The following is a 266141-nucleotide window of genomic DNA, read 5'->3' on the forward strand; positions in this document are numbered from 1 at the left end:
ATCCATGGAGAAAAGCAGGCGGTCAATGTTTCGGGTCAGGACCCTTCTTCAGGACTGAAGATAGGAAAAGGGGAAGCCCAATATAATGGAGAGAAAAGCAGAGCAGTGATAGGTGGACAAAAGAGGGGAGGCGGGGTGGGCACAAGGTGGTGATAGGTAGATGCGGGTAAGAGATAGTGATAGGCAGGTGCGGGGGAGGCTGAGTTCCTCCAGTATTTTTCATTGGTCTTTAGGCAGCTTGCTTCGATTGTAATCAGTCTCAAGAACCAATGCTTATCCTAGTAGACCTCAACACAGTCTCCTCCAGGATAAACCCAGCATAAACAAGGCAGAAAAGGCAAGATGTCTTTGGTGCCCTTCACTAGGCTGAATTCGAGGGTAGGAAAACAAGAAAGGCATCTTTACATTGTGCTCCTGAAATTTTTAATATGCTTGTTACATCCCATGTTATTCCAGCTTTAAATTTAGACTGTATCTCATTGTTGAGCCTTAACCCAGACAGTACTGCTAACTGTTGAGTAAATATAGCTCAAGTGAACGTTTGCTGCTGGGGCCAAACTTACAAAAGGAATTCTTTTCTCAGTTTGTAGCCATTTGTGGCTCTGCTACATTCATTTGGAAAACCAATCTTTTCTCTCCCTCTAATATTCAATTGGTTATGTAAACGTAGAGGTATTTTAACCAGATCAGGTCGCAATAAGTTAACTTTCAGTGACCAGGTGCTAGGATTTATTTTCAGTTTAGAGTGAACTGAATCATAATAAGGACATCCAGTTAGGTAACAGAAAGATTTTGATTTATCTTAAAATATTTCAGATTTTCTGCAACTGGAGTAAAAACAGAAAATAATGAAAATACCCAGTAGCCCTGAGAGAGAAACAGAGTTAATGAAAGGTCACTGACCCAAAACATTAAATTACCTTCTGTTTTTACCATAATTTAGCTTGCACCCTTGATCTCCTGAGGTCAGCCCAAAACATTTTTTGCCAATGAAATATTTGTTGAATCATAACCAGAACATGCTGGAGGTCCTCAGCAGTTCTGGACCATCTTGGGAATGTTTCTCTGTCCACAGAACTTTTTTGTAATTTATTCATTGTTTTTGGATTCTGGGTATTGCTGACAAGGCCACAATTTATTGCCCATCTCTTCCTGCTATGAATAGCTAGCCAGGCCAATTCAGAGAGTATTCAGTAGGGAGTCACATACAGGCCTGACTAGAGCAGCGTGGCTGATTCCTTCCTTGAAGTATGTCAGTGAAGCAGATGGGTTTTTATAACAATCCAGTGGCTTTGTGGTCATCATTACCAATGCCTGGTTTTTCTTAAATTCCAGATTATTAATTGAATTTAAATTCCACAGTAGCCATGGTGAGGTTTGAACTCAAGTCTCTAGATTTTCAGTCAAGGCCTTTGGGTCACTAATCTGGTTAGTTAACTGCTGTGCCACTACTGTACCCTGAACTGCTGAGTATCTCCAGCATTTTCTGCTTATGATTCAGATTTCTAACATCCATAGTATTTTGCTTCTGAGGTCACAGGTTGCTGTGGCTTTGAGATAGCAGCTCTACTAGCCAAGTCCCTGTGCGGGCTGATGTCTAAATAGCTCAGGCAGATACAGATGCTCCTCTGGTTTCTGCCAGATGATCATTACCAGACTTTATTCTTCCTGCCTCTAAGCAGTATTTGATGAACATTCCTAGTAGTGTGCACTGTGAAGTCTCTCATTTAACCTTCTTCCTAAAAGCCCTCTCACTCATTAAACTCAGTAATAATGAAGGACAGTGGCTGTCCAAATCCAAATGGTGTGAGATGTGGAGGGAAACTGGAAGATGGTGAATCCATGGCTACACCATGTTAGACTCGACTATTTCCAGCATTTTCTATTTCTATTTCAGATTTGCAACACCTGCAGTTTTTACTTTTGGATGCTGTTAGAATGTTTTAATCTGGGTATATACAGAAGAAATTTTTCATGAGGTGCCCACTTACACAAAGAAATATGTGGAACATATCTTGATTGTCTGTAGTGCGACCGAATTTTAGCAGAATGGAAAAAGTGCATTCAAACCTTTTAAAGCACTTTGTCACTGTACAGCCATCTTTAGCCGATCGCTCAACACTCCAATTACACTTCTACAAACTGGCCACCCACCCGGTGTTGAAATGTGCCTCGAGTTGCTGGTTTCAAGTGTCACCAGCCAAGACCAGAAATTCATCATAAAAAGGGAAAACAAGTGTGTTTCACTGTCCAGCTTTTTACCACAGTTAAACCATGCATACATTAAATGAAATGGAGACATAATATACAATAATGAAAGCATGGTCACAATAAAGTAGCAAGAAAATGTGAGTCGTGTCCTTTTTTTGTTGAAAATGTATTTAATGCCCTTGCTAAGATGCAGACCATCTACAAGACACTATTACAGTAGGTTTAGTTTCAGAAAGGTTTACTTTTATCTTTGAAAACAAGAATGTATCTCTACAGTGCAGGTCAGTAAATGGAAATAAATACACATCCTCTCCCCAGTTCTGACTTGTAGCTTTTGTATAAAGGTGCAACATTTCTGCAAGCTAAGATGCTTTTTTTTCCCCTCAAACCTCCTTTTCTCATGAGAGGCAGGTAGTTGGTAAGGAACAGCTCAACTGGTGGCAGAAGCTCTCTGGCAGCTCACTCATGACCACTTGCAAATCTCAGCAATGGGAGGCTCCTTAAAGTTTGAATGTATGCTGTCATAAAAACACACACACACCAATCTAAAGCAATCAGGAATCTCTGATTTTCCTGCTATTCCTTCCAGGTTCAGACCCAGTAACACCCAAGTACTGCCCTGGTTCAAGTAAATATACACTGATTAAGATCAAATCCCACGTCCTTTGGTAATGTTCCCAAAGTCTTCCTAACAAACGGTAGTGATTTTACATTCAGGTCTAAGTCTCCTAAGATTAGGCCACTTTGTTGAGCCAACAAGCTGAGTAAGGGAATCAGTCAGATATAACAAAATGCATCTATTTTTGATTCAGAACTGCTCATATGACCTAACAAGATACGATGAGGGTTGTAATTGACTTCAGAAGAATGTTGAAATGGTTATCAAATAATTAAAATGCACATCCATGATTCCATGTGGTCTTAATCACATTGAACTGTTTGATTGATGCTTCCCCCAAGCCCAAAAAGTCAACAGCCTTGAAATTACAGAGCTATAGCAGCTGAACCCTTTCACACAACTGACATTTACATGGAATTTTAAGAGACATTGACTTAATTAAAATGAAAGTGTAACACTATTCTTAAAGTAACAAGAGAATTTCAAGGAGAGGGTCAAGTATTTTGTACCTAAGAAAACTTCAAAGTAATCGTGTTTTGTGGCAGTAGCAGTGTTACCAGCAATTGGCTCTTAAACAGCGAATACAAAAGTGCTCTACACATACAGGTTGCAACGGTGAGCTGTTTAATTAAGTCGATTTACATTTCATATCTGTTTGTTTAATATTAAAAATTGGTTATGATCAGTTAATTAATCCAATTCTAAGTGTCACACTGAGACAAGTAAACACTTACAAATGTGATAGATATGTGCCTAAAGGTCAGCATAATGCATTAATGAGGAAACAGCTCCAATTGTGCATTTATTTACCAAAATTACACAATAGGGTCATTACAACATTACGCAGGATTCAAACTGGTGACTATTCTGAAATTATGGAATTGCAATTGTACAATCCCACAATGAAACTGGACAGTTATCAGAAATACATAATCAAGAAAATTTACATCCTGAAATCAGGTACATGAAGGTTCTTTGGAAGAACCCAGCCTTAAATAAACACAATAAATATAAATGCCAGGGAAGATTTTCGAAACAGGGAATTCTGCTCAATAGGCTTTTCATTGAGCATAGTGCACACCAATATGCACATGCTGCTTCCAGTTACGGACAGAGTAAAAGATAGTTCAGATGAAGCCAGCCTCTTCCAGCATCAGCATTTTTGTACATTGAATATAGACAATCTTCACCACTTTTTTTTCGTGTTATGATTTTCAAGGCCATTTTTTGCCAGAAGTTGAGCAAACATAGCAAAACTAAGGTTATTGTATTCAAGCCTATGGCCTCCACTTCAGCCTTGCTGAAGATAGATCTTGGACATCCCTTCTCTCTGTAAAATAACTGGATGATAGTAGGTTTCTTCACAAATACCAGTTGGTCATTAGTTTAACTTCACTGTGTTTCCTTAAGTTAGAGACAAGCCTGTTATTCTTCCCCAAATAATTCATCCTTATAGTGGCATTGAAAAATACATTGAAAGCTACATTCAGGAAACGGGCCTTCATTTGCAGAACTCATTTGTAACACCTTTCATGATACCTCAAAGACCTTCCAGCTATGATGTATATTCACTGAATTTACTTCAGCCCATTATCACAACTGTTGACATTTTTGTTGAATGATGGGATACTAAAATACTGTTGCAAGACTTTATCCTGACGCAGAATTAGGTAGAAATTTAGATTTCCTGATTGGAAACCCATTCCTGGGCCATGCTGAACCTGTGGGATGATCACAGTTGGCTTCAGGACTCTGGATTGGTGTGGGCAGAGGGGTTGGAGAAGGAACAATCCCAGAAGTTTCTATTTCTGATTGATATCCAGCTGCCCCTGTTGTTTTGTATCTCCAGTCGTTAGCTGCACATAAGATGAGGATAGACTGTGCTCGACTGTGAGAGTAATAGAACAAACTGCCAATACACACTAAACAGGGCTCAAGAGCCAGCAAGCGGGATGTCTTTAGGAGAGGAAAATAGAACAGTGGCCCTGATTTGATACCTGACAGGAACTCTGGGATTGAATGCTGAGGCCCTGAAGTTGCTGTCTGCTGTTTGTGGTGTTTTTCAAGAATGCACATTCTTGGACTCCTAGTGGAGTCCAGTGCTGAAGCACGAAGCCGCAGCAATCACCCAGCCCTTACTCTGGGGAATCTGCCTGAACTTGGCTAGAAACTGCGTCTTCATTCACACAGAGAGGAACCGCTGCACGGGACAAAGGCACATTTTATTTAATTTACATTTTTGCTGAATTGTTTTAGTTTACTTAGATGTTTTAAATTAGTTTTTTTAAAAAGTGTTAGAGTTTATACAAGTGTTTCAATTTTTAGATTTTTATTAACTTATCATTGTTAATACCGTCAATTTTTTTTGATGATCTTTAAAGGGTTCAGAAACCCTCAGCTTAAGGTGAGACTTAGTGGCAGGCAAAGATTTTTTTTAGCTGTTTTGTGAATGGCCCTCCACACGTGAAGGGATTTACCTGCACAAGGTTCTATGGACTGAGGATCGAGCCGATTTAGGGTGCACAGGTGTATGCTGGGGAATTGTAGTAGGTAAGCTCAGACATTCTTTGCATGTCAGCAGCTAGTGCAGACAGCTCACTGCTGATTGTAATATCAAGGTTGATAATAACAAGGTATTTGCCTTTGCTCTTGTGCTTAAAGATGACTATGTTTTTTTATTAGCTTATATTATCGAGCTTTAGAATTTTTTAAATCTGAGATTTAACTCCCAAGTTTGCTGCATGAACTGACATGATTTGCTTAACAAAACAGTTATGCATGTATTCACAAGAATCAGCTCGATAACTCAAAGTTGTTGTTGTAATAAACTTGAATTAAGCTCTCTAAAAGTGGGAATATAGAGCTAACACTGAGTTATCAACTCAATTCCCATGAAGCAGCTTTGAATGGGTAGCTTCTACATGCTGGCACAGGTAAATCTATTCCAACAATGTTACAGTGCTTTTATGAATTCTGAGGGCCACAGTGGTATTTTTACACCAAAGTCAGAAAGGACACCCCAGTGGTTTCAAAACCAAACACAAGACCCTATTCTGTTACGCCAGAGCGTTGTCCTGCTGGGAAGATCTGACCCACCGGAATTCAGATTTTACCATGAGAGTGTGTGTGTGTGGTGCAAGGGGAGTAGAATACATGACAGCAATTGAAAAAATAGATTGCTGAGAGAAATTTTAAATGATCCCATTATTTGAGGAGTGCATCAATGTGCCCTTAGGTCAAACCAAGAATGGGTTATAGGCACATAACATATTTCCAGCATGCTTCAACCTAGTTGAAGCAGCATTCACGATGCAAAGGTGCATTTGTTCTCCCACATTAGGCATTTCATTAATTTCTCTTTGAATTTTCCAAAGTTGTTGGGCAGTTTCGGCTGGAGACCCTGCCTACTGGAAACGTAGCTGAGTTTGCTCAATTTCATCTCTCACTCCTTAAGTCACTGAGGACTTTCGTAACGACACAAAACCAAGGACCAGAGGGGAAATAATAGTGATTTTACTCTTTCATAAAATAGTTGGTGTTAATGGGGATTTATGAGTTAGATCATTGATCTGTAATCTAACCCTCTAATCTTCTCCCAAGATCAATGCTGGATGGGATTTCACAATGTTTTATTGATGCTCCAATAATAACTGCTCAAAGCAGAAACTAAGAAATGCCTAATCAAGTTTTCAGCTGCCTATTCCACTTTAGTTCATTTAAAGGATATTAAGAGTTCCTTAACTCTTCCCTAGTTTAACAAAAGGAGTTTAAAATTCTTCTCATTATTTTGTGTTATTTGCAGACACACCGAGTCCTTGACTACTGGCCTCAGCGAGTGGAAGCCACAGAGACAGTTTGCACTCTTAACATTAACAGTTAACACACTCAAAGTCGTAGTAATGTTCTGAAGGATTTTGGATTGTTTTACAGAAAATAAACTCCAGGATGTGACAGAATGTCAAAATTCAACACATTAAATGTATAACCTTTTCACTGAAGAAAGTAAAATTGTGTCATTGACTGGACAGTGGAACTAATTGGATTTCATCACCTTAGTGATTAGCATTAAGTGTTTCTTCACAATTTCCATCTGGTGACGTCTGCCACCATAACAGGATCTTTGCAATTCCAACAGAACGCGTCTATGTGAAGTTCTAAAGAGTGGTGGGCACTGCAGTTACTGCTTCGGGTAACTGCTGGGTGATTACTTCCCTGCTAAGAAGTATTCCTATGTATTGATGTTTAGAATACCTCCTGCCTTGAACTGTTGTACAACTGTAGCTGCATGTCTGAATTCTAAGGGGCACACAACTATTTTTTTGTGCAAAATGCCAGTAATAGAATAAAATCTTATGTGAAATTTTCTAACTGTGGCTTTATATACATTTCATGGTGGAGTGTGAGCTTCCCTTGTAACGACAGAGTTTAAAAATGCTCATGGGAGCTCAGCTTTTCAACTCCAAACCAGGTTACAAGAACATAAATTAGTCATTAAGCTCTGGATTTATCTCTGGGCGCCGGAGGTTGTCACAACTGGAGAAGTGACCGCAGTTGCAAGTGTGAATTCGTATCTGCAGGAACGTGGGGGGAGGAAATAAGCAGGACGGTTGCTGATCCAAGGGAAGAACGGGAAGGGGAAGAGGACCACTGCCAGGGGTTTACTGGGCCACCTCGCTGTTGTGCTTTGCTTACAGTCTCTTTTTAATGAGTTTCTCCAGTTTACGGATCCTGGAAGATTCCTGTTCAGGGGACGGGGCGGACAGTGCAGTCGTTAGAGTGTTCTCTCCGCCTGATGGAGGGGTCGGTAGTCTCTGACGGAACAGTTCCAGCATGCTGCTCTGTTCACTCCGCTTCAAGCCCTGCAATCCAGAAAGCAGACATTGCCATCAACATGGGTGCTGCTCATGATTTACAGCTACGCTTCTCTCAAACTGATGCCCAGAATTTACCAAGACGTTTAGTAGTTGAAGCAAGTAGCTGAGATGCGTCCGAAAGGAAGCTAGGTAAAAACATGAGGGGTAAAGGAATGGAGGATTATGCTGACAGGGTTAGAAAATAGAGGGGGGGGGAAGGGGGGAGAGGGGAGAATATAAACATCAGTCATGAGAAAAGCTCTCTCTCTGTGCTGTGCATTCCATGTAATTATTCTGCACCCAGTTTAAACCTGCTAGTTATCTCTGTCCCAGGGAATGCAACTGCAAAGCTATAATATCTCACTCCCAGATCTACAGTTCGGTGATTGTCAATGTGTAAAATTCTAATCTGATTTTCAATTGCTTCTGATCTTTGTGCTTCAAAAGTAGCTTCTTCAAAAATCCACACGTAATACATCGGACCGGAGGAGTGTGTGATTGGTGGTGTGGTAGTCCAAGAAACTTCTCACTGATGCCCCCTTTGGAGGATTTGCCATGGGGCAGCACTGAAAAGACGGTATGTGATGGTGAGGACACTGAAACCACCGAGTCCTCAGCATTCTCTGTCACCTTCCTTCGCACCGCCTCACTGAGGCAGCACTCCAGCTCTCTCATCGCCTTGCCACGAACTGCGGTGGTTCCTCATCTTGTGATTATTGTTGCCTACTCCGAGGACTAGATTTCGTGCTTTTCAGTGGCATCTCCTATTTCATCAGCTCCATTGGGGATCCAAAGCCTTGGCATCTGGGTTGCATATCTAGCATCACAACCATGCCCAGTTTGGTGGACTGAACCTCTGGCCGGGGAACTCCAGTACCACGCACGGCATTACATTGAAACAGAAGCACCTTGTGATTGACCAGCACTTACACTTGGGTGGTTTCAGACCAAAGAACCACGTCAACCATCAATCAATTTCATTTTTCTAGATGCTAGCTGACTAACTGTCAATTTCTAGGATGCCTGACAACTCTTTTCATTTCAATATCACAGGATAAACCAAGGTTAATACAGTAGACCTCACCTTCATGTCGAGAACTTTCTGGAATGTGTCCGTGCTGCAGTCTGCCAGAAGTTTGATGTAGTTATCTACAAACACCACGGATGCTTCATGGGGAGCCATTACCACCTGCAAAATGAAGATAAATTAAAATATTTGAAATATGATTAGTTAGAATTTGGCTGTGCATTTTGACTAGTTAAAATACCAAAATATGTGAGTTAACAAAAGACATTATGTCTCAAAAAAACTTTACACACAATGTCAAAATTATTCCTTTAAGAGAATCCAATTTCTTAAGTTCAATGTGTACAAGGCAAGATCCCACAAGTAACACTGAAATCATTGGTGAGTTAATGTTTTGTAGTGTTAGTTGAAGATGAACTGCTGGAAGCTCTATTCATCTTTTGATCAGTACAATGAAATCTCCTACACTCACCTATAGCAAGGGGACATGGCACAGGATCTCGGTCAAATGCCTGATCTGAGGGAGTACAATGTTTCCTTAATTCCTCAATATGCATCCGGTTCCTGATGGTCAACTCGCATCCCACCCACCTGCTACACCACACCCCTACCATTATCCTGCTGCCATTTGCTCAAATTTTTCATCGTTGGCATTCCTCCTTCACTCAGGAGGACAGAGTTTGGAGTGAATCTAGATTTCTCTGTTTACTTTGTCTTTACCCTGAGATTTTCTACGAAAACAATGAGTGTTTTCATCAGTTTCATCTTCAAACTATGGACGTATTCCATTGTTCTACAATATGCTGTGAAGACCTGACAAGAAGGGTAACCTGGAAGTCATTGCATTTGATCTTTGCACCGTCTTAGTGTTGTATGGATTCTGCAGTGTGACATGAAGGACGACTGCAAGTGCTTACAATTTTTAAGGTCAGACTCTCACTCCCAGAGGAACTGGAGTAGCAATGGTCAATGATGAATGGTTACTGTCTTTTTCCTAGGGTAGGGGAGTCTAGAACTGAAGGGTATTGGCTTAAGTGAGGGGGGAAAGGCCTAAAAGGGATCTGAGGGGCAACGTTTCAACACAGAGGGTGGTGGGTACGTGGAACGAGCTGCCAGAGGAAGTGGTAGAGGCAGGTACAACTACAATGTTTAAAACACATTTAGAGAGGTACATGGATAGGGAAGATTTAGAGAGATATGAGCCAAATGCAGGCAAATGAGACTAGCTCAGGTAGACAACTTGGTCGGCATGGATGAGTTGGGCCAAAGGGCCTGTTTCTGTGCTGTATAACTCTATGACTCTAATGGGTTCACCAGTTTTTGAAGAGAGAACAATATACATGAAACTTCTCTTTTCAGATGCAGTCAGACCTGTATCACTTTGTTTTTATTTGATTGTGGCAATTATTCTCAAGGCAGTTTTACACCATCCATAAATATCTCTCATTAACAAGATCAATCCTCTTCAAACATGTGGCACTTTAATGTGTGTAACTAGAAGTAGTGCAGACGTCCTCTTACGAAGTTGGCAAATTGTATTTCATAACAATTTAAAGGATTCAATGGATCCACCATCCAGGGCAATAGAGAGGCAAACTGTGACACTTCCAACATCAGATACTGGGAAAAACTTGCTCACGTGCTACCAGTATCAACAATACAAGGCTTCCCTGCGGAAAGTCAAACTGCCTCTGCTCGGTTCCTTCTCATAGCAATCTGGCCGAAATTAGGAATTTAATGGAGTGCAGACCGGCCCACAGAGGATGGCCAATAATAGAATTTATTTTGCAGCTGGGGCTTTCCCAGCTCTACACTAAAATAATCCCTTGATCTGTTCAAAGTAAAGTCCTCCATTTGAAGGGATCCAAAAAGCAGCATCCCGGGTAACATAAAACAAGAAATGCATTTATTGCACTTTGAGAACCAGCACAATGGTTGGTGTTCAGTGAAGGATAAAAACACACTCATTTTTAGAATGAGGATAATGAATATGGAATATGGTTGAGATCGTTTGCCAATTAGGTAAAGCTGTGTTTAATTGGACCTGTTTTCTTTAGGGCAACTGCTTCGGTACTGTGGGGAAGCAGAGCAGGTAGGCAGTTATAATAGCTTATAAACTCCTGGGATCAATTAGAGAGCCAATTACAGCTGTTTCTGACTCAATCTGCAAATTGTAGGAACAGGAAGAGGCTATTCAGCCCCTCGAGCCTGTTGTGCCTTTCAGTTAGATCATGGTTGATTCACTATTGTTGTGCAACCCTTAATTCCCCTAACAAAAATCCATAAGAATATTATGTTAAATTGCTGACTTCCTTTTCTTTAAAAAGAACAACTCGTTTATATTTACAGCAAAATTCAAAGTACTCTTATCTGAAAGGGTCAATACAGAACCTAAAAACAGCTAATCCCTGCTGTTGATTTCACTTTATTAAGGGCAAGAAAAATGAGTAATGAAATTGGATTTTGAGGACTAGCACCAGTGAAGAAAAAGAAAAACAATTAAAAACCGCAAAACTTTAAAACGAGAATAATGATCATCCTGAGTGTATGCTGCTCACAAGTCGCTCATTTATGGACATTTCCTCATGGATACACTGTACTTGGGAATTTGGTTGTCACAGTTTATTACAAGTATTACTATGATAGAAATCTTGTAGGACTATATGTGGGAGCCAATAAGATAAATAACAAACAAAAGGTTTATCAGGTCTGTGATCACTTTGCTCGCAGTAAGTTACATATGTGTGCAAGAGCATTATGCTATAAAAACCATCTTAGTTCTGATATAAAGTTTAATAGCATTAAGAAAACACAGGATGAAGTCAATCAGATGCAAGTTATAGACTGGAAAATGTTTATTAATCTGAAGATCTTGGTTAATAACAGGCTGTACTACTTTCTTTAGGATGGAATAATGTCTGTAACATATGTCAGTACTAGATTGTCCTATAGATATATAAGTTGTCTAGAACAATGGTCTCCTGTTTTGACAGTCCAAAGTCAGCCTTGTACAAAATTTACTACATCGTTGACAAACCCAGCATTTATTTCCTGTCCCTAACTGCCCTTGGAAGGTGGCAGTGAGCAGCCCAAGTCCATCTGGTGGTCAAGGTACTCCCACTGTGCTGTTGGGGAGGGAGTTCCAGGACTTAGACCCAGTGACGATGAAGCAACCATTATGCGTTTCCAGGTCAGGATGGTGTGGTAGTATTACCATGCACCTTCTTCGTGGTAGAGATTGTAGATTTGGAAGGTTAAGGAAGATCTGTGTTAGGATTATAGAAATGTAGGCACAGAAGTATGTGCTGGTCAAAACAGACAAATGAACTTAATCCCACTTTCCAGCTCATTTTTTTTTGTAAGGTACAACCCCTCAAGTGCTCATCCAGGTGTTTTTTTTAAAAATGTGCTGAGGATTTCTGCCTCTACCACCTTTCCAGGCAGCGAGTTCCAGACGCCCACTACTCACTTCCCCTGTAATCCTTCCACCAATTAGCTTAAATTTATGCCTCTAGTTATTGTACTCTCTGCCAAGGGAAACGAGTCCTTCTTGTTCACTTTGTATGGCTTCATGAAACTTCACACTCCTCCATTAAATGTGTTGAGGTAAACAACCCCAGACTAGCCAGTTTCTCCCCACGTCAAGTATTCCTCAGCCCTGGCATCATCCTTGTAAATCACCTCTGTAACTTCTCTAGTACAATCACATTCTTCCTGCAGTGAGGTGATCAGACCTCACACAATACTCTAATTGCAGCCTTAAAAAATGGAGGCTCTAATTGTAGCCTATTGTTTTTACACAGTTCTATCTTGAATTTCCTGCTTTTTATTCTATGCCTCAGCCACAAAAGTCTTCTTAACTGTCTTACCTACCAGCCCTGCTACCTTCAGTGTCCTGTGGACATGCTCTCCAAGACCCCTCTGTTCCTGAGCCCTGCAGGAACCCCCTGCCTTGTGTTCTGAGCACTGAAAACCCTGTCATGCATAACGTTTTCCTACAGATCCAATTTTTAATCCAATTTACCACTTTCCCTTGGATCCCATGGGCTTTTACTTTCTTATTCAATTTATCACATGGGACTTTATTGAATGTCTTGCTAAATATCCATGTTTATTATACTGTTCTACCCACATCAAGCTTTCTTGCAACTATCTTAAAAATTTTCAATTAAACTGGTCACATACAACTTTACCTTATCAAATCCATACTTACCATCTTTGATTTATCTCTTTAAATTCTGATTTATGTTAACTTTCAGAATTCTTCCCAACAATCTGCCCAATACTGACGTTGAATTGACCAGCTTGTAGTTACTTGCCTATGCCTATACCCTTTTTAAACAATGATACAACATTCCTCTGGCACCATGCCTGTAGCTGAAGAAGATTGGTAAATGATAGAACCTATGCTATTTCCTTCCTTGCTCCTATTAAGAACCTGGGATACATTTTATCCCAGCCTCTTAAAAGTTCTCCCTATTGGCAAAAAAAATCAGAAGTGGCAAGCAAGGTATATAAAAAAACACACAAGTATAAATAACAGGCTGCTGCAACTAATGATTAATGGAAAACATCTCACATGCTAGCAGCTGATTCCTTTATTAGGATGATCAGTTCCAAAAGGGGGAATACACTGGCAAATTCACATTGCTCTCCTTTTAGTGATCTGTCTCACTGATATAATATTCTGAAGGTGTCACAACCTTTGCATTATCCAGCTCCCTTGTGGAATATTTCACCTGACTATGTAGTAATAACACTGCTTTAAAAATGTAGGCATTATGTTTCACATATTGAAGGAGATTTATTTTAAGAAAAATGTAAATACAATTTAAACCTTATGGTTAGCTCAACAGAAAACCTCCACACAAGGCACACAGAGGTCTGAATAAAGACATCTGGAATCTACAGGTCCTGGTGGTGTCCATCGCATACTTACTCTGCTCTAGCTTCCTACCCTTTTCAAATCATTCATAGATGAATTTAACAATAGTGGCTGACTGCCAGCATGTTATGAAGAGTCCTTTTACTGTTATCTATCCAAAAAACAGCACAGACATCTACCAACCACCCCACTTTCTACTCAGGGACTTGTAACTCCCATCCCCTACCCCTCACCAATGCAAGCATAAGGTTCCAAATAGGAATTTACTTGGACACTGGTTAGACCACACATCACAAGTACTGAGAAACTGCCCGGTAAGACACCACTAAGTTGTGTTTGTGTCCTTAACACGACATTCATGGTTTACACAGATAACACAAATCTAGATTCAATACCAGTTAATATTTCAGACGATTTTAATAAAACCCTCTATTTTCAATTTGTTTTGAATCTGGTTTTACTTGAGGTAAAAAAGGAAATCATTAGCCAAGAGATCATGTCCACTTTGTATTGCCTGAATAATATACCACTCCTCCTTCTAAGCATTCCTTACAATCTACTTCGCTGATAAATTTTTGGTCATCTGTCCCATGAGTGTCTGGTTTTGGATATTTTGTAATTACATACCTACTATTAATAATAACAAGTCATGGTGATTGATCTTAATGAAAACCACAGAATAAAACAAACTTGGAACTGTACTGGTAGGTTCCATACTGACTGTACCAAAAGGAAGGTGAAGGACAAATTTCCTTTGCAGACTAAGCAAGGGCTGCTGTTAGTTCTCATTCCAAGCAGAGACTTCCAGTTGAAGCAAGGAGTTTCCCCAGGGAGTTAGGTCAGTGGATGCAGACATCAAAGCCAAAGCTAAAAATACAGACCCAGAATACTGTGAAATACAATCTTGATTTACTTTATTGTATGTTCCTGTTGAGGATGCTGTAAAACAGAAGTGGAAAAGACTGCCAGTATCCGAAATGTCTACACTCAACACTAACCAAGCCACCTCCAGCTACTGGAGACATAAGAGATCCTGCAGATGCTGGAGACATAAGAGATCCTGCAGATGCTGGAATTTGGAGTAATACACACAAGGTTTCGGGTCAAGACCCCTCATTAGTCCTGATGAAGGGTCTCGACCCGAAACGTCGACTATTTCCCTCCATAGATGCTGCCTGACCTGCTGTGTTCCTCCAGCATTTTGTGTGTAGTAGACCTCCAGCTATCAACAACCAAGCTAATACTTTTCTGTTACCCCCAATATTCTTTTATTGTGACCAGATATTTTCATTTAAAAGGAAAACACTTGGGCTTATTTATAGCAGTTGGCATAACGCTTTACAGCGCCAGTGACCTGGGTTCAATTCCAGCCGCTGTAAGGAGTTTGTATGTTCTCTTCGTGTCTGTGTGGGTTTCCTCCGGGTGCTCTGGTTTCTTCCCACATTCCAAAGATGTACAAGTTAGGAAGTTGTGGGCATGCCATGTTGGTGCCAGAAGCGTGGCGACACTTGCAGATTGCCCCCAGAACGCTCTACGCAAAAGATGCATTTCACTGTGTTTCGATGTACATGTGACTAATAAAGATATCTTTAAAAAAAATATAGCAGGGCTATTTCTGCGAGCAGTTACTTACTGTACTTGATTTGCTGCAATCTGAGGCAATCTTACACTGTTGTGCTCAGTGGGGGCTAAGGGATTGGTAACCACCTCGTTAACATGCAAAATATAACTGGCTGCAGCAGAACATGCCAAAGGTCAGGTCATTTAACACTGTTATTCTCCAGTCCTCTGAATATTGACAATATTGTCATTTAAGTTGATTGCCTTCACACACTGCAGCTCAAGTGTTCTACAGTTGAATAATGCAGCTGTTTTCTCAACCTAAGGGGACCTCATTTTCAATGGCAAAAGCCACAGAGAGTACATCCCAAGTTCAGATATCAAGTACTGCTTACCTATTTATTCCTTTATAAATTTTATCTTCCAATTTTTCTTCTTCCGCCTTTACATAAAAGCAATTGGGCAGATTTTGACTTTGGTGATCGTGTATAAGCGGGAATAGTGTAACAGGATCCCATTTTATATTTTTCTAACTATAATGGCAGCTTGCAATTTTAGAGCTTATAACATCACAAATCTTGATGTTTTTTAGGCCACAGCTGGAGTACTATGAAGTGTTCTGGTTGCCACACTGTAGGGTGGCCATGACTGTACTGGAGAGGGTGCAGGGTATTGTCACTTGTACCGAGGTACAGTGAAAAACTTGTCTTACAAACCGATCATACAGGTCAGTTCATTACACAGTGCAGTTACATTGAGTTAGTACAGAGTGCATTGAGGCAGTACAGGTAAGAACAGTAACAGTACTGAGTAAAGTGTCACAGCTACAGAGGAAGTGCAGTGCAATAAGGTGCAAGGTCACAACAAGGTAGATCGTGAGGTCATAGTCTCATTGTATAGGGGAACCGTTCAACAGTCTTATCACAGTGGGGTAGAAGCTGTCCTTAAGTACGGTGGTACGTGCCCTCAGGCTCCTGTATCTTCTACCCGATGGAAGAGGAGAGAAGAGAGAATGTCCTGGGTGGGTGGCGTCTTTGATTATGCTTGCTGCTTCACCAAGACAACGAGAGGTAAAGACAGAGTCCAAGGAGGGGAGGCTGGTGTCCGTGATGCGCTGAGCTGTGTCCACAGCTCTCTGCAGTTTCTTGTGGTCCTGGGCAGAGCAGTTGTCGTACCAAGCCGTGATACATCCAGATAGGATGCTTTCTATAGGGAATGGATGATGCTTGGCATGGAGCATTTCAATTATGAGGAGAGACTGGTCAGGCTGGATTTGTTTTCTTTGGAGCAGAGGAGGCCGAGGGATGACCCAATAGACGTACACAAAATTATGAGGGACATTGAACAGGTAGATAGGAGGAATTTTCTCCCATAGCAGCTGCATCTAAAACTAGAACAAGGTTTAGGATAAGTGGTAAAAAGCTAAGAGGGAATCTGGAAAAGAAATTTTTCCCCCAGAGGATGGCTGAAATCTGGAACGCTCTACCTAATTGGTTGGTGACAGCACATGCTCCCAGAACACTTCAGCAATGTCTAGATGAGCATCTGAATCACCAAGGCACAGCAGGCTACAGAACAAGTGCTAGTTTATTGGATCAGTATAAACAGGAACTTGATGGTTAGCGTGGACAAGGCGGGCGAAAGGGCTCTTTCTGTGCTGTATGACTCTTTATAAGAGTAATCATCAAACAAAACCTGGCATCACTCTATAAAAGGGGTTATTAAAAGAAGTGACCAAAAGTGCTGTTGAATAGATACATTTAAGAAGAAGAAACAGATGGACTTGCACATAGCAGGATGTCCGAAAACATTTCAGACCCAATAAAAAACAGATTAAATCATATACTGTTGCAACGCTGGTACACCTTAGCGAGGAATTATCAGACTTTAGCCATGCCAAGACAGCTGAAGGCATGGCAGTCATTGGTAGTACAAAAGGAGTGAAGAGATCTTGGGTGAAGTATTGCTGTGGATTTGGGCTGGAAGGTTAATATGGAGGGAGGAGAGGACGGCAGTGAACTCAGATCAAAGTGCTGAGTTGGAGGTATAAATCACTGAGTTTAAGAAGTCTTTCGATGCAGAAGCTGAGGGCGGACGTTCCACATGGAACGGATCAATGTTACAAGAACATGGAACAGCAAATGGAACTGAACACTGGACAACCATCAGCAAACATTCCCAAAGGTGGGACAATCATGGATGAAGCAGCTGAAGATGACTGGGCTCTGTACACTTTCCCAAGAAACATATGTAGCATGTATAGCAGAAATATTGGTCAATTATTTCCTTCTTTTGCTTTGTGGAGGCCAGATGCAGGCATTACTGTCACCTTGGTTGACTTCTAGTAGTTTAAGCCTATGGAGTAGATCAGCTCAGAAACTTTCAGGACACATTTGAAGGGTAATGGCCATTTCATACTTTCCATCTTATGAATCATGTGTTAGATGTCATTCATGCACTGAATACTACATTAAAAAAATAACTGTCCATTGGTTGCATTGCACCAATGATGTCACATTAAGGGGCCCTGACAGATATAGTCATAGAAAGGGGGAAACAGGCCATTCAGCCCATTGAGAGAATGCTGATCATCAACCACTAATTTACACCAATCCTACATTAATCCCATTTTTATTCTCCCCATATTCCCATCAACTCCCCCTAGATTCTACAATTTATCTGCACACTAGGGCAAATTAAAGTGGCCAATTAAACTACCAGCCCACATGCGTTTTGGAGGGAAGTGGAGCACCTGAAGGAAACCCACACAGTCACAGGGAGAATTCAGCCAGCACTTGAGGTCAGGATTGAACATGGGTTTCTGATAGTGTGAGGGAGCAGCTCTACTAGTTGCACCACTGTACTGCCCATTTTTCATTGTTTTCCAGTCAGTTAAACTTGTCATATCCCCAAGTATTTTTTAAATATATGTTACAGATATACAATCCACAGAGGGTTACGTACCAGATGGCAAGCTGATTTGCCAAAGTAAGAATGAATACCCCAGGAAGGAGAGGGACTGATCATGTTCCCACTGAGAACTAAAACCTTTATTATTGCAGCAATGCTACTGTGTACTTAGCAAAGGTTCTACTAGCTAAAATTAGAAACTTACACTGAGCTTGGGAAATGGGGAAGGTGATTTGCATTGTCCTAAAAAATCCATATGAAAATGATTTCTTCAAAATGTACAAACCACGACTTTGTACCCCTCACAGATTCTTTGGGTTGTGGTAAAGTTTTATCAAACAGCATTTGGCAGAAGAATTAGCAGCAGCTGTAGCTTGCTGTATATTCCTTTAGAATTTCAAACCAAAGGTAGAGGCAGTTTAAAAAGAAACCTTGAACAGCTAAATGCCATTTACTCCCAAGAGGTTAACTCCAACATTTTTGAAATTCTAAGAATTTGCATTTATTTTTTCTTCTGATTTTACAGCACATTTGGTGCCTCTCCTTTTTTTTGGTCTCTCACAAACCATCATTCTTTGGTCAAAGGGTGAGAAATTTCCCTTCCCCCAAGAGCTGGCTTGCAAATCAGGCATTGGATAGTGTCCAAGAAAATTCTGGGGAGAGCTGCCGCTGGCTTTTCGCTCCATGTGTGGTGGTCTACATCCTTTGATCGCATGTTCCCATCTCTTCCAACAGACTAGCCAAATTCGGGTCAGTAAGTGGGGATCTGCAGGGATAAAATGAGGCCATGTCCAGCCACTTGGAAGACCCCATGGCACTACTTTGGGTGCTCCTGGCCAACATTCCTCCAGGCGCTCCTGGTCAATACTTCTACTTTATCCAACTCACAGCAAAACTAGTTAACAGATCACTCATCCAGCAGCTGGTTATGATATCCAGCTGTGCACAAAATCATAATTTAGGTAAAGGCAACAACAAGTCATTCCTGTCCAAGAATAATTTCTCATTAAAAGTGTTTAAATAACTTGATAAGCCACAATATAAAAGCGCTTTGTGCCTTTACACTTGAGTATGTTGAACACATGGATTTTATATACTAACACAGCCACTGGATATGAATTTTATTTATAGTACTGAATCCATGGTACTATGTAAAGTACCCACACACCCAAATGAACGCACAGACTGTTGAAGAATTCTGATCAGTACCTCATTTAACTGAAGCTGCACAGGATGCTGGCTAGCCTCCAAAAGAAAGTTAGCCTCAAACTCTCATTTTATTTATTCAGCCACTTCTTTGATGGACAAATGCACATCAGTGAGAGTGTGCATTCCAGTGTATGTTAATGGGATTCCAACAGCACCAAGACACTGTCCACAAAAGAGATACCAACATGTTTAGAAATGGGTACTGCAACAGCTTAGTTTAAAGCAGATGTTTATCTCCACAAAGCTTACACTATTTGGCATTGTGCTTTCAAGTGATTAGAGGTAATTATGTTCTATGCTGGGAAAGGGTTTGCACTGATACTGCTTGTTTGTATATTCGGCATTTCATCACCAATGACTAATTTATGAAGCACAGTCACTATTGCAATGAAGGCATAACTGCCAGCCACCTGCATGCAAGGCCCACCATCAGCAGATCAAATGGATTAATGCTCAGTCTGCTAATGGTGGTTCAGATAAAGGAAGAACCAGAGGCAACCAGGGCTTTAGCTCAGCATTTGATTGGAAAGATATCACCTCTGACAATGCAGTAAATCTTCTTAGCCTGGATTATGTGAGAAGAATTTAGAATAAGAATGAGACTCAGACCTGTAACACTGAGGGGATCCAGGGATAAGGGGATCAGGTGTAGGATCAGCAATGATCTTGGTGAATGTCAGAGCAGGCTCAAGGAATTCAGTGACCCACTCCTGTTTCTATTTTGAATGATCTTCTGTGCTTAAGAGTGGGGCAGTGGGGGCTTCACAGATTCATAAAGATTTATGACAAAACACAAGGCCATTCATCCCAGTGTGCCCACGCAAGTTAAACAAGAGCTACCCAGACTAACCCCACCTTCTGCCAATGGATCCACAGCCCTACAGGTCAATAGTTCCAGACCGCCCTCCAAGGGAACAATGTTTCAGCTCTCCGCTAAGACTTTTGCCAATTACTTTAAGTCTACGGTTTCTGACCCCACTCTAAGGGGAACAAGTCCTTCCTATTCACTTCATCTAGGTCCCTCATAATTAAAGACACCTCAGTTAAATCTGTGAAAACTGTGTGAACCCACAACTTTCAGACTCAAGGGGGTGAAATTGCTGCTAATTGAACCAACCTGGCACCTGAAACGGTGAGCTAGTTGTATTTATATTGCTTATACTCATTACTAATAACCTGGAGGAAGGCACCAAAATATTTGATAATGAAACAAACTATGTAACTTGAACATCAGGATGAATCAATGGGTTGAATTTTGCTGAGAAGTGTCAGCTCTTCTGCCAGCAACCCTCAGTTTTGTCCTGTGCAAGTGAGCACAAAAGCACAAATCCCAAATGTGCTGGTGGCTATCATAGAGTCAGATATTCATACAGCATGGAAACAGGCCCTTCAGCTCACTGAGTCTGTGCTGAACATTTACATTAATCCAAATTTTATTCACCCCATATTCCAATCAACTTCCCCTCCATATTCTACCATTCATCTGCACAGTGGCAGTTCACAGTGGCCAATTAACCCACCGAACTGCACATGTTTGGCATGTGGGAGGAAAGCAGGGCACTCAGAGAAAACGCACCCAGTCACAAGGAGGACGTGCAAACCACACACAAACAGTACCAGGGGTCAGGATTGAAGTCACTGGAGCTATGGGGCAGCAGCTCTACTAGTTGCACCACTGTGTTCACAGGCATTTCATTGATTATACTCGGATGCTAATCTCAGAGTATGAAATTGCAAGGATCCCCACCACTTAAAGTGAAGAATCCTCTTAAATAATCCCAACCAAATTTGAGCTGACATATGGGGTTCCACTCCAAGCACTTCCACAGAGGAGAACAGCTGCAAGGCACAATGTGTTTTTGGAATTTTTTTAAAGAATTCTTTTGAGTTTATTTAACTTTTCTGAAGTGTGGTACTTTAATTGTTTAACATACTTAGAAGAATAATGGTTTGAATAGCCCTCAGTAGTAAAAATTATTAATTCAGTCTTGCTTGTAAAAACTAGTAAGTAGCTGATGAGAGATTGAAAAGTGTTGGTACTCACAGGGATGCAAGTGTTCGTGTACATGAACCACTGAAAGTTAACATGCACACACAGCAAGCAATTAGGAAGGCAAGCCACATGTTAGTCTTTACTACAAGGTAATAAGATGCCTTGCTCAAACTATATGGGGCCCAGGTGAGACTGCATCTGGAATACTGTGTACAGGTCTGCTCTTCTTACCCAAGGAAGGACTTACTTGCGATAGAGGGAGTGCAGCAAAGGTTCACCAGGTTGATTCTTGGGATGGCAGGTTTATTGCATGAGGAGAGACTAAACAGATTGGGTCTATATTCTTCTGTTTAGACAAATGAGAGGTGGTCTGGCAGAAATGTACATGGTTCCTGTAGAGCTTGGCTGGGAACTTGCAGGGATGATGATTCCACTGGCTGAGATGTCAGAACCAGGAGTCAAAGTCTTCAAAATAAAGGGTGGGCCATTCAGGATAGAGACGAGATATTTATTCACTGAAAGGGCAGTGGATCTTTGGAATTTGTCACTCAGGTGAAATGTTTGAGAGATTCAGAAATATTTAGAGGTTTTGACAGGGGATTGTGACTTATCTGGCTGTTTAAGTTTTCCAGCCATTTTGTGGGTTAGACATGCTCTGGCTTCCTCGGCTCCATCCCAATACAGGCTCTCATTGCTGAGGATGACTGCAAATCCTGAGCATTTAACTTCTGGCAACTGATGGAATGCAGTAGAGAAGTAACATAGAAACATAGAAAACCTACAGCACAATACAGGCCCTTTGGCCCACAAAGCTGTGCCGAACAAGTCCCTACCTTAGAAATTACTAGGTTTACCCATAACCCTCTATTTTTCTAAGCTCCATGTACCTATCCAAAAGTCTCTTAAAAGACCCTATCGCATCCACCTCCACCACCATTGCCAGCAGCCCATTCCACGTACTCACCACTGAGTAAAAAACTTACCCCTGACATCTCCTCTGTACCTACTCCCCAGCACCTTAAACCTGTGGCCTCTTGTGGCAACCATTTCAGCCCTGGGGAAAAAGCCTCTGACTATCCACACGATCAATGCCTCTCATCATCTTATACACCTCCATCAGGTCACCTCTCATCCTCCGTCGCTCCAAGGAGGAAACACCGAGTTCACTCAACCTGTTTTCTTAAGGCATGCTCCCCAATCCAGGCAACATCCTTGTAAATCTCCTCTGCACCCTTTCTATGGCTTCCACATCTTTCCTGTAGTGAGGTCACCAGAACTGAGCACAGTACTCCAAGTGGGGTCTGTTCGTCAGGCCAGTAGCATCTGTGGAGAGGGAAACAGTTGTCCTTTCATCAATTCTGATGAAAAGTGACTTTGTTTCCTCTCTCCACAGATGCTGCCTGATCTGATTCCCAACATTCCCATTTGGTTTTCTCATTGCCAGCTTCAGCTTTGTTTTGTCTCACGAACAACAGATGTTGCTTCGTGCAGAAGATGTGATGGCACATTATAATTCATTAAATAAACAAAATGCAAGTTATATATTTACAGATATGCAAAGACTAAAGTGTGAATTTTAGCCATAAACTAATAGAATATTGACAACATTATTTTAAGCCTGGCTAATCTGGTTCCAAGGTGCACTCACGGGAAGATTAGTGAGAAAGATTAGTTAAAGGCTGTATAATTCCATAATAAGCCAACACTTAAAGCATTGTGTGCAATTTTAGAGAACCTCCCTTTTAAGATATTGCAACATATTTGTAAGATCTCAGAGGGCATGGAGAATATTGAAATGTGATTCTATAGCAGGGAACGGGAGAGACTGGATTCTCTTGCACAGTTAGCTTGGACTCAAAGGGGCCAATGTGCTCCTCCAGTGTCTTGTTGGTTCCATGATTAGTGGTCAGAGTTCCAGAATTGAATATTACTGGAAACAAGCATCATGGGGTGAAGGAAGGGGAGGTGTGGCCACTACTACATTTTTTAAAATGCTGAGAGGCATGATGAACACTAATGTGGGGAAGTTCCTTACCTCAAACTGAGCTTTAGGAAGTTACTGAGAGACAAAGAGTATTTTACTTGTTCTAGTACAGTCCCATTGTGGAACAGGTTCTCATTACAATTAATATTCTGTTGATTTATCCTCTTTAAATGAAATTAAACAACCTTAAAGATTATGGAGACAAGTGCACAAGCACATGGATTAAACATTTCATGAAACATTTTGTTTTGGTATAAAGTCTTCTATAAAATCCATGATTGCCTCTGAATGGAGGTTACATTGTGAGCTCAATTCTGTTTGAAGTTTTATCTCCAGTTATTCAGGAGATTAAGTAAACTGGATAAAGTTTAGTATGGTAATGTAAGATCAATTGAGCCAATTATACTTTTATTTACATACTTTTGTTCATTCTTATGAGATAACTTCAAATGGAAAACAGCAATCAAGTTGGGATATGAAGCATTGACAGTTAAGGAGAAACCTAACATTTAAACTTTTGAAAGGGCTTGTAGTGATGAATAGAAAAAGGCTAGTTCCATTGGCCTGTGAATCAGGAGGCAAAAATGTAGGATTCGAGTTCACATTTGCCTACTTAACGACAGTGCCTGCACTTCATTGGCTGTGAAGTGCCTTAAGATATCTCAAGAACTTAAAAGATGAAACACCCCTATGAACAGTTCATTTACATTAAAGGGGCTAATTAATGTTGTTATAAATTCAGAGCAAAAAGGAGTTTAAGTTCTCAAAAGAGAATCTACCAAAAGGCTCAAATAGTATCAGATATATTCTCACCTAGAAAAACAATGTTGCAATATCTTAAAAGGGAGGTTCTCTAAAATTGCGCACAATGCCTTAAGTGTTGGCTTATTAAGGACTGCTGTCACAGATCTATAAAATGCTGATTTCACCTGACTAATTTAATCAAGAGATGAAATCAGAGTGTCTTCAGAAAGATACTGGAGTGAATGTTTTGGACAAGGATTTTTGCAACAAGTTTTCCAAGGTGCCAAAATGTGGAATGGGACTCAGTGAACAACCTTTTTCAAAACGATATACATGGTGCAATAAAAGAAAAAGGTGAGAATTTTAAAGTGGAAAAAAATATAGTAATCAACAACTATATGGGTGAAGGTGAACACAACTTGGTGTGGATTAAGGTTCAGGTAACTTTAAAAGTGACTGAGTGATGTCACTGGTGGAGCTACTGCCCCAGAACTCCAGTGACCTGGCTTTGATCTTGACCTCCGGTGCTGTGTAGAGTTTGCAGGTTCTTCCTGTGAACGCAGGGGTTTCCTCTGGGTGTTCTGGTTTCCTACCAAAGATGTTTTGGATTGGCCACTGTAAATTACCCCCTAGTTGGTGGATGAGTGGAAGAATGTGCATATGTGTGTGTATGGGGATGTGGGTGGCAGCTGTTGATGGGAATGGGGAGAATATAAATGCGTTAGGGTAAGATTAGTGTAAATATTGTTGCTTGATGGGTGGTGGGCACTGGGTTGTTTCCATGCTGCATCTTGCCATGACTCTAACCTGGAGTGGATTAGAGTTTGGGCAACTTGGAGTGGGTTAGGGTTCAGGTCAGGCCAGTTTGTGGGCAGCAGGACAATTGTTCCTCTTATGTTTGTTCTTCTCATCACCTGCAATTATTAGCCTCACTGCTAACTGCCACGTTGATCTGGCCCACATCTTCATTCCCTTAGTCTAATAACACTTGCCCTTATGCACCCAGACTGAGGTTATACAGTAGTCCAGGTTAAATATCAGTTTGTTAAAGGATGTTTCTGTAGGAGGAGTCATGCTTTGTAATTCTGGGAGCTTGCTTCAGAAGCTGGGGTTGTTATGTTCAGATTGATATTTCCTTATTAGACTATGGTGTGGATTAGAGTTCAGTCAGCTGAGTTTTGGATGAGCTCATGTTTACAGAAGGCGAAAAAGGAGCAACCCTTGGAGGAAGTTCGTCTTGAGACTGAAAAAGGCATGGACAAAGGTTTCCACAGTAGATCAGTCCTGATGCAGGGCCTCGATCCAAAATGTCGACTATCCCTTTGCCTCCACAGATGCTGCTCAACCCACTGAGTTCCTCCAACAGTTTGTTTTTTTTTGTCTCCTACAGTAGATCAGATTAGATACACATGTATGGAAATAGCTGATGTTATGGAATGGAAGTGGATGATGTGGATGATCCAGCAGGTAGATAAAATGAATGTTTGCAGAAAACACATTCATTGTTTTGGAAGGTTTGCCTGACTGCTCATTTCTAGCCTTTAGCAGTCCTTCTCCCCTGAGAGAAGTGTGTTTGGAAACCATCACAATAGAATAACTTGCTCCTTGTTAATATGGTAAAATGCCTAGCACACTGAGCTTTGCCAAGGATTTTAGGTGTGCCAAAAATTAGAGCTGACAGAGTACATGCCTTTGGCCAGTTATAAAATCTAGACAAAATTTGCCCATGAAGTCCATCGTGAACTATTACTGCAAAATGAAGGACGTTCTGGAAAACATCAGTTGGCACTGTTGATCCATTAATGGAGTACACAATAAAAATAATGGTCTTACCCTCATATCAAAACTGCTAACACTGACAAGGGAATGGTCCTAGTTGTGCAAATTAAAATAGCATTTGAGCAGCGTGCTAAACTCAGCAGCTGCTGTTTATCACTGTACTACACGTAACTGTGCTACATATAAAACATAGAGGAATTATTATTCCCTGATAATCAGCTATAGAGCATCACTTTCTAGATCTTGTACCAAATATATTTGTACTCAATAATTCAATAAACAAGTATGACATATCAACAAAGATTGCACCCTATCTACCCAGAGTATGTAGGAATAATTTTTCACCTAATCTCACCACAGTGTTAATATGACCGTTCAGAATTTTATCTGCAGCTTGATGTGTTACCTGAAGTCTGCGATGAAGTTACAACTTGTACGTCGCTCTTAGTGTCTTGGGCCACAAGATATATTGGATAAAGCTGGTAAGTCTACCATTTGAGTTCCCAACTCACTTCAGGTTAGTTACAGTCCATCACACACACTTGGGTCATGTGGCTGAATTTTCTTACCTTCAGAATCATCTCTGCACGAGTCATGCCTTTGACAACAATCTTTGTGTAGCTTGCTGGAGCCTTGCGTACCACTTGCGAACCAATTGAAGGAAGATCAAGCAAAACAGTTTTGAGGGAATGTGTGTCCAGCAGAAGCTGTGAAATAAATATTAATGTCATTAATGGTACATTTCCATTTTGGTTTATTCATTTAGTTGTCTGCTGTAATTGTTTGAGCATCTTTAATCTGGGGTTTCAAACTAAATAAAATAAAAAAAGGTGCTTTTTGGAGTGGGGGGGGGAGGGAGTAGGTTATTAAGGGAGGACCAGAATTGAATAACAGTGCAATGTACAGAAACACTGAACAAATTCAAATTCTTTGTATGAAACTATTACAGAAAAACATTTCTGCAAGTGTTCTATGATAGACTGCATATATTAAAAGCTCTAACCCCAAGCAATGCACTGAAATTGTAACCTCACTGCTCAATAATCAATAGCGTCCTCACAGTCCTCTGCACAAGGCGAGCATTCATTCATCATAATACTAACCTAGGGTTCTCAAGAGAGGAGATTGGCAAAACAGAACCAGCTTCTGTTGTGAAGTTGGATCTACTTGATTGGATTAAAGCCAACAGCATCAATTGCTAATGTAGTCCTTTTGGTCTGTTGACATGAAAGGCATTATTTAAACTTTTTTGTAGAGAAATCAAAGCCAAAATAAAAGTTTCAGTAAGCTTGCAATTCTTTATATGATTACACTGGGGGAGTATATTCATCTTTATTGTTTGCACATTCTCCACTTCACCTCAGTGATGTTTAAAGGATAACAATCTTTGTGGAGAGGATTGCACGTCCTCCACAGAACCCAATAAGCTACATAGAATGATCAGCAGGGAAACAAGCCAGCCAGCCTACTGATCAACACAGGAGTCTCCTTACAGGCATCCATTTTATTTGCTTGAGTTGCTCATACAGTAGCAAGCTCCATACCATTTACCATTCTCTGGTTTCTCCTGAATTCTCTGGATTCATTAGTGACACCGGCATAGAACTTGCACAAAACTGGAAACAAGTACACGGCATCCACCCTTTCAAACCCCTTCTTAATTTTAAAGACCTCTATTAGGTCAACCCTTAGCCTTCTTTTTCGTAAGAGTAGAGTTTGGTTGGCCTAGAAGAATTGGAAAAACACTGGAGAGGTTCTGTTACCAGGCACTGAATCCTCACATCCAGATTCTCCTTCCTGCACTCCATCTGAACAATGTTTAATAATCTCTAACTTCAGAGATAGCATTTTCTTTATTTATGTACTTGCAACTGTATCAGATGACAATTATTGAAGTGTGACTGCAGAATTTAGTTTAGCTGCAGAGGCAGAATACACGTGGGTCAAAGTTGAGTTTGAGTAGTCTTGCTGGCTACTGTTCCACTCTACATGCCTTACTGAATTACAGTCACAGTAGGTGACAGGCTTGCTGCATTTTATACGTGTCAAAGCTACTGATGCACCAAGTTTTATTCAACATGAAGCTGATACGTACTATGGAAAAGTATAGAATGGGTAAAAGCCATTTGACCCATTTAAGTTGCTCTTACTACAACCCTGCTGTTTTCCTTATGATGAACTCATCTCAAAAGGAGACAAATAACATCTGAGAAAATAAGGATCTGACAGATTTCTCCTTCATACTCAAAATGATTAAGGGAACCGTCAGATATTAATTCACTTTACAAAATTGATCACTTCAAAGCCTACCAGCTTTATTCTGCAGATAGATCTCAGCAGTAACCAAACTAACTTGGCACAGGCAACTAATTTTTTAAGTTAATCAGAATCACACTGATTAATTTTTGATGATTATCACAACTAACGTGGAAAAAAAATTATACTGAATCCCAGTTTCATTTGAGGCTTGTTACTTTTTCCAACTACTTCTGCAGCTTCATTCCAAGATAAACAACCAACTTACTTTTACATTGTCCAAATTTCCCAATACTTTAAAGATTTGGGTCATTTCACCTCTCAATTTTCTTTTCTTTGATAAAGCTGGTTCATGTTTTTGAATTGTTCAGTATAACTTTTAGATAACATTCCAGAGTCATCATTATTTCTCCTAAATACACATGCGAGCTAAGTGTGCATTCATTTTATAATTATGCTATTTCTTTTAGATAAGGTGAGAAAAAATTGGCAGTAATTTAAATCTTGGTTCAGCAATGAACTACACAAGGTTAAAATAATCTGCTAGCATGCACATTGTAGTTGAGCAGGCAACAAACAACTCCCAGATTCCTGACACAGGGGTCCAAAATCCGAGAGCAAATTGACATGCAGTGCTTTCATCCAACAATAGGGGGAGCTGATGTGCCCACATAATAAGCATCTATTTGTCTGGACTTTGTAATCCATCTTGAAGAGCTCAACCTGGCAACACAAAAACTTGTTTATATTTATATACGATTCAATTGGGCAGCTAGATTTTTGGCTGTGACCATTTGATTGCACAATATATTAAAATGACCAAAGTTCTCTCAGGCTAAGCTATTTTTAGTATCAAAATTGACAAATCCTTTGACAACAGCAACATGACAACTCTTTATTGTATCATTTGATAATATCACACCATTCCCTCCATAAACTTCACTGGGGAATCAAGATTTTAATATGTTGTAAGCAGAAGTATCTTGACCAGAGACAAAACGTTAGACGTTAATCTCCCTTAATCCTAAGGTGACCTTCGCTGTTACAACATAGCGTAGGTCCATGATAAACAACCTACACCCAACGTCCGGAGAAAGCAACTGATTCGGATTGGGTGGCAGCCCAGGGTTTAATTTAATTTAGTGCAGACCCCAGCATCCCTCCAGGTTAACAATCTGAGCGCAGACCATGGAAAAAAAGAAGAAAAGTTAAATTCACAGACTTGTGTCAACAGCAAAAGGAATGCTAGTATGCAGACTGCTCAGTCTACTGAGTCTGGTCATGAGGGTATAAAATTGTGGAGCTAGTACATTCCTGTACGGGTCAACTGGTATTAGTTGGCCGAGAAGTTGATACCAAATAAATGTGACACCAACAGATACTGCAGCCTGCCAGACAATATTTGCCTAGGGCTGCTAAGTGCACTTGATATTTTACAGGTTCCATACACAAAAAGCCTTAATTTTTCTGGTCACAAAATTAAGAAATGTAAGCAAATGATAGGTATTACTCAGCATACCTCTCCTGCCTTAATTGACTATAATCTTTGGTAAACAATTTACTAAGACATGTTTGAAATTCCAATACCTTAAGGCACTGAAATACACATGCTAGCTAAGTATACATTCTTTCCATAATCCCCATTCTTATGTCATTAAATCAGCGTTAAGTATTTTGGTTAAATGCACATGTCCTATTTAAGAGCACCAATCTTCGGTGTGAACTGAACTGTGCATCTTTTTCTATGATTGGTGCAAATGTGCCTATTTGTATCCGTAGGTTCAAGGAAAGATATCAACATCAACTGCAACGTTATTGAGACAGTGGCTCAAAAAGTAGATACTGATACTGCCACCCTCAGTAGTGTTAAATGTACGGACTCCGTGAGAAGTTATTGGTCATTTCTGCCACTTATCGAGCTCTATTACCTTTAAACCTAACCTGGTTTGTACTTCTTTTAACTTTCCCTTCTTCCCTATCCCTGTCCAAACCAGGTGATCTATTCCACATAACTAACATTTCTTCTTTGGTCTCCTGAAAATGATATTGTTGTTTTAATAAAGCACTTTAATCAGGTGCTAGAGAAGGGTAAAGCAGCACAGTGGTTATGTTCTCTGAAATAAAACTGAAAATGCCAGGAATACTCAGCAAGTCAGACAGCATCTGTGGTGGGAGATGGAGTTAACATTCCAGGTTAATGACTTTTCATCAGAACCAGTTAGTGGTTAAGTTACTGGAGAAGTTATCTAGAGCTTGGAATACCAATCAAGAGTCATGAATTTGAATCCAACAAGTCAACTGAAGAATTTTAAGTCCATATAATTTAAAAAACTATTCTTAGTAATGGTGACCATGAAATTACTGGATTGCTGTATATACCTATCAGGTTCACCAAGATCCTTTAGAGAAGGAAATCTGCTGTCCTTCCCTATTTGACTTCAGCTCCACCAAAGTGATTGACTCTTAATTGCCCTCTGAAATGGCACAACAAGCCACTGGATGCAGGCTTGATTAGGGTGGATAATAAGTGCTGTGAACTGGGTGGAGGCTGTCCTAAATGAGCTTAACAAGAGACTTGCCATCCCTCAGGAATTTGTTTAAACTCCAGGTCTACCGTGCCTCATTTCTCAATCTGTGTCAACAAAGGCAGCTTGCCTGGCTGTTACTGCTCTTCGCTGTGCACTTTGCACAGCACGCCCCTTCTCAAGAATTCTCCCTCCCTTTACCTACTCCCATTTCAGTCATTATTAAGTCAGCCCCCACAAAACCTTATCTGAACTTCTTTCCCTCCAAAAGAATTAGAAAAGTTGAACAACATTTTTCAAATTTATAGCATTGTTTGTTCATCCACCAATACTCTATTAAATCAAACATGCAATTTCAAATCCTCCCTCAATAAGAAAATATTCATCATAGTTATTTTATTTAAAGATTACTGGTTTTATGAGATTGTGTAAAACATTGAACTCAATTTTATAACTGAAAGATTAAACATATTTTCCACTTCTTTATGGAAAGTACAAAGTTCAAATGGTCTTAAAAATGTTTTGGAAGCTGTGCATTAATTAAGCCCAGTGTACTTATCCTTAAAAATCAAACCAACACGTGCAAAGAAAAAAAAAATGCATTTTCACTGAGCTTTTGACAAACACAAGATGTCCCAAAGCACTTTACAGCTAATGAAGAATTTCTGAAGTGTTGACCCTATTGTAAATTAGGAACTCTGGCAGCCAATTTGTGGACAAAATGATCCCACAAAATAGTGATGGGATAAACAGAAAGGTTCTATTTAATCAATCAGTGGAAAGATGCACTTCTCACAGTGAAGAACTCCCTCAGTACTATCCTGGAAAATAAACTAGATTGTTCGATGAACTGAAGTATTTCATTTTCCCACAGATGCTGCTTGATCTGCAAAATCTTTTCTGCTTTAACCTCAGTGAGCCAGTCTATATATTGTTGAATTCAACATCACAGTGTATATGCATTAAACTCTAGATTGGGACTCAAATCCACAATCTTCCAACTCAGAGAAGGAGTACTATTAAGTGAGCCCATTTTACCCAAGTTGCAAAGGATAGACTTTCATCCCCAGTGAGACCAAATCCGTGTGGTTACAGATTAGCCAAAGTATATAATGAATAGCCAAAGCCTGTTTCACATTGATATCACACGGGATAGGTTGCACAATGGTTGGCCAAATTGTAACAGCCCATTGGGATTCACTACATATAGCAAAAACCTCCTGCAATTTATCTTAAATGTCTTAGAGATCTTTGCTTGGATCTCTTATTTTCCATTTAAACAAATAATTCGAACAAAAGTCAAGAGTAATGATATTAGAATTTCCTGACAATACCAAGTTAGGGAACATGGAGAACTGTGAGGAGAAAAGCACAGAAGATCGATGAAAATAATAAAGATCAGCAGAAGGCTAAAACAGATGGCAGCTGCAGTTTAAATTGGATGGCTGTGGGAAAAGTACATTTTGAAGTGGAAAGTAAAAGACCATAAATGCTGAGACAGTGATCCATGGGTGCAGGTATTTAGATTTTGAATATAACTTCAGTTCAAGAGGGGTTTTTAAAGGTCAGTATTCTAGGTTTAATGCATATACACTGTGATGTTAAATTCAACAATATATAGACTAGCTCACTGAGGTTAAAGCAGAAAAGATTTAGCAGATCAAGCAGCATCTGTGGAAAATGAAATACTTCAGGTCATCGAACTTGAGCCACAGTTGGCACACTGCTTATGTTCCCTTACGGAAGAAAACTGGAGACATGCTAAAGGTACAATAAAGTGTCATTGTTGGAATAATGTAATGAATCAAACAGTTAACCCTTTCCATACTCAAAAAGCATACAAGTGTTCCAAGACTGAGCACCACTGTCGCCGATCTGTGACCTGACGGATGATGGTATCCAAGTCAGGCTACTTGCTTCATTGCTTTGTTCCTCGCCCTGTCTTCTTGAGACAACCCCTTTCATCTTTCCTGTCTTACGTCCAGTGTGGGTCACTTCTGCGTCTGGTACCATTTAACACATGCAACCAAGTTATTTCCATCTTCTTTTCACCACAGGTTTTGCATTTTCTTCTTTAAGGCAGCTTTTTCAGGCCAAACCCGGTAGGGTGAAGGGCCTATTTCTACGCTGTAAGATTCTTTGACTGCTAACATCCATTAGAATTACAAAAAAAAGTTTTTTATATATTTTTTTAAATTGGAACAGGGGAAAATTCTTTTCATTATGGGAGTTTTTTCCTAAAACTATGAAAAATTTCAAAGCAATGGAATCAGAATCAGGTTTATTATCACTGACAATGGATATCTCATAAATGGCATGGATGTCAACTAGGGATCCCTAAAACCAAAAGGTTAAAAATAATTTGTTTTTAATGTTGTGTGGTAGTGGAATGGGGAGTGTCTTATTATAAGCTATATAATCACAGCAAGGTTATAGCACTAACGGAGGCCATTCAGCCTGTTGCAGAGGCTGAAGAGGGTTGTAGACTCAGCCAGCTCCACTGATTCTGAATCTGTACTGGTTCTACCTGAGAGCAATCCAGCTTTCTCCCCATAGCTGTGCAAATTCTTTTATTTGGAACATAGAACATAAATTAGAAAGGAAAAGGAAAAACGTTGGAAAAGCAGAAGTACAGAAATTGCAGGAATGATGAAATAAAATGGAATTGGAGTAAACTAGTCCTGTTGAAGAACTCACAACAGAATTATTATTTAAGTCCCTTTAGTGTTGTGATTTCTATGACTTGATATTCATACTTTTTAAATATAATATTCAAGTTAGTACTTCATAAATACATCCTGATAAAATCTCTGCAGAGTAATCCGCTTATTGAATCTGGCAAATGTTAACATGTCACTTTAACATTCAACCTTATAGTTCTTCAACCGTCTGCTAAAAATTACCTCAAGGAAACAGGTTTGAGATCAAAGCAGAAGGTTGGCTAGAAACAGGTTGTGGGAAACTACCCTTGTATCTTTTAACCCTAGCGTGATTGATAGCTTTATTTAATTGTTAAAGATTCCCTTTGATGTCCTTAGTCTCTGGGGGCGGTGGGAAGGGTTGATTATCCAGACAGATATTTATTTTGTGGCTTTTGCCAATTCAGCCATTCTTCCTGTTTCCTTATACTGGAGCCTTTGTAGAGGTGAGCATCTGAAAATTCTGGGAGCATTCAACCTCACATACAAACCTTCTATACATGTGCTGATCCTGTTAGGAGAACATGAAATTTTTTTTATTGTTTTGCATGTTGGAGAATTCGAAGTGGTGCAATCTAGTAAAATCTGCCAAGTTGATTGATCACTACATTTTCATTTTTACATTTAGTAGAGTGATTCCCTGATCCCATAACATTGCTTGAAGACTTGAGGCCAGTTCTAGATTACCAAGTTGTTTGCCATTCAGAAGGGGCTATCCCCGACTGGTCCCACCTGGATTTGGAGTGACAGTTAGACCAGAGTTATGTAATTCCTGTGATGTATTATGTTAGCCAGCCAGTTCAGAAATAAGGACGCTTAATTTGCAGCAGCTCATCACAGGTACGTCGTATTTCTCATAATCACTGCAGACAAGGGGTGCGTTACCTCCATAGAATGTGGCCAATGTGAAAGTTATCTGTCACTCCTGTCTGTATTTTATCCACTGAAACTTTGTCTCCAAGTGCCTTCAGTGGTCCGGTTGGTAAGTCAGCAGCTGTGAGTCCAATATCCTGAAGGGGTTCTGCACTTTCAGTGCTGTCTGCTTTTTGGATCAAGTATTAAAATGAGGTCTGTCTGCTTACTCAGGTGGATGTTAGAGATCTCACAGGACCATTCAGTGATAACTAGGGGAATTCTTCCTGGTGTTCAGGCCAAAATGTATCCTTCAGTTAACATTATAGGAATAGATTATCCAATCATTACCACATTGCTGTCTGTGGGACCTTGCTGTGCTCACAACAGCTTCTAAGTTTCCCACATTATACTCTTTGAAAGCCCTTCACTGACTGCTAAGTGTTTCAAGTGTTCCAATGCCAAGAGAGATGTGATAGAAATGCAGATCTTCTCCTTTTCCTTCAAAACAAAACTTTCTGCACCCTGTTTCGTACCATCTATTATATGTGACCCAGTAATCCTACACCTTTTGACCGTCATTGGCCCAGAATAGTTTCTGGTAAAGAAACCATATTTCTCTCGCAAGAGAGACTGCAGCATGACAGAAAACGTAAGTTAACTCCTGACACTGTTTTTAGATTCGCTTTTACTTAAACACCTGAGCCATAAATTTGATATTGTTGATAGATTTTCCTAAGGTTTATTGGAAACATGACTTTTCCCTCTTCAATGATTTCCTTCTTGTCTGAATACCAGTTTTATCTTCAGCAACTTATCCTAATGGCCATTCCTAATAGCCTGGACATTGTGAGTAAGCACCCTACTCTTCTGAAGGGACATAAGAGTCAAGCCAACTTCACCCTCCCGCACCCTCCTTATTCAGCTGGGAGCTGGGGCTATGGTGTAATTTTTCAGCATCTATAACAAGGGTGCTCAAAACAATGACTGAAAATCCTATTATTACATTTAATCAATATCTCAATTGAAGTTCATTGAAAAATTCCAAAACTGTACAGCTGTATTGAAAAGATGTAATAATTTTAAAACATCAACTTTCATACAAAACTCTCCATTTAGGTTTAAGGTTTTGAAAATTAACTGTGAACCTAGGCACAAGGTTTCATTAACATTCATTTTATTATAAGCTATTGAAATCAAAGCAGGCCAACCATCCATTTCCTGAGATCCTACAAATTTATAAAAATATTAACTTTATACCTGTGTGAATTCAAGGCTCATATATCAGTGACTCTTGAAATTAAATCAACAGGATTGTAATAACGTATTCAGAATTCTCCACTATAATAACACAAGTAGCTGTCCTTAAACAGCTGTAGCCAGAGCCAACAGCTGAGCTGATGAAAGCCTATCCCTCTACCACACTCTTCATACAAAGAATGTTGCTGTTAAAAGCAAACGGAGAAACCAACAAATATGCGGTGCCATCTATGATGGATGAAACAGCTGTATCCATAGTCTGTATGAAGGCCTTTTTGGGGATACTTCACAATAACTCAAAAAATATTTATCCATTTTGCTTTATCCACCTATTGTCCAACGTAATTCTAAATGCATAAATGTATTGATGTTAGTAAGGTCAAAGAAAATGATAATTAGGGGATTGCATTAACAATCAAAAAGTTCAAATGGACTGATGAAGTGGAAATATACTGCAAGGCGATAGGCAGAAGTTGGGTGTCAACCAGATTGGGATTGAGCACACATGGTTTGTCCAACAAATCACATCCACAGAGCCTTATACAGTTATACACTATTTTAAAAATGAATACACATTCTGGAGCTCAGAGAGATATTCTCCTATAATTAGCTGAGACAGCAGTCTTCACTGAGATAGTTTAAACTTCTTTTGCTTGTGCCCTTTGAAAGCCATCTGTGACCACAGACTTCCATCTCCTTCTGTGGTCTGAAGCGGAACCTCACAAGCAAGCCCTTGAAAACAGGTGGCCCTACAAAGTATGGTTGCACTGATGGGCAGAAACCAAACTAATATTTATGATTTTACTGAGCTCAAGTTTAGTGGAGTGTTATCAACTGCAGTTACGAGAGAAAAAGCCAGCTACATGATCTATCCAGAATAGAGAGCAAAGGAAACAATGGTGTAATTGTTCTCTTTCTCACTCTCAAATCTACAAAGAAGGAATAGTTACAAGCTGTGTTTCCACAAGACATTATAGATTCTGGTTTCCTGTACAATCATCTATTATGTTTGTACATTGTACATCTTCCATACAATGAAAATGAGGAACAATAGTAGTTTCCCCTTGATACTTAGTTCTAGTCTGAAACTTTGCCATGCCAGATATACATAGTATGTACTCTTGGCTAATTTAGTGTACTGAATAACTATCCTTATTAGCGTTGGTTTTAACATTCTAAATCCAATGTACCAGATTTGCATCCAGAACAAGAGTGATGGAATTAAAGTCTTCTCTCCTTGCCAGTCACAAAGGATCATCCAAAATAAACCATGGCCCAGGCTTATCTCAGTTTCCAATATATGCAATAGTAGGGCAAATTAGTGAACTCAGCTAACCCACCCCAATCTATGAGCTCAGTCTAGAATAGATGACACCCATCCTATTAAGACAGGCAACCTTAAGATCCAAGGGCCTTGGGATACACAACTTTCCAGTTCTGACTCAAGCACACTTTTCTCCTTTTATTTCATATTTCCAACATCTGCATTTTTTTTTCTTTGTATAAGTTCTTACCTGCTCTGCTCCAACCATACTGATTGGCTTGCACTTGAAAAGGTGGTTGATGAACTTTGGAATGAAGGAGCTGTGCAAACAAGAAAATTAAACATTTTACTCTGAAGCAAAAAGTTTAGCAAGTTATTTCATTTCTGAGAAGAGTTGACTCATTGATAATGCTACACCATTTTGGAAGACCAGTGCACAGGGCCATGGAGAAGCAGAAACATAGGTTCAGAGCTACAGTCACAGTGATAGGATTCTAATAACTGCTTCTGCACAGCTATCATTAAACAACTCCCATTATCAAAATACACCTTTCTGAAGTGGATTCAAGATAACCCCAAAAATAAGAATCAATATCCATGATCACTACTAATCTAAAGTAATGAGAATAAGGAACAGTGCACCATTACACTCTCATAGATGCTTATAAACAACATGTGGCTGAAAGCGACAATATGAAAGCAGGTGGAAAGTCATTATCTTTTATGTGCTGAACATGCAAGGTGTGAGGTCAGTTGAACTCAATCTCAGAAGCAGAGTCCAGTGTGCATTATTTCAAGGTTGCACAAGAGAGGATGGATTTCTGCTCCAAAGTCTAGAAGCAGGTTTGATAGTTACCTTCCCATAAAGCACCTGGTCATGCATGACAATAGAAGCAGCAGAAAACCCCATGTTAAGAATCAGTGATAGAATTTCCAAACAACAACAAAATATGACATGTAAATGAATGCATGTAATGACAACACCATTCTTAGACAAAGTTGAGAGGATTGGGTAATTACACTATCAATTCAGCCTGTGACCGTATCACTGAGATTAATTTTATTAACATAATTTGTGTCTAAAATACTGAATTTTTCTGAATAATCCTGCCTTTATTTGGAAAAATACCTGTAGTTCTTATCATTCGTCCATGCTTTAAATCCAATGTTTTTTAGTAATCTAACTTTGTTTGCTGCACAGTCACCTGGTGTGAGTTCAGACATGCACCCCGCATGCCTCCAACTTATTGGCTGGCACAGCATTCTCAAAAGAAATCCTGTAAATGAGACTCACTTGGCCAAACCACTTCCAAACAACCCAATTACAGTCATGGGTTTCAGAAACATCCAAAATCCGGCATCAGTCTTATAAACTTGGGCCATAAACACATCCAGTCTGAGAAACAGAAACATTGCACGCAAAGAGGTGAGGGTGAAGATGTTGAATTACAGAATCAAGGTGGGCAAACTAAAATACTGCCAATAAACTAAAGTGTAAACAACAAAGTGAAATCATTTTTTACCAGAAGAATCATTTAATTATAATCAATAATTATTTGCTTGGATTACCATGTAATCTTTTGGCAATTACTAAATCAGATGACTTTGCAGGGCTACTAAAGGAGAAACTAATTATCCACAACTTTCAGCTCAGAACATAACAGGGTCCAATTATCAAATTTAAGATGTCAATAAAATATTTTTAGTAATGATGACCACAAAAACGACTGGATTTTTGTAAACCCATCTGAATCACTGATGTCCTTCAGTGGAGCAAGTCTGCAATTCATACCTGGTTTGTCCTACGTGCGACTCCAGAGCCACTCTGTGTAGTCAACCCTCTGAAATGACCTAACGAGCAGTTATCAGCACAAGGGGCAATTTGTCTTGGCGTGATGTGTAATAAATATGGCCTTGCCAGTGATGCCCTGATCCAGATAGATGAACAAAGTATTTCAATTGGAGAATAAAAGGCTTGGTCAAGTACCTTCCCTGTAGGAAAACCTGGAATGTGCAGGAGTCACAAAAATTATACAGCAAGGAAGACAGCTGTGAAGTCAAAGATCGAATGTAATTTATTTTATCAAACTGAAATAGCAAAGAAAAAAAATTGGTCTGTGGCTCCAAATGTTGATTCATTTGTAGGAAGCACATGTGGCATACGAAGAATGAGTTAATTGGCTCATGAAGTTTGAGAACATGGAGAAACTATGTGGAGTGAATACTATGTGGATTAAAATTATTGCCTTATTTAGCTCATATTTGCCAAATAGAAATAAGCAGTGTAGATGATGTGCAAAAACAAGTACTGAATTTTTCAATTAAATGAATGGAACCTGGGGCAAGTGGTTAAGTAAAAAGTGGAGGATTTCAAGGACTGGAAAACCTTGTGGTGTCTCTGCAGTTTTAATCATCCTGCAGTCAATTCTATTTCTCAACATCAGCAAAAAAAAAACAAAACTGCAATGTCACATTAAATGTCCCAAAGACAACAGTGCTCTATAAATCCCCAAAACAACTATTAAACTAGAAAGCGAACAGTCTCAAGGCAAACTAGCCGCACAGGACAGGTGGTCATTTCAAATGTTCCCAGAGGAACAGGTTTCGCTGTATTGCTCTCTTCAATTAGGGATCGTGTAGGCCATAATATGCTAGCAGTAAAGGACCTCAAGGTCAACAGGATTTGTAAATACTCTAAGTAGGAGATTACAGACATAAGACTAGTCTATTTCTGCCACACATTACTCAGTGGTAACACATCTTTAACCCCATTATCACTTTAGCAGCACATATGTGCAAGATCACATGTCAAAACAAGTGATTAAAAACATAATAAGCTTCATGTGTCTTATTACATAGCTAGTAGATACCCCGTGGCACTGCTCACTTGTGAATCAGACGATGGGGTGCTAAAACAGCAGGAGAATTGCATAATTAAAGTGGGACATGCATTAAAATTGTGCTGTGCGTGGGTGTATTTGGACATTAATTAATGAGTAAATATGGCTCAGGGCTCTCTGATCTTTCTACTTATAATTTGCTTGATCATCACTTTGCTTTCTGGCAATGGAAGTCTTTGTGAATTTAATTGTTCCTCACAGTGAAAGGCTTTATTCACAAAGCAGGGAAAATGTAAACGGGAAGGAAAAAAATTATTCCCTTTGGAATTTGAGTGGGCAGCAGTTGAGGGGGGAGGGGTCAGCCTCCAGATTGGCATAAAAATTATTACCTTCAAACGCTGTTCACAAAACAATGAGGTGTGGAAAACCACAGCTCAAAGAATCAAATAAAGAATCAAAACAAGTTGGTGGTTAGCTTGAACCTTTGAGACCCACTATTTGCTAGTTACTTCTGGAGCAAAAGGAGCTGCCACTTGCAGGGTCCTCGATACTTAGGCACTGAACCAGGTGACAAGTCACTGTACTGACGTGGAGCAAACTCATCCTCTCTCCTGGTTATCCTTGTGCATTCTAATTATATAATTAATCACTATCAATGCTCCACAACACTCTGCACATACAAAACCCAACAACAAATTGAGTGGATCAGCATGAGACTGAAAAGAAGTTTCAAGGACATATATTCCTGGGATGTGACATTTATAGCAAATGATTATCTTGGTTCTGAGACCACCTAATCCCATGTGAAGATGAGATCACTTTCATGCAGAATGTAAAGCTCACAGTTCCTTCAACTCAAAGCATCACACCACAAGGAAATGCAAGGAGCACGTCCTTCCCTACTTTGTGATGTAGCCAGAATCTGGATCCCAAGGTGCAATAGGATATAGTCTCTAAGCTATTTAAACATGGTCCACTTAATAGGCAAAGGCTTATGAACTGACTTTCTTTTAAATCTAAGGCAATCAGATTTTCTAAAGTAAAGATTAGAACCAAGGCTCATAATTAGAAAATTGAGTCCATAAAATAGGTTGGTTAAAGTAAAGATCATTTCTGTTAAAGAGGTTTTGTAAGAATGAGCATGAGGACTAATATAAATTCCATTGTTCATGAAAAGCTAGAGATTTTGGGAGAACCAGAATCCTTTGTCAATACAACAACTGAAACATTATAATTGGCCAAGGGACAGTGCAAAATATTCCAGACAGAATTCCCACTGCTGCTTGTTAACCAGTGTCACCTGCCAGAAACAGTGTTTAACATTAATGTCAGAAGACAGGGTCAAGCTTGGGTGTGATATTCTGTCATCAGATATTCTGCTGAATTTCAGAGGCTGATGTCCTGGTCCCTACTCAAATGGTGCATAAAAGCAGTGCACCTGAAGTGCAGTACATTTCCTGCCCTGGGTTAATTATAAGGCTGGTTACATTGATCAGGACCTGCTTCTCACCAATGGAGGGTGGCAGCAAGGAGGTTTCAACTGAACTCCAGGATCTGGTCAGAACGAAAAAAAATTAAGCAGTAGTCCCACCTTCACATCTTCGGGCTACGACTTGGACCCTGGTAGATGTGCCAGTCAGCCCGTGTTTCAGGTGTTTGAACCAACACAAGATCCATAAAATAAAGTAGGAAACTGGCAACTTCCTCTTTCACCTAACATCAATGGCTTGCTTCAGCCTTGGACGACTGGAGGCCAACATCTACCCTTTTCCAATAGCAACTAGCAATTGTTTTACAACATAACATCCCAAGGCCATCCACTGAAGTGTAGTCAGTGCAAAACTAGCACCAGCTCAAACAAGGGGGCATTACGGCAGACAAGTACCACAGAGTTAGAGAAAGACAGGCTTAGGGAAAAAATTCCACAGTACTGCGCCTGGACAATTGGGTGCCAGTGCACTAACAGAGAGGTGTAAGCAACAGAGGATGCAAATGACGTGACAAAGGAAATTGGTGGGACTGAACACTTGCAAAGTATGACTAAAAGAGTTTAGAGGATTAGGATGGGGAGAGTCAATGGAGAGACAGGAACACCAGCAAGAGAATTTTATATTGTGGTGCTTGTAGGATGTGAGCTAAAGCGGCTTTCTGAGGGGCGAATGACTGGAGAGAACCCCAGATATTCAGGCCAATAAAAAGGAAGGATATAGGATATTCCCCAAGGGTAATGTGCATGAACATCAGTTGTCTGGAGTTGTCATGTAGGGACAACTAGCACACCTGCAAGGGTACCCCAGAGTGAGTCAACCCCTGCACCAGAGGAAGTTGATTCTCACCACCTTCATGTCTGAGAACTGAAAAGGACTGTCATGTTAAATCCTAAAAGCATAAAGGTGAAGTGGCAGCTGCAGCTCAAAATGCATGATTACATTTCCATACATGACCCAATACTCTCCACAATGTGACTCACAAAGCCCAAAACCTTTGCACCTTGATTTAAAGCATTGGGACAATCTATAACACAACCACGGGTCTGTGGAGAAGGCAGGTTTTAAGTTACTTGCTCATTGGCCCTCTTCCCCCACCCCCACCCCCAACTCCCTATCCAAAAGAAATTACTTGTACTTTGACCTCAGGATACTAATCCCAAAAAAGGAAGTTTCGAACAAGTTCTGGCAGCACAGTGGGTAGACAATGACAGAAAACCTAAGAAAAATGTCTTTTAGGTGGAATTGGAGTCAGAAAGTGGCACAACGTCAATGTTACAAGTTGGCAAACTGCTTTGATACTTCAGTTCACTAATATCAGTAGACAGCTCACCCCTGGCTAGTTAAGCAGTGGAATTTTCCAGTCCTGGTTCAAGTCATACACCTTTCTCACATTACTGACATTCAATTTATTGACTTCCTAATGTTGTTTGCTAAAAACCCTGTTGAGGTTTGGAGGCAGCTGGATTACTAGATGGAAATTCTGCCTGACATGATGTCAGCAGAAAAGCAACGAATCGGTCCTGAAAACTGCCTCAAGAGGATTGCTTTTGCTATACCTACAATACTGGAGGTGTGTAAAATAGGTATCCCTTAAGATGTGTGGTATTGGGGAAACCTTTCGAGTACTAGCATAAATATTTTTTACCTTACCCATGGTACTTTAAAGGTATCACAGCGTCATAAAATATTACACTCAAAAGCATGACTATTTCCTAGTTTCTGCTCTCGTCACAGTGAAGAGTGACAGTGATGTTAAAATACAGGTTGGAGCAGCAACACCCAATGCCAGCAAGTTTGAGTTTTACTTCATCGTGTTCTGAGAAGATTCTCAATGACTGTCCTGTTAAATGCTAAAAGCATAAAGGTGAAGTGACAACTGCAGTTCTGGTTGCATGATTAAATTTCCATACATGATTCAATACTCTCCACAATACCCTAATGTGTATCACAAAGCCAAAAGCTTTTGACTTAAAGTATTGGGCCAACCTATAACATAATTTCAGGTCAGTTTTGTTTTGCCCGTGCCAAGTAAATCATCTGCCACATATGTACCAAGAAATAGCAGATGCTTTGCCTATAATCTTCTGATGTTCACTCATGGGAAACAAGATCTTAGAAATTTGCTACTTCATGTCTAAATTTGCTACACAATCCCATGGATCCCAAAAGGCTAGAATTTCCCATTTCCTGATTCAACATCATTGTTAAATTACTGCTCTTCCTTGTTGTTTAACATAAAATAATAATTTGTTCTTTCTTTATCCTGCAACAATTAATATACTAACTTTACTACAAAAATGAAATACTAGGGACGTTGTAAGCTTGGAATAATGACTGAAAATGCTGGAATGTTCACCAGGGAGGCAGGATCGAGCAGAAAGAAAAAGTTAATGCTTCAAGTCTATGGTTGTTCAAGGCTATCGATCTGTAACATTAACCCTGTTTATCTCTCCATAGAGACAGCAGTGTATGGTTAAATTACAGGACCAGCAGTCAGAACTTGGCCCACTGATCCAGGGAGGGGAGTTCAAATCCCACCATGGCAGCTGGGGAATTTAAATTTAAATTTTAATTAAATAAATCTGGAATTTAGAAAAGAGACTAACCTCAGTAAGGTTAACCATGAAACTACTGGATTGCAACGTTCTTCTTGTGAATGAATAAAGATTAACCTGACCTGCCAATTATTTTCAGAATTTTCTGTTTTCATGTCTTCCTAACTTCTCCTTGCTGTTCACCCTTTTACAGTCTGCATTTTTTCCCCTGCCCTCTCAATACTGTTCAAAGAGGAAAATACTTGCATCTGTGTGGAACCTTTCACTTTCTCAGGATTTCCTCAGAGATTTATAGCTGATGTGGTTGGCTGAATTTAGTTCCTTCACCACTGTCACTCCTGCCTTTGGCTGTTGAGGTCTTGAGCTCTGGGACTCCTCCCCCTCCCTCCCCCCGCACCCCCCCCCCCCCCCCCCCCCCGCCCCGCCGAACCTCCGTGGCTGTCTGTCTCCATCTCCTTTAAGGCATTCCCTAAGACCCAAGTTTTTTGTCAGCTACTCCAAAATCTCTCCAATTTTTGGAAATATTTCTGTGAAGCACCTTGGAATGTTTTATTTTGTAAAAGGCACTAGATAAAAGAAGCAGTTGCTTTTGTATCATTTTCTGAAATGACGCCTCTGTTGGTTGTGGAAATCCAATTGCTCTGTGCTGCAAAGCAAAGTCTGACGATTAGTAATTTAAGAAACAGTCGTAAGATTTAGTAATGAGAATTGCTGGTCTTTCACAAAACGCATAAGTAGAATTTTGTAGCAATTAAATTGTGTCATGAAAAGAACATTTCTTGAGCATCAGCCTGTGTGCAAATAGATTGACATGTGATCCTGACTTGTGTGGGCTTGACCTGTGCCTCATTTTCCTTTCAGCTTCCTGCTTGTATCTGCTCAATCATTAACTTGCAAGGCTCATGCACACTGGCTGCACCAAACTCGGTGTGCTACCAGCTATTTCAGTTACTCCAATCACCCTGCTGCAATTTCAATGCTGCCAGTGAATGCACAATAATTGTACAACCAGAAGTAACAGAACTAAAAGAAAAAGCAGATGGAATATGGCTCTTAACTCTTTATGATACTCTTGTGTGTCAGTTTCTTAAAGATTCAAATTCAAACCTCGTGAAGAACTCGAAGGGAAAGAGCACTTAAGCACTAGTATTAAACTGTGTATGTCAGCCTGAGCAATAGTTGTCCAAATTAAATGGTGTCATTGAGAACACAACTATTCAATTAATTCTGAAGGAAATAGTAAGTGGGCATGAGTGAGGGCAAAAGGGTCTCCCCTTCATGGTTGAAACCCGCAATAGCTTAGACTGTTCAGGGTTACACACAAAGAGTGTTCACTTGAGATGGGATGTCAGTGAGCAGCTGGAATCTATGACAAGTCATCGCAACAACTTCAGGAGTAATAATTTTGGAAGGAAAGAAAGAAAGGATTTTTTTTTAAAAGAAAAAAGTCAGAGAAAACAATCAAAGTAAAATGTAACTAATGCCACACCCAATTACTATGATTTGAAGCCACTTTTTCCAGAAGCTGCCTCCAGGCTGCCACCCTTTTCTCCCTCTCCTGATCACGGTACAATGCACGTACATACAGTCACACCCAATTCAATAACTGTAAGCCACTTGTTGAAAACTAATATACACTTAATGCCAAGACGAGTCATAGCTAATTAAGATGACATACTGTGTTGTAGAGCGACTGTAATGGCATATCGCCCCAGGGCTTCAGAATAGATAGATGTTTCGCTACAGTGCAATAGGACATTAAGAGTGTCAATAAATGTTTACAGCTGCATGCACTTGCATATTTTTAAGTGAAAGATGAAACAAAAAGCATCCAGACCATTTGCTAATGACATGTTACAATACAGTTGCCTTTGGTATAGCTGTGATGAAAATATCTGGGAGTGGCACTAATTGGAAAACTCAAACGAACTGGCTGGGGCACCATGGACAGAATGGTTTCCTCCAATGAAAGATGTAGCAAATAGGGAAAGAACTGGCATCTGTCCTAATTGCTTTCCTAAATATTATTTGAACTGAATGTCTAGTGTTGTGCAGTCAAATACAAAATAAAAGATTGACAGCAATTTCAATGTGGATCATTGCTAATCCCTTTGAAAACCAAAGAATGAGATACAATTGATGTAGGAGATCATACGAGTGGCCTACCTTCCTACTCTGTGCAAACACATATACAGGCAGGGGTTTAGCACACAGGCCAACGTGTGGGCCCAGGACTGACACCCTAACCTGAACCTCACAGCCCTTACACTGTGCGCTTGTTTGATAAACCAGTCAGATTTCAGAACTGAGGTGTAACACACAGTCTGTCATCTGTTCAATAGATTGCATAGCTGGAAGTGAATTCTACAGAGACTGAGAGAAAATATTTTGATGTCTGGACCTGTATTTTTCTTTTCTGAAACTTTAGCCTTTTACATTGCTTAAATCTTCTAGTTTTAGACATAACCTAAAATAGTTCCATGATTTTATTAATATCAGGGTGCTTTTTTTTACAAAGTGTGATTGGGGGTTGGAGAAGGAGAAAGTAGTTTTAAAATGCACTTTTCCCTATTCCAAGTTATCTCATAGCTTTTCATGCTGGTTGGGGCCTCTGGTGATGGGTCATGGGGCAGTCAGTCTGCATTAGAGCTTAGACAATAGCTTTGTGGTACAGTTTTGGTCTGAACAAGGTGAAATACATAATTATAGAGAATCACTGGAAATTAGTCTGAATATGAAAGTTTGGTTAAAAAAAATCTTCCATTTAAATGAAATTGCACTGATTTTGCTGTAGTGATTCTTTAACAAAGGCCCATTATCAACCACTGTCCACATTTTTTATGATGAAAAATAAGCAAGCAGAAGGAAGTAAATGGAACCAATTTTTAGCCCAGTAACACCCAGGCCTTGAAACTGCAGCTATCCCTATTCCTTGGAACCACATGAACCTACTTAAATGTTTTATTCAGCAGTCTGAACTATTTTAACCATAGAACAATACAGCACAATGCAGGCCCTTTGGCCCACCATGTTGTGCCGCCCTTCAAACCACACCTAAGACTATCTAACCCCTTCCTCCCACATATCCCTCTATCTTAAATTCCTCCGTATGCTTATCTAACAATCTCTTGAACTTGACCAACGTATCAGCCTCCACCACCACCCCAGGCAGCGCATTCCATGCACCAACCACTCTCTGGGTGAAAAACCTCCCTCTGACATCTCCCTTGAACTTCCCACCCATTACTTTAAAGCCATGTCCTCTTGTTTTGAGCATTGGTGCCCTGGGAAAGAGGCACTGGCTGTCCACTCTATCTATTCCTCTTAATATCTTGTATACCTCTATCATGTCTCCCCTCATCCTCCTCCTCTCCAATGAGTAAAGCCCTAGCTCCTTTAGTCTCTCCTCATAATCCATACTCTCTAAACCAGGCAGCATCCTGGTAAATCTCCTCTGCACCCTTTCCAACACCTCCACATCCTTCCTATAATGAGGCGACCAGAACTGGACACAGTACTCCAAGTGTGGTCTAACCAGAGTTTTGTAAAGCTGCATCATTACTTTGCGGCTCTTAAACTCAATACCACGACTTATGACAGCTAACATCCCATAAGCTTTCTTAACTACCCTATCTACCTGTAAGGAGACTTTCAGTGATCTGTGGATATGAACCCCCAGATCCCTCTGCTCCTCTACACTGCCCAGAATCCTGCCATTTACCTTGTACTCCACCTTGGAGTTTGTCCTTCCAAAGTGTACTACCTCACACTTCTCTGGGTTGAACTCCATCTGCCACTTGTCAGCCCAGCTCTGCATCCTATCAATATCCCTCTGTAAGCTTCAACAGCCCTCCACACTATCCACAACACCAACGATCTTTGTGTCATCTGCAAACTTGCTAACCCACCCTTCCACCCCCTCATCTAAGTCATTAATAAATATCACAAAAAGTAGAGGTCCCAGAACCGATCCCTGTGGGACACCACTAGTCACAGCCCTCCAATCCGAATGCACTCCCTCCACCACAACCCTCTGCTTTCTACAGGCAAGCCAATTCTGAATCCACACTGCCGAGCCTCCCTAGATCCCTTGGCCTCTGACCTTCTGAAGAAGCCTACCATGAGGAACCTTATCAAACGCCTTACTAAAATCCATGTAGACCACATCTACTGCACTACCCTCATCAATCTTCCTGGTCACCTCCTCAAAGAACCCTATCAGGCTTGTGAGGTAAGATCTTCCCTTCACAAAGCCATGCTGGCTGTCCCTAATTAGTCCATGATTCTCTAAATGCTCATAGATCCTATCTCTTAGAATCCTTTCTAACAGCTTGCCCACCACAGACATAAGGCTCACCGGTCTGTAATTCCCTGGACTATCAGTACTTCCTTTAATCGCCACCCTCTAATCCTCCGGTACCATCCCTGTGGACAACGAGGACTCAAAGATCCTAACCAACGGTTCAGCAATCTCCTCCCTCGCCTCACGAAGCAGCCTGGGGAATATTCCGTTAGGCCCCGGGGACTTATCTGTCCTAATCTTTTCTAACAATTCCAACACATCCTCTCTCTTGACATCTACATACTCTAGAACATTACCCTTACCAACACTGTCCTCAGCATCATCAAGACCCCTCTCCTTGGTGAATACTGAAGAGAAGTATTCATTGAGAACCTCACCCATTTCCAGCTTCCAGGCACATCCTCCCACCTTTGTCTTTAATCGGACCTTCCTTTACTCTAGCCATCCTTCTGCTCTTCACGTACGAGAAAAAAGCCTTGGGATTCTCCTTAACCCTACTCGCCAAAGCCTTTTCATGTCCCCTTCTCGCTCTCCTCAGCCCTTTCTTAAGTTTCTTCCTTGCTACTCTACATTCCTCATGAGCCCTGTCTGATCCTTGCTGCTTACACCTTATGTATGCTGCCTTCTCCTTCCTAACTAGTTGCTCCACCTTTCTCGTCACCCACGGTTCCTTCACCCTGCCATTCCTTCTCTGCCTCACCAGGACAAATTTATCCCTAACATCCTGCAAAAGATCCCTGAACATCGACCACATCTCCATAGTACATTTCCCTTCAAAAATATCATCGTAATTTACACTCCCAAGCTCTCGCCTTATAGCCTCATAATTCGCCTTTCCCCAATTAAATATCTTCCCGTCCTCTTTGCTCCTATCCCTGTCCCTATTGAACCAATAGGAGGAATTAGGTGTGGACTGTTATATTACTTTAAAGATAGATAATTCACGCCCAGAACAAGAATGGTGTGCACAATAAAGATGGTTTTGGCTGGTAAAACATATGCAAAAATTATTTTGCTTCTTTTGTGCTGCAGAGGAAGTCTATGTTTGCAAATACTTCTCATTTAAATATGTAAACCCAATCATATTAGTCTGGTTAGCATTTGGATTACTCTCCTGATGTGAAGATCATACCCTCAGAATGACATACTGTGAACAGAAAACTATCCCTGAAAAAGTGAAGTCTGATCCCGTTTCATAAATAAGGTAAACCAGTACCAATATCCCATATTTCCAGTTAATGCAAGCACAAACACAACAGGGATTCCCTTTCCTTCATGTTTTTTTGGTTCAGACTGATCTAGGAATCGCATTTAATTCCATACATGTAGACGTCTTGTTAAAATTAGGACTTTTATCTAATGTTAACATTGCCACAACAATTGTAGGAAACAATGATTTACAAGTCACATTTCTTTGTTGTATCCTTACATTTTCTTTGGTTGGACTTGACAGATATTCTGCCTTCAATGTGCTTGTTTTCTCCTCTGTGGATTTCTTGTGTTTCTATTTTGCTCTTTAAAAGAGAACAATTGCAAAACCTGGTCAGAAGCACAGGCTTTGTAATAATTATTAACAACGAAACAAAGCCATGGTGAGACCTGGTCCTGGGATGGTGGATCAGTCATGCAAGGAGAGATCAAGTAATCTCTAGAATTTGGAAGCATCAGGGGTGATCTAATTGAAACATAACAAAAAAAATCTTAGAGGGCTGGAAAGGATGGATGGGTGGGTGGTGGATGAGAAGTCAATAATAGGGAGTAGGGCATTTAGGATTGAAATTTCTTCACAAAGCAGGTGATGAATCTTTGGAATTCTCTATCCCCTCAGTAACTGAGTTCATTGAAAATAGAGGTCGATAGATTTCTGAATACAAGAGGAATCTGGGAACACTGGAATAGGATAGGAAAATGTTGCTGAGTTAGATGATCAGCCATGATCTTGTTGAATGGTGAAACAGTTACTATTCCTTGTGTTCTTATGAAAATCACTTCACGGCATCTCTCATATATGTCAATAGGGCTCCATATTGCACATTGCATTTGCCTAGTGACCACATTTACAGAAAAGCAGCCTTGCACATTAAATAAAATGGGGAAAGGAAGTAGGGTGTGCTGAATACAAATACTGAACCAAGATTCCAAAGTGATAAAACAAAATTAGAGCCTACATACTACTGGCATAAGTAGGTGTGAGCAGATCACCTTTGTGCTGACAGTTAGTCATTTTAGAGATTTCCAGCAAAATAGGATTATGCAAGATAAGGGAGGACTTTTCAAAAACAACAACTCCAGGATACTCTGTGGTTTGTCTTTGGAAGAATGATTAGTTTTTTTTTAAATGTGCTTAAAGCTACTGATCTGCCTTCTTGAGTCTTTTAAGGAGTCTGGACTGAATTTTTATATCACTTAGATGCAAGACAGTAAGTAGAGATGTCTAGTTTATTGATTTCAGTTCAGATCTGGACATGCCCAGACCCTTGGGAAAGAGAACAATCTTTTCAACTGTATTTACAATTGGTTTTCTTCAAATTTTGACTTGAATTGCTGTAGAACACAGGGAGTAAGTTTTATATTGCCATTTTTTCTCCACATCTCTCCATGAGGTGGACGGCATCTAATTATAATGATTTTGCTGTTATCATGTTACATTTCTATGGGAGAAAGTAAAAGGAGTCATTTATATTTCTCTCTCCTTTCTCTGCTTTGTTAGAGTTTTGCCCTGTACCTGAAGTCAAGTGAACAGTTACATGTGGAAGTTCCTACATATTATGCTACAGGGCCAATCCAACAATTCAGAGTTTTCCTGGAGTAAATCATTGAAAAAGCTAATTTGGTTTCAGCATGCAGGCTGAATGGGTGTGAACTGGAACATCAGAAAACATAACTAGAGGGTCACCTATCTCTGAAACACGCCACAAACAGTGTGATGATGTATTCACCCATCTGGCCAGGCATGACAAAGATCATCTTATTTTGGTCTTCTTACCTTTATAGGCAGTCCTTCAGGACCAAATATGATTTGTTTCTGCTCCAGTTTTGTAGTTCTGAGGTGACCATTGAGGCCAATATGGGAACTGCAGATTCTTCCACAGATGGGGCAGCAGCTGATTACTTTGTGTATTCCTTCCACTCTTTATGCAGGGCTTCTGTTGTACTCCTGATGCACGGACTCAAGGTTCTCAATAACTTCTTGAACACTCCTTCTCCACTTTGAGAATTCATTGGCCGAGGAATCCCAACAGTCAGTAGGGATCTTACATGTTTTTCCAAGGAGGATGAGTGAGTCCTCAAATCTTTTCCTCTTCCACTCGATCAGCTTTTCTCACAACAAAGCTCAGCACAGAATGTACGTTTAAGGAGTCTGGTGGCAGACATGTGAATGATGTGGTCTGTGCGATGAAGCCAACTGATTGTAATCAGGACCTCAATGCTGAGGATGTTAGCCTGGGCGAAGATACTGATGTTGGTTCATTTATCCTTCCAATGGTTCTGGAAGATTTTTTAAAGGGTAGCATTGGTGGTTCCTTCCTAATGCATTGAGGTGCTTGTTGTCCATAGCCCAGATCTCAGAAGCATATCAGTGCTGCCTGGTAGACTACGTGCTTTCTGCCAGATTTGTGGTCTTGATCTTCAAACACCCTTTCCCTTGATTAATCAAAGACTGTGCTGGTGCACCAAAACCAATGGTGAGTTTCATCATCGATATTGCCTTTTGCTGAGAGATGATTCCTGAGATAAGAGAAGTGGTTGACATTACCCAGACTTTGCTGTGAACCTTTATTGTCAAGGGTGGTTCAGTATAGCTCTGGCAGATTGGTAGAGGACATTTGTCTTGCAGATGTTGAGTGCAAGGCCCATCCTCTCACGAGCTGACGAAGGCTTGCAGCTTGGCCTTCGAGTGGACTCCAACCCATCTGCAGCTCAACTACTAAGACTGGGGTGACTTTGGTTCTTTTGTTATTTTGATAACAAATTTAAAACTGCTAATGATATAATCATGCCAACAGATGATGCATCTGATGGAGAGTCTGGAAAATTAAGCTAGTCTCAACATCAGTCTTGAAAGCCATTGAGTTTGTTTTAGACCTCTCTGATTTTTTACCCAAGAGCACGCTATTTTTCGCACAAGCTCGAACACAATGCAGTGGTGAAAGCAGGTTTTCCTTTTAGGGATGAACCACACCATTGTGAAATGAACCACTTGAATTTATATGGTGATTTATTACAAAGATTAAAACTCTCAAAGCATTCTTTACACCCACAAGGGATTGCTTTAGCAGCCAAGTATAGCAGTCATACAAACATGGCAGACAATTTTAAATGCACAAGATCCTTCAAACAGCATTCAGACAAATAACCCTGTTAACAAGGTACAAAAATGTAGGAGTAATGTTGGCCAGGGCATGGGATGACAACACTAATCTCCATCAAATATTGGATGATTAGAATTCAGTGGGAGCACTCAAACTCCTGTTTAGTCTCTTAAAAATCAACACAGGGTTTGTCAGAATTCTGCTCTCCCTCAACACTGTCCTTAAGTGTCAGCCTGGACTACATGTTCTAACTCCTGGTCTGATGCTTATTCTGCCACTGATAGCAGCAAAGTGTGTTAGATCTTGTCTACAAATAAGAATGTCTTGTAAGGACAAGAATGCTTCAAATAAAGGTCTCCACAATTTAAAACAAGTTGTGCAATGAAATCTAAAGTTACACAGAACCTACACATAGCACGACAACACATTGCTAACTGTTATGGCACACCTATACTGATTCCAAGCTGCAAGAAGGTTGCAGTGCAAGAAATCGAGGCAGGAAAGCAATGGAATGTTTACTTATGTCAGCTTTGAGACTGAAATATACAATAACTGCTCACGTGCCTGAGCAGAACACAAAAAGGTCTTGGGACAAGTCTGAATGAACTGCCCTTGGAACAAGCATGCCAAGTCATATTCCAAAAACATAAGACCATGCTGGGAACATAGTAATCCAGGTTATTCTTCATGAAATTATCCACAATAAATTGGCAAAGCAATAGCTAACCTTGTTGAAAATCTATGCCACACGTATACTGCCTGGCGCCACGTCATCTCCTTCTGGTGCAAACTATTTTTAAACAGATCTGAACTAAGAACTATGGTAAAACATTTACAGGAATTGCTTGCACAAATCGGTACTGGCTAGCACGCACAAAACTGGGAAAAAAATGTGGCTTATAATGAGCAGTGTTTACATTAAAATGTTCTTTTTATGTGAAAATAGAAACATATGACTTTCTGTTCTCTCAGGGATCAAGTTTCTATCTCCTGAGAGATCCCAGGTCTGATTCCTAGTCTTTGTTAAGTTAGCTATTTCAGCATTTGGGCTTTTAAAATTGGCCTCATTTCACCAGGATAGAGTTCCTTCTCTTGAAGAATATACAAGATGACTATGGATAAAAAATGTCATTTGATCCTATGAGTCTCATCCATCCAAAGATTTGTCCAACCCCAACAGGAATCACAACCTCATTCTCCAAACTTTGATTGTTGAATTTGATTGTTTCTTGAAGTGATTCCAAGACTTAGACTCCTGGACTCCACCTGACTTTCATACTACAGTTTGACCAGCAGCTCCTAGTGAAATTAGATTCAGGCAGTAATTTCCTCAATAGTTAGACAATGTGATCATACTTAACAAATACCATGATAACACCGTAAATTTGAGAAGCAGAGAGAAATAACTCAAAATTCAGCACTGACAGGGTGTACAATACAAGGATCTGAGAATGTTACCAAGGCTAATATCAATTGTAGGTTCATCTGATATTCAGAAGTGTATGTCAGTCTGCAGAAGACTTTTGCTCATTTTACCCTTAACAAACATGAGCCTAATAGATAATTGTAAAATAATTTAACACACTTCAAAAATGATTTTTCACATATCAAATTATAACCTTATCAAAGTGAATGGGTGACACAGATAAATAAGTATATTTTGAAGATTAAATGAAGTATTCCAAGTGGGGAAAAAGGTGACAAAAGCTAAAACATGAATGCAGCCTGGGTAGGTGACTTGCCAAGAGTCCATTCTGACACCAGGAATAGCAGGACTTTATAGAGAGAAATGTATATATGGGCAACAGAGACAGTATTTTGTAAAACTGGAAGGGGCGCAAAAGAACATAATAGGAGTAGGAATAGGCCATTCAGCCCCTTGTGGATGCTCTGCTTGTTAAGATCATGACTGATATTTTACCTCAGAGTTATTTTCCCCACACTCACGCCATACCTCTTGATTCTTGTAACATCTAAAAATCTATTGACTGGTGTCTTGAAAAGGAAGGTGCGATTTACTGATGGGACAATGCTGCATGTGACATTATTGGCTGAATGTGATCTGTCAAATTTGGAAGCTGCAGCACTGGAAAATGGACTCACAAGGATTCTGAGAGGGGGAGGAACAATGAGGCAGCAAAAAGGAAGATAGTCATAGAACATGGAAACAGGCCCTTCAGCCCAACTCATCCATGCTGACTGTGTTGCTCAGCGAGCTAGTCCCACCTGCCCGCAGTTGGCCCATGGCCCTCCAAACCTCTCCTATCCATGTACTTATCTAGATGGCTTTTAAATGTTGCTAATGTGCCCGCCTCAACCACCATCTCTGGCAGCTCATTCCAAATACTCAACACCCTTTGCATGAAGAAGCTGCCTCAATATCCCTTTTAAATCTCTCACCTCTGATCTTAAACCCATGCCCTCTTAGCACCTTCTCCCTGGGAAAAGACTATATGCTTTCACCTGTCTGTGTCCCTCATGATCTTATATACCTCTATCAGGTCACCTCTCAATCTCCTACGTTCCAGGAAATAAAGTCCTAGTCTATGCACCCTCTCCTTGTAACTCAGGCCCCCAAGTCCAGGCAATATCCTAGTAAATCTTTTCTGTACTCTTTCCTTTAACAGGGTGACCAAAACTGTACACAATACTGTACAAGATGGATTGCACTCAAGAGGATCCTGCCTACCACAGTGGAGGTGACCCCTGAAAGCTGTCATCACTAGGAATATGACATACAGAGGAATTGAAGAAAAACAAAGCCCTTACAAAAGCCGAGATGGGAACTACATGCTGCTAATCTCCATCATAATTTGTGGATAATGTAAATTATCAGAGGATATAGAGTCCACAAGTCATGTTCCGTCATGTTTAGCACAGTATTACAATGTAGGTATGACTGAAGGCAGCTATAATACAAATAACAGGGCATGATTACAAGCCTTTGTGTAAAAGGAAATTCTGATCAATAATTAGGAGATAAGCAAGCTTCGATATCTTCCTGAATAGCAACAAACAGAAATAAGCTTCCAAATTTCAAGGAGGTCTGCAAATAAAAGCAACAATGGGGGTATAATATGCAATGCTGATCTTTGTTGGTAAAATGAGTCATTCACCAAAGGAAGTGAGATAAGCTGGCTTTGAGAAAGGGGGAACGTACTCCATATGATAGGTCCAGACATATAGGTCTCCACTAAACCTGCTGCTCACGCATTTTATTAGCAGGCAAGATTATATTTGTAGAACTATGAACGTAACATTATATTTGTATGATGCCGGAACAAAAAAATAACAGGAATTGATCCAGCTGGATAACGATAACCTCCTAAGTATGGAAATATGAAAAGTATTTTTGCATTTCCAACCGCACATCTGGTATAAAGTCAGTTTCACTGAACAGTGTGCACTGTGTACACACAAGAGATGCTTAGCGTAAAGCAAGCATTTGAAACTGGACTGGTAGGCAGCCATAAAATGACTCAAACAGTAGCTACTGGACAGTGTGCTACAACAGTTCTTTCTTATTCTTTAGAGTTCCCCAGGGAATCTGGTGCTGGCTGAGGCTGATCAATTGCTGACAGCCTCAAAATGCACATTTCTTTTTGAATCCAAAGTAATTCTTGAACTAACAGTGCTTTTTTTGTTTTTGCCTAAAGTCTATTGGATTGAGACTTTTCAGGTGTAATACTTTTCATTAATTTATGTAAAAGACTCTGTTAAGTATAGTCAATCCAAATTGAGGCATTTGCCCCATCAGGACAAGGATATTAGAAAGATTTGGCTGCCAATCTGACTAGAACTTGAAGTAAAGCATCTCCCCATGAACTAAGGTCTAATTCCTTGTTTCTATGACAAAGCTGTTGGAAAGAGAAGTACTTGCATTTACGCATCTTTGAAACCCAAGCACCTTTGCATACAATGCATTACTTTGGTTATGCAGAAATGTTAGTTAAAATCATCAGGCCTACTCTGCAAGTCAAACCAGGTAGGACTTCCAGTGAACGGTAGGGCCCTGGGGAGTGTTGTAGAAGGACCTATGAGTACAAGTACATAGTTCCCTGAAAGTGGCGTCACAGGTAGACAGGGTGGTGAAGAAGGCATTTGGCATGCTGGCTTTCATCTGTCAGGGCACCTAGGATAGAAGTTGGAATGTTATGTTTCAGTTGTACAAGATATTGGTGACGCCACACTTGGAGTATTATGTACAGTTTTGGTCACCCTGTTATAGGAAGGATGCCATTAAGCTGGAATAGGTGCAAAGAAGATTTATGAGAATATTGCCAGGACTCAAGGGCCTCAGTTATAGGGAGAGGTTGAGTAGGCTAGGATTTTATTTCTTGGAGTGTAGGAGACTGAGCGGTGACCTGATAGAAGTGTGTAAAATCACAAGGGGCATAGATAGGGTGAATGTACAGAGTCAGTTTGGGGAAATCAAGAACTAGAGGGCACAGGTTTAAGGTGAGAAGTCAAAGATTTAATAATAACCTGAGGGGCAACTTTTTCTTGCAGGGGGTGGTACATATATGGAATGAGCTGCCAGAATAAGTGGTTGAGGCAGGTACAATAACAACATTTAAAAGACATTTGGATAGGTACATGGATAGGAAAGGTTTAGCGGGATATGGGCCAAACGCGGGCAAATGGGACCAGCTTAGATGAGCATCTTGGTCTGCATGGACAACTTGGGCCAAAGACACTGTTTCTGTGCTCTATGACTCTAATAACATAAAGCAGGAGGAGGCCATGTGGGTAATGTTGGTAGATGTAATATTGGTAAATTAAACTGGTAAAATGGTTTAGTCACATGTACTGAGGTACAGTGAAAAACTTTGTTTTGCACGCCATCCATACAGATCATTCCATTTTCACAGTGCATTGAGGTAGTACAAGGGAAAGCAATAACAGAATACAGAATAAAGTGTTACAGTTACAGAGAAAGTGCAGTGCAGGCAGACAATAAGGTGCAAGGCCAAATAAGGTAGATTGTGAGGTCAAGAGTCCAACTTATCATACTAGAGGACTGTTCGTTACTCTTATAACAGCAGGATAGCTTTCCTTGAGGCTGGTGGTACGTTCTATCGAGCTTTTATATCTTCTGTCCGATGGGAGGGTGGAGAAGAGAGAACATATGGGGTGGGTGGGGTCTTTGATTACGTTGGCCTCTTTACTAAGGCAGCGAGAAGTGTAGCCAGATTCCATGGAGGGGAGGCTGGTTTCCGTGATGTGCTGAGCTGCATCCACAACTCAATGCAATTTCTAGTGGTCTTGGGCAGAGCAGTTGTCTTACCAAGCCATGATGCATCCAGATAGGATGTTTTCTGTGGTGCATCGATAAAAATTGGTGAGTGTCAAAGGGAACATACCAAATTTCTTTAGCCTCGAGGAAGTAGAGGCGCTGGTGGGCTTTCTTGGCCGTGGCCATGGTTAGAGCAGGACAGGCTACTGGTGATGTTCACTCCTAGGAATTTGAAGCTCTCAACCCTCTCAACCTCAACATTGTTGATGTAAAAAGGAGCACGTGCACTGCCCCCTTACTGAAGTCAATGACCAGCTCTTTTGTTTTGCTGACATTGAGGGAAAGGTTGTTGTCAAGACACTATGTCACTAAGCTCTCTATCTCCTTCCTGTACTCCAACTCATCATTATTTGAGATTCGGCCTACTACGGTGGTGTCATCTGCAAACTGAAGTTAGAACAGAATCTGGCTAGGCAGTTGTGAGTGTATGGGGAGTTGGAGGCTGGCTGGGGATGCAGCCTCGTGGGGCATCGTGGCAGAGGCGTTGCTGCTTATCCTCACTGATTGCGGTCTGTTGGTCAGGAAGTCAAGGATCCAGTTGCAAAGGGAGGTGTTGAGTCCCAGGTCCAGGAGTTGTAGTATTTGTAGTTGGAATCATAGTATTCAAGGCGGAGCTGTAGTCAATAAACAATTGTGTCTTTACTGACGACACACAAATAAGTGTCTTTACTGTCCAGATGCTCCAGAGATGAGCATAGGGCCAGGGAGATGACATCTGCCATGGACCTGTTTTGGCAGTAAGCGAATTGCAGTGGGTTGAGATTGTCTGGGAGGCTGGAGTTAACATGTGCCATTGACCAGCCTCTCGAAGCACTTCATGATGGTGGATGTCAGAGCCACCGGGGGTAGTCATTAAAGCACATTAACTTATTTTTCTTAGGTACCGGGATGATAGTGGTCTTTATAAAGAGAGGAGAGCGGATCCACCGGGGATGGGTCAAAGATGAGAAGGGAAAAAAGGGGGTAGTAAAAAGAGAGGTAGGCTAGGAAAGGAAACAAAAGACAGAAGTTTGCGCTTGGAAGGACAGCACCTCATTTTCCATCTCGGAACTTTGCAGCCTAATGGCATGAACATTGAAATTTCCCACTTTAAGTAATCCCCACAACCCCCTCCCCCACACCCACCCCTAACCATGCCTCTTCTTTTCTTCCCTTTCCTAGCCTCTCTCTCTTTTTTCCACCCTCTTTTTTCCTCCTTACCTTTGACCCATCCCCCGGTGGATCTGCTCTCCCCTCCTCCCCCGCACCTGCCTATCACTATCTCTTACCTGCATCTACCTATCACCTCCTTGTGCCCACCCCGCCTCCCCTCTTTTGTCCACCTATCATTGCTCTGCGTTTCCCTCCTATACATTGGGCATCCCCTTTTCCTATCTTCAGTCCTGAAGAAGGGTCCTGGCCTGAAATGTTGACCGCCTGCTTTTCTCCACGGATGCTGCCTGGCCTGCTGAGTTCCTCCAGCGTCATTGTGTGTTTCATCTAGATTCCAGAATCTGCCGTCCTTTTTGTCTACAAGTGTAATTACTTCAGCTTGTTATGTATCAGTTTCTCTGCTGAATTAATATCATTTACCTTAGTACAACGGAGGAATTAACGTGATTAGTAATTTGATCACATATCCGGACAGTATTTCCCAAACTGTTTAAGATAAATGGCAATCCGGATTGCATATGGCTATTGTTTTCTAAAAGCCAGGCAACAACCAGCAGAAAAAAAAGAGACATTAAGCACTGGGGGTTTTCAGAAAGAACACTGAAAATGTTAAAATTACATTTCGTTTGATAAAAGATTGAGATTCTTAAACTACATTCTTCCAAAGAATATGCCTAGCAAATCTGTTGCTGTTATTATTTTCTACCAAAAAGAATAATCTTTCTTTTTCACTCCATTTATTCTGGAGCCATTGAACATCAAAGACATTGACGTTTGATGAAATACAAGATAGAATTACAGAATGCAAGTTTCCAAAAGACTTACAGAAAGCCTTAAATCCAATCCTACAGAAAACTGTACTCAAGTTATTCCCCACAGGCATTAGCACCACTTATCTTTAATGCAAGACTACCTCAGAAAGAAACATTTTGTAGTGAAGATGTGAATTTTGACAGTAAGGAGACATTACACTTACTTGACAAATTTGATGCAGAACTGTGTAAAGTATTTGCGAGTGGAAGCCAGGTTATCTCGGATGATGGGTACATTCTGTTTGATATGTTGGATTATAGAAGTGACATATGCACTCTGGTCACCCACGTGTTCCACATTTTGCCATGGCATCTGGAGGAATATAATATATTTCTACAACCTTAAAAGGAACTTTTAATCAAAGATATTTACACATACCTGACCCACTTGTGGCAATAACTCCAACCATTAGTTAAGAAGCGTCACTATTGGATTTATAAGTTATTAAACTGAAATAATATTTCCATTTATTTTCAAGATTAGTCATCAAAACATTTCAAAGTACTTCATAGAATAAATGTGTTTATAAAGTGAACCAGCATCTCTTGAGGTAGCTATGATGGCCAGTGTGTTTGGAGGAGATCCTTTCTGAAATAGTGCCAAGTTGTCTTGATCATCTGGTGCACCAGAACAGCCAGAAAGAACTTTTTGTAATCTCACTCAAAGATAATGTTGCAATTTTTTCTGTCAGCTTTTTTTGAAGAGCTCATGAGATTTGGAACCATAATTCTCTGAACTAGAGGCAAGACATACTACCAACAGGATAAAATTTAACACAATTTTTAGAGATGTACGTGCAATCATAGAGATACAATCATGAAGAAAACGACAGATGTGATTCCATAACCTGATGTTCCAAGTCAGGAACTATGGGCAGCACAGTGGCGCAGCTAACAGAGCTGCTGCCTCACAAATGCCACATATGAATTACCAAGGAGGTCCTATTGGCAGCTTTAAAGGACAGTAAGGTGGATAAATCCCCAAGGCCTGACCAAGTGTACCCTCAGACCTTGTGGGAAGATAGGGAAGAAATTGCAGACCCTTGCAGAGATATTTAATTCACCTTTAGCCACAGGTGAAGTTCTGGAAAACTGGAGGGTGGCTAATGTTGTACCATTATTTAAGAAGGGCAGCAAAGACAAACCAGAGAACTACAGGCCAGTAAGTCTGACATCAATAAGGTGGGTAAGTTACTGGAGGGGATTCTGAGGGACAGGATCTACTAGTATTTGGATAGACAAGGTCTGATTTGGGATAGTCAGTATGGCTTTGTACATAGGAAGTCACACCTGACAAATCTGTTAGAGTTTTTCAAAGATGTGACCAAGAAGATAGATGAGAGCAGGGCAGTGAACATTGTCTATATGGACTTTGGCAAGGGCTTTGACAAGGTCCTGCATAGAAGGCTAGCCTGGAAGGTTAGATCACAAGGGATCCAGGGAGAGCAAGTTAACTGGATTCAAAATTGGCTTGATGGTAGGATGCAGAGAGTGATGATGGAAGGTTGTTTCTCAGACTAGAGGGCTGTGACCAGTTGTGTACCATAGGGATCGGTGTTGGGGCCTTTGTTGTTCATTATTTATGTAAATGATTTGGATGAGAATGTACAAGGCATGGTTAGTAAGTTTGCAGATGATACAACAATAGGTGGTATTGTAGACAGTAAGGAAAGTTATCTTGATTTGCTAGGTAAGTAGCCAAATGGCGTTCAATTCAGATAAATGTGAAGTGTTGCATTTTGGGAAGTCAAACCAGGGTAGGACTTGTACAGTGAATGGTGGTGCCCAGGGGAGTGTCATGGAATAGAGAAATGCAGGAGTGCAGGTATATTGGTCACTGAAAGTGGTGTCACAGCTAGACAGGGTGGTGAAGAATGTGTTTGGCATGCTGACCTTTAGTGAGGATACTGAGTATAAGAGTTGGGATGCCATTATGCAGTTGTACAAGATGTTGGTGAGGCCACAATTGGAGTATTGTGTACAGTTTTGGTCACCTGGTTATAGGAAGAATGTCACTAAGTTGGAAAGATTGCAAAGAAGATCTACGAGAATGTTGCCAGAACTCGAGGGTCTGAGTTACAGGGAGAAGTTGGACAGGCTAGGACTTTATTCCTTGGCGCGTAGGAGACTGAGGGGTGACCTTAAAGAGGTGTATAAAATCATAAGAGGGACAGATAGGGTGAATGCGCACAGGCTTTTTCCCAGGGAAAGAGAACAAAAACTAGAGGATATAGGTTTAAGGAGAGAGGGGAAAGATTTGACAGGGACCTGAGGGGCAACCTCTTCACATAGTGGGTGATGCATATGTGGAACAAGCTGCAGAGAAACTAGTTGAGGCAGATACAATAATGACATTTAAGGGAACATTTGGATAAGACAGGAAAGGTTCAGAGGGATATGGGCCAAATGCAGGCAAATGGGACTCGCTTAGGTGGACACCTTAGTTGGCATGGATGAGTTGGACCGAAGGACCTGTTTCCGTGCTATATTACTCTATGACTCTGTAATTCCAACAACCTAGGTTCAATCCTGACCTCAGCAACTGTCTGGAGTTTGCCTGTTCTCCCTATGACTGCGAGGTTTCTCCTGGGTGCTCAGGTTTCATCCACATCCCAAAGATGTGCAGGTTGGTAAGTTAATTGGCCACTGTAAATTGTACCTATTGTAAACCTGAGTGGGGAGAGTCTATGTGAATGTGAGGAGAATGAAAGGGGATTAGCATCAGACTAACATGAATGAGTGTGGACTCGTCGGGCCAAAAGGCCTGTTTCCAAGCGTATAACTCTGACTCTGTGATGTTCTCTGAAGGCATACATGTAGATGAACTATGGGCTACGTTCAAGAATTCCTGAGATCTGCTTGGTATTAGTGCAGCCCCCCAGTAGAAGCACCAGATTATAGAATCATCACCCTCAGCTATTAAACAGCATCAAGCAGATCAATCTTTGGAGCTACTGAACCGGGATTTTGCACCTACTTTACTCATAGCAGTCAGCGCAGGATCACAGGCTGCATCCAAGTCCTGAACCAACAGCTGGATACTATTAGAAATCACACTGCAACGCAAGGAAGAAAAAAATTCATTTAACACAATACAGTAATACATAAAATAAAACAAAGCTCCATTTACTGCAAATCATTTTTTTGCACTTCCAAAACAACAATTTACTACACATTGCTTAAGGGAATACACTTTCCAGCTTTAGGTTTATAGTATTTATTAATGGTAGTTTTCATTTCTGAGAAACAGCTAGTTTTTAAAATTATATTTTATAACAACTTCCATTCTGTTTTTTAGGATGAATGCCATGATTCCAAGAAGCTGCAGCAATGAAAAGCAGCATAGTTTCTAGCAGTAGAGAGAGATCATGGAATTAACATTACCATATATAACTCTCCTCATCATGGTTGGATGGAAATGGAGGAAGATTCAGAGTTTGGGGAATGAGGGTATTAGAGGGGATGTGGTTGAACACAAAAACATCCTGGACATCTTTGCTTTTTCTGTCAGAAGTGTAGGAGACAGTTGGTATTGGAGGTTAAAAAAGCTGTCCACTTCCCAACCTGCCATCCTTTCACCCTCCCAACCACACCAATGTGGTTGATTCTTAAGGGGCAGTTAGGGGTGGACAATAAAGGCTGACCTCGACAGTAATGCCTGCATGCAGTGATTAAATAAACAAAAAAGTACAGAAATGGACAGGGAGAGACAAAGTAAAAGTAGTGGGATATGTTTTCCAGGGACAATGGACTGAACAGTTTGGGTTAAAAGCATTATTTGGGGTGGAGAGACAGTGCTGGCAGTTCTGACATGGCTTCCTTTTGCAGAATTATAGCAGAGAGTGCAGCAGCCAATTGCATTAGACAGGGCCAGCAGCATAAAGTAGAAGGTGAAGGCCTAAGCCTGCAAGATCTAAACAAGCAGGAAATTAACAAACACTCCATATCTTCAGAGGAGACTACATTTACAGAGAACATTATTAATAAAACTTCCTAAGCATTCAGCTAAAAATCAATATTTGTGGCTCTAAATTAGTCACTTGCATTGCAGAACTTTGTGTCGTTACTATATTTTGTCTGGGTGTAATTAACTATCACCCATTCTTGGCTAATCAAATTGAGCATTGTATTTTTCTGTCTTTAAATGTAACAACTGCATACCACCCCTCTGTTAAAAGGAGACATTTGTGACCAAAACTATTTGGCAGAGCTGAAATCTCTCATTAGGTTGGTGCCATATGATTTACTCCCTAAAGAGGAGCAGTGAGCAAAATTAACTATACCTCATAAACTCCAAACGATTGAAATTTTTGGCACTAGGTCTTTCACGGCAGATCAACTGATGGAACTGCGCAGGAAATACTTGTGGCTTTGCACCATCTTACAGTAATCCATGGACTTTCCATTCTGGACTGAAATAGGTTATGGCTTTAGCATAAAGAATTACATTGCTCTACAAGGACAACCACAAGTAATGCTTATTACAAAATGGTATGCTTTCTTTAAAGGAGTATTTTGTTTTTTCACTGGGGAGAAAGGAAGATCCAGAATAATCAAGTATCAATTTTTGACAGGATGACAATGAGACATGGGAATCTTAATACTTATTGACTGGAGCTAAATCACTATATTGTGCACTGCAAACAAGCAAAGATCCCTATAGCTTTAGGAAGAAAGGTTTGTTCTATCAAGATGACGAGCATGCTCAGTAATACAATAGCCTTATTAGATTCACAAGTATCAATAAACTGTCATCAGCAAATTTTAGCTACTGATCTTGCTCTAGAACAATTTCAGTACAAGGCTTTTCAGTTATAAATATCAAAGGGCAGACTATGATTAGATTCTAGTTATTATAAAAATAAGCTTACCTTGAGCAGAAAGTAACCATAAAGAAAATGCAAGCGATTTGTTTTTACTTTTATAAGATATCTTTATTAGTCACATGTACATTGAAACACAGTGAAATGCATCTTTTGCGTAGAGTGTTCTGGGGCAGACTGCAAGTGTGGCCATGCTTCCGGCGCCAACATAGTATGCCCACAACTTCCTAACCCGTACGCCTTTGGAATGTGGGAGAAAACCGGAGCACCCGGAGGAAACCCACCCAGACACGGGGAGAACGTACAAACTCCTTACAGACAGTGGCCGTAATCAAACCTGGGTCGCTGACGCTGTAATAGCATTGCACTAACCGCTACACTACCGTCCCTGCCCTACAAATGCCAATCACAAGTCCAATCATTGCATTTCCCCATATTCTAACTGAAAGCCCTTCATTCCCTTAATATTTCCTTTCACTCCTACAGCCTTCTAGAACCCAGGCTTGGCCACCCCTGCTCATCACTTACCAAGTTTATCCAACCTCCTTTCTTATTCTTTAGACTGCTGGTAGATCTTACATTATGGGTAAGGCAGACTATTAATATGAGTTTCTCAAGTTAAAAGTACAGCAGGAAGATGAAGTTTGTGCCACTTTCATCATTAGCCTTGTACTGATTTGGTTTACATGTTAACTTCATGGCATTTGTATCCTTCTGCAGATAAGTACTCAATGTACATCCTACGTAAGGAAATATTAAAATAACAGGAAATATTCATAATACTCTATCATATCATTGTAGGAATGATTCCAAACATAAAGCAGCAGCTATATATTAAACAAAATAAATATTAAAGAGCAATTTTATGCACGTTTACCCTTTATAAAGATATATCTGTGAAAAGAAAAATGATGTCTAAAGATACTTCCATAGAAATCATTAGCAATCTTTCGAATAGAGAGTAAAAGTGATATCAAAATGCCTACTGGTCCCTCCACATGGCTTTTAAATTTTTAGAAATTTTGTCTTCATTACTTCAACTGCAACTCTGCCTCGTGTCTATTCAGTGTAAAGCAAGACTTCTTACCTACAAACTTTGTCACAAGAGGCAGACTGTTTTGATGAAAATTTTGGCAAGATTACTTTGGTTAAGAGGTACATAGGCAGGGTGAATGCACAGAGTCTTTCTCCCCAGGATGGGGGGAATCAAGAACTGGAGGACATGGGTTTAGGGTGAGAGGGGAGAGATTTAAAGGAATCTGAGGGGCAACTTTTTCACCCAGAGGGTGGTCCATATACAGAATGAGCTGCCAGAAGCAGTGGTTGAGGCAGGCACATTAACAACATTTAAAAGACAGTTGGACAGGTCAATGCATAGGAAAGGTTTAGAAGGATATGGGACAAACACGGGCAAATGGGACTAGCTTAGATGGGAATCTTGGTCGGCATGGACTAAATGGGCCGAAGGGCCTGTTTCCATGCTGTATGACTCTAGGACTCCAGGACTCCAAGTTGGTGGACATATCCATTACACAGCTCACCAAACTAGCCACATCCAATCAATCAGCAAAAGAAATAACAATTGGAAACCAGTTATTTGATCAAAGTCAGTCCAAAAGTAAAAGATCTATTCTTTTACATCATTTGCTAACCTACAGACAAGGTACTTTTGCTACTATGAAGTATTTATTTTTAAGCTGGAGGAGTGGGTAATTGAAATAAGTTAAATCCATTCATTGTTTGTACTCACGTGCTGAAGGTGTCCATTTCTGACATCAGGTTAATCCTTTCTACTAGACTTATATCCACCTTCTCTTTGAGTTTCTCTTCGAGCTTTTGGAGAAATTATAAATGTAAATACACACAAGCAACAATACAAATCAGAATATAGAACTGGCAAAAAGAAAGCACCAAGTTTTAAGAGACAATATCAACAAATTTATCTGGATTTTGATTTGATTTATTTTCTCTTCTCAATATTTATGACAACTTGCACAGTTGACCCATCCTTCCTTTGACTCCCAAGTATACTTTACCTGCCAACAGAGACTTAACTTGTAGCATGCTCAGGAACTAAGGACAGATCCCAATATTTCTGTAAAATTCACATCACATTCCCTCAAATAATCTTTCCTAATTTTGGAAGGCTGTATACACTGCTATATTTGCCAAACATATTAGCCAGTAGATGGATAAGCGAATATACCAAAGATTTGTGTACCTACAGTTTAGTTTGCTTCAACGCAGTTAATTGGATATGATGCTCAAAGTCCCTAACTTTAACATCATCCTGCTAACATTTCACCAAGACCTCTCACCTATCTACACAGTCTGATGGATTATCCAATTGAAAAAAAAAGGTGATATATTTTTAAAATCTGAATGAGACAGAGGAAATTTTTGAACCCCAATCTCAAAGCAACCTATCCAACTTTCACCAACTCCACAGCTTGTTTGCATTTATCACCAATTATTCCATATTTTCAATCCGTTAAAGAATACAAACCAATGAACATTGCATGCAGTTAAGCTATTTGGCTTTGTTATGATGAAACTATTTACTGTAAAGTAAAAAGATTCATTTCATGCTAGACAATTGAAATGTGCATTGTAGACTGCTCTCAGTTATTCCCCATGTGTGGAATAGATACATTAAACAACTATACTCCCCCACACACACATCATAATTTCTACCTTCACATAACAATTTATGGCTGAATTAAGATGTAGTTTGTAATGCTTTAACAAAACACAGGCATTTCAGTGGAACAGGACATATTGACTAAATTATCAAGATTACATCTTTTATCAAAAGATGGGCTATTTCCTGAAATACTTGAAAAATCCATATGGTGGGTTAACCCAATCATTAAATCATGGTTGAAATCTTTATATTGCATTTTTTTAAATAAATGATTATCACAGGAAGAAAAAACTTTTGAAGTTACAGCAATACTTTAAACCCTTTCTTAGTCTATTTGCCGTCTTGAATACAGGAGAAGGGATGAGCTGTTCAGCCCCTCAAACCTGCTGTTGTTCAATTAGATCAAGGCTGAACTGTAGCTTAACTCTATGCACTGCCATAGTTCCTGATTCTTTCATACTCTTGACTAACAAAAAAAACCTCAATCTTTAGTTTTAAAATGCAAATACTAATTTCATGGAATAGTTCCTTAAAATTGAAAAAATAGCTGGTACTTATACTATCTTGGCTGTGGAGCCACAGTGCACACCTGAGGGAGGCCAGCATTTTCACTAGTGATAGTATAAAGAAGAGACATTCATCTAAAGGCCCCATCTGATCCATTAGTAGATCTACAACTGTTTTCAAAAAGCTTGTGTCCAAGCCAACTGATCTATTACCAACAAATTAAGTTAACATTGTGTGTGGGATCTTGCTATGAGCAAAACAGCTATCACATTTGATTATACAAGGTAATTGTGATCATACATCATTTTAGGTAATGTAGTCCATTATATCTTACATATTATAAAGCCACTATATAGACACACAAAAAAAGGCTGGAACTTCTCAACAACTCAGACATATTCAGTGGAGATACAGAATTGATATTTATAATGAAAGATCATTGGCCTGAAGCATTAACTTTGTTTCACTTTCCACAGATGCCATCTGACCTGATGACCATTTCCAGCAATGTTTGTTGATATATCAGATTCCAAGCAAAGAATTTATTTTTGTACCACATACAATGCAATCCTTTAATCATTCAAAAGAATGAAATAATTAGCATTTCTAAATGAACTTTCACAGCCAATTAAATACTTTTGAGATGTATTCATTGTTATGTAGGTTGAAGAAGGCAATCAACTATATGCACAGCTAGGCTCCACAAACCTTTGTCCATGATTTTCATAGAAATGTAAACATAGGAGGCCATTTAGCTTATCATTACTGTGCCATTATTAAGTGCATAGATCTACCTACTTTAAACGTATTTCCCTGGTCCTTCCACATGCTCTTTAATATTCAGTCTCTTCAAATGTTCACCCAATTCTCTTTTAAATGTTGCAATTGACTCAAATTGAATAACCATTTTCAGTGAAGCAGGCCAGAGTCTAATAGCTCATTGGACCTTAAAGATTAATCCTTGGATTGTGGTCAGATAGTTTGGTTTATTGTACATTATGCCATGCACTTGATATGTTACTTACACCCAGATCAATGTAGCATTTTTATTACACAAAAAAAAGAGTTGAATCCTTGCCCAAAAATGTTACTGTTGATGATAATTATTTTTGATGGTTCAGTTTTAAATCTAGTACTGATGAAGATTTTGAGGCTGCTTGTTCAAGAGGCATATATAAAACTCATTATCCAGCGGGAAATGAGAGCTGCCAAGAGCACAACCAATATCTTGCCACAGTCTAATGAACATGTTAAATCAAAACAAACAGCGGATGCAAGCACAGAAATCACACAGCCTTTTATAATTGCTTGCAATTTCCCTTTTGTGTAAGAGTCATGTTAATGCACTGAAAAGGATTTATTTTGAGACTGCAGTCCTTGGTTTGTGCGTGCATATATACACATTGCCACACTCCTCCACTGCCAGGAATCAAGGAGCTGAGAAAGCATTCAAAACTGAAGCAGTGTTTGTTTTCAATGCTCTTAGTGGACAGTTCTGAGTGACAACTTGAGAATCTGCTCAGTCAGGGCTGTAGCTCAACAGGAGCAAAAACATATTGGGTTCAATGGGTTCAGTAAAGATTGCCGTGGCTTTGTAAACGAGAAAAAGGAAAGAGAGGCAATTCCTGATTACTCTAAACTGTCCTCTGCACAATAAAAAGTTATCAAAGAATGTTAATCAAGAAACTCCAATAGACTGTAATGTCAAATTGGAAAGACTGGGTACTAACATGACTTTGTGAAAATCTCCAGTTTGACAACTTCACGCAAGGTGTGTTCTTTTCCACAGGCACCATGATCGTTGAAAGGAAACAGATTGCCCATCAGGTAAGAAAGACAAGTCATAACAGCTGAGAAATAAGATGTGATGGCCAACTTGATAATTTGAAAGATCTACCATTGTTGAGTGCCAAGTCATTCTTAAAGCAACATGCAATATCCTATAATGCGAGAGCCTGGTCACATTTTCATGTTTTTATGTCTGCTGATGACATAGATGAGTGGAATTCTTGAACTGCAATGTAACCATAAGACTACAGAACCATTTATAAACCTAGATCATAGACTAAAGCCGGAAGCACTTGGCCAGTCTCCAACCAGCTCCCAGTGATATGCCCACCGCAGAAAGCAGTCTGATGATGACCAAATGAGTTTATTCAATGAGTAATTGAACCACACAGATCAGGACGGTCACCCCCCCCCCCCCCATTTGAATGAGCTGAGCTCAACTGGATGCATTAAGTAACCTGGGGACACATCAAGTTGTCTTGGTGCCCCTAGGGTCCATCATCTGGAATCCCTATTGTTAACTAGCTAGCTCAACTGGATAGCCCACATGTGAAGTAACTGAAGATGGGAATATGATTGTGATTCTCCCTCATGGCTAAACAGCTTGCCAACATCAAGGCTCATGTATTAATTAACAACTCCTCGTACAAAGTACTGGAGAATGACCTCTCCAATTCAAGTGGATCCAGCAAGTACAGTGACCCGGGTTCAATTCCGGCCACCGTCTGTAAGGAGTTTGTACGTTCTCCCCATGTCTGCGTGGGTTTCCTCCACGTTCCAAAAGACGTACGGGTTAGGAAGTTGCGGGCATGCTATGTTGGCGCCGGAAGCGTGGCGACACTTGCGGGCTGCCCCCAGAACACTGCGCAAAAGATTCACTGTGTGATTCGATGTACATGTGACTAATAAAGATGTCTTGTCCTGTCTCAGTAGCTTGGATAAATGGGATCAGGATTCAGCAGAGCAAGAGCATGAATACAGCAGCCCACTAACTGTCCACTTCACTTAGGGAGGTCAAATGACAATCATTTCCCAAGCACCTTTCACATACTTTTACCAAGTTTCAAAGCACTTTACATCCAATAAAGTACTTCTGACATGTAGTCACTGTTGTAATGTCGCAAAAGTGGCATCCCATTTATGCACAGCACACTCCGATGGCAATGTGTTGACAAGTAAATAATTTGGTTTTTAGTGATGATAGTTGAAGGATAAATATTTACCAAGGCACCAGGAATAACTCCTTCACAAAAATGTCATGGGATCATTTATTCATTTTCTTTGAGGGAGCACACTTTGGTTAAACGTTTCATCTCACAGAGTGCTCATCCCATTGTGTAGTACTTCCTTGGTATTGCGTCAGAGTCTCTGCCTGAAGTTTTGTGCTTCCATCTCTGGAGTTGGACCTGAACCCAAAACCTGACTCAGAAATAATGGAGCTGGCCACTGTGCCATAGCTGACAATTCACTGTGTGAAATGTAAAAGCCAATGTGTTCTTCATGCAGAAGACTGAGGTGCACAGATGTTGTGGAGTACAGGGAACTATATCCTTCATTGAATTGGTTTTCACTGGATCTGGGAGTGCTTGATGTTGGTACTGGCTGTCTGAACTGAAGTGTTCATAGCTGTGGCATTGTTCACTGATGAAAATTGAATTCGCAAGATTTTTTAAAAAAATAACACTTACATTTAATAATAGCTCAGTCTTATACTATGTTAATTGCAGTTCCTCAACCACCTTATTTTCCTTTGCTGTCTCTTTCACCTTTGGATGATGGAATAAACGGTTTCGTGGCTAAGTTTGCGGATGACACCAAGATAGGTGGAGGAGTAGGGAGTATTGAGGCGATAGGAAGGTTGCAGAGAGACCTAGACAGTTTAGGAGAATGGGCAAGGAAATGGCAGATGAGATTCAATGTTGAGAAATGTGCAGTTGTACACTTTGGAAACAGAAATAAGTGGGCAGATTATTATCTAGAAGGAGAGAAAATTCAAAGTACGGAAGTACAAAGGGACTTGGGGGTACTCGTGCAGGATACCTTAAAGGTTAACCACCAGGTCGGATCGGTGGTAAAGAAAGCGAATGCTGTGTTGGCATTCATTTCGAGAGGTATAGTGTATGAAAGTAAGGAAGTGTTGATGAGGCTCTACGGGGCACTAGTGAGGCCTCATTTGGAATACTGTGCGCAGTTTTGGGCCCCACATCTTAGGAAGGACGTGCTGACGTTGGAGAGGGTTCAGAGGAGATTTACGAGGATGATTCCAGGAATGAAAGGGCTTACGTATCATGAGCGTTTGTCAGCTCTTGGACTGTACTCACTGGAGTACAGAAGAATGAGAGGGGGCCTCATAGCGACATTTAAAATGTTGATAGGAAAGGACAGAGTAGATGTGGCTAGGCTGTTTCCCTTGGTGGGTGAGTCCAGGACCAGAGGGCACAATCTTAGAACTAGAGGGTACAGTTTCAAAACAGAGATGAGGAGAAATTTCTTTAGCCAGAGGGTGGTGAATTTGTGGAACTCTTTGCCACGTACAGCAGTGGAGGCCAGATCAGTGGGGGCGTTCAAGGAGGAGATAGATAGATAGATATCTAAATAGTCAGGGTATCAAGGGATATGGGGATAAGGCCGGAAATTGGGATTAGAATAGGTTTTTTTTTCGTCCCCCCCCCCCCCCCCCCATTTCTCATTTCTTTTTTTCCCTTTTCCTTGGAGCAGACTCGATGGGCCAAATGGCCTGCTTCTGCTCCCTTGTCTTGTGATCTTGTGATCTTTATAGTACCTGCATCCAAACTATAACAATGCATTGTAGGTCTCTAAAACTAGATATACCTTATAAATTACTACCTTAAATTCAATTATTAATCCTTCTTGAAACTATGCACAGCAGTCTATTGTTACGAGACTGGGTTTATTTAATACACTCATGCACTTCTATGTACTCCTCCCCTACTGTAACATGATGCCTAAATTTTTCAAGAGCCTGCCTTCAGCCAATCGCTCCTCTTAATGCTTGAGTATGGCAACAAAGATGAATGATAAAGGACATGCAACTGCTCTGCACAAAGTAGTACACATTTTATATATGTTCCAGCACCATTAAGTCAAATCAGTTCAGCTCAGGGGCACCTTCTACCTCTGCACAAGACAGGCCCTACAATGCAACAACAACTGGGATACAAATGTGATGCAAAAAGTCACTCACTAAAATGTTTAATGAGCCCTTATTAAAGCAACCATACTTAAACTACTTATTTGGGGCTACGTGTACTGGAAAAAGTTACTGTTTCAAGCCTGTCTTTACTGGAATCAACCTACAGAAATCCCTTGGGGTAGATTTTAGGATAAGCACACTCAATGCATATATATCACAAGGCCAGCACGCTTTACATTGTATTCTACTTCTGTTAATTGAAAGTTGCTTTCCTGCACTGAATAAATTTGTATTATCTGGTCATTTAAAGTATATAGCTCTAAATTAACAAGAGAAGAACAGAGTTTCTGCCATTAATGTTAATCACAGTGGTCACAGCCAAGGTAGCAACATACATTCCTATCACACAGGTTTTGCACTGGAAGCACCACTTCATACAATCACTGGCATACTGCACCCTCTGCTACAACATTTAAATAGAGGATCCATTTATCAAAATAATCTTGAAGCAGAGCTTGCTTCTCATTTTGCACTCAAAACTACAGATAATGCTGAAGGAATCATTCTGCAAGAGAAGTAGTTTATTTGCTTCATACTGACACCACACTTGCCTCCAGGCCTCCTGTGCAACAAAGGACACTCACCTGCTGTGTTGTTGCCAAGCAATACTCAGCTGTGCTGAGGATACTGCAAATGAGACAGAGTTCCTCCAGTGTGAACTTTGCAACCTCAGAGCCTTCCTTCTCCTTCAGGAGACTGGAAATGGTCAAGCCACTGCTGCTGCTTGTGGTTCTGAAGAGGAAGAAAATAATAATTTGCACCACTAATAACTAGAGAAAAAAAACAGTAAGCATATAAAGCTAATCAGGGACTATAGATTCCGAGCTGAGATCTGCTTTATTCCCTTCAAAGTGATACCCAAATGTTAGATTTCTCCAGTGCCGTCACTACAAGCATTCAAAATCCAATTCATCCGATGGTCGGCCTGGTCTCATTGGGCTGAAGGGCCAGTTTCCATGCTATATTGTTTTAAGATCCTCTTTGACACACTGACAACTGCAGTCAATATTAGGTTTGCAAGAATGATCCTGGGAATGAAAGGGTTAACGCATGAGGAGCTTTTGATGGCTCTGGGCCTGTACTTGATGGCGTTTAGAAGGATGAGGGGGGATCTCATTGAAACCCACTGAATATTGAAAAGGTCTGGATAGAGTGGACGTGGAGAGGATGTTTCCAGTAGTGGGAGAATCTAGGACCAGAGGGCACAGACTCAGAATAGAAGGATGTTCCTTTAGAACAGAGATGAGGAGGAATTTCTTCAGCCAGAGGCTGGTGAATCTGTGGAATTCATTGCCACAGACGGCTGTGGAGGCCAAGTCATTGGGTGTATTTAAAGCGGAGGTTGACAGGTTCTTGATTAGTAAGGGTGTCAAAGGTTACGGGGAGCAGGCAGGAGAATGGGGTTGAGAGGGAAAAGTAAATCAGCCATGATTGAATGACAGAGCAGAATCGGAGGGCCAAATGACCGAATCCTGCTCCCAAGTCTTATGGTCTAAAATCCACAAATGACACTGAGGTTATGAAACTTTCAATTTCAAGCCTTTTACACACTAAAAAAACCCTCAACAATCCACAAGTGAAGTTTCAGGTGTGTTAGGACAACTATTGTCAACCAATACGTTTCATCCAAACAAATTCTTATATATTTATATAGCTTCACCTTTTCTTCGCTCATGATTTCTATCAAACACCTGCCTTTCTTGGTAGAAAGTCAGGATGAAGACCTAGCCCCAAGTGTTCTCTGTGCTGCTATTCAGTCAGCCACTACAGGAGCACAAGTTTTCCCTGGTCTTCAGTGTTTGCTTTTCCCAAGTGGTTAAAGTATTTTCAGTTGAAGCAGTTCTCCACTGCCCCCCATCCCATACAAAAGCAACATAGTTCAGACTCATGTGGGATGTTTTAGGTCCAATAGCTGATATCTCCATGCTTAGTGCACACTATTCATTAAGCCCATTACATTTTAAACAGTGATGTTCGATTATATTCCAATTGTACTGCAAGCACAAAGAAGATGGGATGATTTCCCATTTCATTTTTCATGCAGTGGATTACTTTGAAGCAAATATGTTCATTCACCATTATTAAATTTTTCAGGTTCAATAAAACTTTGGATACCAAGAACAATGTTGAATAGAAAGCTCGCCAGAAATCTGCACACAACCTGATGACCTAAATCTGTGTAGTACCATATATGGTGAAAATGATTGCAGTCCATTCCAATTAAGACCAGTTGTTCTTTCTGCCTGTATTTGATGTACTGAATATACCATATCTGAGTACAGCAAGATTTTGTTAGAGCCTTTTGTTGATGCTATTAAATAACAAATATTTTGTGGTGGAACCCATTCCATTTTCCATCCACTACATCAATAACATGAAAATCCAGTACTCAAAAAGGAAAAAAATGTGCAGATGCTAGAAATCTAAAATAAGAAAACAAAATGCAAGAGATACTCAGCAGAACTGTTTATTTCTCCAAACACGTCGAGTATCTCAATCATTTTTCTGTTTTTATTCTAATACTCCAATACTGTGCTCAGGCAATCATATATACCAAATGGAAAAAAAGAAGGAAAATCTCCTTCTCCTCCCTCTGAATAAGAAAGTCCTGAAGTTGAATAATCTCCCCAGTACAATATTCAAGTGAACTGGTACCTTATCCATGCCACCCCAGAATGCTGGTTCATTCTCGTTCTGAACACTCACAGGTATATACCTGCATGTAGTTTTAAAAAAAAAATATCTGCTCAGGCTGCATTCTGCAAGCTTGGCACAAACCTCTGCCCCTCCACTGCTGTGTCCCACTGTGTTCAGATGATTAGAGGTTGCTAGCCATTGAACTTGCTATAACAGAGAACTCTCTAGCTGGGCAGCACCAACAGAGGACGTGGCTTCACGTCAGGTTCCCAGCACAGCCGTACACAGCAGCGGGGAGATCAGGGTTCTCACCATGTTCCTGGCACAGCTGGCACAGCAATTGTGTCTATAACACATCTCTCTCTATATAAAGATACAAGGACCCCATTTAGTGCCGATTCCATTAGCCCATGTTCCCAGGAATGCATGCTGAGCACTAAGCAAAGTACCAGTATAAAGAAAATTTTTTAAAAGTAAACACAATGTCAGGGAGTTAACTTGAGCTTGGACTCTAATCTACAAATGAACCTAACAGTCATAAAAAGTCCATGTTGTTGTTACCTATAAACCTTTCTTCTTATGACATCTCTCAGCTCCCAAGTATCCAGTATTTCCTATTTAAACTGGGACAGTTTACCCTGGATGCAGGTGCTCCATTCTCTACACGTGGAGTTGTTCATTGAGGAATGTAGCTAATTGAAGGGGATTACATTGATTCGGGATGCCATTACTACAGATTCGAAATTGAATAATCATTTGCAGTTGATTACAGAGGAAATCCTCTGCTTGGTCATTTAAAAATCATTTCATACTCACTTTGGCAGGTTTCCGGAGAGGATTTTCCATGCATATTCTCGCAGGTATTTCTGGAAAATGGTGGTTAAAGCAATCATTGGCTCTCCGGTGCTGAGTTGTGAGCACTGCACCATGCATTTCTTGTAGTAGACAAATAAATCTGCGCAGCTGGGGAGCACTACTCCACCATCATCGGTGTTTGGCTTTGGGGGACCTTGGGCTTTGAAATCTGCCACAAATTTGTCAATCAGCTCGCTGAGATTCCTAGCAAGGAGAGAAGGGGGGAAGTAAAGGAATAGTTTTAAAAATACATTGAAAATATGACAAGGGATTAAAAATTCTCGTGACTATCCATGCAATCTAGTGAAAGAGATCAAAGATATACGAGGTTTGTTGTGCCTCTGTAACATGTAGCTTGATAAAACCTGATTACATCAAATCCCAAGCAATCTGATTCAATACAGTACAAGATTCACAGCAAAATATTTCAGAGACATGGTGTAAAATGTTCCCCACCCTATTAAATGAAATTCTCAGCTTTTGATTGCATATCAAGCTACAAACCCTGTGTCTTCTACGTGGTACATTTGTTCCAGGAATAACAGAGGTCATTTTGTTACATAAATGCAAAATGAAGCTCTTCTGTTTTCACCTTTACTGGAGTAAGTTTTCAGTTCTTTGGAAGTCATGTGTACTTCAACATGCTCTTTCAACCCACTTGTGGTAGAGTTTGGAAAGGCCAGGTTCAGCAGAATGCAATAACTGCCTCTCGCTCACTTAATACTGTTTCTACAATTCCTAGTTGTAAGCACAATGGGCCACCAAAGATTGGAACATAAGAAATAGCGATAGGAGTGGACTATTTGGCTCCTCTTATCTGTTCCCTCATGCAACAAGATCATGGTTAATCTTTTACCTCAGCACCACCTCCCTGCACTAACCCCATATTCCTTCATTCCCTTACTATCCAGAAACTTATCAATCTATATCTTGTATCTAAAACTCTATGGATGTCTTTCTGAATGGCGCATCTTTCTCTTCCAGGTGTTCAGCACGGCTTTACATGAGTACCTTTGCCTTACAAGATCTGGAGGCTCCCAGATTTTACTCCTGCTCTGCAATAAGCAGACTGAGCTTACTCTGGGCACAGGTAGTGCGGTACAAGGAAAGGAAAATCAGCCTAAATTTCAATTCTTTACCGTCACCCAGAAATCCCTGCCAGAAGGACAGAGATCTTGTGAACATCAGGGATTTCTGGAGGCAATCAAGATTGGAAATATAGGCTGATTTCACTTATCCGCCTGTGTCTCCATCGTTGCCCAGGCCAAGGTCAGCTGGTTCACTGCAGAACTAGTTTCAGCTGTGAAGCCATTCTTGGCCAATTCTGTAAAAGTCCTCAGAGATAATGGTTATGTCAGCAAGATACACAAGAGTTCCTGGTGTGATTGGGAACTGTACATAACACCTTCAAGAAGGATGGATGGGAAGAAAATTGCTGAAAGGAAAAAAAGTCTACTTTTTTCAATAATTACTTGTGGGGAAAAATCTACAAGTCTTGATTCTTTACCTTCAGTTTATCAATATTACTTTGAAAGAACTATTCCATAAATATCAACTGCCTAATTCAGTGGAAGGACAGAAGATAACGGCAAGGTTTAATGTATATGCAAAGACTGAAACATTACTACTCAGAAGAGTTAAGAGAAAGAGGTGTTTGCTACTTCACAAAAGGGCCATTTTGAGCAATGCAGGACCAGATTTGAGCTAAATTAGTGCAAAATATCTGCAGCACTGATTTAAGATTGAGGTTCAAAATGTTGGAACCATGCCAAGAAGGAGGGTAATCATGCCCATATGTTGTCCTACCACAGAAACTCTCTGAACCTAAGCACCAGCTATTTATGGGAGATATTCTTAAACGCACATTAGCAATTAGTGCTAAATTGGTCATACTCAGATCATCCCTCCAGGGTCCCATCAGTTACATTTGGGTTTAATCTTGGCAATAAGGATTACTTTAAAACACTGAAAAGGTAAAGCTTCTCTGGATGTTAGACAATGGATAAATAGTTGATGGATATACGTAAAGTTGAAAGCTCAGAGTCACAAAGAAATAGTATTTATGTTACAGATTCTGTGCAAACTGATGGAAAGAGAGAAATACAACACTTATGTAATTAATTACTTTGGACCGATGCAATTTTTGGAATCTGGAAAAAGAGCACAACGTACTGCTAATTTTTCTTAAAGTAAAAGATTAAACAATACCCAAAAGAGAAAAACTGCATGAAGAAATAAAAGGGAATAGAAAGCATTCAGTTATGAAATGGTTTCACGGTTTGTGCAGGAGGGTCTGAGGAGCACAAGAACATTATGAAACTGATTTAGATCCAATTCTGAAGTAGAATTTCCAAAACAAGAGAGAGGGAAAATACATATGCAGGAGTTGATCCTTTCAGATTTCTGCAGAAAACTACATGCAGATCTTGGAGAGTTAAAGCAGAATTTTTGTACCAAAAACATTTTCCACTTTACTCAAAGATTACTGCCAAATAAAACACACAACACTCTTTGACATATTTTTCCAAAGCTACAGCTGTAACTTAAATAAAGTAGGTTGATAAGGCACTTTTGTCAGTGTTCTTTATCCTAATTATTATCATCATCATCAAATCCACAAATGTACAATTAAGTTCAAAGGTACAAACTATAAAGTTAAAAGCTTGAACTATTCATTGGGCAAGAGGAAACATAACCAGTGTTAAACGTTAAGGTGACACGGTAGTGCAGTTAGTAGAGCTGCAGCCTTACAGCTCCAGCAACCTTGGTTCAATCCTGACCTCCTGTGCTGTCTGTGTGGAGTTTGAATGTTCTCCCTGTGACCACATGGGTTACCTTTGGTGTTCTGGTTTCCTCCCACATCTCAAAAATCTGATGGTTGGTAGGTTAATTGACTACACTAAATTGCCCCTGATATTTAAGTGACTGGTAGAATCTGGGGGCTGTTGATGGAAATGCGAGGAGAATAAAAAATGGGTTACAATAAGATTAGTGTAAAAACTTTGCTTGACAGTCAGAGCGGACTTGGTGACCAGGCCTGTTTCTGAGCTGTATCACTCTTATGACTCGATGACATGGACCTGGAAATCCAATGGTGATGTGCCTCCATCTGAGTTCTAACTGGACACCAAGCTTCCAGCATGGTAGGGAGAAAATGGTCAAACCAAATGCATGCCACACTGACTTGGGCACAAGAAAGAAATCCAAAGCACAAATAAGTTAATGCATGGTTGAGGACGCTTTGCACTGCTGGCTTGCTCTGAAGCATTTCCAAGAAAAATGCAAAGGATCTGTTCAAGTTGTCAGTGGGTCCGGAGCGATGACAGCAGTATTTCAATCCAACAGGAACCCTTCAAGGTGAGCCCGTCTCCATTTGTCTGCCAGTACAGTATATGAAGCAACTACCAAACCTGAAGGTTTCTAACAGAGTCACATGTTGCTGTTTGACAAGAGAGCAGCAAGAATGATTTTCAAATTAAACAAGGTAATTATCTCATGAAAAATGAATTCCAAGATTTAGGATTAAACCCCTTTGAAATCCAAAAAATACAAGAAGTGGTGGTGTAATCCTCTGTTGCAACTCATACAACCTCTTTACCCCTATTTGCACGGAAACCCTTCCACCCTTTTCATTTTTATAGGCATTATCAACAAAGTCCCAGCAGCCAAGCTGCTCTCCAAGCTCTCCAAGATTTATGTTACTTTCAAAAAAAGACAAATTTTGATTTTAATCTGCACTGTTTACTACTTTCCAAATAGCTTTGTTGATTTCACAAAAGATTTTCAAGTTTCATCCAATACCTGTTACCTTTGACCAGAAAAGGTTTCGATTCCAAAATGGTCATATAGGACCTAATGACTTTTCACTGTGTTATAAATTTCTTTAATTGCCCACAACTTATTTCATCAAGTTTTCCCACCCAACTGAAATTCATAAAAAACAAATTCAAATAAAAGATAAACAGTGGCAGGCAGATCTTCAACTAGAGGACACAGATTTAAGATGATGAGCAAGAGTGACGGAAGCAGATTTTTTTAATATATAAATATCGGAGCTTGGAATGCACTCCTGAAGGCTGGCAGAAGCAAAAAGATTCAGAAGGGAACTGAGTAACTGTAGTATAATAAGAACAGGAGAATGTAATTAAATGGATAGGTCCATCAAAGAGCAGGATAGGCCAAATGACCTCCCTGTTGTGACACTCCTTGTTTTGAGGCTCTCCTGATAGATTACTGGTACATTCAAGTCGAGGAAAGTGAAAAAGAAATGAATAATGGGATGGACATTTTTTTGTTAAATGCAGGGTTCTGCAATCTTGTTACAAGTTCATGCAACTCACATTCTGGTCAAGAATTCATTGGAGAAATGTTTTAGACAACTGGATGCAAATTTTCGTCATGCTACCATTGTGCAGATTACAACAGATGTTCCTATTCACATATAAATCCCATGTAGCAGCAGTGCTTGCAGTGGGATGCAGTGTTGTTGGGTAGGCTGTTTCTGCATTGAATCTACGGCATTTCTGTCTGCCTCACCGGACCATCTCCTCCCCTCTCCCCCATATCGTCGTGGAAATTGGCTGAAAATTGAGAATCTATTAAATTTGGTCTGGCATAAGACCATAAGACATAGGAGCAGAATTAGGTCATTCAGCCCATCGAGTCTGCTCCACCATTCAATCATGGCTGATTTATTTTTTCCCTATCAACCCCATTCTCCTGCCTTCTCCCCATAACCCTTGACACTCTTACTAATCAAGAACCTATTAAGCTCTGCTTTAAATATACCCAACGACTTGGCTTCCACAGCCATCTGTGGCAATGGATTCCAGATTCACCACTCTCTGGCTAATGAAATTCCTTGTCATCTCTGTTCAAAAGGGACGGCCTTCTATTCTGAGGCTGTGCTCTCTGGTCCGAGACTCTCCCACTACTGGAAACATCCTCTCCATGTCCACTCTATCCAGGCCTTTCAATATTTGGTAGGTTTCATCCTTCTAAACTCCAGCGAGTACCGGCCCAGAGCCATCAAATACTCCTTGTATATTAACCATTTCATTCCTGGGATCATTGTTGTAATCCTCCACTGGACTCTCTCCAATGCCAGTACATCATTCCTTAGATATGGGGCCCAAAACTGCTCACAATACTCCAAATGTGGTCTGACCAATGCCTTATAAAGCCTCAGGATTACATCCTTGCTTTTATATTATAGTCCTCTTGAAACTTATGCTAACATTGCATTTGCCTTCCTTACTACTGACTCAACCTGCAAGTTAACCTTTAGGGAATCCTGCACTAGGACTCCCTAGTCCCTTTGCACCTCTGATTTCTGAATTTGCTCCCCATTTAGAAAATAGTCTACACCTTTTTTTCCTTCTACCAAAGTTCATGACCGTACACTTCCCTTCGCTGTATTCCATCTGCCACTTCTTTGCCCATTCCCCCAACCTGTCCAAGTCCTTCTGCAAATTCCCTGCATCTTCAACACTACCTGCCCCTCCACCTATATCTATATCATCCACAAACTTGGGCACAAAGCCCTCAATTCTGTCATCCATATCATTAACATATAACGTGAAAAGTAGTGGATCCAACACCGACCCCTGCAGAACACCACTAGTCACTAGCAGCCAACTAGAAAAGGTCCCCTTTATTCCCACTCTTTGCCTTCTGCTAGTCAGCCAATCTTCTATCCATGCTAGTTCCTTTCCTGCAATACCATGGGCTCCTATCTTGTTTAGCAGCCTCATGTGCGGCACCTCGATGATTCCAGCATCTGCAGTCCTTTGTCTCTACCTTGACAAAGGACTTCTGAAAATGCACCGTCAAATGCACTGTATGGCATGGGTATGGAAATAAGCACGACACTGACAAAGAAAACATTATGCTGTATGAATAACTCTCACCAGGCAACGTCTTATGAAAATTCTGGTGTACAATTGGGATAGCAGGTAATTGCAGGATGATTATTAGACCTTTTGCTATGTGTTAGTCTGGAAAAATAGCTTTGGTTGTTTGGGGGGGGGTGCGGGGGGGCATTGTGGGCTAACGGGGAGCTCAGGTCATAATTTAAAAAATATTAAATTAGTAATTCGATCTTCCAACTTATCAAGATAATTATATATAATTTCCCATTTCTGGTCTGCATCTTTCGTTCGATAAGTAAAATTTCAATTCTGAAAGAAGTAATTCATTTCAGTGTATTAGGCTGCTGTACTAAGGATCTCACCAACTAATGACCTTGATGAATTGCGTTACCTTTAGCTATAATCATTCACTACATTTCAAATGACTTGTTCACCACAAAAATTTGTATTCACTTGCCAAATAATTTTTTTTTTTTTTACAAGATTTCACCCTGAAATGGGAGTCGGACTGACCCAATAACAGAAACCCGGGGCTGCTTTCAAAGGATGCCATTATGAGACTGTTCATAAGAGCACTAAGTGAAGTTCCTGTCATTTTCCTTTTATTTTGTAACTATGCGTTAGCTTCACGATTTGGAACCTATTTTAATGAGTCTGTGTTTATATTAAAGCAGGCTGAGTAAACCATCTGGGGAACCTGTCCACGAATCTCTTTCTGATGTGCCCTCTCCCTGGATGATACTGCACACATTTTGTACCTCTCCCCAATTGCTAATTTCATGTACAAATAACATTAGCCACCTTGTTGCCACCTCAGACTCCATTTCTGCAATGCTCACCTTTCAACACATGAAATAGTCATCCACAAATGTACATGCCAAAAAAGCTTGGATGTGGATCTTGGATGTATGCTACCCACAGGCTTTATTTGCTGACAATACCTATTAGTTTTCATTCTTGTTTCATCTCTATCATGAATCATACATGCTTTAATTTTCTTTCATCAAGCCCCTTAGAAGAAGAAGTGGGCATATCTTGAGTGATTTAGCTGCTCACATATAGCAAACTCAACAACTTGCATTTAAGTAGTCTCTCTAAAATAGCAAAACATTCCAGGGCACCACACAGAAATATTGTACTAGAAAATTTCACATTAGACAGGGACTAAAAAGTTGCTTCTTTTGACAAAAGCTTAAATAATGTCTTGAGGAGGAAAGAGAAGTGCAGGGATAAAGGGAAGGAATTCCAGGCTTAAGGCCTTGACTGCTGAAGATATGGTCACCAATGGTGAAGTTTTAAAATCAGGGATACCCAAGAGACCAGAATTAGAAATGTGTGGAAATCTCAGGGCAATGTAAGGTTGGACAGGAGAACAGAGATTCTGTAGGGAGGAGCAAAGTCATGGCACGATTTGAACCGAAGGATGGGAACTTTAAAATCCAGGCATTATTGGACTGGTTGCCATTGTAAGTCAGTGAGCACAGGAGTATGCAGTGGAGATGAGATAAGCAGCAGAGGTTGGATAATTTTCTACCCGACTACCACTGTAGCTTGGATCAAGAAGATAATGAAAGAATACGGACAATCCCGACTACACATAACTGCACACTATATTTTAGATTTAACATGCTTGATAGAAAGTAAATCAAAATGTAAACATAAATCTTACATATTTGTAACAGAGACAAGAATTGAAAAGAATCGATCAGTACACTAACAATAAAAATAAAGTGAAGCCATAAAATACAAGGATGGAAAATTAAAAATGTCACAGCTTAACAAGCAAGTTTTTTTATTACCTGACGAGTATGATTTGTTTCTAATATATGGGTTTACCCCACCTATAGGGGGGGCCAACAAAGAACTGTTCAGTAGTTAGTTAATCAAAAACAGCTAAGGTGGACTCTCAGTTTTTCTAGGTATGCCAAGTTCTAGGAAAGCCCATAGTAAGCATTTCTGCCAGATCTGATTTCACTATTTACTTTAAGCTAGCATTTACGATTAGTAATGGAACTGCATATTTTCAAACCTGCTTAACTGCAATACACTATGTTTGATCGGTACAACTTAACTTACACTAACCTTCTTTTTAAAAAAAAGGTTACAGAGGTTTCTCTGGCCGGCACACACAAAGTCACCTTTCAAGGGCGTTTATGGGAAAATAAATTATAACATAAACGAGCATTTAATAAGTTCACTGCCACAGGCAAAAGTAGTTAAACAATAACTTCTGTTTTTGTAAATGTTTAATTACATTTTATGTGGGAAATCTCAAAACAATTATATTTAAACTTCTTCACAACAGCAATTTAACAATATTCTCCAGTTTAACATGGCACACCAGATGCTTAATGTATAAATTAAAAGATTTATTTTTTTTAATATGGTTAACCTTTGAAATTTATGGAATTATGGTTTTAAAGACAATGAATAACTATTTATAGACAAGTCCAGTTTGAGTTTCCTCTTTCGGGGGATACTCGATGGATTGGATTTAGAAGCAATTGTTTTTCATCAGTTCAATATCCTTACTCCATTAAAAAGATTAATTTCCTCCTACTTCTTAATTGTATAATTAATTGGTTATCAAGAAAGAAATATCTACAATTCTGTTGGGTAAAACGAACAAACATACATCGAAATGGGCACCTGGGATGTTTACCTACTTGGAACTTAAAGTCAATGAACTGAAATAAAAATCAGAAAATGCTGGAAACACTCAGCAGGTCAGGAGTAAATGTGGAGAGGGAAGAAAGAGGCAATGTGTCAGAACTGCTGATGAAAGTCATCAACCTAAAACAATATCCTTGTTTCTTTCTCCACAGATGCTACTCTAACCAGCTGAGTATTTTCAGTGCTTTTTGTTTCTTACCCAGATTTCTAGCATTTGTATTTTTATTTGCAATGTCAATGAAATTCTCTTTTTCCTGATTTATAACAATTTAAAAGAAAAACCAATTTGTTTATATGTGGCACTTTTAACATTCCAAAGGGTACTTCACAAAACAATCACCAAGCAAAAGCCACATAAAGAGATAACAAAAAAAACCCAACTACATCGGTATCAATGCACAAACTGGCTACTGTGTTTCCTACATTACAAAGGCTACACTTCAAAAAGCACTTCACTGGCTGTACAATGCTTTGTGATCCCTGGGGGGGGGGGGGGGAAGGAAGAAGAAGGGTGGGAGTTGGGGGGAAGATATGAAAGGAAGTTTTTCCTTTATTAAAAAAAGTGTTACTGTGATTCAATTTCAAAAGGAAGACTATTTTAAATTAATGCAAGTAGAAACATGGCCCAAAATTTGGAGGCACAAAGTTATGTAAACTGTCAGCAGAGGATGTTTGCAGAGAAGGATTGCATTAGGCAAAGCACAAACTAATTTTCCTCCAATACGAATCTCAGAACACTTAAAAAGGAAGAGAATTTGCAGTCAAGCTGCTGTTTCACATACTGATCCCATTTGGCTAATCAGTTCCTGAAGTATATCTGAGTTGGACTGACATATTCATACGAAACAAGGACAGGATGGGTTAGCCCTTGAAGATCTGCAGAAAACACTTGGCACCACTCCTTCAGCAGTCAAACAAGTTATGCTGTTCTCAGTGTTCTCCTCTCATTTATCTGTTAGTCTCCCCTTAACAGATCACCTTACTAATGCTGTTGAACTTGAGTCTCGTGGCCCCCAGTAATACCGTTGTACCCAACATCCTTCAGCAATTGGTACTACTTATAAAAATTAATGACTGAATTATGTAACTACTCATTGTAAAAATGTTTAACTCACCTATCCTGAGACTCAATGTAAACATATAGGTGTGGCTCAAAGCATTTGGAGATAATGCCATGGAAAGGGTTGTCTGGGGCTTTCGGCTTCTTTGGCTGAAAAGATAAACCACACAAGATGACAAACAACAAATTGTTAGGCCAATGGTCACACAGTGTAAAATGAACTGGAAGGGACACAGCTTTATAGAGGTAGAACTTGTTTAGTGTTAGTTTTCATTTGCATACATTTATGGAAGATACATACAAGAGTATACAGACTTTTAAAGTATGATCACTGTTGTAAGGTAGGATATACAGCAAGGAGCTTGATCACACCAAACTCACACAAACAGCATTGAAACCAACCAGATAATCTGCTCTAGCAACATTGAATGAGGGATTAAATATTTGCCAGCTCCCTGGGAATGATTCACCTGCTCTGTTTTGAAACGGTGCTCTGTGATCTTTTCTATCTGGAACTATGGACATCTCACCAGAAAGGTAGCATGTCCAGCAATACAATCCCGAACAAGTGCTGGCCTAGAGTTTTGTGCTCAAGTCTCTAAACTGGATTTGAATCCACAACCTTCTGACTCAGATGAAAAATGAATATGGGAAATTTATTAGAAAACATAAAATTTCAGTTTACAATGGTAAAATAAATTGATGGTTCTAATCAAAAATAGATGAATTAAAACTAGAGAGATACAAATTTATAAATGAAAAATAGTCTCTGCCAGTGGTTCAGTTAGTAAAGATTTGCTCATCAATAATGCCTGAGAATGTTGGAGATGTGATCTGTGTTCTCAGCTACAGTGGTAGTAGGGCAAGGAAACATATCTAAGTGTACTCGAGTCAGGAGTTGCAGTGGGCGCTGGTGAGACCTTGCAGGGTTGCAAATATCTGGTAGCAAGTTCAGGTATGGAAATGCAAGGACTGGAAAATCTCAGGCCTTGACAGAATTAAACTCAACCACAGTGACTTCTTAATGTGATTATAGCACAAAAGGTAGTCATTTAGCCCACTGAATCTGTGCCAGCTCTTTGGAAGAACTATCCAATTAGTTCCACTCCCCTACCATGTGAATTCTTCCCTTCAAATATTTATCCAATTCTCTTCTGAATCTGCTTTCAATCATTATATTACAACTTATTGTATTAAAAATGCAACCTTAAATCCATATTCTTGGTGACCTGCTACGATATAACAATCAGTTAATATTTACAGCCTGTTTTTAAGACTTAAAACAAGAATTGTGAAGGACTAAAATTGAGAAACTGATGGAATATCAGGTTCAAAACTGGGGAGAAGGAAAAGAATAGAGAGGAGTTGATGCCACTTTTCAGAATAATTAGAAACTGGAACAGTATCCCATAGGGTTCAATTCTGGGGCTGATTCTTTCAGCAAGATTACTGTCTAGATTTTGGACTAAAGGAAATGAGCAGAGACTGTTTCCTTCGGCTGTAGAGCATAGAACTAGTTGGCACCATCTCAATAAGGGGATGAGGAGCAATTTCAAGTAAACCTTTGGAATTTTCCATCCCAAAAACCTATAAATGTTCAGTTGGGACTAATAGACTTTTGGCACTTAGGAAAAATGGGATGGTCCTGGATCAGTCTCAATCTCTCAGCTCAAAGGCTTCAAGACCTCCTCCTTCTGCTTTATCTTTTAGAAAAATAACTACAGTTAATTCTATTGAATGGGTAAAGTTTGGATGCTTGGAGGTCAGTGCTGGCAGGGAGCAGAGGAATTTAAAATCAATACATCCAGGGAACGTTTAAAGGAGCACCTCAGGTTGATAAAAGTCATTTAAAAAACAGTTGAGATCTGGACTTTAATCATGTGTGATTGAATACAAAAGCCAAAGTCTAATAATGAACCAATATAAAACAGTATATTGGTGACCAATACAGGACTCTATTAAAGACTATTATTGGGTTGATAATAATATTACATTCATATCATTGGAATCAATATTAAGGCTTTAGAAATGGTGCGACAATGAACTAAAAAGAATGAAGACTTGAAAAACTTCATTAGAAGGATGTATGCTGTTGGCGATGTTTAAAATTATAAAAGTACGGTGAGCTGGATAGAAGCACAGTGATCCTGATAGTTCAGGGCAATGGAATGATAGAGAAATGGAGGGCTATATGGGAGGGAAGGGTTAGATAGATATTAGAGCAGGATAAAATGTCAGCACAACATCGAGGGCCAAAGGGCGTGTACTGTGCTGTAGTGTTCTATGTACCCCAAATAGAAGACAAGATAATTTTTTTTACATGCAGAGATGAATGGGATAGTGGCTGAAGCAGAAACAGTGTCAAAAGTCATAATTAGATTGGATTAGGCAGGCACCGCAGTGTAGTGGTTAGCATAACGCTATTACAGCGCCAGCGACCCGGGTTCAATTCCCGCCACTGTAAGGAGTTTGTACATTCTCCCCATGTCTGCATGAGTTTCCGCTGGGTGAGGAAGTTGTGGGCATGCTATGTTGGTGCCAGAAGCGTGGCGACACTTGCGGGCTGCCCCCAGAACACACTACGCAAAAAAGATGCATTTCATTGTGTGTTTCGATGTACATGTGACTAACAAAGAATCTTAATGGATGAAAGAAAAGGAGAGTAAAGGATATGGGAATGAGTGGAGGAGTCTCATTCCACTTTGCTTGAGACTTTCCAAACTCTCACATTCCATTTACACTCGCTAAGTTCAGCATTCATCCAATGCCATGCTTGCTTTTTACTGTCCCTAAACTGCTAACATTAGCCTCTACAACAGTCATGCAATAATTTTCTATTACTATTGTGACAGATAATCTTTAAGCATTTCTTGCCGAATGAGAAGAAAGAGTTTAGGGAAATGAGAAAACCAAGCAATGTACTTTATGTATATACAAATCAACTTTTGCTGCTATTTCTGTACTATCGTGCAATTGGTTAAAAAGTCATTCCCATTGAAATGTTTCATTTGGCATGATATTAGGCACCCCCACATCTTCATTCTCGGGGAAGGTAATGTGATCCTGTTTTGATAATGAAAAGAGAACCCTCTCAGTAATTCAATTTGCAAGCTTGGCAACAGAATTATTTTCAGGCCCCTTGACCTGATGCAGAATATTTTAGTGAAGGCTGGATAGATAAGAGTGCAAAGAAACATTTTGTAATTCTGTGAGCTTTTAAACAAAAGAAAAGAATATTGTGGTACCTAAAAGACACAAAGTGAGAATGTTTGGGAAGCAATTTCTAATACCAGAAATGGACTACATGGGATTTCCGTGTTCTTTTTTTTGATTTTTTACTTACAGCGTGGTAACAAGTCCTTCTGGCCCAACGAGTCTGCGCCGCCCATTTTTTTTAAAATCCAAATTAACCTACCCGTACGTCTTTGGAATGTGGGAGGAAACCGGAGCACCTGGAGGAAACCCACACAGACACGGGAGACAGCGACGGGAATCGAACCCCGATCACTGGCGGTGTAAATAGTGTCGTGCTAACCGCTACGCTACCGTGCCGCCCTTTTTCTCCTTGGCATATACTAATGTCAATAACTCTGGGGGTTGTGGTCTGCACTGTTAACCCTGGCAAACTTCCTGGTATGGTATGTTGATGAAGCTCTGTGGACATCTGTCCAGGGTAAACACATAGGCGGAGGTGGAGGGGAAATGCAGAGAGGCAAGAGAAAAGAATCATCAATAAGCACATAACAGACACCAGGGATGATCCTGGAATAGTCAAATCTGACAGATTAAGTTTTCAAGAAAAGGCAACCCATTCTTTCTAACAAACAGGTAACCCTTTCTTCTGCAAATGAAAGAACACTCTAGAGATTTCTTTTCCATTCTAGGTTCTTTAAATGGACATTTACGTATCTCTATACAGTAACAATGTACTTGGTCCTTTCTAAATTATGTAATAGATATTGGAATAGCCACAGATAATTTACCTTTAACAATACATATATGCCATTACAATGATTTTCTCTCAGAATGCTCATTTCAAATTACCATACCAAAATATTACATTCACCAATGTTAAATAATTTTAACACTTAACCATATTATATTATTTTCCACAAAGAATATGAAGATTATGAAGTAACAGAAGCTATTACTACATTATACAACGGACAAAATGTCCAGAACAGTTTAGTGAGGGCTGGATAGATAAAAGAGCCATTGACCTTCTAACAAAAATAGGGACTATCAGGGTACATCAACTTCACACAATAAGTATGTTTAGGGATGCAAGAAAGGGACTGCACAAGATTTCCAGCTTTTTATTTTTGCTGGGTCATTTACCAAAGTCAATAGTTCTTGGGTGGGGGATGTGTTGGAAACTGCACTGTTAAAAATCCCAACCATCAACTGCCTTTATAGCTTCTGGTAAATGTTCACAGTGTGTTTATGAAGCTGTGTAAACATCCATTCAGGGTAAACACAATTTTAGGGCAGAGTCTTTGAGCAGAGACTTTCTACTATTCTCATATAGATTCATTAGTGCCAGTCTACTGGAGCTGGAACACACATGTACAGAGGGCAGGGCAACAGATTATTAACAATATTCCAGAGGGTGTCAAAAAAAACCTCCAATCTACAAACAGAACTTGGGATTGTACACTATCAAGTTATCGGTAGATCATCAAATATTCTAGAACCTCATACATAACATCTGAGCTAGGACTAATAGGTCCATCTAATTGGACCTGTCACCATATAGGCAATACAACCGCAACAACTTGAATATCTTGAAGTCCTACACCACCAGGTTCAAGAACAGTTGCTTCCCTTCAACCATTTGGTTCTTGAAACAACCTGCACAGCCCTGGTTACCATCTCAGTATAGTAACACTATGACCACTTTGCACTGCAATGGACTGTTTTTTAATTGTGTTCTTTCTTGTGTAATTTATGTTTAATTTACATTTTTCTTGTGAACATTGTGTATCTGATACTATGTGCCTGTGATGCTGCTGCAAGTAAGTTTTTCATTGCACCTGTGCATACATGTACTTGTGCATATGACAATAAACTCGACTTGACTTGCATTTATATAAGACTAAGAAGACCCAGAGAGGTACAACAGACAATAAATCACAGGCAAATTAAGGAGGGTGATTAAAACTTGGTTTTAAGGGAAGTCTTAGAGGAGGATGGGGACACAGAGAGGATTAGGAAGGTATTCCAGCCTGGGGCCGAGGCGGCTGAAAGCAAGATGCTAATGAAGGCAATGCACAAAGGACCAGAATCACTCTCCCAGGTCGTTTAATTATGCACCTCTTCAATTATCCTGCAATGATTGTAATGTGACTCTTCAAGCCTGCCATTGAAGTCACTCAGCCAGTTGTGGCTATTTAACTTTGACTGATGAGGTAAGAAAGTCAGAATGACTTCAAAAGGAATCATTTACACTAAATATTGCATGCCTTGGCACAGCTGCAAAGCTCAGGTTTACAGTAAAATGTCCAAAATATTTTCAGAGTGGACTATATTGCAGGTTTTTTTACACTAATGTTGTATGCTGGTTTATATTAAAATTACTATAAGTGTACTCTTTCCAGTGAATTTAACAGTTTAAAAACCAAAAAACAAGTTGCCCTATGAGAGTGAAATCCACATGTATGAATTCAACAAGATAATATTCAAGATGCGCATTACACGATTATGAGGATATGTTTGAAAGTTGGCATGTCTGCTTTTAATGCCTCGCAAGAGGAAAATGGATTCAGTACAAATTTGGATTAGACATCTGTTTTGTAACAGAAGTCTTCCTAAATTGCCTCAAGTTTTCCTCAACTCTGCTCTGAAACTCAGCCCAGTCAGAAATGTGAACCTATGTCTCCCTAACCCATTTCTCCACCACTGCCCACACCCACTCCAAAAAAAAGTGCTGTTTCAGTGTCTATATGCACTGCCAGGTACTATACTTCATCCATATTAGGGTATTCCATGTTCAATTCATCACCAGTTTAAAAATCAAGTTTAACGGAAAGCCTTAAAAATAGTACTTAGCAAAAAATAAAGAAAATTGGTGCCTAGTAATTGGATGGCTTAATGTTAAGAGGAAAACAAAATCAATGCAATAAGATCTAATTTGAATTTTACCTAGATTAAATGACACTACCAATTATTGAAATCTAGCAAGCAATCATCTCCCAGTGAAATCACACCAATTGCAAAATTGGACCAAGCATTTCCAGTCAAGACTACCTTCAAACATCTGACCTATTCCCGGCATCAGACGAACACCTAGTGAAGTCTCGAGTCACTCAATGGCCACATTAATAGACACTGCAGCTCAAAAAATCCAGACCGCAACCATACTAACTGGACATCACACCAGTTTGTTGCTTTTCAAGCTATTTGATGGAGAACTAAATTAACACTGGGAGACTTGACTGGGTAACTTCAGAACTGAGTGCAAGTTGTTCAAACAGCTTCCACAGTCCTTTAGGTTTGGATGCAGCTAACAGTGAGCGTTTGCTTCAGCATTTAGCTGCTGAGATGGTCATGCAAGGAGTGCACCAGGAGTGCCATTGTAGAAGGCATCAGGATGGACGTGTCTGACCATGCCGGGTGAGCCAGGAACCTCGGGGCAAGAGGCAAAGATATGCCCATCAGCAAAGAGTCTACTTCCAAAGAGTCTTCAGAGACACCCCATCCTACCTGAACCTCCCTGATGAGCAATGTATGTGCAGGCTCAGATTTTCCAAGGCTTTCACCATTGAGAAAAGCAACATTCTGTAGGCAAACCCTCAGACACACTCTCACACCTGGACTGCCCTCTCCATCGAGGTCCACATCATATGGATTCCCAACTTCCCTGTCGCAGGATCAGTTCGTGCAACTACTGCAGATCTCTGTCCTATCTCCCAGTTTTCTGCTCATCACAGCACTAGAGAGGTCACCAAGGCGCTATACTCACAAACAAATTACTTTGATTTTGGTGAGGTGCAAGTGGCATCTTGGGCAGTGCAACATGCCAGCACTGCAGGTTTCACAGCAGTGCAAGCTGTCACTGACTCTACTCATGTACCCATAAGTGCTTCCTTAAATAACTGGTAGAGGACAATACAAGATTGGCATATGGGCTAGCTGCAAAAAGCATGGAAGAACTTGTAACAATCAGACTAGTATGATAATATGGACTCTTGACCTCACAATCTGCCTCATTATGATCTTGCACCTGTCTACCTGCACTGCACTTCCTCTGCAGCTGTAACACTTTATTCTGCATTCTGTTATTGTTTTATCTTATTCTACCTCAATGCACTGTTGTAATGAATTGATCTGTATGAATGGTATGTAAGACAAGTTCTTCACTGCACATGTGACAATAATAAACCAATTCCAGTGCTTAACACAAGAGACACTGTATGGGAAAAACTAATGCACTCAAGGCAGACTAGTCACCAGGACCAGATGGCCTACATGCAAGGTGGCTATAGTCATGATAGCTTGATGTTTGTTGTTGGCAAGATGCTGGAGTCTATAATCAAAGAATAAATAGCTAGTTATTTAGAAATGTTTAATATAATCAAACCAAATCAACATTGTTTTGAAAGGAAAATCATGTTTGATAAACTTGCTACAGTTCTTTGAGCAGATTCGATGGAGGGGAACTTGTAGACGTAGTATATTTGGATTTCCAAAAGGCATTTAATAAGATGCCACATAAAAGGCTAATGCACAAGATAAGGGCTCACTGTATTGGAGATAGTATGTTAACATGTGTCTCATAACCAGTCTTCAATTTAGGACAGATTGTTGGAATAAATGGGCCCTTTTCAGAACAAATAGAGTGGCCCAAGGATCAGTTCTTTGCCCTCAATTATTTATCATCTATTTTAATGACTTGGAGGAGGGGGCAGTGTGCAAGGTAGCTGCATTTGCTGATGACATGAAAGTAGATGGGAGGCATGCTGCAATAAGAACATTTGGACTCCACAACAAAGTATGGATAGGTTGAGTGAGTGTGCAAAAACTTGGCAAATGGAGTTTAATGTGCAGAAGTGTGAGATCATGCACTTTAGTAACAGGAGTCAAAAGGCAGACTACCATCAAAATGGAGAAAGATTGCAAATGAGTGGAGAACAGGGGGAACCGATTGTTCCTGTGCATGAAGGCGTTCTTATGCATGAAACACTTAAAGTTAGTGCACGGGTGCAGCAAATAGTTAGGAAGGCAAATGGCACATTGGCAGTTATTGCAAGGTGGCTTGAGTTTAGAAATAGAGAAATATAGTTACAATTATATGGGGTGTTGGTGAAGCCGCACTGGAGCCTGCAGCAGAACAGCCATAATCGTATTGAACGGTGGGGGCAGGCTTGCGGAGCCAGGTGGACTACTCCTGCTCCTGTTTTCTTGTGTTCTTCTTGGGTTTTTGGGACCTTTTTATGCACAGTAAAGGTTTCCACACTCCTTAGGGGCAAGAGGTTCAAAGGGGATCTGAGGAAGAATATTTTCACAGAGGGTGGTTGGAGTTTGGAACGCACTGCCTGAGTGGATGTTGGAGGCAGGTATTCTCAACAAGAGTTAAGTAGTATCTAAACGAGCACTTGAATCACTAAGGCATAGAGGGTCATGGATCAAGTGCTGAATGGACAAAGTGGGCTGAGGAATCCATTTCTGTGTTTTATGACTCTCAATGTCATTTTGGCCAAGTGTGCAATTTTTTTTGAGGGATAACTGAATCAATGGTAACTCTAAACACAATAATGGTTTAATGCACCTAAAAAGGATTCAATCCAATTTTCACAGAGATCTACAGATCTTTAATGATTGTCCACTAAGTTGTGATCAGTAAACCCAGATTGCCCAAGCACTGAAAATATAATGGAAGAAATCAAAAGAGCAACTAGTGTTGCCATTCCCAATTTTAATCCATGCTGCAGAGTTTGCTGATGTGGATACTGGATCAGAATGGGAATTCTGATGATCTGTCAAACTTTCACCCTATCATTAAATACTCTGCCAGCATCAACCTGGGCTTGCAAATCAGGAAGATAAACTACACACGCATGGTTACCTGGGACCAGGTCCAATACAAGTCAGGAGCTCAGGAGAAGAGGAAGTAAGAAAAACATTCACCCAAACAATCTGCCTGCCAAGTTAAACCTCCTCCTCCAGCTTTGTACACGGGCAACCAATGGAAAATTCCAAGACACGCACACTTAAAATAATATATTTCTTCTCAGCATTCCCTGATTCAAACTGTTGCAATGGACAAAACAGGACAGGACACGCATGGTGGCTTACCTGTTCTCCAAGTCACTGACTTATTGTTCAATTAACACATTAAATATTGTGTAATGAACTAAAATACTTTAAAACCCAGAATTATGCCAGTGGGATGATTACTGGTACAAGGGCCAATAATCTGACCCTTTAAAATCCCAAAAAAATAGGATTGCCAGGAAATCAGATCATCACATTGTCGGACCTTAAAGCTGCACGGCACAGGGGAGGTTTTAAACTCATTCTTGTATGAAACCATAAGACACAGGAGCAGAATAAGGCTATTCGGCCCATCAAGTCTGCTCTGCCATTCGATCACGGCCGATTTATTTTCCCTCTCAACCCCATTCTTCTGCCTTTTTCCCTTAACCTTTGACACCCTCACTAATCAAGAACCTATCAAGCTCCGCTTTAAATATACCCAATGACTTGGCCTCCACAGCCATCTGTGGCAATGTATTCCACAGACTCACCACCCTCTGGCTAAAGAAATTCCTCCTCATCTCAGTTCTAAAGGGATGTCCTTTTATTCCGAGACTGTGCCCTCTGGCCCTAGCCTCAGCCACTACTGTAAACAACCTCTCCACATCCACTCTATCCAGGCCTTACAATTTTCGGTAGGTTTCAATGAGATCCGTCCTCGTTCTTCTGAACTCCAGCGAGTAGAGGCCCAGACCATCAAATGTTCCTCCTTCATTAACCCTTTCATACACACCCTCTCGGGATCATTCTCATAAACCTCCTCTAGAAAATAGGCTCTTATTTTCACAATTGACTATTAGAGCACACAGAACACAAATGCATGTGGATTTGGTGTACTAAACCAGTGCAAAATACACTTAGAACACAGAAAACCCACAATTCAGGCCCTTCAGCCCACAAAGCTGTGCCGAACATGTCCCTACCTTAGAAGTTACTAGGCTTACCCATAGCCCTCTATTTTTCTCAGCTCCATGTACCTATCCAAAAGTCTCTTAAAAGACCCTATCGTATCTGCCTCCACCACCGTTGCCTGCAGCCCATTCCACGCACTCACCACTCTCTGAGTAAAAAACTTACCCCTGACATCTCCCCTATACCTACTCCCCAGCACCTTAAACCTATGTTCTCTTGTTGCAACCATTTCAGCCCTAGGAAAAAGCCTCTGACTATCTACCCGATCAATGCCTCTCATCATCTTATATACCTCTATCAGGTCCCCCCTCATCCTCCATCGCTCCAAGGAGAAAAGGCCGAGTTCCCTCAACCTGCTTTCATAAGGTATGCTCCGCAATCCAGGCAGCATCCTTGTAAATCTCCTCTGCACCCTTCTACCGTATCTCCTTCTGCATCAGACTGCTCATAATAATTCTATCCACCAGCAACATGCATATTTTTCCAACTCTGAATCCACATTTTGGAAGTGATCCTCTTGCAAACTGCATTATCACAAGGACTGAACCGTCTGTTTTTTAAGATTATATTACTATATGAATTCTGTATTTTCCAGAATTCCACGCTTTCTAAAACAGCATATAATCTGCCTTCTGCCAGCTTTACTATGGGGATATACAAAATTATCAACGGTATGTTCAAGTAATACGAACGTGTATCATTCCTGATTTTGCATTGGATTTTCATGCGTCACATTCCAGCTCAAGAGCTTTACGTTGGCTGGTCATTTAAAAATAAAACTCACAATTCTCTATGTAGGCACGTGAAAAGCTCTCAAATCCAAAACTCAACCAACCAAAATCATTCATAAAAATTCAAAATCATTTCAGAAATAATTTTCCTTAATAATTTAAATATCTAATATCCCAGAAATCTTTAAGACAAAAATGTACATCTTCAACAATTAAAAACACTTGCTTTTTTTAAAACTTGAACGCCTTAGGCTCTCCCACAAATCTAGGATTGAAGTTATTGATATAATGCTTCATTAGTATCAGGAAAATGACACAGGCTCAGTACCTGCAGACTTTCCCATCAGTCATCAGTGTGTATTAACAAAGTCAACAACTTAAAAGCACCTTATGATGTAAGAGATTTAAGTTTCTCTGATACTTCTTCCAATCTATTTAAAGACAACTTGCAGATAAAACTTTACATGTTATAACCTATTAATTTTCAGCAGAAATAGAGGTATTGTGTATTTTCTCATCCTAACCTGAAAAATAAATGTAAATGCCTTGAAATTCATGAGCACTGTTCCTGTAAGAGAAAATGCAACACTCTTAATTAACTGCCATTATACTGGAGACAAAATGTCTAATGTCTAAATGTCAAAATGTCTAAGCCATCCTAATTAAAGCATATGAATCCCAAAACTATTTCTTTGTGTTCCTGTTTTCCACCCAATAAATGGGCACAAAAGAAGTCAATATTTGTCTGTGTATTGTGCTTTTCCATGATGAATATTCTTGGAAAAAAGGTAAGGAAAATATGTATTGCATCCCTGTGTGTCATCTTGATAAGACACTGAAAAACTAAGACAGAATATGATTGTTAGATTACTGGGGTACGTAGAGATAACAATCAGATATCACCATTGGCTTCAATGTGTCTGTATCACTATCCAGGAGCCTACAATGGATGTGGGCAAGCATGAGTGAGGACAGGTTTGAATTTGGGTCATCCCTATGACTAAATAGTCAAACCAACGATACTAGTCTAATATAGGCAGGAGATATTTGGAGGAAAGTGTTAGAACTCGATCCTAGTAAAAGACAACACCTACAGAACAAGGGAACAAAGATTGTTAGAAGACCAGAATTAGAACTATAAACACCCCAAACCTGCATTTGATTGTGCCAGCATCAATACCAACTGATTTCAGGATCAAAGCAGTTACCTGCTTGACTGAAGACATGGCATATTTTGTTCACTTATATTAGTGCCAATATTAAGGCAGAAAATACATCGCAAGCGTCTTACTCCAAACAGCTGTAACAAAGTTTATTTAAAATGATAGAAAATAGAAGCTGTGTACAAAAATAAGGACATCTGCAACTGCTGAAGCCACCTGTTGTGACGTTAGGGAATTGTGGCATGACCATTTCTGGCCTTGCTGTAGGGGATGGGGTTAATTCAAGGAAGAGTATTTCTTTAATAAGAAAAAACAGGTGTTCTTTTAAAATTGGCAGTGGATAGAAATAGTCAAACTGAAAGCATCTGTTTCTAACTAAATAAAAATAACAACAGTCCTGAAGGCAAAATAATTGATCCAATAAAAATTGCAGTCTTGGCCTGTACGTGCCTACATATGAGAATATGAAGGAGGCCTCCGGCAAACTATCTGGTCTTCAATCTAAATGCACTTGGACCACTGCCTGGCACAATTCCACAGCCAAAAACTATGCACCCACTTCCAAAAAAACAGATGCTGCCATTTGTGTGAGAGTTGGACTGCAGCATCTTTGCAAAGTAGTTAAAATTAAGTATGGTTTTGACTTAATAAAAGTACTGTACGGCTTCATAAACATCACTGAACGAAACAGCATCTCAAAAGGGACAACTTCAACTATCTAAATTTCCTGTTTGATGTTGTACAGACCAGAGTCTTGGGGGTAGGGTTGAGTAATTTTCTCTGGTCACTATGGGCCAACAGTAAAATACAAATAATAGGAAAACATCCTTTGATTGGTGTTACTGGCAAAATAGGAAAGTGGATTTTTGTTAATATTGCACACAGCAAATATTTTCATTTACTTCACTAACAGTGACTGGAAGAAATCTTCCCCCAGTTTACATCCCATTGACAGGATCCTTTAATTTTATCTCATTATTCAAAGAGGGATCATCCAAATGGGAGTAATATGTAGGTCTTTTCATATTCCATCTTCATAGTGGCCAGAAAAACCATATGACCCGTCCCAAATGTAACTTTACAGAATATTAAACTTGGCAGCATACGTTTTAAAAACTATTCATTTAAGCTCACTCCGTGTCATTTCCCCATTTTTACTAAATTTATCCAATTATTTTTTGAAAGCAATATGTATTCTCATTCCGTCTCTGTTTCTGCTAGAACATTCCACTCATGTTAACTCTAAGATTAAACAAAGATTGTCTTAACCTCTCCCTTTGTTCTTCTGTTATTAAGCATATGCCCTCCAGTTACTGGCTGACCAACCAGCAGAAGCATTTCAAAATCAAAAAATATTGTAGATGCCAGAAATCTGAAACAAAAACAGAATATGTTGGTAATACTCAGCAGGTCATCAACCCGAAACTTCAACTCTATTTCTTCCCCAACTGATGCTTCCTGACCTTCTGGATATTTCTAGTATTTTCTGTGTTACGGTAGAAATAACTTTTGATTTGCTTCATTAAAACCCCTTACAATTCCGAAAATTACAATTATTCAGGTTTACCTGTTCTAACAAAGCAAGCTCAGGGTCCAAGCCCAAAAGGGGAGCTCTCCTTAAAGGCATCAATGCTGATGGGGCTCTCCCACCAGTAAGAACATAAATGGAAGCAAGATTGGGCACTTCAATCCCTTGTGCCAGCTCTGCCATTCAATAAGATCATGTGTGACTTTTCACCTCATAGCCACTTTTCTGCACTAATCACATATCCCTCTATTCTCTTAGTATTAGAAAATTCATCAGTCTCTACCTTGATTATATTCAGCGTCTGAGCCTCCATGGCCATCTCGGACAAAGAATTCCAAAGTTTCACTTCCCTCTCAGGAAAACTAATTTTTTCCCTTTTGTCCTGAATGGCTAATCCCTTATTTTCAGGGTGCGACCCCTGGTTTTAGAAACCCCAGCCAGGGAAAATATCATCCCCACATCTACCCTGTCAAGGCCCATAAGAATTTTGTACGATTCAATGAGATCAATGCTCATTCTTCTAAACTCAAGGAGATATAGGCTGAATCTGATTAATTTCTCCTCATATGACAAACATACCATCCAGGAATCAATCTGGTGAACACGTGCTGCACTCCGTTTTTGATAAGTATATTACCTTTTAGGAAGGGGGACCTGATTTACACAAATTTGGAGGGTGTGAATTGTGGTACGTTGCCCTGAATTGCAAAAGGTTTGAGTACAAGAGACATCTTGCTCCAATTGTGTATAATCTTGGTAATATTGCATCTGGATTTTTGCATACAAGTCAGGGCTCCCTACCTAAAGGACGATAAACGTGTCAATAACTGGAGTGCAGCAAATGTTCACCAGGCTCAAGGACAGCTTCTATAAGACTGTTATAAGACTACTGAACAGCTCCCTAGTACAAAAAGATAGACTCTCGACCTCACAACCTACCTCTTTATGACCTTGCATCTTATTGCCTACCTGCATTGCACTTTCTCTGTAGCTGTGACACTTTACTCTGCATTCTATATTGTTTTACCTGGTACTACCTCAATGCACTGTATGAACAGTATGCAAGACAAGTTTTTCCACTGTACCTTGGTACAAGTGACAATAATAAACCAATTCCAAATTTGATTACTTGTCCCAAACCTCTGTTTTGTATCCGTTAACTAATTCTCATTCCACACCAATATCTTGCCCTCATTACCACATGCTCTGAATTTTGTTTAATAATTCCTTGTGCATCACCTTATTTAAGGTCTTGTGTAAATCCAAATATACCACTTCAACTAGTTCCCCATCACCTATTCTGTTAGTTACAATCACAACAAAATCTAACCGATTCCTCAAACATTAATCCATGTAGACTCTGCTGAATCCTATGACCACTGTTCTGTTACCACTTCCTTTGATGATAGATTTCAGCATTTTTCGGATTACTGATATCAGACTAACTGATCTACAGTTCTCTATGGGGTCACTTTTGCTCCCTTCCAATGAGTGGGAACGATTCTAGAGTTTATGAAATTTTGGAAGTTGACATCAACCATCTCCACAGCTACCTCTTTCCAAATACTAGGATACAGATTATTAGGTCCCATCCATTTCTACAGTACTAATTTTTACTATTCTTTCACTTCTCATTTACTCTAGCCCTGTAGTTCTCCAGTAATCCCAAAAGATTTTTTATGTCTTTTTCCATGAAGAACGACACAAAATACTTGTTTACTTTCTTTGCCATTTCCTTATTCCCCAATTCTCCTGTCTCAGTCTGAAGTGATCCACATTAACTTTGCTAATTGTTTCCTTCTTATGTTCCCATAGAAGCATTTAGTCTGTTTATACGTTTCTCACAGACTATGCTTTTATTCTACTTTCCTTTTCCTGATCAACGTCTTGATTCTCCTTTGCTGAATTCCAAAATTCTTCCTAATTCTCAGGCTTACTTCTATTTTTTTCACCATTATTAGCCTTTTCTCAAAGAACAATACCTCAAATCAACTTGGATAAGCAAAACAATACTTACTTCTTCTCCCAAGGCAACAGATTCAGCAGAGACTCAGAACACATTCAACCAGCTCCAATGGCTGGGCCACATTGTCTCACCAACATTTCAGTACATGAATTTAAATCATTTTCAGTTAACACACCCTTCCCCTTGTACTCCAGTTCACAACACAAATCTACGTTCTGCTCTACGAAACTATGTTCTGCTCTTGCATCTGGGCAAGTACTTGTATCGCCAAGGCAAGGGAGGCTACAGACCTAATGAGGGTAAATGGGATTAGTGTAAATAGGTACAATGGGTGGCATGGACAAGGTGGGCCAAAGGACCTGTTCTGTGCAGTGAAGTCTGGCTCTAACGGCCTTTTATGGACTCCCCTTCTGCCTACCTCTGTGATTTCTTCTAGCCCAAAGTGAAGAGAATTATAGAGTATATTGGTTATCTACCAAATATCCCAATTAAAGACAAAGCACATTTCAGTTTATGAAATGTTTGGTCATCATGTTCTCCTCCTTTCAAAAATGTGGGCAGCTTTCTCTTCTATTATCTTTTAAATGTTTGTTTCCATATTTTTTACTTATTCTTCCTCTCAAAATGCATCATGTTACATTATTCCACGATAAATTCTTGGCATTTCTCAGCCCAATGAAACAAGGCATCATATGGCAATAGTCCACTATGAGAAAGAAAATGGCGTTCTTCTGCAGATAAAACTGAAAATGCTCAAAGCTAGGAGGTCCCATCAGAAATGCACTGTTTAAAGACATCAAACTTCATATCTTTCTCAATTAAAAACTATAGCTATCGTTTTTGGTCAAGTTATTCTATTCACTACTTCCATGCTTTGCAGTATTCAGTGTATAAAATATACATCCTTATGCAGAATATAGGTTGCAACTCCTCAGCTAGTAAGCGAGAGAACATGTATCACTAAGTTAGGGAAATCTCCTAGGCAATACTTCTTTTAAAAAAGCACCTTTTAAAATAATTAAGCATGCCTAATGTAAGACATAAATCTGAGTGGGCAATAAGGGGTAGTGTTGGAATTGGAAGAGTTGTATGAATGCATGGTGAAAATAATGAGGCAAAGAGATTCAGGTAGCATGTGCCAGAGAACATGCTGAGGTATCAGAAATATGGTCGTGGGGGGGCAGGACATACAGGAGGTTGGGGTCCTGCCAAGCGCTGAGTCCTTGGGATTACAGAAGTAGATTTGGGAGGCAAGGGAAGGGATGGGGATAGGCCTCTCAAAAGATCCATGGAATAGGACAAGGATTTAGAATTCGGAATGTGCTGGAGGACATAACAAAACAGGAGATTAGTGAAGGACACCTGGATTAGAATAGTGGAGTTTTGGCTGAGTTAGAGAATATAAGGGAAAAGGATGAGGAAAATATAGCAGTGAGCAATGTAAAAATCACCACTTCAAACAAAATTATCAGAAGTTTCAGCAGTAATGGGTATACGCTTTTTTTTGCTGTATCAACCTATGTTTAGTTTCAATATATTTTTGTGATTAAGCCAAAAAATCTCAAAACATTCATGACTCTTTGAAACCAGGGAAAATCACTTTCCCATTTAAACATTAATATTTGTTCATCTACATGAAGAATGTCTGGTTATTGATGGGTTGCCGTCCACTAACGCAACATTTTTAAAAAATTATAAAGCAAATATCCATATGTGTGAAAGTTAAGTTTAATTTTCCAAATACAACGTTAGGTGTCCCTCTGGTTTATATAGTAAATACTTTGCAAAGTAAGGTTCTTTGAATTGACATAGGAGGAAATACTGGCAAGACATATGTGCATTTGTCCAGATTTTATTCTTTATATATAATCCCATCCAAAGTAAACATAATCCTTTTCAACCTAAACAAGCCTGGAGCACAGGCTCCACTTTGGTGGAAGGGACAATGTGACAATAGATTCATCTGTCTCCACACTTGGAAAACAGACAGGCAATGCCATTGACACACAAAGAAACTAGTGAAAGACAAATCTGGCAACAATAACCAGGAGTAGATTTATAAAAGTAACACTGTGTTTGACTCCAAAATAACTGAACTTTTTAGTGCAGCTCCAGCGCCAACTGAGTAAACATTTTGTTGCATTTGAAAAATTTGTTAATTTGCATTAAACTTCTTTTAGGGGTCCTGGTCTTACTAACTGCAACAATGCCACCTGTGTTCTTTTATTATTTTAGGGTAAGTCAGAGTAAATTTTTCATTTTATGAACTTTCAACTCAATTTTATGAATTGAATATTTCTGCAGTTCCCTGGATGCCAACCTGCCGAGTCCACAATTCAGCTGTAGATCACCAGCTTCTCAAATGGACATCATAGCATAATAGCACTGCCTAATGAGTGAACACTGATCTCCCCTATAATCTTTTAGATTGGAATTGCAATTATTTTGTTTTGACATAAAGATATGTGAACAACTGGAAGATAGCCAGCCAGTGAGAGATTATGTAGGCCATGTTTGATCGTCATAAACATCTGACAGGTCACTTGAGAGGTAGTCAAGATAGAAGTACATGGAGGGGAAAGTATAGCAATGCTTTTAGATTCAATCAAGAGTGGAAGGCAAAAGGTCAAACATAATAGGAAATATTCCTTCCTGGTATTGGAAATTGACTTGTGAATTAAATAGTGAGAGCTAAATCCCTGGGTTCATTTCAGATTAAATCTGATGTGACAGTGGAGGTGATTTTAGGGTCATTCTGGATGAATGAACCGAATAGTTCATTTCAGCTGTAATTATAACAATATAACAAGAATACAAGAAAGATTAGGAGGTTATTTAGCTCTCAAATCTGCTCTGCCATTCAACAAGATCATAGATCATCCCCTTCCTCAACTCTACTTTCCCATGCCCCTTGAAATCCAAAGTTCTCTCAACTTCTGTTTTGAATACACTCAACAACTAAGCATTTAGAGCTCTCTGGGTTAGATAAAGCACACAGCCCTTTTGGTTATTCCAAGACCAACAGTTAAACCAGATCCTTGGCCAGAAAAAACATCCCCCCCAGAATCTACTCTGTGAGGCCCCTCAAGAATTCTCAGTAAGATTACCTCTCATTTTCTAAATTCAAAGGAATATATGCCTACTCTTCTTAACCTTTCAATCAACTTGTGATCCAAAAACCACCTCTGTCAACTTCTTAAAACAAAATTTACTCCCCTCAAATTTAAGAATGCCAATGGTTTTATAACAGAATAAGTAGTAAGGCACCAAAGCTTATATTGAAGATGAACAATGCTCAGGTAGCAGGAATGGTGGGAAGACCAAATGAATGGCAAAGGAAGAAACCATAATTATTGTTAAATTATCATCTCTGCAAGAACAAAGAGTGCATTCAATAAATGCCATTTGATTCTTTTGGATCACACTGTAAGCAACCAGATCTGCCAAGAATCAATCTTACACAGGCAGCTGCAAGCCAAGTGCAAGACCACTGGGGCTCACTAAAATTAGTAGCCCCGAAGACTCGTTAAAATTGGCTGTTGCCAAGACCCAGCAGTTTGCAATGTTTTTGTCCATTGTCAAAGGCTTCCTGATCTTGATGGCACCAATGTGACAGCACACAGTATGTAGAAGTCTTTTGAAACATCCTGTTTATACTGTAGTTCAGTTTATTTCATGGATGTCCTCAAATCATTGCTTGTCACTATGTTCTGAGAGGTTCCACATTTCACAGCGGAAGAGGAAGGATCATACAAGCTAAGTACAAATGAAAACACTCAGATGATCCGTATGTTTAGCCCACCAGTAGAGATAGTCATTGCTGCCTGTAGTCTGCTTTGCATTAATGTAGGCAATAGAGTAAGGATGCTAAAATAAACAATTGTGTTCATACAGCAATTTATCACAATACCAAAGCACTTCATACAATGAATAACTTTTAAGATGTGACAATGGTTGTGACTATGGTCATACATCAAGTAAGACAAATAAAGCAGTTAGCTGTTCATTGGAGTCTGAAGAAGCAATCCACTTCAGGCTGAACTATGAGATTTTTAATGTTAATTAAAATTGGTACACACAGGACTTCAGTTTAATATCCCATCTGAAGGATGGGGAAATCTGCATAGCACAATTATTGCCTGGGTCCTAACATGGGTCTTGAACTCACAACTTTCTAACCCTGAGGCAAGGAAGTTAATAAGTGGCTGAAGCTGCCAACAACCAAGCAGAATCTGGGAGCCCAACTCTCTGAACTGTTTCTATAACCTGGACTGATTTCAGTTTAAAATGCAAAATGCTAGCCTTAAATCCTTAAAAACCTCAACACAAGCTACCAATAATTTGAAAGAGAAAAGTTGGTGTGCACATACACTTATCAAATCAAGTTGTCGATATAAAATAAAAGTGGAATCTTGATCAAATCTGCTTCAGATTTTGAAAACTAAGAACACTTGGAAGACACGTTTATCCATTCTCACCCCATATCCTCCCACCCTCCCAGCAGGCAATCTGAACCCACTGCTGCTAACAAGAAAATCTGGACTATAAATAAACAGCAGGCAGCTTTGAAGTTGTTCCTGTGTTGAAATTCAGACACAAAAGGAAAATACTCAGTTGACTAAAGTAAAGATTGCAGTTTCCTTCCAACCATGAAGGGTGACTCAGGTCACAATGAAGGTTCGTTACAGCCCTTTCACTTGAGAAACTGTATGGAAGCATGCCATTAGCAGTATCTTGTACTTTGTCAACCAAGTTTCAAGTGGCCTTTATTGCTTAAAGGTAGGGGCTAAAACTTTTAAACTATTCTTTGCCAATTCTTAACATAATGTGCTGGAATTTTATAAATCATGTTGCATTTTGCTCAGTTGTGGATCGGAATAAAATGCTGTGGAAATGTCTAGTGGCATAATACCATGGAATAGTAGGACACGAGTCCTTCCCTGCTGTGTACTGCATTGAGAGTTCCAATATTAGCAGCAAAGCCACTGAGCAGATATGAAATGATTATCATCCACCAGCAAAGAGAATTATACAATGTACCAATAATCCTGCATCCCTCTCACATGCATGGCAAAACCAATTAATAAGGAGCATTCAGATAAGCTGGAAGTGGAGTGGCCTTTATATTTTGCTCAGGGTTCTTCTTGGAGGCTGCAATTCTTTCTTTCTGGTACAAAACTGAGGGAGCTTTATTCTGTGTTATCTGGTAAAGTAAACCCAGAATTATCTGCCAACACTGTATCCAGCAAGTTCAAAAAGAGCTCACCTACTGTTCAAAGGAAGTTTTATTTTTGAAGGTACAAGGAAAACAAGGACGGATGCCCTTGCAATCAAATACTTTTGCTAACTCATCTATTGATCAGAGGGAACATCACATTGAATTCAACCTGGTTTTGTTTAAAAACCTCCCTGAACACTATACTTCTCAGAGGATCTTTTTAATTTGCAGTTTTTGAATAAATATTTATACCTTTTCATCCAAGAACCAATATTTTTATTATCCATCACAATTTCCTGCCTCCAAGATAATAAAGTCAAGCAATATCTGACATTCATTTTAGCATGTGTCATTAGCATAACACTATTTGGAACTTTTTGCCAAAAATTCAGCCCTGTTGTGGAATGGAAGCAGGGACTTGTTCTATTTCTGTTCTGTGTTTGGCCAGAGACCACTGGTCACCTAACAGGGAGGTGCATCAGCATCTTTACTGCAACATTAAACACTGAAAATAATGCACCTAGAATTTGGTTCACATAATGGCCAGATCTTGTGGCTTATACAACTCAACTTCAAGAAAAATCAATCACAAAGGTGAATTATGATCTTATAGCAGATTCCACAGTCTAAACATTTTCTTCTATCTGATACACTAACCCACGAAGGAGCCCGGACATGCGCAGTGGCATCCAACATACATCTGGACAATCCTCTGGTTTTTGAATCGTGTGTGCAAGGCCCTCAGAGTGCTTGAAGTCTCCTTAAACTACCCGGTTCACAGGTAGTTAAAGGGGACACAGCCAAGCAGATCTCAGGCCATTGAGGTAGGCGCTGGGAACAGGTTTCAGGTAGGTCCTCTCTGTAATAAATTCACATGACGGAAGAACGTAAGTAGGAGGAGGAGTTGGCCACATGGCCCCTCGAACCTTCAATAAGTTTCATGGGTGATCAGACTGTTGGCTTCAATTCCATGTTCCTGGCTGATCCCCATAACCCTGTCAGAAGTGACACCCTCAGGGCCAAACTCATGACCTTCAACTCCCAACTGGGTGCAGCCCCCTCATCTCCCTCTAAGCTTGCAACCCCCAGCAGACCCACCTACCCATCCGCCCATGACCATGTATCTGCTGCCCATTGCTCGTTACTGCCTCACTCCACTGATTTTTGAGATGATTCTTGAGGATCCAATCCCCACAACAGACACCCCAAACTGCCTTCACCTCCCTGAATCATTTTCCCTGCAATGCTACTGTGCACTAAGGTCCAAAGCTTGTACATCACCATGGGCTTCTTGTGCTACTGAATTTGCAAAGGCCAACCCTTGAACAAGACATTCTTGAGTCTGTCACAAACCACTCCATTAATGCCTACTAAACAGGTTCCATTCAATTTTTAGGCCTTCTCCCAATATGTTGCCAAAATTGAAAATTGATCACTGGTCAACAAAAGAGATTTAATAATTGGAAAACAATCACAAATTAAAGCTAAGAAATTCAGTATCCAGGAGGTAACAAGGGGGAAAGATTGAATTAGGAGAAAAAAAAAGACAGAAAAATAACTATTTTTAAAATTGGTCAACTTTAAAATATCACTAAGATTTTCAAAACTTGGAAACCTTCTAATAGGATAATCTACCAAGGCTACTTATGCTTGTAATTACAAGATGTATATGGAGAACTACATTTTTTAATAAAGGACCCTCAGTGCAAACTGTCACTTATGCAAATAGTAGACCAACACAATTCAGGCAGCAACTTTGGGATGTTTACACTTAGGCTGCCGTACCGTTTACCCCTAAATGTTGGCAAGAACAATTAAGCACTGCAATTGTTTCAACAGCAAATGTTTGCCCAACTTTTTTGGCTTTTATTCTCTCTCCTCCTTCCCAACAGCAGTCTGACAGGCATGGAAATACTCACATCAGTTCAAACTAGGATTAACTGGAAATGGACCACGTGGTCACTCATTAAACCACAAAGATTAGAACATTCGAGCTCTGGTTGAGATTGGGTTCATAAATTTTAGATGGCCACAGAGCTCTGGACTCTGTACAGGAGAACCAGTCATGGATGTGGCTTTTGATCATTACAAAATGGATAGGATGGGACATGGTATACTATTTTTACATGGAAGATACCCATCAACGGATGAATGATCCCCTGGCATTAGATCAATTTGAATTCGGCCCCAACATGAGGTAGCATCTTCAGGAGAGGGAGGCTGAGATAGATTTTTTTTTAAATAGTGGAGGTGTCCTGCTTTTGAACAGATGTTCCTAAATAATTTAAGTTGGCTGGGAATACTATTTATATGGCTGGATTTTCACAGAATTATTTTTACACAGTGCAACTTCGTTACACTAACATTAACAAAAGCCAGATTTTTTTCCACTCAAGAGGACAAAAAACAAGTCCTAATTCTTAGCAGTGTTTCTGGTGGTTTTGAATCGAGCTTACTCAGGCTAGGAAACCAATCCCACCAGTTCCAATTTAATTTATTAAGCACAGTCAGCAGATAAATCAAAGCTGTTCCAAATTCCAGCATCATCCTTAAGGAAGCTTTTATTTACCCAAAGGACTTCTTGGCAAATAACAGCAAAGGAGTGATGCTTAAATACAGGCAGCCAGAGCATTTCTAACCCTGAGTGACAGAATTTGGCATATTTTAAAAACAAGTGACAAATAATTAGAGTGACTAAATGTCACTGACAGAAGTCATTTGACTGCAGAAAGACGGTGAACTCAGTGTTCCCAGAATATGTAAAAGGAATTCCCAAACAGTCATAAGTTGGAGGTGTGGAAAACATGTGCCTTTTTCCTCCCACAGATGCTGCATGATCCGCTGAGTTCCTCCAGCACATTGTTGCTCTAGATTCCAGCATATGCAATCTCTTGTGCCTCCATGTGCGTTTTTCAAATAGCTTTCCAGTACTTATGATAAAAGAGGAATGTGTTATTTTTGGTTTCTTCAAAAACAAGACATCAAAACAAACAAAGCAGTCATATTAATTTCCATCAAAAAACAAATCCATAGATGTACATTTGTTGTAAACCCACTATTTGATAACATTGTAGGAACACCCACAATAAGTCACTGAATGAATTCAACATTTTTATAATCACTCATTCTCATGGATACACTAGCAATTGAAAACAGACAAATTTTGGACATAGCGAGTAGCAGTTACCTTCTGCAGAGTCACTGGTGCTGAGAACTGGCTTTATTCTCAATTGCAAGGCCTGGCCAGCAGGTACAACATTGGTGCTTGGGGTCAGAATGGGGCGATGGGATCGGGGGGGGGGGGGGGGGGGGGAGAAAATAGGGTAAGTGGAGGGGAAAACAGGAAAGTGCCCTGTGGACCTAACTTACCTCACGTGTACCCTTGTCCCACACTGTCGTTCCTCATGGTAATGAATGGACTCACACTACCTGCACCTAGACTGAACTGGTGTACACTCAGCAGACAGATTCCCCACGAAGGGTGCTGACAAACTGCTGCAAATTCACACTATTTTGCTGGACTCACAAGAGGAAGAATGGCTGGGAATTTTGCATTCACGAGGAAGTTCTTAATATAGATAATGCTTACAGTTCAGGATGAAACTGCCTGTATTTTTCAGCAGGTTTCAGCCCACCACAACAATTATTAAAGTTCAACAATTGAATAACCACAACATGGGCTAAGAGTCTTTCTCAATGCCATTTACTGAGTAAACCAATACCATTGTGCCCACTAATGAAAGAATCCATGGCACTGGTGGGTGGATAGGCGAAGGACAACATTCATTGAAAAGACTGTGCAGCTTCCTTGGATTTGAGGTAAAACTAACTTTCTTTTCAAAGACAAGAGTTTGACAGGGTCACTTTAAGTGCAGAGTATGTATCATTAAGAGGGTGTAATAACACAATAATTCCCACAGAGTTTTAACCTCAAACCTCAATCATAGCTTTCTACTTTGCAAATTAAGATTTTCAACAATCCCATTTAAAGCAGCAATAACAAGTCAAATGCTCCAAAAGGCCACCAAGGAATTGCATGGTATCTCTGAAGCATCAATAGCTTAATGGTCAAGTGGAAGGAATGAAAACAAGTGAAAGGAGTGTGGTACTAATTAGTATTTCCTGCCTTATCTACTTCTCCTGATTTAATCATTTAGAGATTTGGACACATTATGCCCAACCTTAATCAGCTAAAGTGGCTAATCAATCATTAGCAAGGGACCTGGCAAATTCACACATTAGACTAGCAAATCCATCATCCATTGAGGGACAAAATACCCCGGAGACAACTCTCAGGCCACAGGTAATCAGCAGACAACTGGACAGGAACATGTTTGTGCCTTCTAATCAGCAGCGTGTGGCCATATTGCTTGCCACAAAACCTGATACTCCATTAGCTTTTGTTCAATGGTTTCACACGTTCCGCTGATCACTTTGTGAATCTGATCACAATGAACCCTTTGCCCCTACATACCATTCATCTTTCACTCATTAAAGTGCAGAACTGCTCCAGTTTGGTTTGAACTATTTAACTTCTTCACATTTGTTATCTTAGTAAACTCCATTTCACACTTTTTGCCCATTCCAATTTATCGATATGCCCTTAAAGTTTTCTTTAGTATTCAGAATTATTTGTGACTACTATTTTAATATACTGTGAGAATTTGACCACCTTTTCCTCTATCCCTGTATCCAAATAACTGGAGTACAGTGGGAAGCTCAGGTTGCCACTGACAACCACACTGAGAAGCTTCCCTCACTTCTCCCTTCCAATCAGCTTTTAAATCAACTTTGTCACTGTCCGCTAATCCTATACCACTTAATCTTGAATTATATCAACATATTGCACATATATAATATTTTAGGCTTGTACGATGGAATGTAATGCTAATTCTTTATGGTCTACAGCCAAATGGATCCTGCACAAACCACTAAGTTATCGGAGCCCAATTATAATTTGAAACTCTTTTGCTCCTCAAACACAAAATGGACTAATCATAAAGTAACTTTGGTTTACTTAACTATTCACTGCTTTACCATAGCTTGTGAATATAATGCTTAGGTACAGTTCCATAGACACCAGAAGTTATATTATTCATGTGAATGGTTTGGGCTATTCAATTATTAGAGTTATCAGATCAAGCCAATCATAACAACGTCATTGCTGCCACTGTTGAAATCAGTTCACTCAGCACACAAAGAGTGGGCCAAAATCTTGTACGATACAAGAGGATCAGCTACTTACTCATTAAATCTGCTTTCAGCAAAGTGAAAAAGTCTTTTAAAAATATACTATATACAAGATCAACTACCTCACAAAGAAAAACTTGGGCCTCCTGCAATTTTTTTTAAAACCACAAGTATGACTTAAAATCCAGATGCATCAGGATGTACTGATCAATGACGCAATTCTTTTTGCTTCAGTGTTTGCAGGATGCAAACTGTGCCACAGGAACAGAATCCAAGTGAACTGTTTACTTTTTGCATTAAGCACTTTCACATTTTTTTTTAAGTAAATGCAGAAATGGCAGTCAGGTCAAAAATCTGTTCCTGCTAATGGCCTCACTGTTAATATGATCCTGTGTTAATTAATTTGATTCAATATCACAACCTGGGTTAAAGGGGTTATAAATACCACAATTCCACCTGCATCTTCTACAAATCAGAAAACAAAACAGGATGAAGGATTATCAATTCCCACCTGAGATTCCACAGGGAATATCATGAACTTATTTACTTTTCTTTCAAAATATTGGCCTGAGTTGGAAGTAGCTAACCTTGCAGACCTTGCCTCTATTTGCAAGGCTGAACAACTCACATCAGGAAGAGTAACAGCAGCAGAAAAATAAAATTAAATAACACCACCTTATTCTGTTTGGTTTTTTGCCCTCTTTTTACCTTCTCCAGATCTCCTTCTTTCTCAGGATCACAATCTACTCCAGTTTCATCCTCCAGGAATGGATTTGTAGAAGGTGGCACTGGTTCTGGCTTTTTCTGTCAATTGGAAGAACAGAGCATTCAGTCAACATACAAATTGTCATCATCATTCAAATACCATGAGCAAAAATATATTTTAACACATACATGCAATAAACACACAAATATGCCAAATTAATAAACCAGCTCATTCAGAACAAATATAGAACAAAAATAAACCGCATGGAATTTTACTTCTGGACTTCTTCACTGCTGTGGGAGGCCTGAAGCTCCCTTACTGATTCAAATATGCACTGTTTCACTTCATTGGCTGGAATGCTTTGCACCTTCATGAGGTGATATAAGAATACAAATATTTGCTGTATAAAAGCAAGTTCATTTTTATTTTACTTGAACTACACATTCATTCCGAATGATAAACCAAATGACAAGCAGACAAATAAATAATTAAATTTTGATAATGAACTTTAAGCAGAATGCATGTACTTAAAGTAAATTCACAACTACCTCATAATACTGCTATTCACCTGTAAAGAACAGGCTGGCAGGGGCAGAGACTTTGGTAGTCATTTTAAGCAGAACCCTGACCAGTGGCCAGTCATTACAAAATGTGAGTGTATTGAGAATGGCATCCAGTCTCAAAGGAGAATGCTAGTCTTCATTGCATTAATTAATGATCCTTGGATACTATGAACAAGCTGTATCCTGCTAGGAAACTGTCAGTGGTAGGTTGGTTTGAAAGGCCACAAATGGGGACCCTTCCTCTCTGAAAGGAGACAATTTATTTTTTTTAATTCAGCAGGAAATAGGAACTACCTGCTAAAACTATTATTGTTCTGTTAAAGTCAAAAATCTTTTATGAACTTCATCAAGCTAATCACCACATGGCAGGCAGAACTAACTAACATTCTCAAAAAAATGCTTCCCCTGATTTTGACATAACACAATATATTAATTAGGTGATGCAAACATTTTCCATTATTGAAAATTTCAACATGCAAACATTTAATCAACAGCAAACAGCGTAACCTATCCCCTCATTCTCTGTAATTACAATTACAAGGTGGCCTTGTTCCCCAAAACAAAATACTTTTAACCGTCCCAATCTGCACAGTTAAAGCTGTGACCATTTAAAGTTTGTAGACCAAAAACTAAAAAATAAACTTGATACAAAGCATTGTAGGTCAAGCCGCCCTCCCAATCATAGTTCAGAGGTATAATAAACCTTTATTCAGTCAATGCAAGCATGCATGGGGGAGCTCGACAAGTTTCTGAGATTGTCAAATTACACTTTTTTAAAATAAATTAGAGACAGAGACAATGATTGACAACTGGCAGATAATAATATGACTACTAATGTTGATTGTAAGTGGACATGTGGGTGCTTCAGTTCACCTACTTGCTCTCAATGATGTCCACAATACTCTGCATGCAGGCCAAGATGGCAGGCACTCACCATCTTAACTCCATCAGTTCCCCCACATTCCACATCTCTTGTGACTCATAATTCACAGCTGAAGCCCACCCATCTCATCTCTCATCACCTTAATCTTGTCAATTGTCCTGGCTCTCAAAGCTCTAACACAATTAACATCCTTGTAATAACGGCTCCATTTTAATGGTACTTAGCTGCTGAATCTGCTACTTTTGGTCATGTATTCCATCCTGCATCACATATTGTTTTTAGGTTACATTCATTGCTTCTTAATAGTGTAGAGTACATTGTTAAACTTGCAACTTACACAGTTAGTAGTTTATACACTCAAAGTATTCTATACATGTCTTATTAACACAAAATATGAACAGAGCATGATGCTTATCAATTACTTCCTTCAGGGCCCTCCATAAGGAACTATGCCTAAGAACTATACTTAACACTAACATAAAGTAATACCATTTATGACTGCAAGTGACTGTTAATCAGTTATGCTATAATTCAGAGATATTAAGTTTCCTAATTAAACTAAATTTTTTGAGCTACAATGCAAACAGAGAACCTTTGGACTGTTTTAATAGCATTTATCTGTAATGCAAGAGATACAGGAAGGTTCCACTTTGCGCAAATCATGACAGTTTGCACCTCCTCTTATACTAAATCACCCATTTCCAGGAGCTGAATTCTGTGAAACCCCTCTCATTGTATTGTTACACATCAGTAGTTCATTTGGCCCAACAGGTCCATGCCAGAGTTAGGGCTCCACACAGGGATCCTCTCACACCATCGATGTAATCTATTCTTTCATTTTCCATCCTTTTCTTAAATAAAATCTTCTATTACCCCTTGTAGCAGTAGAGTGTTTCAAGTCACAACAACTTCTTTCTGGGTAAAGCAGTTTCTCCTGAATTTCCAATTACCTGATAAAGGTGGCAAGATGGGGGAGGAGAGCAAGGTGGAAGGGGCTGCAATTACAAACGCCAAGAAATTTGGTTCACTTGGTTATAATTAAAGTGTAGAATGGTGAGTGATCCTAATGAAACAAGCACCTCTTAAGTGGAGCACTGCAAATATAGTTTGGGAAGATCTGCTCTATTAGATTTGTTAGTGATTATTTTATACATATGGCCTTTATTTACTTGTCTTATCTATAAATAGAAATTCTTCCTCTGTGTTTACACTATCACACCCCATATAATCTTAATGTCTTCTTTTAGGTTACTTCTCTTAAGTCTTCCTTTCCTTCCACAATTAACTCTTTTTTAAAATTTAAAAAAACTTGAACGTAGTATCAACCAATCACTACACATTGATTCAACTCATACTCCCTGACACACTTGTCAGATTCAGCAAAATCCTAACTGCTGCTTTGAAGACTTAACTAAGTTGTTCAATTTTTAAAACATGCAAACAATGTTAAATAAATCATCATACTCTTTTATCTAATATTGGGACTAAATGCTGACTTCAAGCAAGCCTTTTGACGTGATGCAGGTGTACTCTATTAGATGTTGAAGAGCAGTAATTCACTTGCTGCACACTGCTGACATGGGAGCACTCACAACCAAGTGTAGTCGCATCAATCACACTGGTGTAATCAATGTTGGACATCCTTCTGAACTGAACCACATTGTGCAAATTCTACGCATGAAAGAATTATCAGAGACCATTTTAATATTCATACATTCTTTTTAGAATTTGAAGCTGGACTAAGCAAAACACTTACACGAATCTTGCATTTAGATGGTTAATGTTTGTTACTGATTAACTTCAATTATGAAGAATTAACTGAAATTCAGAAGCTGGCCAGCAATAAGTCACCTTGACGTTATGTACTTGCAATTAGCATCTGGCCAGGTGCCTGCATCAAACAGCAACCACCAGAATTGATTTAGATATTTTTATAATCCTTTTTCATCTCCCGGCAGCATTTAAATCTAATAGTTTAGAAGCTACTTTGGCAAAATTGGATGTGATCTTCAAAAGACATTCTTAAAAGCTGCTTTTGTCTGTAAATTAGTTGTTATTTTGAAACACTTCCAATTTGCAAGTACTGTGTCGGTATTAAAAGTACATTATTGTCACAGAATATCACATAGATATTTTATTATAGTAACAAAAATAAGCTGTGCAAGGAAGAAATTCTTCTGATTGGGAATCAATGCACAGAATGCTCAGATACAAAGGTTAGACTTGTTCTGACAAGGAAGTCATTATAGATGCAATATAATACCACTGCAACTGTTGAAAATTACATGCTTAATCCGTGACACACAGAAACATTGTCAAATATGTACCTTTTGCACCCTAGATGTGAAACAGCAGATGTCTTTGTCCAAAAGAGTACTAAAAACAGGTCAACTGCTTGCCTGGGAGTAATAACAAATATACACTGGACCACACATTCAAAGGGTGCACAATGAGGGGAAGATAAAGTAAAATCCAGTGTACAGGTCACACTTTTATGGATAACTGGGGAGATAATTTAATAGACTGAAGAGGACAAGAAAACTCATGAGAGGAGGCAAATGTGCCAGAATGTCACGGCATTCTTTCTGGTTATAATTTTGCAATACATTCTTTCAAGATACAGTGCTACAGGTTTATTGCTCTACTCTCAAATGATTTAGGGTGGTCCAGTAACTCCACCCATTAGGCACTGGACACCCAGAGAGACTGTGATAGATTTAGTCTCATGACCAAACATACAATGATGACAGTATTTGGCCACTCTAACTTGCTGTTAATCTGTCAACTAATATGTGTGGGAAAACAATGATTCAACAATACTGACATTTGCTTTCTATCATAAGTTTGTGAAACTGCCATAACCTATGCTAAAAACCATCAGTCTATTCTTTATTCTTACAAAATCATTTCAACGATCCACACCTGAAAATTGTATTTCCATTGATAAGGTGCTAAAAATGATACATAATTTGCAAAAGTGATAGACCCTCACTCAACAGCACTTTGAGGGCAAAGAGACTGAGAATGTAAAGGCATAAGAAAGAGAGGCAAGCGTAGGTCATTCAATAAGATCATGGCTGATCTTTTACTTCAGTGCCACTTTCTTGTACTAACCCTATTTTTCTTGATTCCCTTCATATCGAAAAATCTATCAAATACTGTCTTGAATATACTCAGTGACTAAGTCTCCACAACCCTGTTGTTAGAAAATTCCAAAGGTTCACCACCTACTTAGTGGAGAAATTTCTTCTCACCTCTGCCCTGAATGACTGACTCCTTATTTTAAGACTCCCTCTCCCCCACCTGGCTCCTACTACCCATCATTCTTCACCTTCCCCTATCTACCCAAGGCCTAGATGGAGTGGACGTGGAGAGGAGGTTTCCATTAGTAGAAGTCTAAGATCCGAAAGCACAGCCTCAGAATAAAAGACGTCCCTTTAAAACTGAGATGAGGAGGAATTTCTTCAGCCAGAGGGTGGTGGATCTGTGGAATTCGTTGCCATAGAGGTCTGTAGAGGCCAAGTCATTGGGTGTATTTAAAGCAGAGATCGATAGGTTCTTGAATGGCAAGGGGGGGGGGGGGGCGGCGTTAAGGGTTATGGGGTGAGGCAGGAGAATGGGGTTAAAAAAAATTGAATGATTGAATGGCAAAGCAGACACAATGGGCCGAATGGACTAATTCTGCTCCTATATCTCATGGACCCATCACCTACCAGCCCCCGTCTCATCTCTCTCCCTCTCCTCATTATATAGACCATCTTCCCTCCCTACACACAGTCCCGAAACAGTGTCTCAATCCAAAATGTCGACAATTCCTTTCTCCCCACAGATGCTGCTCAACTGGCCGAGTTCCTCCAACAGGTCGTTTTTGTTCCAGATTCCAACATCTGCCGCCTCGTGTCTCCATTAAGACTGCAATCCTTGGTTGTAAACAGCCTAGCCGGGGAAAAAGTCAACTTCACATCCACTTGTACAAGCCCGATAAGGATTTTCCATATTTCAATGCGATCACTCCTAAACATTACAGACTAGTCTTCCATTTCAGTATAATTCCAGTCCTCCATAACATACAGTAGAATATTGGCTAAATACTCAGGACACACAACGTTAAAACTCAGCAAAAAGTATAGTGAAAGATTTGTCAATTTCCTATAACTATAGTCCAGAATGTTATCGAAGCAGGGTTTTACCATAAATGCTTGCTTATAGAATGATGTATACAATATGTGCCAATGTCCATGCAGCCAAAGACTAACTTTGGAATTAGACAAAAAAAACATCAAGAAATATGTGTACTATAATAATCTCAGCAGCACTGCACAATAAAAACACCAATCAGCCTCAAATTGCCATATACAGTCCAACACAAGCTTTCCTATTTTTTCAAACGAAGAACGTCTTGATTTCCAAACTTAATGGAACTGGCTTTAACAGTCTTTAAAGAGACAACCAGACACAGCCTCTTCTCCATTTCAATCTCTAACTAATTGAAAACAAATAAAACTGCATATGCCTGCAGGACTCAAAATTGAATTCTCCAACTTCAGATAACTTGCTCTTTCTTTATTTGTATCAGGACTGGCAATTTGTACATGCAATCCCCCTCTCTTTTTTTTGTCATTTGCATATTCCCATCTGCTCAGCTCATCCCAGTAAACCAGACTATACAATATCATCCAGACCTGGTCAATTCTAGGCCAGTGAGCCTAACATCAATGGTGGAGGGGATTCCTAGAGACAGTCAGCGTGGCTTTGTGTGCGCAAAACAAAACAAAAAATCACACTCCATGAAGGTGAACAAGAAGAGTGACAAGGGCAGGATGGTGGACATTGTCTGCGTGGACTTTAGCAAGGCTTTTGACAAGGTCCCGCATGGTAGGCTAGTCCAGAAGGTTAGATCACATGGGATCTGGGGTGAGCTAGCCAACTGCATACAAAATTGGCTTGGGGGAAGAAGACAGAGGGTGGTAGTGGAGGTTGTTTTTCAGACTGGAGGCCTGTGACCAGTGGCGTGCTGCAGGGATCAGTGCTGGGTCCACTAATTGTTTGTAATAAATATTAATGATTTGGATGAGAATGTAGGTGGCATGATTAGTAATTTTGTGGATGACACCAAAATTGGTGGTGAACTGGGAAAGTGCGCCAAGGAATGACAGAAGGAATTTAACTTGGACAAGCGCAAAGGAATGCATTTTGGGAAGTTAAACCAGGCAAGACATACACAGTTAATGACAAGACCTTGAGGAGTGTTGTAGAACAGAGAGACCTAGCAGTACAAGTACGTGGTTCCTGAAAATGGCGTAGACAAGGTGGTGAAGGAGGTATATGATATGCTTGCCTTCATTGGACAGGGCACTGAGTGCAAGAGTTAGGACATCATATTACATCTGTACAAGAGATCGGTGAGATCACACATGAAATATTGTGTGCGGTTCTGGCTGCCACACAATAACAAGGATATGACTGAGCTCGAGGGGCTGCAGAAAAGATTCACGAGGATGTTGCTGGGACTGGAGGGCCCGTGTTATGAGGAGAGACTGCATAGACTGGGACTGTTCCTCCTGGAGCAAACGAGGCTGAGGGGTGACCTTACAGAGGTTTATAAAATCATGAGGGGCATAATTGAAGACTGGATTATCACACTTATTCCCATGGTAGGGGAGTCTAAAACTCCCTAAGGTATAAGGTGAGAGGGGAAAGATTTAAAGGTGACCTGAGAGACAAGTTTTTTTCCCCCACAGAGGATGGTGGGTATATGGAATGAGATGCCAGAAGCGGATACAGTTACAACGTTTAGAAGATATTTAGACAAGTGCACGGATAGAAAAGGTTTAGAGAGATAATGGGCCAAATGTAACTAGCTCAGGAAAACACCTTGGTCAGCATGGATGAGTTGGGCCAAAGGCCCTGTTCCCACGCTGTATGACTTTATGACTCTATAAATGCACATTAGCAGCACATTACACAGACAAAGAAGCTTAACTGTCCATTCAATGGCTTCCCATTATTTAACCCTATAACTGCCATTCCCTTTGTTTTACTTATTGCCCCTTCCCCACTTTCTCTGTTACTTGGGCTAACTTGCTTTCTCTCTTTCTCAGTTCTGGTGGAGGGTCTTCAGCTTGAAAAGTTAACTGGTTTCTCTTTCCACAGATGTGCTTGACAGGCTCAGTTCTTCCAGCATTTCTGTTTTTGTTTCAATTTCTAACTACACAATCCCAGTAGAAGTCCAATGATCATTGAGAATAAAAAATTGATTAGCCTATTGATAGAGCCATGGCCCATCAATTCAACAAGGAGCATGACCAGCTGGCTAGACAAATCCACACCTGAATCTTATACTACAGTGTGGAGCCAATGGAAAGCAGTGGAGCTGGAGACAGAAGGAGGACAGAACACAAAAGAGGATTTTAATAAAAGAAAATATATTCTTCATTTGGTTTTATAAAAAATACAGCAGGATTTATGCTGAATTATGCTTATTATTCACACAATTTAGGAACAAGCGTTCAGAATTATTAGAAATCCCTTGAGCCTGAACAGCACCAACTCACGAGTATTAATTAAGATTGTGTGCACAATTTTTGTGGAAGTCTGGCACTTTCAGAAAACAATTCTGTTTTGTGTTTCGGTAATCATATGACTTCAAACCGTTTCCTCCAGTCTCCAGCCCTGATTCTCCCCATCGCACTCACTGAACTCTTCAGCAAACACTCCTCCAACTCTGGCACAGAAAATATTAACCATTTGGGAGGGAGAGAAGACAAAAGAGCAGTCCAATGATGGCCCAATTCCTGTAACTAGTTTCAAAGTCTTTAATCCATACAACAAATGCATAGCATGTGGCTCACACTCCAATACATGGACTGTTAGATGAGCAACCAGAGCTACCACTTTGCAAACAAGATCCCACAAACAGCACCAGGACGAATGAATTAATCGTGGAGGGTTTTTTTTGCTGATGCTGACTAGGGGAAGGAATATAGCCAGAAGAACAGGTGAGCTTCCCAAATTTCTTTTAAAGTAACACAAGATTGTTAGCATCCCAATGCACCACTGAAGCAGACAAATGGGACCATTATTAATATCCCATGTAAAAGATGGCATTGGTTCAATGCTGAATCATGGCGTTAGACTGGACTATGGCCTGAAGTCCAGTAGTGAGGGTTGAATCTGCAATCTTCCATCTGAACAAACCTTCTTATCTGCTAACAATTGCAAGTATCACTTCTAGCACAGTACTACATACCTGTTCCAATGCTACAGAGTGATTCTAAACATCTCATAGTACTGCTGCTACAAGAAACTCAAGATGACTCAAGTACTCTTGGTATGCTGATCATAAATCTTCACTTGATCATTAATGAGAAAAAGGTGATGGGCTAATGTATTGGGTAATTACATATCCATCTACTGTCAACATCTCATGAAGGCTGTTCTACAACATTGGTGTACGTTACATTAGTTCTTGGCCTGGATGCTCAGATTGGCACCAGACATATAAAAGTGTTTCCAAGGCATTTGGATGGAGCGGAGACTCTCTGAAAATTGTCCAAACCAAATTATACTACAGTCACTCATCAACAGCAATACCTCCCAAATCTGTGGCCTTTACCATCAAGGAAAACAAAGTTAGCAAGCTCATCACCACCTGCTGGTTCCCTTCCAAGCTGCACACCATCCTCTTATCTTATAAGAGCACAAAAGGGTCACTGGATTCATGCAGAATCTGAGAAGAGTAATCTCAGATTGGTTCCATTCTCCCTCTCATTATTTCCTTGCAATTTATTCTGTCGCAAACACACAAGATGCTGGAGGAACTCAGGGGGTCAGGCAGCATCTATGGAAGGAAATGGACAGTCAGTGTTTCAGGTCGAGACCCTTCATCTGGACTCGATCTCCTCTTTTTGATTCATTTATCATTAATCTACATTAAAGGGGAATTGGGTAATTTACAGTAGCCAATTAAAGACTAGCACATTTTTTAGGTTGTGGGAAGGAAACCAGAACACCTGATGAGCGCACAGAGAACATGCAAACTCCGCACCAATGGTGGACAAGTCAGAATCCTGCCCAGGTTCTTGGAGTTGTGAGGCAGCAGCATTGTCACAGGGTCTATATCCTGCAATTCACCATCCATCTGTGAGAGCACCTTCACCAGAGGAATGAAAGCTCAACAATACCCTTTCCATGCCTCAAAAAAAAGAATAAATAGAAGATAAAAATTGCATTAATGTAGGAGAGTGCCATGGGCCAGATCACACGTTAATCATTGTTCTGCAAGGAGCTGGAAATACAGAAATGCTGAAGAAAATGTAGTTTGGAATCAAACACTAGAAAAACAATTACAGATAAGGCACAGTAACAATGAATAAAAAGATAAGCTGTAAACACTCAGCAGGTCAGGAGAGCAGATCTGGTAGCATCTTGATGAGAGAAGAATTATTGATATTCCATCACTATGATCTTTCAGAATAACTGATGTAGGGTCCTTTACACTGAAAAGCCCAACCAATGGATGAAGTACTCCACTGTAAATGTCTTAACTTCTAAAGTCAAGTCATTACAAAATGAAGCATTGCAGAGTGATGGAAAATGTGGGTCTGTAAATCTCCAATTTAGAAGTTATTCTGCAAGACCAAACACACCTACAGACACTGACTCAAGAGTTTAGAACTGAGACAGTCGCATGCTGAGCACAGCGCCTTAACTCTACCCGGCAGCAAGGTCGGTTCATTTTTCCTACCCAGCTCTCAGCAAATTCCCAGACACCAGCCTGAGGGCCTGAAGAAGGCCAGTCACTGCTGACAGCCGTGTGGGCTTGAAGAAAGTAATTAGTCACAAGGAACGTGGAAAGAGTTCAGAGGTCTGGCTGTCAAGGACCATTACCATCTGACTAACACTGTCTGCTGAAAATGTAATGGAAGTTTCTTGTGCGTAAATAAACTGAAACCAGACGCTAACACTGAAATCTTGAAGAAGACCATAGACATTTTTCTTGGCAACTCAGCCAACAATTCAAATCTGTCCATACAGATTTCTTTTTGGAAAAAAAAACTTCAAATTGGTCATTTTGGAAAGTTCAATACACTATCAGGAGACCAACAAAGGTGCTCTGCTGCAGGGAAATTAACCTTCAATGCTGTACTTACGGTGCACAGCCACGTCAGAAAGCAGCCCCATAATACTAGCTTTAGCCCCCACGCTACGGGTGCAAGGTAAGGTTATTTTGAAGTTGTCACATCAATAGATTCCATTCTAAAGGGCAAGGAATTTAGGGAAGGAAAACAGCTTCTGTGCCAACGACATATCCGTAATGACTTTGGAACACAAGCTCCATACTTCCCAGCCGAATAACAATAACTTTGGAATGTGCCTTTTTTTTAAAAGACATATTCAAGGGAGGTGGATGTTGCTGGCAATGCCAGTACGCATTGAACAACTCAAATTGCCCTAAACTGCCATTTCAGATGGCAGTTAAAAGTCAAAGCTTGGGGACCAGAAGGGACAATGCAGGCAGATTTCCTTCCTCGGAAGATGTTAGTGAACCATAAGATTTTGAAACAAAGATATGATATCTTTATTAATCACATGTGAAATGCATCTTTAGCGTAGAGTGTTCTGGGGGCAGCCTGCAAGTGTCACCACACTTCCAGTGCCAACATAACATGCCCACAACTTCCCTAACCTGTACGTCTTTGGAATGTGAGAGGAAACCAGAGCACCCGGAGGAAACCCACACAGACACGGGGAGAACGTACAAACTCCTTACTGACAGTGGCCAGAATTGAACCCGGGTTACTGGCGCTGTAATAGTGTTACGCTAACCACTACACTATTGCAGATTCACTGTTGCCACTAATGATACTAGTTTTTTATTCCAAATTTACCTGAATTTAAATCTCATGGCTGCTTTGGTGAGATTCGTATTCATAGATCAATAAACCAGGCCTCTGATAACTAATTCAGTAACAATCACAACACTATCATTCCCTGATTTTAGTACTGAAGAAAGTTGCATTTCTTTTAATATCAGTTAACTGCATCATGAAATTATTTAATAATTCTGATCTCTAAAGTGGTGACCACTTGGGCACAATCACTGCCTCATGGTTGCTATATGTGTTATGATATCCACATTACAACAGACCTCAGGCAAGAAATTAAGCAGTGAAATGTTTTCATTCCCTTTTTGCTACATGTCATTCAGACCAAACAAATCATTCATTGGATTCTGATTCGACAATGGTTAGGCCATGCTGGATTTCAGCAAAACAAGAAATTCTGTGATAAAGCTAAAGGGAAAAAGACGTATTTACATCATACATTTAATGATCTCGGCGATGGCCCAAATGCTGATAGTGTCACTATTATAACGTAGATAATGCAGCAAGCTTATTGATTGACATGGGTATTAAAAACAGCAATTTGCTATTAACTTAATCTATTATATTTATTTGTTGGAAGAAAGAAGTATAAGCCAAGAAATGCTCCTTTTTTTTCCCCAAAATAATGTCATAGGATATTCTGCATTGAGTTGAGAGGGCTTCCATTTAATACTTAACCTGAACGGCTCTGTCTCCAAATGTGCAGTGCCCCCTTAGTATTGCACAGCAGAGATAGTTAGTATTTTTTTTGCTCAAGTCTCCAGAGCTGGACTTGGGTCCATAACCTTCTGGCTCAGAATATAGAGTGCTACACAGCTGATATATCAGACTAAGTACTGATGAATCAAGAAGTGGAAGGAGATACAGTAGGAAAGGGTGTTGAAATTAAATTCATTTGAGAGAGGTGAGTTAGACAGAAGGAATGGAGAGGAGAGGAGAAGAGGGCAACACCAAGACTTAGGGGCCTGGTTAGAACCAAGGATGAAACAGGGGAAAAAAATTTTAACATGGCCACCCATTTCTTACCACAATGCCATCCGTCAGTGTGCTGCCCGAGAACCGCTTGGCTAACAGGCCCTCAAAATTCGTTGTCCTTTGAATTGCAAACAGCAGCAATTTCACTTCAATTTCCTTGGCTCTTGTTCGCATTATTTTAGCCAGCTCAATCCTGGAACGGGAAAAAAGATAAATGCCTTCAGGGAAGCCACCCATGTTTGCATTTTAAAAAAACAGACAGTCAAGAAATAAAGATGTAACTTGACTAGTTGTTGGAAAACTGAAGCATCCCACCAATTCTATTGGGCAATTTCCAGTTAGACAGCACCTGAGGCAGGATCTTGGTTTCTATTACCAATTGTGCGTGTACCACCCTCAGCCTCAGTGACAAGGTTTCATCAGTCATCAGGCAGGCCGCCAGAGGGAACACGTTACAGGATTATGCTCAATCTGAGTCAGATGAGCAGGAAAAATATAGAAAATGGCTTGAATTGACACGCTCCAGTGGTATAACCGTGATTCAGCTCAGTGCTGTCTGCAGTCTATTTGACCTCAGCAAGTGAACAATAACTCCTTGAGGACAAGCAGCCCACAGCCATTTACAACTGAGGAAAACTAAAACTAATAAAAGGAATTTGAGAAATAAAAATAATTGCACTCTAAATTATGGAAGCAATGTTTAGATTAGGGACCTAATACCTCATTATTCCTCTTTATTTATTTTTGTAACTTATAGTAATTTTTATGTCTTTATTTCTTGCACTGTACTGCTGCTGCAAAACAACAAGTTTCATGACATATGTCAGTGATAATAAACTTGATTCTGATTCTAAATTAGCGATGCATGGAAGTCTAACAATAATTAAGGTAAAAAATGGACAACAAGCATCATCATATTCCTGATTCATACCTGGTAACATGGCAGAACTCCACAGTGATCCTTTCACTCATGCACCATTCCACTGGAAACATCCGGCCGTATTTCTCCTCATAATCTACCAGCTGCCGTTTAATCCAAGCATACCGTCGATCTATCTTATCCAGCCATGCCACCTATCAAAAATATTAACACAAAAGGTGGGACCTCAGCATGGAGACGATCTAAATGTATGCCCTGGCATCTCTACCTATTGTTTCACACTGGTGCTAGAGCTGTCAACTCCTAATGTGGCCGAGTGTCTCAAGCCCTGTTCGATTCACTTAACATTTCCTGTTGGCCACCCACAGCAAGTTTACTCTGGGATTGACAACTGCTATGTTACAATGAATCCTGAGAACTGGTGGCCCTAACGCGATATTAAGCACAACATGAAAGCAACCTACAAATGAGTATCAGCTCGATTTGCAAAACCCCTCTCAAACTGGCATCCCAATCCTGGAGCTACCTCAACAGGTTCAATAATATGAAATACACAAGGGAAAGGCAATTTCAAAAAGGAGTAAATAGACTATCAGATTACTATTTAGTCTGTTTCATGATTCCTGACCCCGTAGAGACATGAATCAGTGGATCTGCATGATTTCAGAGTGAGGAATGCAGGACTGCCAAGTGGTTCACAAATTCATAACAAGCCCTTTCCTGTCAATCTAACAAGGTCATGTAAGCTCTACTCTTAAATTTATTTTTCTGTTACAACCTGGTATTACCATTAAAAAATTTCCTATTTCTAGGATAACAACTTAATTTTGTCCCCAACTCTTCTTGAGCACAGAAGCCTCAGATGTCTTCTGCTGCCTCACCCCACTGAATATTCTACAGGCTAATATACAAAACTCAGAAGACATCACACCCGAGGCCAATCCTAATGTTGCCTGACATGAACGTAAGAAACTTACTGATAAGACTCACTGGAGAGTGATCAGGAGTGGGAACTACAGCTGAGTTGTTGTCCTTCCCTGCCCAGAATTGGAACCAATTTCCCACCTGGCCAAAATGTACAAACTCAGCTGGTAAAACAATTTTGAAGCTAAGCTTCCAAAGTATGAATTCCATGAAATACAAATCTGAGTTCGCCTTACATATATTTAAAATACTACAGCAATTCCAAGTGATAATCACAGTTAAGACTGTTCTCGTGGGCCAAATAATTACTGCAAACCACAGAACTTACATCTTGGTTTTCCTGGAACAGAACGAGGTACTCTGAAAGATGTTGTTTTGTAAATTTTTTGATGATTTCCTGTTTAATTTTGGGATCCAGCACATTGGCAACAAGGCAGGCATCACGCAGGATATTACTAGGACCCCCTGGTCTCTGTAAAGTTTAATAGGAAATGGCAATAATTATTTGGTGTCCAGTGAATGCACCATACATTGTTTAAAGTTTGTCTTATCTACTATGGGTCACTTGCAAAGATAAAAGATAACTATAACTCAATTATGAGGAATCTTCTCCATTTTTAGCAACTGAGTATTCTGGGTTTTTTTTGTGTTGGTGAATCATAACATTTATCAGGGAAAAAACATTAAAAAATTCAAACAAATATTACGTCACCTTCTTGAAGTGCATGATTCAACATATTTGTAGCTCAAGATATAATTTTACCAGTTTTCATTTAAACCAGACATTAATGTTTCAGTGATTCATCATACAACCTTAGTTTATTTGAATAAGATGTGGCTCAGTGACCAGTTCAACGCAGAGGCACAAAGTGTTACTTGTATTGAAGTTAAAAAGACAAAGTGACCATGTGTGCAAGGGACATCTGAACAGCCCATGTGAGGCAAGATGTGCAAGCTAAAATTTAGCCAGGACACTCTCACCTTAGTTCCCTGGGATGGGAAGGCCTCTTCAAAGTCTGCCAGGATCTGCTGTCCCAGTTCAGTCTGTGCGGCTCGTACTCTGACAAAACAAAATCAGAATTCCCTAAAGTTTTACTCTGCAGCTGTGAAAATAAATGGATAGTAAAAGAATAATCTCTGCACTCACACACTGACATTTAAGTTACCTGACAAAGATAACATCAGCACCATAAACAAATTAAGTTGATCATTGGAATGACTTGTGCTCAAGTCATTCCAATGACTTGAGCACAAATTTTAGGCTGACCTTCCAGTGCAGTTTGGAAAGAAACAAGTCTTGCATTTATATAGTACCTTTCACATCTCTCACAGAGTGTCCCTAAGCTCCTATAATATCCAGCTCATCTGATATAGTGATGTTTTAGAAAAACATCAACCAGGACACCAGAGATAATAGCAGCAAAAAACAAAATGCTGGAGGAACTCAACAGCTCGGGCAGCATCCGGGCAGGGAAACGGACAGCCATTGTTTCATCTGGACTGAAAGGTCTCGACTCAAAATGTTGACAATCCACTTCCCTCCACAGGTGCTGCCTGACCCGCTGAGTTCCTCCAGCAGTTTGTTTTTTGCTCCAAATTCCAGCACCTGCAGTCTCTTGTGTCTCCACCAGGGATGACTGCCTTGTTAATGAGGGAGTGCTGCACTGTCAGTGGTGCAACGTTTGGTTGAGACATTACGCTAATGTATGCTTCTGGGTGGACATAAACGATCTCAAGGCACTATTTTCTAAAGGAGTAGGGGAGTCTCCCTGCTGTTCTGACCAATCTTTCATGACCAAATGACGGCACAAAACATTTTGTCTATAAATTATGTCCTGTTTATGGGAGCTTGTGTACAAATTGGCTGCTATATTTCCTACATTACATCAATGACTACACTTCAGAAGTATTTCATTGGCTATACAACATACTGGGAAATCCTGAAGTAGTGAAGAGACAAGTTGCTTTTTCTTATTGTTCCTCTAAGGGTAACTATAGATGAATGGCAGCAGCAAATAAAGTGGAACATTCAAAGATAAAAGCTTCACATATTTGGCCTTGTTGACAATCTATAATCAAATGGGTAACAGGAGAACTTGAAGTTCAAAGGAGACATGGCCAATTTTACTCATGTATTTTGCAAGGCATTAAAGGTTTCTCTCAAACAGCACACAATTGGTCAGACACCACATGGAACCTCATTAACCATGGAATGTGGATGGGGAGTCCAAACCTGAATAAGTACAAAATGTTCCATCTAACATAGGCTTAGAACTGTAACAACAACATGGCATTCCAAGATGCAAACAGCAACACACTTTCACTTCAGGGAAGCAAAATTTCCCTTATAAAGGGGGAAAACCAACACCAAACACCATTCTTTTTACAATAAGGCATAAACATTAAAACCAGCACTAGAGAGTGAGTTAAATGCAATTTTCATTGTAGTGATACTTAATTGATTGGATAATCTTGGTTCACGTCAATCATTGATGCCTTTATGATTGATTTTTCAATTGGATCCAACTTTTAATCTTATTTGACTAGGTTAAGGAAATTGAGTTAAATACACACCTTCTGAAACAAGGTAGCCCTTTGGAAAGTCTGGAAATGATTTATATCCTATTTCAGATTTTTTTCATTATCTTTGTCAATGCCAAGCTTCCAGACTGTACAAGTCTAGCCCATCAGTGGTCTATACTATGTGAAAGGATAGGAGATGATTATCAGTCCAGTTATCTCCACACAAAATGCTGACTAACACATGAGAAAGTTACCCTGTTGGAAGAAGGGAAAATAAAGTGCACTGAATCACCCCACAAGAAAAGTTCAGGATAATGCTGGTGGAAGCCGTGGATGAGTTGAATGGTCTCCAGATCAGCTCCCAGCAGAATTACCAGAAAGAAACTGGAAGCTTACATATTAACTGAATGGACCTTAAGAAGTAATTCACCGTCATCTGAGCACATTACATCCTCATAACGTGAAAGGTCACAGAATCAGAAATAACAGAAATTTGCAGCACAAAAGAAGGCCATTCATCCATCATGTCCATACTAGCAAACAAATAGTAATTTAGACTAATCCCACTTCCCATCCCTTGATCTGTGGCCTTGTTAATTATAGCACATCAAGTGCTCCTCCTGGTGCCTGTGGGTTCATGCCTCCGACACTGTCACTCAAAGTTCCAGCTCCACATCACACTTTTTTTTCCCTTAAATTCCCTCTAATCTTTCTACCAATTAACTTAAATTCATGTCTCCTGGTTACTGATCTCTCTGCAATGTAAAAGGGGATCTTCCTTTTCTCCCTATCTGTGCCTTGATTAATAAATAAAAGGATCTGCTTTTGAACTGTCATCTACCTGAACCACTAACTTCAGGAGTCTGTGACATCCCCTCCCTCTGTTCTGCAACACTTATCAGATGTTGGTGAGGCCGCAGAATCAGGTTTATTATCACTGACATGTTGTGAAATTCATTGTTTTGCAGCAGCAGTACAGTGCAAGACATAAAATTACTATAAGTTACAAAATAAATAAATAGTGCAAAACAAAAGTAAGAAGGCATGACAAGGTAGTGTTCATGGACCGTTCAAAAATCTGATGGCAGAGAGGAAGAAGCTGTTCCTGAATCATTGAGTGTGGGAGTTCAGGCTCCTGTACCTCCTCCCTGATGGTAGTAATGAGAAGAGTGATGGATTCTGCCTTCTTGAGGAACCACCTCTTGAAAATGTCCTCAATGGTGGGGAGAGTTGTGCCTGTGATGGAGCTGGCTGAGTCTACAACCCTCTGCATCCTCTTGCAAAGACGCATTGGAGCCTCCACACCAGGCAGTGATGCAACCAGTCAGAGTGTTCTCCACCATACATCTATTGAAATTTGCAAGAGTCTTTGGTGACATACCAAATCTCCTCAAACTCCTAACGAAGTGGAGTCTTTTTCCTAGGGATGGGAATCAAGAACTAGATGGCATAGGTTTAAGATGAGAGGGCAGAGCTTTAATAGGAACCTGAGGGGCAAATTTTTCACCAAAAGGGTGGTCTGTATATGGAATGAGCTGCTAGGGGAAGTGGTTAAAACAGTACATTAACAACATTTAAAAGGCCTTGGACAGGTACATGGATAGGAAAGGTTGAGATGGATATGGGCCAAACGCAGGCATATGGGACTAGCTTAGATGGACATCTTGGTTGGCATGGACCAGTTGGGCTGAAGGGCCTTTTTCCGTGCTGTACAACTATCAATATCCTATCATTTAGAGTCTATTCTCCTGCTTTGATTAGCCTTCCCAAATGTATTACCTCACATTTTCTCAGGCTAAATTCCATTTGCCACTGCTCTGCCCATCTAGCCAGTCTATTATCATCTACAGCTCTTCTTCATTAACACCCTCTCAGACAATTTTGTTTCATTCACAAGCTTCTTAATCATGCTCCCTACATTCAAGTTAAATTAAGTACCACAAAAAGTGGAAAACCAAGAACACCACATCAATCAAAATACATCCTTCAATTATTCTTTGTTTCCTGCCTTTGGATCCCATGGACATTTATTGTTCTGATCAGTTTCATGGTGAAGGATCTTGTCAAACGCTTTGTTAAAATCAACACATACAATGGCCCTCCTTGTTACTGCTTCAAAAAATTCAATCAAGCACTATTTTTTAAGCAATTCCAGGCTGACTGTCCTTTAATTAACCTGTGCTCTTCTAAACAATGATTTATACTGTTTCACAGAAATTTTTTTTCCAAACCTGTGACCTCTATCACCAAGGAGGACAAGTTTCAGAAGACACACAGGAACACCACCTCCTGCAGGTTCCCCTCTAAATTGCACATCCTCTGACTTAGAAACAGACCTAAATGTGTTATGGGAATAGCTTCACCTGAAGGACTACAGTATTTAAGAAGGTGGCTCATCACCAGGTTAGGGATGGACAATAAATGTTGGCCTGCCAGTAATACACAAATTCCAAAAAATAAATTTTTTTTTCAAAAAACTGCATGAAACGTTTTCTACATAAAGCATCAGGTTATCAAACATATCTATACAAAGTTCAGGTTCTTCTCAACAGGCAGAAACTGGGAAAATAGCCTATGGAGCTCTGATTTATGGTTGATCTTAGTATTGGTCTGAAAAGAGCAGGTATTGAGAGTCAGGGACTGTCAGCAGGTCTGGAGGTTACAATGACGGTGAGGCAGTCTGAGTGCCAGCAGGTCGTTGCACCACTGTTTACCCAATCCCCTTAGCAGGTCACCTGGTAGGCAGGTTCAGGATACAAGTGCCTCAAGAAGGCAACATCTATCAAAGATCCCCACCATCCGGGCCATGCCATCTTCTCGCAGCTACCATCAGGCAGGAGGTACAGAAGCCTGAAGTCCCACACCACCAGGTTCAAGAACAGCTACTTCCCTTCAACCATTCGGTTCTTGAACCAACTTTCACAATCCTATTCACTACCTCAATATAACAACACTATAACCACTTTGCACTACAATGGGCTTTGGGTTTTTTTTGTTCTAATTGTGTTCTTTCTTATATAATTGTTGTTAATTTATGTTTCGCTTGCGAATGTTGTGTATCTGATGCTATGTCCTTGCTGCTCCAAGTAAGTTTTTCATTGCACCTGTGCATATGACAATAAACTCAACTTTGACCCCTCCCAACTCCCCATGAAGACAGCATTCAACTTCCCACCACAGCCTCTGAGCAAAAAAGATGACCCGTGCCCCACAACCAACCATAACAGGCTGCTCCTTAAGTCGGCCAAGGCCAGCAGTCTGAAGCCAGCCCTTCCAGGGCAAGAGCTTCTCATGCCTCATCAAGGATGTTTGTGTGGACACAAAGGGCAAATGAAGAAGCCTTCCAGCAGCAGGACTCCAGCTACAGAGGGGATCCTGTGATGTGCTATGACATCAAAATCCACCCACAGGACTGCCAAACAGGGAAAGGCACTAGAATGTTTAATTTTATAGACAAATATCATGATTTTCCATACATGTTATTCACTTTGTTAAGCACAATCTCTAGACACTAGCAGCATTCACATACATTTTCACTTAGGGAATCCCTCCATATCCATAGATAAGGCACACTTATAAGGCAGTTGGTGATACTACTGTATGCTCTGCGATGCTTCACCTTGTACATTTGCTATCATTGCACAATTCCGGATTTTGAGTTTGAAAGCCTAAGAAGATATTGCTCATCAGACTCAACCGAGTACAATGTGGTGCCTCTGAAAACTCTCTGGGAAAATGCTCTTGATTGTTGACTGTACCTCTGTCTCTTGTCCCAAGGTCCCCAATCCTCTCGGAGTAGCCTGCCACCCCTATCCTGGGTGTGGGCAAAGAGAAGGGATGGATCGGACAAAGGATGAATGGGACAAAGGGAATACATCTGATAGGTAGGGTTGCCGAGGTAATCCTGTTTTTAGATTGGCATAGGAATCTAATAATTGGCATAGGAAATGGGAGGAAAGGGACTTCCTTGAAGAAAGCTGCCATTTGCTGAGGCAGTTTAAGATAAATTGCTTTAACAATACACCCGAGGGTAAATAAAATATTAAAATGCTAAGTGAACATTCGCCCAACCACTACAGAACATTCATGATGCATTATGCGAGTTCACTATTAATTTCCAAGTATCCATTAGAGTTAGTATGAAGTTGCCAGACTGCTGTAAAAACTGAACTGTTGCACTGGTGTACTTTTGGTAGAAATACTGTTATCGTTACAATGTCCAGACTATATAGAGATCCAGTCCCACGCTAATGTGATCACTCTTAAATGAAACCATGCTAAGCTACAACCCATCAATGCTCATACATGAATTTATCACCTCAGTTATTTAAATGCCATCCAAATTGGCTCAGTAAGTTACTCAGCTGCTTAAAGCTACCCTTCAAGTTTTGGGAACATGGACAAAGGAGGCATGTGGATTACCGGATATTATTGTAACTGATTTTTCTTGTTTTTAGTTTTGTTTGAATTAAATTGCAATCAAGAATGAATAAAGTGCTCCACCACCACTTGGCCCTGGATGTTCCATTATTTACCAGGATCATGGCTAATCTGTTATAACCTCAACTCCACCTCACTGACTAGCCCCTAAATAACCTTTCACCTTCTTATTGATCAAGAATCTATCTACCTCTACCTCAAAACTATTCCAAGAATCTGCTTCCATTATCCTTTGAGAAAGAATTCCAAAGACTCACCACACTCAGAGAAAAAAAATCTGCCTATCATCTGTCTTAAATAGACAGCCTCTTATTTTTAAACAGTTATCTTAGTTCTAGATTCTCCCTCAAAGGAAACCTTGTTCCCATGTCCAACTTGTTAAGGTCCCTCAGAATCTTATTTTTCAGTCGTCCTCTCTCATTCTTCCAAAAGCTAACAGATACCCTAGCCTGTCTAATCTTTCCTCAGGAGAAAACCCACCTATTCTAGCTATTATTCTAATTAAACCTTCTCTGAACTGCTTCCAGTACATTAACATCCATCCTTAAATATAGATGCCAATACTGTACTCAGTACCTCAGATGCAGACTCATCAATGCCCTGCATAACTGAAACATAACCTCCCTACTTTTGTATTCAATTCTTCCAGCCATAAATGTGTATATTCATATGTTACGTAATGAAAGCAATTGAATACTTCAATAGCTACACTGCCCTCAAACTCCAACTCATCTGGAACTTGTGTCACTCACCTATTGTTCTTGTTAATTAACTACATTAGCTTCATGTCTCCCAACATAGCATACTGAGAATGGTTATTTTGTCTGTTTCTTACCCCACCCCTCATATTCCCAAGTGCCCTGCTAAATAATTGTGTCACCTTTTAGATATATCCCTCCTCCATTCATCCCACTACTGTGTATTTATCAACCTTCTTGGTCCATTCTTTGGAAATGCAGCAATAAGTCTCTCCATCTCCCCACCTTATCGTAGACTTTCCAAATCACCTCTTCACCTGCTGTTTGCACAAATTTCCTGCCACATTTGTCTACCTACAGGAACTACAAATAACATATTAGCTATAAAGCACAGAGACATTTTGAAGAGGCACATAATATGTGAATTCTGATCATTCTAAACAGGGAAATGTTGTTAAATGCAGCTTGTTGCTTCATCAATTAAATACTACTTTAAAAGGCTGCAAATTTTCTAAGCATTTGGTCTGGAGAAAAAAAATAATAGGGTAAAGAAATCTTTGTTGTATTTTTTCTGATTTTTTTTTAAAAGACAAGAAAAAAATGATAAACTTGCCGGTGGCCAAAGAGTTAAGGTTTACAAACAGCAACCTGGTAGCACAGATGTTTGCTTTCCACCCACTCCAATACTGAGATCTGCCAGAAACATCTGGGACTAGTCTGCATTAAACCACATCAATGAATGTGGTACTTTGCAGGAGGAGAAGGACTTACAGGGGGCCAGTTCAAACTCTTTTAACTTCTAACTGGGGATGAGAGGGGCGCAGGGAGGAAAAAGAGAGAAAGTCTGAATTGCAAAATTACAGTAATGAACCCCCCTTTTCAGCAGGCCTGTGGTATTCTCTGTAGCAGCAGCATTTTTCTTCCTTGAGTTCTGAGAATAAAAGTTGAATGGGTGGAAAACATATCTCTTTACTAGAATTACTTCAACAGGAGACTGCCAACACAAAGGGGAAACTACTTTAAGATGACTATATTCTATCAGAATATCAGATCCCAAATTAATCAATAGGCATAAAATGCTGTATTCTGTGAGAAACTGGCTTTTTGTTTGTTGTAAACAAGTCAATGGCAACTTGGAGCTGGAAGAACAAGAGGTGATCTTATTGCAGTGCACATCATCCTGCAGGGGTCTGACAGAATAAATGCTAAGAGACTGTTTCCTCTTGTGGGGAACCTAGAAGGGCAAAGCCTCAGAGTAAGGGACTGGTCTTTTAAGACAGAGTCGAGAAGAATTTTTTTTCTCTCAGAAGGTTGTGAATCTTTGGATCCACCTATCCCAGAGAGCTATGAAGGAAGAGTCACTGAGTATATTCAAGACCATGATATATTTTTAAACGTTTTAAAACGGGGGACCTTGCAGGAAAAATGGCTTGTAGCCAAGATTAGATCAGCCACAGTGTTACTCTTCTGCTCTTGTGTTTAAGAATCAAAAATCAAGTTTTAGCCTCTACTCTCAGGTCATCTAGTTCAAAATCATTTGTAAAGGGTTAATAATGAAGTTCTACTGCAAAGTATCTCCTCATTTACTATGTTATCACATCAGTGCACTTTGCAACTGACTGGAGTACATGAGGAAAAGAGGAAAACTTAATAAATTTAGAGGAAAGTTATTTAAAAGGAAAGTTACAGGTTTTGTAAAACGTTGAAGGATCTGGGGTCAGAATTCCAGGAATACAGTTGCTGACAAGCAGCTATCAGGGAGCTGGAAGTCCAATGTTAGAGAAGTGTGGATGCACTAAAGGATATAAGGATTCTCACTAAAATAAGATAGGCAAGACTATAGTGAGAGTCAAAATCAAAATTAAGAGAATGTATACTCTATCCTAACTAACACTTTTAAACCAGAGAGCTGTGAATATTTTGTTTCATCTAACTAGTGATCAGTAAAATTGTGCCTGGTTAGTCAGCAGTGAACTGGATTGCAAAATACACTTCAATTGGCTCCAGGACAAATCTAGAATCATTCCAATGTCCCAAGGTGCCAGGAAAGAAACAGGCAGAAGTCAAAACTGTGAATGTTGAGGGGTGGGGGAATTGACAAGAGGAGAGGGTATAAAGAACGAACAAGGGAAAAGGAAAGATCAAAGAAGGGAAGAGAAAGACTCAAGTGGAGTGAGAGAGCAGAAGAGAAAATATAAAAGGGAGAGGAAAGGAAATAAAGATGGACAGAGAGAATAATGGGAGATTTCCTTAATATAGGAGTCAGGAAATCAAACTCAAACACGTTATAAGTAGTTTTACAACTTAAGTATATTTACCACATGGAGATTATCTCCTTACTTGCAGGAAATTAAAATCTTGTTGATTAAGGTTTAAATGGTTAGCCAACATAACTGAGGAAACCCAGAGAGATTTATTGAAAACGTCAGGTGTTCAGACAAAGATCTACAGTTAAGAAATTCAAAAACATTTCACATATCTGTGGCAAAATTGATATGGGAGTGGATTTTTTTCATAAAGTGTAAAGACAAAATGACACACATAACATTGTAGGGCTGCCAAAACCAACATTCCTATCCTTGATCTCCGAGAAGTGCCACAGCCTCAATAGTTGTGATTTTTTACATGATTATTACTGAAAGCTCCTTTGAAGTTCTATCCTGATAATCAGACCAAATGACAAATAAAATAATTAAAGAACCTTAAGCGGCAATGAGGTAACGCACAAGGGAAAGACAGCACTGGATTTGATTCTAATTAATGAGGAGGAAATAATAAGTCATGTTGAAGTATGAAGACATCTGTTGTTTAGTAATCACATTATAGTTACTTTTAAGGTGGAAATGAGAACGGAATAGATGATATAATCTATTAAACCGTTTTCAGCGGAAGAAATGAGGGGGATGGTAATGTAGCAGAATGTAGAGAAAAGATAGCAAGTAAGAGACAAAGTCAAAATGAGAAAACTTTGCCATAGCTAGCAACAGAAGAGCAAAATCAACATAAGTGAGAAAAGATGTGTAAAGCATTAGGAATAAAGTGCAAAAAGCGAACTTCACAGATGGAGCAAGAAGAGAACAATATTGTCATGAAAATGGCATAGGGCACAAAGAGGAAAATACATTAGAAAACATACAAAGGACTGCAAGAGAATCTCTGAGAATTATATTAAAGCACAACATGTGCTGCATTCACTGTTGCTGTTGGAAAACATGCAGCTTAGTTGTACATGTTTAACAGCAGTAACAATGAGTAACAAATTTGCTGATGCTGGTTGAGGAAGGAATGTTGTCCACCACACCAGGGTAACCCAATGTTCTTCAAAAGTTGAAAATGATTAATTCTATTTGTAAAAATTGAAAATCTTTATTAAAAGCAGAACTTCTTTACAAAGTACAGAGTACTTTCAACAAATTGAACATCTATGACTCCTCTATTTAGAGCCCTATCTGCAACATGGCATCTTTAAACAAATAATTTGGCACATCATGCAATGCCTTGAGATGCCTGAGGCAGTCCAAGAGTCAGAAGAACATACGTGAATTGGTATCACTACTACCTGGTAGACCATGTTAAGTGCTGGGTTTGAGGCCATGATCTTCCATCACAAAGGCTCTGTTTTCTCGGTATCGTCATCAACATTTGATCCACAATAACCATCAGCAAAGATACTTTAACCTTCCATTTACTTCACTGATACTTGTAAGATGTGGATGTGTAGAAACTATGTTACCCTACAAAATAACCTGGACCGCACTTCAAAGTAATTTATTCTATGTGATTAAACTTCCTGAGAGATGTGATAAAGGGCTAAATATATTTATGTTCTTTCTTCCTTCTTGCAGTAACTGTTCAAAATGTGCATCATTCTTCCCTGAGCCTAACATTAAAGGGAATGAAATTCCTTATCTATGCTACAAGAACCCTGACATTTAAGGACTGCTGTTATCACACTGCACATATTGCAGCATCCGAGCTAGACAAGGGAAAATATCACAATTTAAACAGCCATAAAGGAAGTCGTGTGTGATAGCACAAAAATAGAACGAGTTTCAAAGGATTCATGTGTACTCTATCTCAAACCCTTTCTTGTGACGCCAATCTATCAAATATACACAAAGCCAAACATCTTACATAATTTGGCCGAGAACTAGACATGGGAATAGGTTTAAATCTCAACCAAGGTCAACACTCTCCTAGAGAGGCTATTCACAATGAAATTCATGCATGCAGATTAAGTTGCTCGCAAGCATTGCTGGATCTACAGAAAACTTGTTCCATTTAGACCAAATTCATGAAAACAATATCCTGGACAAGTCAGGATTACAAGGAAGAGGTCAGACAGTAATACCTTGTAAACCAAGGATATCATTCGAAAACTACTATTGTGTAGCAAATACAAGACTTTCACTCTATACACAAAAGAATTCCTCTAATTTCGCTCAAAGCGCTCACATTAAAAAAAATTCATTTAATCAACAGTCCATCTACCAACTTAAAATATCCACTCTTTCCACAACTACTGCACCAAGACTGCAATTTCCACACAAGGTACTTCAGCAGCTTGCCAAAGCTGCTTCAATGGCATTTCCCAAACCTACAACTCCTCCCCTAGGAGGGTAAGGATAGACATGTATGTGAACACTGTAACTTTCAAGCTCCCCTCCAGGTCAAGCACCACTTTAACATGAGCATATTTCTCAGCTCTTTTCATTATCCTTGCATCAAAATCTTGAAACATTACTGTGGGAGGCCATTCACCACAGGGACTAGCCCATCAAGAAAACAGCCCACCATCATTTACAAGGGATGGGAAATAAATGGTGCTCTTGCTATTGACACACATATCCCAAGAATAAAGGAATTGGATAGGCTTACCTTTTGCCAGTGGTTCTGCAGGAACCATTGGCTATTTCTGCTCATTGTTCATTTCACACTTTCAGCCAGTGTACCTAAGCTTCTGCTCTATCAGCTGATTAACTAGTGGGGCCAACAGTGGAGCACTGAACAATGAGGTGCTAAAGAGGCCCGAGCTTTCTGCCAGAGCTGGCTGGCATTGAAACCATGACCCTATTCATGTGAATGGGGTCACTGACCCCATGAGAAACCCTGAGTGAGGTAAATGATTTACTTATTCTGTTTTATTTTAATGTTTTTTTTATTTATCTGCAATCATTTTAATAGTTATTTGTGTTTTAAAATCACTTAAGTCTACTTGAACAGTTTTTGAACATCTCTGACGATCAGGAACATTTATGTTTTGCCAGTGGTTCTGCAGTAGTTTTGGCAGTAGTGAGCCATCAAAGGCAATCAGGGTATTGTGGGGATAAGGCTTTAGGATCCAACACAGGAGCCCTGCTCAAAGGACTCAATGCATTCCACCACCTGGGACACCTCCTAATACAGATAGTCAGATTGGCTTAATCTCCATATCCAGGATAGTTCAGTGCAGGCAGGGCACTGCGTTCGGGCAGCAGACCAGACTGAGAATGACTGCAGAATACCCAATACTTCTATTGAAAAGTCATGTCTTTGACATCTGCAGGCTCATCACAAAACAAGGACAAAATGAACAATGACACAAACTTCACTACTGCAGCATCTGAACTACCCATTCATGTGTTAAGGGTTGCAATCATGCCTGTCGATGTAAAAGCCTGCCTTCAGACACCAATCTACGATAGGTAACTAAAGGTTCAACCAAATTTGCTTACTCCATTTATCCTTTTGAACTAGGGGTATAAGAGGATACAGGAGATGTTGCCAATTTCAACAGAAATATACCTAACTAAATAGACAAATTGTGCTTGCTTAAAAAAAATCAGAGAGAACTCGTGAATTTGGACTAGAAGAGTTCCTAATTTTTTTTTAAATAAATCCAGATTTGTTTTGCTTCTATAAGGAAACCACTTAAAAGGTGACCTCAAGTTAAACAGAAGCTTTGATACTTTACCTTTCGGAGAGCTGGCGGATCTGCGGAATGCCCATATACTTATGAAAATGTTCCAACACGTTTACCACCCCTTGCATGAGGTTAGCCACTTCTCCATACTGTCTGCGGCGAGTCATAGCCCTGCAGAAATAAAATATGCACTCAAAGCCACCAACACTATATTCAATTTTTCCTCAACTTTATTAACAGCAAAAATGAGATGAAACTCCTCAACTAACCCTTGGCTGTCTGGATTTCAACAAAATTCTAAAATATTCATTTGAGAGTTCAGCACTTTATTGGCGATTATGATTTCACAATATTGCAAACAGTCATTTCTTTCTGGTCTATGACCAGCATAACTACCTTGTCCAAAAAGATAAATTAATGATTTTCCCAAACAATTGGGGTACAATTCCAAATATGTGAGGATTAATAGATTCATATGACAGTTATTTCAATGCAGTGTAACCTTGATTAAAATCAACAATCAATTTCCATCGCATCAGTTATTGGAGAAGTCTATTAATGTGTAATTACAATGTAGTTCAGCTAAGAACACATAGAATCCAAAGCAAGATGTTCATCTTTCACCTGTATTGCAGCAATATGAATACATTATGACTACTGCACCACTTCAACTGGCAAGTGAAGGAAGTACCAATTGAAGTGTTGGTGCATAGAAACCAAAAAGGTCCATTATGCAGTCTCTGCTGAACTCACTGATCTTTGCCAGGGCAGGATTAGGGCAACTACAATTAGCCTCATGACCCTTAGAAATTAATCTAGATATTTGAGAACTCCTGAAAAATATGGAATGCTTGGAAGCCTTAGGCAACAGAGTTGAGCTCAACCAAACAGATCTGTAAAGGTTGAACAAATTGCCAATATGCAGCACCCATCTGCAAAACTGCCACTTAGGTAATGAACCCAGGACTGCAAAATCCAATGGTAGCAGGAATCACCACCTGAAGAAGGGGAGTGGTGCAAGATTATACTCCATATTGATTTTAAAAATTAGATCGTATGTTCTTAAGGGATATTGAAAGAAAAAAAGGAGCAAAAGACCTTTTGAACATTAGACTTGCACACACTGGTATAGTTTTCTTATTCTGTAACCTTGTTTACTGAAGTAAATTTATTTCCAGTTCCTACTAAGTTCCACCTTCTCTATGTTTGGAGACTGCTTTGAACCCATTATTAGTTAGCAGCCTCATTTGCTTTGTATCTGTTTCCACAGTGACTATGAGTCAGCAAGATCAATTCAATTTCAAAATCAATTATTTGTCCAATACCCTTAGGAACAAATGCACATTTGAAATCTAGCTGCACTAGAAACCATATCACACTTCTGGTACAAATGACTACTTACTCCAAGGAGTCAACACCACCTGCAAGCATATGCAGGTGATTAAGTGTGGTGATGGAAGTTGTGAGGTGGCGTTTGGCATGATCAAGCTGTTTAATGTCCCGTGTGATTTCCTTGACCTAAAGGACACAGTTTGAAAAGGTCACTTCAACTGGAACACACTTCCTAAATCTGCATTATTCAAGCTAATATGGGATGGATCACATTAATGTTATCCATTGCAATCTGAATTCTTAAAATTACAAACTTGATGGCAAATATGAACATTCTGAATTTGAGATGTGATACTTATTCACATACTTAAGTTGTTGCATTATTTGCTTTCAAGAGCTATTGGATCCACCACGAAAACATTTAAAACTACTTTTGCAACCTCATTACTCAGTTTCCTGCAGACCTTCTCACTGTCTTCTATATCATTCCTTATCATATTGATGCCTAGAAATTGGATTGATTAGCGCTCAATTTTTTTTAGGTGCTAAGCACGCAAAGGTCATTCTTAACTGGAGTAGGTCACGTTAGTAAAATCATGACCATTGTACAATTAGACAATGCACTTCCCGCTAGAGGCCATGCAAGCAGGTCTGACCTTTACAACATTAAACATGCATGCAATTATGTCATAATCAGTACTGCACCTTTCACTCCCTAACAACCAAATCTGGACTTCCTTTGTCGGGAGGACAGCTGTAATCTGACAGTCAAGAAAAAAACTGGGAGCAGAACCCACGGAGACCGACAATAAAACAGGAATTAATGAGACTCCGATCTGAAATTGATGTATTACATACAGCATCTGCAATTAGAGTCTTTTATTTTGTGCACCTCAGCACAATCTGCTGCAACCTCTGCCTCACAACACAAGGGCAGGAGGTCACACAGAAGATCACCACTTCCGCTTCATTTTCCCAGACTTTCAGGGCAGCCCTTTACGTAGCCGGTCAGTTGCTGCCATAGGGAGAGGTCCTTGAAAGTCTATGACCTGCCCATGATCAGTACAGTAACAACTCAGTGATTGCAAGCTTTCCATCCATCTCCTGTTGAGGAACTAGTAGCTCAAGAGATATCATTTCTTTTGAGGCAAGAAACACAATAGAGCTCTTTTCAAAGAATTTCCATCCAATATGGCAATTGCTTAGGGGGACCAGAATTGCTGCTGGCATTACTGTACTGATGCTTAGAATACCTAAGTGAGTCCAATCCAATTTCCAGTCACAAGTGCAATTCATCCAGACCTTTTCCTTTCACTTGCTCTCATTTACCCTAATCATGCTGACCTCTACTGGCTTCCACTATAAATTCAATGTCCTTCCCCCACTGTACAAAATGCTCCACTACTCTGTGTCACTCTGCATTCACAAGACTCTATCCCACATCTTGTGGTCTTCACATTCTGGGCTGCTACCTGTTCCCCACTTTTGTCATTCTTCACATTCTGTCCCTTGACTGCATCTTTTGAAACTCATTCTTAAACTTCTGCCTTGCTACTTCTCTCCTCAAGTTTTCCTATTCGCTATCTTTCTGAAATCCTCTGTGGGTCAAATAACAGAACAATCTCATTCAGCATCACACTTACCATCTGTTCTGATTTCTCTGCTTTGTCCTTAATGTCCTTAATCTTGGCAAAAAGCTGTTGAATAGCTTTCTGCGCTTCCTCCAAAGCCTGAATAAGAAGAATAGTAAAGGTTTAGGACACTGGCATTGAACAGAGATGGAGGCAAACGAGGCATGGACAAGACACAATGGTTTTCCCTCTTAACACTGCTTTTGCAGCCATTCAACAAGAGTTTAAAACATCAAAGAGACCTAAATTAGCAGGAGATTCAATATTTGAGAATGAAAATATTCATAGTTTTGCTTCAAACTGAAAATCAAATATTAAAGAAAGTATTTTTCCCCAAAGTTATTCGGACCAAATAGCAGTTCTTTACAATTTATTTGCTTGGTTGAATATTTTTTATGGCTAGAAGCTACTCCCTTCCCTCAAGTGTGTATTCAGATGTATACACTAACCAATCAGCACACTTCATTTTCCCTAGTGTAAAAACCAAACAGAACTGGCAGGCAATGTGGTTCATCCTTCGTTAAATTTTCATGGACCATCACTTTTTGCAGAAACCACTTCAACAACTCTCAAACCTACAGTGTGGTAGTTTAAAACTCTAACCATGCTATGCAACGTTGTAATAATACGTTTGTAGCCCAAATGTCCAGTAAGCTCAAGAACGGCACTTAATACAGAGTGTGACATATAATACAAATTGATCAAAGCCTGTGGCCTGCAGTTACAGGAAAAGGAAATCTTGCATTTATGTAGCACATTTCACAATCTCCAGATACCCCAAAGCAAATTAAAGCCAATGAAGTACTTCTTGAAGACTAGTAACTACAGTAATGCAGCACCAATTATATGTGGAACATTCCCACAAATAAAATGAATAAATTTGAACACGGCCAGATGATCTTTCTTTTAAATGAAAGTAATCGAGGGCTAACTATTGGCCAGAACACTTGGGGTAATGTTCCTGCTCTTCTTCAAAGAACTGTTATGAGACCTTTGGCTTTTACCTGAGAGCACAGTTGGGATCTTATCATGTGAAAGCCTGCACCACTGGTAATGAAGTACTCTGTCATTACACCAATGGAGTGATAACCTAAACTTCGATGTTTCTGAAGTGGGACCTGATCCCACAACCTCTGTCAAAGGAGCCATGGTTGACACAATTCATCAAGGGATTAATTCCAATAGATTCTGTTTGATGCAAGAGCTTTATGTTTGATTAGATGGAAGTTAAAAATGAAAGGCTTCAAAACAATGACATACTTCTTTTGATGTTACTGCAAAAATGAATGAAATCCTACAGACTGAACAGAGTGACAATTTCATTCCCCTGGGGTCGAGGATGACTTATTTCCACTCCACTTCTGAAGAAGATATCTATGTATGAATTCTTTTAGCCTAGGGTGGCTTTTGCACATGAACTACCAGGTGGTCTTGACCAAGTGAGGTCCTGATTAAATGGCAAGGGGATAAGGGGGTCCAAGGTGACTGGAGATCAGGCTCTGCTGCACAGACTTAGTGCATGTGCACACGCACACGGACACACACGGACACAAACACAAATGTTCTTGCCCACACACTCTTAATCAGCACCCTCCTACCCTGCTCTACACCAAACCCTTCCACCTAATTGTCCTCAGTTAGTCTCCATCGCTACTCCCCATCATTTAGCTCCATCCCTTCAATTATCTGCACATCAGCCAGCTCCCCTTCACTCATCCCTCCTTCTCAGTATCCTCGCATTTCACTGCTCTCTCCCCCTTCAAACCACTCTTGCTTCTCCCTTCCACTTCAGTCACCCTTCACTGTTCTCTCCCCTCTCTTAGCTCCCACCCACTTCAGCCAACTCCTCCCTCTCAGCAATCCTCTTCCACACCCCTCTCTCTCAGTAGTCCCCCTTCATTCATTCCTCTTAGTTGTCCCCCCCTCAATAACCCCTCCCTCTCAGCAACTCACCCTTCACTCACACCTCTCTTAGCAGCAATTAACTCCCTCCCTTTCACTCACTCTCCCTCTCAGCTCCCTCCCCTTCACTTACCCACTTTCCCTTCACACCCCATCCTCTTCACTCCTTCCACTTTCTCCCTTTCTTTCCCTGACCATCCACCTCCCCCAACATATTCCCACCAACCACACACACATACCCCGACTCCAGCCTGCACCACCCCCCGCTCTCTTGCTGCCAATTGTTTGCTTTCTACCATGGTGAGGTCATCCCCTGACCTCCATCGCTTGTCCTCTCCCGCCCTGCTCTGGGTTCACATTTTACAGATGAGAGGAATGTATGTGTTCAAACCATTTATGTGAAAGGAGGACTGCTTCCTTTATCAAATTTATTAAGTTTGCAAAACTGGAAGAATTCCTTTCTTTAACAAAATCTCACCATTACTAGGTTACAAGCACTATGACGGTCTAACACTGCCAGAGTAAATGTTGTGGGTGTGTGAGCTTTGAAGTCTTTGCAAGTGACAATGAAATTAGTAAATCAATTCTGACAAAGAAATTTTTTTTTGGAGACATCATGTGGTCTTGTACTGATTGATCTAGGAAGTGCAGCAGAAAGGGTCAAGAGATAAGTAAATGAACCATTCTGAATCTCAAGCCAATCATAACCAAAATGTGCCAAACTAAGCAATGTGTTGCAGGGAAAAATAAAAACATGCACCCAAGGATAACTCCAACTTTTCTTTCATAACATGAACGGTCCATTCCCAGCACCAGGCCACAGCATTACCAATAATGCTGGGAACTCTACTGGAAAAAGTTATCAGGGGAAATTCTAGCTGAATCCCTCCACTCTGACAGAAGAAAGGACAAATATCTTACTGGCAGGCAACTCTGATTTTTGGGCAATTATATGGCACAGCCATATTTATACAAACAGCTGCACATTCAGGGGGATTATTTGATTTAATAAAAAGGCATTAGTATTCAAATTCACTGATATTTTTGTATAAACCATTATATCTTTCAAAATATGTGCTTAGAAATTCAGCACGCAAATGGTTAACATAATTGCTTGATTTTCCAATTTCTTCTTGCTGAACTGATCTGAATCTGTAACAAATAAAAATCCTGTGGCTCAGTTTCAAATTTCTGTTGTTAATTAGCTGTAATAATTTTTATTTGATCTTATTTACATTCTGCTGCTGTGGTCTAATTACTGACAGTCCAGCTTCCGATATTGTCTGAACCTGGAAAGATTACCGAGGAGTCCTTTTTGGAATAAATGATGCTGAAATGGTGATCAGCAGAAACGGATGAAGCGCTTTTCCAGTCTAAACAAGGTCATCCTCTACTTCATATGTCAGACTTCCACTGTTTTCCAGACTTGAGGGGGAAAAATTCTCTTCCTTTTCCTATTGCTCATTCATGGAATTCAATCCTGGAACTATCAGGCAATTCTACCCCATACTTGAAACACACAGTCAGTACAGTCGTCAGAGATTATTAGATTTTTTTTAATCCTGAAAAAGTTACCTCTCACTCACACACACTTTACAGGACAGAAGCCAGTAATTACATATTAAGGACACCATATCATATTCCATTGCTACCCCCCTGTAGTTGCATAGACTTTCCCATGAAAACACTGATAAAGTTAACAGCTATTTTCGTATGAAACAGAAAGTCAATTATTCTAGGGTTTTAACTATACCCAACTTGCACATTTTGAACAGTGATCTGGAATGTCAACAGCCAAGGGCAGTAGGCCGTGGAATTCTGCAAATTTGCAAGATCTCAAACCCAGATGGCTGTCATTCAAAAAAACAAGTAACGCTATTGTGTCTTGAATATTAGACAGGTGCTGTTTATTGAAGGATTCCAGGGAAAATGGCATGCTTGATATCCAAATCTATATTCACACAACTCTGATGTAGAATTAAGCCAACCGGATGATAAGGAACCAAATGTAAAACAAATCTCAATTCAGTTGATAGTGAATACATTTAAACAGTCATCAATTGATATTTTAAGGGCCTAAGCAAAACTTCACATATAACTGACTATAATGTTTAAACTGCACAAAGCCATAATAATACTTGAAAGGAACATGCAAGACCCCAGATATTTCCAATACATTTTAAACAGACACCACCATTTTAGAAATCACACTCTCAAGTCAATATAGTTCAACAAAATTTATGTACTCATTTTAACAAGTAAGTGTTCAGACCTGTCCTATGAAATTTCAGCCAGACAAAACTGCGCCTTCATGTGGCTGGATGATAAATAGACATTCAATTTATGCTCTACCTCGGTTGTGTAAATTCACCTACAAATCTTGTACAGCACAAGAACAGGCCATTTGTTATACCTGTTCCAATTTGGTCTTGCTACGTCACATTATCCTCCTACTACCTTACCCTAACAAACTTCAATTTGCCTCTGAAAATCTTCTGTAGCCTTCAGTTACACAGCTTACCCACGTTATTCAGTATTACCTATATGGCAGCAGCAAAATAGGCAACATTAAATTTTCCAGTTCTGTGAGAATAGGATAGCACTCATCTTATCCACTGAACTCTTTCAGCGTTTTTCAAGATTTCAGGTAGCTACAAAATTCATTATGGAACAACTGAAACCCCAACATATTGACTGAAAGCTGTCCCTTTTCTTCTGAAAGGCAATTAGAATAGTTTCTCAGTGATTGGCAATTAGAAGCTGTGGAGGCAAAAATGGAGACCCATGAGACTGCAGATGCTGGAATCTGGAGCAACTCCGCAGGTTGAGCAGTATTTGCGGAAGGAAAGGAATTATGTTCCTCCTTTCCTTTCCTATAATTCCTTACCTCCCACAGATGCTGCTTGACGCACTGAGTTCCTTCTGCAGATTGGTTGTTGAGGCAAAAATGGACTTGGGTATCCATGTCAATCAAATCATTAAAAACTAGAACACAGGTACAACAAGAAACCCAAAACGCTAATGGAATGAAGGTACCTCTCTCAAATTGCTTGGATTACATGGGTGAAAAGTTATGAGTTCACTGGCAAGCTGTCTTGATCAAATCCAACTTGCAGTATCACATTGTATTGTGGGCAATGATTCTACTAATTTGAAAGAAGTACCGTGCAAACTGAGGTCTTAATAGGAGAAGCAATGTGCGTGTTCATTAATTGAATTTACGTATCCTTGACTTTAAATGAGGGGGAAAAAAATCAATCTAGATTCTTAAAATTATAAAAACGTATCGGATAAATATAAAGATGTTATCTCCTTTGGTAGGGAATCTGGAACATAGGGGCTAAATTTAAAATTAATGCTAGTCTGAGAAGGATGCATTTCTACCACACAAAGAGTAGTGAAAATTTGGAGTTCATCCCTAAAGAACATGGAGGCCAGGTCAAAAAACAAATTAAGACCAAGTTCACCAGATTTTTATTAAGCAAAAACATCAAGGAATAGGAAACAAAGGCAGGCAATTGGAACTATGAATATTGGAATAGGTTTGAAGACCTGAATGACATACTTCTATGTCTATTCCATCGTGATACACACAGTCAAGAGATATATAGCCAGTTGGCAAAAAACAGTGAGAGCTGTTATTAGTATCTAAAGAATATAACTAAGGTAAACGTCACTCCCTCAAAGGAAAAGATAGGGGAAGTAAGAAAATGACAGATTTTGTGAAAATTTTGAACATCTTCACTGTAGAATATCCAGAATAACAGTAGAAAATCTGGAGACAGAGAGATAGGAACTCATTAAAGAAAAAGAGATTTGGCCACATTTTGGGACTAAAGCCTGTCAAGTCTCCTGAACCTGATAGTCCACAAAAGAACTGATCGCAAAGATAACAGATGCTTTGGTCAGAATTTTCCAAATTCTCTAAATTTTTAGAAAGGTCCCACTAGATTTGAAAACCACAAGCATTATGCCCCTATTCAGGGAAGGAGGGGCAAAAGGCAGGAAACTAAAGACAGCTCGCCTGACATCACTGAGAAAATCTGGAATCCATTTTTAATGAGGTATTAACATGTACATTTAAAAATTGGAATATTTTCAAGCAGAAATAATGTGGTATTAAGAAAGGGAAATCCTGTTTGACACATTTATCGGATTTTTTTTTAAGGGCATAACAAGCAGGGTTGGTAAAGGGAAACCAGTACTTTAGTGTATTTGAATTTCCAACAATTGTGTGAGGTAACACACAAAAGGTTACATCACATGGTAATAGCTCATGCTATCAGGGGTAATATATTCACATGGATAGAGGATTGGCTAACTAAAAGAAAACAGAGGGGGAATAAATGGGCCATTTGTAGGTTGGCAACCTGTAATTAGTAGGGTACAACAGAGATTCTAATTATTAATGCTGATACCTAACTATTTGCAATCTACATTAACAAGTTAGATAAAAGGACCAAGTATTTCGGAGCCAAATTTGATGATACAGAGGCCAGTAGGAAAGCAAATTGCAACAAGGGCAGAGTTGGCTGGAACATGGAAGTCCATGGGCAGTAGAAACTGAGGAGTCTGGAGAAGAAAGCTCAAGCTTTGCGATGCTACCAGTGGCTTTGGACAGAGGAGACTTCCAATGTGACAAATTTATATTGGCAGTGTTTATTATAAATTTCTACACAGGAATTGATAATGAAGGACGATGGTAGAAAAGTTTGACAAACATGACAACAGAAAATGAAATCTTATAAACAGAAACTGGATGCAGATACAGAAAATATTGTCACCAATTCCACCGCCCAGCTATCCAATTGCCTCTCCCAGCTATTCCCAGTTCATACTCGAACTATACAAGTCTCATCATAGGATGTCTCGGCTGTCAGCCAAAAATAATGTATGCAATTTCTTGACCATTCCATCCACACAATCTCAAAGAATCTCATATTCATCATCAGTCCCTTTGTAGTAAATTGTGCCTGAAATACCATGCAATCACCCATACCATGTTGTCTTGTGTGGATTACATCTGACCCCAATGGACAAAAAAGGATTTTGATTTGTCAGAAAATGGTTTTGTAATAGCATAAGTGTTGTATTTGCATCAGAGAAGGATTGGTATATGACATGTGACAATGCAAGAGAAATGATCCCAAAAATTGCAGCAAGATTGAGATCTGGAGCAATGATGTAGAATGATCTGAAAGGAAATGAAATGAATTAACTTCATCAATTTAAAATTATTCCTGCTGTTAAATAATTTAAAAACTCATTACATAAATCGTGTGCTGTATTTAGAGGCCTTGACAAGTCATTGCAGTAGATTCTGTAGAAGGTACACATTGTAATCATGAAGCACCAGTGTTGGATGGGGACGTTTTTTTAGCATGGTAAATGGTGTGCCAACTGGTTTATTTCTACGGTTCCAATTTTGTTCTGATGCTTCTGAGAGTTCTCCTTGCTGCTGCTGCAGCACACCTACTTGCAGTGGTTAACATCGCCACTTCAGTTATCTTTCACAAATGACACATCACCACTCTCTGCATTGATTTTGATTCCATCATCAAGTTGATGTGCTTTTGGTTTCCTCTTTCAAAAGACACAATGTAGGCACGTGGTTTCAGGATAACGGGAATGGGGTGGTAGGTAGGGGTTGTTAGGAATTTCTTCACTCAGTGAGTTGTGAATCATTAGAATTCCTGTGGAGGCTCAACTGTTGATCATATTCAAGGTTGAAATCAACAATTTTTTTTTAGACATCATCGGTTATCAGGATCTGGTGGGAAAATGAACAAGGTTGTAGGTCAGCTTTATTGAATAGCTAAGCAGGCTAGACGAGTTGCAAGACCTTTTCTTATGTTCTTTCAATTCTATGCACGCCTTGCTATCAAAGATGTAATCCAGAGTCAACCTTGGCTGGTTCAATGTCAACCCTCCTTATAGTTCTAATGTACAAATTACACCAACTCCTCCATTAATATTCTGTTCATCAAGCTCCAGGCTCTACAGTGCCTGCATAAAGGAATTAAACCTGGATATTTACTTGTGGACACTACCTTATACTGAGAGGCAGTTTGATATTAAAATACTTTCATATAGATGGTTTAAAAAGCAAGCTCTAAACATTCATGTAGACCAGACAGCAGCAGATCTGACCTGGCCAGCATACACAATCTCCACTGTTGCTTCTGCCTCTCAACTTTCCATGAAGCAGCTCTACCTTCTTAATAGCATTCAGTAAAATGTATTCTATACAGTACACTTATGCCGTAGACCACACAACCATTTGCACTTGAATCTGTCATACAAAAATGTAGCTGTTCTGGCTATACTATAATTGTTTATAGTCCTTTTGTCACTGAAGAATAACAAGTTTTTGAAAAACTGCTGCACACAATGTACTGGAACTGCCAACACATTTGACTTCTTTTCCTCCTTTTTGTTTGTTCTTATTCCTTATTTTTTCTCATCTGCTCCACAGGAATCCATTCATTGAAGTTATTCTCCTTGCATTGGGCATCTTGGTTATTCATACAGGAACCATGTTAGTAAGAATTAGTAAACTGCTATCCATGCAGGTGGGCTTTCGTCTGCATAATCCAACCCTGTCATCGTTCAGTGTGACCACACCCACAAGAGAATGCAAACTAACCACCAGGAATGATTAAATTGACTAGTTTTTTCCCCCTCCCTAACCCAGGCACCAAATATAACACCCCCATCACTATCCTACTGCAGAGCAGCTTAAAGCACAGATTACTCACATATTATGATACAGATGAAGGTTCTTCAGCCCATTGTGAGTCCATGCTGGCTCCAAGCAGAGCAACCTTATCAGTCCAATTCCACTCTGTCTTATTCCCCTGTAGTCCTACAACTTATTCTCTCTCACATGCCCACCAACTTCTCCTTTTGACTCTTTCTGTCACTTAAATACACCAAGGGCAATTTGCAGCAGCCAATTAACCTAACTTTCTTTGGGGTGTGAGAGGAAACAGGAGCACCAGGAGGATACCTACACAGTCACAGGAGGAATGAGCAAACTCTAACAGACAATATCTGTGATCAGAAATGAACCCAGTCCCTGGAGCTACAAGCAGCAGCACTAACTGCTGCACCACTGCACTGCCCTGTAAAGATCTACCTTGCATGCATGGCATTGGTATTCATTTGAAAGGATTTTTGACCCATTGGGATGTCAAAATACTCAATGACTGAGAATCCAGACTGCTAAGGCTGAAAATTCTCAAGATTCACAAATCTCCAAATAAGGGAACTTCTTCTCATTTCAGCCTAAATAGCCAGTCCCTTATCCTGAGACTTTCAATGTATTCTATTTAAGAATACAAGAATATATGAGAACTTAAGCAAAGGCAGGCCATGCATCCTCCAGGCTCCCTAAGTCAATTGCCAAACAACCCATTTTCAGGTTTCTGCCTGATCCCTTCATCCCTCCATTCCCTCAGTGTCCAACAATCTATTGATTCGAGTTTTGAAAATACTCTTTGTCCTCGCATCCACAGATTTCCGAGGTTGAAAAATTCACAATCCTGAGTAAAGGAATTTCTCCTCATGCAAGTTCTAAATGCCAGCCACTTATCCTGAGACTGTCCCTAGTATGAGACAATCTAGCCAGAGGAACCAGCCTCTCAAGCATCTACTCTGTAAATTGCAACTCATACTAGCATCTAATTCAAAAAGTTTGGGTTTTAAGGGGACAACTTTAACGTAACCTGGCTGGTAACGAATTGACAGAACTGGACAGGTCACCCATCCTACACTTTACCCTAGGGAAAACCAATGAAGCATTTGGATTTTTAATCAACAAACCCAAAATTACAGAACTTCTTGTGCAGTGTGTTGGATTACTTTGAATTTATCTGTAAAAACGCTCATGAAAAAGAAAGTTTAGGAAAAATAATCCTTTCTGACACCAAGTTACTTCTTGAAAAAAATGACAACCTTGATCTCTGATTTCTGCTGGGGAAGGAATGCTCCTTTCGCTGTGTGGAAAAGTACTTAGTGAGTACTACAGGACCAGTGACCCAGCCTACTCACTGTGCACAGGAAACACATTCCACTGTGTGGGATTTTCCACATTCTCAAGGTAAAGGAGCGAGACAGCCACAAGCTATGACCAACACCTAAGAATGTCTGATTACCAGGCACGCAGTTCTGACTGCAGCACAAAAATAAAGCAATCCTTTTCATGGTTAGCATGCATCTGGGCATTAAGAAACATGCACATATCAATTTTTTTGTGGAACTATTCACAAGATGAAATACATATTCTTATGCCTTGTAATACAAGATCCACTGGTACAAACCTCTTGACCTTCTGGTTTTCAAAAGCATCAAATTTCTTGTGTTCATGCATGCCATAAACTCTATGTTGCTTGGAATCTAATTCCAAATTTAGATAGCTGGGTGTTACAAGGAGCCAGCCATTATAAACACCATGTTTTCCAGGGAAGGAATAATACCAACAGACAAAGAATTCTTTTTCTAAGTCTCCATCTGAACATTCCTTTCAAACCTAAATCCAATTTAATTCCATCCCCTCCCCCAACATGTTTTTTTCCCCACCACAACACCCCCCCCCCCCCCCGCACCCCTCTATCATTGCCACTGTGTTGATTAGAATCAAGTAACTGGATAGAATATAATCAGGCAGCAGCAATTCCTAAAAAGGACAAAATATCACCTGTGAGCCAAATGCAGGTCACAAGCCATGAAATGAATGCAGAAGGCCACCCAATCCAACCTCATTTTCTTTTCCCTTTTGCTCCTCCATTCTTCCACAAATTAATGAAGCTGCCTGATTCATTCCAAGAGGCAGACTCCTTACAAACTACATGAGAGTGCAAAGAAATATAAATCAAAAGGAAACTTCAGTAACCTTGTCCTACAAAAACAGACCTACTCCCCTGTTATACTAATTTATGGATTGAACCCAGCACTGAAAATGAAAGCCAATGTGCAGCAGTCAGAGTATCAGATTCAGAACACATATCACAATTACATTTGCATTGGCTACATTTATCTTGGTTGAATACAAAGCCAAATTTGTCTTTTTGTTCTTTGCAATAACATGAATAAACAAGTTAATTTTAAAAACTACCCCAATAAAGTCATTTGAAGGTCAGATATAACTGAATACATTCTTTTATTAATTGTGTGATATGGAAAACTTTGATAAATAAGAACTGTACACACCATGTAGCCTCAGTAAACCTTGGCTCCAATGTTACTTTGGCTTGAATGTAATCTATGCTTATGTTTCTGGTTAATACTGCCTGTTGAATCCTATCCTTTACAACCATGATGAACCAGTCCAGCCAATCACTGCTCTGTTCTAAAACCCCTTTAATTCCAAATTCAAGATGACATACATTCAGACATCTGTAGCTTCTTGAATGAGACAGTAAATCTGGTGCCAAACGGCACAGAATTATGAGCAGTCTAGTGAATTGCACTCAATACAGCTGCATGAAACTCATTTTGCAATCCTTCGTAGTTTCTTGCATGAAAATGAGATCTCCATCCCAACAAATTGCACAAACTAAACAACAGAACTGGAAATGAAAGGCAGTGTTCTAATTCACTCTATTAATCAGTGTCCTGATTTTACAACTCATTAAGGGGCAAAAGCATATTGGTATGATGTAACCATAATAATATATATCCTGTAAATAATAGAACATCAAGGCCTGTTGTATAATCAACGACATCGAGAACTGCATTTCCAAGGTTGAAAGTAAATTCGATTGCAACAACAAAAAAAACACTAAAATCTCTTCAGGGGGATACAGGTTATGGTGTCAGGAAACTGCCAGTGCTTTTTCTTTAGAATTAGTATGTAGCAAATCCAAAGACTATAAACATAGATTATATTTCATAATTTTAATCTGTAACAAATTTTATATTCAGATCAAAATTCTGGCATATCACAAAAAAAATTGAAATTTTTATCTACTGTATAATGAAAGAATTGAAAGATACATCTGCAGCTGTCCTCCTCAAAATGTTCCTAAGCTAAGGTAAAACATCATCACATCAGAGTGCAGATATGGTAATCGTATTTTTGAATGAAACTGTGTAAAAAATTGAAGAATATTTCAAATTATAATAATTCCACTGCTTTCAAGCAACAGCTCCATATTAAGCAGGCATGTCTCTTCACAGTCCTTTGACATTTACAGGAATTACTAGGGATAGGAACCAGGCTGTTAAGTGACTTTTTTTTTTGAAAAGAGCCTCATCCCTCTAGTCAGCCACGACTTCATTTAAGTAGCTTGCTATTATTTTACTCGTATTATAGTGTTGTGAAAACCACTAGTTTAACTCAGAGTAGTTCTGATTGCAAAACGAAACCAGAGACTTCTCCTAAATTTCATCTTGAACTTACGTGACTCACTGCAATCTTACAAATACAAGGCTTCATCAACAGTTTTACTAGTTGTACACAACAAGGCAGCATCTGTTTTTCATGGGAAATGAATGCTTGGGTTACATACAGTAGGTGGTCTTTGGACAATAAGGTACAGGCACCTCCTTGGCCACATTGCATGACACTAGATACTGTTCATTCTGGAAACAATTCAATTATTGATGAAAATGAGGAAACTTTTAACTATGTCTTGAAAATGTCCTTGATGGTTGGGAGGGTTGTGCCTGTGATGGAGCTGGCTGAGTCTATAACCCTCTGCAGCCTCTTTTGATCCTGCACATTGGAGCCTCCATACCAGGCAGTGATGCAACCAGTCAGAATGCTCTCCACCATACATCTGTATAAATTTGCTAGAATCTTTGATGACATACCAAATCTCCTCAAACTCATAATGAAGTAAAGCCGCTGGCATGCCTTCTTCATGATTGCATCAATGTGTTGACCCATGATAGATCCTCTGAGATGTTGATGCTCAGGAACTTGAAGCTGCTCACCCTTTCCACCGCTGACCCCTCAATGAATACTGGTGTGTGTTCTCCTGACTTCCCCTTCCTGAGGTCCACAATCAATTTCTTGGTCTTGCTGACGTCGATGCAAGGTTGTTGTTGCGACACCACTCAACCAGCCGATCTATCTCACTCCTGTACGCCTCCTCATTGCCATCTGAGATTCTGCCAACAACAGTGGTGTCATCAACGAATTTATCGATGGCGTCTGAGCTGTGCCTAACAACTACCTCGTTATTCCCCTTTTGCACTATTTATTTATTTTTGTAACTTTATAGTAATTTTTATGTCTTGTACTGTACTGCTGCCACAAAACAACAAATTTCACAACATGTATCAGTGATAATAAACCTAAGTCTGATTCAAAATTGAGATTCCTTCTAGTTTGTTTCATAAATATAATGCAGTCCATTATAGAGGAAGTATTAGGTTAAACCACAAGTGCATTCAGTATATTTGATAAATGCAAGTGTCCAAACACCAGGTAGAGAAAGGATCAGGTTTGGTTCCAATCATCTGCTGTGGCTCAATGGAAGGCATTCTCACTTGAATAAGAAGAGTGTAGGTTTACGTGGTATCCCATAGATTTGAACACAAAATTCAAGTTGACATTCCACAGCTGCATTCTGGATTAGATGTTAAACTGAGCCTATATATGATGTTGAAGAGAATTATCCCAGGGATCCTGGCCAGTTTCTAGCCCTCAACCAAATTACTTAATGGTCTTTGGAGAAACTAGCTATGTACAAATTGGCTGGCATATTCCTTACTTTACTGTAATAACTATTCAAGTACTCCTGGACATGAAGCACTATGAGACAACGGGGTTGGGAAAAGCACCATATGCAAGTCCTTTCCTTGAAGCCTGTCATGATCCTGCTGACATTGAAAAATCATTCACTTGAAAATTTCCAGCTTACAGTTCCAAACTTCACTAAGAGGCTTTGTACTCCTGTGTTCAGCAAATTCCCACATGATCATTCAGGCACAGGAAGCTTGAGGATGACAATATCAACTTCATGGGAGGATTATCCCTCCTCACGACTCTCTTGGATTTCCTCGGGAAGATTGGCCACCACTGATCTCTGCAATCCCTTTCATTTCCCACTAGGATTTACCACAATGCTCTTCTGTGTGCAGGGATTTGTAGGGTCATATTCTCTCAGTGCAACTCAGTCTAATTTATCACTAGGATCTGCTGTACACAGTGACTCACACAACCTCCCAATCACAGATATAATAAAATGATAATACCTGGAAGATTTGCCAGCACAATACACCAAGGGAGTTAAAGGGTTTAAAAATACATAAGCAAAAGTTTCAAATATCATATTTTCATTTCCTATTAATTACTCAGATGTTAATTTGTCCTCCCGAGAGGCAAAATGTCATGATAAGAATGGCTGGGGCAACAGATGAACTTCTCTTCACCCTTAACCCACTGTCTCCACATATCCATTCCAAAAGTAATGATATTAGTGACAAGAACGCCACATGGCAATGATCGCATCTGCTTCTTATTCACAACAAAAACAATCTACAATAGGCCAAGCTCAAAAAGGTGAATGTTATTCTTGATGGCTCCCGAATCCAACTTCAAAAGATCTGTCATTACAAACTTACGGTTGAAATGTGTTTGGTTTGGAACTTCTCGGTGAAAACATGTTTCCAGAATATTTTCCTCTCTCCCCTCTCATGTTCACACAAAAAATACCGCTTCATTGAAACATGATGGAAACTAAATTTAATCTGGCCTCTAAAATATATTAGTTGAAAAACAAGCAAGGTGAGTTGAGCAAAATTGTTTAAAACCAATCCACACATTATCCACAACATGCAAGAGAAACCCCTTTATAAGAAAATATTCAGTTAAAGGCTGTATCTGCATACTAGTGTAAATATTTATATATAAAATAATCTTGAAGCAATTCTGCTTTTTAATTTTTACAATTATGTATCTCCAAATTCACAGATTAAGTACAAAATAATGAAAGCATTTGCTTTAATAGCGTTTAATAATGTATTTTAATCACACATTAATCGTCACAGACAATAAAAAACGTCAGCTACTCGCATTGTAATGATTCAGTTTGTGATCCTTCCAATCTTCTGCTTGTGACTTTTAGGAATTAAACTGAAGTGGGTTCCACTTTACTTCCATTCCCACACTCCAACACGTCTCTTTCCACTGCCAACAGATCTGCAAGAATATTGCCGAATGACGCCACTTGGCTCCTCACAATCTCAGTCCACTCCAGAACTTTGAAAATATAAGGACTTTAAGCTATTTCTTATCAGTCTACCATAGGAGAATACCACTGCTATGGATACCTCCTTGCAGAAGCAACGCCTCATTTATATCCTCCATCCGATTCCAGGACACCAAAAAGAAAAACAAAGAACTTAGCACCAATAACGATTTAATGCATTGAAATAAAAGAAACCAAGTCACAAGCTATGACCACATTTAACTTATTCTTTCCCTCCTGTAAATGTTACTGAATTTAAATCTGAACAAATTTTTAAATGATTCCATTATAACTCCAGAATATTTATCTTGCCTTACACCGAAGATTATACGACGACTACCAAATGCAGTTTTTGATCTGATATTTATGTTGTCCTGGTTGTTCAGAAACCGTTGTGTTCTACTGAGAATTTGTTTCTTAGCATTTTTGGGAGACTCAGTATTAACAGGTGTTTAGCTAGTTACTAACTGACCCAGCACTTGCCTTTTCTAACATAACTTGAGAGTGGCAGAGGGAAAGAAAAGACATTCCTTCAATCTCTTGACTGATGCTGAATAATTTTACCATTCTTGTCCTGAAAGCTGCTTTCATATTAAGCACTGGAGAATTAATTAGCTGTACCATGACCACATTTAGCTTTGTATAATATAGCTGGTTCCCTTATAACCCAGGCATGCTATCCAATTTCATCATTTTGTGAATGCACTAACAAGCTCTGATGTTTTGACCTGTGAGCACAGGCACTGGCTATATTAACAGTGCCAGAGCCAGCACAACACTGACAACAACCAGGCAAGTTCAGTTAAAAATATAATTAGTTTTTGTTGAAAGGTTGTTGAAGGTTGCAGCTATACTCCTTGCACTTCACATAAAATTTGTATAACATAAATGCCCATTTTTCAAAGATTACTGATGGAGTCAATGTGATAAATATGTTAACAAAAAAAAACTGCTATCCTAGAAGCTATTAAAATATGCTCTTTTAATGGCTGAGCATCTTCGTAATTTCTTTAAAAAACTGAAACATAAAGCAATATTTAAAAACAAATTTTAATAGAGCTAGCTGTCCACTGGTATGTTTAGAGTGATGACTGCAGCTACATACACATCTGTGCATTTCCTTTCATGTCCATTTGTAGTAATTCCTGCTTCCCATGTGCTGTTTACTGCACAAGTACATCCTTTTTTTGTTCTGAAAGCTCAAGCAATTATTTCTTTACCATGTACTATCCACACCCATCTGAGGCCTGGTAGATATACTACATCAAGTGCTCATCCAGGCACTTTTAAAATGTGATTAAGGTTCATGTTTTGACCACACTCTCAGACCACGAATTCCAGACCCTCATCAGTCTTTCTCCCTTCCTCCCCCTCCCCCCAGGTCTACCGATTTTTTTTTTGTTCAGAAGAAAACCATGCCAGCCAAGTCAGTTTTCTCTCAAAGTGAAATCACCAAACACCACCGTAAATTTCTGAACTCTCTGTAGAATTCAATGATGTTCTTTGGGGAATGAGAACTGCCCAGTTGGTTGACTCTTAATGTATACCAGTGGCCAAGCAGTCTACTCAATTGTGGCAACTATTTATGCATCAAAGAATGGGCAATGAATGGAGGCTTGCCAGTGTCAATCACCAATTCAGATGAAATGGTGCTTGTTTTAAAAAGGCAGCTGAAATATTAGCTTGCCATCAGTTTAAATTGAACTTCAGCTTCTGTAATGTTAGAATGATGTATTTGTGAATTATTATAGGAAGGGACCAGTATAAGTACCTGTTGGAACTAAACAATCTACTGTCTGTTCCTGACATAGGGATTTGTAGAAGAGTCATTAATTCATCACTCTAAAGCCAATAGATGACTGTCACCTCACAGTTAATTCAACAAAGGAAGCTCTGTACTGAGCGAAACCAACATCTGGAAGCAGTAACATGTATGAAGACAGTATAGTAAACCGATCTGTTCCTCATTTGTTTTTTCTTGGTTCCATTTCCTGCAGGATTTACACCACCGCCAGAGATGGTACAGTTATCAGGGCCAAAAAGGTCTCTCATGCAACTTTTTACCAATTACAATCTCACTCATCTACACAAGTTCTGCAGCTTCCAATGGTCATCCCTTTAAATTTAAATAAGGCCAGGAGATCACTGATGCCCTCTCCAGGAGCTTGTTGGGTTTCACCAGAGCCACCACATCAACAATGAGAAAATATGCTCTTTGGTGATATCCACTGAGATTTTAAATATCAGCTTGAGATACGAAAGATAAACATGATCATTTTGTTTCCCGTACCCCAAAAATAATGGGTTAAAAATTCTAACATGCATAGCACTAACATGCAGGGGACCCACGCTAGTGGGTTTTGGGGCCACAGAGAAGTGATTTCCTAATGAATGTTGCTTGCAACTAATCACGAACACAGAGGCACCGATTCCCAGAGCTTCAATGCTATTATGCTAAGTTCTGATGCAATACATCCTATACATGATTTCCCACTATGGCAGGAGCTCTTCAAGCAACAGCTCAGTGGGACAACTGTTTCATCTGCTGGGACAGACACCCCATTTTTCTGCATTCTATGGTAGAGAATTCTACAGGTCCACCACGATCTGGCCAAAGAAATTTCTCCTGTTTTTTTGTAATATTTATTTTTTTGTAATTCATAGTATTTTTATGTCTTTGCACTGTACTGCTGCCGCTAAAATACAAATTTCACATCATACAAGTCAGTGATAATAAATCTGATTCTAAATGGCATTACCTACATTCTGAGGATGTGACTTGTGGTTCTGGCTTCTCCAACAATAGGGAACATGCTCCCAATATCCAGTCTGCCTGGCCTTGTTAGTACGAGATCCCCTTTCAATCTTTCATGCTCCAGTGAATATAGGCCTAGCCTACTCAATCTCTCCTCATGTGTCAATCCTGCCATCTTTGGAATCAGTCTAGTAAAGCTTCATTGCTATGGCAAGAACATCCTTCCTCAGATAAGGAGATCAAAACTGTACACAAAACTCCAGAAGGGGATTCGCCTAGGCCCTATATAGCTTCACTCCTGTACTTAAATCTTCATGCAAAGGCCAACATACCATTTGCCCTCTTAACTGCTTGCTGCACCTGAATGCTTGCTTCCAGAGACTAGTGTAAAAGAACAACTGTGTCTTGTTGCACCTTCCCTTTTCTCAATGAATCACCATTCAGATAATGGCTTTCTGTTTATAACAGTGAACGTGGATAACCTTTCTTCTTTCACCCTTCTACACTCCAGTGAATATAGGCTTAACCTACTCAGTCTCTCCTCAGATTCCTAAGGATTGGGAGCATTTTAGAATTCAGCAAAGGATGACAAAAAATTAATTACAGGAAAACAAATTATGGGAATATGACTCCTGATGAAGGGTCTCAGCCCGAAACGTCAACTCTATTTCCTTCCATGGATGCGGCCTGACCTGCTGAGTTCCTCCAGCGCTTTTCGTGTTTTGCTATGGGAATAAACTAGTGAGAAACATAAAAACCTGACTGCAAGGTCTTCCATATGTACGCAAAAAGAAAAGAATGAGTGAAGGCAAATATGGGTCCCTTACAGACAGAATTGGGAGAATTTAAAATAAGGAAATGGCAGAAATACTTTGAGCCTGCCTTCACAGAAGCCAACACAAAAGACCTCTCAGGGAAACTAAAGAACCAAGGGTCCAGTGTAAATGAGGAGGTAGGAGAAATTAGTATTTGTAAATAAATACCTAGGTAGGTTAATGAGCCTGAAAACTGATAAATCCCAAGCATCTGCTAATTTACATCCCAAAGGTTTGAAAGAAGTGGTTGTGATGAAAGTGAATGTCTAGGTTACCTTTTTCCAAAATTCTACAGATTGAGAGAATCACAATCAGGTTTATTATCACTGACATATGCCGTGAAATTTGTTGTGCAGCAACAGTATAGCACAAGACATAAAAATTACTACATTTTACAAAAATAAATAAGTATATAGTGCAAAAGAGGAATAGCAAGGTAGTGTTCATGAACCATTCAGAAATCTGATGGTGGAGGGGAAGAACCTGTTCCTAAAACATTCAGTGTGGGTCTACAGGCTCCTGTACCTCCTCCCCAATGGTAGTAACATGAAGAGGGCATATCCCGGATGGTGAGAGCCCTTAATGGTAGATGCCACCTTCTAGAGGCACTGCCTCTTGAAGATGTCCACAATGGTGGGGAGGATGTGCCATGATGGAACTGGCTGAGTCTACAACCCTCTGCAGCCTCTTTCGATCCTGTGCTTTGGAACCTCCATACCAGGCAGTGATGCAACCAATCAGAATGCTCTCCACCATACATCTATAGAAACTTGCAAGAGTCATTGGTGACATACCAAATCTCCTCAAACTCCCAATGAAGTAGAGCCACTGGCATGCCTTTTTTGTGATTGTGTCAGTGTGTTGGGCCCAAAATAGATCCTCTGAGATGTTGACACCCAGGAACTTGAAGCTGCTCGCCCTTTACACCACTGACCCCTCAACGAATACTGGTGTGTGTTCGCCCGACTTCCCCTTCCTGAAGTCCACAATCAATTCCTTGGTCTTGCTGCCATCTGAGATTCTGCCAACAACAGTGGTGTCATCGGCGAATTTATAGATGGCGCTTGAGCTGTGCCTAGCCACACAGTCACAAGTGTAGAGAGATGGTTAACGTAAAATAAAGAGTAGGAATAAACAGGTCTTTGGTCAATTGGCAGGCTGTGACAAGTTGGGTACTGCAGGGATCAGTGCTTAGGCACAATCTATATCAACCTTTTAGCTACGGTGACCAAATGTAACTTTTCCAAGTTACTGATGACATGAAATTAAGTGGGAAAGTGAGTAGTGATGAGAATGCAAAGCTGCTTCTAATGGATGAAGACAAACTACGTTTGTAGTCACAGATGGTCTACAATGTGGAAAAAAAATGAGATTATTGACTTCAGCCACAAAACCAAAATCCTGAGCATTTTTCTAAATGGATGAGGGATTGGTAAATGTTGATGTTCATAGGATCCTGAGTGTCCTTGTGTACAAGTTACTGGAAGTTAATGTGCAGCTGCAACATATAATTAGGAAGGCAAATGAACAGTTGGCCTTGAAGGATTTGAGAGCAAGAATAAAAATGTCTTACTACAAGTAAACGGGGCTTTGTGGAGACGACATTTGGAGAATTGTGTTCAATTTTGGTTGTCTTAGCCAAATAAGGAAATGCTTGCTACACAAGGAGTTCAGTGAGGATTTGCCAGACTGGTTCCTGGGATAGTTGGTCTATCATAAGATTGAGTAAGCTAGGCCTCTATTCTCCAGAGTTTAGAAGAATGAGAGTTCACCTGATTGAGAGGCACAAAATACTTTTAAGGGTTTGATAGGGTAGATGTGGGGAAGATGTTTCCCTGGGTAAGCAGTCTAAAACTATGGGTCACAGGCTCAAAATAAGGAGAAATTATTAGAAATGTCTTCACTTTGTAGTGAATCTTTGGAATTCCCTTGCCTGAAAGGTGATGGAAGCACAGTTGTTGTTTACATTCCAAGCAGAGATCAACAGATTTCTGGATATTAGAGACTTCAAGAGAAATGAGGATAGCACAGGAAAATGATGATGAGGCAGATGATCAACCACAATCTTTGAGTTGTGAAGCAGTCTTGGGAGGGGGAATGCTGAATGACCTACACTGCTCCTATTTCTAATGTTCCTGCAATGAAAATCCATCCAATTTCTGATCAACATTTTAAATAACAGGTCGTGATTAATAATGTCAAATGCCACACAACACCATCAAAGCAACATCCAAGGTCCAACTGTCTTTAGATACTTCGCCAATGATCTTCCTTTCACGTCAGCTGAATGTCCAACTCAACTCACAACTTATAAGAAATTGAACCGGTTCACACCTACATGCAGTAAGACCCAGAACACATTTAGATGTTTAGCAAGTAACATTTCATACCAAACAAGTCCCAGGCAATGGCCTAAGCAAGAGTAACCATTTACCCTTGATATTGAATTTCATGTTGAATTTTTAAACTCCCTGTGACAACCTGGTGTATGATCACATAATCTTGAACTAAAAATCTTGATACTCAGGAAGCTTGATTCACCAATACCATGCAACAGCATAAGATTATCAAAAATTAATACCACATGTAATTCAGGCTACAATAATGACTATTGGGGAAAATATCTTCATCTTTTGGATACCAATTATGCCATCTGATCCATCCTTTTAAGCAACTTCAGTTTTATGTTCAACGTAGTTTTGCTATGAGCATTAACAAGGTGCAGGGACAATCACTAAAATATGTTGGTCTCAAAACTCAATGCTTTTCCCATGGTTATACGTTGGTTGCTCCAGAGTTGGAGATAAAAATAATCTATACATTATTACACCAGATTCAAAATAAAGAAATACAGTATATTCTGAAGCACTTCAAAATTGAAATCAAGTAAATTTACACATTGTGCATAGGTTACACACATAAAGAGAACTATATTAAATCTAATTTTTGTATACATATTTATTTTCAGTGTGCATGTTTTTATTGGTAACTTTAGTTAAGATGCATAATTTTAACCCCATAATATTATTATTCATGAATCAATTATATACTTAAGATAAATTTTATTTCATTTACAAGGAATATTATAAAACTGAACTGCATGGAAATAAATGCAAACATCATGATTACACACATAACCCGAGGAATGCTGGGTATAGTAATTAGTATATTTATAAAATGCTTTGTTTCTTAATCTTGTTCACCAATGCTATTTCAGTGCCAAAGGACTGTGGGATGCAAAGAAATATGTAATTGAAATAGGAACAATCCATTTTCCAAATAAATAAATATAAGTTAATCAAAAACTATCAAGTTTAATCCTGCAGCAAACTTTTGCAGCTATTCATTCAGATATGATTAAAGTAGAAATTTAATGCATTACACAGACTATAAGTGCACAAATCAAAAAATGTGGTTAGCTACCTGTCGGCCATCTTGTCCTACATTGGTCTGTCCTCTTACTACAGTTCGAATGTTATCATCCAACCGTCTGCCAAAACAAAATACAAGGTTTAAAATGTGCTTTTATATCGTTATTAGGCGATTGATTTTGCATGGCACAACATTCAAGAAGCTGTACGATATAGCATAATGGCACTTTCCGAAACATAGATAAAGATGTTCAAGTATTTAGATACAAATGCAAGTGTGTGTGAATTTTTCAACTGATAGTCTGTTAGTACATGAATTCTTTGTTACCTTTGGCATTCAGTATTACAGGTCCTTCACAAACGCCCAACTTATGGGCACCATGTACATACAAATAAGCATTCGGGAGATCGGTGGGATGGATGGGGATGGATCTGTTGGCTGTTGCGGGGCTGCAGGCATCTTCTGCTGGGTGGGAGTGGGGCATTTCCACGTGCCTTCTCTGCCCACCCCATCCCCTTCCTGAGCTACAACAATCAGGGGCTGGGTCGAGCCAGCAGAGTTGGGAGCACTGAGCAGACTCGTTTACTCGCTCGCTCACTCACTGAGTGAGTGAGACCAGCTGACGGCCGCTCTTCCCAGGCCTGCTCGCTCTCCCATCACAGCTGATTCTATTCAGTTTGGATTACGCACAATTCTTGGTAACGGAACCCTGTCATAACCCGGGGACCACCTGTACTAAGTTACAAATCATTTAACTTTTTTTGCCCAACCTCAGAGACTATTTACCTCAAAAACTATTTTGGCCTCATGCTCAGAACAGATGCCCTACATTGTAATATTTCCCTTTATCAAATTAGCCATCCTTAGTCTCCTTTAGTAAGAATGATGAATGGCACCAAATTACTAGCAATGGTGCCTTCAAATATATTGGGTACTCGGCTGAGATGAGCCAATCCTGCTACAACGTAGGACTCTCAAAGTCAATAACAATGAAGGAAGACAGGTTTGCATTTATATAGCCAAAACAGTAATTTTGAATATAGCCATTGTTGTAATGTAGAATTGCAACACCCATGTGCACATGGCAAACTAGTACAAACAGCAAATATGATAATGTCCTGTAATAATCTAATTGTGTAACATTGATTGAGAGATAAATATTGATTAGGTTATCTCCTCTGCTCTTCTTCAAGAATACAGCAACACAATTTTTTCATCACCTGCTTAATATCATGCCAGAAAGTTGACAGAAACTGAGTTTCATCTCATCATTTTGAGATGAATTGGAGTAAGAGGTCACAAGATGTTGTAATAATTTATTCCCGAAACATTAACACTAGTACATTAAACAGTGGTGCTATTTCTAAATGATTCACATTAGAAGACTAATGAACAAAGAAAATGCCTTGAATCCTTAAAAATCCTCACAGCACTGGAATTCAACACTGTATTCAACTAAATATATAGGTGAAAACAGGATATTGGTGTAAAGGCTAATTCCTCCCATGTGAAGCAATAAGATAAAACAATGGAATTGATGGCAACTTGATACCAAAATGCAACACAATCCTACAGGATCTTGAGCTTAATTTCCTCCCAACTCAAAATTCAAATTAGTTATGCCTACAGCCCAATACTGTTTTCACATGACCATACAGATGGTAACTTTATACATACTTCAGAAACATTTTTTAAAAATCCAATTACAGATAAAAATTTAATCTAAATTCATGAAATAAGAGTGTGAAATTCAGAAATCTATGAACTGAGGATTTATCCAAAAAGTAGTTTCACAGGGAAAGAAAAATAACTGAAACTAAGTTTATGTTTAGAAATGTATACTCGACTAAATAGAGTCTAAAAACAGCAGGCTTTTGGATTAATCTTTGCCCTCAGGAAACGCTGTTGATAGCACGGGCTCTGAAGACAATCTTTGAAACTTGGAACCCTCTGTATCATTGACACCAAAAATCAGCGTCTGTTTCTTTGATTCATAACCCACATTCCTAGTTAGACTCCCTCCTCTAACTGAAGGGATTCTTTATAGACATACCAAGTATCTCCTTTCTTCATTTAGTCATTTAGGAATTCTGCACATGACATATTGGGAAAGGAAGGAGGTAACCAGGGTGGGAAAGAAACAGGGAGGGAAATAAAAATAGAATCTCCCAAAAGAAATGTTTAAGATTCAAACATTTTCTTCATTCAATAGTCTTCTAACATAACAGAAAATGTCTCCAATTACAAATAAAAACAGAAAATGCTGGAGTGCGGAAGTGAAAGAGGTAGAGGGAATAAAAGAATTCTCTGATCTCCATCTTTAGCCTGTGATGATGGTCCAAAATAAGCTTGAAGAACAGCACATCAGTTTCTGTCCAGCCCTCAGGACTCAATGAATTCAACTATTTCAAGAATTAGACTTTAACTTGCCTTTGCTCTCCCTCCACAGGTGCTGCTTGGCCTGCTATTTCCAGCAATCTCTTTTAATTCAGGTTTCTTGTAACTCCTATGTTCTATATCACACAATTCCAACATTTTTTTTTAAACACCTCTCTCTCCCCTGTCCTTGGTGAGAGACTAAACAGTTTGTAATTTAAAAGAATTCAAATACATAAGATCCTAACAGCGCTTGACAAGGTAAACATCGAGATGGTTTCACCAGTAGGAGTCTCAAACAAGGGGAAATAGTTACAAGAGCCAGTCATTTAAACTGAGGTACCCTTTCAGAGGGTAGTCAGTCTCTGGAATCACCTGCCCCAGAGGCTGGTGGAGGCTCAATCACTAGGAATATTTAAAGTGGAGATAGATAAATATTTGAAAGATTGAGGAATTGAGAGCAATGGCAAAGTGGTATAAGAGAGAGGAGTTGAGGCCAGAGGGAGTCAGGGCAGGCTTGAGGGGCCTGGTGGCCTACTCCTGCTCCTATTTACTTGTTTTCTTGTGTGCTCATTCATATCCTATTTACATTTCCTCCAAATTATTAAACCTTTACTACCACTACCTCCTCTCAACCAGCATCTACACTCTCTATCCTTCTTGGTCTCCCACCTTATTTCAGAAATTCCTATTGTTCACTCCACCTTCCCCTTTCTCTCCTCCTAAAAACACCCAAACTTTTCCAAGTCTGAAGAAAGGTCTTTGACCTGAAATTGTAACAGTTTCTCCTTCCATAGCTATCCAGCATTTTTTGTTTTTATTTCCAATCTCGGGTATTTCAATTTCCGAAATTTCTTTTACATACTAGGAGTGTCTGAAACGCAGGTAATTACAAGTGTAGCCCAAACAGAACATTTTACAAATTTTTAAGATAGCATCTTTTCTGATCAACCTCTCAAACTTAAAGATTTACGTCACAGATTTCTTTTCTCCACTTTATACAGATAGTTTGTTCAGGGCATTTTTCCACTCACTGTTCCTTTCTTATCTTTCCCATACTACCCACCTTCAAAATCAATGTATTACATGGAATTTTCCCAGAAACAGGCCATTTGATCTGACAGGTTTCTGGACTGCATGAATCTCCTGCCATTTTACAGCTCACTCTCTGAATATACTCTTCTATTCCTTTCTCTTCAGGTTCTTAACCAGATTCTACTGAAAGGCATCAGTACTCTGTCTCAACATTGCATGTGCTAGTAAATTCCACATTCTCAACATTCTGTGAAAAGAAAAATTTTTTAAAACTGCAGACACTGATAAAGGAAAAATAGAAAATGCTGGAAATACTCAGCAGGTCAGGCAGCATCTGGAGAAAGAGAAACAGTTAATGTTTCTGGTCTGGGGCCCTTCATCGAACTGGGAACTTTCTGCATTGGAACTAGCTGTTTCTGCCTGTTATTTTGGCTCTGTTTCTCCACCTCCCCACCTCACCCCCACCCCAGATGAAGAGTCTCAACCTGAAGTGTCAACTCTCCATCTCCCTCCAGAGTCAGTCACAGAGTAATACAGCATGGAAACAGGCCCTTCGGCCCAACTCATCCATGCTGACCATGGTGCCTACCAAATAGTCCCATTTGTCTGCATTTGGCCCATATCCCTCTAAACCCCTCCTAACCAGGTACTAATCCAAATGTCTTTTGATGCTGCCTGGCCCACTGAGTTCCTCTATCATCTTGGTTTTTTTTGCTCCAGATTGCAGCATCTGCAGTCTCTTGTGTTTTTTTTCCAGCATTTGTAAGGACCCTCACCATCCAGGATATGCACTCTTCTCGTTACTGCCATCAGGGAGGAGGTAATAGGAGCCCGAAGACCTACATTCAACGACTTAGGAATAGCTTCTTCCCCTCCGCCATCAAATTTCTGAACAGTCCATGGACACTACCTCATTATTCCTTTTTTTTGCACTATTTAGTTTGTAACTTATAGTAATTTTTATGTCTTTGCACAACAAATTTCACGTCATATAAGTCAGTGATAATAAACCCGATTCTGATGTGGAATGGCCTGCTCGGTATGTTCCACAGCCTTACCATTATCAATACATTACACAGACAAACAATTGTAATCTGCTACTTAAAGAAGTGTAACGCACAAAATGCTGGAGGAACTGAGCAGGTCAGGCAGCATCTATGGAGGGAAATAAACAGTCAACGTTTTCGGTCGAGACCCTTCATCAGGACTGGAAAGGAAAAAGGCAGAGGCCAGAATAAAAAGGTGGAGGGAGGGGGAGGAGCACAAGCTGGCGGGTGACAGGTGAGGGAGGGAGGGGGGGATGAAAGGGAAGCTGGGAGGTGATAGGAGGAAGAGGCAAAGGTTCTGAAGAAGGAATCCAATAGGAGAGGACAGTAGACCATGGAATAAAGGGAAGGAAGGAGGTGGGAAACCAGAGGGAGGTGATGGGCAGGTTGTGAGAGTGGGGAAGGGGAAAGAGAAGGGGTGAGGGGGCCTCAGGAATGAGGGAAAACAGAGGGGAGTGTGGCTCCTCCAAACTGGACTCAAAGTGGCAGTAAAGGCAGCTGTGGATAGACATGTCAGTATGGGAATGGGAAGTGGAATTGAAGTGGCTGGCCACCGGGAGATACCTTCCCCCTCTGACCTCCAGCTTATCACATCAGTCCCTTTCATCCCCTCTGCCCCACCCACCTACCTTCCCCCTCTCACCTGGAATCACCTGTCACCTGCCAGCTTGTGCTCCTCCCCCTCCCCCCACCCTTTTATTCTGGCTTCTGCCCTCTTCCTTTCCAGTCCCAATGAAGGGTCTCGACCCGAAATGTTCACTGTTTATTTCCCTCCATAGATCCTGCCTGACCTATTGAGTTCCTCCAGCATTTTGTGTGTGTTGCTCCAGATTCCAGCATCTGGAAAATCTCGTGTCTCTACTTAAAGAAGTGTAATCTTTTATTTAATTGCCACATTAAGTCATGTGGTCTCACTCTTTCTGCAAATGAGACCACGTGACCAGCCCTTCCCACCTTCTCTATACTGAAAATGAACCTGTTTTCTCTTTCTCAGTTCTGATGAAGGATCCTGACCCGAAACATGAACTGCTTCTCTTTCCACAGATGCTGCCTGACCGAGTCATCCAGCATTTTCTATTTTTATTTCTGAGAAAAGATCCTTATTACATGTATTGGTCACAATCATATATTTGCGATCTCTCATTTTAGACTTCTCTACATGTGCTGTGAATAAAGGGAAACCAATGGATACATTATACCTAGATTTCCAAAGGATAAATTAAGAAGTCATGGTATGGGAGGTAATATATTGGTATGAATAGAAGATTGACTGGCTAACAGGAAACAGACAGTAGGCATAGATATTTAATTTTCTGGTTGGCAAGTTGTAATGAGTGATATACCACAGGGATTGTTGCTGGTGCCTCAATTTTTTGCAATTTATATAAAAGAATTGGATGTACAGGCTGAAGATAAGGTTGCTAGATTTACAGATGACACAAAGATTGGTAGGAAGGTACATTGTAAAGAGGACATAGGGAAGTTGCAAAGGGCTTCACATAGGTTAAATGCATTGAAGCAGAAGTGAATTTCATCATTGCTGCCTGTCTTTGCCGAGAGGCGACCCCTAAGATCTTGAAAATGGGGGCAAGGAAAATGAAAAAAAAAATTATCTAATTCTTATCTAATTGATGAGAGATTGCAGAACTCTGAAATGCAGAGAGATCTGGGTATCCTTGTTCATGATTCACCAAAGGTTATTGTGCAGGTAAATCAACCCAAATATCATCATTTATCACCAGGGTAACTGACTACAAAAGTAGAGATATTATGCTTCAGGTACATGAGGCATCAGTGAGTCAACATACAGTGTACAGTATTGGCCTTATTGGAGGCAGAGCTCCAAGACATTATTGAATTGTTCACTGAAGCATCCAGAAGACCAACATCCTCTACCAACCTGCCCCCACTGCTCTCCAACAATAACAGCTCATGCAAGACCCTTGAAAATATAGACCACTTTCCACATCTCAGGGGTCACCTCTTCACAAAGACAGACCTCAATGATGAAATTCACTATTGCCTTCCATGCACAGCTTTGGTGGAGGGAAAGGGCTTTGAGGACCAAGTCCACTTATACAGAACTCATGGTTCACTGGGCAGCTGTAATCCCTGCCTTCCAATATGCTTCTGAGACCTGGACTACCAACACAGAGTATCTCAAGGAACTAAAAATATACCACCAATGCTGCCTCGGCAAAGTCTTCCAAATTCACCAGAAGGATAAGTAAACCAATGTCAGTATCCTCTCCCAGGCCAACATCCCCAGCACTGAGGCCTTAGCTGTGTTGGGCAGACCACATCATTCATACACGCAATACCAGACTCCCAAGCTTGGTTGTGGGAGGAGGTTGCCAGGCAAAAGATTCAAGAATGTTCCAAGCCTCCTTGAAGTCCAATGCCCCTACCAACTCCTGGGAAGCTCTGGCCCATGATAGCTCAAGATAAAGAAGGATCATTTGGGATGGTGCTGAGACCCTCAAGGTGCCCACTGAAGTCCTGCAGTAGGAGGAGTGCACCACCTCAGTAACTACCCACCCCATTTGTATAAGAGTCTGGGGTTCCCACAATTGGCGTCGTTAGTCAGCTTAGAACCCACAAAACCCAAGGAAGAGGAAAAACATCTCCTTATTGAAAGTAAGAAGCTTTTAAGTGTTGGAAACAGTTCAAACAAGGTTTACTAGACTTATGCCTGGAATGGTTGGGTCATCTTACATGGAAAGGTTGGACAGGCTAAGCTTACATCTGCGAGTTTGGAAGAGTCGGAGGGGCCAACTGAAACACATGAGATCCCGAGGGGTCTTGACAGTGTGAATGTGGAGGATAGTTCCTCTTGTGGAAGAATTCAGAATTTGAGGTCATTGTAAAATTAAGGGATCACCCAATTTAAGACACAGTAAGGCAACTTTTCCTCTCCGAGGGTTGTGAGTCCTTGGAACTCTCTTCTTTGATGTACGGAGCCTTTGAATATTCTTATGGTAGAGGCAGATAGATATTTGTTAAGTAAGGGGGTGAAAGGTTCTGTAGGTAGTCAGGAACAGGGAGTTGAACTTCCAATTAGATCAACTTGAGGGGTCGAGTGGCCTTCTCTTGCTCTTAATTCATTTGTTCGCATTTAAGCTGATGAGTGAAAAGGTTCTGTGCATGTAATATCTTGAGCACGTGCAGACACATATTGTTGTTGCTTGGGGACAAACGGCTAATTTTGTTCATAAGACTTTGAGAATCTGATATCAGCTTCAGATGATTCAGTTCAAGTCAGTAGAATGCAAAATGACAGGAAGTTCTTACAGAAGATTTTACACATTAACATGATGACCTTCAACATAAAGCACCATGACGTGCAGCAACGGATAGCACAATGGAGTAGAAAGTACTCAGTTTTGTATCTTGCAGCAACACTGCCAGGGGGAATAAAACAGTTCAAATTCTCACTGTACATGGCCTGAGGAGAAACTAGATGTGTCGCACATAAAAATAATTTTCCACCCAAACTTGCAGAATGGTAGCAAATGTCAGCAAAAGCCTTAAATTCTGTAAGTCATGGGAAGATTTGTGAAAGATTCTATTTTTTTTAAATAATTAACATCCCATAGGTCAATAAGGGTCACAAGTTTAAGTCATAGTTCAGACCTTGTACAGCCTCCAAATTTATGTACATCAATAAATGTTCAGCTACAACCACAGGTGCGCAGAAGCAAATGGTACTGACTGATGGTTCAGCTCATGTGAAGAGACAAGAGGGACACATAATTCACTTAAAGAAAGTTGCAGTAGTAGAATAAGATAACAGCACATGCAAAATCCATCAACAGTCCAGAGATCTGTATGTAGTGGCAAGAGTTTTCTTTTTCCTTACATATATCAAAGATCAACAATTTCAGAAAGGAAAAATGAATAATTCGACAACTTCACTTCAAGTCATAGGAAAACAATTACAGAAATGACATTCAATACATCAGATATCTCACCAGCTGAAAAGGAGCAATAAAGAAGCTCCGACTGTGGCAGACTGAAAATTTTGAATCAAAAGCTAATAGGATGAAGGAAAATCATGAACATTAAGCTCATGGCTAGCTCTGCTAAAGGAACTTTGTTTATATACTTCAAGTTATGTATAAACTATTTGTTAATTCAGCAATGTAGTCACTCTGTACTGTTATTGTTTTTACCTGTACTACATCAATGGACTCTGTACTAACTCAACGTAACTGCACTGTGTAATGAATTGACCTGTATGATCGGTATGCAAGACAAGTTTTTCACTGTACATCAGTACAAGTGACAATAATAAACCAATACCAATCAAATTTTGCACATCTCTCAAAATATTCTGCTTTTAGGATTTCACTCGAGATATTTTGACAGGGTTTGTTATGATTAACCACCATCTAGATAAATGCAGCGAGAAACAGAGACTGAATCGATAGTCCTGTTACTCTAGTCTTGATTACTAGATAAGGCACATGTAGCCACAAGATCTCAGTAACTTTGGCAGCTGCAAGAAACAAGCAGACTGTAGCATAGAATTTAAGTTACAAAGCCTTGCACTGCATTGTATTGACATTTCAGGCTCACATGGACTATATGGCACCTCTCCCTTTCATAGCGGGGGAGGAGAGAAAAAGACGATTCATATGAATTTTTCATCATTACTTATGTGAAGAATACATTTGAAAGGCACGCAGTCACAAACTCCATTTTTACTTGACAAATCGAAGAATACATGCGTTATAATCACAAAAACATGATGTTATATAACACACATCTTAGAATCTGATGTTTTGAGCACTTTTCCTGCTCATAACACCCAGCTCCTGGGTCATGATTTATTCATACTTTATGCCATAATTTAGTTGCAGCTTTTCACAAGACTTCAAAACATTTGTTTTCTGCGTTTTCCCCCACCCCCAACAAGAATTTTTTAAAAATCCTTCTAATACATTGGGTTTATCCATGTGATCACGTCCCTCAGTAATCCCTTCCCACGTTTTAGGTTACTGGTCAGCCAGAGACCAATTTTATTTAATTCATTACTCTGTGGAAAGATTGCTTTCCTAGGCAGACAGCCAGTTATATTATTATTTCACTGAAGTCTGCTCTCTGAGCCCTCCCTTTTAAGCTGTTGACCAACTGAAAGTGAAGTACTATTGAATTAATTAGTCTATCAAAAGCCCACTCTCTGAGGCCACTTTTATTTCATTAATTTATTTCAGAGAAGCCTGTTTTCTATTTTAACAGCTGCACCTGTGCACTCCCAGCCAGGTTACATGACAGAAGCAATTCAGAGTTTGGGAAAACAGTATAATAAACCCTAGGTTTTCAAACTGGGGAGTGGATCTTTACCTGGGACACGATCAAGTTAGAAGTTGGGCACAATTTTTTAAAAAAATGAATAGTTTTTATTCAAAGTTTGTAATTAGAGGAAGAGGGCAGAAAAAAAACAACTCTCGCTTAAGTGCAGTGCAGCCAGAAATAGTTTGTGAAGCTCTGTTTCGTTACTCCTGATTGGAAGCTTTGTCAGCCTTGCAATAAAGCTCATTTTCCAAGCAATGGCTGACCATCTGAAGACTGGATATTGAATGAAAACATTGCCACTGTGGGTTCAACAGTATCACTGGAATAGGGAGATGAAACAAAGGGCCTAGAAAAGTTCACCAGGAATTAAGCCTTGGTAATTATAATCTGAATTATAATGCCTGAAAAGCAACTTTCTAAGAGACTTGGGTAAATACTTGGAGAAAAGCAATAGATAGACAGAGCGGTAAAAGAAATAGGAGACTGGGACTGGTTAGAAAAGCACCACAGTACATACGCTCTCTGTTTATCTTTATCATAAAATCATTTTTCAGTAAAGATAGCGGTCATTTGGCCTGTCAAGTCTGCGTCAGCTTCTGTAGAGCAATCCCATTCTCCTACATCTTCCTTAGAGCTCTATAAATTATTTTGTATCCATTCAATTCTCTTTTGAAGGCACTTAGTTATTCTGTTTTCACGACCCTTAAAGGCAATGAACTTCAAATCATAAAAACTCTTTACCTAAGAAAGGATGTACTTGCCATTGAGTAAGTGCAGTGAAGATCCACTATATTGATTTCAGGGGTCGCAGGTTTGCTGTATGAGGAGAAACCAACTAAACTGGGATAGTATTCTTTAGAGATTAGAAGGATGAAGCAAGATCTCATCAAAATTTACAAAATTCTTAAGGGGTTTGACAGGCTATATGCAGGGAGGATGTTTCCCTGACAGAGGCATGTAGGATCAGGGTACACAGTTTAGGAATAAGGGGTAGGATGGAGATTAGGAAAAATGTCTTTACTCACAGGGTGAACCTTTGGAATTCTTCACCAAATGGCTGTAGAAGATTAGTGATTGCATTCATTCAAAAACAGCTCAATAGATTTCTGTGCATTAAGAAGATTGAGGGGTATGGAGCTAATGCTGGAAAATGGCACTGAGGTGAAAGATCATCCTTGACCTTGATGAATGGTAGAACAGGCACAAAGGGCTGTATGACCTACTGCTTCTACTTCTTAAGTTCTTATGTTCTCTCTATATAAAAAAGTTTTGCCTCAATCCCTCTTGCACCTATTGGCCAAAATTTTAAATGGGTGACCTCACTCTATAAAACCACCTGCTAATGTGAACCACTACACTCCATTTATCCCATGCATTCAAGTCATGATCTTGTATACCTTCACCAAATATTCTCTCAATCTTCTCTGCCTCAAGAAGAACAAACCACCCCGCCTCCCCCCACCAGCGTCTCATTCTAAGCTTACTACTAAAATCTATCACTACTGGCACAATTTTAGTACATCATTCTGTGCCTTTGCTATGACCTCTATATCCTTCCTAAAAGGTTAGGTGACCAACATTGGAAGCAATACTCCACTGTTTTATACAGGTTCAACATGACTGCCCTAGTTTTATATTCTATGCCTCTGTTTAGGAGTCCAAGGATTCCATTTGCTTTAGTCACCACTCTAGCAACATGCCCTGTCACTTTCAAGGATTAACACACACATACACCCAGGTCCCTCTGTTCCTCACTTTAGAACTGTGCCATTTAGTCTATAAAGTGTACAGGTTCACATTTCTCTTATCATGTCTTTCGCTTATCATTTGTCTGCTCATTCAGCTAGACTGTGTCTTCTTGCAGTCCTTTATCCTCTGCTTTTTACTGCACTACCAAGGTTTGTGCCATCCTCAAAAACAATGACTAAACTGAGGCAAGTATAAGATGTAGGTTTCAGGAAAAACACTTAAAAACTTATATGACAAAAATCCAGAATATATCTAATATACCGGCAATAACAAGGTAACCTTACAAATAAACCATGCTGGTGTCAAATGTGCCAGAGATGTGTGTTATATACAAAACCATATAATGTAAATAGTGCAAATGGAACTTACAAAAATTTGTAAAAACACTGGTAGCTTTGACCTGACTCTCAAAATAGCCCATGTTACTTTATAATATCTGGATGGATATATAAGCTTCCATGCCTTTTGAAAATATTTACTAATAATGATTTCTTCTGTCAAATTACAGTCAGAATGCTCTTCCTCAGATGAATACTAATCAAGCACTGCAATTACTAGGAGAGTTACCTCTCATCTAAAACATCTGCTTTCCGGTTACAGGAGATGGCAACTGAGCATTCACGGCCAGGTGGCTGGGAAGGAATGGCAAGTGCCTAATACAAATGCTTCATTCCAACCACACATAGCTTTTTAATGCAGTTTGAATACTTTTGCTGCTCTTGGGCCCCACAATGTAAACACTCGAGGGGCTGCATCTATCCTCATGCAAAGGAATGTGGTGTTTATACTTTCTGCCTTATTTTTGTGTGTCAAAATGTCTTCTGATGGAAGGGTAGAGATCCTTCCCTGGGGGGAGCCCAGTCACAGTACAGATAAGTGATTGCATTTACAGTCTTCTAACTGAAGGAACTATGCAGCTACTGCTTTAAAGAGACAATGCACAGGCACTTTGTAAAATAGAATGTAAACCTGTCGCCACCTCTGCACACTGAGGCAATGCCAACACAAGCAATTCTAACTGATAGATAAATGTCTTGCAAGACTCCAGCACAAATGGAATTCCAGTGTGCACTAATTCATTACCTCTTGTCAATGCCTTTCAAATCTTCTCCCATAAATTCAAGTTACCAGAACATTGTACACTCTGCAAACCATTTGTGATCTTTGACTTGCTTTGATCTCTTTGCAATGACTAATTAAGAGGACACAAACACCTCTCACATTTCTCCACCAAGTTAATTCTCTTTTGATGGCTTCAGGTTACAGCATCATATTTTTAAGCCGTTTATTTGATTGCCAGAAATTTTTTTAAAATACACACACACACAAACACACACACACCTTGCATCATCGTATGCTGAAGACAAAAAAAAACAGCTTTGCAAAATTTACTTTTGTATATAAAAAATATACACAATTCCATGGTGTAAGATTCTCAAATATAAGTGCACAAAGTTTAAGTACATTTTATATGCAAAGTTCTTCTGCAGAAAGGGTTAAATTCACACTACATGCAAGTGTCAAAATAGCATAAGAGTTATATAATAATTCCACAAATCCTTGTTGAATTGTCTCCTGACTTTTTCCTTTTCATAATAAGTGCACTTGAACTCAATTTTTGACTTTTATAGTTACCTTAAAGTAAAATAATACTGCTTGACCTAAACTGCCAGTACCACATAACTGCTCCTAGTTTACTACTGAACAGACCAAACAATTACAAGAGGAAACTGACAGCTGGGAAAATGTTGCTAAATAATAAAGAGCAGAGTCTTGGAATGCAGTCACTCAAGAATCTACCAAACATAATTATAATTGCCTTGAAACTGGTATTTAGAAGTATCATATTAACTCCAATTTGGTAACAAGACTGAGTTTCATATGCGTTAATACATTATTTTAAATCTGACATCTTCTAAGCTACGCCCTGAATATTTTTTTGTTAAAGACTTGATTTATTTAGTGCTTTATGAAGTCTCTCAAACCACTCTACGCACGAAGTACCTTAAAGATTGTGATGTAGATTGCTTTGCACACAGAAAGATTCCACAAACAACTATTTATACAACTATAAATTGCAGCTGGGTAATTGAACCTACTGCAAAATTAATCCAAGACACGCACACAGTAGCCTATTCACGGGGCTGCTTTAGCACATTTACAATTTTCTGTAAACAGCAATAGACCACAGAATGCAGCTGAGAACAGTGCAGCCATCTGCAATAACAAAAAACACACTTTACAATTCCTTTGAAAATGACACACTCTACTGGGCTGCTCCTGGAGCTGCAATGCTTCATTCAAGTAACTGAATGCACCCAAGTCGTAGTGTCTTGAAATTTACTAATGCCTTGAGTGAACAGAGGTAATGAAGATGTATTGTATAAATAATGGTATATAATTAATGATGAATGCTTTGCAGACCATAATAACAATAATTTGAAGAATTTTAGTGAAGTTGCTTTATGAAGACTGGAAGAGGGAGGCCAGTCAAGTGGATGTCTAGAAATGACAAGGATATGGAAGTGGGTTTCAGCAGGTGACTGGAATCAAGAAAGACAAAAGTAGAGGTGAAATTTGCATAATTTCTATCAAAAAAACTGCCATGTCAAAAACTCAATTCAAGATCAAATAAGACATCAAGCTACCAACACAAGAGACTGCAGATGCTAGAATCTGGAGCAACACACAAAATGCTGGAGGAACTCAGCTGGAGAGTTGCTCCAGTGTTTTGTGTGTTGATCAAACTACTGACAGTCTGATTCCACCTGAGACAACTGACAGGGAAGTGAATGGAATTACTGCTCAGTCCAAAGCTGCTAATTTCAGCTTCCTATTGTTTAACTATAAGTAGTTGTGGCTCATCCAAGTCTAGATGTCTAATAAGTCATCTCCATAGGAATGCAGCAGTTCAACAATCTAATCTACCACCACTTTCTTAAGGGAAGTTAGAGATCGCCAATAACTGCACGTCTTGCCAATGACATCAAGATACCAAACAGTGAATATACTTTTAAATAAAAAGTAACTTAATCATTATGCTCTTGTGATCCTTCAGTTAAAATAAGGCACGCACAAGAAATCAGAATTGGAAACAGCTCAAGAGGTCATAGAATTGGATACGGTTACAAAAAAAGGTAGATGAATTCAAGGAGGGGTTCAAAAACAAGTTGGAAATGCTAAAATTGAGGCAATGCTTAACTAAGAAGAATAGGGATTAGTAAAGGGCATGTTTATAATTAAAAATTAAATGGATAAACCAACAAGTCTGAACTGATCCACTGCTGGTAGTGACAGTGGTGTCACAACAGAGAGGTATTGCAGGACTCTGATCTCACAAAAATGAAGGAACACGATCCATATCCAAATTGGAATGGGACATGGAAGGGATTGTACTCCAACACTCTGTCTCTCTTGACCTTCACTTTGATTGGAGAAGCAGATGAGAGAACTGCCATTGAAGTAACCTTGATGAGTGAACTGCTACTGAAGTACCCTTGATGAGTTGCTACAGTGTAAATTGTCCTGACAGCAGCTGCAATCCAAAAGAAGTAAGCAAGCAAGTCAGAGACACAAGGGACTGCAGATGCTGGAAACTGGAGCAACAAGCAATCTGCTGGAGGAACTCAGCGGGTCAACCAACAGCAACAGTGTTTTGCCTCAAAACATTGATGATTTCTTTATCCCCCCCCAGATGCTGTTTGACTCACTGAGTTCCTCCAGTAGATTGTTAAGTCAGTCCACTGACAGCTACCAATGAAGTCATCATGGTTAAGAAGTGAATATTTTAATCAAACCTGCAAATGTGACTTTAAGAAGTCAAGAAGTAAGCCAATCAACATGGGGATCTCTAGTCTTTATCTTTTTTTGATGGTCATTGTGTTACTTCTGGCCAAATCTACTTACAGTCATCAGTGGCATGCAGGATGTTGAAGGAGGTGCACTCAGGAATGGTGGTGGTAAGCAAGGTCAAAGAAAGATGATGGGACTTTCTACTTTGGGCACTCACTTGCCCCCATCATTCCCAAAACTGAACATTTTCCTAGTGCATTTGTAGGCTGCAAATGCCTATAAATTATGGCCTACATCAGCAGTCTGGTTTATTACTGATCTGCATGGATTCTAAGTCCTCTACAGCTCAGATCGGAAGTCTTTTTCTCTTTGCACATCTCTCTCTCACACACACACACAAACAAATAGCCCAACCTGGGAATATGGACAGGAGATAAAGAAAACCAACATACCACTTGATATTAAGCTACAAGGCGTTATTAATTATAACATTATGCAATACAGGAGGCCACTCAGTCAACTACATTCGTATCAGCTCTTTGAAAGTTTTTTTTCCAATTAGTGCAAGTCCTTTGTTCAAAATGCAACACATTAGGAAGGGTGTATTTATGCATACTTACACTTTAAGCTACCTAAATATTAGCTCTAACAACTTGCACTTTTGTAATGCCTTCAATGTAGAAAAAGCTCCCAAGCAAGGTATTGTTAAATGATGATTAGCAAAGGAGATATTAAGAGGAATGATCAAATGTATGGTTTTAAGGTTAAGGAGCTGGAGGACTTTGCAGAAGAATTTCAGTGCATGGTATCACAGCCGAGGAAGGCACAACCACCAATAGTAGAAGGGCATACACATCCCGGATTTACCACATGCACTTAAACTAAGAACTACTCGATTTCAAACACATCACACGGAATTGAATAGAAGGGCAATTTTCACATATATGTGTGTGTGCATTTAAATGTTTGCTTCCACACCATGGAAACATTGCAAGTAATAGGAATTAACCACTGAATTCACTCACCTTATCTTTAGTCTTATCTTGTTTACAACTTCATCAATGTTGGCTAAAGACTAGGGGGAGATAGAAAGGATAATGAGAACATTGATCTGTGAAAGGCTGCATTGAGTGAAGCAATGACCCCTAGTGGAGTAGAATAAAATTAATCCTTCAAGCAGATTCAAGCAATTCATTCCACGTCTAATTTATTTAATACCTGTCGGGCATTCATTTAGAAGAATGATTGACTGAAGCTTTTTAAAATGTATTCAATTACTTTCCAATATTCATACTAAAACAGGCATGATCACCAGGATATACTACAATAAACAAAAACTTGTATGCAAAAACAACCTCTGTTTAGTGAAATGGTAAGGACGCAATAGAAAGATAACTGAATTCTTCAGACTCTCTAGCTTTCCTGGACAAGAAATTAAAGAGACGGTCATTCCATGGCATAAACAACACTCTGGTTGTAAAGCAAGAGCAACCCTAATTCAAAGTCAGCACTCATCCATCAGATTTGATCTTCCATCAAGCTGAAAAAAGGAGACCTTCAGATGGAGATAATGTCACTTCACTTGCCTTCAACCTTAGTTCGCCACTGACACCCAATTTTCCCTCCACCATAGAATGCGTAAAACCAAAGCCATTTCAAATGGATGTTTTAATAAAAAGCAACAATATTCCACAAACTGTACTACCTAGAAATCACTGCTTCAATCGGTATGGCTAGTATTTGAATTAGTTCCCTCATATAAATACCAGTAACTATGCCAGAAATTTCCAGGCACAGGCTGATAAGTGGCAAGTAACATACAAATCATTAAAGTGTAAGGCATCGACACCTCCAACAAGAAAAAGTCTAACCACTTATCCTTGACATTGAATGGCATTACCATCACCTAGTTCCCAGCCATCAATATCGGGGGGGGGGGGGGGGGGGGGGGTCACATTGATCAGAAATTCAACAGGGCCACCTACACAAATTCTTTGGCAGGTCAAAGGCTGTGTATCCTGCAGCAGATACTTCATCTTCTGGAACCCCTTTCACCATTTACAAGGTACAAGTCAAGACCATGGTGGAATACTCTCCACTTGCATGACACTATTCAGAAAAAAACAGCCTGCTTGACTAGTACCCCATCAACCACCCTAAACATTCATCCCCTCCACCACCAATACACAGTGGCTGCTCTGTGCACCTTTTTACAAAGTTCACTGCAGTTACTCACTCTGTCTATTCCAATAATACCTCCCAAATTCACCACCTCAATCAACAGAAAAGATAAGGGCAACAAGTACATGGGTATAACACCACCTCCAGATTCTCCTCCAAGCTACACATCATTCTGACTTGAAAATATATCACCAGCCCTTCATCTTCACAGGAGCTAAATCCTAGAATTCCTTCCCCAACAACACTGTAGGAATATTTTCATCAGAAGGACCGCCGCAGTTGTAGAAGACAGCTCATCACTGCCTTCTCAAGGGCAATTCAGGATTTAGAATAAATGCTGGGCCTGAACTGAAAAATGAATTTAAAATAAAGGATTTTACAACAAGTTTAGAGATTATCCAGTTGTCATTCTGAAAGGGATTAAATTTCTGCAAGATTTAATTGACAGCAGTAGTCACCGAAGACTCAAAGAAACTTTTTTTTTAGAAATCTGGTCAATTTCTTCAGATCATCAGCAAATCCTACTTAGTTTAAAGAACAGTGTAAAATACTCATAAGGGATATTCTTGGACCTTCCTTCTTCAGAAAGCTTCCCTTCTTTATTTCTTTTTTTTGTCTAAGTGGTTGATCTATATACCATGTAGCTTCCCTAACGAAAATAGGGGTGGAAGAAGGGCTGAAGGCTGCTCTTAGGTTCACCTCTACACCAGTGCTGCTCTATAACCAGTCACATGGTAGGAATAAATACTCCTCCATTGGCTAAAGGCAAAAGATTCATCTTGTCAATTTTGCAAAATCTTTTCTTCCAACAGAAAGACTGGGCTTCCTTGCTGCTAGGTTTTATATATATAAGTGGGAAAGCCCAGTGAAATACCATTGTATGCAGATACGCCCAAATGCGAATCAGCACAATTCCTGGATAGTACGCTATTGCTGAACAGAATCTAAAGTCATGATAGCCTCTGCTTTAAGCGCAGCTGCACCATAACATCCTTTAATAAAGTTCCTGATGCAGTCAGCCAGTAAGGAGGAGATGTATTCTGCTGAGTATCCACCATTAACAATTTGAGAAAACATCTTCCTGTACATATTTTTTGGTACATACAATACAGTACTATTTTGAGTGAGGATTACTCATAGATTTTGCTTAATTAATTTGACCATTCTTGCAAATTTCTTGGTTCCATTTCTGGAGATAAAGATACAATAGAAGTGGTAGAAAATATTATGGTGGCAGTTTTCCTCGTTGGAGATATCAGCAATTCAAAATTTTGTAAAACTAAGCTTCACATTTGGACCTCTTTCAACGAAGTCACTGTATCACATCTTTCAGAAGTGTTCAGAAACACTTCATATAAAGCGAGTTAGCTTGATTGTTGTCACTGCAAACACAGCAACCACACATAAAACACCAATGAAGAGTGAATAACTAATTAATCTAAAATTTGAAATCTCATCACAAGTATCATATCGGGACTCTCAACACTTTGGATTAAGGTCTTCAGGTAGCATACCACATTATTGTTCTATATTCTTAAAAAAAAAGCTTAAGGAATGCCACAGGAATGAAATACACCCCACAATGACAGGAAATGGAAAACCAGAAGCTTTAGGAGATCAAAATAAATGTAGCACTATGATGAAAGAACATATGTAGAAAAAAAAACACATGCAGTAAAAAGCCAACCGCCCTTCAGCTGTCGCACCTGTTCAGTTGGGAAGAGTGTATTGATGTATTCAACAGCATTGAAATCAGCCCTGTCCAAGGGATCCTGGCTGGGGAATACCTGTGTGGTTTAAAGAAAATGACTTGTCAAGCACTTAATCTACAATGCATCACAGAAACACACCAACAACCCTATCTGAGTCTGCGAAAAAACCCAGAGGAAGAATCTGTACAGTTTTAAGTTACTTTAACCAACTTTTCGCATATGAAGACGAGTTAAGGAATTTAAACCTCTTCTGGCACTCAGTTATGTGTTAGTTGATGTTTATATTTTGCCACTTCTACTCTTCTCTTGAATATACTGAATTTTCCTGGGGTTAGATGAAGTATCCTTTATAACTTACATTGTGAAAAACTCTGACTGCATCCACTGGAGATTACAATTCCCCAATTATGTGTGGCACCTCTCTAGATCATGAACAGATTTTAAGTATAGATTCACACAATGAAGGTGGGTAAGGATTACCCAAGCGGCATCTGCAGAGAGAGACAAGGTGCAACCAAGAGGTAAATAGGAATCCTTACTCTCACTGGCATACCCCAGATTCCACGGCCATGGACAGAGTCAGGCCACGTCCCTTAAGCTACACCCGTCTTACGAAGGCTCGCTTGCTTTCATTGTTTGCAGACGCTGCATGTACAACCGAATTTTGTGCGACATCCAAATGAGCCTTGCATAGAATATAGAACAGTAAAGCACAATACAGGCCCTTCAGCCCACAATGTTGCACACTGCATCAAAAGTTACATGAGAGCAGAATCAAACTGGAATCCTATAAAAACTGAGTAGCAAGTACACAGTCAAGTTTCCATTAAATTCCTTTGCGTAGTGTACAAAAGTATGAGCATTGTAATTAGTTCATAGCACTGACTTAAGGAGAAGAAAATTACCACTCTAGGAATCTGTGCATGGGCAAGGGCCCAAGCTCAGCTGTGATCCATCCATGATCAAACACTGTTCTCATAATTGCTATACATTTTGAAATACTAAAGTCAAGGTGACATTGTTGGAACTGCAATCTAATGAAGCTTAGCATTTTTGAGAAATAAAGACAGCCTCATGGCAAGTACCAGTTTTGTCTGCCTCAATTCTGATCATTTTTTATTTCCAAAAACTGAGTTCTTTTCTCATATTGTGCACGTATAGAAGATTATCCACATACTAACTGCTGGGTCTATCTCATTTTCTCCAGAGTTTGCCTTATTACATAAGAACATGGCACCTACTGTTCACTGGGGTTATTCATGAATAGTTTGGTTAAAGATGTTTGCATAGTTTAAAAGAGAATGCTTCATTAATAAACTGGTTCAGCATTTGTGTCACTCCTGAAGCAGATCTCCACCAACAATTGTAAATTTAATTTCTTTGTTCAACAGAATTTTTAAAAATAAAAATGTAAAAAACAGAAGCAACAACAGGCAGCCCTTCATACTTGTTCCCAATTCAATAAGGTCATGACCGATCCTCTACCTCAGCCACTGTCCAATCCACATGAAGTCCAAAAATCAGACAATCCCAGCCTTGAATATACTCAAAGACAGAACAACCACAGCATTCCAAGGTAGAGAACTGCACAGATTGACAACCCTCTGAGCAAAGAAATTACTCTTCACCTCAATCCTAAATACATTCTCCTGAAACTAGTAAATTGTACAGTGAAAAACTTTGTTTGGCATGCCATCCATACAGATCATTTCGTCATATCAATACTTCAAAGTAGTACAAGGGAAAAGCAATAAGAGAATGCAGAATAAAGTATTACAGTTACAGAGAAAGTTCAGTGCAGGCAAACAATAAGGTGCAAGCCCACGACAAGGTAGATTGTGAGGTCAAGAGTCCATCTTATCGTATTAGGGGACCATCCAATATTCTCATAACAGCAGGATAGAAGTGGTCCTTGAGCCTGGTGGTACGTGCCTGCTAATTCCGGACTCTCCAGCCTGAGGAAACGACCGTCAGTATCTACCCTGCCCATCCTTCTCAGTACCTTCTCTGCCTCAGAGAAATCGCCTCCTGCTCTTCTAAATTCCAGTGAGCATTGGCCAATCGTGGCCTCTCTTTTCAGGTCAATCCCTGTATTTGGGGTTTTTAAAAAGATAAAATAATCCAAATGGTTTGGGTCAGAGACAAGGTGGCTCTGCTGGCCTGGCCCGGAGGGGGTTGCCAGGGAAACCGCCGGGTCCCCCTGACAGCTGTCACTCAGCTATGAACCGATAGCTCCCTCCTCCCAACTACTCTCGAGTCTCTTCAGCACCCGCCCCCCCGAATCAGACGCTCCCTCTGCCCCCCACGCTGCACCTGTTCGATCGCCTGCTGCACCTCCGGCGCCAGGTGCAGAACCCCCTCCAATTCATCGACAAACTCCAGCTCTTCCTCCTCCATGGTGGCGGCCATCATCGGCGAAACGCACCCTGGGATCGAAGAGGACTCGGCCCCTGACACGTGACCGTCAGGTGAGGCCAGGCATATGGTCACGTGACACAAGCCAGACTTTCCCCATCCCTGCCTCCAATCTGCTGTGCAATTGGATTTCAAACCTCTAAATGTTAATATCCAATATCCTGCTAAATAACAAATACTGGCAAAATGCATAGCAATTCAATAACACCATTAATCCAGCACTCTTGGGGTGTTGGTGGTGCCGGACTGGTGGAATTTATTCCAATTAATACTACAACACACTTAATTCACCTTTTTCTTTAGATTTTACACAGTAGTATGATAAATTTCCCAGCAAACGTGGTAAATTTAAACAGAACATGGGAACCAGGGATTCCGTATGTTAAAGGGAATGTGGGAATCAGCGCCCAGTTAATCAGATGCCAAACCATCAGGTTTTCTGAACAATTGGATTGGAGATTGAGAGTTCTACTCACTCTCAGTTCAACCTGTGCTTGAAGACAGTAATATTAAAATATTTGCAAGCTGTGATTTTGTTCAATTTGGTTATCATAAAGTTTTTGGTTCTCCAAGTTTGGAAAACAAATATTAATGTTTACATTTGCAGCACTTCCCGAGTTTATGTATAAGAACATAAGGAAAAGGAGCAGGTTTGAAGGACAGGGGTTTGAAGGACCATTTGCCCACGCCCCCCCCCCCCCCCCCCCGCCCGAGCCTGCTCCTCCATTCATTAAAATCTTGTCTGATCTACCTCAGCACCATGTCCTGCAATATCCTTATTTCCCTTTATTCCATTAAGATCCAAAAAAATTATCAATCTCTCTTTTGAATGAACTCAGTGACTGCACCTTCACAGTTGTGCAAAGCAGAGAACTCCAAAGATTCACCAACATATTCCTTATCTCAGTTCTAAATGGACTACCCTTGATTCTGGGATTGTGACCCCTGCTTCTGGACTCCTCAGTCAGGGAGAACAATCTCCCCGCATGTTGCCTGTTGAGAATCTTGTATCATTGAAATCTCCTCTCATTCTTCTAATCTCTAGAGAAAAACCCAACCTCTGCTCATGCAGCAAATCTGCCATCTAGTAACCAATGTGGTGAATCTTTGCTGCACTCCCTCTGTGGCAAGAACATGCTCTTTTTAAGCAAGAAGACCTGAAATGTACACAATGCTAGAAGTGCTGTCTTTCCAAAGGTCTCTATAATTGCAGTGAGACATCCTTACTCTGGTACTGGAATTCTTTTGGAATTAAGGCCAATATACCATTTGTCTTCCTAATTGCTTGCTCTACCTATGTGTTGACCTTCAGAGTCTTGCTCCAGAGACATTTAGGTCCCTTTGAACATCAACACTAATCTCTCGCCATTTAAAATGTACTCAGTTTTTTTGTTTTGTAAACCATAGTGGATAACTTCACATATTTCTGCATTATATTGCTCCTGCCATGATCTTTCCAACTTGTCAGCCTGTCTATATCCCCTCAAAGTCTTTTTACATCCCCCTCACTACTCACAACCCCACCTGGTTTTGTATTATGAATAAACTTGGAAATAAGACATTTGATCCCCTCAGCCAAATTTTTGATTCAAGTCATGAATACCTGGGGTGCAAGTACTGATTGCTGCAACACTCAACTGGTCACAGCCTGTCAATCTGAGGAAGATCTATTTATTCTCACTCTTTGCATTGTGTCCAATAGCCAATTTACAATCTCTGTCAGTATAGTACCGTCAATTCCCTGTTGACTAACCTCCTCTATTCCACTTTATTAAAAGCCTTCTTGAAATCTAAATACACCACATCCATTGGTTTCTCCTCTTCTATTAGTGATATCCTCAAAAAACTCCAATACATTAGGCAAACATGATTTTCCTTTTATAAATCCATGCTGACCACTCAGTCCCATTGTTCTTTTCAGGATGTCCTGTTACCACATCCTTCATTATCACTTTCAGCATTTTCCACAGTACTGACATCAGGCCAACAAGTTGGTTTTCTCATTCCCTCCTTTCTTAAGTAGGGAGACACATTTGTTGTGTTACAACACACGGGAGCAAATCCAGAATCTACACAATTTTGGAAGTTGATAACTCTAATGTATCTCTAAAACCATCTCCTTCAAAATTCTGGGATACTGATCACCAGGTCCTTGGGATTATACACTTTTAGTCTCAGCAACTTCATTAGTACTTCTTTTTAGCTACAATTAAACTCCGATAATCTGCTATCCGGCTACTCCAAAATCCCGATGGTTTAGCACCTGGCGCTCTCCTTCAGTTTACCAGAGGCTCAGTTCCTGCGCTCCCATTAAATTTACCAGGTTCACCAGGAAATGTATTAGATTACTGTGTTAAATAGGGAATTAAAAATGTATTATCATCCAATAGTCTGGAAAATCTGCAAATCCAACACCATCAAAGTCCCCAGCATGCCAGATTATTGGAGTACTTATTACTGAAATTTAATACTTATTGCAAGTGATCACATTGCACAACTATATGTAATTAATATGACTTACTTGATTGTGAAACAAGTGTTAACTGGAATTATTTATACTGCAAAGGCATCAAAAAAATCTGATAATTCTGACAATCTCACATTGGAGGTACTGCTGAAAATCCGCAAATAATTAAGATAAAGATTATTTGACACATCATTCCTCCAGACAAACCTGACATTTATTCCAGTACAGATAGAATCATATTTTCTTTAATGGTTTCCAAATCAACATTAAAAAAGGTGGTGGAAATAGGAATTCTCCCCTGCTGAAAGTGATTGAGTCTAGGTTAATTGAAAATTTTCAAAACTAATATTGTGAGATTTTTGTTTGCCAAGGATATCAAGTGTTTCAGATCCATAAGAGGTAGATGAAACCAAAATATACAACAGACAGAAATTGCAGCTTAGCATTTCAAATGTTTACCATTTTGACATCATCCTCAAAACTAAGAAACATATAAGAGATACAATTCACCATTAGATGGCAAAGTTGTACAATATGCACAGCAAGAATAACAGGAGAAAAGAGCCAACAAACCTCAATTGAATTTTATATTAGATTTTCCCTTTTGTGTACTTCAGAAACTGCAGGTTTTTTTAGGATAATATATATCATAGAATTATAGAATGGTTACAGCACAGAAGGAGCCCATTCAGCCCATTGTATCCGTGATGACTCTCTACCAGAGCAACTCTCTAATTCCACCCCTGACAACTTTTCCATAGCCTCACAAATTTTCCTTCATCATATATTTATCCAAATCTTCCCTGAAGCCACAATGGAACCTGTCTCCACCACATCTGCAGGAAGTACATTCCAACCACTTGCTGTGTATAAAAAGTAACTCTTCATGTCACTCTTAATTCTTTTCCCCTTTATTCTATACCCATGGCCTCTAATCCTTGATCCCTCCACCAAAGGGAACAGCCTCTCACTCTTCACTCCTTCTATGCCCCTCATCATTCTGTCAAATGTCCCTTCGTACTCTGCTCTAAAGAAAACAGACCAAGTTTCTGATTTATCCATGTAACTGTAGTCCCGCATCCAAGGTACCAGTCTCATAAATCTCCTCTGGATCTCGCTGACGTCTCCACAAACTTCCTATAATGTGGAATGGAATTGGTTTATTTGTCACATGTACCAAGGTACAGTGAAAAACTTGTCTTGCATACCATTCATACAGATCAATTCATTAAACAGTGCATCGAGGTAGTACAAGGAAAAACAATAACAGAATGCAGAATAAAGTATAACAGCTACAGAGAAAGTGCAGTGCAGGTAGACAATAAGGTGCAAAGTCATAACGAGGAAGATTGTGAGGTCAAGAGTCCATCTTATCATACCAGGGAACCATCTTATAACAGCATGATAGAAACTGTCCTTGAGCCTGGTGGTACGTGCTTTCAGGCTTTTTTATCTTCTGCCCGATGGGAGAGGGGAGAAGGGAGGACATCCGGGGTGGGTGGGGTTTTTATGTTGGCTGCTTTTCCGAGGCAGCAAGAAGTGTAGACAGAGTCCATGGAGGGGAGGCTGGTTTACATGATGTGCTGAGCTGTGTCCACAACTCTCTGCAGTTTCTTGCGGCCATGGGCAGAGCAGTTGCCATACCAAGCCGTGCTGCATCCAGATAGGATGCTTTCTGTGGCGCATCGATAACAGTTGGTGTGTGTCAAAGGGGACGTGCCAAATTTCTTTAGCCTCCTGTGGAAGTGGAGGTGCTGGCGACCAGAATTGAACACAATACTCCATCTGAGGCCAGATCAATATTGCATCAAAGTTCAGCCTGACTTCCGTGCTTTGATACTCTATGCTGCTATTGATAAAGCCCAGAATTGGGTATGTCTTATTAACTGCTTTCTCAACCTTCCCTGCCACTTGAGCACCATCCCTCAGGTCCCTCTGCGCCCCTTTTGGAGCAGAATCCTTTATGCTACATCTGCTCTCCTCATTATTCCTATCAAAATGCATCAACTCATATTTCTCTGCATTACATTTGCCCTGCTATATGTCTGCCCATCCTACCAGCCTGTTTATAACTGCTGCAATGTATCACCATCTCCTTGCAGTTCACAATATTGCCAAGTGTGCTGACACCCACAAATTTGAAATTGTGGCTTGCATCTCCAAGAGTAGGTCATTAAAAAAGATCACAAAAAGCAATGACCCCACATCAACCCGTGGGGAATTCATCTTCCTTCAGTCTGAAAAACAACCATTTACTGTATTCTGTTACTTAGCCAACTTTGTATCCACGCTATTAATGTCCCTTTTATGCCATGCTTCAACTTTGCTGACAGTCTGTTACGGGCACCTTATCAAAAGCTCTCTGAAAGTCCACATACACCATATCAATTCAATCCTTTACCTCACCAATACATACTATCAAACTCGTTCAACGCAATTTACCCTTTAACAAATCCCTGCCGGCTTTCTTCAATTCATCCATTTTCCTCCAGGTGACTATTATCCTATCCTGGATCAATGTTTCTAAAAGCTTTCCCATCGCTTACAGTAAATGGACTAGCCTCTGGTTGTTGGTTTTATCCTTACTCTTTTTGAACAAGGGAGTAACATTTGCCATTCTGCAGTCCTCTGGCATCACTCCCATAACCAAAGAGCATTGAAAGGCTATGGTCAGTGAACCTGCAATTTCCTCCTGTACCTCCCTCAGAATCCTAGGATACATCCCATGCAGTCTTGGTGCCTCACTTACTTTAAGTTCAATCAATTTTTCTAATACTTATCCATTTTTAACGTATCTATTGTCTCAACTATTTTCTCTTTCACTGTTACTTTGGAAACTCCTCCCTCTTTAGTGAAGACAGATCCTAAGTACTCATTTGCTACCTTAACACTTTCAGTGTGAAAGTTTGCATTTTTGTCTTGAATGAGCCCCACTCCTCCATGTGCCTCCCTTTCACTATTACTGTGCTAAAAAGCACATTTGGATTCCCATTTATGGTGGCAACTAATCTTTTCTTATTTACTCCTTTTGCCCTCTTTTAGTTTTCACTTGCCCTCTGACTCTTTTGTAATCAATCAGTCTGATTGTCACTGGTACCAGACACTTGTCATAAGCAGCCTTTTTTAGTTGTGTCTCTTTTGTCATCCAGGGAGCTATGAATGTGTTTATTCTTCCTTTGCTCTTCATGGAAATGGGCCTCAACTGTACCTGAACTGTCCCTTCCTTAAATGCAATCTGTTGTTCTGCTGCAGGTTTGCATGCAAACATTTGGTTCCATATCTCCAGGACCAGATCCATTCTCATCCCATTGACATTGGCCTTCAGCCAGTTAATTATTTTTACTTTGGAGTTCTCTTCCTCCTTTTCCATAACTAACATAAACCTTATGATGTTACAGAACAGTACAGCGCAGGAACAGGCCCTTCGGCCCACAATGTCTGTGCCAGCCATGATGCCAAATGAAACTAATCCTGCACATGATCCATATCCCTCCATTCCCTGCATGTTCATGTGTCTGCTTAAGTGCCACTTATACACCACTGCTAACTCCTAAACATTCCCCAAATGAAACTTGGTGCACTTGACCCAGCTCATTCCCTAGATCCAGACTGAGCAATGCTTCTTCCTTGTTGGACCAGAAACAAACTACTCTGGAAAATTATCCCAGACACACTTTAGAAACTCATCAACCTCTCTGCCCTTCTCGTCATTTCTATCCCAGTTTACACTGGAATTATTGAAGTCCCCCACTATAAATACTGTATTGTTTTTCTACTTCTCTGTAATCTCCCTGCTTATTTGCTTCTCTATACCTCTCCCATTCATTTGGTGAGCTACAGTATACATCCAGCAGTCCAATAACTCCTCCACTGTTTCTTAGCTCTAACCAAACAGATTCTGCCTTGGACCGCTCAGTGCCATCTTCTCTCACTCACACTGAAATATTCTCTTTAATTGACATTACTGCCCCTCCTCCTTTTTCTCTTTCCTTATCCTTCCTGAACACTTTGTATTCAGTAATATTTAATTCCCAGTCCAGACCCTTTTTGAGCCAAATTTCTGGGGTGCCACAGTGATGTGGTTCATAGAGCTACTGCTTCACAGCTTCAGCAACACAGGTTCAGTCCTCAGCTCCAATGCTGTCTATGTGGAACTTGCACATTCTCTCTCTGACTCCTTGGGTTTCCGCCAGGTACTCTGGTTTCAAGTTCAAGTTTATTGTTGTCGTAGGTATACATGCACAGGGTATAAGTGCCATGAGAATTAGCTTTGAGCAGCAGCAGCACAGTACATTACAAGCATAAGTTGAACATAAACTTAAATTTACATAAATTATTTATAACTTACAAATGCACAAAAATAAACAACAAAAGAAGCACGATGACACGAGTGCGACACTTCCCCCCAGATCCCAAAGATTTAGGTCAGCTATAGAAGAGGGGAAGTGATCCAAAGTAAAAGGTAATTAATTGGAGGAAGGCCAATTCCAATGGGATGAAAGTGGATTCGATCCAAGTGAGCTGGAAGCAAAATTTGACAGTCAAAATTGTATCAGAACAATGGGCTGCCTTTAAGAGATGGTTGGGGTACAGCTGAGGCACATTCCCACCATGGGCAAAAGTTGATTGGTTACTGTGACTTGGTTAGTGTAAGAGAGAGGGAACACAGGAAAGGTTCATCAGATTGATTCCTGGAACAGTGGGTTTGGTGCATGAGGAGGATTTAAACTGACAAGGCCTAGACTTCCATGAGCTTAGAAGAAATAGACAAAATTCATGGAGGGCTTGACAAAGTAGATGGAGGGTCATTTCCCTTGGATGGGATGTCTAGAAACAGGGGTCATGGTCTCAAAATAAGGGATTGGTCATTCAGGACATAGGTGAGAAGAAATTTCTCCACCCAGATGGCTGTGGATATTTGAAATTCGATAACCACAAAGGCTGTGCGTGCTCAGTCACAGAAAATCAAGTCACAGGTTGATAGCTTCTTAGCTATTAAAGGAATCAAAGGAAATGTGGTTGATGCAAGGTGCCGGGGTAAGAAGTCAACCATGATCTTGTTAAAATGGCAAAGCAGGTACGAGGGACCAAATGACCTATTCCTGCTTCTATTTCAGTGTTCTTACATTCTTGATGAACTCACTGATACTTTATACAGCTCCAGCCATAATGCCAGTAGTGGTATTGCCTTCCACCTTTCAAACAGAGCTGCATTGGTCTGCCACCTATCCATCTCCAGGACCTCAGCAACATCATTTGCTCTCATGAGTGTTCTCCATCCATTCCATGTACAGAGTAAACAACACTGATGTCTCGTACTTCAAAAACATCACAAATCCGCCACATCCACTGGCTGCCAATATTAAGGACCTTGACACAAAACATCTACTGTCCATTTCCCTCCATAGATGCTGCCTGACCAGCTGAGTTCCTCCAGCACTTTGTGTGTTGCTCAACATTACTGCTCTAGCTGGGGATCTCCATGCTTTTATCCCTCACTCTTGATTACTGCCTTTCCATTTCATCAGCAGCATACTCCAAACCCATCACCAATGCAGTGCCTATAGGTTCTTCTACATTACTGTTTAATGAGGTAAGTAAAAGGATAGAGCCCATGAACAAAAGATCCTTTAATAATGCACATATCCACAGTTCTTAAAGATTCCAGGTATTAGTTTGAGACTGATAATACTGTGTAATGGAACAGATGCAGAAAACCAATACAGATCCGCCCCAGGTTACATCAGGATTCTGTTCCTGTGAACTGCTTGTCACCCAAAGAGTCAGTTATGTGGCCACGAACCAAGTTCCCACATGGCAGAAGATGCCTGCAGTTCTGCAGCAGTCGGCAAATCCATCGCGCCGGTCTCCCAAACACTTGTTTGTATGTACGGGCTGGACACAAGTCAGGCATTCATAACCCGGGAAGGACTTGTGGACCTGTATGGACTTGTGGACCTTGCGGCTCTATATGTTGACTAGATAATGAAATTCTAACTATGCATATCTACATGCATGTGCAATGCTTTGCTCAATAGTACTCGAACTTCCTTCAAATTCTTGCCCTAACCAAAGAACAACTGTATTGTGGATGGAAACATACAAATGGGAATGGATACATTAATTAGGCATGGTAGCGTAGCGGTTAGCGTAATGCTTTTGCAACACCAGCGACCTGGGTTCAATTCCGGCCGCTGTCTGTAAGGAGTTTGTACGTTCCCTTTGTGTCTGCGTGGGTTTCCTCCGGGTGTTCTGGTTTCCTCCCACGTTCCAAAGACATACGGGTTAGGAAGTTGTGGGCATGCTATGTTGGCGCCAGAAGCGCGGCGACACTTGTGGGCTGCCCCCAGAACACTCTACGCAAAAGATGTATTTCACTGTGTGTTTCCATGTACATGTGACTAATAAAGATTCGAAAAGACGTACAGGTAGGTTAATTTGTGGGTTTAAAATGGGCGGCGCAGACTCATTGGGCCGAAAGGGCCTGTTACCACGCCGTAAATAAAAATTTTTTTTTAATTTTAAAATTTTAAATCTTATTTTTTTTCCTACCTTCTCCTCCTCTTACTGCAATCTTCCTTCCCAAGAGCCAAGATCCTGTGAACAGAGTAGGAATTGTGTTGGAGCAATTCACTCAAGGAGAAGTGTGTCACAGAACAGTGTCAAACAAACAATCAAGGGCCTTCAAGAGGAAATAAATGTTAAAGATAAAGTTGTGTTTAAAGATGGATTGACAATTGGAAAGAAAAGAGGAATTGAGGTCATTTTTTCCAGGAATGAGATGGTGTCAGTGTTTGCACAAAGGATGTTGTTAAATCAAAGGCACAAAGAGGCCAATGTATTTAATGTAACTAATTTCAGAGACAAAAGGATCAACAAAATCATTGCATTGGGAGGTCTGGCTTGGGAATGGGAAAAGTAAGCAGTGGTGGTTGTCATCAGGGATTGATAGTACAATTGCCCTTAAGGACAGAGTGATTGACAAGCATTTGACCAAACTATCCCTCTTAGTTTGACTCAATCCGTATTGGATATTCCAGGCTGGAGGATTATTTTTCTTTCTTTTTAAAAAGAAACCACTAAGTTATATTTCCCCCTGTGTGTTAGTTTTTAAGACAAAGAGTAGGAAAATTGTATTTATATGTGACCTCAGAATGTCACAAACAACTTTGCAGTCAATGCAGAACTTTGTTTGGATTGCAAACAATGTTGTAACATAAGAATCACAGTCGCCAATTTGCTTACATCAAGCTTCACAAACAGTAAGGTAATAACGACCACATAATCTGCTTTATTGATGTGGAGGATAACTCTACCCTACCTCACAATAGTGTAAAGGACTCTACTGCATCCAAGTGAGAGGACAGACAGGACTACTCCAAAAGACAGCACCTCTAACAGTACAGCACCTGAGTGTCAGTCGAGATCTTTGTGCTCAAGTCTCTGAGGATGCATTTGAATTCACAGCCTTCTAACAGTAGATGGTTGAGTCATAAAGAGATAAAGAAATTTTCTTCCATCGTTTCTCCTCATTTCCAAGTTAAAATACCTTTACAGAACAACGCATAAAAATCATTAAAAGACAATCAGTGGTAACTCATTGATAAATGAACTATTTCATAACTGTGAGTAAGGAAACAGAAGAACAATTAGTTTGGGGGGAAAATACTGGAGTGAATAGTTTTGACAAAGATTTAAATGTCTTGCAGTATCAAAAGAAGCTGGTTAATAACACATTTTCAATATTCTTGGGCTTATCTTAATGGCTGTCATTTCAAGTATATAAAAAGTATGCAACATGATAATGTCAAGAAGATTACAATAATATTTCTCTGAAATCCTATCTCAATCACTGTGACTGCTTTTCATGGTTTGTATCTCAATTAGTTAGCTGGCGTCATAATCCTGATGTTCTTTGTTACCGAGCCTGTGTTTATCAGGATAATGGAGACTTAACACAAAAGGAATAAATAATTCCAAAGCACAAGTGAGGTTTTTGTATCATAGAACTGGCTGAGGAACTAGGAAATGGGAGCTTACTAGCACCATCTGTGCAATGGGTCCACTGTATCACAGGTCATTTGCCTTCTGCCAGGCAACATCCATCATACCTTGAACATTGGCACCCGTTAATTGATGTCAGAATCAGTAAACAATGAAATACATTTGCAACAAAATCCATTTCAGATCGACGTCAACCTCCTGCTGGGTAGCTGTGTTATAGGGCATAACCCTTACTTTGCTCAATAATTAAATACTGTCATTATGGCAAATATTTATTAAAATGTAAAACATAATCGAATACAAAATTTACTTCATTCTTTACTGAATATAAGATGCATAACACACATGGTGCATTGGCATCTGTTAGAGTATTTTGTTTGCACAGATATATGTATATTCTATCCAACATAAATGCAGGGCAATATTCGAAATACAGTCAGAACTTCAACTTGACTAAAACTGGTTTCCCAGCTTGTACCATTTGTGACAGAAGTCTTGAAAAAGGTGAAAAGGAGAGAGGTGGTATTAACACAAGGACCGGTGGGGATGGCTTTAATTAGAAGAGAGTGGCCGTTAATTGTGCAAAAGCCTGTACAGTGACCACCAGAAACCTATGGATCAAAGAAGAGCATCTCAACCAAGCCAATTCCTACGTTCACACTTGAACAAGGACAATCAACCTGGCTGAAATCAGCTGACACAGCGCAGATAAGGGGCCAAGAATGATTTCAAGTTTACCACCTTAAAAAACCTTTAGGAGACACAAGAGACTGCAGATGTTGTAATCTGGAGTAAAAAACAAACTGCTGAAGGAACTCAGCGGGTCAGGCAGCATCTGTGGAGGTAGAAGGATAGTCGACGTTTCAGGTCCTGATGCAGGGTCTCAACCCAAAACATCCATTGTCCCTCTGCCTCCTCAGACACTGCATTCCTCCAGAAGCTTGTTTTTTTTTGTTTTAAAAACCTTTTAAGCTGTCTAGCATGACTCTTGATAGATGAGGGAGGACAGCAAACACAAATTTAAACTATATAATGCACAGAACATTGAACATATACTTTATCTTTATTGTTCGGTCACTAATCCAATATCTCCAATGCTTAGAATATATTTTGTGATTCATGTTCTTGTAGATATTTTATGGTGTTTGTTGCATCTTCCATTTCTGGAAAGGGGTCCTGAAAATGAAGGATAGGTAGACATAACTAGCATGTTCTGAACACATTGTCATATCACATTCACCACTTATTGAAATTGGTATTGGTATTGGTTTGGTATTGGTATTGATTTATTATTGTCACTTGTACCAAGGTACAGTGAAAAACTTGTCTTGCGTACCGTTCATACAGATCAATTCATTACACTGTGCATTGAGATAGTACAGGGTAAAAACAATAACAGAACGCTATCAATACTGCAGGTATCATCACTTGATTTTCTATATTCTTAATTCACTTCTCAAGTACCTATCTCTGTCATTTGGGCTCTAATTCTATATGAAAATGCTCCAAATTCAACAAACAAGCCACAGTAGAAGGAGAAATATAACTTAAAGCTTAGCTGTTTCTGCATAGGTGCAAGCTCCACCCACAAGCCAGGAACTAAGGGAGAAAGGAACATGATGATATGTTTATTCAGTAAGATAGAGTTAGATGGAGGGAGGATTGTGTGAACCATTGAATTCTAGAGTATCAAACTCCAACCTACCTCTTTCTGAACTTGCAGCTCTTATGCTTACAAAGCACCAATCCAAACGTGGTCATCAAATCTGGAGGAAATGATGGTGCTGTTGTAGTTTGGTGATCTTGCAGACAGTTCCTCATACCTCTTTCTGGACCATGACTCCATCACTGAATATTAGGCCTTTATCTCCCAGACCGTCACAGACTTCATTTTCTCCACAGGTTTTCTCCCCACAATTTCCAATCTCATCGTTCCCTGACCCACTGCCTGCTTCCACCTCCACCCTGAGATCTGAAAGTGGGACTGTCCCAGATGACCCATTATTTCAACCTGTCCTTGTCCCACAAAACTTACTTCTTCCTACCTTGAATCTAGTTCTCCCCCATTTTTCCAGTCCTTTCCCACTTATGTTCATGACACCATGAATGTCCTCTACCACTCTGACAGTTTCCAATTTCCTGCTTCCGATGGGCTTACCTTCACCATGGACAGCAGATTCCCCTACATTTCCATCCCAAACCAGGATAGATTGAGGGACCTTCATTTCTTTATTGAACAGAGGCCTAACCAATCCTCCACCACCATCATCCTCATCGGCTTGGCTAAACCTATTCTTACTTTGATCAACTCCTTCAACTCTACTCACTTTATATACTCTAGTCTTTGATATAATATTTTCCTTAACCGCCTTTCTTAACCATGGATGGTTCACCAAAATCAGAATCAGAATCAGGTTTATTATCACTGACATATGTCATGAAATTTGTTGTTTTGGATTACTATAAGTTACCAGATAAATAAATAGTGCAAAAGAGGAGTAACAAGGTAGTGTTCATGGACCATTCAGAAATCTGATGGTGGAGGGGAAGAAGCTGTTCCTAAAGCATTGAGTGTGGGTCTTCAGGCTCCTGTACCTCCTCCTTGATGGTAGTAACGAGAAGAGGGTGTGTCCCAGATGGTGAGGGTCCTTAATGATGGATGCCGCCTTCTTGAGGCATCGCCTCTTGAAAGTGTCCTGGATGGTGGGGAGGGATCCTAGTGGGATCCCTCCTTCTAATTGGGATAAATTTCTAGTGAGTGTTGTAAACTAGCTGCTTAAATATCTGCAATTAATCATCCATTGACCTATCCCTTAGCCTATTTACTCCAGACAACTTGACCTTCATACCATTGTAATTGCCCTTATTTAAGTAGAGGACATTGGTTATGGACCCTGAGTGTTCACCCTCAAAATGTATCTGGAATTCTACTATGTTGTGATCACTACTCCTTAGGGGGAGTTGTGGACACAGCCCAAAGCATCACAGACACCAGCCTCCCCTCCTTGGACTCTGAATTTACCTCTCGTTGTCTTGGTGAAGCAGCCAGCATAATCAAAGACCCCACCCACCCAGGACATTCTCTCTTCTCTCCTCTTCCATTGGGTAGAATATACAGCAGCCTGAGGGCACGTACCACCAGACTTAAGGACAGCTTCTGCCCCACTGTGATAAGACTATTGAACGGTTCCCTTATACATTGAGATGGACTATGACTTCACAATCTACCTCATTGTGACCTTGCACATTATTGCACTGCACTTTCTCTGTAGCTGTAACACTTTACTCTGTACTGTTATTGTTTTTACTTGTACTACCTCAATGCACTCTGTACTAACTCAATGTAACTGCACTGTGTAATGAATTGACCTGTACGATCAGTATGCAAGACAAGTTTTTCACTGTACCTCGGTACAAGTGACAATAATAAACCAATACCAATACCATTACCGCATCTTTTATTAATCTTTCCTCATTACACATGAACAAATATAAAATAGCATGTTCCCAGGTAACATACTACTTTAAGAAACAATCCCTGAAACACTCCACAAATTCCTCTTCCACAGTATTATTGTCAGTTTGATTAGTCCAATCAAGAAGCAGATTAAGATCACCCTTGACGATTGCAGTTCCCTTCTTACATGCCTTTGATAATTCCCTATTTATGCATTGTCCTATTGAGAAGCAACACCTTGGAGCAAGACTACTCCCACCCATCTCTTCTTTCCCCTGCTGTTCATTATTTCCACCCAAACCACATCATTATCCACTGCATCTATGTCACTACTCACACTGCACTGACCCCTTCCTCGATTAACAGGGCTACCCTGCCTCCTTCCCCTTCTTCCATCCTCTTTTGGAATATTGAGCTCTCTGTCCTGGTGATTCTGCAACCACATCTCTGTACAGGGGACCCCCACATTACAGGGAGTGTTGTGTTCCTAGAAATGGTCCAGATCATGATTTTTTGTAACGTGAAGCTGTGTTACTTGTGCATGTGTCAAGAAACGTGAATTGGATACATTACCATTTGTGCCGTCAGCTCAGCTATCTTGTTACAAATGGCACGTGCATTCAGATAAGGAGCCTTAAGCTTTCAATGTTTACACTTCTTACTCCGGGTCTATTTCTGCATTTGCACATTTGCTTATATTTTATGCCATTTCCTGTCAGATTTTGATTTTTTATTCCTTCATCCTGTACCACTACTCTCTCATTTATTTTTGATTTATTAAACTTCCCATCACAAGAGCCCGCCTCTCTTCTAATTAATTTAAAGCCCTCTCTACAACCCTATGTTTGGAAATTACCAGGACATTTATTCCAGCACAGTTCAGATGAAGCCTATCCCCAAGGAACAGCCCCTTCCTTCCCCAGCACTGGTGCCAATGCCCCATGAATTACAATTCATCTCTACACCAAGTTTTGAGTCACCCTCTGCCAATTTGCACAAAGCTCAGGTATTAATGCAGAAATTGTCACCCTGCTTTTCAATGTTGCCTCACATTGCACATAATCCCTCAGCAGAACCTCCTTCCTAGTCCTACCCATGTCATTGGTGCCTACATGGACCACGAAAATTGGATCCTAACCTTTCCCACTCCAAGTACTTCTCCAGCCTAGAAGAAATGTTCCTAACCTTGGTACTGGGCAGACAACACAGCCTTCAGGACCATCTGCCTTTGTTGCAGGGAGTAGTGTTCCCCTAACTATGTATTCCCTTATACTAATTGGGGCTGCTCCTTTGGGACAGGCTTCACCTGGAATAAATGCCCCGGCGTTTTGCATACATAGGGTTGTAGAGAGGGCTTTGTATTAGTTAGAGGAGAGGAGGGCTCCCAAACTTGAATGGCCCCCTGTGCCATCCTTCCTGCAGTCCCTGCCCTCATCCAAACAGTGAGCAAGAACAGGGGAGGGGGAAAGAGGGGAAAAGATTGTAGGAGAGCAGTGTAAGGCAGCTGTTCTACTAGCTGTGACAAGGAAACTGTCCCCGTCCCTGATCCGTTACAATGTTTGAAGCTCAGACTCCAGCTCATCGAGCCAAAGTTCCTCGCGCAGCCAACACTTGATGCAGGTGTGGTCAATCTGGACCACAATGGGGTACAGTTCACATACGTTGCAACCACAACACAGCTTCTGCTCAGCCATTCCTGTTTTATTCAATTAATTAGTTTGGATTTAATTATTTTAACCTGGTATATTCTTGCTACAACAGTATCTCTTACTCAAAACTCTTAGCCAATCAGAAGAGACAGAGAAGAAGTACTTAAGCTGCTGACCTGTGATGTCACCTTCTGGCCCTGACAACCAGAACCAACTATGACCAGGTATATGTCTCTCCAGTTCTTACATTTTTAACTTAACTTTATTCCCTGTCTCAGGTCTCCTGCTTCCTTTCTTGCTCTCCTCCTCTCTGAAGCCTCATGCCTTCTGTCCTTTTCTTGCTCTCATTCTCTGCAAAGCTCAGGCCTCCCACTGATAGAACATGAACAGCAAAGCACAGGAACAGGCCCTAATTAAATTTAAATTTTTTTAAAAATTTTATTAACAGCGTGGTAACAGGCCCTTCCGGCCCAACGAGTCTGCACTGCCCATTTTAAACCCAAATTAACCTACCCGTACATCTTTTAGAATGTGGGAAGAAACCGGAGCACCTGGAGGAAACCCACGCAGACACAGGAGAACGTACAAACTCCTTACAGACAGTGCCCTCCATCTTCTGCATATTCATATGCCTATCTAAGAGACACACCTCTATCATATCCACCTCCACTACCACCCCTGGCAGCACATTCCAGGTACCCAACACCCTCTGCTAAAAAAACTTGCCCTGCACATCTCCTTTGAACTTTCCCCCTCTCACCTTAAATGCTTGCAAGTCCCCAAAGCCCAGAGATAAATTACCAGAGATGACAATGAAATCCGAAGATTCCCTGGTGGGGAATGTCAGGCAAAACAAGTGGCAAAGGCTAGTATTCTGAGCTTCCATTACCTTCGACAGCACAATCTGGTTTAGGGATGATACCACTGCAGTTAGGAAAATAATTGTTTATCTTCTGCATTTACTTCTTGCCACGTCTGGCACTGTTAAAGTGCACCGCAATTAGAGATGATTAACTTAAAGTTCTTTCCAGCTCATTTCAAAGCTGTTGGTGATCCAATTTCAAATACTATTCTTGCAGACATGTTGTAGCTGGAGCATATATTCAGATATGCTTTCACTCAGCTGTAATTTTCTGCCTTGCTTTTTTCCATCTTTTCATGGTTGCTGATATCTTAAATTCTGGGCACAACCTACGTGTTTTTTGATAAGTTATGAGTAACCCTGAGTCACCAGTTATGTTTCTCCATTGCCAAAGATGTAAGTTAGGTAATGAGACAACTGTCCAAATGAGGTAGGTGTGCCTGCTCATTTTGTGTCTTAACTGCACAAACTTCTCTCATCAGATGCCTTTCTCAATAGCTAATCTTCTTTTGCTTCGACTGCAGAAAAATAGTATCGATGGTAGGCAGACCACAACCACAATTTCTGTCTGCTCTTGTCAATGATGCAGGGCAGGTGGGAGGGCTGGGAGGGTTTCTGTCTGTAATTTCTACTTAATATCATCAGTAGTGGATGGGGGTTGGGGTGGAACAAAGGAGGGGCCAAGTTTGATTTCATGTCTCAGTCGAAAATGACCTGATGTTTTATTGATGGGAAGTTAACAGTTGTTTATTGCCACTTTAGCTCTTGAGATTGCCCACTCAGTAAAACTGGCTGAACCAGTAAACAAGAGGTCCCAGACTGATTCCAGGCTGTGTGTTGAGAGGAGAGGCAATAGAGCACCTCTGCCAGGGCTAATTCTCAACCACCCCACTCGACTTGATCAATTAGATGCAATGTGATATCTTATACATCGAAACACAAGGTGAAATGCATCTTTTGCATCGAGTATTCTGGGGGCAGCTCACAAGTGTCACCACGCTTCCAGTGCCAACGTAGCATGCCCACAACTTCCTAACCCATACGTCTCTGGAGTGTGGGGGGGAAACCGGAGCACCCGGAGGAAACCCACGCAGACACGGGGAGAACGTACTAACTCCTTACAGACAGTAGCTGGAATTGAACCCAGGTCACTAGCACTGTAATAGCATTATGCTAAGTGCTACACTACGGAGCAAAAAGAAAATATCTATTCAATTGAAGGTACTGTAAGGCACGGGTCTTGTCTAGAACAGTGACAAATAAAGGCAGCAGCAAGTTTACAAGCAGCAAGATCCCGCGATGTGATAATGATCATATCATATGTTTTGTGATATTTGTGGAGAGTTAAACATTGATTCCAGAGTTAGTGGGGTGTTGCATTTCTTCAAAGAGGCTTTGAGCACGTTCTTGAATCAATCACTTCCTCCATCTTCTGCTAACCATTTCCCATGACAGAACTTGAGATAGAGACTGTTGCAGGAGTTTGGTGTTGGGACATGTGAGCGATGTGGCCTAACCAACAGAGCCAACTGAATGTGCCCGTAACATCAATGCTGGCAACGTTGGCCTGGGAAAGGACATTTACTTTTCCTTCCAGTGAATTTGAAGGATTTTGCAGAGACAATGTTGGTAGAATCTCTCCAGTGCCTTTGGATGCATGCTGTAGATAGTGCAGGTCTCAGAAGCATACAGAAGAGCTGGGATCACTGTTACCCAGTAAACCATGACACTTGTATCAGGTCCAAAGTCTCTGGCCCATGACAAATGTGGAGAAGGAGCCCTTGGGATGGTACGAGAACCATGAGTCCATGCATTGGCAACATATAAAAGCCCAGTGTAAAAGGCAGAAGGAGTTCACCTCCTCACAAACCCATCCATCCGTGGAAGAGTCTATGATTCCCACATGGGCCTAATCAGCCACCTCCGAACCCATATAGCTGGAGTGCATCCTTAATCCCCAAGGAACTGCAATAAGAAGAAGAGAAGAAGATGAAGTATTGATCAGGACACTGAGCATAACCTCCCCTTTCTTGTTTGAAATAGTATCATCAGACAGGGTCCTCAAGGAACGGATTGAGAGTCTGGAGCAGCAGCTGGATGACCTTCGGTTGGTTAGGGAGAGCGAGCAGGAGATAGACAGGAGTTATAAAGATTATGTAGACAGCACCTCAGTGGCAGTCCCCCTCAAAAACCGATATCTCATTTTAGATTCGATTGGAGAGGATGACTTCATAGAGGAAGACCTCAGCAGCCAGGACCTTGGCACCGTGTCTGATACTGTGGTCCAGCAGAGGAAGAGACATGCAGTGGTCCAGCAGAGGAAGAGACATGCAGTGGTTATTGGGGATTCGATAGTAAGGGGTACGGATAGCAGATTCTGCGATAGCGATAATGAGTCTCGGATGGTGTGTTGCCTCCCTGGTGCCAGGGTACGGGATATCACAGACCGTGTCGAGAATATTCTGAGGGGGGAGGGTGAGCAGCCAGAAATCTTGGTACATGTAGGTACCAATGATGTAGGTAGGAAAAGAGAAGAGGTCCTGAAGGAGGAATACAAGGCATTAGGGAGAAGGTTGAAAAGTAGGACCTCAAGGGTAGTAATCTCAGGACTACTACCCGTGTCGCGTATCAATGACAGGAAGAATAGAAAGCTCTGGCAGTTAAATGCGTGGCTGAGTGACTGGTGCAAGGGGCAGGGCTTCAGATTCTTGGATACCTGGGACCTTTTTTGGGGGAGGCAAGACCTATTTGCTAAGGATGGGTTGCATCTAAACTCCAAAGGGTCCAATATCCTGGCGGGAATGTTTAATTTAGTTGTAGGGGAGGGTTTAAACTGATCTGGCAGGGGGATGGTAACCAGGATGCTAGGTTACAAGATGCTAAGGTGAGGGAGAAAGTGTATAGAAACGAATCCATTGAGGATGGCAAGAATGACAGGCAGGTGATAAGTCAGGATAATTTACTGAATAATAGAAGTACAACAAATCCGGATGTTAGGATACAGAATGTTAGGATCGGGGATGAGGATGTTCGGATACCGAATGTTAGGATAGGGGATGAGGTCTACACGAACATGTCTAAGATAGTAGGTAGCGAAGATAGTAAGAAGGATGGACAGGTAGAAAGTCAGGATAATCTGCTGATCAATAGAGGTACAATAAAATCAATAGCAGATACCAGTCTAAACATACTATATTTAAATGCACGTAGCATCAGGAATAAAGTAGATGACCTAGTGGCACAACTACAGGTTAATAAATATGACATCGTTGCAATCACTGAGTCGTGGCTTCATGATGGATGTGATTGGGAACTGAATGTCAAGGGGTATACAGTATATAGGAAGGATAGGAGGGTAGGCAGAGGGGGAGGTGTGGCCATGATGGTTAGTAGCGATATAAAATCAATAGAAAGGAAGGACATTGGGTCAGAGGAGGTGGAATCCTTATGGGTGGAGCTGAGAAATAGCAAGGGTAAAAGAACAATAATAGCAGTCATATATAGGCCCCCGAACAGCAGTCAGGAAGTGGACCATAAGTTGCAGATTGAGATAGAAAAAGCATGTCAGAGTGACAATGTGAAGATAATTATGGGGGATTTTAACATGAAGGTGGACTGGGAAATGCAGCAAGGCGGTAGTACTCAGGAGAGTGAGTTTGTGGAATGTCTAAGGGATGTTTTTCTGGAGCAACTTATTGAGGAGCCCACCAGGGGATCGGCTGTTTTGGATTGGGTGCTGTGTAGTGAACCCGAGGTGATTAGGGAACTAAAGGTAAAGGAACCACTGGGAACAAGTGATCACAATATGATTGAGTTTAGTTTCAAGTTTGAGAAGGAGAAGCTGATAACTGGTGTATCGATATTTCAGTGGAATAAGGGAAATTACAAAGGTATGAGAGATGAGTTGGCCCAAATTGATTGGAGGAGTAAGTTAGCTGGAGGGACGGCAGAGGAAAAATGGAAGAAATTTCTACAGGAAATAAGGACAATGCAGGACAGATATATTCCAAGAAAAAAGAAGGTTTTGAATGGAAAAAAGGCACAGATGTGGATAACGAGGGAGGTGAAGGATAAAATAAAAGCAAAAGGGGCGGCGTACAAAGTAGCAAAAATTAGTGGGAAAACAGAAGATTGGAACGATTTTAAAAATCTGCAGAGAGAAACTAAGAAGGTCATTAGGAAAGCAAAGATGAGTTACGAAAGGAAGCTGGCGGACAACATTCGGAAGGATTCTAAGAGTTTTTTTAAATACATAAGGAATAAAAGAGAGACACGGGTTGACATAGGACCAATTGATAACGGTGCAGGAGGTATTATAATGGATGATAGTGAGATGGCAAGGGAATTGAATGAATATTTTGCATCGGTCTTCACCGTGGAGGACATAAGCAATGTGCCCATTAGCCAGGAGTCTCACGAATTGGAGCTGAGTTCAATTGAGATTAATAGGGAGAAGGTGCTTGGAAAACTAAAGGGGCTTAAGGCTGATAAGTCTCCCGGACCGGATGAGGTGCATCCCCGGGTTCTGAAGGAGGTGGCTGTGGAGATAGCGGAGGCGTTGGCGATTATTTTTCAGGAATCGATAGATTCTGGCATGGTTCCGGAGGACTGGAGGGTAGCGAATGTAGTTCCGTTATATAAGAAAGGTGGGAGGCAGCACAAAGGCAATTACAGACCTATTAGTCTGACGTCAGTGGTGGGAAAATTATTGGAGTCTATCCTCAAGGAGGAGGTTACCGAATACCTAGAGGCGCAAGGCAAGATAGGACCTAGTCAACATGGTTTTGTGAAGGGGAGGTCCTGTCTGACCAACCTATTGGAGTTTTTTGAAGAAATCACAGGTAGGGTGGATAAGGGAGAGGCGGTAGATGTTGTGTATTTAGACTTTCAAAAGGCCTTTGATAAGGTGCCTCACAAGAGACTGATTAATAAGATGAGAGGTCATGGAATTATGGGCAGGGTAGCAAAATGGGTGGAGAATTGGCTGGTTGGCAGGAAGCAAAGGGTGGAAATAAAAGGATCTCGTTCTGGTTGGTTACCGGTTACTAGTGGTGTGCCGCAAGGGTCGGTGTTGGGGCCTCTCCTTTTTACCTTGTACATCAATGATTTGGATGATGGAATAAATGGTTGTGTGGCTAAGTTTGCGGATGACACCAAGATAAGTGGAGGAGTAGGGAGCATAGAGGAAATAGAAAGAATGCAGAGGGACCTAGACAGTTTAGGAGAATGGGCAAGAAAATGGCAGATGAGATTCAATGTTGAGAAATGTGCAGTTGTACACTTTGGAAGTAGAAATAAGCGGGTAGATTATTATCTAGAAGGAGAGAAGATTGATAGTGCGGTAGTACAAAGGGACTTGGGGGTACTTATACAAGATACCTTAAAAGTTAACCACCAGGTTGGATCGGTGGTTAAGAAAGCGAATGCTATGTTGGCATTCATCTCGAGAGGTATAGTGTATAAAAGTAAGGAAGTGTTGATGAGGCTCTACGGGGCGCTAGTGAGGCCTCATTTGGAATACTGTGCGCAGTTTTGGGCCCCGCATCTTAGGAAGGATGTGCTGACGTTGGAGAGGGTTCAGAGGAGATTTACGAGAATGATTCCAGGAATGAAAGGGCTTAAGTACGATGAGCGTTTGTCGGCTCTTGGACTGTACTCGCTGGAGTACAGAAGGATGAGAGGGGACCTCGTAGCGACATTTAAAATGTTGACAGGTAAGGATAGAGTAGATGTGGCTAGGCTGTTTCCCTTGGTGGGCGTGTCCAGGACCAGAGGGCACAATCTTAGAATTAGAGGGTACAGTTTCAAGACAGAGATGAGGAGAAGTTTCTTTACCCAGAGGGTGGTGAAATTGTGGAACTCCTTGCCACGCACAGCAGTGGAGGCCAGATCAGTGGGGGTGTTCAAGGAGGAGATAGACAGATATCTAAATAGTCAGGGTATCAAGGGATATGGGGATAAGGCTGGCAAATGGGATTAGAATAGTTTTTTTTTTCTCTCTCTTTTTTTCCCACCCCATTTCTTTTTCCCTTTTCCTTGGAGCAGACTCGATGGGCCGAATGGCCTGCTTCTGCTCCCTTATCTTGTGATCTTGTGATCTTGTGAATTTAACATCTCATGTGAAAGGTAGTCTCATTGACAATGCAGCAATCGTTCAGTACAGATTCTTGAGCTTAAATCCCTGGTGGGAGTGTTTCTTGAACCTATAACCTTCTGGCTCAGAGGCAGAAGTACTAGCAACAGCTAGCATGATCCTGCAGCTGAAAACTATACAGCAAACATCTGTCCTTCCAACTCTCACTTACTATTTTCTATATCAAGCTAAAAATAGTATGTAGGACCCTATGGAATTATTCCTTGGACCTTGAATTTGACTACATATCAAAAGCATATTATAACTTAAACTAAATACCCTTCAAAACCCAATCATTATAGGTACCCTCTGCAACTAACAAAAACTGTCGATCAGAAATAGATTTCAATTGCACTAGAACACAGAAACCTCACAAGGAAGTCAGAGAACCCTCTTCCCCACCCACACCTGTTCATATTAGAACAGTAACAAAGGCAGAGACTGACATAAGCAGACAGCAATAAAAACCTCAAACATGCTCATTTTTTGTGGTACTTTTAACGTAGCAAAAAATCCCCCAAAGAATTTCACAGGAGGGTCATCAAACAAAGGCCAGCACAGTAATGCAGCAGAGACTGTTGCTGCCTCACATCTCCAGTTCACTGCGTTTCAGAATCAGAATCAGGTTTATTATCACTGACACTTGTCATGAAATTTGTTGTTTTGTGGCAGCGGTACAGTGCAAGGCATAAGGATGTTGAAATTACTGTAAGTTAAAATCCGGTGCTGTCTATGTGATGTTTGCATGTTTACCATGTGATGGCTTAGGATGCTCCGGTTTCCTCCCACATCCCAAAGACATGCTGAGTGGTAGATTAATTGGTTACTACAAATCTCCCTTAGTGTAGGTGAGTGGTAGAAGAATCAGGGGGGAGTTAATGGGCATGTAAGGGAGAATAGGATGCTGGGAAATAAGTGGGAAAAGGGATTCCTCAGAGAACCAGCATAGAACTGATGGGCCGAACTGCCTCCTTCTACATTGTAAGAACATATTAATAATGTTTGCCAATATGCCATGGAATATCATGAAGAGATAATGGATTATTGACCAAAATAATCCATTATTTTGTGTGAACAACAGAAATACAAGAGGTGTGGGGGGAAATTCCAAAACATAAGGGGGCGGCTCTCTGCAGGCAGGAGGTGTGGGAAATTGGAGAAGTGCAAGAGGCCAGAACTGGAGGAGCGCTGACACCCTGAGGAGCCTGAGGGCACGTACCACTAGACTTAAGGACAGCTTCTACCCCACTGTGATAAGACTATTGAACAGTTCCCTTATATGATGAGATGGACTATAACCTCACGACCTACCTTGTTGTGACCTTGCACCTTATTACACTGCACTTTCTCTGTAGCTGTGACACTTTACTCTGTACTGTTATTGTTTTAACCTGCACTACATCAATGCACTCTGTACTAACTCAATGTAACTGCACTGGGTAATAAATTGACCTGTACGTTCGGTATGCAAGACAAGTTTTTCACTGTACCTCGGTACAAGTGACAATAATAAACCAATACCAATCTGAGGATTATAATTCTAGTGAAGGCTGTGCCAACACAAAGGTGAGGCCAGATGGGATTTGAATGCAAGGACGAGGATTCTGAAGTCAGAGCATGAGATGACAAGCCATCGACCTGAAACATTAACTCAATTTTTCACTGTAGTTGTTTTTATTCTGGCCCTCTGGGTAATATTAATTATTTCTGTTACTATTGGAAACAACCATTAATTCTTAGGTGCTGATGCTAAATAAAACCACTTAGTCAAGACAAAACTTGCCCTGATGGTAAGTCATCAGAAAGACAATAAATAGGGATGAATCACTTCCTTTCTGGGGTTCCAGAATCTCCAACCTCCATACGGAAAGCCACATGTTGGCAAGCTTCATGTTTTGCAATAAATGAAGTGCTGACATTCTTCTTCCCTTAGGAGAAATCTTTCACATCATAGGGAAAACCTGCTTGGTAGGTTAGTTCGCCTGATGCCATCGAGATACCTCAAACAACCTGTATGCAACTGCGATGAGAACAAACTGAGTCACATACTTTTATTTGTCTGCTGCTGCTTCATTTGCTTGCTCATGCTACCAGGTTTAGTGCTTCCTCCCACTAATGTTCTCATACCATGTATTGTCAGATATCTGAAAGGCGACAGAAGAGAATAACGTCACAACATTTTTATATTTTTACTCATTGTCGATGAGACTTTCTGGTAGTAATTTAAAATAACTGAGAAATTACCTTTTGATTTCTCCTAGTTTTTAGGAGGCAAACATCTCAAGTTCAAGGTTATTGTCATAAGGCATACATACCCAAGGTATAAATGCCATAAAAATTTGCTTTTGCAGCAGCAGCACAGTACAATACAAACATAAGTTAACAAAAACAAATAAACACACATTATACATAACTTACATACTAAATAACCATAACAACATTAGTGCAAGTTGAAAGAGAGAAAAAGAAATACAGTCCGAGGTAGTGTTGGGGTTTTTCAGGTTGGTTCAAGAACCTGACGGCAGTGGGGAAGAAGCGGTGGGGAAGTGTAATCCAGCAAGAAAGGAACAACTCCACTCCAGCTGAGAGAGTGAGATTTAGCTTGCCTTAGAATCTTTCTATACTGTTCCTATTTTATATTAAAGCCTTGAATTCTGGCAAGCAATGTAAAATAGAAAAATCTGGACATGATCCAAAAAGTAGGGAGAGCAGGATCAGATGTTATGCAATTAACTGAATAAAATGTGTAACGATAGATGAAATCTCATGCAGACAGGTGCTGCATCAAGTAACAATACATAAACTCCATGGTATTTGGAAGGGCAATCAGGAGCTTTACAGTATTATAAAGATGGACAATCATTGCTTCCTTATTGAGCTGCCCAAATCTCAAGAACAAATACGAATGAGATAGACAATGATCCTATGTACTTTCTAGTGGCTGGTTTCAGACTGCAATTGATCTGAGGCTATAGCTCACTGTACATTTGGTTATTATTTTAGAGAGAGAGAGAGAGAGAAGAGAACAAAGAGAAATTTGTCTTTGGGGAGACTGCACAATAGATGAAGGTAATAGTCCACTTTGCGCACATGGTACTGACCAGCTTCACTTACAGAGTGAGTTCAGAGGGAAAAAGGTGTGGAAATGGAAACTAACACAATCAGTTTCTGATCCACTCGTTTTGATGCTTCTCTTTCTAAAACATTGAACGTTATGGGTGCCACAAACTTTAAGAATTTACCTTGGGGTCATTAGCAATCATAATATTTACAGAAATAGTCAAAGGCACCTTTATCACAAAATTCATGTTGAGTAAGCTGGAAAGTAAAGAGATTCCTTTCAGTACATTTCCATGGGGCATGGGATGCACTGCCTGGGTCGTTGGTGGAGGCAGGTACATTGGTCAAATTCAAGAGATTACTAGATAAGCATATGGAGAAATTTAAAATAGAGGGATATGTGGGAGGAAGGGGTTAGATGGTCTTAGGTGAGGTTTAAAGGTTGGCACAACATTATGGGCTGAAGGGCCTGTATTGTGTTGTACTGTTCTATGTTCTAAATGGAACATAATGCATTGCAAAGGAACTACAGCAGGAATTAGTGATTGTTTTTTAAAGGTCTCCTTGCACACTGGAACAGTGTCCAAAGCAAAGATAGTTCCAGAATTTAATAACAATGCAATCCTAGCCATTTCAACAAAGATATTTATATTGCACCTTCAGTATAACAGAGCATCCAGAGGGTTTCACTGGAGAGTTATCCAACAACAATGACCATGAGCCATAAAATGTTAGGGAGTGGGCTGAGAATTGATGTCGGAAAAAAAGGGAAGGACAACCATTAAGAAAAATGCTTTGAGTGGGAAGTATACTCCACAGTAGTTCACAGGAATTGGTGCTGCGACACCAGGTATTTACTGTTGCAAACATGGTAGTGTAGCAGTTAGCATAACGCTTTACAGCGCCAGCGACCCGGGTTCAAATTCGGCCACTGTCTGTAAGGAGTTTGTACGTTCTCCTCGTGTCTGCGTGAGTTTCCTCCAGGTGCTCCGGTTTCCTCCCACATTCCAAAGACGTACGGGTTAGGAAGTTGTGGGCATGCTATGTTGGTGCCGGAAGCGTGGCGACACTTGCAGGCTGCCCCCAGAACACCACACAAAAAGATGTATTTCACTGCGTGTTTCAATGTACATGTGACTAACAAAGAAATCTTACCTTATCTTAAATGATATGGAACATGGTGTTCATTATATGTATTAGAAGAATGCTTCTTCACTCAGTAGGTCAAGCATCCAGGAGTGAATGGTCAATGTTTCGGGTTCAGACCCTGAATCAGTCCGGACACAGGGTCTCAGCCCCAAACAACTATCCGTTTGCCTTCACAGATGCTGCTTGACCTGCTGAGTTCTTCCAACAGTTTATTATTTTTGCTGCAGATCTCAGCATCCGCACTCTCTTATGTGTCAATGCTCCTTCATTGCCAGCTTCACAACTGGTGCTCTCAGTTTCAACTTCCAGTCCACTCTGTACCAGCAAACCAAATGGATGGTAGTTTTGAATATAGGGGATATACTGTATATTTACATTCCTTGTACAGGGACCTGCAGTCAGACATGAGTACCATTGTGAGCTAAGCAGCCATACTTAAACCACAGAGGGGCCAATTTACAAATGAATGCTTCAACTACACAAATGGCAATTTTATGAGGAATCCCATTTCACCAAGAGGCTGTCTGGATAATTATTCCTTTCACTTTCTCGTTGCCTAGTCCCTACAGGTGCTCCGGTTTCCTCCCACATTCCAAAGACGTATGGGTTAGGAAGTTGTGGGCATGCTATGTTGGCGCCGGAAGCGTGGCGACACTTGCGGGTTGCCCCCAGAACACCCTACGCAAAAGATGCATCTCACTGTGTGTTACGATGTACATGTGACTAATAAAGATATCTTATCTTACACTATATGTGGATTACCTCAGGTTTGTCTGTGCTGCAAGAAAGAATGGGGAGATGGAGGATGAAATTTGCCTTGAAGGACACACAAGATGGATGATGGCAGTAGTCCACTTGGCCCTCTGGTTGTGGCTCCATGTTGTGCTGGAGAGTGGAGGGGAAACTGGTCAGTGGCAGTCCCAAGGGTTTAAATTCTCTTTCTGAAGGACAAATTAAACACTGCAGGTGGAGACCCCACATCAGGATTAGATGCAGGGTCGTAATCTGGATATAGGGTCTCGACCCCAATCGTTGACCCTCCACAGATGCTGCCCGACCTGCTGAGTTCCTCCAACAGTTAGTTTTTTTGCTCCAGATTCCGGCATCTGCAGTCTCTTGTGTCCATGGATGTATCAGGTGTAGTCCTTCGCTGAAAACAAAATCATTCAGATTCAAACCATCTGAGAAGTTGAATTCATCCCTCAGTGGGTGGTGCGTTTGTGGAGACTCACTAGCAGGTGTCATGTGACCACCAATACTGTAGCGGATGACACTCAAATCTTACTCCCATCACAGGTTTCAGTCCGCCTCAGGGCTTCCTGACTGGCTATATTACAAGCGGGGTGTGTGTGTTTGTGTGCTATTTACACAGCAGAGCGACGATCTGGAGGAAGTTAGGACTCGTAGCTCGCTATCACCGGCTAACATTCGCCACCTAGAACGAGGATGTGGTACCTGGTGGCCCTCGGCTGCGTGTTCTTCCCGGGTCTGTTCGTCCTCACCCGGAGACTGGTGCACAGAGCGTTGCCGGCGCTAACTGACAGAGAAATCGTCTGCATCAGCGTCAGGTAAATGGCAACCTCCACTCCCTCCCGCAGTTTGTACTACCGACCTTCCCCAGCCCTCTGCTGAACGGATATCTTCTCGGAACTGGAAAGGTGCTGGAATTTCGCATGATTAGCAACCCCCTATGTGTGTCATCTAAGGTAAATCCCAAAGGGTTCAGCCACACAGAGTTACTCTGGAAGTGCATTCATCACCGGTATGCACCGTGGCTAAAGGGGATTCTCTACCGACTTCTGAGTAAATGCTGGGGGGTAGTTTTCCCTGGATGGGGAGTCTGGAATTAGGGCTCACCCTTAGAATAAGGGTTCATATTCAAAACTGAAATTTCTTGTGAATCTTTGTGGAACTTTCTATCCAGAGAGTCTTCATCTGATCTTCACAGGCATTCTCTTGGGGTCAAGAATGACTTGCTTCCACTCTATTTCTTTGAGTATTGATGAGCTAATGTGGGACCCACAGACAGAGGTGGTGTGTGGTTGGTTCTGGGGTGACACACTTCATCTACTCTTTACACTGGGCTCCTGTATGCTCCCAACAAAGAGCCTCAGGGCTGTCAGTAGGTCCAGATGTTCCTTCCCCATTTTTGATGGGCTAGGGGTTCCCATGAATTGGTGGGGGTGTTACACTTTACCACAGAGGCTTTGAGAAGATCCAAATATCCTCTCCTCTGTCCATTGACTAGCTTGTTGCCAAGACAGAGATCAGCAAGGAGCGTCTGTTTCAGGAGTCTGGTGTCAGACATGCAAGCGATGTGACCTGCCCATGGGTCTGCTACCTGATGACGTGTGAGCTGTGCTTCTAACCAATGGGTCCACCATAGACCTAATCCCTCCAACTCTTTCCTCAGCCTTTTTGGCTGCAATATTGCACCTCACCTCCCACAGGTTTCACCTGGAGTGGAGCTGATCTACAAGCTGAACTGTTCAACCCACCTCTCCTTTACTCCGGAGCCAAAGTCACCCCAATACTAGTCATCAAGCAGCAGGACACAGACAATGATGGCACATACACACATTTGCATGCTGAGCTAAAAGTCATGCTTAATTTATTCATGAGAGAAAGGGGCTTACACTAAACCTCCAGAGAGCTGTGCATACTGAGTGGAAACCTATATTCAGTACCGAGGTTGATATTTTGTTGGACAATTAAGAGAATCAAGTGATATGAGATAGTGGATATATCATCAGGTATGGATATTGAATGGCGAGCATGCACAAAGGGTCAACTGGCCTACCCTGTTCCTATTTCTTAAATTATTTTGTACCCACCACAGTTTGGAATTCCTCCCTTCATTTTGCTGTTTGTGGGACTTTACTGGATGCAAATGAGGTGCTCCAGCTATAGGATAATTGAATACATAGAACATAACAGTACAGTACAGGCCCTTCAGACCCACAATGTTGTGCCAACATTTTATAGCACAAACTAAACTCTGTCTAATAAATATCTTGGGGTGTCCTGGGAAAGTTAAGGGGGCTGGATAATTGCAGCTTCTTTCTTCAACATTACATTGTTAAGGCTCCTCAATGACTCAGTGAGTCTAGTCTAATCATGGAAGAGCAAAGATTGTGAGATTGTGGAATTCTTTGCCACGTACAGCTGTGGAGGCCCAGTCATTGGGGGCATTTAAGGAGGAGATAGATAGGTATCTAATTAGTCAAGGTATCAAGGGATATGGGGACAAGGCTGGAAATTGGGGCTAGATAGGAATAGTTTTAGTTTAGCTCATAGAGCAGACTCAATGGGCCGAATGGCCTACCTCTGCTCCTTTGTCTTGTGATCTTGTGTGAAAGACATTCAGTTTAAGAAGGTCTGAGGTTTGATCCACCGTTTAGCTCACAGTGGTATGATTGCCCTACAACGGAAGCTGAAGCAAGTGTGAGTTTCATGCAAAGGTGATACAAGAAAGAAATTTCACATTCAAGGAGCAATTATGAGCTGAAATTTGCTGGTTGCAGAGGTGGTGGAAACAGAATCAATAACTTCAGAAGGGAATTGGATAAACGCTCAGTGAATAATCTGTGTAACCTGGGGAAAGAGCGGGAATGACTTCATTGCTTTACTGGGAACCAGCATTGACTCAAAGGGCCGAGTGTCCTCCTTCTGTGCCATAATAATCGCATGATTTTAATTCCTTACAAAATGCTGATCAATGGTTCAATGTTTTCTGCTGTTCTGTCCACTTGTTGCTGGTCTTGGTTACTAAATGACACCAGGATTGGACTGTGCCTCGTGGTGAATGGCTGATCAACTGCCAACTATATCCATAGCCAGAAGTTCTTGCCCTGAGCTTGGGGCACATAAATGCACTTGTGTGGCCTCTCTCAATCTGAGACTGAACTGACAAAGGCCGCAGTGAATGAATCATTCAGTCACTGTCCCAGGAGATCAAGGCTTCAGGCTGAGTGAGAATGCCTAGCAACGCATCTGCTCAGTCAAGCAGATTCTAATTCCAGGCCTGACAGATGAACTTAGGCTTGTGCTGAGACTGTCTGATGTCACAGACTACAGCAAATCACACATAGTCCACTAAACATTTTTTAAAAATTGACAATCGCAGTTATGAGCATATTATTTATGAAACAATTATTAAAATTTTGCTTTACTATGCACACTCTTCTCTTACACAGCCAACAAAGACAATCATAATGGTCTGGGAAACATTGTAGGTAACTTTCTTTAATCAACAGAATATACTGTCCTGTGGGACTTTTGCAAAAAGCATCACAAACAGAGATTGGAACTCCACCACAAGAAATAAGATCAGTTTTTTTTAAAAATACTGTTCCACATAATATCAGTATCATCTTCTTCCTAGGCAGTCACTTAGGCCAAGGATGAAATGCTTCCGTCCCTGTTCTGTGAGCTCTGAGGTAGTGGAAGAGTTATGTGGGTGTTGCAGACCCTGTTACGTGCGGGGCAGGAAGTGCTTGGTGGGGCAGGTGGGTGGGTTCTGTGCTTCTCCCACTGTTCTTGCTTAACCTCTATTTGCTCCCAGTGAAGAAACTCAAAGAGCTCAGTGCCTTCCTGGATGGCCCATCTCCATTTTGTACAGTCATGAGCCAGGAGTTCCCACAAGTTGCATTTTCAGTAAGACTTTGAGAAAATGTTATTTTCTACACCCTCTGGGTTATTTTTGGTTACCATTATACTTGTTCCATTTACTAATTTCATTGTTATACATTACATAGCTGCTTAGCAATATTAACTAACTGTTATACATCGAAAGTTATGATAGTGGACAGGCAATAGTTAGCATTTAAAGAAGTTATGCATAAACTGCTAAAGAAATATATTCTTTTAAGACACAGAAATCCAAAAGGTAAAGTGACTCATCCACGGCTGACAAATTATCAATAATGTTAAATCAAAACTAGAGGCTTAAAAGTTGCCAGAAGTAGCAGATGTGAGTAGGTTCAAGAAATAGCCGGCCCAGATGAAGGGTCTCGACCCGAAACGTCAACTGTCCATTTCCCTCCATAGGTGCTGCCTGACCCGCTGAGTTCCTCCAGTGCCTTTTGTGTTGCACCAGAAATAGCAAAATAGACTTGACGATTGGGTGTATTTTAGAATGCAGCAATGGAAAACCAAGAAATTGAAAAAGAAAGATAGAATGTGAGAATAGACTGGTGAGAAACATGAAAACGAGCTGGAAAAGCTTTTATAGATTATAAAAATGAAAGGGCGAATGTGAGTCCCATACAGACAGAGCCAGGAGAATTTATAATGGGAAATACGGAAAGGACAAAGGAATTAAACAATTACTTTGGATGAAGACATACAAATCCTCCCAGATATATTAATTAAGGGTGCAGTGAGAATTGTATGAGGCTCTGGGGAGACTGCATCTGAAATATTGTGTCTAATTTTATTCTCCTTGCCCAAGAAATGATGTACATCATCAGAGAGCGAGTGCAGGGGAGATTCATTAGACAGGGCTCAGGGATGATGGGTTAGCTGTTAGAGGAGAGACTGAGTAGACAGAGACCATATTCTCTAGAGTTTAGAAGGACGAGAGGAGATCTCATCAAAAATTTAAAAATCTGTTAACAGACCTGACAGGCTGGATGTGGGGAGGACTTTTCCCCAGATTGAGGAGTGTTGGACCAGGGGACGCAACTTGAGAATAAGAGGTAGGTTGTTTAGGACTAAGGTGAGAAGTTTCATTGCACAGAGGGCTTATGAACCTTTGGAATTCTCTACCACAGATGTGTGCAGAAGCTCGGTTTTATGTTCATTCAAAAGAGATCAAAATTTCTGGAAATTAGGGGATTCAAGGGAAATGGGATAGCGATGGAAAATGGTAGAAGAGGTGGAAGACCAGCCTTGCTGAACGATGGACAGGCCTGGAGGGACAATGGTCTACTTCTGCACCTATTTCTTATATTCTTATGTTATCTTGTCAAAAGCGTGAAACCTTATACATTAGTATGGCTGATTACAGATTGTAAGCAATTGGGAGGCAAGTAATTCAAAACATGATACAGTAACATATGCACATTGAACTTCCCTTCTGAAATTCAATTCCATGGAAAGTGGTCACCCTAAGTTTCAGAAGGGGAGTTCAACGCTCATTATTGCACCATGTGTTAAGAAAATTAGTCTCTCACACCCTTGTTAAATCAGCAGCTGGAGAATGCAACAGGTATCAAATGGCAACCATTTAGTTTCACTCTGTTATTCAAGGGAGACCATATTGCAACATTTGCTGCAATCAATCTGACACACTGCAGTGACTTAAAATGCAAATATAATTACATTTTAGCTTCCTTATTCCGAAGAAAGAACAAGTGGAATTTCCACATTCTGAAACATTCTGCAAAAAGGAATGAGGCTGTATTTACAGCTGTAAAGGGTCAAATATCTAAACTTTTTAGATGACCAATTAATCAAAGTCTATTATTTTGAGAGAAAATGCAGGGGACACATCACCTGACTATGATACTGGAAATGAGAGGGTACACGTGTGGAAAGGATGAACAGACAAGGTATATTTTCTTTTGAGAAAAGGAAGTTGAGGGGTGACCTACTACGTATCCTTAAAATATAGAAAAAAACATTTCCTTTTGTGGGGAAGAGCATAATTGGAGGCCATCAATATGAGATAATCGCCAAGAGACTGAATAGAAAAGTTCAGAAGAAATTTCTTTGTCCAAGGAGTGTGGTGAGAATGTGGGACTCATTCCCAGAGGGAGTGGTTGTAGGAAATAGTTCGGTGCATTTAAGGGGAGTCTGGACAAGCAAAGGAGGGGGAATGGAATAGAGGAGTACATTGGTAGATTTAGGTGAGGAAAGAGGAGGAGGAGCTTCCACTGGAGAATAAAGGCCAGCCTGGACTGGTTCAGCCAAATGGCCCATTTCTGTACCATATATTTAATGTAATGCTCCAATTAAGACAACAGCTTTATTCTCTGGCTTCGGCTGGCCATCATCACCAACCTTTTTGTGAGGGAGGGCCCAATTTGTATTTAAAATAAAAATAGGAAGTACTGGAAACACTCAGCAGGTTAGGCAGCATCTGTGGAAAGACACAACAAGCTAACATTCCTCTAGTTCTGACAAAGAGCTTTTTTTCCCTGAACTGTTAACTCTATTTCTCTTTCTACAGATGCTGCCTGACCTGCTGAGTGTTTCCAGCATCTTCTGTTTTTAGTTAACATTTTAGATTGTTAACCTCATTTCAGTATAAAAGCTTTAAGATGCAGTGAATTGGGAAAGGAAGGAGACAAGGGAAAGTCTGTTAAGGTGTGAAGATGTATCTGACAATAATAAAAATGATGCATGGCATATTTTAGGTAATGGGACAAACACAAGTGCCCAGGGGAAGTGAAAATGGGAATAGCAGCATCATTATTTGAAGTTGTTAAACTGGATTATTACTGCTCCTTTTCCCACCTCTCCCCATCCTTCTTGATTTATGCTGGTTTCCATCTATCATATACAATCCACGGCCAAAGAGAAAAATCGGTTCCAGTGTTCCCAAAACCCTTGTACCGCTGTGGTAATATATGTTTCTAAAATTTGAAGTAATTTATTGGCTTATTCAACCGTCCAATTGCCTTCACTTTCTGAAAATCAAAAGATCTCCAGATGTTGAAAGTCTGAAAGAAAAACAGGAAATGGTATAAACACTCACCAAGTCAGGCAGCATCTGTGGAAAGAGAAACAGAATAAATGTTGCCGGTGGAAGACCACCTGCTGAGTGCTTCCAGCATTTTCTGTTTCTCTGCATTCACTTTGTGGGAACTCTGCTAAAGGAAGCCATTATTTATCTACTGATCCCAATATAACATGCAAATAATTCAGGTGAAAACCTGATCCTTTGTCAATTACCAGGGAAGAAAATAAGTCAGTTAATTGAAGAATCAACTAATTAGTATCTCCAGGTACATTGATACTCTTGAGGCTCATCTCCATTAACTAAAAGATGCGAGAAAAAGTGCACATTTATTAGTATTTTAGTTGCTGTTTTACCCTACTTATTCTTGTCCTTCACAAGAAGAACCAATGATGGAACTGTCTCAATCAGAAGCTAAGGATGTACAACATGCAGTATGATTCCACCAGTTCACTCACTCACCTCACTGCCTACCGCCTCCTGCCCCACTGTTTCCCTAGTTGAGTATGGAGGCCATACTCTGGTCACAATCCCAAACACTGCCATCCCTAAGGTTGTGTGGAATGTAGATGTGAAACTATGTCCACCCAGTTCCTCGTTGTCATCTTTGTGCATACCATCATCTGATCGGTAGGATAGAAGCCTCATGGCTCAGTGGTGGTATCATTCACAATTCCATATTCATGACCTGTCTTCTTTAACCCTTGCAAATGGTCTCACACAGGGTCTCGACCTGAGACGTCAACTGTTTACTTCCCTCCATGGATGCTGCCTGAGTTCCTCCAGCACTTTTGTTGGGTATTGCTCCAGATTCCAGCATCTGCCGAGTTTTTCATGTGTCCGTTTTGCTGCTCCACTGCAAAGTCTCTTCCAGGAATGCCTACCCTGAAGAAGTTTTCCTCCTCCCTTCGACGGGAGTTCTGTGAGACCCTTTCTCGTTGCTCCCCTTCTGTGATCTCTGCTGCCCTCCAGCTCTTCGACCACGTGCTCACCTATCCCTTGCCTGCGTGTGCTCCTCCCCTTCCCACCACCTTCTTATTCTGGCTTCTGCCCTCTTCCTTTACAGTCCTGATGAAGGGTCTCGGCCTGAAACTTCGACTGTTTATTTCCCTCCATGTATGCTGCCTGACCTGCTGAGTTCCTCCAGCACTTTTTGTGTATTGCTCCAGATTCCAGCATCTGCAGAATTTTTTGTGTCTCCATGAAGGCTTGTTGACCTTTCACATTATCACCTGACAACCAGCATCTCGATGCATCTAATACAGATGATCCACTGCTCAGTTCTGAGGAGTCACCTCTTCCAACAGCAACTTCCATTTAATTAGCACCTCTAATGCGGTGCTTTATCAAGTATCAATAAATTGCCGAGCCACATTAGGGGATATTAGGGCAGAAGACCAAACTTTTGGTCTTCAGCAGCACCTTAAAGAAAGGACAAAGAGGCAGAGATACTTAGCAAAGGAATTGCAGAGCATAGGGTATTGGCAGCCACAAGCATACTTGCCAGTGGTGGGCTGATTAAATTTAGGGCAGATCAAGGGGCCAGGATTAGAAAAGTTTGCAAGTTAGCAGGAGTTCCTAAATTTCATGGTACACAGAGCCCTCTTTCAGCCTTTGGAGTTGCTAAGCCGACAAAAATATGCCCCGGTCACTATAATTTCACTGTTACCCATCACTAATTCTGGAAGTGAATGGAAGTTCTGATTTTGAGAATTCTCAGAAATGTCAAACTGTGAAATAATATAGCAACTTGGAAAACAGAAACAGACTCAGTTCGGATGCTGTCCAAGATGATTTGGCAGCAACCGTGACCAAGTAAGTAAACAATGTGCATGTCCATGATTGCAAAAAGAATTCAAAGGAATCCACAGTAACATTCTCCGTTTCTTTTTGTTGATCACCAGAGTCGTCTCCTCTGTCCAAGCTGTGATGGCAACATTCTCTGGCTACGTCATCACATCCTCCTGCAACCATGTGATGAAAGACAGGTAAGAAAGGCCCAGTTGCATTGTCTGCAGTTTTACAAGACTTCAGACATTAGGTCAAAGTCAAAGTTGAGTTTATTGTCACATGCACAAGTCCACGTGTGCACAGGTGCAATGAAAAACTTACTTGCAGCTGCATGACAGGCACATAGCATCAGATAAGCAGCATTCACGAGAAAAACATAAATTAAACATAAATTATAAATAAATTTTAAAATTAAACACAATTAGAACAAAAAAAACGAAGTCCATTTTCGTGCAAAGTGGTTACAGTGATCTTACAAAGGTTACAAGATTCCAAAGTGAGGATGGACTATCACATGGAATGTAGAGCACTGAAACAGTCCGTTTGACCCAACCAATCCATGCCAGTGTTTATGCTCCATTTCAGCCTCCACCATTCCATTCTCACTGACCATTGGTATAACTCTCTACCCCTTCATTTGCTTGTCCAGCTTCCCCTTTAATGCATCTCTACTTTTTGCCTCAACTGTGATAACAAGCTCTTCGTTCTCACTGCTCTCTGGGTAAAGACTCTAGAATGGATAAGAAAAGTTCAGAGTGATATGGGCCAAACGCAGGCAAAAGGGACTAGCTCAGGTAGGCGCCTGGGTTAGAAAAGATGACTTGGGCCGAAAGGCCTGTTTCCATGCTGTATAACTCTATGACTCTAAAGTCTCCTCTCAATACCTTAATTTATTTCTTGGTCACTAGTTTATTTTGATGGTGTCTAGTTTTGCTGAACCTACCAATTTTAACATGTCTCCAAAGCCTTCATAGTTTGATAGGGTGCTCCGGTTTCCTCCCACGTTCCGAAGACGTACAGGTTAGGAAGTTGTGGGCATGCTATGTTGGTGCCGGAAGCGTGGCGACCCAGACCACTACACAAAAAATGCATTTCACTGTGTGTTTCGATGTACATGTGACTAATAAAGATCTTATCTTATCTATTAAATCAGTGGATGCAGGGCAGTAAAAATGAAGTTCTATTACTGTTTTTCAAGAGTTTGAACCTCTCCCTTCCTAAAGGCACTGATTATACATTACATTGATAACACCAGCTCTCAGGGTGACTATTATTCTTCAAGAGTGAGCTTGTCAAAGCCACTAAAGCCAATGAGCAAGGATATTTTACCATTGATGTTATCACAACTGAGCCTGCCCAGCTGTATGTACATACAGACACACACTTTGCTAAGCTTTGAAGAATATAAGAGCTCAAAAGGCCAATCACACTGTCTCTGTATGAGATGACTATCTCAGCCTTAACTTAGGGAATGAAACCAATATCCTCCCTATAAATGTAACTCAATTACTCCTAGTCTTGTTCTGAGCATTTGGTTACCAAATCAGAGGGCTGTGTGAGCAACAATGTATTCAGAGTTTCTCGCCTCGAGCTACATAGATCGGAGCTGTGTGTTAGAAACACTGACTGTTGGGTGACACTCCCATCACAAGCCTAGGTGTTAGTGCATTGTAGAGTCACTAAGTAAGTTTATTAAAATGGATTTACCTGTTGTAATTGGAAGCATTCCCCGAGCCACTTTACAGAAGAGCGGTGCAGGAATATTTGCATTGGTGAGTTCATAGTGTACACCAGACAGAGAGTGAGAACTTTCACTTTGAACTCATTAAAAGCCTAGAATTGTACAATGATGTAGCATTTGGCCCATTTTGTATTGATGACTTCAAAGTTATTTTAATACTAAAGAATAATTGTGTATTTTTCTTTGTACCCAGCCATTGGATTTCTAAGGACTATGTATTGTTTGGAACACCCTACATGGTCTATGATATTTATGCCATGTACCTTTGTCACTGGTACAAGCACAAAGGAAAAAATGATTCATCCTTCAGCATTGTGATAGGCTTCCTGAAGAAAAATCCCTTGATCATACTGCACCACCTTGTCCTGTTACTTGTCTGCTTCCCTATTACTGTGGTAAGGTTTTATCATCCATTCATCATATGTTTGTTTGGTGTATTTCAATGTTAGGCAGATAGTGGCCAATTGTTGCCAATTTAAGCATGCGATATAAAGCATGTATGTTGTTTGAAGTATTTACATAAGTCTCCCAGGAAGCAAAGGTGATGTGTGAGATGCAGTTGGAGATTTTTGTAAATACTTTACACTACATACATGCTTTCCAGCAATCTGTTAAATTGGCAGCGATTTAAAGCTTGTACATGTTTCACGTAGAAAATCAGCAGATAAACACCCATTTCATTCAGACAATCCCATGGTCATGCTTAATGGAGAGTGGAGATGTGAAGAAACTCCTGGCGTACAACTGGCTTCAAATCTGAATCATGGACTATGGCTTCTTTAATGCACATTTATTTACTGTTAAATTATATTTCATCCAGGGTAAAGTGGATGAACACATCTTGAAAAGTACCTGCTTGGGTGAGGTTCTAATGGTGTCTGGTTAGCTGGAGCTTGGCAATGTGTTGGCGTGGAGAGAAGATTAGATAAATCAATGATATCTTGTAGTTGAAATGATCCATGAAGATATTAGGAAAGTCTAACATGTACTACGAGGAAAATATGTCTTTTAAGAGCCATGTAAAAACCAAGCCTAAAGGGCTGTATAGAAAGAGCAACTGCCAAAGCTGAATTATGCAAGAGGAGATTGCCCATTGTGTAAACCGAGTTTAGATTGTTTTGCAATTCTTAGCATTGAAACATTATTTGCACATGGTGAGTGGGGGTTGGCATGTAATCTCTGGGAGTGCTTACAATGGGAACTATAGTGCACAAGTCAAGTCTAGTTTATTGTCATGTGCACAAGTACGGTGAGGTACAGGTGCAATGAAAAACTTGCAGCAGCATCACAGGCATGTCAGTATAGACAACACAGAATATAAATTATACGGGACAGTGAAGAGAGAGAGAGAAAAAACTGTGCAAAAACTAAACACTATCAGAGACAAATCCATGGCAGTGCAAGAGGTGGTCTGTAGTGTTCCATTGCTGAGGTAGGGTTAGGGTTCTGCAAGTCAGTTCAAGAACCTGATGGGTGCTGTTCCTGAACCGGGGGGTGGGAGACTTCGGGCTTCTGTACCTCCTGCCTGATGGCATAATCGTTTGTTCTTTCTTCAGTTCCTCTCCCACTCTCCAAGTAAACTTTAAATAACTCCCACCTCAGCTCTCATTGGCAGGAAGAGATTGATGCTGAGTTATCTTGCTTGATAAAATTCCTTGCTCCTATTAACTTCCTTGGTACTTTGCCAGGAACTATTCATTCCAGCTACCTCCAGGTTGTCACCTAAATGGTCATTTTTCATCTCTCAGCCAGATACCATCAAAGGGCTTTCAAACTATGGGAAGCATCAAAGTTAATCTCCACTCCAGATTTTTACTGAGCAACAATCAGAAGAATTCTGGCTGATTCTCTAACTAAGGGACAACTTCTGTGGTTAACTGAGATTGAGAAATATAGAACAGACCCAGGACAGTCTCTCTGACCAGATCTACAGAGCCTATGTCCTTAACAAACTCAGCTACTGGAAGAAAGAAAGAACATTCATGTAAATCTCTCAGAAAAATTTCAATGTATTTCACATACAGTGAATACTTGAGCAATTATTACTTTGCTAAATGTGACTGTTCTGCACAGGAAATTCTGCAACAACAAGGCTCATTAACTTTTACTGATGCTGGCTGAAGGAGGAATGTTTGCTGAGACAACATCTAGAATCATAGAAATTTACTGGATAATAGGAGACCATACAGCCAATTGTGCCTCTGTTGGCCAAAAATGGAGGACTGTAGGTTACCCCCACTTCCAAGCTCTTGGTCCATTAGATTTATAGTTTAGGGGTCTTCAAGTGTTAATCCAGATACCTGTTAAATGTGATAATCGTTTGTGCCTTTTCAAGTAGTGAATTCCAGACTCCCACTTTCCTTTAAGTGGCAAACAAATATTCTCAGCTCCCCTTTAACTAATCCAATCAACAGGGAATTATTCTGATGGGGAGTGTTTAACATGGCTCTTACGCATCAGTTTTCCAACAGCAGCACTCTGTCAGCACTGATAGCCTAGACTGCATGCCTCAGTTCAGGACAGGAGTTTGAACCTGTGGTACTCGTGTTCAAGAGCTGGGAATACTGCCAAGCTGACAAACAACAAGGGACCCTCTGATCCAAATCCAGCATTATTATCTTATTCTCTGACCTTCCTCTAACCAAAAATTCTGAGGTTATTATTAAGTGTTTACTTTAACACTGTGGCTTGAAAATTAGATTTATTGCATGCATTTTGTGGCATTTTCCGTAAATTGTTAAATACCTGATACACATCTGATTCTTTCAAACTGGAGGCAGATCCCTCCTGTCTGTTCAGACAGAGCACCAATTCTCCTAAAGGATAAATTCCTCCTTCCCCACAACCCCTTTCAGAATTTGATTATTTATTCATACACATCTGCCTCACAGCAAATGACTACAAAGGCAGAGAATCAGGTTTGCTCCAGTCCAATACACATAACAAAGGCAGATTGTGAGGAGGCCTGTTGAAAGCAGTGTATTCAATAACTTGGAGCAACAAACAATCCGCTGGAGGAACTCAGCGGGTTGAGCAGCGTCTCTGGGAGGAAAGGAATTGTCGATGTTTCGGGTCGAAACCCTGCATCAGGACTTTCAGCAGGCCTCCTCCCACTCCACAGGTTCACAATCTTCCTTAATTATCTGCAGTCTCTTGTGTCTCTATTCATGAACTGGCTCTGGACATAAAGTCCTGGACTCCATCCCTGGCTCTTCTCCTAACACTTCTAAGTCTTACTTCACGTTTTAAGAGAACTCATTCAAAATTGCAGAGGAAGTGAATCCACACAGATACCTATAGGATAGTATGACAGAATCTTAGAAAGTGATGATTCTTCAGAAACATTTAAAATGTATAACAGATTTAATGGCACAAGCTACAAAACCTTGATTATTCTCCCATCATGTGTTACTTATATAGACTTTCATTTTGCATTGTCATTGGCTACCTTGGCTTTAGCTTTACTGCAGTATTTGATAACATGTGCTGTTAGCTCCAACTCTTTTACATGAGTATTCTACCTCCTGTATTGGTTTAATCATACCATCAGGTTTTGAAACAAAGCTTCAGAAAAGGGAAAGTGGTTTGTAAGATTACAATTCAGCCCCATGGTTAAATACTTAAATTCTACACTGATAATCATCAACAGTTTAGTTGTGTTACAAAACTTATTTTGTTGAATATTATATTCTACAGTTATACAGAATTCATTTGAAACATGCACAAACTACAACTGGATCTAGATTTAAGAACAAAATAGATTTAAAAGGTTACAAGCTCTGCAAAAGAGAACATAATCACGACTCTAAAAACTGGATAATTTTAGTAGGGGTTAACATGGGGGATGGAGGGGGTGGGCAGTGCTGATTACAGTGGGAATATGACTTTAAAACCAGTGCAATTTGTACACAGTGGGGGAAAGGAAATAAAACTGCAGATGCTGGAATCTAAAACAAACCAGAAATGCTGAAAGAATTCAGCAAGTCAAGCAGCACCTGTGGAAAGAGAAACCACTTAACGTTTTGGGCCAGGAACCCCTCCTTAGAACTGAGAAAGAGAGAAAGCAAGTTGCAAATGTTGTGAAGTGTGGGTGATGTTGTGCAGTCTGGCTCACTGGGACACACCGAACAGATAGAAATGAAAGAAAAGGGGGAGAGGAATGGCAAGCACAAATGGCCAGTCCTGATACAAACAGAGAGAAAGAGCAAATTATCTGAAGTTGGGGAGTTCATTATGAAGTCCTGCAGGCTGCTATGTGCCCGGATGAAAAATGAGGTGTTGTTCCTTGAACTTGCGCTGGGCCTCGTTGCAACAGTACAGGAGGCCACAGACAGAGTGGGAGTGGGATGGTGAATTAAAATGACAGGCAACCGGACGCTCAGGGTTGCCGCTGCGGACTCAACGCAGGTATTCCACAAAGTGATCACCCAACCTGCACTTGGTTTCTCCAATGTAGAGAAGGGTAGAGCTTCCCTTACTAGAAAGGCATTACACTGTACGTTATTCACAGAATAAACAGATTTTCATATTTTGATTTGTTTTTAAATTGTTAGTTACCCAAGTCTCTTAGACTAAAATCTAAATGTATATTAAATCCAGAAGTGTTTAAATTTAAGTCCCTCAGTGAATGCTACACTGATTTTCTATGTAATTCTACTTGGCGCCAGTATAGAATGCTCCCTCCTCCATTACTAAAAGGAAGCTCTCATTAGCCCTTCACATTAATCCAAGGAGAATGCATTCTTCCTCCAATGTGATCTTACCACCTCATAGATCAGTCAATGTCGTGCCTGATTGGGACTGGACTCTGCTGTGGACCAACCTGACCAAATAACTCAAGTTCCTGTGGAAAGAATACAAATTGTAATTGCTGAATATCTGAAATAAATTATACAAATCTAACAGCAGGGTAGAACAATGACTGATTGTGGGTTTGGGTTGGTCCCTGCAGAGTTCCAAACGCTTTACTTTGTCCAAGGTTGGTAAGGAAACAAGAGCTAGAAGCTTTGCTCCCACCATTGTGGCCAGGATTCAAACCCAAGGAACTAACCAATCTCGTTAAAGATCAAACTCTTGTTTGACAAAGTACAGGCAAATCTACTTACAATGTTTAACACAAGAATTTTTTTTTGCAGTATTATAGAAAAGGCCTCGGAGATTTCTTCCTGGGATGCCTGTTCCTGGCAGAGCTGAGCACGCCATTTGTCTCTTTTGCCAAAATACTTAGCCAGGTTTGTATCATTAACAGCAAAAGTGGAAAACAAATGTTGCTGAGTGTTACTGCAGGACCAATAATAAACTTTTTTTTGTTAATCTTATAAACAGTTGAAAAAGCAGGACACGCTGCTGTACAAGATCAATGGCATCATTGCTTTGGTGACTTTCTTCATCTGCCGTATCCTCGTCTTCCCCTTCATGTACTGGGCCTATGGTAAGCAGTACGGCATCCCTGTCCATAGGGTCCCTTTCCACATACCTCCCCACTGCACCATTGCCAATGCCATGCTCATGGCTCCTCAGGTTTATTGGCTCTCTCTAATCATCAAGAAGGCAGTGAAGACTGTGAAGACTGAATGATACAACAAGGTACCAGCCACCACTGGCATTCCCTCGCATGAGCCAAGGCCTTCCTGTGGAAATGTAACAAGCGATTTGTACTTCAGAAGTATTCCATGGTGCGCCCATTTTTATATTGGGACAATTTTACCAACCCAGAAAGTCAGGTACACCTAAATTCCTGCTCTGTGCTTCCTGACAGTTCCAATGGCTTTTTTTGAAATTACACCCATTTGTATTTTGATCATTTCAATAGATTCTATTCTATGTAAGGTGCTTTTAAGGTTATAAACTGGTCTGCCACAGTCTTTCACCAGCTTGGACTTAGCAAAAGGTGGAGGCTAACGGATGTAAACTTGGATCTATGCAGTTCAAACATTTGTTGTGATAAATATTTATATAAAGTTGTATATAATAATAAAGAAATAAATGTATTCTAGTTTTATTTCTTTAAAAAGCTGACATTTCCAGTCTTGAAGTCTTAAACTCTTCATTAGTGGAAAGACCTAATGCTTCACTTTCATAGATGCATCAATTGAGTTTGTCAGAAATACGAATCCAAAGGGAATAAAGCCATTCATCTTTCCCCACCACTGAATGGGTTCCAATTAACTCTGCTTACTGATAATGAAATAGATAAGTATCCTGTTGGGATTCATTTACAGTAGTTGTACTACAAGTCAGATGATTGTAGTCAAACCACAATCCTAATTGCACAGCAAAACTTCTGATGCTGGAAATCTGAAATGTAAACAGAAAGTGCTGGAAATACTCTGCAGGTCAGACAGCATCTGAGGAGAGAGAAAGAGAGTTAGCATTTCAGGCAGGCCAATGAACCTTCATCAGATCTATTTGTCCTGACCATAAATCCCATTTCATTAAATGGTTGGTATAGTTAATGAAATGATTTTGATATATTTCATTTTTGACCCATTTCATCTTGCCCTTCCATAATATCTGCAACATTCCCTGGCATGGTTTCATTATTAGTTTCTGTGTGCAATCAGCGCGACCTTGGCCCCAGCTTGTCAAACCTGTTCCATCGGCTTATGACCTTCAGTAGGAAGAATTACATCCAAATAACTGTCTAGACTGTTCCCATTATAACCGAGCCTCTATGCTCTTGTCTTCGTTGACTTAGTTTAACTGAAACAATGACATTTCTGTTGTAGTGCTAAATTAACCCATCTTGATCTTGGACTTGCTGAATAGTTGTAAAACGGTAATCATGAGAGATGATGGGAGTTTCGCTAAGTAAGTTATGAGTAAAAGAATTATCTAGCTAATACCCAAACTCTATGTTCTGTTATTTCTGTTAACTGCAGTAAGGGTCTTCTCAGAAGAGATGCTGTAGAGTCTGTGTGTTATTTAGAAAGATTCTGGACAAAGATGAATCAGACTAAACCAGTAGGGTCAGAATCAGAATTATTATCACTGACATATGACGTGAAATTTGTTGTTTTGCGGCAGCAGTACAGTGCAAAGACATAAAAACCTATAAGTTACAAAAATAAATAAATAGTGCAAGAAAAAGGAATAATGAGGTAGACAGACAGAGACAAGGGGGTGTAGGAGAATAGAGATCTGTAGGAAGAATGGGTAGGAAAGGGTGTAAATGATCTTTGTGTGGGAGATAATGGAAAACAATGGACAAACCACCATGAGGTACAGACCTGAATGAAGTGAAAGATCACCAGGGTCTTCAATGGTTCTGGCTTTTTGACCATTAGAGCCAACAGCTTTAAGTGGATTCTGTTAAAGCTCATATACTGAGGGGCCTTTGAGGCACAAAGTCTAGCATGTGGAAGAAGTATTCACACAGGTTTAGGGACGGCATGAGAAGACAAGAAAGAGAACAGACTCATGACCAGGTGCGCACACATCTGTTGGCCAAGCTCCAAATCATGTCAACTCGCTCACTGAAATGTGCGAAAGAGTGGGCCTTGCACTTAACATCTGCAAAATAAGACTCCTCTACCAACCCGTGCCCCATTAGACTCCCCTGCCAATCTGCGCCCCATTGTACAATACCATCATTCAACGATAAAAGTCCATGACAAGACCCTGGAAAATGAGGATTGCTTTGCAGAACTAAGAAGCCACTTGTCAAGGAAAGCTGACATTGATGATAGAATTTACCATCACCGTCAGGGTGCCAAGACAACCTTTGGCCATCTGAGGAAACGTGTTTGAAGATCGCAATCTTAAACAAAGCCTATGGCTTATCAAGCAGCAATAATCCCTGCCCTCCAGTGTGCCTTGGAGACATGGACTACCTTGAACAGGCTCCACCAACACTGTCTCAGTGAGATTCTCCAAATCCACTAACAGGATCAGTGAACCACAATCAGTGACCTTTCTTAGCCAACATTCCCAGCAACGAAGCCCTAATTACATCCAGTTAGCACCGATGGGTAGGCCAAGTTGCTTGCAAGCCTGACACTGAACTCCCCAAACGGATACTCCATTCTGAACTTTGTCATAGAATGATATTACCAGGTGGACAGAGGACAAGATTCAAGGATGATCCCAAACCTCTATTATTCCCAACAACTCAAGGGAATCTCAATGCTTTAAATGGCATTGAGGGTGGCGTTGAAGTCCATTTATCAGGAGCACACAGAAGCGCAGCTTAATTACCAAAGCAGCACACTGCCTTCCAAAATATATCCCATTAAACACCTCCTTCCCCACCTGTATCTTGACTTGATAACTCAACTGGAACCCAGAAAGATGAGGTAGATGGTGTTAGGATCATAGTTAAACCTTCCCCTTTCCCTCTGTGCATTTGAAGTCAAACTTTAAGCAGTTGTTACCAATACAATTTCAGCACATTACTTCTCAGTCAAACTGCAAACAACAAGTTCAGCCACATACTGAAAACCACAATGGACAAACTCAGCAGAATTAAACACTCCTGATAGGTGCACAGAATTATATAATGCAATAACTACAGAACATGAAATATCTGCTTGCTAATTTAGCTGCCGAGTACTCATAGTTCAGAGCTTTGTCTTCTTCATGGTCTTGGGAATAACAGCCATCATCAAATCCACTTTAAATATTACAAACAAAAACAAAATACCGACTTACTGGACATTAGAAATAAAATGCTGGAAATGTTCAGCAGGTCAGGCAACACCCAAGGAGAGAAAAACCAAAGTATTTTCAGTTCTGATGTAATGTCACTGATCAGAAATGTTTCTTGCTTCTCCTTTAGTTCTGCCTGACTGGCTGGGGTATTTCCAGCACTTTCCTGTGTTTTACAGCAATCCTTAATGTTAACACACCACCAGTTGCCACTGGGAAATATAATGGCTCGTGCAGAGAATGACTGTGACATTTCATATTCCTGGGTTGTTAATACTTGTCATTTGAATAACTTGCAAGTATTGAACATTATATTAAATATTGATCTCGTAATAATACATGTAAATGTTTGCCTGTAAAACTTTTATTCAGAAACTTTATACTTTGCCACGTTTGTTGCAGGACTACTGGGAACATTAGGGAAAAATTACCCAGAGTTCCATTTTAAATTAGGTGCAGAAGAAGTAAATTATTTTATTGCTATGCTTTAATGCAACACGAATCCTTTAAGCATAGAGGTATCTAAGGGACAGGTAGTCATGCACTTTGGCAGTGCCCAGGGAAAAAAGGACCATTTCTGGAATTGGATGGACTCTTCCAACTCAAAGTGTGGTGACGCATAACTGAAATTTTAGTTGGAGTGATTTTTAAAATTAGCTACAGGTAATCTGAGCAGTGACAGGTAGCTCAGACACAATGGAACTGCAATGTCATAAGGAAAGAGATAGAAAACCCACCTCCATGTACCCTCTACTGTTACTGTTTTTACTTGTACTACATCAATGCACTTTGTACTAACTCAATGTAACTGCACTGTGTAATGAATTGACCTGTACGATCGGTTTGTAAGACAAGCTTTTCACTGTACCTCGGTACAAGTGACAATAATAAACCAATACCAATAATCATGGAATTATAACTTGGTTACAGTACAGGAGGAGACCATTTGGCCTGTCACATTCATACTGGCTATATTTATCCAATTTACTCTTGAAGCTCCCACTATCCACTCTGTCCAGAGGCCTCATCATTTTTATATAGGTTTATCAAATCTCCCCTCAGCCTCTAAAGAAAACAATCCCAGCTTCTCTAACCTATCCTTGTACCTGTAGTCCTTTATCCCAGGAACCATTCCCATATCTTCTCTGGATGCTCTCTAATCTCCCCACATCCCTCTCGCAATGTGACAACCACAGAATAGAACACAATACTCTAGTTGAGGCTAGACCAGAGTTTCGTAAAGGTACAGCATGTTTTCCATGCTTTTATACTCAATGTTATTAATGTCCCTTTATTGCTTTGTACTTCAATTTTCCTATTAAGCCTGTGATGTGGCACTTATCTAAAACCATCTGGAAGTCCACATACACCTCATTAACTACATGACCCTCGTCAAGTCTATCTGTAACATCAACAAAAAGTTCTATCAAATTGGTTAAACATAATCGCCCTTAATAAACAGTTGCTTGCTTGCTTGCCTTAATTCATCCATTTTCTTCTAGGAGACTATTAATCTTTCCCCAGATCAATGTTTCTAAAGCTTCTCCACCACTGAAGTTAAACAGACAGGCCTTAGCTGCTGGGTTTATCCTTACTCCCCTTCTTTGAACGAAGGGAATAACAGTTGCCACCCTCTATTCCTGCGGCACTACTCCTGTATACAAAGAGCGTTGAGAGATTAGGGTCAGTGTTCCTGTGATTTCTTCCCATACATTCCTCAAAACCTGATGATTCTATCTGGTCCTGGTGACTTATCAACTTTAAGTTCAACACCAACTTTTCTAAAACCTCCATGCAAAGTACTCATCTAGCGGCTTAACATGGTCAATGTTCAAGTTCCCATTTCATCCTAAGTAGGCCCCACTCCTTCATGTACCTTCTTTTTACTATTTGTTCTATACTTGTTTGATTCCCATTTGTGTTGACAACTAATCTTTTCTCCCACAGTCTCTGTCTCTCATTTTAAATTCCACTTCTTTTGTAATCAGCCTGGTTCTTGCTGGTATTTACCACCCAGCTTCTGTCATAAGCAGCCTTTTTTTAGCTTTATCTTCCTTTGAGTCTCTAAGATTATGCAGGGAGCTCTGTATTTGTTTACTACTTATGGGAAAGTGCCTTAATTGTACCTGAACCTCACTTCCTTAAAGGCTGCCCATTTTTTTTTGCAGTATGGCCTAAAAGCCTGTAGTTCCAATTTACCTTTTAAAGCCAAGTTTCTGCTATTGCTGCCACATCATATTTCCAAATGATAATGTGTGTGCCTGGAGTTCTCCTAGCTTATTTACCGCACTCTGAACATTTACATGCATTCAATAATAAAATACACACCTACCCCCCAATTTTTGCATGTGTTTACATGTTTCCAGGTTGAATGGCAAATAACTTCATTCTTGCTATTCACATAAATTTGAATGTGGCACAGTAGTACTTGAAAATAATGGCATTTTCTTTTCTTTCACAAGGCACACAGAATTGTGTATTGTATTTATAACCTGCACTACTCTGGTGAAATTAAGTTCAACCTGTTTGGGGAATAGTTATTTTATTGGTCCTCTCCTCAGTTAAGAATGCTGTTTTAGGGAAAGTGTTGATTCATGTGTAACTGCCATAGAAATCTCAATAGCCTTTGAGAAAGTCTGACGTATTTCACTTACCACGTTACAGTAGATCTTCCAATTAAACTTTGTTTTTTGCAACTCTGTTTCCTCCTCACTAAATGTTTTGATGGCTCTATCTTTCTCCATGTTAGTAATCTCTTTCCCTCCTTATCATTCAACTTCCTTCATATGCTAACAACATAGACAACCTTTATTCTGTGCCACAGTAAATAGATGAATCCCTACATTCATGACTCAAAATTTCCAAATGCATTTTCTTCATCCTTGTTTCAAGTCTAGCCAAAGGCCATCAGCTCTTACGTTAGCTGGCTTCACCCTTTGTTTCGTTTCATCTCCTGAGAATTTTGGTCCGGTCATCCTCTTTGACATGTATAGGAATTTGAATGATTTGTCCAGTTTGTTCCCTCATCTCAGCGTGTCGTATCCATTCAATGGTCTTCAACCTGGTCAAGCATAAACCCATCCAAGATTTGGACACCACTCCACATGGCACATCTGTCATATCTTTGATGCAGGTTGCAAGAAAGAAAAACATGTCTGATTGCAAGTGTTCTTCCTCCAGCCTTCAACTTATCACAGTGTTCCTGCCTGTACTTCCTCAACATTGCAAAGGCAAATATTTCACAGAGCTTTCCTTTCCCGTTTAAAATGTGTTGCTGCAGTTTTCTTGTTCTGGCATTCACAAGGTATTAAAATTAATACTAGCCATACCTTTAATTAATTTCCAACTGGCCCTCAAAATTAAAGGATCTTACTTCAGATTGTATTCCTTTCCTTTTAAAATCTATAGGTTTCTACAATATTGCCATCATCTACCCTCTAGTTGTTGATTTACCTTATTTGGTTTGTAGCTCTCTTCCACCTTAGTGCTAAATTCCATTATTTGTTATTCTTTAGTGGTATGTAGGCATAACGGGCAAAACCAGCACATACTGCCCATTCCCAGCTGCCACTGAGAAGATGACAGTGAGCCATCTAATGGAGCCGTGGCAGTCCAAGTGGTCAAAGTACTTCCATAGCTGTCTTAGCAGACATGATGCAACAACAACTGATTTCCATATGTTACCCAATTAGTTGCAATGAAGGCATCCATGAACACACTTATAATTGGAAATGCCATGGGAAATTGCTTCCATTGATACCTGTCTTCCCTCTAGAGCTTCTCTCCAGAATCTCATTCTCAATAAATCTTTAATTACCTATTCGCAAACCTGCTGAAATACCTTTTCCCCTAGTTTACCTCTACAAAATCTGTGTTCTGAGCACCTACATTTTCATCTCAATCTCTTTTCTAGCAAAAAGAATCCCATTTTCTTTCATCCCATCTGTCTAATGCATCTGTAACAGTGCTGCATTCCCTCCGTGTCAACTTGTGTATTTCACAACTGGAGATTGATTATTTTAGAACACATTTACAATTTCTCAAGGTATAATAACCAGATACAGAATGGTAATCAGACCAATTAATCTACTCAGTTTTTTTTAAGATATGTCCTCACATATTGGGCTTCAATTTATACTTCAATGCAGAATAAAAGCAACCAATATAATTATTAATTAATTTAACTTTCCAACCCCTCTCACTATATTAACAAGTCCTCAGCATTCTTGGAAAACAAATAAACTGCAGATTCTGGAAGCTGAAAAAAGAACAAAAGTACTGGAAGAACTCAGCCAGTCAAGCAGCATCTGTGGACAGAGAAACCAGTTAACATTTCAGGTCAAAGACCCTCCATCAGAACTAGGAAACAGGGAAAGCAAATGTTGGGGATTGTTAGACAAAAGGCATCCTTCACGAATTATGTGGACAGCAGGCATTAGTACAAACTAGAACCAGTCTTCAAAAAAAAAACCTGTTCAAATATAAATTACAAGCAGTAATTAGTTTTGAAATTAAAAGGACTGCTTTGCACACAAACAGTGCTGTCCACAGAGCACTGGCCCAGAATAGGAGGCTGCTCAAGAGATATGGTTTGCAAATTGACATGACCGTGAGACCATCAGCCAAACATAACACAATGGGGCTGTGTTAATTGGCCTACATCAAACTGGGCATCAGACACCTTCAGCCAAGTTATTTTGCATCATTGTGATAGAGATCAAGGAAGGTTCCAGACCAGGCTTATATTGCCACTTAGCATATCAAACACAGTTATGGCATATTTGCTCTATCAATAATTGGGATATTTTTGTACGCAAAGAGTTGGCCCTCACAAAATTAATCTTGGGTGTCTGGGTTCTCTGTCCTCAGAAGCTTTTAGACAATCCGTGCAAATTACTTAGTCCCAGCAAAGGTGTTTGAACATTCAGAGGCATCTTGTCAGTTACAGTGTGCTCCCATTGTAAATATTTAATTCAATGGAGCTATTTTTTGGACTCAAAATATTGAAATAAACATTGTCATTGTAGCTATTGAAATTGTATTGAATCACCTGCTGTTATCTTTGTTCTTAAGAGTATAAAAACTTGATATACTTTGAGTCTGGGGAAATTCTACTGTAATTCTCCCAGGAGACAGTGACTAACCACTACACAAGGAGTAATTTACAGCAGTCAACTAACCTACCAACAGCATATCTTTAGGATGTTTTTGGAAATCAGAACACACGGGAAATCCATGCTTTCACAGAGAAAACTTGCAAACTCCACTCAGACAGCACCCTAGGTCAGGGCTGAACCCAGGTTGTTGGAATTGCATGGTGGCTGAGTCACAATCACTCTTGTTGTGACCCTGCACCTTACTGTCTACCTGCACTGCACTTTCTCTGTAGCTGTGACACTTTACTCTGTACTGTTATCATTTTTACCTGTACTACCTCAATGCACTCTGTACTAACTCAAAGTAACTGCACCGTGTAATGAATTGACCTGTACGATCGGTATACAAGATTTTCACTGTACCTCGGTACAAGTGACAATAATAAACCAATACCTGCTGTGCCACTGTGCTACCCAAGTACATAGCTACAATCCCTGGGTGAGCCACGTGGAACAATGGGCAAGTGCAATTGCGTAAAGAAATTTTAAGGAAGCTTTTAAAAGGTGGGAAGAACTTTTGAGGAAGAGAATATTAGCAAGAGAGTTTCCAGTGTAGAACTGAAATAGCTGAATGGTGAGATGAAAGAAGAGGTTGCCCCCAAGAGGCTGGAATCACAGCAGCAGAAAAGCTTGCAAGTGCAAGAATATTTTGAGATAAGACCATGTGTTTTCAAATGTGTGTCAGTACTGTAAAAGATAGGAAGACTATAATGTTTAAAGAATAAGAGGGACCACTGAAGACCAAATGAATTGTGCATTTTGTATTTGATTTGCAGGGAAGATCTATTTTACAGGAAAGTCACTGACTTAAGATGCAGAAAGTGATGGTTCAGTTTGTGACTGGAATCTCTTTAAACTACCCAATTGAAAGAGCAGGGAAGGGGAGACTAAAACTAGAGGGCATGGGTTTAAGGTGAGAGGAGAGAGATTTAAAGGGGATCTGAGGTGCAAGTTCTTTTCCATACAGAGGGTGGTGGGTATATGAAATGGGTTGCCAGAGGATGTGGTAGAGGCAGGTATAATTATAACATTTAAAAGGCATTTGGATGGGTACATGGATAAGAAAGGTTTAGGAGGATATGGGCCAAATGGGATTATCTTAGCTAGACATCTTGGTCAACATGGATGAATTGGGCTGAAGGACCTGTTTCTGTGTTATATAACTCTATGAATCTATGAAACATTTACATATCAACATGAAGCAGTTTCAGGGTTTTTAAATTTCAATATGATTTCCAGATGCTAGCTATGTGCAGCTTAATACCACAATTGATGAAAAAATATTTATTGTTCTCCAGTAACTTTTAGTTTCTATTGTTTTTGAAGAGCAGTACAGACCCAGACAGAACATATCTCCTAATGGCAAACACACACAAAAAGCTGGAGGAACTCAGCAGGTCAGGCAGCATCTATGGATGGAAATAAACAGTCAATGTTTCGCATCAAGAAATGTCGACTGTTCATTTCCCTCCATAGATGCTGCCTGACCTGCTGAGTTCCTCCAGCATTTTGTGTGCGTTGCTCCAAATTCCAGCACCTGCAGAATCTCGTGTCTCCTAATGGCAAAGCTAGGACTTTAATTAGACTCCAAAATACAAAGATTTATTTTATTTTGATAAAAACTCTAACAATAGCAAGCACTATGATAAACACATATCACTGTACTCAGTTCAACATATTTTACTGATTTTCTGCAGTAATACTGAACGCTGTTCTTCATTGACCAGATTCTCAGCAATGGAGTGGAGGAAGTGTTTTTCATTGACCTTGTTAAGTAACCCAGTAGTAGAGGTATTGCTCAAAGTCAGGGTCTCATACTGAGAAAGCAGCTCCAAGGATACATAATACAGAGAATCAGTGGTCCCAGTCGGCATCATTACCATAATATGAATTATGTGACAAAAAAGTTGCACAATTACAAATATACCTTCTTGATTTCCATCAAGATTCTGAGCTGCAATTCCTTTGAGTTTGCTCTTCACTGACTCTAAGATGTCCGACATGCTGCCAGCACACTGTCTTGCAACATACTTCCACCCTGATGTTGGAAGCCAGTCAGAGCAGCCATAACTGCAGATCAGCTGAAAGGCACGGAGCAGAAGCTGAGAGAACTGTAGGTGATGTGTAAAAGGTCGGAGATTAAGCAGTGGCAGGTAATGAACATATTCCAGAGTAAATGGCACATGAAGTAATTCACGCTGTAGAAGGCTCTTCACAACGTGGTTGAGACGTTTCCATTCACTTGAACTGCACCAAGGCAGGAGCTGGATCAGTGCAATTAGAAAGCCCTTGCTGAACATGTTGACCTCCTGAACATTTTTGGCATCAACTCTTAGATGGGATAACATCTGCTCCGTCATGTGTGTGGAAACACTACAACATTCCATCCAGGCCAGAAGCCCAGTACCTGGACCATACTGTGGAAGGTTAAGGGGTGACCAACCATCATCAGAAAGATCACACACCTCAAACAATGTAGCAGGTACTTCATATTTAAAATGTCCCCCAAAGATGCTTTTTAACCAAAGGCGCACGGTCCAGTCCAACTGTTCAGTTTTCCTGTACAGCCAACAAACAGAAGTTGACCACATCTCTGGATTTACAGAAATGATCTGTTCAACAGCATCACAAACCATTTCCAATGTCTCAGTCAGAAGACCTTTTGTTTCTATTGAAACACAATTAGATGTCTTAGCACCACCCTCCTCCCAGCATAAGATACAGCTGTCCAGGAGCTGAGAGAGAGCATAAATGAGAGGGAATGGACAGCAGGCGAGTAGCCAGTGCTCCTTGGTTCCATCATCAGTCACAGGCATTTTTAAAGCACTGTGAAGAACCTTGAGAGGAAACGTGATATTGGAGTTGCCTCCTGTCAAATAAGGAAGAACAAATATCTTTACAACATGTGCAGGCTGGAGAAGAGGAAGTGGTGGATCTTGATCAATTACCTCTCCTGGTTCCATCATGGATGTCAGGAACTCAAGAAACTGGTTTTCCTCCTTGGTGCTGGCAAGGCTGTCAATGCTGGTTTCCAAGAGACACTGAGCCAAGATGTTTATCCCTTCTGGGGACTGATCGTCCTTATAAGACAGCGCTGGTAGGTTCTTCAGGATCTTGCTAAATAGTTTATGAGCACCCAGGTTCACAGCAGCCAAGTGGCACATTTTCTGCAGGGTGGTTTCTGGATTTAAAAATGCAACCCTAATGACAGCAGTCACTGCTTTATCAATGCTATTTACTGCCTCGGTCTGGGTCATACAATTGAACACCATGTTCACCTCTTCCTCGAACCAATCCTTAATAGCTCCACCGTCTCCACAGAGGCCCTTGCCACCATAGGCAGACAGCACTCCCAAGAAGGCTTTATTTTTGTCTGAGATCGAGAGAGCAGACAGGCAATCCAAAATCACGTTCTTTAATCGTTTGACTTTTGATGGTTCAGCAGAAGTACAAGGTGACCTATCTTTAAGCGTTCCAGCTAGCTTCAAAACTAAATCAGTGCTTTGAAAAATTTCTCTATTTCTTTCAAGGCAATCAAGCCAGCCACTCTCTGAAAAAGCCCAACTGGGAGTTGATGCAAATATATCACGGATCTCTTCATATCTTTCCATTCTACTATCAATTATCGTTAAAGCCACAGCCATCTTCACTTTATCGATGGTAGCAGCATCATCCGACAACATGCAGGAGTCAAACTTCTGTACAAAGGAGGATGAACTCAGTATCACATCAGACAAAATTTCCTTTGTATTTTGAGGTACCATCTTGCAATTTTGAATCAATGGACTGACTTGATTTAAGTATTTCAAACTTTCCACTATTCTATATAAAGCAAGGCTTCTCCTCTCAGTGTTGGTGTCATTCTTCAGCTCGGTTTGAATTTCAGTTGCCCATGACTGGAAGATATCTGCGAGTAATTCAATCCCTGGAGCTAATTCACCCTGTTGCAATTGGAACGCAGACTTCTGGTAAGAGGCTCTCAGTTCCCTCTCTGACTTCTTTACAATCCAGACAAAACTTTTTGTAACTGGAAATAGTTGGGTCATGGGATTACCTAATACAATCAGTTTGGAAAGTTTCTGCAAATACACCTCAGCAGACAACTCAACACTACTGTCAGAAAGTAGTGACTTGCACAAAGTGTCTATCAGTTTTACTAGAGCAGAACACTTATAAACATACGGTGTTACATGAGCTTTCATTTTCTTGAGTCCATCTAGAAATAGGAAAGGAATGGACAGGTTGCCTGAAGATTCAGGAGGGAGGTAAGAAATATCAGGATCTAGTTTGAGTCTTTTGGACGAATGGCAAAATTCATCAGCTGAACGTGCCAGGTATTTTTTAACCTCATCTCCAAATGTTTGAACAATTTCATCCTTCTGCCCTTCATTTAGCTTCAGTAGTTCCCACCATACATCCAGAAAGATTGCCACATCTTCATCAGAAGTGGCGTCAAGAACATGGTCCAGAAAACGGGTCATCTCCAGGTGGCACGTGCCTGCTGGCAATACGGACAGCAATTCAACAAAGACTTCTGCAGCCCCCAATGATTTTACCAGCTCAAATAAAACAGTGTGATTTATCTCTGGAATCATGCCTTCTGCTGAAAAGAAGAGGTCCTCCTTCCATCTCCGGTCACACTCAGCATCTGAATCTATCTTCTCCTTATTGTTCACTTCATTTGCATTAGAGTTCAGCAGCTTCGCCCACACAAATGCAAGCACTTTCTTCTGCCACAGCTTTGCTCTTCCAGGACCCTGCACCACGTCAGCCTCATTGGCACAGATCTCTTGCACAGCACAAACAATAGGTTTCCCTAAGGTTGCCCAATCAGATTTCTTCATTTCCAGAAGCATTGCATGTTGACTTTTCTTCTTAGCCAACAGAAACCCTCCATGGAGGACAGCCATCTTCTCACAACAAATCCAGGATCCTAAAACAGCAGAACAAGCAATAATTCCTAATTATACAGTCAATATACTCATTACTTTGTCATGTAATAATTAAGATCTTTTTTATTTATGCCAACCTGCATTTTACCTACTCCATTAAAAAGCATCCCAATGTGCTTCAAACAAAATATGACACAAAGCTACGTCGAAATTTTAGATGACCAGCAGTTTAATCGAAGAAGTAGGTCTTTAGGGACAACTTAAAGGAGGAGAGCATGCTGGAGAAATTCAGGGAGGCAATTTGAGAGCTTAGACCCTTAATGCACAAGAGGCCACAATTGGAGGAGTGCAGAGACCACTGAAGATTACATGGCAACTACATGGCTAACTCACTGATGAGGAAGCGTACAGTTCTGAATGTCTACTAAATCTGTGTTTTAATTATAGCATCCGACTGATACTTTAGGAATGTTTGCAAGAAAATATGTATTTCATACCCACATTTAAAATGTATAAAATATGACTAGAAGGAACACGCAGATACATCATGGATACCCCTTTAGGAGGCGTAACAACTCAGTAAAATATAAACCCTTTATTGTAAGTCATAACTCTATACAGTAAATAAGTGGAGTTCAAGAAGTGCAAATACTACATATCAGATTTAAATAAATAAACAAGTGTTTGATGAATGCTGTAACAGCCAAAGGTGAAGTCAGCAGAGGTTTAAAAGTTTTTAGTAGACAACATGCAATGCGTGGAATCATTAACTTTACATTGTTTTACATTCTACTCCAAATAAATCGATTTCCCGATTTATGTTGAACTAAGCAGTTAGAGTGAACTTTATTTGAAGAAGTGAATTATTGTTTCTAAGAGAAAAAACACCAGCTGAAATATTATGTAATACTTAATTAATGTTATGATGAGTCTTTTATCTACCTGTTCGTTACTTGTATTAAGATGTTAGTGATTTAAATAACAAGCTCCAATGGAAGGATGATCGGGAAAGAGTCACTGAACCCTACTGTTAACCAGCCATAAAATACTTCAATAATCAATTAGCAATCCCTTTTGACTGTATATATTAAAACTTCGTCATTATTTTCAGAGGCTCAGTGAATAGTGCAAACCAAATTACTTAATGGCAATTTAAAATTTTTATATTTACAATTTAGTTAAGAAATTACATGCAATTGAACAGCACTTGAAGTGTACTGGAAAATTGCAAATTCAATTTCTTGTGAATCTTGATACAGATTTTCAAGTTATAATGCAGACATTTTCCAAGAATATTTTATATTTGTGATAAATATACATATATTATAAAACAAACTGTAGCAGTTTGAGCCAACCAAATGTTGAATCTAATGGGGTGTGATCAGATTGAGCATAAGAGAAAGGAATAGGTGTAGGCATCTAACTTGTCAGGGTCCCCCAGAATCTTACATTATTCAATAAGATCACTTCTCATTCTTCCAAACGCTAATCAGCATAGGCCAACCTGTTTAATCCAAAGCAACCTCTTCAAGCAAGGAATCAACCTAGCGAACCTTCTCTGAACTACCCCAATGCAAGTATACTTCTCCGTAAGTAAGAAAGCAAAAGAAAAGTGTATGTGGCACTCCAAGTGAGTTCTCCCTGGTAAAGTTGTCGGAAGACCTTCTAAGTGAATCTTGTCCAATTATGCTTGTTAATGCTCTTACGAAGGGCGTTGGGGCATCTTATTTTCTTTATAAATACAGGCTGTTGTTATAACTCTCTAGGAGGAGATCCTAAAGTGATACCAATACTTCTAGAACAATACCTCAGGATACAGCAGCATCTTTGGGAAAGGAGGACTGGGAAGGGGGAAGCAAATTGGGGGAGTAGGGTGGGGTGGGGGGGAAGAACAAGCTCAACATCTGGATGAGCACATCGAATTTTGTCACTGTTTTTAACATTATCAAGCTCACCAAACTTAAAAGAATTAATGACCTGAGGAAAGAAATTAAAGTGATTGGCAAAAGAGCCAGGTATGAAATGAGGAAGCACGTCATGACAACTTGTCATGATCTGGAATTCATGTTGTGAAAGGGTGATGGAAGTAAATTCAATCTGTTTTTTTTTGAAAGGAAAAGTTGAATGCTGCAAGGATAGAAATGATAGGGTTCTCGCAAGGAGCTAGCATGAACTTGATGGGCTAACGGCCAACCTCTGTGCTGTAGCCATTGTATGATCCCGACTTTAAAACAATGTACTGTCTTGCATTTGCATCTTCAACAATAGTGCAACAACATTTCATCATTTGTGACTCCAATTACATATTCCTGCTCACTTGCAATCTAATTATTCAGCAGGCACCAAATCACACAGGAGCAAATATAATATTTTTCTTTAAATAGGAGCAAAAATCAGCAGTTTCCCTGCAGAAAACACCCGACAAATAGTACTTAAACATATAGTATTAATTTATTCACTAGGGAGCGCAGTTGCTCTCCAACTTCCCAATAATTACAAACAAGTTTGTTTCAGCACTTAAGCAATCCTAGCTCTGCAGCGGACATGCCTCAGGCTCATTTAAGGCTGCACAGGAATCAGTACGAAACACAGTCCAAAAAAACGAGTTAAACTCACCCCACTCCATTTTCAGAGATTATTTTTTCAGTATTCAAAAAATACTTCCTGATGGTTTGATCAACGAGATGAATTGGAAATCATAATGTCCAAACCTTTAAAAAAGAAATAAATCTTTACACATCAATTTCAAAAATAAATTGTAAAAAAAAAACACCCTCCCCTTCAAAGGATAATTGCATTCTGTATAAAATTTGGCATCAATTAAAAGGCTTCGTTACACTGCCTCTTACATCAATACAAAGCTAATTTTAAACAGAGCATTAGTATAAAAATTGGCACCAAGGTGAAGAGTCATAAAAATACTAGGCCAACTTCCAACAACTCCTTGAAGGTGTACCTAACACTATTTGGGCTTCACATCAATTGTGGCTTCATTCCAGTCCAGCACTAAGCATGCAAAAGAGCCCGGACCTCCTGAAAATCTCAAATACTTTTTCCTGTAGACGTTAGAACATAGAACAGTACACCACAGGAACAGGACCTTCAGCCCACAATGTCTACATTGAACACAATGCCGAATTAAACTAAATTCCTTCTGCCAGTACATGATCTACATCTGCCCATTCCCTGCATATTCATGTGTCTATCGAGCAGCCTCTTAAATACCACTATCGTATCTGCTTCCACCACTACCCCGGCCACCCATTCCAGGCACCCACCACTCTGTGTGTAAAAAACTTGCCCCACACATCTCCTTTACACTTTGCTCCCTCTCACCTTAAATGCACGTCCTCTAGTACTGTACATTTCTGCTCTAGGAAAAGATTCTGACTGTCTACCCTATCTACGCCTCTCATAATTTTATAAACTTCTGTCAGGTCTCCCCTCAGCTTCCGATGCTGCAGAGAAAACAACCCTAGTTTGTCCAACCTCTCCTCATAGCTCGTACCCTCTAATCCAGGCAGCAACCTGGTAATCCTCACCTGCACCCTTTCCAAAAGCCTCAACATCCTTCCTGTAATGGGGTTAACAGAACTGCATACAATACTCCAAGTGCTGCCTAAACAAAGTGCTATATTACAGGAAAACAGACATTTATACCTAAAATCCACACAATGGAAGTTGCTCTGCATGTTGGTAATGACATCCTAGTTTAATGAGAATGACCTGGAGATCCAGTAACTAATCAACCACAAATGTGCCTGGATCAGAAGCCCAAAAGCACAGGGCCAACAAAATACCCTTGACCTAAAAGCAGATAAAGTGGAGCCATCATGGCATCTCACTCTCAGCCACAATGCACACAGATTTGAAGAAGGCTTCTGGCATGCTTGCAGAAGGCATCTGGCAGGACAACTTTACAAAAACACTGGTTAGGCTGCACTTGGAGTATTGTGTGAAGTTCTGGTCTCCACACAATCAGAAGGATGCAATTGCGCTGGAGAGGGTACAGAGGAGACTCACCAGGATGTTGCCTGGATTGGAGGACTTTAGTTGTAGGGAGGGATTGGATAGGGTGGGCTCGTTTTCTCTGGAGTGAGGGAAGCTGAAGTTTATAAAATTATGAGAAGCATAAATAAGGCAGATAGTTAGAATGTTTTTCCTGTGGTAGGGGTGCCACAAACATGGGGGCAAGGTTTATGGTGAGTTTTCAAGGGGATTTGAGGGAAAAGTTTTTTTAAACTCAGAGAGTTGCTGATATCTGGAACACACTGCCAGAGGAGGTGATGTTGTCACACACAATCATACCGTTTCAGAAACATTTAGATAGGCACTTGAAGATGCAAAGCATAGGAGGATATGGGCCCAATGTAAACAAATGCAATTAGTGTAGATGGGCAAAAAGGTTAGCATGGACACGGTGGGCTGAAGGGTCCATTTCCATGCTGTACAACTATAATTTTTCAGAATAGTCAAGTCCATCCATGGCCCAAACAGCCAAGAATGAAGGTAAACTTATCAAAGATAGAGAGGCAGTAAGCGCCCAATGGAAGGAACACTTTGAAGATCTCCTCAATGTTGACTCACTCCTTGATCTGAGCACCCTTGACTACATCCCACAGCGACCTATATTCCTGACCAACACACAGTCAAAAAGGCCACATGCCAACTGAAAAATGACAAGGCCTCAGGAACAGACAATATCCTGATGAATTCTAAAACTTAGCGATGAGGAGCTCAGTGACAAATCCACAGAAAATGCAGAGAGTTGTGGACACAGCGCCCAGCACATCATGGACACCAGCCTCCCCTCCTTGGACTCTGTCTTTACCTCTCGCTGCCTTGGTGAAACAGCCAGCATAATCAAAGACCCCACTCACCCGGGTCATTCTCTCTTCTCTCCTCTTCCATCAGGTAGAAGGATACAGGAGTCTGAGGGCACATACCACTAGACTTAAGGACAGCTTCTACCCCACTGTGATAAGACTATTGAATGGTTCCCTTATATGATAAGATGGACTCTGACCTCATGATCTACCTTGTTGTGACCTTGCACCTTATTGCACTTTCTCTGTAGCCGTGACACTTTACTCTGTACTATTATTGTTTTTACCTGTACTACCTCAATTCACTCTGTACTAACTCAATGTAACTGCACTGTGTAATGAATTGATCTGTACGATCAGTATGCAAGACAAGTTTTTCACTGTACCTCGGAACAAGTGACAATAATAAACCAATATAACCCATCTGTCCACATCCAGGAAGAGCAGAGTGTGCCAGCGAACCTCAGAGACACTGTAATCACGACCATTTTCAAGAAAAGAGACAACACTTCAGTAACTACACTCAGGCTTCCCTGTTATCCATCACAAGGAAAGTTGTCAACAGGGTTCTCCTCAACTAACTCCTTCCAGCCAAAGAGCTGCTCCCTGAATTGCAGCGTGGATCCTGTTGATTCAGAGAGAGTGAACATGATCTTCACTCCAGGAGGAATGCAGGGAGCAGCACCAACCATCATACAGGGCATTTTTTCTGATCTCACCTAAGCTTTTGTCTTCAGTTGCTTTAGAGCACCCTCCTCAAATTCAGTTGTCTACATCTCTATTTCATATTTACTTCATAATGGCATGTACACCAAATTCCTAACAGCTACACAAGAAAGCCAACCTCAGTGAAGACAGGTGTCAAACAAGGTTGTATCATTGCCCCACTTTTTTCAGTCTTTCTCATCTCTTCGCTGCATCTCCAACAAGCTTCCTGCTGGAGAGGAACTTATCTTTCAAACTAATGGGAAACCATTCAACCTACATCACTCCATTCCAGCACTGATGTCACCCCAGCCTTTGCAGTATGCAGACAACACTAGCATTCATGCTTGCACAGAGGTCTAGCTTCAGGCCATTATTGACTCATTCACTGAAACACGAGAAGATGGGTCTTGCACTCAACATACATAATACAGAAGGTCTTCTGCCAACCCGTCCAACACTCTCCTCTGATTAATGAAGGGAAAAAATGAGGGCCACATCCCATATTTCACAATCCACCTCTCAAAGGCAGACACTGATGCTGAAATTTACCACAGCTTTCAGTTCACCAGTACAACCTTTGACAGACTGAGAAAAAGGGTGTATGAAGATCAAGTCCTCAAACCCAGCACAAAACAAATGGTCTACATGGCAGTAGTGATCCCTACCCTCCTATTTGCTTCTGATTCTTGGACAACCTACAGAAGACACCTCAGGGAATGGACAGATACCACAAACAATTTCCTCGCAAAATCCTCCAAATCTACTAGAAGGATGTGAAAAATGTCAGTCTCCTCTCCCAGGCCAACATCTCAGCACTGAGGCCCAGATTACATTCAATTGGCTCCATCAGGAAGGCCACGGCATTCACATGCCCCAATGCCAGTCTCTCGAAACAGACTCTGTTCCAAGCTCTACCATAGGAAGAAATTACAAGTCTGCCCCAGGTCACAAATGCCCGACTTATGTACAACCCATACACACAAATGAGCATTTGGGAGACCAGGGGGATGGATTTGCCAGCTGCTGTGGGGCTGCAGGCATCTTCTGCTGCCTGAGAACTCAGTTCGCAGCCGCATTTCCAACTTGCAAACTGTGCAAGGAACAAACCCTACCATAAATTGGAGAGGACCTGAACCTGGTGGACAGAGGAAAGGGTTCAAGGATGTGCTCAAAGCCTTCTTGGAAAAAAAAATGCAACATCTTAAATGCAAAATGTCGGCACAACATTGTGGGCCAAAGGGCCTGTACTGTGCTGTAGTGTTCTATGTTATATCTCCACAGACTCCTAGGAATCTCTGGCCCACGGCCACTCAAAGTGGAAAAGCATTCAGGATGGTATTAAGAATTATGAGTCCATGCATGAGGAGCCCACAAAAGCTCTGCGCAAGCAGCAGAAGGAGCGCACCATCTCCCAAACTACCCACCCACCTGCTGACCTGTGGTTCCCACACTGGCCTCATCTGTCACCCGAGAACAGCGTGGAAGCAAGTCATCCTCCATCCCAAGAGACTGCACAAGAAGGATTACAGAGAGAGAGAGCTCCTACAGTCACTAATATCAGTCAACTTCAATTAAACTAAGACCAAAGAGACACATATTAGTTGAGAGAAACTGTATTAGTTCCATTTCAAGGGCTCAAGGGTAGGTTTGTGTAGATATTGGCACAGGCATTACTTATAAATAAGAGCAGCTCAGCTCTGGGGCCAGGCAGTTACTCCGCCTGCCCACGGGCAGTGGTGGCTGCCAGTGGCTGGAGTTGATGCCTGGGGCAGTGATGCTCAGCTCTCACAGCAGCTCAACTTATACCTGTCTCATTCAAGGTTTTAAGAACACCAGAGCCGACCTAAGCCTTTGCAAACCTAATGCCACCTCATTTAATGAAGGTTCAAAAAGGCCCCATCCCCCTTTAGAGGATTTGTAGCCACTGGGCCTGTGGCCCTCCATCACTCACCGCCGGCTCCATGCACTCCTCTGGCTAGCAACCGATGAACTCCGGTCGGGCACCACCGCTGCTGCCCCCTAGGCTGGCTGAGTAACGAGGCTCGGACAGCACCGCTGCTGCCCCCTAGGCTGGCTGAGTAACGAGGCTCGGACAGCACCGCTGCTGCCCCCTAGGCTGGCTGAGTAACGAGGCTCGGGCAGCACCGCTGCTGCCCCCTAGGCTGGCTGAGTAACGAGGCTCGGGCACTTTTCCCCAGCAATCAATGTACAGCAGCCCGAGGAAGCTGAGATCCGCTGCTGCCCCCTCGCCAGGCAGAGCAATGAGTCACTTACTCCTTTCCCCAGCTATCAATAGACTCTGATGAAGGGTCTTCCACCTGAAACTGTTGCTCTTTCCGCAGATGCTGCCTCACTTGATGAGTGTTCCCAGCACTTTTTGTTTTTATTTCAGATTTCCCGTACATTTATTTTGCTATTTTCGTCACTAACTTGAGCTGTTCTGAAAGCTGAGCATCACCACTGCTGCCGCAGATGGACTCTGACCTGACAATCTACCTTGCACCTTATTGCACTGCACTTCCTCCGTAGCTGTGACACTTTACTCTGTACTGTTATTGTTTTTACCTGTACTACCTCAATGCTCTCTGTACTGACTCAATGTAACTGCACTGTGTAATGAATTGACCTGTACAATCGGTATGCAAGACGAGTTTTTCACTGTACCTCGGTTCAAGTGATAATAATAAACCAATACCAATGCATAAATTCAAGCCACTACCACTACTCATGGGCATGACCCTATAACTGAGCTGCTTTTAGTTAGAAGTAAGCCCTCTCGGCAATAAATCCATTAGACAGAATAAGTTAGTCATTGTTGGGTTGGGAAGCTCCAGAGCATCGGAGGTTGAGGGGCGACCAGATGGAAGTTTATTAAATTATGAGAGGTATAGATGAGGTAGACAGTCGGAGTTTTCTTTTCTCCAAGGTAGTAATGTCAAATACTAGAGAGCATAGCCTTAAGGTGAGAGGGGGAAAGTTTAAAGGAGATGTTCGGGGCACGCTTTTTACACAGGGACTGGAGCCCGCTGCCAGGGGAGGTAGTAAAATTATAGTGGTGTTTAAGAGACATTTCCACAGGCAAATGAACATGCAGGGAGTAGAGGGATAAGGATCATATGCAGGCAGATGGGATTAGTTTAAGCTGGCATCATGGTCGGCACAGATATCGTGGGCTGAAGGGCCTGTTCCTATACAGTTTTATGTTCTATGGGGCGACATAGGCATTGGTGTTGGGGTCACAGCTGTTCAAAATCCATATCGATGATTTGAATGAGGGGATCTGTCCAAAAGGGAAACAGAAAATGTTGGAAATACTTGGCAAGGCAGACAGTGTATGTGGAAAGAGAAAAAATGTTTCATCAGAGTTAAAGCTGGGTGGCGGTGTGGGCTGTGGGGAGGATGCAGAGAGGTTCTGCGGGGATATAGGCAGGCTAAGTAAATAGGCAATGACATGGCAAATGGAATATAATGTGGAAAACTGTGTAGTCATCCACATTGGTAGAGAAATAGAAAAAGAAAAATATTTTTTAAATGGTATGAAATCACAAGCTGTTGGTGTTCAAAGGGATATGGGTGTCCTTGCACACAAACCACTGGACACTAGCATGCAGGTATAACGTGCACTTAGGAATGCAAATGTATGTTGGATGTATTGCAAGAGGGTGAAGAGATAAGATTTCTTTATTAGTCGCATGTGCATCGAAACACACAGTGAAACGCATCTTTGTGTAGAGTGTTCTGGGGGCAGCCCACAAGTGTCGCCACGCTTCTGGCACAAGGACTCTTACTGCAATTATATTGGCCCCTGGTGAGAATGTATCTGAAATATTGTGTACAGGTGTGGTCTCCCTACCTAACTTGTAACAGAGGGAGTGCAGCAAAAGTTCACCAGATTAATTCCTCAAGTGGCAGAATGGGCCTATAGTGTCCAGAGTTTAGAAGAATGAGAGTTGATCTTATTGAAAAGTACAAAATTCACACAGGGCTTGATGAGGCAATAATGTTTCCTGTGGCTGGGGTGTCTAAAACCAGGGGTTACTCTCTCAAAATAAGGGGTCAGTCATTCTAGACTGAGTGTGAAGAAACTTCTCCCATGAACATCACCTTGTTATTTCTTCTTCTTGCACTATTTATTTATTTTTGTAACTTACAGTAATTTTATGTCTTTGCACTGTACTGTTGCCACAAAACAACACATTTCATGTCATTTAAGTCGGTGATAATAAATCTGATTCTGATTGGATGGTGGTGAATCTGGAATTCTCTACCTAAGAGGGCTGTGCAGGCTCGGGTGCTGAGTATATTCAAGACAATGATCGATAGATTTTTGGATATCAATGGATCCAAGGAAAATGAGTTTAGTGCAGGAAAGTGGTGCTGAGGTAAAAGAATAGCCAGGATCTTGTTGCTTCTCGTAGGAATTCTTGACCTCTCAGTCTATCACCTCGTGGCCTTGCACCTTATTGTCTGCCCGCACTGCACTTTCTCTGTAACTGTAACTTTATTCTGCATTCTGCTATTGTTTTCCTTTTGTACTACCTCAATGTACAATATATATCTATGGAATGATCTGTCTGGATGGCACGCAAACAAAGCTTTTCACTGTATCTCAGTACATGTGATAACAATAAACCAATTACCAAGGAAGAAAGTGTGGCCAAATGGCCTACTCCTGCTATTAATTATGTCCTTGAAGTTGCCATTGTTAATTTTAATAACATATGCCACCTCTTTGACAGAGAATAGTACTGTGCGGCATTGACTTCATGGAAGAAATTCAAAAATGAAAGTTTAAGTTAAAATGTTATCCTGACAGGTGAGATGCCTGCCTGTTCTCCAGTGCTCTCTCCTCACAGAGGGCCAGGACACCGGAATCCTGCGCATGAATATTTTCAACTAAGCCTTGCTAAAAAAAAAGATGAATGCAAGGCCCAAAATGAGGGCTAGATGAAAATGTTCTTTATTCAATGTAAAACTATGCACTTTCTCCTGGCCGTACACTTTGCCTACTGTTATACAAGCTTTAGTTTGCCTAGGTCAAAACCAGATAGTTAGCAAAACAGAAGCAATGGAGAGGGGGAAGTTTCTGGCCTGAATGATAAGATGTGGGTCTATTGCCATAGTGACTATAAAAGAACACAAGCAAATAGTAGGCCATTCAGCCCCTCAAGCCTGCCCCGCAGGTGGCAGACCTGGCTTCAGTTCCTCTTCTGTGCCAGTTCCTCATAACCCTCAATTTCTCAATCTTTCAAATATCTAGCTATCTCCGCCTTAAATATATCCAATGACTTGCCTTCCACCACCCTGGGGGCAGAGAATTCCAGAGATTCCCTACCCACTGGGAGAAGACATTTCTACAGGACTCAGTTTTAGATGACCAGTCCCTTGTGTGTAACTCTCCTAATGAATCAAAGTAACATCTGTTGCCTCTGTCCCATAAGACAAAGGTCTTTGGCTGGGGAGAAGGAAACATTTGCAAAGTGTGGGAGGCAGGTGGGAAAGCTGGGTGCATGTGAGTTTTGCAGATCCGTTCAGGGTATGGAGTGTGGTCTCATGGAATGATGTATGTTCAGGACATACAGGGGGGCGGACAGAAAATGTAGAAAGAAATGGCGCAGAGGGAGTCTAGGAGGTGATCTGGGGCAGTGGAGTGGATGGTCAAAAACTTGGCAGCAAAGAGGTCCATTCTTTCCCTACTTTTTGAACCAAGTGGGGACAGAGGGACATGTTGGAAAGGGTAATGGGTTAAAGAAAGTTGGGTTTCCGTCATACTCTGGAGCAGTGGATGGTTCTGGCAGTGGGAAGTTTGACCGACTGACAGACGATGTGGCCCTGCCAGAACTGGGGGTGAATGGAAAAGCCAGCTACAACAGATGTAAGCTCAGGTATAAGATTTGAACACAGCTCGAACCCAACCCAAACCGGGCACAAGAACTTCTCACTTTCTCCATTCCCAACTCAACCATCAGTGTAAGTACAACAATTTCAAACATTGCTGTTCACATAAGACCATAAGCTAGAGGAGCAGAATTAGGCCATTCTGCCCATCAAGTCTGCTCTGCCATTCAGTCATGGCTGATTTTATTTAATCCCTTTCTCCTGCCTTCTCCCCATAACCCTTAACCATCCTACCAATCAAGGACCCATCAAGTACACCCAATGACTTGGCCTCCACAGCCCTCCGTGGCAACAAATTCCATAGATTCACCACCCTCCGGCTGAAGAAATTCCTCCTCAATTTCTCCTATTACGTGTGGTAATAGCTCGGCTTTGCCAAACTACTGTATAGGCAGGTGTGCAGTTCCAAGTGACAGCAGTGACTAGTATCCAGGCTGAGGGTAGAAAGAAGTGGGAATGGGAGGCAGGCACAGGGGAATACGATTTGCGAGAAATTCAAGGAATAAAAGGAGGAATTTTGATGAGCATTAATAAAACAATGAACTTATGGAGATAGAAAAAAGGTGAACTATTTAGCTCTCTGCTTGCTCCACCGTTCAGTAAGATCGTGGTGGGTTGTTGGTTTGATATCCACTTTTCTTCCTGCTCTCAGAATAATTGAAGAGAGAGACTGGTAGAGTGAGAAGCTGAAGGCTAGATAGGAAAAAATACACTCTTTAATTCTGGTATTCCATCTGGGAGAGACATGAACCATCCAAGGTCTTGGAATTAATTTGATCTTATCAAGACTAGGTCTGAACGCACGGAGGCAGGGTTCAATAAATGGAATGGACACCAGTCTGTCAACAAAACATTCTAGATCGTTCCTATCCATTCACCAAAGTCATATTTCTCTCTCAGCAGATTTCAGAACTCATAAGCTGGCCCCAGCAAGTTCTGACATAGTGTAGGGGCTGTCTTCCAGCAATGGGCAGAGCAAAAGGTGCGAGTTCTGTCTCTCGCTGCCGTCACATGTCGTAGTCTGGTAAGTTATTGGTATTTCGCCATTGTCAGAACAGTAGGCCGGGATGAGGGTTAAAGGCTTGGCCAATGGTGGGAGGTGGTGTCGCGCAAGGACCAGCGCTGAGATCATTCTTGTTCGCCTCTAAATCAAAAAAAAACTTGGACTCATCAGTTGGAAGTATTCTGTAAGGCAATATCTCAGTGATATAGATAATACAAAGGAGGACTATAAAAAATAATAAACTTGAAGAACCATGCTGGAAAATAAGAGGTTAATAAGCTGGTGCACATACTTCTCTATTCTTGCAAGGATGCAGCAATGTGTGCTTTTTAACCATAGATGGTAAGCTGAAGCTGAGACGACTGAACCAGTTTTGCAGATCGAGAGCTCAAGCTAGAATTGGAGCAATGGTGAACAGGCCTGCTGACAGAACAATGAAATGACTGACAGACTCAGGATCTGCCCCCTCCTGCTCATATAACGAGCAATGTATATGGAGCAGGTGTTGGATTTGACAGTTTTAATTAGTTTTTTAACAAGAATAGTGTAAGTGTTTAATACACCTCAAGTGGCTGCACAAGGAATGGCCACTTCCTAGCTTATTGGTTCATCCATCAGGTTAAAATGTGTTTTTTCATTGCTTGGTTTTGGCCACAAGTATCTAAAAGGTTTCCTGATTGGACTATTGTTAGCTAAGGAGTACCTCTTATCTCAGGTATAAAAGGGGTCACTTTTTGTTAATCTCTCTCTTACTGTCTTCCCCCCCCCACCCCCCGGCCCTAGTTCAACTGTAGTTCCTTTTGTCTCGGCTCGTCTCCCAGTAGTAAAGCCAGTGCCGTGTGCTCTGTGACTGTTTCTTTGCTTTAAGACTTTTCCAATAAAACTTAGTGAAGCACCAAGTTGTTTTCAACTCATTCCTGGACTCCTGTAAGAACTTGCGGATTTGAAAATAACCGGATCCGACACAGGTAAGGCTTCAGCCAGTGCATACAGGGAGAAACAGAAAGCTTTTTGGAATAGATCCATGCTGACTGCTGTCTAGCATTTTGACGAGCTCAGAGAAGACAAGAAGTCAAACAGAAGTCAAACATCAAAGGGATGAGGAAGAAGTAACAACCTTTCAACACCAATCATCTGTCCCACACAGTTTAGTAACTGTATGACTGTCCCTGCTGTATAATTTGTATGTTACCTCCTTTCATGATCAGACAACAAATCTCTGTCAGTTTACCAGCACATCTGGGGTCCAAATGTCTTGAACTGAGGAATCTGAAGGCTAACAAGGCCATTAAAGCAAGCAAACGGATGCAGAGTTCATTTCCAGAGGGAGGAATTTCAAAAGCACAAGTTATGTTAAACTTGAATAGACGTTCACTTGGATAACACTTGGAGAACTGAGAACAGTCCTTGGCTCTGTGTTATAAAACAGATGTGGAGTCTTTGGAGAGATTAAATAAATAATCGAATGATGCGAGATTAAGAGCTTACACCAATCATGAAAATGTGCATACGCTGAGTGTCATCTTTATCAGATTGAGGTATTAAGATTAAGAAAGGGTTTGATAAGGGAGATGTAATGAAAATATTTCTATTTTCAGGCAAGCCCAGAACAAAGTGCCATAAATCAAAGATTGTCACTACTAAGTCCAGCAGAGAATTCATGAGCAACTTGTTGACATAGAGAGTGCTGAGAATCTGGAACTCACTGACATAGGCGTGGTTGACCCAAGTAGAGTGGAGTCATTCGAAAGGAAGTAAACTGTAGGATAAGAAGTCTCTGTTGAGGGGGTTAGATGAGGTTCACTTGGAGCACAAACCTTGGCATAGACTTCTTGATCTGAATACCATGTGTTTGTGCAATAAATATTATTCAATACTTGAAGTACATAGTTTAGAAGCTAAAAGTTGTACTTGACCAAAAGAGGAAACCATGTTTCTTAGAATATGTGCATGCCAAGTACCTTGAGTAATAGTGAGACCACAGCATTGATAGATTTAGTAAGAGCAAAGTTGGACCTTCAAAGGATTGGTGACTGACACCATGATGGCCAATAATTATTGGGATTGTGCCTATTTGATTGGATCGGAAAAAGATTTCTGAAGTCAGGACTTTTTATTTAAACGATCTATGTTTGTTTTACAACACATCTGTTTCCTCTCAGAGTGAAATTGATGACTTCACAAGAATGTTCTGCTCTTTTCTTAGCAGTTTTGTTCACATAAGGAGAAACCTCCACACTGTGTCTTTCCTCTCAGCTGACAAGCACCAGAGATTTAATTTTAAATCATCAATGGGCATTGAGAAAGGTTGACCTTTCCTAGGAAGCAACAATGGCCTTTGTCCCACCTCAGCACAATGACCAAACTGTGTCAGGAGGAACATCTTTCTGTAAAAGCTACAAGAGAAACAACTGTGAAACAGTGTCTTTCACAACCAAAGCACTCTACATCCAATGACATGTTTGATTTGAAGCTTTCAGGTAAAATCGCCGTAGAATTATTCATAAAGGAGAAGGGATTCTTCCTGATCTATCCAACAATCCTGAGACATCAAATGAAGTTTAACTATTAACTCATTTAATTTATTGTTTAGGAACTATTGCTTTGTATAAATATTCCGCTGAATGGTATACTTCAAGATATCTTTGCCTGCTCCAGGATGCTATATATATAAACTTGCATTTATATAGTGCCTTTCACAACCTCTCACAACATCCCAAATCAATTTACATCTATTTTTGAAGTACATTTGAAGTGTATTTACTGCTGTTTTGCAGGAAATGCAGCAGCCAATTTGCTAACTGCAAGCTGTCATGCACACAAATGTTGTAATCGGTGATAATCAGGAGACCATCTGTTAGTTAGGGGATAACTAGTGGTCAGAACTTCAGGATGAACTCCCCTATCCCTTGAATAGGCTGTTGGAAGACAACTGAGGCTTTGGGTTCAATTTCTCACCCAAAGAATGGAGGGAGAGGGAGAGGGAGAGAGGGAGAGGGAGAGGGAGAGATATGGATAGATGGATATGGGCTGACACACAGAGACACAAGAGGTTCTGCAGATGCTGTAATCTGGAGCAACGCACACAAGATGCTGGAGGAACTCAGCAGGTCAGGCAGCATCTATGGAGGAAAATGAACAGTCGACGCTTTGGGTCGAGACCCTTCATCAGGACTGGAAAGGAAGAGGGCAGATATTATCGGGGAAGATATGGGTTGGCTCAGTCCTTTACCACATGGGAATGCACCCACCACAATTCTCCCAGGCTGGAGTACTGGGTGAAGTGGGTTGTCCTATATGGCGGGGTCAACATTGTCTGGACTACAGCATTTTGGTGATGGCTGAGGTAAATTGGGTAAGGAAAATGTTATAATTACTTGGGTGCAGGTTAGGTTTTAATGCTATATTGAAGTAAGCAACTAGCCCATGTGCTCTCTACTTACAATATCAAACATTTAGAAGACTAAAGGGGTAAATCAAGAAGTAAAAAGTACAAATACTCAAAGTCTGAAATAAGAACAGAAAATGCTGGAAATACTCAGCAGGTCAGGCAGCATCCGTAGAGAGAATGAGTTAACATTTTAGGTTGATGACCTTTTATTTGTATACTCACATGTATAAGTGGACACACTTCCCATGTTAATTCTTAATGGTAGAAGTGCCTATGTAAACAATCGACATGATGGTTATAGATTGTGGTTACTAAGTGCCATTGTATCCCCCCCCATGTCTATACCAGTGAATCCTGTGAGGTATTATGAGTGTCTCACAAGTGGCGTATAAGTTATTGTCCAAAAATAAAACACAAGCTGTGCAACACATGATATAATTAATAGATAAAGCTTATATTCACACTTCATTTTCAATATTTTGAGAGTCCAAAGAACCCTTGCTACAGGATGTACATTTTATTTCTGAAATATCTTTTTTTGGATGGATTGTTGTAATGTTCACTATCATGTATCGACATGAATGTATCAACATTTTGGGCCTGGTTCTTCATGATGTGCAAGATCAGTTTGAAAGGTGGATTAGACCCAGCCTGATTTTACCCCTTTTCACCTTCCTGAATTCCTCTAATATTCTACCAATATCCCTCTGTCCGCAAGGTATTGATTTGCACCATGCTCTTATTCCATTGGTGTGGAAAATCCTCCAGTAAATTTCCCGACTGGCCATTTTTCCCAGTATGGATCATCCGTGCAAGGGGACATGGCCAAGCCTCATCTCTTGCTGGTGAGGCAACCTCATGCCAGTAGGAGTCACTAGAGGGCAGGCTGGCAACCCTGGCCAATGAGCTTCACCTATTCCTGGTTGAGCTTGGTTTACCTGGACCCATCGTACTTTATTACAGCCGTTGTAAGCTGCAGGAGGTGCATCATAGGAAGAAAGGAAATAGAAAGAAATAAACAGGAGGAGGTCATCAAGCTCCTCAATACTGTTTCATCGTTCAAAGAAATCACGGTGGATTTATGATCTGACGAAATTCTTTGTGCTATTTCTTACAACACTTCCAGTTAACAAAAATCTGTCAATTTCAGACATAAAATGAATAAATAAGAGTTGCAAATTTTACCCTAAAAAACTCACAGCATTTTTGAACTCTTCTAAGATTAAGATATCTTTATTAGTCACATGTACATCGAAACACACAGTGAAATGCATCTTTATGTGGAATGCTCAGGGGGCAGCCCGCAAGCATCGCCACACTTCAGGTGCTAACATAGCATGCCCACAACTTCCTAACCCGTATGTCTTTGGAATGTGGGAGGAGACCAGAGCACCCAGAAGAAACCCATGCAGACACGGGGAGAACGTACAAACGCCTTACAGACAGTGGCCAGAATTGAACCCAGGTGGCTGGCGCTGTGATAGCGTTACGCTAACCGCTATACTACCATACCTGCCCATTGGATCTCCCTGAAAACTTCGACCAAATCCACACGTTGTTCAAAACTTCAGAGGGTACAGCCCCAGTTTGCACGTAAGGTCTCATAATTTCACCTTTGCGGGAGGACAAACTGGTAGTAACCCTTCCAGGTCAACAAGCCCTTTATCAAATGAAATTTAAGGATTGAGGGAAAGTAAGGTTATCAACAGAGAAAGAAATGGGGTGAATTGGAATCAGTTAGTCCTGTAGGGAGGGAGAGTGGATTAAAAGTAAGAATGAAATGTAGTAATTTAAATGTAAATAATAAAAAAAACACCTAGGGATAGTTTTACGCCTCAAATGCAGGAGTTAAGTTTCATTTGTTTCTTTCACTGTCAGAAAGGTTCAATTTCATGTCAGGACCATAAATTATCTCATTATTATGTCCTTACAATATGAAATACTGGCCTGAACAGTGGTGAGATCCATTCATATTTACACACAAGCTCGGCAGTTTCCCGTCTCACGGGAGACTGACAACAAGGTGTCATTTTCACTGCTAATGGCTCACGTCTCCCAGCAGCTTGTGCCTCAATGACATCCCAACGTCTCCATTTACTGGGCTTTCCACTGGTTAATAATGGGAGGCACCAGGCACTTGTCAATTTTAACACTTCATACCTTCTGTCCAAGCGCCACAAAGTGGTGTGAACTGGTTACTGCAATTCATTTCCAGAAGGTCAGGAAGAACTCAGCGGGTCAGGCAGCATCAGTGGGAGGAAAGGAATCTGCGAGGTTTCCGTTGATAATTCCTTTCCTCCCGTAGATGCTGCCTGACCCGCCGAGTTCTTCCAGCAGATTGTTTGTTGCTCCAGGTTTCAGCATCTGCAGCCTCTCGTGTCTCCTGGTCAGGAGATCATGACTGGTAGATTTGGGCAGTGCAGCTCTGGAAAGGTCAGGCTAACTTGGAAACAATCTTATTAACAGGCGTGAATCCACTGCTGTGGAGCTGGAGTCAAATAAATGTCATACCAGGTGGGGATAGCAGGTAAGGACACGAAAAGCAGGAGCAATAAGCAATACGGCCCTTTGAGCCTGCTCCGTCACTCGATTAGATCATGGCTAATCGGATCGAGACCTCAGCTCCAGTTTTCTGCATGTTATCCTGTAACCCTTGGCACCCCCATAGATCAAAATATTGTCTGTCTCAGCCTTGAATATATGAACGAGTCAGCCTCAGCATCCCTCTGGGGAGGAGAATCCAAGGTTCACAGTCCCATGAGGAAAGAAACTTTCCATCTTAAATGAGAGACCCCTTCATCTGAAACTATGCCCCTCAGTTCTACATCCCCCCACCGGCGAAATATTTTTCAGCATCTTCCTCATCAGGCAGGCCCCCTCAGAATCCTTTATGTTTCAATGAGTTCCCTTCTCATTCTCCCAAACTCCAATGAGTACAGGCACAACCTGCTCAACCTTCCCCTCCCTAAAGGATAGTGGTGAACCTGAAGTTTTACAAGAACTCAGTTGTTTCAATGTTGACCAGAATTAATGCTACCTGTTCGTTCAATGTTCATGCAATACCAAACTGAAACATCAAATTCTGTTTCTCCTTCCACACATAGTGACAGAACTGTTGAGTTTTTCCAGCATTTTCTGTTTTGATTTCAGACTTACCTCTCTGTCTGTGTTTGTGTCTGAGTATTTTGCAGTTAGAAACTCAGAATAGAGTTTGGAGCATGTGTTGTGCTCCAGTTTCCTCCGGGTGCTCGGATTTCTTCCCATATTCCAAAGACGTATGGGTTAGGAAGCTGTGGGCATGCTATGTTGGCGCCGGAAGCGTGGCGACACTTGTGGGCTGCCCCCAGAACACTCTGCGCAAAAGATGCATTTCACTGTGTGTTTCGATGTACATTTGACTAATAAAGATCTTATAAGACATCTGTTTTTCCTCTGTGCCTGAAGGTGATTACCTCCAACACATTCACTTTTGCCTTGGTATTCACTACCCTGGCTGAAGAGGCCTTTCCCCAAGTGTTAGCCTTAATAGAGAGAGCCGCCGAATGTTCCTCAGGAAGACATGAGAAGGCCAGCCTCATCATCACCTGACCAATGTACAGGACCGTCCCTAAGGAAGCGTTTTTGAGTAACAATCGGCAGCTTTAATTTGCTTCATTAGAGCTGCAAAGCATAAAACCTAACAGCCAGAGGCAATAATCTTGTAAGTTTATGGCAGGTGGGTGGGGATGGCTTTTATTCGCCTAAACTTGCTCTCAGGAGCGAATTATTCTAGGTCATGTTAGCACACAGGATTAAGCTACTGTTTCTTTGTTCCCTCCGCCCCTCAGGTAATTTGTTTGTTAAACAGCACCCTACATCCTTACTTAAATGCAGGGAAAGGACCAAGCAGTATGGTAGATACTAGCCAAAATGGGAGCCATTCATTAAAGATCCACAGTATGGGTATTTCATTATGCTGCACCATGCTAAATAGCTCGGCACAGATACGGAAGGATGTTTTCTATGCCCTCAGATGGAGCACTCCACATTCCTTCACTGCTAAAGCTGTTTCTAAGGAGCATGGCTTCATTTTTCTGTGACAGGCAACGCTTTGTCACAGTGTCAGCTGCAGCTCAGTTGGTAGTGCTCTTGTTTGAGTAGATTCCGGGCTCAACTCCCATTCCAGACACTTGGAAGATAAAACTCTCAGCTGATGAGAGCGCTGTACAGTGAGAGGGTTTCGGGGTAAGGCATTAAACTCAAGGCCCACTCTCGGTCAGGTGGATGTAATGGATGAATGGACCTCATAACAGGGGAGCTACAAGGAACGATTTGACCAATTTATTTCCTGTTTACACTTCCTGAAAGGAGTTACTCAATCATTATCACATTATTTGTGAGAGCACAATGTGCACAAATCGCACACCGCATTTGTGAACTGCACTTCACAAATACCTCATTAGTTGTGAAGTGCTTCTGGATGAGCTGAAATGGATATGAAGAGTATTATAGAACTGAAGCCTCTCCTTTCCTTTCAACAGCTCCTAACTGTTATTTTACCTGCTCTGCTGGCTGCCAACTGATTGCTTGAACTCACTTTTTACCTGGTACCTCAAAAAAATCTGGAGCTGCTTCAGCTTCTGCTTTGTTGAACAGGGAAGGAGCTCACGTGGCCTGGTGCATCCTTGACTCTGTGAAAGAGCTGTCCTTTCAATCCTATTCCCCTGCTTTTCCTCCCTCATTTGCCCAGTGAAATGGGCAAAGCCACAAGAAAGGAATAAAAATCTCTTTTAGGGGAGAAAAAGATCAGTTGTGGAAAGAAAAGTTCACTCCATAACATAGGGGGCAGGGACGGTAGTGTAGCGGTTAGCGTGATGTTATTACAGCGCCAGAGACCCGGGTTCGATTCCAGCCGCTGTCTGTAAGGAGCTTGTACATTCTCCCCGTGTCTGCTGGGTTTCCTCCGGGTGCTCCGGTTTCCTCCCACATTCCAAAGACGTACGGGTTAGGAAGTTGTGGGCATGCTATGTTGGCGCCGGAAGTGTGGCGACACTTGCGGGCTGCTCCCAGAACACTCTACGCCAAAAAAGATGCATTTCACTGTGTGCTTCGATGTGCATGTGACTAATAAAGATATCTTATCTCTTATCTTAATATAAATTCCAAACATAATTGCCAATGTGTGTGGGAGTGTGAAACACAGAACACAGTTCCCATGTACACAAGACCATGCGTAGAATGTCTTGGGAGTAAATTTCAGTGCTTTAAGCAGCACATGTTAAAACCTTTCTTTAAATCCTTTCTCCCATTGATATCTACTCAGAGCCTACATAGAACGTGCAATCCATTCTTACACCCGATGAATGTGACATAACTACCAATTGCAGTCGATTGCTACGACTGGTGCTTAAACAGCATCCAAACTACAAACTAGTCTGATTCATTTAGGTTTCTGCAACAAGGCTGAAATAGCAGCCCGTGTTACCATTGAAAGGTGTACAGTACTGAGGACTAAACTAAACTCAAAAGCTGTGGGGATAGCATTGTTGCACCTTGCCAGCACACAGCAGCGTGGTCACTGTAACAGTAAGAAATGTTTCATCGTATAAAAGTAATATTGCTTATGGTTTATTCATGCAGAAGATTCTGCCAAAGCACAACTGGTTACCAAATGAAAGGTGGTATCAATGAAGGCTATAATAGCATTGTGGTTAAATTACTGGATGAGTGATCTAGAGATCTGGGACAATGATGCCAAGGCACGAACTCAAAAACCACCACAGCAACTGGGGAATTTAGATTCAATTAATCAAATATAACTGGAATTAAAAGGGAGCATCTGTAATGGTGAACAGGAAGCCAGAAAGCTAGTGGATTGTTACAAAAGCTCAGCTGGCTTTCCTAACTTAGGGAAGCAACTTGGTGTCCACACATCATCAACATGTTGATCGTTAGCTATCCTCTCCAACGACCTCCCAAGCCAATCAGTTCAAAGGGCACATAGGAGATGGACAATGGCTGTTGATCCCCAGTGTCACCCATATCCTATGAACAAATTAATCTGGTTGGACATTTTGTAGGTAGGTTCCTCACATAAATGATCCATATTAAAATTTCAAATCGATCCCATTGTAAACCTTTCAGAGTAGGAGGGGTTTACTGGGGGAGATCTCTTCATAGTAATGGCTTAACGTAACGCAACTTGCTCTTCTCTTGTCCTCCACCCTGATCAGATGGCCCTTTCAGAATCTCAAGTTTCTCTCTCATTACAGGAGGAGGTTGGCTGCACCAGGCAGATTCATGAGACAGTTGGCTGGATGAAGAAGTTAGAAGGATGCATTGGCTAGGATGGAGCTGCTTCCTTAGGAACAGAGAAAATTAATCAAGTTGCAAAAACCATGGGAGACAGAACTAGGATGAATGCAAAGGGAGGCCAATAACTACAGGGCCAAGGTTTATGGTAATAAATAGAAGGACTAGAGTCCAAACCAGGTTTGACCCACAGAATGCTGGGAGGGGCCTGAAACACATTGCCTGGGGGGGGGGGGGGGGGGGGGAAGAGATAAGAAGACACATCAAACTTAACAAACACCTGAACGTGCACATGATGTGTCAAAGCTAAATAGCTACAGACGGAGAGGTAGGGCATAGGATTTTGGCCAACACAGCACCAATGGGCTGAAAGGCCTTTTCTGAGCTGTTTCAACTATTCTCTTCGATTCTTAAGTCTAAGTGGAATTTGGCCAAATGTTCCCTTCTACCTCCCTCTAGTTTCTGTTAGCAACATCCCATCCAATCCTTACACTTACCACTTGTCCCACATTCTCCTCATACCTTCCCAGCCCTGGGCTTCTCTGATCTACAGACCAAGACCCTACACCTCACTTTCCTAGTTAAAACAACAAAGGAATATTGGTAAAACCAGGTTATAGCTAGGCTATCCTAACTAGAAGGTCCACGTATATCTCTTTCTGACAGCAAATAAGTTGATCATAACTGAGGGGAGCAGTAGGACCATTACAACTGGGTTACGTAGAGATCCTCCATTAATCATCAGTGACCCTTCCTCAAACGTCGCTGTGTCTCAAAGGAACCAAGGAGTACAAGTGCAAAGTTCGTTGAAAGCAACATCACAGACAGGGTGGTGAACAAGGAGCTTAGCGCGCTGGCCCTTATCAATCAGGGCATTGAGATTAGGAGTTGAGACATCATATTGCAGTTGTGTCAGT

General features: G+C 40.4%; 3 protein-coding genes across 4 annotated transcripts; 1 reads left to right on the forward strand and 2 right to left on the reverse strand.

Annotated features, from left to right (window-relative positions):
- Positions 1-2392: 2392 nt before the first annotated feature.
- vps53 (VPS53 subunit of GARP complex) lies at positions 2393-186446 on the reverse strand. Of its 2 annotated transcripts, XM_052035456.1 has the most exons (22): positions 186315-186446; positions 183996-184076; positions 181134-181183; positions 164864-164930; positions 142782-142868; positions 141209-141324; positions 139858-139977; positions 127225-127303; positions 126572-126715; positions 125371-125513; positions 124491-124632; positions 112134-112229; positions 85518-85612; positions 75821-76063; positions 72952-73099; positions 65965-66047; positions 62369-62447; positions 59556-59704; positions 36881-36950; positions 26344-26481; positions 8768-8872; positions 2393-7689 (listed from the first exon to the last, which is right to left on the reverse strand). In XM_052035456.1, exons 1-22 carry the CDS (start codon positions 186411-186413, stop codon positions 7519-7521), a joined length of 2505 nt encoding a protein of 834 aa, XP_051891416.1. In that variant the 5' UTR covers positions 186414-186446; the 3' UTR covers positions 2393-7518. The 2 variants fall into 2 exon arrangements, with proteins under 2 accessions (XP_051891416.1, XP_051891417.1); XM_052035457.1 differs by lacking the exons at positions 141209-141324; positions 186315-186446 and having other exon boundaries at positions 183996-184024.
- A 28049-nt stretch (positions 186447-214495) lies between these two features.
- On the forward strand, positions 214496-233884 carry LOC127581450 (TLC domain-containing protein 3A-like). Its single transcript, XM_052035877.1, has 5 exons — positions 214496-214765; positions 222786-222869; positions 224607-224808; positions 229549-229644; positions 229739-233884. Exons 1-5 carry the CDS (start codon positions 214644-214646, stop codon positions 229988-229990), a joined length of 756 nt encoding a protein of 251 aa, XP_051891837.1. The 5' UTR covers positions 214496-214643; the 3' UTR covers positions 229991-233884.
- A 5809-nt stretch (positions 233885-239693) lies between these two features.
- On the reverse strand, positions 239694-250695 carry gemin4 (gem (nuclear organelle) associated protein 4). Its single transcript, XM_052035576.1, has 3 exons — positions 250593-250695; positions 245724-245818; positions 239694-243148 (listed from the first exon to the last, which is right to left on the reverse strand). Exons 2-3 carry the CDS (start codon positions 245731-245733, stop codon positions 239886-239888), a joined length of 3273 nt encoding a protein of 1090 aa, XP_051891536.1. The 5' UTR covers positions 245734-245818; positions 250593-250695; the 3' UTR covers positions 239694-239885.
- Positions 250696-266141: the final 15446 nt, after the last annotated feature.

Source organism: Pristis pectinata, chromosome 21, assembly GCF_009764475.1.
Source record: "Pristis pectinata isolate sPriPec2 chromosome 21, sPriPec2.1.pri, whole genome shotgun sequence".
In the NCBI taxonomy this organism is placed as follows: domain Eukaryota; kingdom Metazoa; phylum Chordata; class Chondrichthyes; order Rhinopristiformes; family Pristidae; genus Pristis; species Pristis pectinata.

Coding starts and splice junctions, on each gene's coding strand:
- LOC127581450 (XM_052035877.1), top strand. CDS start 214,644: ATGTGGTACCTGGTGGCCCTCGGCTGCGTGTTCTTCCCGGGTCTGTTC. Junction 214,766..222,785: donor ATCGTCTGCATCAGCGTCAG/GTAAATGGCAAC, acceptor GTTGATCACCAG/AGTCGTCTCCTCTGTCCAAG. Junction 224,809..229,548: donor TCTGCTTCCCTATTACTGTG/GTAAGGTTTTAT, acceptor TTTTTTTTGCAG/TATTATAGAAAAGGCCTCGG.
- vps53 (XM_052035456.1), bottom strand. CDS start 186,413: ATGATGGCCGCCACCATGGAGGAGGAAGAGCTGGAGTTTGTCGATGAA. Junction 164,931..181,133: donor AAGATAAGACTAAAGATAAG/GTGAGTGAATTC, acceptor TTGTTTTGGCAG/ACGGTTGGATGATAACATTC. Junction 76,064..85,517: donor TACATTGAGTCTCAGGATAG/GTGAGTTAAACA, acceptor TCTCCTTGCTAG/GAATCTCAGCGAGCTGATTG.